Below are 288,358 nucleotides of genomic sequence, written 5' to 3'. Positions count from 1 at the left end.
GTATCAAAGAGGCATTCAAGAAGGCCTTGAGGAGCAAGACAGCTTGTCTTATTTGCTCCAGACCAGTGTCTGGGAGGCAGGCCCAGAATGTGTGGCAGGACTTGTCTGATAGTACCTTGATCTCCTCTGGAACACCAAGAAGGTACACTGTGTTCCAGGAACAACTGATACAAAATGGAAAAGACAAGACAAATTCTGAAAAACTCGCCTATTTCAAATCTAACAAGATACTAGAAAACATTTAAAACATAAAGCAGGCCACATAAAAATTTAAACTATTTCTTCCATGGCGAAAATGAAGGCAAAATCCAAATCACAAGCCAGGGAAAATATTTCATGCCATTTGATAAAGGGTTAGATTAGATATACGTTATGTATGTGTGTATATGTGAAATACATGTGTGTATATCAAATATATATGTGTGTATATGAAATACATATGTTTCATATATAAATATATGAAATGAACCACTCCCTAGAGGGGGAAAAATGAGAAAAAAACATAAATTGGCAGCGTATAACAAATAATAAAGCAACGCTTCACAACATGAAAAGTTTTCAACTTCAATAACTTTAAAGTACAAAAGAATGCAGAAGTAAGAAAATGTTTCCCCTATTAGAGAGCCAGAAATATTAAAAGGCCATTCCTGAATTTCCAAGTTATGGAAATTAAGAAACCATGTCCTTTTGGTAAAAATGCAAATTGGTATCTTTTTTTGGCAGGATTATATGAAAATACCCATCAACCTTTACAATGTTTTTTCTTTTAAAGCATCAGTTCCTCTACCAGAAATGTATCTTTTGTATGGGTGTGTAAAAGAACTGGGGTGTAGGCCAGAGGTGGGGGGGGTGAAAGGATTCACCAGAGACAGATTGGGGAGCAGAACAGGCAGATTTATTGGAATCCACTGCTGAGGGGAGCAGTGAGCAAGACAGGAGAGGTCTGCTATGCCATATGCGGGTTATCTCCCTGGCCAAGGAGGGAACTCAGACAGTAGTGGTGATAGTGCTGAGACTTAACATCTAGGCCACCAGGAAGGCCCTATACTGTAACTTAAAGATACAGTATATTCATACAGATGGAAAAGATATATTACATATTTGTTTGGTACAGCATTGAAATAGCAATAAAAAGCTATGTTCAATGTAAATGCCCAGTCAATGACAAACAATTAAATAAACTAGTAAACTTCTATCCAATGGAAGATTCTAGAACCATTAAAATAATGCGTTCAATATCCTTTTTTTTTATAAATACTTTATTTTATTATTTTTATATAGAGGCATGCTTTATTTATTTATTTGTTTGTTTGTTTGTTCATGCACTGGGTACAGTCAGAAGCGCGGGAGGGTGAGAGAATTCACCAGAGCCAGAGCGGGGAGCAGAGCAGGCAGAAGGACCGAAGTACACTGCTGAGGGGAGCAGCGGGCGGCAGGAGAGGTCTGCGCGCCATGTGGGACCCTCCTCCAGTGGCCGGGGAGCAGCCGGTGATTGAACCGGCGCTGCAGAGGCCGCGGGCAGCTTCGCAACCCAGCGCTCAACCGCTGCGCCACCGGGGTGGGGGGGGGAGGCCCCTCAATATCTTTTTACTACATCAATGTTAAGCTCAATAAATTACTGCAAAGCAACTCTTCCCACTAACAGTCCAGATGCCCCTTGGTGTACCCTCCCTGTCACAAACATCCTCCCAGAGCAAACCACTTTCTGATTTCATTCACTGTAGATTTGTTTTACCTGTTTTGAACTTTATTTATTTTTAAAAAAATTTTTTTAAGATTTCTTTTTATTTATTTATACAAGAACTGGGTACAGGCCAGAGGCATGGGAGGGTGAGAGAATTTACCAGAGACAGAGCAGGGAGCAGAACAGGCAGACCGACAGAAGACACTGCTGAGGGGAGCAGTGGGCAAGTCAGGAAAGGTCTGCTGCACCATGTGGGTATCTCCCTGGCTGGCCGAGAAATGAACTCGCGCTGCAGAGGTTGTGGATAGCTTCACAGCACAGCGCTCAACCCACTGCGCCACCGGGGAGGCCCTGTTTTGAACTTTAAATGAATGTAATCATACAGTGTAATTTCTTTCATGTCTGACTTTGTGTATGTGTTTAACAAGGACATATTATAATTTTAAAGTTTAAGAAAGAATTGGATTTTTTTGTTTTTCTTTTATAAAAGTTAGCACGAGTAACATATTCTTAGGGAAGCAACTCTGATTTATTAGGCCCAGTTTTAATATTGTATAGAACTTGAGTTAACTCGAATTTCCCTAGACATAGTATGTTAGTAGTCTATTACTGCACAGCAAATTATCCTAAAACCTGGTGGCCTAAGACAACAAACATTTCTTGTTTCTTAGTTTCCATGGGTCAAGAAGTCAGAAGAGACTGAGCTGGGTGTTCTGATTGAGGATCTGTCATGAGATTACAATTCAGATGTCACTGGGGCTGCAGCCATTTTAAGAGTTAGTGGGACTGGAGAATCCACTGTCAAGACAGTTTGCTCTCATGGCTGTTAGCAGGAAGTCTCTTGTTAGCTCTTATAGGGCTTCAGTTGCTCCCCTTATAGACTCTCTAGGGTTCTTTGAGTGTCTTCACATCATGCTAGTTGCCTATTCTCCCACTGACAGTGAGTGATCCGAGAGTGTGGCAAAAGCCATAATGCTTTATTATACCCTAGAGAATAGATATATCATCGCCACTGTAGTATTCTACTGGTTACACAGACCAAGCCTGGTACAATGTGAGAAGACACTAAATGAGAGTTACTGAAGAAAAATGCAGTTTTCCTTTACTCTTCCATTCTACTACTGGTCACCAAATATGTTGAGTTCCACCTCCACCCCCCCAACACACACACACACACTGACCAGTTCTCCAATATCAGCTGGATGTCCTATAATTCAATTCAGTTCTGACACTATCTGGCATTAACACCAGACCCCACGAGTTACAGGTTAAGTCCCACAAGACTGCCCCCACCTCAGATGCCAATTGCAAGTCCTAGCTTGTCACCTGCACCTCTAATGACCAACCAGCTATAAATTTTAGTTGCCACTATCCTCTTCCCAGGTTTGATGTTTTTCTAGAGCAGCTCACAAAACTCAGGGGTATACATATGTTTACTGCTTTTTTTTAATGTAGTAAAGGAAATGATAAAAAAAGATGCAGATGAACACTCACATGAAAAGATAGGAGCTTCTGTCCCTAGGGAGTTGGGATATGCCAGCCTCCCAGCAGATGTATATATTCACCACCTGCAACCCTGGGGATGAGGATTTTTATGGAGACTTCATCATGTGGGCAGGATTGATTATTAATGTAATCTCCACCCCTCCCCTTGTCAGATGGGGGTCAGGAGGGACTGAAAGTTCTAAGCTTCTAATCGTGGCTTGGTCTCTCTGGTGACCAGCCCCTGCCCTGAAGTTATCCAGGAGCACACCAAGAGTCACCTCACAAAAACATACACTCCTATCATCCAGGAAATTCCAAGGAATTTAGGAGCATCAAAAGTCAGGGTCAAAAAAGAAAAAAAACAAAGAAAAATAAAAATCAGGGTCATACATCAAATCTTAAAATAAAAGATGATCCTAGCATCTTTGTGGCTTAGAAAATTACAGATGTTTTAAGAGTTCTAAGGACTAGGAATAAAGATAAAAATATCTGTAGGGTAAGGAAAAATGTCAGGCTTTTCTGCCCTCCAGCCATCAGGATAGATGATGGATCCCTGAGGTCCTGAATGCATGCCTGATGGCGGACACCTGGAATAGGGTGTGGGCATAGGTGGATGGGATTCATCTGGGCTGAGACTGTGCTTTTAAGGGCAGCTTCACGGGGACGCCAGAAGCAGCAGAAGCCGAAAGAGAAGCAGAGAAGAAGAAGCAGAAAAGAAGAAGCAGAAGCAGAGAACGCCAGAGAGCCCAGACAGAGTGAAGATTTGCTGGGGGCTGGGAGGACTGCCAGCCTCCCGGCCCCCCAGCACCCCTGCCTGCCACGTACCCACTGAACCCCAATAAAAGACCTGCAAAAAGCCACTGAGGACTCTGATTCCTCCTTTACACGGTCTGCATGGGATCAGAAAACCTGCACTGTGTCCTGTTCCTGCCATTACAATATCTCTCTCTTGTTATCCCATAACATCACAGTAATAAATACCATGAAGGAATCATTGAAAGCTGGCTACCAAGCATAGCATTTTGATGCTTCTTGGCAAGAGAAATGGATAGTTTGGGCCAGGACAGGAAAGAAAGATTTTTAATGCATATGCTATTATACTTTAAAAAATTTTTGAACCATTTTGAATACATTACCTATTTAATAGAATAAAGGGGAAAAAATTCTCCCACCATGATTTAGACTAGTAGTTTTCAAATCTATTATGTATCAGAATCACCTGAAAGGGTTGTTAAACCAGAAACAGATTTCTGGGCCTGCACTCTCAGACTTGTGGCCCGCTAAAGTCTAACCTTTTGCACTCCGAACCATTTTACGATATTTTGATTTAATTTCTTGTGCCATTTCAAGATAAAACTTCAGGGAAACATGCATGTCTCAAAAAGTTGCGTTGAAATAAACTCAATTCCCTGTAATCACTAATAAATTGCAATGTCCCCTGAGAGGGGGACATCCGAGTGATATGCTAGAATTCCGATGTCCCCTGAGAGGGGACAACAGAGTGCAAAGGGCTAAGTACTTATGTGGCTGCTTCTTTTTTTTTTTTTTTTTTTTTTTTTTTAAAGATTTATTTATTTATTTATACAAGCACTGGGTACAGTCAGAAGCGCGGGAGGGTGAGAGAATTCACCAGAGCCAGAGCGGGGAGCAGAGCAGGCAGAAGGACCGAAGTACACTGCTGAGGGGAGCAGCGGGCGGCAGGAGAGGTCTGCACGCCATGTGGGACCCTCCTCCAGTGGCCTGGGAGCAGCTGGGGATCGAACCAGTGCTGCAGAGGCTGCGGGAAGCTTCGCAACCCAGCGCGCAACCGCTGCGCCACCGGGGAGGCTTATGTTGCTGCTTCTTTAGCACACGATAGGACAGGACCTGAAGGTAAAAAAGAATTTATTCCCTTTTCTCAAGCTTGAAAGTTTTTTTTTTCTCTCATAATGCAGGAATGTTGAAAAAGAAAAGCTAACTTAATTTGGAACTATAGAACCGTTGTTTTAAAAACTTTTAAGCTACCATTTCATGAATGTCATGGTCTTTTTTAAATTTCTTTTTTTTTTTTTTTTTTTATAGAGGCATGTTTATTTATTTATTTATTTGTTTGTTTGTTTGTTTTGTTTATACATGCACTGGGTACAGTCAGAAGCGCGGGAGGGTGAGAGAATTCACCAGAGCCAGAGCGGGGAGCAGAGCAGGCAGAAGGACCGAGGTACACTGCTGAGGGGAGCAGCGGGCGGCAGGAGAGGTCTGCGCACCATGTGGGACCCTCCTCCAGTGGCCGGGAGCAGCCGAGGATCGAACCGGCGCCGCAGAGGCCGCTGGCAGCTTCGCAACCCAGCGCTCAACCCCTGCGCCACCGGGGAGGCCCCTTTTTTAAATTTCTATTTTATTTATTTTTTCAGCAGGGCACAGTAGATTCATCAAGGAAAGGAAAAAGAGGAAAGAGAAATGACTGCATAAATACAGATGGGCAGTCTTAACAAGAACTGCCTCATGCTTTTTTTTAAAGCGAGTCAAAGGAATTCACTGAACACATCCACTAGTAAATATTTCCACAACATTTTAGCTTCATCAGTTGCTGCTATTTCATCAAGCAGAAAAGTTAGCTTTAAATATCCATGTAAGTATAAAAATTAATGAGCTAATTTAATCTCAATGGATTATTTATCTTTCAACATAGTACACCAAATAGAAATAAATAAAATATTTTGTAATTATTTTTTCAAGGTTACACATTCACATAATTTAAAGAGTTCAATATTTTTGCAAAACAAGTTTTACAAGTTTTATTATATTCCTTTCCATTTTCAGTTCTCAGATTAATTAACTTTTAACAGCTCCAACCCATTAATGAGCACCTACTCTGTGTTAGACACTGCTGAGCCATCCAAAGACATGGCCCTTGGAGTTAATAGTACAGCCAATAAGCAAAGGAGTTGAAAAATACTTGCAACAACAAAACAAAAATGAATCTGAAAAACTAATTCTCACACCATTACTATTGTGGTTGCACTGATGAGGATCAGACACTCATAGATTGCCTTAGATCAGAAATCATTCTTCCCCCATGGTTGTTCACCAATTCTATGCTCTAATTAGCAGTTTCCCCCAAACAGTGTTTCTACTGAGCTGTTTGATCCCTTTGATGTTTGTTTACCCTTTTGATGGAATATTTTCCCAATTCCTGGGTCTTTTACAAATTTTCTTATATAAGTCATATCAATTCTCTATTCGCTGCATTTCTGATTTAAGAGTATGCTTTCTTAGGTCTATCATGTCAGTTAATCCCCATTCACTACATTCTAGTTCCCAAAATGTTGTCTACATTATTATTTTCTTTATTCTTGTTGATTTATGCCTTAAAGAAATACCCTTACTGTTAAATATAATGGAGTTTTGACAGGAGTAAAGTTTTTGGCAAAAACACACAATTGCTCAAATTACCATTTTTAACTAGAAGTCAGACTATTTTAAATACTATTTAAAATTCTACTTTGTAAAATAATGAATACAAAGCAAACACTAAATTGGCCAAGGTAGTGAACAAACCACAGGTATTTTACTTCCTAGCTCTCCAACTTCCTGATGAAATTGTTACAGGGCAGGGAGAGGGGCACCCCAGACCCCGCAAACCCACCTGCTCTAAATAGGTTCCGCCAACTACCACATCAACACAAAACATATGAGACTTTAATGAAAAGGAACTTTAATACAATAGGAAACAATACAGGAAAGGCAAAGAATATAGTTTCTAATCAAGCGCCCAAAGTTACCCGTCCCCTCGTGGGTAAAAGTCCACCCAAACAGGATTGGCCCAGAGCAAGTCCCGAAAGCCTGCCACAAATCTAAAGCATCATCCAATGGGGACCCACAGTAAAGGATCAGAAACAACCAGACAAGTCTGGGAGGAAAAGAGCAAAATCAAAATCAAGACAAAAGCTGCCATTGTCACCTCCCCACGGGTCTCTCACCCACATCTGTGTCACCCAGTCCACGACCAAAAAAGGCAAGCACAGTTTCTTCATGTGTCTCTCAGCTCCATGTGCCTCCACCAGGTCTCCTCCTGGCTCTCCATCCTGCTTCCTTCCTTCTCCATCTCCTCTGCAGCTTATTCTCCCTGCTCAGCTTCACCCTCCTTTTGGGTGGGGCAGGAAACCTGGAACCTCCCTCTTTCCTGGGGTCCACCCTATTACAAAATGATTCAAAATTATAAAAAGAAAAATTTGTCTTGTTACTGGAAACACCTAAGTCTTCAATTAATTTCCATGGAGCTGAGTCAGATGAAAAGTTTGGAGGAGAGAAGTAACTAGACAATATTTTAAAAGATTTTTAAAATTTATTTATACAATAGCTGGGGTACAGGCCAGAGGCATGGGAGAGTGAGAGGATTCACCAGAGACAGAGTGGGGAGCAGAACAGGCAGACTGAAATACATTGTTGAGGGGAGCAGCAGGCGCAACAGAAGAGGTCTGCCGCACCATGTGGGATTCCCCCTGGCCAGCTGGGAATTGAACCCGTGCAGCGGAGGCTGCAGACAGCTTCACAGCACTGCGCTCAACCTGCCCACTGGGGAGGCCCTAGATAATTTTTAAACATTTGGAAATATTTCTTTTTGAAATGAAGATAAGGGCCTGTGTATTGAAGATTGCCTGCAGGTTTCCTCTATTGGGTAAAATATAAGCTGATATTACCCTTATTTTAGCTTACTAAAAGATGAGCCACATCTAAATATACACTATTCATTCAACTCAATAAATACTTATTGAGCACCTGATATGCACTGAGTATTGTTCTTGCCACTGGAAATAGAACAGTGAACAAAAGAGACAAAAGTTCCTATCCCTGTGAAACATATTTATATCCCAGCAGGAAGAGAGGCAATAAGCAATAAACATAATAATTATTACTTTATGGGCAATGTCGGAAGATGGTAAATGTTATGGAAAAAATAAGGTAGAGAAAGTTGAGAATCAATTAATAATTTGAGGGCTGGTTACATTACTTAGGGTGATAAGAGTAGGCCTCATTTGAAAGTTATCATTTGAGTAAAACTTGAAAGTTAATAGCAGAGTTATCTGTGGGAAGACTGTTCTTGGCAGAGGGAACAGAAAAGCAAGGTCACTACTGTGACCAGAATAGAGTAAGGAACAGAGTTGTAGAAAATTAGATCAGGGAAGTTACATGGGGTGGGGCAATCTTCAAATCATGTGGGGTCTTGCTGGCCACTGTAAGGACTTTTGTTTATACTTTGAGTAAAATGGGGAGCCATTGCAGGGCTTTTGATTAAAGGAATGCAGTGACATCATTTTAGGAAACCATCTTCTACATGAAAGATGATGATGGCTTATACCAGGGTGATAACAATAGATATGAGATGTGTATATACCTACATATATTTTGAAAAATGGAACCAACAAGTTTTCCTGGTGGGTAGGATGGGTGTGTGAGAAAAAATAGATTAAAGATGACTCCAGGCCTCCCTCGTGGCGCAAGAGGTTAAGTCGCAGCATTATGAAGCTATTCACAGGCACTGCAGCAGAAGTTGGATCCCCGGCCAGGGAGCAGGTCCATGTGGCGAAGCAGACCACTCCTGCCTCCCCCGCTGCTCCCCTCAGCAGTGTATTTCACTAGATCTGCCTGTTCTGCTCCCCACTCTTTCTCTGGTGAATCCTCTCATCCTCTGCACCTCTGGCCTGTACACCAGTTCTTGTATGCATAAATAAATAAATCTTTAAAAAAAAATAAAGATGACTCCAGGTGACTTTTCTATATCCCAAAGAAGAAAAGACACTCATAACTTTTCATACCTTCTCATATGCAATAGTAGATTTACAATGACAATGAAACAAGTGCTCACTGTTTTAAGAGAAAAGAATGATACCAGGCTGACACATCTGGCTTTCTCTAAGTGGCAATTTACCATGGTAGTCAGAGATGATTAGCTGGCTGAGATTCAATTAATTTTAAGTAACCACAAAGAGGGAAAGAATTAAAAAAAAAAAAAAAAAGGCCTTTGCCCAATAGTTAAATCACATCAGTGAAATCCCTTAAGCCTCTGCCGCCTACCTCCCTTGTTTTCCTCTTCTGGGAGCCTGCCGGCCTGTTCCATTCCCACTCATCTCCACGCTCAGGCTGAAGCCTGCCAACAGAGCACTGCAGCCTTGGAGTGGGAGGCCTAGCTCAGGGAAACCACACCACTCAGTGACTGACTCAAGTTCTGAGGGAGTACAAACCATCTACAACAGAGATTTTTTTCCTTAAGGAAAATGCAGAAAAATGAAAAATGAATCACAATAAAAAGCCTGAAAAAATGGAAGCATAATATGTAAGAGACAGTGATGAGCAAAGAAACTGGCACAGCTTACTGCTAAATACAAATAGTTTTTGATGAAGTAATTTTGAAGTTTGATGCAACTCTTCAGAAGAGATGCTTAAAATAGAAGAGAGAAAAATAAGAAAAATTAATAACAATCTTGAAATAGATCACAATGAAAGTGAAAGTAATGTATCATGCAGGGAAGAATAAAATCTTCTAAAGGTATCCACTATAGGAGAGAAAAATTGTTTCTTCATGGACATGAAAAAAATACTGGTTCATATTATATTTATAAACAATTTATGGGTAACCATAAGTAAAAGAGAAAAAAGATGTAAACTGAAATTGCAAACCTAAATGTTCACAGAATTCAGAGAGGTAATGTAGAAGTGGGTATTATTTTTTTTTTATCTCTTGAAACATGGCATATTAGTCAGCTCAGGCTACCATGACAAAATACCATGGGCTGTTTGGCTTAAACAACAGAAATTTATTTTCTCACATTCTGGAGGCTGGAATTCTGAGATCTGAGTGCCAATATAATCAGGTTATGGTGAGAGCTCTATTTTTGACTTTCATAAGATTGTCTTCTTGCCCTCTTGCTGTGTATCCACATGAGAGGTGAGAGGGGCATCTTGTGTCTCTACTTACGAGGGCAATAATTCCATCATGAGAGCCCCACCCTCATGATTTCATGTAAACGTAATGATTTCCCAAAAACCCTGGATATTGTGATTGATAAGAAATATATATATATATATATATATATATATATATATGGTCATTCAGATGGTCAAAATATATTTCTCATACATATTTAGTCTTCATTCATAATTCCTGACTCAGAAATCCTTTGCACTTTTCTAAGTGTTAAGAGTGTTAAGGGGCCTCCCCGGTGGTGCAGGGGTTGAGCGCTGGGTTGCGAAGCTGCCAGCGGCCTCTGCGGCGCCGGTTCTATCCCCAGCTGCTCCCCGGCCACCGGAGGAGGGTCCTACATGGCACGCAGACCTCTCCTGCCGCCCGCTGCTCCCCTCAGCAGTGTACTTCGGTCCTTCTGCCTGCTCTGCTCCCCGCTCTGGCTCTGGTGAATTCTCTCACCCTCCCGCGCTTTTGACTGTACCCAGTGCATATATAAACAAAACAAACAAACAAACAAACAAACAAATAAATAAATAAAACATGCCTCTATTTAAAAAAAAAAAAAAGAGTGTTAAGGATGGGACCCTGGTGGCGCAAGGGGTTAAAATGCAGCACTATGAAGCTCTCTGCAGCCACTGCAGCACAAGTTTGATCCCCGGCCAGGGAGGTGACCCCCATGGTGCAGCAGACCTTTCCTATCTCGCCCACTGCTCCCCTCAGCAGTGTATTTCAGTACATTTGCCTGTTCTGCTCCCTACTCTGTCTCTGGTGGATCTTCTCACCACCACCCCACACCTCTGGCCTGTACCCCAGTTCTTGTATGCATAAATAAATAAATCTTAAAAAAAAAAGTGTTAAGGATGTCTTTTGCTTTATTAATGAAGGTGACTTTTGGAAAACACCTGAAAATGAAGATGGGTGCAAAGGAAACCAACTTAAATAGAGGCTGGTACTTCCAGGTCTCCTCTTGGTTTCCTGGGAGGGGACAGAGGCTAGAGGTAGAGTTCTGTTACTATCAAGAGACAATGATCTAATCACTCATAGCTATGTAATGATATCTTGATAAAAACCCAAGAGGAAGGAGCTTGGAACACTTCAGTGTTGGCAAACATGTTAAGATTTGTGAGGAAAAGCACTCCTGGAAAGGGATGGAAGCTCCACTTCCCCACACCCTATACCTACTTGACCTTATGCATCTCTTCCATCTGTAGCACGAGTTCCCTCCCAGGCGAGGGAGGTGACCCATCTGGCACAGCAGACCTCTCCTGTCTCACCTGCTGCTGCTCCCCTCAGCAGTGTATTTCAGTCCATTCGCCTGTTCTGCTCCCTGCTCTGACTCTGGTGAATCCTCTCACCTCCCCCCAACTCACCCTACCCATATCTCTGGCCTGTACTGCTGCTCTTATACGCATAAATAAATAAATCTTTTAAAAAAAGGGGGGGGGCGGGGACAATTGTATGGTGAAAGATAGAATTGGATGAGTTCTAGCTTTCTTTTACTGATGAAATTAATGTAGTGTATATATGTTTTCAATGATGCACACCTGGAACCTTTTTTTTAAAGATTTATTTATTTATACAAGAAGCGGGGTACAGGCCAGATGCACGGGGGGTGGGGGGGTGAGAGGATTCACCAGAGACAGAGCGGGGAACAGAACAGGCAGACTGATGAAATACACTGCTGAGGGAAGCAGTGGGCGAGACAGGAGAGGTCTGCCGCGCCATGTGGGACCCTCGCAGGCCGGCCGGGATCGAACCAGCACTGCAGAGGCTGCGGACAGCCTCACAGCGCTGTGCTCAATGGCCTGTGCCACCAGGGAAGTCCCCACACCTGAAACTTTTTTAACGTTACAATGCAATGTTAGTAGATTTTAAAAACACAAGCCTTTAGAAATATTAGTAATGATTATCTCTGCAGGGTGGAATATAGTAAAATTTGTCCCAGTTTTCTGTCTATTCCAAATTTCCTTTCATGGGTATGTACTGTATTACTTTTTAAATCAGGAAATAAAAATTATTATTTTATAAAAGGTGAAATTTACCACTATAAGAATGGACATAGGATGGAACACTTCAAAAAACAACAGATTTTACAAAAAAATCTATTTAGCCAAAGTCAGAGCTGGGGAAAAGGAAGGAAACAAGAATACACAAGTGGAAAATGTAAACCATGATGGCTGGAGCAAAATCAGATGTGCCAGTTATTAAAATATGAATGTACATGCTTTAAAGAAAATTCTAGTGACTAACAATAAATTCTAGTGATTGACCATAAAAACCACACTGAGTTGTTGAGAATAAAGCAGAAATCACTTCTTTATGATGTTGTCTTTCTATATGGGAATAATTCACCTCCCTCCTTTCATTAAAATCATGTTTTATATCCTCTTATTGTTTTGTGGCTTTTCTCACCTAGGTCTTCATTACTTATTGACTTTATTCTCCACTATTCTATATTTTTAGTCCTCTCACAATCTTTCCTTTCATTTGATTTTCTAACTAGCCATGATTTTTTATACAGGAAAATCACTGCCACTACTGGCAGGAATGTAAATTAGTAGTATATAAAATACTTTATGAGGGGCCTCCCTGGTGGCACAGCAGGTTGAGTGCAGTGCTGTGAAGCTGTCCGCAGCCTCTGCAATGGGGGTTCAATTCCCGGCTGGACAGAAGGAAACCCACATGGCGCGGCAGACCTCTCCTGTCTTGCCCTGCTCCTCTCAACAGTATATTTGGGTCTGTTCTGCTCCCCACTCTCTATGGTGAATCCTCTCACGCTCCCGTGCCTCTGGCCTGTACCCCAGTTCTCGTATAAAAATAAATAAATCTTTAAAAATAAATAAATAAAATGCTTTATGAGGAAATTTAAGCTAAAAAATGATTTCATCTTTCCAAATAGTCAAATTTATAGGAAGGAGGAGGCTAAGCACACCAGAAATTGTAAATAAGCAGGAAAATGATTGTTTCCCTTTTCCTAACACTCCTGATCTCATCTTCAGGTAATATTACCTGATTTTTTATTTTCTTAAATAATTATCCTGTTTTGACTTGATGTAATCTGGGTGAATAGACATTACATTGCCTTGTCCACTCCTGGCCAAGGGTGGACATGTGACCTAAGGTAGCCGATCAGATTCTGTATCCCTAAAATTTGAATCTTAAATCAGATGATCCAAGGACCAAAAATGGCCTGAATCATAGGGCAAGCGGATAGCTTCTAGGGTCAGAATAGAATAGGAAAAGCCTTGGAGGAATAAGGAAGGCTCCAGAGATAAGGGCAACAAATTCCAAAGGGGACTAATCAAACAGTCAAACACCCCCTCCTAACTCTCACCCCCCTCACTAGGCGCAACAGGAAGTTCCAGAACAAGGCTGCTAAAGAAAAAGGACTCTTAAGATAAGGGCTGGGATGCAAGATGTAATTCTGGGCACAGAGACATTAAGACAGAGTGAGTGAGACCACCGAGAACTAACCAATCACAAAGACTGACTGGGCTTCAGAATAATTAGGGAAAAAAGGTGTATATTCCCTGTGGCACGACTCCACTTGGTTTCCTTGCCCCTCCCTGTGTGAGGAGCAGATAAAATGTCAACATCTCTTGCACCCTTATCAGATACCAGTGGATAACAGCCTTTTGCAGTCTGCATACAGCAGACGCAGGTAGATAATGACATAACGAAACGCACATCCTTATGGGACACCAGCAGTCCAAGGATGCCGATGTAATAGGAAGAGTGAACGTGAGTATTTTTGTTTTGATGATGAATTTGTAGTAAATATTTTGGTGAAAGTAAGATGTAAATATGTGCATATGTTATTGAATTTTCAATGTAAACATGAAAGAAAAACAAATTAAGTAATCCCAAACTTAGGTAAACAGATGATGTAACCTAGTTTAGGGAAAGTGCATAAACCAAGCGATCACAAAGCATTTCGGCTTCAAGACAAGCTCAAGACCAGCACCGGGGCCTCCCCGGTGGAGCAGTGGTTGAGCGCTGGGTTGCGAAGCTGCCCGCGGCCTCTGCGGCACCGGTTCGATCCCCGGCTGCTCCCCGGCCACCAGAGGAGGGTCCCACATGGTGCGCAGACCTCTCCTGCCGCCCGCTGCTCCCCTCAGCAGTGTACTTGGGTCCTTCTGCCTGCTCTGCTCCCTGCTCTGCTCCCTGCTCTGGTTCTGGTGAATTCTCTCACCCTCCTGCGCTTCTGACTGTACCCAGTGCATGTATAAAACAAAACAAAACAAGCAAACAAACAAACAAACAAATAATTAAATAAAACATGCCTCTATTAAAAAAAAAAAAAAAAAAGACCAGCACGGGACTCTGCATGACCAGAGCTGTCTCACCCCTTCTAGATCCGTCAAAGAAACCCTGGACATCGTTGGCAGGTTGCAACCGTTGGACATCCTGCGGAGTCGAGACCGAGTTTGAGCCGCCGAGTTCACGGGTTGAGTTGGAGTTGTCGAACCATGGATGACCCTTCCCGGACGACCAAAGTGAAGTTGTGGTAAGCCATCATCCAGGGACATAGCGATAGAGTAGTGTTAGAACTGGTGTTTGACTATTGTGTGACTTGCGTGAATAAAGCATATTGAAAGGCATTGTTTATGGTCAGAAAATTATTGGTGACACCTACCCTGAGGAAGCCCACCAAGGTGGTCTGCTTCCCCCCCTCGCAACACCCTGACATGTTTCCACTGACTTGGGAGTCCCACTTTATCTCTGCTCCTTTTTCTCCTTAGTAAATGTTTCCTTATTTGTCTAAACAAATTTGCCTCTTTCACTCACTTGCTTGAGAGTCAGAGAAGTTCCTGCCTGCTGTGGCTTCATTAGACACCAACCTGTGGTGATCTAGTGACTAGGACTCAGTGCTGTCACCACTGCCTGGCATCAATTCCTGGCTGGGGAACTTGACCTGAAAACCTGAAATTATGACATCAGTTGGAGCTGTTTTATTCTGTGAGAGATCTAGTGATCAGCATCGGTGCCATAGCCAATTCCTGTGACACCTCGGTCATAGTCCACACCCATCACTGCTGTGTTTTCTTCAAAAGCTTATTGAGAGACAGCTTTTTCTCTCTTCTCAAGAATGTTCTCTTAGATTTGAGGATTGTCAGCTCCTGTGATGGGCTGCCAGTGTGCAGGTCTAGGAGAGTGTCAAAAGCTCTTGGAATCACAAATATCATTCTGTTGTTCTGAGCAAATCATGGGCTAGCAAAAACCCTAAATAGAGTCTGGTTAGCCCCTGGTCATTCTATATCATTCTGTCAGGTCCTGTGATGTCTAAGGTCTATCTGCCAGGACACTATGGGTTCTTACTGTGCTTCTGGACTTTGCCTATGAAAGTAAACTTTCTGTACTCAGATCCCCCAACCTTTTCCATGCAGAGGTGTAGGAGAGTGGGTTAATGGAGGTAAGGTAAAAGGGTGCAGGGCACTTCCTTCATAATCAGTTTCCTATATTTTCTAATTTGGGCTTTCCCCCTTTTTCCTTTCTTCTCTCCAGGGAATTTGGCTGGTGAAAGGGATGAGGCAAGTCTATTCATCCAGTCATTCCCAAACCTATCACTTCACATATGAGTTATTTCTATTTCCCTGCAGGACCTAGACTTTTGGAACTCAAAAGTAAAGAATCCTTGTTTCCCTCTTCTGCATCCCCTCACTTAAAACTAATGAGAACAGAACCGTTCTATTGCAGCTTCCATGCGAGAAAAGTTACTGTTCATACTTGAAAACTGACATAATACATAATCAGGCTGTGTGAACATCCTTATACTTATTTGGACATGTGAATAAACATCTATAAATTTAAGTTGGAGTTTGTGTGTTTTTAAGGCTCTTGCTATGTATTGTCAAACATGTTTTTCCAAGATAACTTTAGTGTCTTTGGCTTTGCAATTAATATCCTTTCTTTTATTGTGCTAGTTTATCACTCGAATGTGAATTTTTGTGAAACAAAAAATTTTTGTGAAATAAAAAATATTATAATACCACCATACACTCATTCGGATAGTAGTAGCAAAAAAAAAAGGAAAATGAGAAGTGTTAAGAATGGTAAGAAATCAAAATTGTTGGGCATTGCTCGTTGGGAAAATAAAAAGGTGGTACAGCTGCTATGGAAGAGTTTGGCAGTTTGTCAAAAAGTTAAACATAGAATTATGATATGATCCATAATTCTATTCCTAGGTATATACTGAAAAAATGGAAAGTGGGGATTTGAAGAGATATCTCTGTTCATAGCAGTGTTGGTCACTATTGCCAAAAGGTAGGAAACAACTGTATTCAACTTCAAGGGATTTATGGCTTCCTTGAACTAGGGTTGCAGGATAAAATACAGATGCCCAATTAAATTTGAATTTCAGATGAACAATGAATATTTTTTCAGTCTAAGTACATCCAGTGCAATATTTGCATGGATAATGTACGGATAACTGCATTTTTGTGAGAAAAGGATCCAGCAGCCTCAAATAAGCTGTGTCTAAGGATTCCAGATGCTGGGTTTGCTGAAGGAACTGATGAGTTTGAATAAATGGAATGGGTGGGTCAAATTATTGCCTGTAACATATTTATAATTTTAAAAACCTAGTTGTTTATATGAAATTAAAACATAACCGGGCATTTGTATTTTTTTATTTTTTGAAGATTTATTTATTTATACAAGAACTGGGGTACAGTCAGAGGCACGGGAGGGTGAGAGAATTCACCAGAGACAAAGTGGGGTGCAGAACAGGCAGATGGACCGAAGACACTGCTGAGGGGAGCAGCGGGTGAGACAGGAGAGGTCTGCCACGCCATGTGGGCTTCTCCCTGGCCGGCCGGGAATCCAACCCGCGCTGCAGAGGCTGCGGGCAGCTTCATAGCGCAGCACTCAACCCGCTGCACCACCGGGTAGGCCCTGTATTTTTTTTCTTGCTAAGTTGGTAACTGTACCTTAAAGTCAACCAGTTTTCCTAGGACTACAGAGGAAGAACTGGTATGGGCTGAGAAGATGACTGTGTTTTGCTTTTTGCTTTTTAAACAGATTAATCATTTAACATTAAAAGCCAGATGAACTGTTACAACCACTTACGATTTCTTTAGCTTTAAATGTCAAGACATTATTATTGATGTTGTTTTCAGGATTTGCATTGACTTAAAGACTATGGGATTGACCCCGTTGAGACACAGGGCAAGCTAGGAATTATGCAGTTTTAGGGACAGTGCAGGAGGGGACCTCTGAAGAATTTAGGGAGGCTTCAGAGATAAGGACAACCAAGGGAATGTAACCAATTCCACTAGGAAAAACAAATATCTCAGGACCAAGGACAACATTGTTAAAGCTGGTCCTGGTTTCCTTCAGGTGGTAAAGGGAGGCAGAGATTGGAGAAATGGAGAGTGGTTTAATTTATGGACAACTTAGAAGGGCAGCTGTTTAACTTCAAAGCAGGGATGCCCATCCAGAGGACTGGGCCATAAAGATAAAGATGCAACAAATGGGGAAAGACAAAGCTGTTAGATAAGGAATGTGAAGCTGTTAGATAAGGAATGTGAAGATCCCCCACTCAGTAGCAAATTAAGTGACACAGCCGAGAACTAACCAATCACAAAGAGACTGGTGGAGCTTTAGAATAATGAGGGAAAAAAGGTATATATTCCCTGAGACACAACTCCACTTTGGCTTCTTGCCCCTCCCAGGCCTGGTTCCCTGGCCTGGGAGTCCCACTTTATTTCTGTTCTTTTTCTCCTCAATAAACTTTTTCTTTCTCTAAACAAACCTGCCTCTTCTCATTAGCTTGCCTGAGCGTCTGCGGAGTTCCTGCTGCGGCTTTGTGAGACACCAACCCGTGGGGGGTCTAGTGGCTGGGACTCAGGATATGTTCCTGGCTGGGAGACAAGGCCTGACAATTCCGGTATCACCGTCACCAATTATGACCAATACTTCCCTTCATAAGTTCCTAGAGCAGAAAGATATTACGTGAAGTTCTTCAAATCACAGACTTGGAAAACTAAGTTACATAAATAGCAGATGTTCAAGCTGAGGAAAAGAAGGAATTGAAACAAACACTCTCGATTATTCAGCAGTCCTCTGAGGTGGGAATTCTGGAGAAAATCAGAACCTTCATTTCTATCTTACCATTAAGTCCTGTCACAGCCACCATTGAGCCCTTTTTCTGTCTCCACTATTTATAGCTGTGTAATCAGGTTGACCTACCTACAAATTCCTTTATACCAGGAGTCCGCTACCCGCTATAAAAGGGGGTGTTCCTCCCCACCTCCTTTTGAGGAGGTAAATTTTACTTAGAAAAAGAATTGTGGTTAAAAAAAAAAAAAATCAAACATCGCAGATATTTGTACAAGGAAAACCAAGTTTCTGAAAACCTCTATTCTGATCCCTAGCTTCTGCACCAAAGGTTCTTCACTTGGTTTGGGGACGGGAGCCTAAGGCAGGGTTTCTCGAGTAACATGAACTCCCGAATGCCTAATTTTCCGTGTCCTAATAATTGTGCATTTTGCGGGGAGAGGACCCAAACTTTTATCTGAGCCTCAAAAATGTCCTTAAGAAGAACTCCTGCTGCACGGACTGCAGGACGGACCGCTCCGCCCGAGCCCCGCGGCACCGGAGGGCAAAAACGCTGTCACCACGCGTCCTTCGCAAGAAACCAACCAACTCTCCTCGCCACCCCCCACCGCGCCCCCCAGTCCCGCCCGCCCGCCTGCCCGCCTCCTGCCCCTCGGAAAACACGGCCCGTGGGAGGGCGCACGCGCTTCCCAAGCTTTCGCCTGCCGCATTCCTTCCCTCCGGCGCGTCGGCGCGCGTTGACGTCATGACGCTGCACACGCAGGCCCGCCCCTGCGGAGATCGGCGCTGGGACGGAACCCGGGTACCTCCGAAACCCGGAATGTGAGGCCTTGTCCCGGCCGTCCCCGCGCTGCCTGCCCTGCTCCGCGCCCGGGCGGGCGTCCGCCGCCGCCCCGCAGCTCGCTCCCCGGGGGAGCCCGGGCCGTGCCGCCCTTCAGCGCGCGCCCGCGTGGCTGCCGCCGCCCCTCCGAAGCCTCCGGGGCCGCAGAGGAGTTCGCTACGGAGGGAGGCGGGGGCCTTCGGGAGGAGGAGGCGGAGGAGGCGGAGGAGGAGGGAAGGAAGATGGCGGCCGTGGAGCTCGAGTGGATCCCAGAGACTCTCTATAACACCGCCATCTCCGCGGTCGTGGACAACTACATCCGCTCCCGCCGAGACATCCGCTCCCTGCCCGAGAACATCCAGTTCGATGTTTACTATAAGGTACGGGCCGTGAGGTGCTCCTGCGCTCCCGCGGCCGCCCCTGGGGCCGCACCCCCTTCCACGTCTGCGAGCCCCCGCGGTTAACCCGGCTCCCCCCCTGGCGAGGTCTCCTCAGACATCTGGCGCGGTCTCGGGGCTGCCAGTTTCCAGGCACCCTGTCTCCGTATCCTCTGTGTCTTAAGCTGTTGGGCCTTGGTTGATATCTCTTCCCAGTGAGTCTTTTCCCACCCTGTGGGGTTCCCCCCCACACGCTGTCGCCCCCTTGGGCAGGCCTTCTGCCTGAACTTGCGCTGTTGCCCCCCGCCCCGCTCAGTCCTTCCCCTCTAGCCCGTGTCTTCGGGTATTTTCCGCCCCCCTTTTCCCAATTAAGTGTCAGAATCAGCAGGACTTTTTGCTCACTTCTCTCCCCGTCTTACTTTCAACTCTTTGCCCTCCTTCTCCACGTTTTTTGTTTTTTCTTTCCTCCTTTTTCGTTTCTTGATGTCCCCTCTCTCCATTGAGAGGCATGGAGGGATTATTGGAAGTAGTATTGTGCATTATCGCTTATTCTGTCAAGCTTTGGTTTTTATTTGTACTTGGGATTGAATTGGGGATTTTATTAATCTGAAAGTGGGGATTAAACTTGGAAAGGAAGGGGAAGGAAAAATATTTTAGAATTTAAGTTCTATTCGTGTATTTCACCGTTGCAATCTTGTAAAACATTCCTAAATCGCTCCTCCTCAAAAATCAGAACAAAAAGTCTCAAAGTCACCCTCCAAGGAGTTTCAAGGGTAAGTGTCTTTAGACGTGGACAGTTTTAGCAGTGTTTAGAGAGGGAGGAGAACTTTGTGGACTCAGGAGCCTCCCTTTTTCTCTCCCCCCCACATTTGACTGTGAACAGTGGATTTATTATTTGGTCTGCCTTGCCTTGAATCGGCGTGGATAACTCCTATTTTCCAGTAGCCATTCATGCAAAATTTGATTGTAGATAGAGGATGATATATTTTTTACATCTTAAATACTGCCTCTTCATTTGTAAGTTGACTGTAACACTGTAAGCTGATATTTAACTGATGTGTATGTTCTTATATGTGTAGGGTGTTTTATGCAGTTGTTTCATTGGGAAGATTGCCCACTTTCTCCACCCCCAGAATATTTTTTCAGAAAGCAGCTGACTTGCTACATTTTACTAAATCCAGCTGCTTTTCGCCAATTCTAACAATTACAGTGTTTTCCTCTAAATATTTGGAGAGGATTTATTTTGGTCATTCATATTATAAGGAGGGTGGGGAATTTAGAGAAAACCATCCTTCACTCCTAGTCCTTTTAATACGTCAGTTAATTTTTATATATGCCTAAGAAAATTGTGTATATTTAAGATTTATTCCTCCCAAGAAAGGATGAGTAGATTTGTCTTTCTCAACATAGGAAGCTGGCAGCTGTGTGTGTTCTAACTTTGTCCATTTATTTAATCAGACATACTCTTTTTAGAGAAAATCACTGGCAATTTAAACTGTCAAAATACGTTTAGTGGTTGAATTCTGTCAGAAAACTTGGGTATTTTAGAGTAACTTTCAGTTCTAATTGAAGCTTTTCATTTGAAGATTATTAGTGAGTATGAATAGATGGTGCTTCTGCCACATATTGTTTCACAGTTAAAATTTTAATACTGCTTTTTTTTGGTACACCTTAACTCCCAATAGTTGTATACATGTTGGGAGTATGCAGTGAGCTAAGGTGAAGGAAGTGTTTAAGCTGTGCCTGGAACTGTGTTAAATGCTTTTACATGCATTAGCTTGTTTAATAGGTGAGAAAGTTAGGTAATTTAGTCAAGGTCTCGTATTTAGTATTTAATTCCTGTGTCTATTGCTTCATAGAAAGATTTTTTGCTTCTTGAGGTGGTAGATTATTTTAATGAGAGACATTGTAGAGCTGATGTTTGATGAACTCTTAAAGAAGTAAAGAGGCAATCCCAGATTTCCTTAAACTGTATCAACTAAGTTTTTTTGGGGAAGATGCTTTTAAACACTTTTGTACACAAATAATACCCCTCCACTCCCTGTGACTTATGAAAATTTTAAAAGGTTTTCTATGTACAGTCTGCAATTTTCTCCAGTTTGGATCCAAGGAGAAACTCATGAGATCCCTGCTGCAGTAGTCCCATTTCTCATCAGTAGACATAGTCATAGGCAAAATTACAGGATTTGTAGAAAGGCCAAAGGCCCTATCCCTCTTCATTGGGTAGTCTAGTGTCACTAGACAGTAACTTTTTGTCAGTAAATTTAGGTAAAGGCACATTCATAACACTTTAAAAAGGGGGATTATGGAATGAATGGAAGATGAACAAGTGGTCATGCTGACTGCTCCCTGAGCAGGGAACGGAGAAGGGCTGATGGTGACAATGCTTTTATGTGAAGGAGAGGTGGGGGGGGGTGTTTGTTTTAAGAATAGAACACATTTGAATATGCTTGTTGGCTGCGTGGCAGAAACCAAAGAGAGTGAGAAGTTGAATATACAAGTGAACCTGGAAGTAAATTATGGAGCAGAGTTCCTGAGCAGGGAGCATTAATTAAGGAGTTTTGCATCATCTTTCAATGTGCGTAAATTAAGGCGCTATGGAAAGAAGACTTTTCTAAGATCAGATGGAAAGAGTTAAGGGCATAAAGTATCAATGTAGTTAAGTTTGCAAAGAATGGTGTCATAAAGGAAGTAAGATCTGAGGGATAAGGATAGGAGTAGTGGCTTTTAGGTGGGAAGGATACAGAAGTTGGAAATGGCTGCTAAGGTATATGGGAAGTGAAGCTCACTAAAAATGTTTGAAAATTGACAGGTGGTAAAAGTGGTTCAATAAAAATCAGTGCCCTACAAAATGTCTGAGATTCCCACTGTTTTTTTAACCAAGGTTGCTCAGCCATTTATAGAAGGTGAATAGACAGAACTGTAAAATTATATGCCATGTTGAAAGCAAGTAGAATGAGGGACTGGGTTCTTTAAAGTGTGAAGTTTATTGTCTTTATTTTAAATGGTCTATTGTGTGTCTTGTTCCAGTTACAGAATTTGCCATAGAGTTTAGGTTTGCCTAGGTGAGGTGTTTTAGAAATGTGTTGTAGTCATTGTTTTCATAGTCTTATTAAACATAATGATCTTGGGTTTTTTTTTTTTTTTTTTCCCAATTGTCTTTTCCTGAAAACCATAAGAATCAATGCCTGGTTTCCTATTAGAGGTGTCTTAATTTTCCTTTTTCCGTGTATATTTCTGGTGTATAACTATGTACGTCCTCAACTAACATTCTGATAAGCTTTTAAAGCTGATCGGTAACATTGAAAATAATATTTGCAATATATTTGACAGCCAAACAGTTAATACTCTTTTCATACAAAGAGCTTTTAGGATTGATAAATTGAAAATAAAAACTTTATCAGGGAGGTGGCATAAAAGAACATAGCCAGCCATACCATGTATCTGGATGGGAAGGTAATATGTTATACATGTATCAGTCTATCTTCATTTAAGCTATAGAATTTATCACAACTTGAACCCAAACCTTAGAAATTTATTGGGTGTAGGAAACTGATAAGTATGAGATTCATCTGGAGGAATTACTTACACTAGAATAAATGAGCAAGCAAAGTTTAGAAGGAAGACTGTGAAGAGCTGTGCATTCTAAGATAGTCTAGCATATATAGTCATGTATCAACACAGTATGAGAAATGTGTTGTTGAGTGATTTCATCATTGTGTGAACTTCAGAAAATGTACTTGTACAAAGCTAGATGGTATCACTTACTACAGAGGCTATATATAGGAACCACAATTATATATGTGGTCCATTGTTGACCAAAAACTCCTTATGAGGTGTGTGACAGTATTATAAAGCTACATACATATTTTATTAATTTTTTATTTATACAAACACTGGGGAACAGGCCAGAGGCACGGGAGGGTGAGAGGATTCACCAGAGACAGAGCGGGGAACAGAACAGGCAGAAGGATCGAAATACACTGCTGAGGGGAGCAGTGGGCGAGACAGGAGAGGTCTGCCACGCCATGTGGGTTGCTCCCTGGCTGGAATCGAACCCACACTGTAGAGGCTTCGGACAGCTTCACAGCGCTACATTCAACCCGCTGCACCACCGGAGAGGTCCCTACATACATATTTTAAACCCATGGGCACAGTGACAACAGAGAGAGAAATGGGTTTATAGAATATAATAGACAATCTAGATAGAAACCAAGGCTTATTTAATAATTTACTATATGATAAAGTTAATGAGACAATGCTATTTCAAATCAGTGGGGGAAATAATAAAAAAAAGTCTTGGGAAATTGACATTTTGGGGGAAAGTTGCGCCACTACTTTATATCGTATTCTCAGATGAATTCTAGGTGAATTAAAGATTTAAATATAGCGAGTGAAATTATAAAAAATTTAGAATAAATTGTTGGATCATTATCTTACAGTGAGAAGTGACTGAAATTTCTTCTTAGGAAAAATTATTTTTAAGGTAATTTACAAATTAAAATAAGTGATATAAAATGTGAAGATCTCACTTTGCCAACTGTAATGCCATCTTGGCATGTAGAAGGCTTTTCTAAGCATGAAACTAAAACTCGGGGGGGAAATGATACCTTTGAGTATATAAAAAATAAGGAAAAACTATAAACACATTTTTGAAAAGACTGTAATTGCATTTGACAGATAAAGCATGAATATCCTAATACAGAAAGATTGAATACTAATCATTATGTAAAGAGTTTGATCCCTGGCCTGGGCGCTAACTCACGTGGCACAGCAAACCTCTTCTGTCTCGCCCACTGCTCCCCTTAGCAGTGTATTTCAGTCAGTCCGCCTCTTCTGCTCTCCACTCTGTCTCTGGTGAATCCTTTCACCCTCCGTACCTCTGGCCTAGACCCCAATTCTTGTATGCATAAATAAATAAAATAAATCTTTAAAAAGAAAAAGAGGGGCCTCCCTGGTGGCACAAGGGGCTAAGTCTCAGTACAGTGAAGCTATCGCCAGCCACTGCAACACAAGTTTGATCCCTAGCTGGCCAGGGACCTAACCCACATGGCCCAGCAGCCTCTCCTGTCTTACCCGCTGCTCCCCTCAGCAGTGTATTTCAGTCAAATCCGCCTGTTCTGCTCTCCGCTCTGTCTCTGGTGAATCCTCTCACCCCCACTCCTCTTGCCTGTACCCCAGTTCTTGTATGCATAAATAAATAAATCTAAAAAAAAAAAAAAAAAAACAAACCACTGCCTTACTTTCAGAGATCTGAACAGCCAGTTCATGAAAGAGGGAAATATGAACAGCCAATAAATATCAAAAGATGCTCAACTGAAATTCATATTAAAATGCAATATCAAGGGCCTCCCCAGTGGCGCAGCGGTTGAGCGCTGGGTTGCGAAGCTGCTCCGCAGCCTCTGTAGCGCCGGTTCGATCCCCCGGCTGCTCCCCGGCCACCGGAGGAGGGTCCCACATGGCGCGCAGACCTCTCCTGCCGCCCGCTGCTCCCCTCAGCAGTGTACTTCGGTCCTTCTGCCTGCTCTGCTCCCCGCTCTGGCTCTGGTGAATTCTCTCACCCTCCCGCGCTTCTGACTGTACCCAGTGCATGTATAACCAACCAACCAACCAAACAAACAAACAAACAGATAAATAAATAAAGCATGCCTCTATTTAAAAAAATAAATAAATAAAAATAAAATGCAATATCAAGCCAAGGCAATCATGAAGAAGAAAGAAAATCCAGAGGACTAACACCACCACATATCAAGCTGAATAATTAAGATGATGAGATATTGACCCATAAATAGGTAAATAGACAAATGGAATAAAACAGTCCAGAAAAGACTAACACATATATTTATGGGACACACCTGATTTATGATAAAAGTTACCCAGTGGTAGTATAAGGGGGAAAGGAAGGTCAAGTAAATGGTGTTGGTGAGCTAGGTATCCTTATGGGGAGAAAAAGTATCGTGACCTTACTTGATGCCATACACAGCATTCGTTTTTTAATGGATTGATGATCTAAATGTGAAATAAAACACCTTAAGAAAAAAGCGTTTTCGGGCCTCCCCGGTGGCGCAGCAGTTGAGCGCTGGGTTGCGAAGCTGCCCGTGGCCTCTGCGGCGCCGGTTCGATCCCCGGCTGCTCCCCGGCCGCTCCCCAGCCACCGGAGGAGGGTCCCGCATGGCGCGCAGACCTCTCCTGCCGCCCGCTGCTCCCCTCAGCAGTGTACTTGGGTCCTTCTGCCTGTTCTGCTCCCTGCTCTGGCTCTGGTGAATTCTCTCACCCTCCCATGCTTCTTACTGTACCCAGTGCTTGTATAAACAAACAAACAAACAACAAATAAATAAATAATACATGCCTCTTTAAAAAAAAAAAAAGAAAAAAGCATTTTCACTATGTCAGGAAATATTTATTAAAACATAGAAGATGGGCTGAATACATAGATAATTTGATAAATTGAATATATTTATCATCCAGAATATGAAGATCAAGAATAAGATACCGTCAAGAGAATGAAAAGCCAAGCCACAGAGTGAAAAAACTACTTAGAGTACATATATTTGACGAAGACCCTGTCCTACATCTAAAGAACTAGAAATTAAAACACAAGAAAATGAGGAAAGAACTTAACACTTTTTTTTTAAGCCTATTCAGAGGACCAGTCAAAGGACCAGTGATTCCACTTCTGTTGAGAGATACATACTTAAGAATGCTGACAGCAACACTATTAATAATAACCAAGAATTGAAAACTGTCCAAATACCGATCAATAAGATAATAAATTATGGGATACTCATACAGTGAATATTATACAATGAAAATGAATGACCTGCAATTGTTTGAAATAATATGGATGAATCTCACAGACATGAATGAAAGTAGCCATTCACAGGCGTATACGCCAGAAGCTCCACATTTTCTTCTTTACAGCACTTGGTTCATGGACCCGCCTAGGCCAAAAGAAATACCTAACAGTTCTGTTTATTAAGTACTTATTTCTAAACAGTTTAATAATATTTATTTCCTAACAACTTATGAGCCATTTAAAAATTAATGCATAAAAATTGAAAGAAAAAACACTCTGTTTACTTCATTCTAACCACAGTTACTTACTAATGCATTATATGTGTTTGTGGGGCATTGTACAACTTAAATGTTGTAGGGCCTTCCTGGTGGCGCAGGCGGTTGAGCGACGCACTGTGAAGCTGTCCACAGCCTCTGCAGTGTGGGTTCGATACCGGCCGGCGAGAATCCCACATGGGGCAGCAGACCTCTCTTGCCTCACCCACTGCTCCCCTCAGCAGTGTATTTTGTCAGTCTGCCTGTTCTGTTCCCCTCTATGTCTCTGGTGAATCCTCTCACCCTCCCACACAACTGGCCTATACGCCGGTTCTTGTATAAATAAATAAATCTTTAAAAAAAAAAACAACTTAAATATTGTAGTCATATTGGATACTACAGCCATCATTTTCTGATCTATATTGACTTTTGCACATTGGTTTCTATCATAGTTACCACTGGAAATGCAGCTTCACAAAGATAAGACAGCAATGAAAGGATGATGGCAGTCTAGTAGTTAGCATGGTATAAAACAGATGTTCAATATTATTTCCCTCAAGTTTAAAAATAATACTGTAGTTTGGAAACTGGGTATATAGTGCATGATTTTATTTATATAAAGTTAAAAACAGGCAAAATGAATAATCAAAAATGTTCAAATGCGGGAGAGGTTATCTTGGAGGATAATGACTATAAGAGCAGGAAGGGAGGTTTATAGGACCTGGTACTTTGTTTCATTATCTGGATTATATGTATGTGTTCACTTTGTGAAAATTTATGAAGTTTTATATTTTAAATGAGTTGTGCGTTTGCATATGTTATACATCAATCAAAAATAACATGTTCACTTATCAGATTGTCATGGTTTACCAATTCAAATCACTCACTCATACCTTTTAACCCACACTACCATTTAAAGATTTTTTTTCTTACAAGAATACTTGTTCAATGTGCAGAAAATTCAATTTCAGGATGTTTAACGTAACATTGTTTATGACGGCAAAAATTGGAGGCAGTTATACGCCAATCAGTCAGGAATGGATTATCATACTTTTTTTTTTTTAGAGGCATGTTTTTTATTTATTTATTTGTTTGTTTGTTTGTTTTGTTTATACATGCACTGGGTACAGTCAGAAGCGCGGGAGGGTGAGAGAACTCACCAGAGCCAGAGCGGGGAGCAGAGCAGGCAGAAGGACCAAAGCACACCGCTGAGGGGAGCAGCGGGCGGCAGGAGAGGTCTGCGCGCCATGTGGGACCCCCCTCCGGTGGCTGGGGAGCAGCCGGGGATCGAACCGGCACCGCAGAGGCCGCGGGCAGCTTCGCAACCCAGCGCTCAACCGCTGCGCCACCGGGGAGGCCCTATCATACTTTATTTAGAAACAGAATGAGGATGCTCTATACCACAGTAGAGAGGCCAGAGCGATTAAGTGGGGACAATAAAAATCTTGTTACTAAGTAGTATGACTAGCACAGTCCTATGTGACTATTTTTTGAAAGTGGGGAATATAGGTATACATTTGTGTACGCATTGAAAAAATATAGAGGAACACAAAAATTTTGACGGTATTTACTTCTGGTGGCTGGATTGCAATCTCTTTGTACATATATTCTCTTTATTTTTTAAATGCTTAGATTTTTTTTTTAAGATATTATTTATTTATTTATACAAGGACTGGGTACAGTCAGAAGCACGGGAGGGTGAGAGAACTCACCAGAGTCAGAGCAGGGAGCAGAACAGGCAGAAGGACCGAAGTACACCGCTGAGGGGAGCAGCAGGCGTCAGGAGAGGTCTGTGCACCATGTGGGACCCTCCTCCGGTGGATGGGGAGCAGCCGGGGATCGAACCGGCACTGCCAAGGCTGCAGGCAGCTTCGCAACCCAGCGCTCAACCGCTGCGCCACTGGGGAGGTCCCTAAATGCTTAGATTTTTAACACCATGTGTTATTTTGATATATAAGAAGTAAAATTGAATTTTTAGGGAGATACCTAGTACACTGAGTTTTACTAAGGGAAATACCATAAAATATTTGTCAGTATGAATGAGAAATAAGTCCAAGTAGTCATTCAAAAAAAAAGAAAAATAATTCAACTACTTACTTAAATACTAGTTAGGCAAATCAAGATATGAGGAAAGCTCACGTTCTCAATTAGGGATGAGAAAGAGAAAATAATCATAAATATGATGGAAAGCGGGGGTGGGAGGAAGCATTTTGAACGGTAGAATAGTTATCTTAAGATGTAGAATAACTTGTATACTTCTATGCTAATTTCATTCCAAAAGCCTGACTGAAATTACGTTTCTAGCAAAATACAAATGTCCAAAAGAAATGTTACACTGAGAAAGAAATTGAGAGATTATATTTCTGCCTTCTTCCATGTGCTTCCTTCCTCATTAAACGAAACTCCCACCAACTTCAGACACTCTTGGATGTATTCAAAGACAAGAAGAGTTTATACTATTGATATTTAACTTATTCCAGACTAACCAAATTCTTTTCAGTAGAAACAAAGAGGCCAAATTAACACTGATAACCTCATCCTAAAATAACAGCAGAAGGAAAGTGTCTAGAAAACTCATTTGTGGAGACCAAAATCTAAGAAAAATAATACAAAGGTATATCAGCAAGTTAGTAAATACAATTTACCATTTTATTAGGCTACAGGAAAGCTGTCAATAAAAATCTGACATCTTCTATTAAACTTTTTAAAAAAGATTTATTTTATTTATGCATACAAAAGCTGGGGTACAGGCCAGAGGTGTGGGGGTGGTGGCGGTGAGAGGATTCACCAGAGACAGAGTGGGGAGCAGAACAGGCGGACTGACTGAAATATACTGCTGATGGGAGCAGCTGGTGAGACAGAAGAGGTCTGCTGTGACATATGAATTATCTCCCTGGCAGGGGATTGCTTGATAGCCTTGTGTCTTTAACCCCTGTGCCATCAGGGAGGCCATTCTTCTATTAAACCTTGTTTTAAGATTTATTTTATTTATGCACATAAGAGCTGGGGAGTAGGCCAGAAGTGTGGGTGTGGTGGTGAGAGGATTCAGCAAAGTCAGGGTGGGGAGCAGAACAGGTGAGTCTACTGAGATACACTGCTGAGGGGAGCAGTGGGTAAGACAGGAGAGATCTGCTGTGCTATGTGGGTTATCTCCCTGACCTGGGGTGGATCTCTTGTTGCAGTGGTTGCAGACTCCTTCATAGTGCTGAGAATAAACCCCTTGCACCACCAAGGAGGCCTTGTTAAGCTTTTAATAAAGATGCACAGCTACTTCTGTAATAGAAACATATGACCTAATTCAGAGGTAGTATACACATTTAAACAAAAATATTGATGAAAAACACTTAACGCATTCTGGTTAAAATCAGGACTATAATGTTATTGTCAGAGTCATTAAGTTTTTTTTTAAGTAAAGATTTTCACACTTCTGGAATGTATACTGCATATTCAACATTCCTGAAGTGCTAATTAGTGCAGTTAAAGAAAAAGTCAGCAAAATCAACCAAAAAACTATAGCAATAAGATAATTCAGAAGGGGGGGTGATAATATGTTTATAATTAAAAATTCAGTAATTTTTTCAAATGCAGTATCTTTAGAAATGCTATTTTCCTCAAAATAATAGAAAATTTGGAGTAAATCCAAACGAGGTGCTTAGAAATCCAAAATTATTCAATAAATTTAGACTAAGACATACAGTGAGTCCTCACTTAAAGTTACTGCTAGCTTCTTGGAGACTGTGGTTTTAATAAAACCACATAAAATGAAAGAATATCCTCCTCTTTGACATTTTATTAAACTGAAGCCTGGATTGTTTTTCCTCATCAATGCGATAATGAAACAACATTGTACAAAATGAAAATGGATTTGCTGTATTTTGTCCTGAGATTGCAATATTCGTTAATCACAATCACAGAAACATTTTGGAATCAAGTTTTAAAACTTAAACACTGGGCCTCCCTGTTGGCACAGGGGGTTGACATGCAATCTGTAAAGCTGTCCACAGCCTCTGTAGCACAAATTCAATCCCCAGCCAGCCAGGCGCAGCAGACCTCTCCAGACTCGCCCGCTGCTCCCCTCAGCAGTGTACTTCAGTCAGTCTGCCTGTTCCGTTCCCCACTCTGTCTCTGGTTGATCCTCTCACCCTCGCGCCTCTGGCCCGTACCCCAGCTCTTGTATGCATAAATAAATAAATCTTTTAAAAAAATAAAACTTAAACATTAATGAAAAAATTAATTTACGTAAGGGAAGATTGAGTTTATGGAACATACTCAAAATTCCTATAAATCAACAAAAAGAATGGAAAAGAAATGTGCCACTATTCTGACAAGTTTGGACAGCAAAATTGTTTTTTTATAAGTTATTTCTGATTTTTCTAAAATACATATGAGGGCCTCCCCGGTGGTGCAGCGGTAGAGCCCTGGGTTGCGAAGCTGCCTGCGGCCTCTGCGGCGCTGGTTCAATCCCCGGCTGCTCCCCGGCCACCGGAGGAGGGTCCCACATGGCGCGCAGGCCTCTCCTGCCGCCCGCTGCTCCCCTCAGCAGTGTACTTCGGTCCTTCTGCCTGCTCTGCTCCCTGCTCTGGCTCTGGTGAATTCTCTCACCCTCCTGCGCTTCTGACTGTACCCAGTGCATGTATAAACAAAACAAACAAATAAATAAATAAATAAAACATGCCTCTATTAAAAAAAATAAAAAATAAAAAAAATAAAATACATATGAATCTTCTGACATCAGAGGAAACATGTTTTAAAGTTGGTTATTTAGAATACAGAATGTGTTTTCCTACCGCTATCCCGCCCTCTCTCTACTGCCCCGCAGATACACTCCTAATTGTCACCACAGATTGGCAGTGAGGTTTCAAGAAAAGAAGCTGAGAAACTTACTACCCAAATGTAGAAATTGTTGCTATATATTGAGTTATATATGACTCTATTACTGTTGTTTAGATCTTATATCTAACTAGATTTTTGTTTAGACCTTCATTTGTATCTTCTACCATTAACACAATCATGCTATCTTGAAAATAATGCATTAACCCAAAAAGTAAGTTAGAATCTGCTATATTAGACATAAATACATCGTCACAATGACTGGGCAAAGACCTTTAATTTATTTTTACTAGTGGTGGATCGAAAACATAAACATTTGGCTAAATGAATCACCTATTTAAACTTTTATAAAAGGTCGCCTTTCTGTTTGAGTGTTAGTTGTTTCTTCTGCTTTTTCATAATAGGATCACTTCCACTTCACCTTTGGTTTACTTACCAGTAAGCAAAACTTGTTGCCCTGCAAGATAAAAGAGTACAACAAACCAATGAGTATAGAGCAGTGAGAAAATGTTAGTAAGAAGCAAGAAATTTAAATGTTGACTTAAGAAAACATTTACCTTTTAACTACATGTGTAGTATGTTATGGTACCTCTATAGCACTTGTTTTAATACTAGAATTTATCATCTGAGATCACAATGTAGTCAAACAGCAGATAAAGTGCATTGCATGTAACATACAGTATAAGAACAAGGTAAAGGAATATCGTTATATTCCAATGTGAATTGTTTCAGAGCTACATTTCAGTTGAATTTTGAGATAAACATACAAATGATGGATTTTGTAGATGAAGAAGGCACATCTATTTAAATAAAATGTTACTGTATTTAGAGGTAAAGGTATATTTGTTTGGAGGAGATTTAAACGATCCGTTCTCCCCCTGCCATTTTTAAAGCCTTTTATTATGGGGGAAAAAAAGACAACAGAATAAAGAACCTCTGTGTGTCACCCAACAGTTTTTAACAGTAATTCTTGGCCAGTCTTGTTGCTGAATCTTATTTTCCCACCAATATTCCTCTTTCCTACACAATATTTGGAGGCAAATAGCTACATTATATATTTCCTCTGTAAACAGGTTAATAGCTACCATACTATTATGCTTATGAAAAATTAGCAATAATTTCTTAATGTTAGTAAATATCCAGTCATTGTTCAAATAATTCAATCATTGCAAATGTCAGGTATACATATATTTTTACTGTGCTTCTTCGGATAGGGATTCAGATAAATTCTACACCTTGGCTAATGATTGATATATCTCTTAAGTCTCTTATATGTAGGTTCCCTTTCTATTTGTTTCCTTATCTTTGCAGTTTATTTTTTGAAGAAACAGGATCCTTTGTCCTATCAAGATACAAAACATTTTCATCATCCTTCTAGGTGTTTTTGCCTTTGTCTCTTTGGGAACTTCATGGATTTCATAGTCTCAGACCAGTTTTTAATGCCAATTCATGGGTTTGGGGATTATAAAACATCTAGGTAGTACAACTTTGAAATAAATACATGTCTCCTGTGTCGGAGTTTTCAGTTTTTCACAGCAGACTTTTTACCTAGGCTGTTGGAGATGTTCTGGACTTTATCACTCATAGATTCAGCTCTAGGTCCCTTTGCTTCAAGGACTACTTCCTGAACTTCTTTCTAGCCTGTGATCATTCAGAGGTTAAAAACTATAGTTTTATTCCCTCTCAACTGTTTTGGGTTTGTATCTTCTTAATTTTTGGCAGCAGTGGAGTTTCTGCTCTTGGTTTTGAAATCAGTTATGTATCCCAATGTTATTTTGTGATACTTTATCCAGTATTTCCCTGTGTTTTGAAAGGGGCTAGAAGGTTTTCATCTGTGTCAGCTCTTGCCAGAAACTTGACTCCCGTTTCACTTCAAAACTCAGCAAAGTTCCTCCTTTGAGTGGGTATTCCTAAAGCATTTACCTTACTCTGCGGTATACTCTGTGAACATTATTTTTCTGCTTTGATTCTACATTTTTTGAGATTAGAGTTTTTTTTTTTTTTTTTTTAATATTTATTTAGGGCCTCCCCGGTGGCGCAGCGGTTGAGCGCTGGGTTGCGAAGCTGCTGGCAGCCTCTGCAGCACCGGTTCGATCCCCAGTTGCTCCCCGGCCACCAGAGGAGGGTCCCACATGGCGCGCAGACCTCTCCTGCCGCCCGCTGCTCCCCTCAGCAGTGTACTTCGGTCCTTCTGCCTGCTCTGCTCCCCACTCTGGCTCTGGTGAATTCTCTCACCCTCCCGCGCTTCTGACTGTACCCAGTACTTGTATGTATAAATAAATAAATAAATCTTTAAAAAAAAAAAAAACTTAAAAAAAATTTTATTTAGTAGAACATCTGGGGTGTACCAGAGACAGAGTGGGGAGCAGAACAGGTGGATGTACTGAAATATACTGCTGAGGGAAGCAGGGGGCTAGACAGAGAGGTCTGCTGCGCCATATGTGGTCTGCGCAGAGGTCTGCTGCGCCATATGCTCCCTGGCCTGGGATTGAACTCAGGCTGTAATGGTGATAGCCTTGAGACTTAACCCCTAGGCCACCAGGAAGGCCCCCGTGTTAAATAATTCTTTTTGACTTTGTATTTTTGTGGTTGACCACAGTCATCATTGCATCCCCAATGTCTAGCATGATACCTTCCATAATAAGGGGGGAAAATAAGTATAATGTTTCTAGCTATAATATTTTTATCTTTGATATGAAATTTACAAAGATAAATTTGATAAGATTTTCATGTAATGAATATGCCATGAAATTTGGTAAAATATCAGATGTTAAAATAAGAAATGTCTATTTTTGTCTATAAATTTAAGCAGCTATTACTTAGATTTTGCTTTCAATTTTTCCAGTTAGGTATTCGCACTTTATGTTCTTCATGATTCTAGCTTATTAAGTTTGCGTTCAGGTTTGTCCTCAGAATATTACGGGAGCACTGTTTTATACAGAGTACTGCAGAGACAGAATGAGGCAGTAAGTAACGATATATGATACTTCATTGTTCTCAGTGTCAGATTCATTAGATGAATTTGAGCAGTTTTAATAAATAATAGAACAATACTTAATACATGCCTTACTGATGATAAACTCCAAAGTAGAGACTCTATCTTGAATTTTTTGTTTCTTCTAAGTTTTGAATTCCATCCAAAGTGGATAACTACCAATTTGAGTTAGGCATTCAGAAAATATTGAATGTATATTCAGTGCTAGGTATTTATTTGATGACTTCATTTGTTCTTTTGTCCCAAGTTTGGGACATTTTTAAGTTCCAAATAGGCATTTGGTCATAAACTCTCAGCATTGTTATCCTTAGGTTTTTCTCTACTGATTAATAGAGTAAATATGACAGTGACTAATAGTAGTGAATTTTGTTGTATACCTTTCCAGGAGCTCTTATAGCAAAAAGCATAATCCTCTCCAAAAATAGCAAATCTTTTAAGATTTATCATGCAACCATTGTGTGAAGATAACATTTCTGCTTTCATGCTCTCCCTACTCCAGCAGTAGTAGATAATGGATTTTTTTCTTGTGGTCACTGATTTGCATTAATTTGTCTACCCAATTTGAATGGGTTTCCCGTTGTGACTAGTGATTTATGCCCAAGAGTTTGCTGACTGAGTTTGTAGTATGATGGCCCACTTGATGTATGAAGCCCATGTTCTTATCAACTGAATTCTAAGTGTTAAGTTCCTATAATATCAAGTGGATTAACATGACAAAATTCTGCCTTCTAAGTCACTGTATTTTTATAGCATATGTAAATTTTAAATCATTTGCTGAAACTGAGGTAGGTGGGGAGCAATAGTATTTGCTTTTTTTAACCATGTGTTGTATGTTTTATTTGGGATGAGCATTTCAACACATTTATTAAAATACTGTTTTAGTAGAAGTTCTAAAAAGTTGAAGGAAAATGAATAAATTGTTAGAAATCTTGTGATCCTGGATTACTTTTGACATCTGTTAGTTTGCTTTTTGATATGCCTCCACATTAACTGAGATTCTTATTGTAGTCTGAAAAGCTGTCAGAGGGACATATTGACCAGTTCTAGCTTCTGGACCATTATGTTTGCTCTCATTTTGATAATTTTACATTAACTACCCATCCAATTTTAAGGGAAAAAGTTAACAGTTGTAATTTTCTTGAATATAACTTTCATGTTTAATAGTTATATGGTACTTTGAAGTACTTACCATGTACTGGACACTTTTTACAATTATTAATTTTTAGTGATTACATATAATTATTAAAGTATTTTTATGAGTTGTAGAAATTTATTAATTTAGTGCTACATTTCTTTTACACAGCATAAGCATCTTTCCTCCTATAATTTAATCATATGGTCTTTGAGTAGTATACATTAAGTTCATCAAATATTAAGTGCATCATTATGTTCATCAAGAATAATTAAAGTAGGGCCTCCCCGGTGGCTCAGCAGTTGAGCGCTGGGTTGCGAAGCTGCCTGCAGCCTTTACAGCGCCAGTTCGATCCCCGGCTGCTCCCCGGCCACCAGAGGAGGGTCCCACATGGCGTGCAGACCTCTCCTGCCGCCCGCTGCTCCCCTCAGCAGTGTACTTCGGTCCTTCTGCCTGCTCTGCTCCCCGCTCTGGCTCTGGTGACTTCTCTCACCCTCCCGTGCTTCTGACTGTACCCAGTGCTTGTATAAATAAATAAATTAATTTAAAAAAAAAAGAATAATTAAAGTAGAAATTAAAATTAAATTAAAATTTTAATTATCTTTTCTCTTTTTTCATTTCAGCTTTACCAACAGGGACGCTTATGTCAACTGGGCAGTGAATTTTGTGAATTGGAAGTTTTTGCTAAAGTATTGAGAGCTTTGGATAAAAGGTAAAACCACTTTTTGAAAAATGTGGTAAAATATACATAAACTAAAATGTACCATTATAACCATTTTATAACTGTACCATTCAGTTGCATTAAGTACATTCTCATTGTGAAACTGAATACCGCCATTGCTTTTTACATTCAAGAAACAGACTGAATTCCCTTTCCCATTGTGGCTGTTACGATGTAGGATCCATATGTGGGTTGACATAGCTTTTGTTGATCTCTTTAGTGTTCTTCCCTAAATCTACTTTAAATGCCATTTCCTTTTCATAACCTGCATTTCTAGGAAAAATAAGAATAGAGTCTTACAAAATACTGTTAATCTCTAATGTGGGTATTGCCAAGTTGTTTTCATTCATGCAGTATTGTAGATGCTAGGGTATAGCACTGAATAAGAACTATAGTGTCTCTTGTTCATGAAGTTTGTGTTTTAGACAGAGGGACAATAAAAATAATAAACAAGTAAATAATTAACTGATTTCACTCTTCATGAATAACTGTAAAAGCTTGTTTTGGAGGTTCTGGCAGGGAAGTACAGCTAGTCATATACCCCTGACCAAGAATGATATGTTTCCTTTCGGGGAAGGCCTTCCACTTAAACTCTGAGTGCGGCCTGGGGAGGAATGCCCATGGAACAGTAAGGGAGATCAGCCAAATCACCTGAATCAACCCTGGTGATCAGTGGGATGACAGGTGTTACAGTCATATCACTCTCACAACCTCACAAATAATTCAGAAATGTGGCCCGTGTACTATAAGACTATAGAGAAACCTCGTGGTTAAGTAATTAAAGGTAACTGAAAAAAAAAAAAAATAGATGAGAACTTTATTTTGTCAAAAGAAAATAGTAAAACTTTAGTAAGCACAGAAAGTATTAAGACTTTAAAAAGACATTATTATTAGAAAAGGTTTGCTTTCTGGGATTTGAATTTCTCTGTGCAATTCTAAACATGGCCATTGTAAAGATTTAGTGGAATACCTTTCTTTCATCTCTCAGGTTATCTTTCACCAAGTCCATATCCCTTGGTAAGTGCCCCTGAAAGCATGTGATTTGACATTTCTCCACTTTATCCAAAGCAGTGACTCCATCATTTATGATTTTGTTTTTAAAACAATTTTTGAGATGTAATTTACATATCATGAGTTCACCGTTTGTGCGATTCACATGGTTTTGCAACCATCACCCCTGTCTAATTTTAGAACATTTCATCACACCAAAAAGAAACCTTATAATAATTTAAGTCACTTTCTATTTCTTCTCCTTTTTTTATCAGCAAAATAATTTTATTTCCTAACACATGGGAGACATACATCCAATTTATACTTTTATTGCACATTTATTCACAAATTACTTCTAAATTACAGCTGCTTTGATATTTAAGCATGTACTAAAAGTTATTGAGATATGCTAACTGCTTTTATTGTAGATGGATAAAGCTCTGAATATATTAGATTGATATATTAAATTCAAAGCAGGATTTACTTTATTTTGATTAATTCCATAAATTTAAAGCTCTAAAAAGCTACTACTTTGGCTAAAATGGGTAGGATACAACAACATCAGCCTGTATTTCAGAGAAATTTTCTTTTCTGTGGATGGAACTACTGTGCAGGCAGACTCAATGTGGTGGTGGTAAAGCATCCACAATGATTTTGGCAGCATTGGGGTTATATTTAAAGGGTCTCAGATATTGTTGTATTCATGCAGCTGATTCTTTTTCCATCAGTTTTCTTCATCACTAATGCTCTCCAATGGTCATGAGTGCTTTTAATAATATCACTTGCAAAGTTCTTATTTTTAAATTCTGCTTTGAAAGCAAACCAGTTCTCTGGTTTTCCATCAGGAAACTTGCGCCTTCTAAATCAGTCCTCAGTATCTTTTAGATAGCCAGGTTTCAGTCACTTGACATTATTAATATCATTGTAATTGGCTGCATCAGAATCATCCATGCTAATGGCAATGAATTTCCAGTTGGTTTCCCCTTCATTGATCTTAGCCAGTTTGCCCACAATTTTCACCTGATTAGTTTACCTCTCCCACATACCTTGCTTGCTTCCAATTTCACACATATCAATTGAATCATTGTCAACAACTATGTGTTTTGTCATTGTCTTGGGTCTTTCCAAGTCTGAGCGATGTCTCCATAGTTCCAGACTTGCAACATAATCAAGTTCCCTTTCTTTCACATCTTGTTTAATTGGATTTACTTTTTTTTAAAGATTTATTTATTTATGCCTAGAAGAGCTCGGGTACAGGTCAGAGATACAGGGGGTGAAAGGACTCTCCAGAGACAGAGTGGGGAACAGAACAGGGAGATTGACCAGAGTACACTGCTGAGGGGAGCAGCGGGTGAGTCAGGAGAGGTCTGCTGCGCCATGTGGGTTGCTCCCTGGCCAGCCGGGGATCGAACTCGTGCTGTAGAGGCTGCGGATTGCTTCATAGTGCGGTGCTTAACCCCTTGCGCCACCAGGGAGGCCTTTGTTTAATTGGATTTAGAGTTCTTTGTAGCAGTCTTCATTTTTGCATTAGACCAACATGGTACTTTGACTACCATATGGAATACATCCTTTTCTGCATAAATTGGAATATCAGGAAATTGAGACATTGTTCTTTTTCATTTTTGAGAAAGATTTGATACTTGAGGGTGATGGGTGGAGTGTGCTCCTTGCTGCTGATGTCATTCATGGTTCCAGAGAGGAATCACTGCCACTTCCACAGGGCCACCAGCCCACGCACAGCACTGACTTCCTATTTTTTGTTATCCCCCGTCCCTGGCTCACCTTTAATCTACTTTCTGTCTTTGGATTTATCTGTTCTAGACATTTCACATATATGAAGTCATAATAAATATATGATCTTTTCTGACTGACTTATCATACAGTTTTCCAGGTTCATTCATGTTGCTTGTATTGATCCTTCTTTCTTTTCTGTGGAATTTTCCATACAATCTTCCATTGTATGGGTTTGCTGTGTTTCATTTATCCATCATTTGGATTGTTTTCACCTTTTGGTTGTTTTGAATAATGCTGCTATGAACATTCACGGATAAGATTTTATGTGGACATGTTTTTAATTTTCATGTTTTTAATTTTTAATCCAAGAAAATTATAGGGTATAGACATGACCACCCTGTGTTTAATGTTTGAGTAACTTTTAAACTTTTCCACAGCATCTGGACCATTTTATGCTCCTAACACCAATGTGTGAGGGTTCAAATGTTTCCATATCCTTGCCAACACTTAAAAAAAAATTATAGCTATCCTAGCAGGTATGAGGTGGTATCTTACTGTGATTTTGATTTGCATTTCCCTAGTGACTAAGTTAAATATCTTTTCTTGTGATTATTGTCCATTTGTAGGTTTGTTTGTTCAAATACATTGCCCATTTTTAAATTGGATCATTGTTGAATTCTAAGACAGTTTGGTTTTTAAAACCAATATTGAAAGTTTGTTTAATCCTGTCTCAGTTTACACTCCATGTATTCTTTTTGAGTGTTACAGTATCACTCAATGAACCACTGAGTAGGGACAGTAGACTGATTTGAGAATTATTATGACCTTATCATTTATAAGGCAAAAGGCTTTTCTCTTATTCCACCCTGGAAAATAATGGTACTGTTTCCAAAAAAAGCAAGGTAGCACTTAATTAAAGAACAAAATATATTAGCTTTATAAAGTAATTTTTCTTTTTCTTCTAGACATTTGCTTCATCATTGTTTCCAGGCTTTGATGGATCATGGTGTGAAAGTTGCTTCAGTCTTGGCCTATTCATTCAGTAGACGGTGCTCTTATATAGCAGAATCAGATGCTGCAGTAAAGGAAAAAGCCATTCAGGTTGGCTTTGTTTTAGGTGAGTAATAGTAAAATAGAGGAGTGTTTTGTCCTATGACATTATGTAGACTTCAACCATCTAAAAATAAAGGATTCTTCCAGGAAATTCCCAAGTCTGTATAAGGTGGTTATAAGAAAAACATCAGAAAAATTAAAGTGTGATTTATTAAGCATTACCTTTTTGCCAAGCACTCTGCTAGGCATTTAAGTGCTATTCTGAGTACTCATGACATTCCAGTGATGTGATGGTATTAATTGCATTTTGCAAATAAAGGAAAAAGATTAAGAAAAGTTAACTTGGTCAAGTCTCATAGTTAGTGATGAAGCTAAGATTATAATCCTGCATCTAAACAGCTCCAAACCACTTCTTTCTATCATGTCGTGCTGCCACTAATCTCGCACTTGTTTACTATATTCTGTGACATGGAATTTAATCACTTTGGAACCTCAGTTTTCCCACCTCAAAAATGAGGGTAATTTTGTATCTCCTTATGGGTATGTTATGAGAATACTAAAAATGTTAATGGAAAAGCATTCTGAAATGATTTTGTATCCTATACTTAAAAAACCGTTTACTATAGGGCCTCCCTGGTGGCACAAGGGGTTAAGTTGTAGTACTGTGAAGCTGTCCGCAGCCATTGCAGCACAAATTTGATCCCTGGCCAGCCAGGGAACGAATCCACATGGCCCAGCAGACTTCTCCAGTCTTGCCTGCTGCTCCCCACAGCAGTGTGTTGCAGTCAGTTCTCCTGTTCTGCTCCCCACACTATCTCTGGTGAATCCTCTTACCCCATGCACCTCTGGCCTGTACCCCAGTTCTTGTATGCAAAAATAAATCTTTCAAAGAAATTTTTTTTCTTGGAATTATTTTTGTAGATTCACAGATAACATAAAAACCAGAAAACTCACACTGGTTTAATACTGTTAATTAAATACAGACCTTACTTAGTTTTCACTGGTTTTGTACTCATTTGTGTGTGGTTTTGTCCTATGCAGTTGATTTCCATGTAGAGATTCATATAACTACCACTGTCATCAGAGTATAGAACTATTCCATTACCACAGGCTGCCTTAATATGTATATGTTTTTCCTCTTTCGTGCAGGTGTACCTACACTTTATTTGCCAACAAGATTTCGTTTTTGTTATCTTTGGTCTTAGGATAATTCTTTGTGGTGATTAGAGGCACTTTGCTGGAGAAATTTCAAATCATTTTTTTCTAAAAAGAACGCACAGCATTTACCCTTTAATATCTTTGTGTCTTCTGTGGTGTGCTGCTATACTGAACACATCAAAATTATTTAGATTTCTTGTTTCTTCTTTGGAATTGGGTATGGAGAAATAGAAAAGTGATGTTTATCCTATAGATAAAAATATTGAATCTTAGAATATAATGGCTAATTAATTGGAAAATGTCAACTCTTAAGCCGTGGAGTATTCTTAACGTGGTAAAACTCCGAAGGACTCACCTTTGATCCTAGTTCCTCTAGTTTGAAAGTTCCTAATTTCACAATTAATATATTTGTTTTGGGCTAAATATGGTACTTTGATATTACAGGTTTTTTTTTTTTTTTTCTTTTTAGGTAATATTTGCTTTAAGCCTGTCATTTTAGCATTTGTGATTTATTAAATTATCTAAAGTTACTGGTTTTTCTTGTCCTTCAGGTGGCTTTCTTTCAGATGCAGGCTGGTATAGTGATGCTGAGAAAGTTTTTCTGTCCTGCCTTCAGTTGTGTACTCTACATGATGAGATGCTTCATTGGTTTCGTGCGGTAGAATGTTGTGTGAGGTAGGTTGAAAGAGATTCCTACAGTTTTGCTGTAGTGGTACTTAGAAGCTTTTATAGTTTTAGCTCTTCTAAGCTTACTCCACCATTTGAATAAACCTCTTAGAGTGTATTTATATGTCAGTTTCACTAGTCTGACCTCCTGTCTCTCATCCCCATTTAAGGCAGTTTAGACTTGATTATTATGACCCAGATGCTGTAATTTTATTATACCTTTTTGCTTTGTCATAAAACTTGCTTGTTTGCTCATTAAATAAGTATTTATTGAATGCCTAATACTTAAAAATTTTTATAATGAGACTTTTGAATTTGGAACAAAAAGAATAAATGTTATTTTTTAGATGTAGCACATGCTGAGTATGCAAAGATACAAAATATTTACAGATGATAAGAAATCATGATTGGATGAGATTAATCATCGGTAACTTCTGGGAAGAACATATGTTTTATATATGCTTCAATGGCAGTATGGGCCCAGCAGTTACTTTCCAGTGCTGCCACATTTCTTGTATCTAGTTTTCTTGAGTGCTCTGTAAGAGCTTATTAAGTATCCCATACTGAAAGTACCAAAATAGAGGAATGTTATTTGTACTTTTGTAGATTGCTTCATGTGCGAAATGGAAATTGCAAATATCATTTGGGTGAAGAAACATTTAAGTTGGCTCAGACATACATGGATAAACTCTCAAAACATGGTCAGCAAGCAAACAAAGCTGCACTCTATGGAGAATTGTGTGCTCTCCTGTTTGCAAAAAGTCACTATGATGAGGTGAGTGTTTTGAAGTATTTTATTGTGATCAATAAGTAACTACAAAACAGAATGAATCAAATAATATTTTATTTATCTTAGTCTCACTCTCACATAATAAAGTTTACTCAACGCAGCATACATTTGTAATGGAATCATTTAAAATGAGGCAAAAGGAATATTCTGTGAGATGGATTTTCAACAGACCTGTATGATTTAGAGTTATTTTGTGGTTTGTGTTCTTGATGTATAATAGACATACAAACCTGTTGTGTTTTTAGTTTGACCAAAATGTATCTCCACCTAAATTAATCTGATTGTTACACTTCAGTAGATGTATTTTATTCAGTGTGTGGGTGTGGCTCTGGATGAACTCTCACACTTGAAGGCATTCATTTCTATGAGAAGCTGGAGTTTATTTATACATTATTGCATTGATTTGCTTTTCCTACCTTATGAGAAAGATATTTGCATTCTTGGCTTTATATTATTAATTATTAAATTAAATTAATTGGTTGCTTTATTTATGGAAGAATATAATTATTTATGCTATCCGATGTTAATTTAACTTCTGTATTTTAAAATTATCCCTATCTTGATTTTTAATCAAGATTAATATTAATAATACCCATTAATATAAACAAGTATGTTCCATCTTTACAGGAAAGTTTTAATTAGATGTTAAACTACAAAATTCTAAAATAATTGTAAAGTGATGTTATACAATTAATATAATTGTAAATGCTGGGATAATTTGGCTTTTAATACCTATAGTAGAATGTATCAAACCTATGTGTAAAAATCTAAAATAGTAATATGCCTGAACATTCCAGGTTTGTGTGTGTTCTTCTGGTTGTTGTTGTTATTATTATTATTTTTTTTTTTTTAAGAGTTGATGGGGTTTCTTGGTCTTTTATTTTGTAATTTTTTTAAAATGAAGTGCCATTCTTCTACATCCTTGTTAATTTTTTGATAGTATAGGCTGTCTCCCTGTCAGGTGTTGTCACCATAGCTCTCCCACCATCAATCTTCTGCTTGTTTTTGATTTCTTATGTCTGCTGAATGCTGTTGATGGATTGTTCTGCTGCCCCTTATTTGCAATCACTCCTCCATGGCCTATCATCACAGATTAGAGCTTGACCACTTTGTATGCACAGACAACCCCATTCACAGAAGGCCCTTGTTTGGATAGCCAAAGCTACTAAAAGAATGAGATGAGCAACATCAGTTTAAGTATTAGAAGTGATTGTCTTAAAAGTTCTTCTGGTCCCCCACCAACTTTGCACTTTGTATAGGAATGGACCTTGCCATTTCTGCTGTTGCTTTCATTTCTTTTTATCCCTGTTTTTATATTGCCCTCTGAAATGTTACACTTTTCTTTCTGTTACATTGAATGATTCGTGTATTAGCATTCTTTATTGCCATACTCAGCTCTGGACCTATCTTAATATATCTAGATCCTCCAGTGTACTCAGTGGAACAAAAGTGCTTTTTTTTTTAACCAGTTTCCTTTTTTCTTTACTAGGTAGTTAATATTTAATTAATATTTTCTTTCTGTGTTTATACTTTGCCTTATTCATGATCTTTGCCACTGTCAGCACATTCGTAGTCTATAGATGTTTTAAAAATAATTTTGAGTTTATTCTTGTAAATATAAATAAATTTGTTGTTGACATTACAGAAAAGTACATGAATCTTGAGGATCTAGTTATATGAATTATTACTGTGTTCTCATGTTAGTTGAGTAGGCCAGGCTATGCTGAGGTAATACCAACTCCTAATAGCAGTAACTCTAAACTGTGTAAATTTATTTCTTGCTCATCCTACAATACTGTATTGGGGTGTTTGTATCTGTTTTTAGCATTATGTCTGCATTTTGATCAAAACCCCATGTAATGAAGTAGCCTCTGTTTGGACCTTACTAGCAGAGGTAAAAACATCATAGGGAAGTGCTGGCTCTTAGAACTTTCTCCAGAAATGGCATATTTCACTTCTCATATTTTAATATTTTAATTGGCAGAAATAAATCACACAACCACGCTCATCTTCAATATGGAAGGGAAATATGTATATCCTTCCCCAACGAATGGCAGTAAATATTTTAAACCATAGTGTAGTCTTCCATAGTTCTAAAGATTTTACCTTCTTACTTTGGACAGAATCACCTTGTTTACTATCTTTTAAGCACAGTCTAGACTTTTTGGCCTAAAATGCATTTATTTCATGTTTGCACAAAATTGCTTCTGAATAGTTGTATTTTGTATGTGGAATGGAAAAGCAGGAAGCTTGCAGAAAAAAACAAATGTTTACTTAATATATATTCTAGTTTGTCCTACCCACTCCCATTCCTTATGATTCCTTCATAATGTTGTTTTGTTTATTTGAAGCAGTATCCAAGATAATTTATTTTCCTTTTTTTTCTTTCTTCTGCAAAGCTTTCTTCCACTAGGAGAGGAAGATTGTATTTTGTTCCCTGCTGGATACCCAGACACTAGAGTATAGCTTGGCACTGAGGCTCTCTTCTCTGTACTTCAGTTTCCTATAATAATGTACATCTCATAGGGCTGTTGTGTCAGTGAAATGTGTTAGTGCATATAAAATGCCTAGAACAATAGCTGGCACAAAGTGAGCACTCAACAAGCGATTAAATATAATATAGTGCTATGGCAGGGGAAGAGAAAGTATAGGAAACCTAGTTTAGGACTGAAATCTGAAAGACAAGTTATAAGGGTGAAAGGGTTAAGGAGAAATGTGTTCTGAGAGCGAAGGAACAGTATCTGCAAAGCCTTCTGGACAAGAGAGAACATGCCTGTGATTTCTTGAATGTGTGTCATACCCCACCCCACCCCCAAATGTAATAAAGTTGTGCTTTCAAGAAAGCCTCATAGAGAAAATTAAAGTGTAAATGCCATTTTGTGTATGAACTAATTCAAGTACATGAACAAATACAGGAAAAATTCACAATCATTTTCATTAAATATTTTTAGTTTCGTTTTTCTGTAATTTTTTTTTTTTTTTAGGCATACAAATGGTGCATTGAGGCAATGAAAGAAATCACAGCAGGTTTACCAGTCAAAGTTGTGGTGGATGTTTTAAGACAAGCCTCTAAGGTGAAATACAATGTTTTTTGTTGTTTTTTTTCCCTTAAGATTTTGTTTTTTTTTAAAGATTTATTTATTTATGCATACAAGAACTGGGGTACAGGCCCTAGGTGTGGGGGGTTAGAGGATTCACCAGAGACAGACTGGGGAACAGAACAGGCAGACTGATGTAATACACTGCTGAGGGGAGCAGTGGGTGAGACAGGAGAGGTCTGCTGTGCCATGTGGGACCCTCGCCGGCCGGCTGGGATCGAACCGGCGCTGCAGAGGCTATGGACAGCTTCACAGCGTGGTGCTCAACCTCTGTGCCACCAGGGGAGGCCCTTAAGATTTATTTTTATGTATTATACATATAAGAAATGGGGTGTAGGCCAGAGGTGCCGGCAGTGAGAGTTTACACCAGTGACATACTGGGGAGCAGAATAGGCGGATCTACTGAAATACACTGCTGCGGGGAGCAGTGGGTAAGACAGTAAGCCGTCTGCTGAACCATGTGGGTTATCTCCCTGGCCAGGAATCAAACTCATACTGCAGTGACCGGTGATAGCTTGGTGTCCCTGAGACATTAACCCCTGTGCCACCAGGGAGGCCCATAAGGTGAATACAATGTTAAAGTTATTAAATGAATTACAGGATTTAGCAAGGTAATTTTTTTTTAATTAGCCTATTTAACAAATTAGGCATTGCATACTTGACGGACTTAACGGTCTATTTCTAAATTTTTGAAATTTCTTTTCTAAAACTATCTCACGTAAATTTTAGCCAATTTCCCTTAATCAGGAATTGTTCATTTTGATAATTAAGGTCACTGACCTACAGATAGATGTAGTATTTTGGTGCTAGACTGACTTGAGTTTTTTATTTTCCTTGAAACTTTACCACGATCTAAATTCCTTTTGCCAAAGTTGTATGGTTTTTGATCACCTTGCTTCTAAGTAGCCTAATATTAAATCTTTTAGTCATAGTATTGCAGTCTTAGAGTATGACCGCTCTCTGTACTTGATCCTAGCATCATCTTAATCTGTAAAATTAGATTAACTTTTTGAGGCCATTTAGTAATACTTAAAAATAACTAATGCACTGAGATTTTGAAGCAGTGATGTACTTTTCAAATATACTCTACTCAGAGAAATTTTTCAATTTTGAAAATTCCATTTTTGCTTAAGGAAATTTCTATTAGAGCAAAGTTTCTAGTTTTAGAGGTTATGATTTCTCTGAGATCTCTTAAATCAGTCATTTATGCAAGTAAATAACAAATACTCAAGTCATTTTAGAGCTAGGATAGGGATATTAATTTGTTTTTAATTAATTTAAAACATTGGCTGTACATTTAATAAAAAACTGCTTAATATGTACAAGAGTTATAGATGGAACTCTACTATTAATGTTTGAAGGGTTTTTTAAAATCACTTTAGTCTAAATATCCTTATTTTTACATACTTATTAACTGAGTTAACAGTTTTTCAATTTATCTTTAGGCTTGTGTTGTAAAACGTGAATTTAAGAAGGCAGAACAGTTAATTAAACATGCTGTGTATTTGGCAAGGTAGGTGATTGTATTTAAAAATATCTTTACAAATTGTTTCTCTATACTTCATATCCTAATAGTTTTATATCTTCTTATAGGGATCATTTTGGATCTAAACACCCAAAATATTCTGATACACTGCTAGATTATGGGTTCTACTTACTCAATGTAGATAATATCTGTCAATCTGTTGCAATTTATCAGGTATGTTACTAGTTACACTTTTCATTGAACCTATATTAACTTGCTGACCTGTATTTGTTTGCAGTGTATAAATCACTCTTAACTTTTTGAGATCCTCATCATCTTTGGCACACTCTTACTTTCCTTAATGATAATCTAGAAGACTAAAAATTTAATGTTTTAGGAATTAAAGAAACTCATTTAGAGAAAGAGCTTTTGGGTTGTGGGCCCATATTTAAGTGTATTTTTCATTTGCCCAGATGATGGCCTGTCTTTAAGTCAAACTTAATCTTCAGAAAATTAGGCCATATAGGCAACCTCAGTGTCTGTTGTGACTTCAATACATTAGGACTTTTCTTCAAATCTGATGGAATTAGATCTGTAGAGTATAGATTTAAATTACTAGGATGTTGAATTTGACTGGTATTTTCTAGGAATTTATAGTTTATTAAATATTTTTGTGACTCTCTTAGGCAGCCCTTGATATTCGGCAGTCAGTGTTTGGTGGCAAAAATATCCATGTAGCAACGGCTCATGAAGACTTGGCTTATTCTTCCTACGTTCACCAGTATAGTTCTGGGAAATTTGACAATGCACTGTAAGTTCCATATTCCTTTTCAGTGAGGGATTAAGTGCTGTGTCTATTGTGATTTTGTCTTTCCTAGTACAGTGTTACCTAAATGTACTTTTTGAATTAAGCTTGTCTTTCTGAAGCTTTAAGAAGATGCCTTTAATGTTGAAGTCTTTTAAAATCATACCAATTTATAAGCAGTGCATTTAGATCTTACGTTTATATTGTATAATATTGAGACTTATATTTTAGAATGTCAGAGTACACCTTGTCTTTTGAATTTTCCCTTTAATAATTTTTGAGTACTACAGTAGCCTCTGGCTAAATAAATGGTAGGCCCTAAGCTTCATGCTAACAACATACAGAAATACTGAATAAACTATAATAAGCATCTTCTTAAATGCATAACTGAACTTGCAAAGAGAAACAAGGGAAGTCCCTGAGGACCAGTAATGGACTAAATTCCAGTTCCAAAAGGGTAGGCATGAAATATGGTGCAACTGCTCTAGGGTGGTGGGAAGACTTAGAAGTTACTGTAACCGCATCCGCAGGAAGCTGTGAATTAGAATTCAAACCCTCACATAAAGCCAAAGTAAAGTCTATCCCTTGGGAAAAGGGTAGACTGGGGGTAGGGGGAATCTGTCCATTAGCAAGAAAGATGATAAGGAAACTTATCCATCTGAGGTTGGGCACTTACTTGAACAAAAAAGAAACCTCACAGTGGAATTTATAACTAGACCTGTGTCACTCTTAAGTTTAGGCATCATGCACATAGGAACCCCTAAACAGCAAGTATTCTTCAATGATTAAAGATATAATATGGTTTGGCAAACTATGGTCTGCAAGCAAGAGTTTTTTTGAATCTTAGCATTGCTCATCTGCGAAGCTATCAGTAATAATTAGGAGTGAAAATGAAGGGGGAAAAAGCAGATTTTAAGATAAAACAACTGTGATACATATTGCAGTATAGAAGAACTTTGAAAATATTGTGCTAAGTGATAGAAGCCAGTTACATATTGTATGATTCCATTTTTATTAAATGTCCAGTATAGGCAAAGCCATAGAGATAGAAAGTGAGTGTGGTTTCACTCAGGCTCTAGGTAGTTGCCCAGGGCTGGGGGCTTGGAGGAAAATGGAGGTTGACTGCTAACGCAGGCACAGGGTTTCTTTATGAGGTAATGAAAATACTCTGAAATTGTGATGGGTGCATAACTCTGTGAATATAGTAATCTTTTAATTGTATGCCCTAAATGGGAATTGTGCAGTGTGAATTATTTCATAAGAGCTGTAATAAAAAATAAAATAGAATTGATAAAATTGAAAAAGTCATTAATAGTAATACTCTAGACAGGTTGAAAACAGGTTAGAACTGACTTAAAGAGATTGTGAGTGACTTGAAAAACATTTGAGAGAGTATCTCAAACATTTTCTCAGGTGGAAGATGGGAATAGAAGGCTTGGAGTTGTTTAAGAGGAAATGGCAAATAAAATAGACAAATAGTGCACCTTATGTTTGGTGAAATGGACTCTAAACAAATAAATATTACAGAATGATGATAGATTATTTTTAATGTTTTTAGGGACTTTCATATAGATTGGTCTTTTTTTTTTTTTTTTTAAGATTTATTTATTTATTTGTTTGTTTGTTTGTTTGTTTATTTATACAAGCACTGGGTACACTCAGAAGCGCGGGAGGGTGAGAGAATTCACCAGAGTCAGAGTAGGGAGCAGAACAGGCAGAAGGACCGAAGTACACTGCTGAGGGGAGCAGCAGGCAGCAGGAGAGGTCTGCGCGCCATGTGGGACCCTCCTCCAATGGCCGGGGAGCAGCCAGGGATCAAACCGGCACCGCAGAGGCTGCGGGTAGCTTCACAACCCAGCGCTCAACCGCTGCGCCACTGGGGAGGCCCATATAGATTGGTCTTGAAAGACTTTTCAGTGAGTGAGCCTTGTGGATATTCAGGGTAAGAACATTCCAGAGAGATAGTAAAGCAAATGCAAGAATCCTATGTGAGAACATGCTTTGCTCGTTCAGAAAACTGATAGGCCTGTGTGGCAAGAGGGAAGAGAGGAGGTTGTTTCTTAGCGTGGTAGGAGATGAAGGCAGAGAGGTAACAGTGAAAGATTTTATTGAGTCTTGTAGACTATAATAACAACATCTAATTCTGCGGGAGGTGGCAGTCCACTGGATGTTACTAGTCTTCAACACAATGGAAATTTAAAAGAAGAAACTGGTCCTTAACTGCAGATAGTTTTAGAAATGCTATCTGTATTATTAATTGTGAATTTTGTTAATGCTTAAATCACTTGTAACTAAAAGAAATGCCAGAATATATTTATCTGTATTGCAGATTTCATGCAGAAAGAGCTATTGGTATTATTACCCACATCCTACCTGAAGATCATCTTCTTTTGGCTTCTTCAAAGAGGGTGAAAGGTACCCTTTGTTATCTAGTCTCCGATATTTTTCAGTTAATGGTATATGGTATAAAATTAGGGGTATTTGTTTATTTCCTCAGAGATTAGAAATAATCTGAATAGCTAATTCACTGATTTGCAACTCTGCTTAATTTCCTATTGTTCATAATAAAAAGTTGTTTGCTTCTTTCATATAACATTAATAGGCTAGAATTTCTTCCTTCCTTCCTTAATCACTTCTCCCTCCCTCCCTTCCTTCTTTTCTTCCTTTTATGAACTCATACATTTCTTTTGAGGGGAAGATGGAGAAATAATACAAATGATTATTGCACAGTAATATGGATAACAAACTGAAGATGGATTTTTCAGTTTTCAGCTCCCTAGTACAGGTTACCCTTCATGTTGCAAGGCTCTTGCTGATACTACTATCTTCCTTCTCTTTAACTTTCCTTCTAGTTACTACCAAAGCCCTTTCACTTAAAGCATTTCTTTTGCCAACACAATTTGGTCATCTTTGTTGATTTCTTGCATGTTGGATATGTTTTACTTTAATTTTGTAATTTTTTTCCCCACACCCTTCTAGGTTTGCATTTTTAAATTAACATAAGTAATACATGATTAATGTCAAATTAAAAGTTAGAAAAGAGAAAAAAAATAGTCACCTGAAATTCACCAATTTGGGTGAATCAACATTTTGGTGAATATTTTTAATACTTTTCTTTCTTTAAATGATGAATGAGTTGCCCTTTTTTTTTAAGTTCATAATCTTTTCAAGTATATCATGAACATTTTCCTATTTCAATACATGTGGATATATATTCCTTTTTGTAATGTTTTTAACCCCACCATTATTATTGGACCTTTAAGTTGTAAATTTTAACCTTATACTTTTTAAAACTGCTAAACTAAAATCTCTTTCATGTACATGGATAATTTTTACAGAAATAAAACCTGGTTAAAAAGTACGTGGTTTTAATACTTGAAATGGAATTTGGAAGTTTAATGTAACTTAGAAATTTAACTGTCATCTTGCCTGATTTGGTTGAGTAGGAGGATTGAGATGTGACAATTAAAGATTATATTTTATAAATTGTAGCTTCAGAATTTTCAACAATGCTTAGGTACTCAGACACAGCTTAATATCAAAAAATTGCCTTTTCTTTCTTGTCTTACTTTGATTTGCTTTAAAAAATAATACTCATATCAGCAAAGTATAAAAGTGTGATAAAATAGAAATTATTCTGCAAATTAGTTCTATATATGCCTTTGTTTTTCTTAAATTTGAGTTTATTATACTATGCAAAATACAGTGACCCCCACCCCATGTATTTTTTTCAGTAGCATGGAATACTTTCACTTTTGTCAATTCTAAATCATAGTCACTTAAAATTATGTTTAACAAACACAGAGTTTAATTTTAACTGTTTGCTCTGATTCACTATGGTTAGAAGGTTTGGAAGTGCACTAATTTTATTGCTTTCTATTCAGCACTTATTTTAGAGGAGATTGCCATTGACTGTCATAATAAGGAAACTGAACAGAGGCTGCTTCAAGAAGCTCATGATTTGCACCTGTCTTCACTCCAACTAGCTAAAAAAGCTTTTGGGGAATTCAATGTACAGACTGCAAAACACTATGGAAACCTTGGAAGACTTTACCAGTCAATGAGAAAATTTAAGGTAGAGATGTGTTTTCTTATATTTTACTCTCTAAATTTTAAGTGATGAAGTATATGCTTCTATAGTAAATCTTAAATTATAAAATGTGGATTATTATATTCCTTCCTTAGTCTACAAAAGTACTGAGAAAATAGCTAGTATGAAACAGTAAAGGCTAATGCAGTTTAACGTAAAACATAACTCATAGCTGGTTTGAGTGTGTACAGCATTAAACAGAATGCCTGATTCATGGTAGATATGCAAGGGAAGTCAGCTATTGCTGTTGGCTTATAAACTCTTAATATATCCAGGATTAGATTCACTGCCTAAGACATTCATTTTTACCTGAAAGTCAATCTCTATATATCCCTCAATTAGTCTGAGTTTAGTTTATTAAAGGTTTGTCAAGACTCAAAACACAAAACAAAAACACAAACTCGCCTGTAAATTAACATTATAGTGTGGGCGCCTCTCTGGTGGCACAGGGGTTAAGACTCAGCACTATCAAGCTGTCATCAGCCACTGCACGTGAGTTCAATCCCCCACCAGGGAGCTAACCCACATGGCAGAGCAGACCTCTCCTGTCTCGCACGCTGCTCCCCTCAGCAGTATATTTCAGTCAGTTCACCTGTTCTGCTCCCCAGCTCTGCCTCTGGTGAATCTTCTCACGATCACCACCCCTGCACCTCTGGCCTACACCCCAGTTCTTGTATGCATAAATAAATAAAAATAAATCTTAAAAAATTATAGTGTGGCTTTTCCTAATAAAGTACAATTAAACTTTAGAATATGTTGGGCCTCCTTGGTGGTGCAGCGGGTTAAGCACAATGCTGTGAATCTGTCCACAGCCTCTATAGCGCCGTTTCGATTCCCGGCCGGCCAGGGAGAAACCCACATGGTGAGGCAGACCTCCCCTGTCTCGCCCACTGCTCCCCTCAGCAGTGCTTTAGGTCCGTCTGCCTGTTCTGCTCCCCACTCTGTCTCTGGTGAATCCTCTCACCCTCCCACGACTCTGGACTGTACCCCAGCTCTTGTATAAATAAAAATATATCTTTAAAAAAATAAAACTTTAGAGTGTGTTAACTGCAGTCGTTTTCATTTTTAGGAGTTTATGTTAATTTCATCTTAAAGTTTTGTGATTATAAAGTTTTCTCCTATCAATTTTGGCATAGGACACTACTACTATCATCTCTATGTGTATGGTTTCCCAAAACTGGTAATACTTTCCATTAGCATCTTTTGGATTATAACAGATTATAATCCAATAATCTGTCAGATTACTTTATGCTGTCCATACTATGTCAGTAGCACTTAGAAAACTTTTGCTTATTAGTTAAGAATTGTTGACATAAGAAAAAGTCTAAGCTAATGATTGATACGGATGAATATTTTTTCAGGAAGCTGAAGAAATGCACATCAAAGCAATTCAGATTAAAGAGCAACTTCTTGGTCAAGAAGATTATGAAGTAGCCCTTTCAGTGGGACATCTGGCTTCTTTGTATAATTATGACATGAATCAGTATGAGAATGCTGAGAAGCTGTATTTGCGATCTATAGCAATTGGTAAGTTAATCGAAAATTTCTTATATTCAGTTGCTTAGAGAGCAGCATGTCAAGATGTCTTATATGTGTATAATGCATTGTTATTATAAGACTCAAATTACCTCAGAGCTGCTAGGGATATCCAGGAATTACCAAAAAATCACCTGGAACATTTTGGTAAATATGATTTTTTTGTGTTGAAACCAGTAGTAATAAGTATGACAGTAGAGTGTCAGTAATAGACAAAAGTAGTTATTTTAAACATTTTTCCCACCCGCATATTTTCTTCTCCCTCTCTTTTCCTGACTTTAACATCATAGATCAAGGATATTTGTTTTTAACTTGATATAAATGTCTGGTTTATTTCGGTAAATGTTAATTGTGAAATACATCTGTATTGTTCCATTTCACTCCTTTGTGTTAATTTCCAGCACTATATAATATTTTATTGGATTAATATATTACTATCCATTTTACTGTTAATGGATATTCAGAACATTTGAGTTGTTTTCAGTTTAGTCCAATTAGAAAATAAAATACTGTGGTCATTATCTAAGGTTGTGCCTGTTAAAGTTCTTCTATATTTTTATATTGTTATTTTCTTACTGGCTTACGGAAGATCTTTAAATTCTTAATTTTTAATGTCATTGAATGTACTGATCTTACATAGTTAGTACATTTATTTTGAAGACATCTTTTCTTACTCCTAACCCATGAAGATATGTTTTCAGAAGATTATCTTCTGGAAGCGTTGTTTTACCATTCACATCTAGATCTGCAACCCTGAAATTATTTTTTGTTTATGGTATGGATATGAAGTTGACCCAGCATCAAAATTTCAAAAAACTGTCCTTTCCCATCTACTCTGCTGTACATGTTGATTCCCCATTATCCATAATATGTTGATTTGCTCAATACTAAAATACACAAAGTTTTAGGATTGCTAGCCCATAGTACTGTGAAAAACAAACTTTCTACTAAGAGTTCAGTATTTAGTTTTCTTTGTCTTTAAACTGAAGGTATGTTCTCACAATATTATGTTCAAGTTGCTTTACTATTTGCTCTCTCTCCCACCCTAGTGTAGTTACTCATTTGAAACATAATTTGGTTTATTTATGTCTGTGTAGCATTCCCCCATCTTTATTTACTACTTTCTTTTTTAATGTATGAATTACTTATGTAATAAAAGTCAACTGTATTGAAAGCTATGCTTAGAGATATGTGATTCTCTTTCTTACACCAGAGGTGCATGCTGTAGGTATTTTTTGTTCTTCACTTTTTTTTGACTTAATAATATACCCTGTAAATCACTCCATGTCAGTTCATAGAAAACTGAGAGATTCCTCTGCTGTATATTGCTGCATCATATGCCGTCAAGTGGATGTACCATAATTATTTGAACCTATAATTTCCCTTTGTTATATTTTGCAATTACAAATGTTACAAATAATAGACTTGTGTATATGTATTTTTCTGTTATTGGGAGTGCTGCCATGCTTTGCTTTTAGATCTCTTCAAATTAGTCTTTTCAATCTATGAAATTTTATAATTTTATTCTGGTGAGACCAACAGCTTCAGAGAAGAGAATTTCTTAAGTCTTAGAGATAGCTATATAGGACTGCATTGGAAAGCACTGATAAAGTCTTGAATCTCTTCCGATCAAGGGAATAAAAGCAAGCTTCCCTATTTATAGAATTAAACTCATGGGCCTCCCTGGTGGCGCAGCGGTGGAACGCTGGGCTGCGAAGCTATGCGTAGGCTCTGCAGCGCCGGTTCGATCCCCTGCCGCCAGTGAGGGTTCCACATGGTGCACAGACCTCTCCTGCCACACCCGCTGCTCCCCTCAGCAGTGTGTTTTGTCGGTTTGTCTGTTCTGCTCCCCGCTCTGGCTCTGGTGAATTCTCTCTCACCCTCCTGCGCTTCTGACTGTACCCAGTGCTTGTATAAATGAATGTATAAATCTTTAAAAAAAAAAAAAAAAGAATTAAACTCATGTCTTGTAAAAACCACTTATTATTTAATTTCATTATTTAAACTTCCTTTTTTTTTTTAATTTTTTTCAGGGAAGAAACTCTTTGGTGAAGGTTACAGTGGACTAGAATATGATTACCGAGGTCTTATTAAACTTTACAACTCCATTGGAAATTACGAGAAAGTGTTTGAATATCACAATGTTCTGTCTAACTGGAATCGGTTGCGAGATCGACAGTATTCAGTGACCGATGCTCTTGAAGACGTCAACACCAGCCCCCAGTCCACTGAAGAAGTGGTGCAGTCCTTCCTGATTTCTCAGAATGTTGAGGGACCGAGCTGCTGAGGGAGGACTTCAGTTAACCAATTTACCTTTTCCCAGATTCCAGGGAATTCATACTGTGAAATCAAAACCATGTTGTTTTTTGGGGCTGGAATTTGCATTGAAACACTGGTCCAGTCCATTGACCCTGTTTGGGTGATCCCTATCTTGCAGAGTATCCGTAGGAATAAGTATATATTCAGTTATATTCAGCATGTACCGCATGTATAAGTAGTCTGGCCCATATTTTCAATCTAGTAGAATAAATAACAGGAGATTTTTTTTTCTTTTTAAAAAAATAATTCATTTTGCAGAAAGCCTGAAAGAAAAAAAGAACCCCTAAATAAAACTATTTAAGAGTCTAAAAGAGTTGCATTCTTATTATGTAAGGATGATTTTACAACTTTTTAACATATAATTATTCCATATGAAGGTATTCAATACTGTATTGTAAAGAAGTTTTATGGGGGAAATCTTTATATGCAGTATAGAAAAGTTAACACAAATACTAATAGAAGAAGGACATCCTGACAGGTTTGGCTGCCTTACTCAGAGAAGGCGATATAGCCACTCTAGAGCACTATGACAAGGGAAGGACTGTCAGATTCATCTATACTGGACCAGTGTTGATCTGTAAGTAATAGAAAAACTGATAGACCAGTGTTTTTAACTCTGGTTGTTTGGTTGTGTCTTGGGTTTTTGGGTTTTGTTTTTGTTTCATGGGGTTTTTGTTTTTTTTTTTTGTTTTTTTTTGGGGGGGGTACAACAATGCAAGATGCTCTGATAGCATTTGCTACAGGACCAGGAGGATCTAAAAGGACCATCTTAATGTAGAAAGGGGTTATTTGGACCAGAGGCTTTAGATTATTATTTTAGCCCCTACATATACTTTATTAGTAGAATGATTTCATTTAGGTGTATAATGAAAAGTGATAATGCAAAAATTCTATTCATGTAATAGCAACCAATCTAGGAAAATGTGGCAAATTCAGTGTCATATCTTTAGTCAAGGTACAAGATGGAAATGCCATAAGCAAGTCTATAAATACCTGCTGCAGCCATCCCCCTTATTTTAAATGTTACCCTAATAATCAACACAATTAACAAATATGTTGACTAAGAGTCATGAAACAGCTTGTGGCAGGGTGGGAGTTTTTGGTTGATATTATAGTTTATGGGACTTAATGGAAAAAGGAATACCCTCAAATAAGCACGTCTCCTTAGAAAGGCTTCATTTTTATATAGTAAATAACAGTACAGCTAGATTTATTTTATTTGAAATTCACAGTCAAATGGAAAGATCCCTAATGATATATTTCACTAACTTGTTTTTCTGTTTATTGGGCTTTTTTTTTTAAGCCAGTAAGGTTTAATGTTGGTAACTTTTAAATTTGAGAAGTTATGACATGTAGCAATTCAAGAAACAAAAAGGTCTTTTTGCTGTTACCTCAGTTCTTATTATAGGGGCCTATTTGATGCCTCTATAGTCAAGAATCAGGGTTTTCCCCCCTATTTTCAGGGGTTCATGACTTGGCTGTTAGAGATGTTGCTCCTGGCTAATGCTGGGAGTAGTGTAATGGGTGAGTGGATGTATGTTGAATTTTGGTTTTCTTTTAACATGCATATTGGGGTGGGAGGGGGAAAAAATCTAAGCCATCTGCCACATCGATTACAGAAAAATTAATTGGAGATTTCAGATCAATTTGATTTTGAATACTTTTTTGAATTACCCAAATATAACCTTGTTTAAAACTCCTATTTGCAGTCTGGTTAGTTACAACCTGAGGAGGGAATTGACTGGGGAGGTACCTGAAATAGTGCAGCAAGCCCAGAGTGAAGCCACCCAAAATAGGTGATTTTGAAACCTGGGTTTGTTCCTCAAATTTAGTTATTTTCTTTTTAAGTTTTGAAAAGAGTACATCGGCACATCCCCCTCCCCCTCCCAGTTTACTGCAGTCTAATGCCAAGAGGCACCTTTTTCTTAATTACCAAATAGTCTGTGTGACCAAGGACTAACATTTTTAAGTTACTCAGCTCTATCCTCATGGACATGTATATGTGATACCTCCAAAGATATTTTCAGGATAGGCTTTGTATACTTTCATTGGTTATTTAGAGTCCTGTGGTATGTTTGTGGTATAGGAATGTCATGAAAAATTGTTTTTCAATAAATATTTTGCAACTTATGTTTCCATATGAAGTTTTTTTTTAATCAATATTTTTTTGGTTTGTGCACATACAGCATTTCCTAGAATAAAATTAAGCAAGTGATTTAAGGCCTCATCCTCTAATTCAGTTTGCGTTCAACCTCGTTCACACTCAGTATAGGATCACAGGGTGATAAAGTGACAGCCAGTTGTTTTACTTTCTAAATCATTATTGGCAGTTCCCCCTTTTACCATTGCTCTAATGTACTTTTCTGTAAATCCATATAACTGATTTAATGCAGACGCTTTAGGTTGAGAAAAGATTGCCAGCTGCTGTTAGAGATACAACTTAATATGCTACTATTTCTGGTTCTAATGAAGAAGAATATCCTAAAAACTTTGTGTGGAATTTATCCTTTAGTAGGGGTGTTTAGGATTAGTTAGCAATATGAATGTCACCATGGTTTATTGGAGTAGAAAGAAAGAAAAGAAAAAAATGTATCTCACAATAGCCAATAGCTTGCACAAATGGTGTGGTTGTATGTAAGGAAGCCCAGATCAACTTAAAGATTTCCTTGAAAGCTCAGCAAAATAATGTTAAATAAGGGGACTTTGGTCTCATCCGTCTCTGGCTTTCCTTTCTTCTCTCTTACCCAGTCTTTTTCCTAAAGTATGGTGCTACTCAAATTGGGTGCATCAGGGAGCTCACAACTCATGCACTGCCCAGGCGGTCAGTCACTCCTGCACTTAGAGTGCTGTTGGGTTTTTAGACGGTAACTATTATGGGTCCCCAAAGCTGACAGCCCAGAACATTGAGACCTTGTTACCATGAAAACGCTCTCTCTGCTTCATTAAAAATTGATAAGTATGCTTTCATCTGTGAAAAAGTTTTCACAAAGACTTATACCTAGTCTGTTGGGAAAAGTTCATAATTTTGTGAAATAAGTACAGAATCTGCAATCTTAAAAGCTCACCATGTGGCTGCTCTTACAGAATCATGAACAGTAAACATGCCTGAAACATGATTGAAGCTTTGGCCATACTTCACAAATTTCTTGAAGAAGAGTGATTTGGTAGGTGGCAGGTATAGTTAACTGCCACTCATGTTCCCCCTCCCATCCCTAGAATATGTACCCTTGCTTCCAAATTGTTCTTTTTCTGGATGGTAAAGTTGCTACTGGGAAAATGCTTATTTGTAAGTGCGGACTTTTGTAAGGGCTTTATTTTTGCTTTAAGAATTTATATTTTACCTCTTGGCTTTGGGGAAATTTAGTTCTTGGTAGGGAATTTTTGATCTGACGTTTGGACTTAACGTCCAACTTGAACAATAGTAGTTGTATTACCCACAAATCTCAGGAATGTTTTAGGCAGAAAACTGGTCTTACCCTGTTAGTAATCTGAAGGAGTGTGCTTTTAGCATTTATTAATAATACTATTCCTTAATTGCAGTCCTAGGTATCTATAGCATGAGTGGCCTTAGTGAGTTTGTTGAAGTGCACATTTTTTTCAAAAGTAAAATTTAAGATTAAAAATATATGCTATATATAAATATCTAGAAAACTTGGTTTGTGGTGCACAAGTTAAGTGTTGGATCAGTAAATAATTGTTGCAGGTACCATTTGTTTAACATTACTCATTTCTGTATATTCCTTTTATGGGAAGATATGTTGCCATGGTAACTAAACCTTCAATTTAGTTCTACTTTTATGATGTGAATGAATGCTACATTTTATTAAATATTACCGGGTCAGTACTATTTTTATACTTTATTAAGCAACAGGGGATTTTAGTTTAATGGACTCGAAATAAAAAGCTCTAAATGAAACAAAAGCAAATCACTAACAGTTCTTTACATGAAAATCCCCACTAATAGTGCCACAGTAATTTCTATAGACATACCTAAGTTCATTGATAAGATTTTTGAAGACTGTTCTTCATTGTGTCAGAATAACCTTTCATATCATCCTTATCACCAACTTGTAGTGCTCACCATTATTTGTAACCATAAAACCATACTAAGTATGTTTGTAACCAACATTGTGATATATTCTGTACTTGTATTGCTAAAAATGAATTATTGACCTAATAAATATAGTGTTCCTGCATTCACAGTGTATTTTTTCCTATCTTATTTGTGATTGCTTTTGCTTGAGATTTGGGATTAAACATTGCAGACCTTTTTTGTTAAAGAACAGTGTGAGAAACCATTGTGACTAGAACAAAAGTGCTCTTGTCAAGAAAAAATGTGTGGCAGAGACAGGATGCAGGAACAGCATCTGGAGAGGGTGCTCGTGAGCATACTTTGGAAAAGACAAAGCACTGTATTAATGCAGGGGATTACCAGTCTTGACAGAAAAGCAAACATTCTGTTCCTAATCTTCTAACTGTTAGACTGAAAATGAGTGAAGAGACATGGCAAAGTTTTTTTGTCAATAATGGAGAAAACCTTGGGCTTGGGTTCAGTTCCAGCTCTGCTTCTGAACAGTAGGAATTTGAGGTATGGCATTCTAAGTCAGGGTTTTATTTCCTCACGAATGGTAGGGTCAAATTGGGTCTTTTAGAGAAAACCATCATGAAACAGCATGAACCTTAAGCTCTCAAAACGGTTACAGGAATTGAAACCAAATTTATAAAGAATGAATCAACTTTTGGACCCAGTCACACCTTCACTTAGAATAGTACTAGCTTCATCACCTGCCACCTTCAATGATACTGAATTTTTTTAAATCCCTTTCATCTCCATAATTTTGAAATTGCCATTTCTGGTATAAAGTCTTTTTTTTTTTTTTAAAGATTTATTCATTTATGCATACAAGAGCTGGGGTACAGGCCAGAGATACAGGGGGTGAAAGGACTCACCAGAGACAGAGTGGGGAACAGAACAGGGAGATTGACCGGAGTACACTGCTGAGGGGAGCAGCAGGCGAGACAGGAGAGGTCTGCCGCGCCATGTGGGTGGCTCCCTGGCTAGCTAGGGATTGAACTCGTGCTGCAGAGCTGCAGAGGCGGCGGATTGCTTCATAGTGCGGTGCTTAACCCCTTGCGCCACCAGGGAGGCCCTCTCTGATATAAAGTCTTACTCATCTGTCTAGCTCAAAGGACAAGGGAAGTTTTCCCTTTAAGCTTGAGATTCTTGAGTTGTTTTGGTATTTAGCAGCTTTTTATTTGAAGCTTTGTTAAATCAATACCATATGGTCATATACAAAATTAAAACTGTCCAGCTGTAAATTTTGCTGATATGTGCCTTTAACAAATTTAACAAAGTGCTCTGTAAGAGATACCATTTAAGTGTGTTAGCAAACCATATCCACTCACTAGTGTGATTTATTTCTGTATTAGAACATTAACGAATCAAAGTAGTTTGCATTTAAATTCCTGCTTAGCACAAAATAAAGCTTTATTTTTCATTCTTGCTGCCACTTAAATATTTGAATATTTTTCTTTCCTGTTATTATCTCTTAAGTATTTTGAGTATTTTTCTTTCCAGCTGCTGTCTGACCTTTCGCAGCCCACATTGAGTGTTATTGCAGTGTCATCAAACTCTACACACACCAAAAATAGTTCTTTAAAAATGACCTTTGGCACTTTTTCACTGGGATGACGTTTACCTAGTATATATTTGATCATTCAAATCAAATCTTTAAATTTTTGTTTTTAGAAATAATTAAAGCCTGTTTTTATCAGAAAGTTCTAGGGAGTCAGAGTGCTTACAATGAGGACAAGGTTTATAGAGTCCAGAGCTTTTATCAGGGGTGTAGCCTCTTTCTGGGCCTGTTCCTCATCTGTTTCTTGGATTATTGAGAAGATTAAATAAAATGGATGCAAAGGCTGGGTTAGCGGCTTCCCTGGTGGTGCGAGGAATTAAGTGTCGGCACTATGAAGCTATCTGCAGCTTCTGCAGCACAAGTTCGATCCTTGGCCAGGGAACTAACCCACATGGCACAGCAGACCTCTCCTGTCTCGCCCACTGCTCCCCTCAGCAGTATATTTCAGTCAGTCTGCCTGTTCTGCTCCCCACTCTGTCTCTGGTGAATCCTGTCATCCCCTGCACCTCTGGCCTGTACCCCAGTTCTTGGATGCATAAATAATAAAATCTTTAAATCTTTTTTTTTTTTTTTTGAAGCATGGGCCAGTACTAGGCCATTACACATTGGGAAGTTAGTTCCTTTCTCACTTCTGCCCTTGCTAGTATTACAAAAAAGGAAGAGACTGAAAACTCCAGTTTTAGTAATTATATGATGCTGCTACAGGCCTAACCAAAAGATTCCATCTGCCAAGATGGCACCTGTAAGACTCAGCAGGTACATAGCAGTGTAGCAGTTCTTTGGGGTTTCAAGAATAAGTGGGGTTGTGCTAAGCTCTTTGGTTTCAGGTCTGGTTTATGGGAGAGGCACATTAGTTAGAACATGTCCTTTTGAAGCTTGGTCCTCATGACATAAAAATCACTTCAGGTAAGAAAGAGAGGCCTCTCAAAAATGAGTTGGAGGAGTCAGTCTGTTAATGTCAACAGAAAGTTTCCAGGAAGCACAGAGCTCCTTAGCACAACCCAGTATAGAATGTAGGTGAGGACAGAATTACTCAAGCTTGAGGGTGTCCTGAGTCTTCAAAAGATATCTCTGCCTCTATCCATTTTCATTTCCTAACTTCTCCCTGATGGAAGGTTTGTAATGTATCAAAGGCATCTCCAGTATGGTTTAGAATACAGACTAGAAAGGAGCTAAAATCCCACATCTGCCTCTTAGCACTGATCACTTTGGCAGAACAGGCTGACCAGTACAGAGTGGCCTGCTGGTGGTCACAAAGCCATAAATACTACCAGGCTCTCTGCCTACAGACTCTCAGGGCCAACTTGAGATTTTTATGAAGTTATGCTCCTGCACTGGGAGAAGTAATATTACAAATGAGGTGACTACACAAACCTTAGAGAAAGTCCCAAGAGGAAGCATTGTAGATCCCTTTTCTTGAATTTGCCATATTTACTCTCCACTGAGCTGCCCTGAGAAGGCAGGTAACAAACACCATGAAATGAAATGAAGTTGATAAACTGACAATGCAAGCCAAACAATTTTTTCTTCAAAAAGTTGTGATAATATATTCATTGTATTGGAAAATACTTAAAATTTTTTTTAAATACCTATAACCCTATAAATACAAGTGATCGTTGTACTTTTTTTTTTAAAGATTTATTTATTTATACAAGAACGGGGGTACAGGCCAGAACCACAGGAGTGTAAGCGGATTCACCAGAGACAGAGCGGGGAACAGAGCAGGCAGACTGACGAAATATACTGCTGAGGGGAGCGGTAGGCGCAACAGGAGAGGTCTGCCGTGCCATGTGGGACCCTCGCCAACGGGCCAGGATCCAACTGGCGCTGCAGAGGCTGTGGACAGCTTCACAGTGCTGCGCTCAACCACCTGCACCACCAGGGGAGGACTGATCATTGTACTTTCAACCAAGAGATAATATATTGGCACATTTCTTTATCTTTTTGTTCTCTACATGTGTGTTTGTTGCACATTTCATTCATCCTTCATTTACACTTTGATATCCAGATTCCCCACCTCCAAGAAGCCTCCTCAACCACCTGTTTCTGTTGTCCCCAAGTTTACTTCAAAGAGTCGGGCCCTGAGCAGTGACATCTTAACTAAGAAAATACAAACAATCCTAGGAGAAATAAAAGATTGAATCTTGTGAGTTATTTACATTTTGTGGGAAATAAGTGTGTTGGCTGAGAGCAGGTGGGGGTTCTGACCTGGGGGTCATCAGGTCTGAGGTCTCGTCACAGGTTTATCATTGACTATACAACTTTCTGTATGACTTTTCTTGGACCTCTCTTTCCTCCTCTGAAGCAGAAGGTGGTTGGAATAAATGCTCTGTTTTGAGGGATTGATTCATTTAATCTACAAACATTGATTAAGTACTTACTACGTGTTGAGGAACAACAACAAAAAAAGTAGACAAAAAGCACTTCCCTTGTGGAACCTTACATTCTAGTGGAGGAGACAGTCAAAAAGAAATAGAGCCTTCCTAGTGGCGCAAGGGGTTAAGTTTCAGCACTGTGTAGCTATCAGCAGCCACTGCAGCATGAGTTCAATTCCCTACCAGGGAGGTGACCCACATGGCACGGCAGACCTCTCCTGTCTTGCCCTGCTGCTACCCTCAGCAGTGTATTTCAGTAGATCTGCCTGTTTTGCTCCCCTCTCTGTCTCTGGTGAATCCTCTCACCAACTTCTCCTCCCCCCTCTGCACCTGTAGCCTACACCCCAGCTCTTGTATGCATAAATAAATAAATCTTGCAAAAAAAAAAAAACCAAGAAATATATAATCATTAAATATATAGTATTTTGGGGCTAAAGTACTTTAAGAGAACAAAAAAAAAGACTAATGGATATTCAGAGTGTGAGGGAGAGGCTGCAATTTAAAACAGATGTGCCCAGGAGTTACCACCTCTGTGGTGGTGACAGTTGAACAAAGGTTTGGAGGCAGTGAAGGAGTTAGCCAAGTGGTTATCCTGGAAGAATATCCAGGATATCCAGACAGAGGAAACAGCCAGTGAAGAGCCCCTGAGGCAAGAGTGTGCTCAACCAGTGTGACGAAAGGATGGAGGGAGTGAGGTAACAGAATGGATGGGAGGGATTTGTCATAGAGAATCTTGCAGGCCTTTGAGAAGACTTTGGCTTTTAGTCTGCTTAGGACGAAGAGCTATTAGAGAGTTTTGTTTGTTCTATTTTTTGAGCAGTTTTACATACAGAGCAGAAGGTCCAGAACTTTACCCCTGCCTCCTGCCCGCAGGACCAGCTTCCACCTTATCCATATCCCCCGCTAGAGTGGTTCATTCGTTACATTTGATGAAGCTGCACTGACACATCACAATCACCCAGATCCCATAGTTTGTTTTTTTTTAAGATTTATTTTATATTATTATTTTTTCTACAAGAGCTGGGGTACAGGCCAGGGGTGCGGGAGGGTGAGGATTCACCAGAGACAGAGTGGGGAGCATAACAGGCAGACGACAGAAATACACTGCTGAGGGGAGCAGTGGGCGAGACAGGAGAGGTCTGCCGCGCCATGTGGGTTTCTCGCAGGCCAGCCGGCCGGGATCAAACCAGCACTGCCAAGGCTGCAGACAGCTTCACAGCACGGCGCTCAACCCGCTGCGCCACCATGGAGGCCCCAGATCCCATAGTTTACATCAGGGTGCAGGCTGGATGCTGGACGCTGCACTTTTTGTGGTTTTGAACACATGTACAGTACATGTGCCCCACGCACGTAATAGAGTATTTTCACTGCCCTAAAAATCCTCTGTGCTGGTGGAGGGTTTTGAACGCAGAAGGATCTGCCTTTTTGAAATTCTGAAATTCTACTGAATTTCAAATAAGAGTTAAGAGGACTCCAAAAACAAAGCTCACCTGTTTTCGAGGCCTCCCTGTTCCCCCAAGACTCACAAGAAACCCCCTTAATTGCCCCTTCATCCCACCCGCCTTGATGGGAAGATTAAGCCTGTTGTATCCCATCATTCCTCTAGGTGGCGGTGCTGCCTCGCCCACGGGGACACCTCCCTAATTTGGCCTGCTCTCCAGCCTCTCTTTTTCCTGGTCTTTGTTAGTGAATCCCTCAGGCGTAGAGGAAATCAGAGAGCCCCCAATCAACAGGAACATCCTCTTGCCTGCTTGCCCTTCTTTGAAAAATCCTCTCTGCTTGGTCACGACCATCATGGGTCATCCAAGCAGGGCTGACTCCAGGACGGTGCCTTACAGTCCTGGAAGCAACAGGTGTAAGGAAAAAAGAAGACGTGGGACTGCCCCCTTCCACCATCTCTCCCCCCCCAACCCCCCCACCCCCCCCGTATGCTTCCCTGTACTTCTTCAAGTGTAGATTGATATTCATCCTAATATTTTCATTTTTTTAAGGATTTATTTATTTATGCATACAAGAACCGAGGCACAGGGCAGAGGTGCCGAGGTGAAGGGATTCATCAGAGACAGAACAGGCGGATCTACTGAAATAGACTGCTGAGGGGAGCAGCAGGCTAGACAGGAGAGGTCTGTTGTGCCGTGTGGGTAGCTCCTTGACTGGCGGGGGATCAAACTCATGCTGCAGTGACTGCAGATAGCTTCACAATGCTGTGCTTAGCCCCTTGCACCACCAGGGAGGCCCTGCCTCTGTCTTATTGGGAGCAAAGATGAACACTTTTCTATTTACTTACTGGCCTTTTGAATATCTTCTTAGGTGAATTGTCTGTTCAGATGTTGCCCATTATTGCTTTTCTATTGCTGAACTGAATGTTTTCTCTATAGTTTAGACATCAACCTCTCTTATCAGTTATGTAATGTGTAAATATTTTCTCCCTTTCAATAGGATAACTTTTTAATCTACTTTTATTTTTTCTCACTTAGCAAAAGCTTTTTAATTTGTGGTAACCCACTTGTTTATTTTTGCTTTTAATTCATTTACCATAGGGGTCAAGTCTCCAAGAATATCTTATCACTGATATCATGGAATACTTTGCCAATATTTCCATCAGCATATTTTATTGCTGCAGGTCTTATATCTACATCTTTAATCCATTTGGAAGTTTTTTGTGCATGAGATTAGAAAGTGATCCAACTTCACCATCCTGCCTCTCACTTTCATGCACTTTGCTCACAAAGTCTCCTGAGCATCTCCCCAATATTCAAGTCACACCAGCTCACCCACTACTTGATGTTTTCTTTGCCACTGTCCCCACCATGTTACCCACCAAATGAAATTCAGACAATTTTGACAGGCTGCCAGACTTAATGTTCTCTGACTGACTCCAGGCCTACTCCACCCCGTGCTCCCTACTGGCAACACACCTCAGATTGTCAGGGCTTCCGAAGTCTTCCCTAGACACCTGTATTCACCCGCGGGAATGTCTGGTTCCAGTCCATCTCACCCCATAGACTGTGAAGGTCCTTGACACAAGTCGTCTGTGTATCTTTGGGATATCTGCCGCTGAGGTGACGGCCATTGTTTTTTAAATAAATAACAAATGAATGGTGATTGTTAGCCAAGTAAAGTAAAACCATCTTAAGGATGTTTATTTTCTCCCCCATTTAGAAATAATTAAGACCTGTGTATCCTTTAGATAAAGACAGTTTTCTTTCCTGTCCTTCAAAGTTCTCCATCCCGCAGTGAACAGGTATTGAAGATAAATGCTCTGGGACCCCAAGGGTGCTGTCCTCTGACCCAGATAGCCTTCTTATGGGCAGGTCTCTGGAGCTTCTGAGGCCTCCATAATCCTCTTTCTCTTGAGTTTTGAATTTTGAGGATGTTTCCTTAAAGGACCTGGAAAAAAAGTCAGAGATCGTCCTGATGACATCACAAAGAGTAAGAACAAAAATCTTACAGCTGAACTATATGTCCTTACTCTCCTCTCACATATACCTGTGAGGGAGGGAGATGATTGCACCCTTGATTTACAGATGAGAGGTCTCAGCAGGGACAAAGTAAGGATGTGGCCTGCCCAAACCCTAAGAGCAAGTTGGGGTATAGTCAGGACAAGGGCCACATTCCTTGCTTGACTCAGATGCTTCCTCAATCCTAGCTCAGGTTTCAGACCCCAATTCCTGGGACTTTGCTACACGACTATTTGCAAAAGTCTTTGACAGCTCATGAACACAGTGCCAAATGACCAGCACACAGGTCTCTTTCATCTGCACGGTGGATTCAATGGAGGGCCTCACCATGCTCATGGCAAGTCCACCAGGCAGTGCGTGACACACATGAAGAACAGCTTTGTCTTGCCTTGTCTCTATCATAACCCAGCCAAAATGTGTAACATCAATTCAACAGGTCTTTCCATCTAAAGTTCTGTTTATTATAGGTCAATTCTAAAAGGTGCAAAAGGAAATTAACAAGAGGGTCTCCCTGGTGGCACAAGGGGTTAAGCGCAGCACTGTGAAACAATCCGCAGCCTCTGCAGCACCAGTTAGATCCCCGGCCAGCCAGGGAGAAACCCACATGGCCCAGCAGACTATCCTGTCTCGCCTGCTTCTACCCTCCACAGTGTATTTCAGTCAGTCTGCCTGTTCTGTTCCCCACTCTGTCTCTGATGGATCCTCTGACCCACCACACCTCTGGCCTGTACCCTGGCTCTTGTATGCATAAATAAATAAATCTTTAAAAAAAAAAAAGAAATTAATAAGAAAAAAGCAGAAAGTAGAAGTTTCTGCAGAACAGCCTGGTCTCTTCAACAGATGAAGGGGGCGGGGTAACAAAAGGGGCATTGTTAGGTGAAAAGCATGGTTTGGGAAACTGGTGCAATCCATACCTCCACTGGGAATTTGAATATGAAGCAAATAATTAACAATTAGATGAAGTGAAAACATTAATATGGAAGACTGATAAAATTAACTGAAAAACAACAACAAAGTAAGGCCTTGTTTTGGTTAAAATAGACATGCAGTTGACCCTTGAACAACATGGTTTGAAACTGCACATGTCCATTTAAGACATGGATTTTTTTTTTTCTAATCTGTTGGATTCAAGTCCACAGACACTGGAACCCGTGAATATAGAAGGTGAACTACGAGGGACTTGATGAGCATCTTTGGATTTTATTATCTGAGAGGTTTCCCAAAATCAATCCCCCCCCCCTACACCCTAGACCCAGGGATGACTATATTAAAATTTTGGGGAAGTCAAGGTATATGAGGATTTCCTAATGTGGGGTGGGGGCATTGGTGCCTGTAGGGTAAAGAAAATATCAGGCTTTTCTGCCCTTCTGCCATCAGGATAAATGATGGATCCTTGTCCTGAATGTATGCCTGATGGCGGGCACCTGGAATAGGGTGTGGGCATAGGTAGATGGGATTCAGCTGAGCTAAGACTGTGCTTTTAAGGGCGACGTCACGGGGACGCCAGCAGCAGCAGTAGAAGCTGAAGCCGAAGCCGAAAGAGAAGCCGAGAAACAGCAGAACGAACTCCAGAGAGCTCAGATAGAGTGAAGATTTGCTGGGGGCTGGGAGGCCTGTTAGCTAACAGGTCTCCCAGCCCCCCAGCCAGACCCCTGCCTGCCATATGCCTGGTGAACCCCAACAAAAAACCTGCAAAACCACTGAGGACTCTGACTCCTCCTTTACCTGGTCTGCATGGGATCAGAAAACCTGCTCAGTGGTCCAGTCCTGCCCTTACAGTGCCCCTAACTCTGGAGATGTTTAAGGGCAGCGTATATTCATCTGCATAAAAATAATCCGGAAAGTGTTAACAGTGGTGATGACAATATGATGTTCATATTTTCTTATTTTTGCTTAATACAGATGTATTACCCTATTTTCTGTGATATGCTTATGTTTGAAGTAATGAAATGTTATTTTAAGAACTGTACAAAAGCCAGACTTGTTTACCCACCAGCCAAGGCTTCTTCCTGTTATGCCCTATCCTGCACATCTGTGCTTCCTTCCACTCACCTGCAAAGCAGGGCGGTCTGCTCATTGCCTTCACCTCTGCACATACCCTTCCTCCCACTCCTCCGCTCCCCTCCCTCCTCCACTTCCTACCCCCTTCTAGAGAGCTTGTTCCCCAACTTACCTCCCCAGGTAGCCTGTCCTACCTTTGCCCTATGGACTCACATTGCTCTTCTCTAAAGGGGGGGGAGGGAGGGTAATACCTATTTAATTGGGGTGATACAGAGGCTAAGTGAGATAAAGAGATACAAAGCACCTGACCCAGGGAAAGGTTAACCCAAATGCCCGGAGCTCATGCTTCATCTGATTCAAGGACTGCTTGGCCTAGATCATCTTAATGATGGACTGTTCTCTATTCCATTGTTTGTTTGACGTCCTTAATTTAAACATAAGGGCAAAAGGAATCTCCTAGAGCCCATGCTGGGTTCTGGATCTCAGTAGCTGCTGAATCTAACCCAAGCCTATTGCGCTTTACCTGTCCTTACCTTGATCTCACACAGCTGCTGACCTGCATTAACCCCAGTTAGCCAGGCCTTCAGAGCAATACCCGGGTCCAGTTCAGGAGTCTGCTCTAAGATCCTCAGGCCACCATTTACCTTCACTTTCCCTGCCACTCTAGGACACAGCTGAACAAGATCAGCTAACTGTGGCCCAGGAAGCTAGTTCCAGAAGAATTAGAGGTGGGTAGCTCCAACATCTCTCCACAGCACAGGGCGGAGAGGCTCCTTCATAGGTTTCGGTTTGGCAAAGGCCCCTTTCACTGAGAGGCTGTATTCACCAACCCCACAGCCTTGGTCCAGAGAGCCAGGCCAGGTGGTCACACAGCCATCCGCTGGACTTCCTCCTCACTGAAGGAATGAACCCTCCTTTAGCTCATGCTCCACCCAACACTGGCAGAGGGCGTCCTTTTGCTGCTGGGACACTTCCAGAGAGTCCTGTTCCTGGTGGCCAGAAACAGCCTCAGCACTGCTTCTAATCTTGTGCCTTTGTTTACATGGTAACTGAAAAATGCAGGAAACAAAACTATCAAGAGACCTCCACGTGGAGGGTGGCTGTACGGAACACTACAGGAAACACCAAAAACGTTAGTAGCCACGGCCAGCCCAGGCCGATGGGTGATTTCTCTCTCTAGTTTACCTGTAGGTTGCAACTCTCTGTAATAAGCTTACCTGGAGCGTGGGAGGGACTAGGAAAAGGGGGGGAAAGTGGAGAAGGGGAAGGAAAAACAGGAAGAGAAATGCTGGGCCAAGGGAAGACGGAGTGGGGAGAGGAGGGTCGGGAGGCTCCCGGGTGCAGCAGGCACCCGCAAGGCCCTCCTCCCAGGCTTCGCCCACCACCCAGGCATCACCTCTCCTGATGTGGAGCGGGGACATTGGCTCCCCCAGCAGGGAGGCCTCGTGGTGGCCCGGGGCCTGCATCTTGGACAGCCTTTCCTTCATGCCGCTGATGTTGCCTCGCAGCCCCCAGGCGCTGCAGAGCTTGGGCAGACTGTCTTCCTGCTCGGCCAGCAAGGAGCTCTCCCGGGTGTCCAACGGGCAGAACGCCACCTGCAAGAGGCCTCGGTGTTGAAAGGAGTGTGGACAAGAGTGGGGCCCACCTCCCAGAGGACCTGCTGAGGCCTGGCTGCCCCGACATGTGCCTCACCAGAAGGACGGGGTGAGAGTCACAGACAGGAAGTGAAGGACCTAGGGGACATGGAGGCCGGTTGTCAACTGTCTCCTTGGTGATACATGTCCTCTCTTTATTGAGTTGCTGTCTTATTTGTAATGAAACAAGGGTATTTGTGTTGCTCCCTTCGCAAAATTAAAACTGAGACCCTGCAAATACCTTTTAAATTTTTCCTAACCAGTGAAATGATAGCTCCTTCTATTCAGAGAAGGAATCAGTGAAATGTTCCACAGATTCCACTAATGTTCAGAGCTGGAAACAGGCCCAGATTTGGCTAAAGCTGCATGGAGGGTCCCCCCCCTTGAAGGGGGGTTGGGGGGGCATGTTAGAGCTGGGGTCTCCTCAGAGCCAGATTAGGCTTGACTGGGTCTTCCCCCCTACTTGCATGTGGCCTGTGTCCAGTGTCGTCACCTCCTGACATTTGGCATCTTCATTTATAGTCCGTGGACAATAATTCTAATTACCACGTAGGTTACTTTTGAAGATCACAGGAGGAAACATGAAGGGCCTGGACATAGAAACTGTTACCTATAATTATTATTTTTAACTAGTGATTCTTAAAGTGTGTTCTGTGAACACTTGGAGGTCCCTGAAATTTTTTCGACCTCGCAGAGCCCCGAAAAGGAGGGGGAGAGAAACTAGGGGGTTCTAATGTAACCTAGTATGGAAAGTTCATGAATATAAACCCGACAAGGCTACACACTGTATGACCTGACTCTGACATTCTGGCAAAACTATAGCAAAAAATCGGTGCTTCTTTGGGGAGGAGAAAAGGTTAAATAGGTAGAGCACGGGGCTTTTTTTTTTTTAGGGGAAGTGAAACTATTCTGTATGATACCGTAGTGGTGGATACATCTCATCGTACATTTGTCAGAACCTATAGAATGTGCAGCACAAAGAATGTAAATGCATATTGGCTTATCAGTGATGGCAAATACACCCCACCAATGCACGAAGCTAATGGTAAGGGAAGCAGGAGGGGGAGATATACTCTACTGCCACTCAATTTTTCTATAAACCTAAACTACTTTAAAAGTTATGAATTTTTAAAAGTTAACTGATATTCAGGGGTGGTATTAAAAAAATCCACGATTATCCAAAAATGCTTCTCTTTTCCAACTCTATGGAGCAGGTTTTTTTCATGTACTTCAATCAAATCAATATACCACAAGAGAGTGACCGCCTCAGCATATGTGACAATCCAGTTGTCTTCTACTAAACCAAACGCTACAGAGATTTGCAGAAGTGTAAAATGCCACTCTTCTCACTACCTTTCTTGTTTTGAGAAAGTTATTTTTCAAAAAGATTATTTATGTTAACATATAATGAATGCCTTGTTTCTGTTTTTAAGAGAGCTAGCAAATTCATATTTTTGAATTTTTTCTTTAACCTTAATTTCTAATAGATCAAATATCAAAAGAAATAAGCTACATAAACAAATGTTTTGGGAGGGAGGGGTGTTCTCAGTGATTTTTAAGAGGGTAGACATGACCTAGGACCAAAGTGTTTGAGAACCACTGCTTTCGGACAGTGCCAGGTCGGGCTCTGCGGACAGTCCCAGGAGCATTTCCTAAGCTGTGCCTGTCTGCCTGGCCACCACTGTCCCTCCCTGGCTCCTCAAGAATGTCCCTGTCCCTGCTAACTTGGGGCCAGTGTGCAGGGTGAACAGAGAGTGAACACTAGAAGCTGAGTCTCTGCTCTCTTTAGCCAATCTGTGCTCACTGTAGGGGTAAAAATGAGGGGCACTGGGGTCGTTTCAGGCAGTGTGCCTCAGAAAGGACCCAGTGAGCACTGGTGTTATCAGAGGGCCCCTCGGCTTAGATCTCCCTCCAACAATCATACAATACGCCAGCCAACCCCTCAGCTGGATCCAGAAGAGCTCTCCTGCGAGCCTCACCAGGGACTTGGCTGTCTGGTTGCTCTTGGTGTACTTATAGAGCCTGCGAAGCTGCTTGGCCTCCAATTCTGAGAAGAGGGAGACAAATCTCCACAGCATCCTGCGGGGAGAGAAACACAAGTCTGAGGGAGGCTGTCCCCTGAGACTTGGTTGGGGGCATGGAGAGGAAAGAATTTTTTTTTAAAGATTTATTTATTTATGCATACAAGAACTGGGGTACAGGCCAGAGGTGTGGGGAGTGAGAGGATTCACCAGAGACAGAGTGGGGAGCAGAACAGGCGGATTGACTGAAGTACACTGCTGAGGGGAGCAGTGGGCAAGTCAGGAGAGGTCTGCTGCGCCATGTGGGTAGCTCCCTGGCCAGCCAGGGATTGAACGCATGCTGCAGAGGCTGCGGATAGCTTCATAGTGCTGTGCTTAACTCCTTACGCTAACAGGGAGGCCTGAGAGGGGGGAATTTGCCTTGAATACCTGGTCCTGGCGATGAGGACCTGTGCCACACACTTGAACAGTGGTTTTTCAATCAAAGAACATTCTTTTCAGGTCAGGAGAGGTCTTCGTGCACTGTGTGCACAGCCAAAGTGCCATCAATGCTGCCCTGAGTGACTAAGGGACCTATAATCTCCAGCCTATTCTCTCTCCCTCTTCACCAGCCTCACTCCGAGATCCCAACTCCTCTACATACTGGTGAAGAAGGGCTGAGGGATCTCAACTGAGGCGTGACCTTGAATGGAGAAGGGGTGGCCCAGGTGTGGGTGGAGTGAGGAGGACAAGGAGGCTGCCCTACTTTTTCCAGTGCTTGATTTCCCAGGCTCGGCAGTAGTGCTTCAGGAAGGTGTTAATGTGGTCCCCTAGGACCACCAGACTCTGCTTCATGTACTTTAGCTTCTTCTTCTGGGGAAGGTCCCTGGGCGGATGCAACTTTCTCAGGAACTTCTTCAGCGGCCTTAGATATTCTTTACACTGAGGAGACAACAGGTGATGTGAGACATCACAGGAGAAAAATGGTATAGGCTGCCCTGAGTGTCCAGCAGGTGGGCACGGATACCGTCCTTGTCACCCAGGAGGGACTGTGTGTGTGAAGGGAGGAGTCTCTAGTCAACATTCTACTCTTCTTCCTTCCCAAGAGTATGACAAGAGGGAGCCTGTGACACAGGTGTGAGCTGTGATACAGGTCTCCTGCCTGGGGAGGAAAGCGGGGAGGGGGCAGGGTCTGGGGTGGGCCCCTTACTCACAATTTTGAAGGTGTCCTGGCCCAGGCCCTTGGCATGGCGCACAAGCGCATCCCTGGCAGGGGTGGTGCTGGAGCGCCTCTCTAAGCAGGGCACGTCCGTCACCTGGGGAGAGGCAGGGCACAGTGGTCAGCTGGGGGCTTCGGCTACTGCTTCTGTGGGGCGGTGCTGGGCAACCATGGCCCCAATGCCGGCCAAAACCCTTTTCACTTTCCCTATGACCTCTTCCTTGAGCCAGCACTGAGGTGAGGGAGCCCTGGGCCAAGAAACCCATCTTTGAGAAACCCTGCTTAGAAAACCAAGAATGCCCTACCCATTTCTTTTATAATAATTATAGCAGGCTACACTAGCTGACTTTGAAAAGCACTTGATAAACATTAACATATTTTATTCTCCCACAAACTGTGAGGTTAGCTATTATTACCCCTGATTACAGATGAGAGCACTGAGGCACCAAGGGATTGGAGGTCCTCAAATAACTTTGTTTCATTCAACTTCAGTTTATTATGACTTCCAGAGAAAAGAAATCTGGGCCCATATTATTGAATGTTGAACGTTGCTGGTCATTCTACTTTGTTTTCTGCTTAGAGTTGCAGTTTCCAGGAACTTTCCATGTAGGTAACTCCCTGAGGGCATGAGCAGGGATTCATTCACCCATTCATTTAGCTGACATTTATTAAGTGCCTAAGCTTCAGGTCTACCTCTTTGCATGTCTAACCTTTAGCATCGTTCCATGCTAAGGTGTGCCCAGGAAAACCTGTGATGGTGATGGTAATAACAAGAAGGAAACTTTTGACAGCAAAAGTGGGACAAATAAAGCGGAAAATTAATAGACAAAGGGATTGAATCAATACTAGAAGTCAAGGACAGGATTAGACTAACACATTGACCTTTCAAAAGTCCCACAGTAAAAATGAGTATTAACTCCAGCCCGTATTCAAGGGAAACAAGGAAGACTCAGGACTAGACCACTCGGGATGAAGAGAGAAGGGCTAGGGAAGGAGGTAAGTGAGGAGGATATGGGACCAGGGTTCCTCTAGGAACTCCCAGAGGGGGAGTTCTGGCTAACCAACTCCATAAATACATTAGAGATATTACACAAGCAAACCATAAAAAACACACACACACAAACACACACACACACACATGCTCTTCTCTCTTCGTAACCAATGAGGTAAGACCCTTCTCCCATCATTTCCCCAGGAAAATATGTACTTAATAATCTGTTTGAATGAGTTAACCTTCTCTTGTCCTTTTTTTTTTTTTTAAAGATTTATTTATTTATACAAGCACTGGGTACAGTCAGAAGTGCGGGAGGGTGAGAGAATTCACCAGAGCCAGAGCGGGGAGCAGAGCAGGCAGAAGGACCGAAGTACACTGCTGAGGGGAGCAGCGGGCGGCAGGAGAGGTCTGCGTGCCATGTGGGACCCTCCTCTGGTGGCCGGGGAGCAGCCGGGGATCGAACCGGCGCTGCAGAGGCTGCGGGCAGCTTCGCAACCCAGTGCTCAACAGCTGCGCCACCGGGGAGGCCCCCTTCTCTTGTCCTTTTGACCTCTTGCTAAGCTCACGTGCTGCACCATTTTTGCTTCTCTTCCTTGATTTCATATTCTCTGCTTTTCAAAACAAACCTCTCAAGAACCCTCCCTGTCTCCCTCCATCACATCCTCAGCCCCATTTCACCGTCTCCTGTGGCTTATCCTCTTCACCACCTTGCCCTTCTGAGGCCTCCATCCCCACAGAGGCTCTAGCGGCCTCCAGCGCTGCACTCCGTCAGTCCCCTCAGGCTTCTGACTTGCTGCTTCTGTGACCTGAGCATCTCAGGGAGTGAGGCAGGTTGGCTCCAGAACTCTGAGCAAAACCATGGTAACTGCCAACACAGAGCCCAGCCCCCGCCCCACACCCTCATTCCTGGGGGTGGCCACCAGCCATCAACTTCAACTGGAAGCTGGACTAGGGAACTGAGCAAGATGTGCCAGGTAGCCCCATGATGGTGTCAGAGTTTACTACTGGCCAGTGGGGGCTGCCACCCCTTTTCCCAAGAGAACTGTCTGATGCAATTGATTTTGAACCCTGATAAGGCTTTTGAAGTAACAGTCCTAGGAGATCTCCTTCTGCCACCTCAGTTACACCATTGGCTGCCTGAAAAAGTGAAGACCAGGGTTTGTAACATTCTTTCCAAATCTGGACAAAAAACAAAGGACTTGGACACTTCTTTGAAAAAGGACTAGAGGGTGTGTTAAAAAAAAAGTACAGGATACAGAAAATTTCTACTGTGACTGATCTTCTATCCCTCTGAGCCTCCAAGAAGTTAATAAGCCAATGGTGTTGGCTTGGGTGGTGGGACTGTTGGGGGAGGACAGGCATATCATAGTATAGACAAGCGTCATGTATCTCAACCCGCACAGCCATTTTCCCTAGGGTAGATACCAGGAGTGATCTCATTTCATCAAGGAGTGGAGACACATATAGCTCCCGTAACTTACCCATGGTCCGTGGCCACTAAGTGGGGCATGCGGATTTGGGTCAAACTCTGGCTTTCTTCACCAGTTCTGCCTTCCAGAGATCTAAGGCTAAGAAATTAAACTCCGCAAGGCTGGGGAAGGCAGGGGAGTGTGTGTGTTGGGGGAAGAGGGGTGTCACATCTGTTCTCTGCACCTTCTGGCTCAGGCGCTCCAAGACACCAGGACTAAGTGGAGACCCCGCCCCTGCTAAGGTACCAGCACCCCCTCACCTCCTTCATCAGCACACAAGGGGTGCTGTGGGTGGTGGTAAATGATTGCAGCCTTGGTTTACTCACTTAAACTGCATCTTCTTCCCTGGAACGCTGAACTCCATCTCCTGGCCTTTACCTGCATGTCCTCTGGGTCCTCTTCTCCTGCCTTTGCCAGCACTGAGTCTGACCATCTGGGCTTGCGTCCAGCCACAAAATCTGCTCCCCCGCCCCGAAATCTAGAGGCAGTATTGACACATGACAGGGAGATGGTGGCTCAACATTCCTGGGGGACAATGTGACTCTAACTTTAGACTGGAAGGTGTGTTCGCTGGGCTTTTTTTCAAGATTATTTTGTAGGCCCTCCCTAGTGGCCTAGGAGACAGTTATCGCCTGGGTTTTTTTTTTTTTTTTTTTTTTAATAGAGGCATTTTTATTTATTTATTTATTTGTTTTGTTTGTTTGTTTGTTTGTTTATACAAGCACTGGGTACAGTCAGAAGCATGGGAGGGTGAGAGAATTCACCAGAGCCAGATCGGGGAGCAGAGCAGGCAGAAGGACCGAAGTACACTGCTGAGGGGAGCAGCGGGCGGCAGGAGAGGTCTGCGCGCCATGTGGGACCCTCCTCTGGTGGCCGGGAAGCAGCCAGGGATCGAACCGGCGCCGCAGAGGCTGCGCGCGGGCAGCTTCGCAACCCAGCGCTCAACCGCTGCGCCACCGGGGAGGTCCTGGCCTGGGTTTGATCCCTGGCCAGGGAGCAACCCACATGGTGCAGCAGACCTCTCCTGTTTCGCCTGCTGCTCCCCTCAGCAGTGTATTTCAATAAATACAACTGTTCTGCTCCCCACTCTGTCTCTGGTGAAACCTCTCATCCCTGGCACCTCTGGCCTACACCCCAGTTCTTCTATAAATAAATAAATAAATAAATAAACAAATAAATAAATAAATAAATGTTTTGTGGCTGGTAAAAAAGATAATTATATTGAAAAGAATGAGGGGAGAAGAGCTAATACATATCTATTGGGAGTGATAATTGGTCATGTAAAATGCTAAATATGCACCTCTTTGACCCACAAATTCTACTTCTAGGAATTAGTTTTAAGGGGAGAAGATGTGTTTTTGAGGATAGTTACAATAGTGACAATTTGGAAACAAATAAGGGTCATCAATAGAAAAGCGTCATGAGTAGCTAAGTTTTGGTACCTCCATACTTAAAAACATCACTCTATTAAATATTAAAATTAATGTGTAAAATACTACCAAAACACTATAAATAGTAATTAAAATTTTAAATGTAAAATTACTATATATTTAATGACATGGAAAACAGCATGATCCTATTTTGTAGGTATGCATTTATATAAGTATAGGGGAAAAAATCTTGAAGGATATGTTTCAAAATATCAAGAGTCATGCATTTTCTTTGCATTTGCCTACATCAAAAAATTAATATGCTTTAGGGCCTCCCCGGTGGCGCAGCGGTTGAGCGCTGGGTTGCGAAGCTGCCCGCAGCCTCTGCAGCAGTTCGATCCCCGGCTGCTCCCCGGTCACCGGAGGAGGGTCCCACATGGCGCGCAGACCTCTCCTGCCACCCGCTGCTCCCCTCAGCAGTGTACTTCGGTCCTTCTGCCTGTTCTGTTCCCCGCTCTGGCTCTGGTGAATTCTCTCACCCTCCCACGCTTCTGACTGTACCCAGTGCTTATATAATAAATAAATAAATAAAATAAATCTTTAAAAAAATATATTTATAAAAAAAATAATAATATGCTTTATATTTACAGTCAGGAAAAAGAGGAGAGCTGTGTCTGTTTTTGAAAACCACTTTAAGGAATAAATAACATCATTAAAGTGTTTTATAGTGCTAAGTTTAAAAAATAAAACACAAAAGAATATTGCATTATTTAACTCATACTTAGGTAAGTGGATAGGAATATGAACCAAGACTGGAAGAAAGGAGTTAAAAAAAAACCACAAGGAATTTAATTTATATATATATTCCTTCCCCCAGCCCAAATAATATCTAAAATTCAGAGAAGGCAAATAAATGTTTGAATCTCAAAGCTTATCTGTCCCTGCCTGCTCCCGCACCCTAATCCACCCCTTTTACCCTCCAAGAGCCTCCAAACAAGTCCGGCACTCTGGATGCCTTCCCTCTCCCCATAATGGTTTTATTATCACCCATAGGGAGTAGCCTGAAGAGATAATTGAACCTAAAGGCAGTCAGGAATAATGGACTCAATGTTAACTAAGGCAAAACAAAAATTTATTGCCTTTGGGAGACATTCTTCAAAATCCAGTTGGTTTGCATAAAATGACTCTATGGGAAAAATCAAGTCATTCAACTGTGTCAGTCCTCCAATATTTAATTAAAAAAAAAAAGCAACAGGTCCTCCCTGGTGGCACAGGGGGTAAAGTCTCAGCACTATCAAGCTGTCGCCAGCCACTGTGGCCTGAGTTTTATCTCCCGCCACGGAGCTACCCACACGGCACAGCAGACCTCTCCTGTCTTACCTGCTGCTCCCCATAGCAGTGTATTTCAGTTAATCTGTCTGTTCTGCTCCCCCACTCTGTCTTTGGTGAATTCCTCTTACCCCCCATACCTCTGGCCTACACCCCAATTCTTGTATGCATAAATGAATAAAGTAAATCTTAAAAAAATAAATAAAAACCAACAACTATGTGCCATGTACTTTAGGAAGATGGAGGTGAGGGTGTTAATTTGTCCACATTCCACTTATACGGACTGCCAATCTCCTCCATGGTACATGGCACAAAGCCATTCATAATCATCGTGTGTCATCCCCCACTGCACATGATGGTGCTCATGAATTCTTGCTGTGTGTCCTGAACTGGGTGGACTTGGAAAGCAAATATGCCAATACTTCTTCTCACAGACGAAGATATTTATATTCTATAAAAGAACTCTCTATTCCTTTCTTTCATAAGAAATCCAAGGTTTTAGCATTTCCAAAAGAACCCTCTTGACCTTGCTCTGAATTACCCACTAAGTTGGATGCTGGGTGTATAGGTCGTGTGAAATTTCCCAGCTGATGGGCCTCTCTGGTGGCGCAGCGGGTTGAGCGCAGCACTGTGAAGCTGTCCGCAGCCTCTGCAGCGCCGGTTCAAATTCCAGGTGGGCCAGGAAGATTCCCACATGGCGCAGCCGACCTCTCCTGTCTCGCCCGCTGCTCCTCTCAGCAGTGTATTTCTGGTCCTTCTGCCTGTTCTGCTCCCTGCTCTGTCTCTGATGAATTCTCTCACTCCTCCCGTGCCTCTGGCCTGTACCCCAGTGCTTGTATAAATAAATAAATCTTTAAAAAAAAGAAAAAAGAAAAATTTCCCAGCTGAGGACTAAGAATCCCAACCCCAAGGTCTCTAGGCTTTGAACCATTAGCTAAGGCAGCGTTTCTTAACATGGGATCTGCTGGTGGACTTGAGAGAGTTGAAACTGTAGCTTTCATCAGATAATCAGAGAGGTTTGTAGATCCAAATAAGTTAGGAACCAGTGATATGAGAAGTCTAACCTGAGGGCATGGACCTTCTTCTCAGCAGTGGTTTTTCAGGTCTGATGAGTCTTTAAATCTGAGTTCTGGAGCCCCTCAAATGGAGACACTGTGAGAAACCTCAGAAAGGGCTGGTCTAGGCCTCCCTGGTGGCGCAAGGGTTTAAGCACAGCATTATAAATCTCTCTGCAGCCTCTGCGGTACCAGTTCGATCTCTGGCCGGCCAGGGAGCTACCCACATGGCACAGCAGACCTTTCCTGATTCTCCCACTGCTCCTCTCAGCAGTGTATTTCAGTCAGTCTGCCTGTTCTGCTCCCCTCTCTGTCTCTGGTGAATCCTCTCACCCCCCACACCTCTGGCCTCTACCCCAGTTCTTATATGCATAAATAAATAAATCTTTGGGAAAAAAATAGAAGAAAGGGCTAGTCTGGTGAGAAATAAGATGGAGGAAGAAGGCAAGGAGGTCATAAGCTTCACTAGCTGTATTCCAGATCCAGCCCAAGTAACTAGCAACCGCAAAGAAGGCCTGTAAGAGACTTAAATACACCCCAGGAAGCTGGAGTACTGTGTTCCTGCCCCCTTCTACACCTAGACCTTGAGGGGAAGTTCCCCTGTACTAATACAAAGGTGGGAGCCTGGCAGCACAGGGCCTGCCTTCTCCTCCCCACTTAGCCAGACCCCGGCACATGGCTGCACACTGTCTCCAAAATAGTTCTCAAAAACATTTGGTACCTTTTACTTCACTTCTCGCTGATATTTACTGTTGTTTTCCATCTAATAGAGCCCTGGCTTAATTTCACTTTTTTTTCTTTTTGGTAGCAATGTTTTAATTAGGGCTTCATGTGCTCTAAAAATATCTTATCAGGGTATCAAAATAGCACTGCATCCTCAGAACACATTTCTAAACTGTCTAATGACATGCAAGCTTCTGCCATGATGTTGACTGCTGGGCCCAGTGATTTCCACCTATCTCTGTCTAGATGGTTTTCCCTCCAAAAATGGGCTTCAGGGAGATGAGCAGGAGAGAATTGTATAGCCAATAAATATTGGAGCTAGAAAGGATTTTCAAGAGGAAAAATTGCCACCCTCAAATTTGCAGCAATATTTCCCTGAGGGAATGAATTCTCTCCTCCTCTCTTCTAAGACACCATATTTGGATCCCACACCTTCAGATGCAGACTTGGTGAGACTGGGGTTGGCTAGTAACAGGTTTTCCAGAATGAGAAAAATCCTAAGGAGAAAATCACCTGGTCTTAGAACTTCAGAATCAGAATCCATGAGGACCTGGGAATCAGTATTGTAAACAATGTCCCAGGCAAGTCTTATCATCAGACCAGTTTGGAAGACATGGGTGTAGTGATTCAAATCCCAAAGTGGTCTTTGTTTGGGTCTGATTGGGTAAATTAAAGACTCTCCAGTGTCATGCTAGAGCCAGACCTAATAGGCTCTAGCCTATTTCCAGAGCTGATAATTAAAATTTCAGGAATTTTGTTAGTTGTTTGTTAAACACAGACATGTGAAAGCAGGGACTCAAACACCTACTTCTCATCAGTGCTCATAGCAGCATTATTCCCAATAGCCAAAAGGCAGAAAGTACCCACCTGCCCATCGACAATGAACAGCTAAACACCATATGGTAGATGGTGTTTATTTTATTCAGTCATAAAGAGGATGGAATTTTCATACCTGCTATAAGATGGATAAATCTTGAAAATGTTATGCCAAGTGAAAAAATTCAGACATTAAAGAACAAATATTATGCAGTTCCATTTCTATTAAAATATCTAGTACAGACCAATTCATGGAGACCCAATGTCAACTAGAAGTTACTAGAGTCTGAGGAAGGAGGAATGATTCGAGTTTCTGTTTGGGCTGATAAAAAATGTTCTGGAAATAGATCATGGGGATGGTGAAATCACACTTGAATGTGTTTAGTGCCATCAAACTATGCACTTAAAAAGGGTTAAAATAGCAGATTCTACCTTCTGTATATTTGAGCACAGTAAAAAAGTTAAACTTTGCAACAAAAGAAATTAAAGCTCAAGTGATAATGGAATTATATTGAAAACAAAAAACCTCAAAACTCAACACTTCCTAATTTTTTCTACATTTTATAAATATCTGCTCTTGAGGTTATTTACATCCATTTTGTCTGCAGGGTGGCCTTCCCGACTGGCTGTGCTGCCAATGTCCCTTCCCAACTCTGCACTCAGTGATGTTACTGGATGTTGACTGCCACGGTGGGAGTGTTTACACAACAGGAATTTAAAACGCTATAAATCAGGCTCCTCTCCTCCCCCACCAAGCTATTTGTTAAGCATTTACTGGTGCATTCCTGTCTCTAAGCCATAATTTCCTCTGTGAGGACTAAATATAGCTTACTAGGTGAGGTGTTGGATGTTAGCTAAAGTTATTGTGGTAATTATTTTGTACACATATCTTCTACACCTTAAACTAATACGATGTTATGTGTCAGTAGAAAATTAAGTTTAAAAGAGTGTTCACCTTACAGGTGCCATCTATGAACCCTGCACATAGTCAGGGTTTCGGTAGCATTATTCCCTTTTGCTAGAGATGTTGGACTCCTTGGGAGCAGATTTTGCTTAAATCAGCTCTATGACCTCCAGATCTCTATAACAGAGCTCAGTAAATGTTGACTTGAATAAATGAATGTGTGCCTGGATGTTACTGGTTGAATGGAGAAAACATTATCATTTTAATAGCGTGAGAATTAGGAATCAATTTCATGAGCTGCTGGATCAAAAGGTGAGATCTGAAGGCAAAATAGGATACTTATCACCAAAAAAGAGATACTGAGCTGCTCTGAAAGAAAAAAACGAGAAGAATTTTTAAAAAAGATTTATTTATCTATGCATACAAGAACTGGGGTACAGGCCAGAGGTGTGGGGGTCAGCGGATTCACTAGAAACAGAGTTGGGAACAGGACAGGCAGATTGACTGAAATACAGTGCTGAGGGGAGCAGTGGGCAAGGCAGGAGAGGTCTGCTGCGCCATGTGGGTAGGTCCCTGGCCGGGTATGAGACTAGTGCTGCAGAGGCTCTGCACATCTTTATAGGTTGCGTCTTAACCCGTTGTGCCACCAGGGAGGCCCAAAAAATGAGAAGAATTTTGGTCTTTGTTTTTGATCTAGGAAATGATACCAGAAGAAAGAGGGAGAGACCAAGACAGATCATGAGAGGGATGAGTTGGAAGTTGGGTAGGATGGAGACTCTGAGATGTTCCTGGGACAGAGTGGCCAAAAGGATGACTATGGATTGTATTTATTTGCTCTAATGTACAAGATACAACCCTTCGTTATAACCCTTCATTTTTTTCTCAACAGTCTTGGGCTTATATTTATTTATTTTTTAAAGATTTATTTATTTATGCATACAAGAGCTGGGGTACAGGCCAGAGATGCGGGGGGTGAGAGGATTCATCAGAGACAGAGTGGGAAACAGAACAGGCAGATTGACTGAAGTACATTGCTAAGGGGAGTAGCAGGTGAGTCAGGAGAGGTCTGCTGCACCATGTGGGTTGCTCCCTGGCCGGCCAGGGATGGAACTCGTGCTGCAGTGGTTGCGGACAACTTCATTGGTTGCGTCTTAACCCCTTGCGCCACCAGAGAGGCCCAGAGCTTATATTTATTTTGGAAAAATAAGCAAAAACTGGGTTATCTGACTTTGGGACCAGGCTGCCAGTGACAAAAGAATAAAAGGGAGATATGGTACAGAGGAAAAAATGTGGCAGAGGCAGGAAATGTGATCACAAGGGATCCACCATGGAGATATAAATTCCTGAGGATTTGGAGATACCTTGAGAAGCACTTTGGAGCTGGGGGAATCTCAGCTACTAATGGGTTATATTCAATTACGTTGAAATTTTTAGAGCTGTGTAGTGTTCCAGTGGGCATAAATACATTTTGACTTATTCCTGCAGTTCAGAGGGTTAGACTTTAAGAAGATTCTTTATCTTTTTGGACTCCAACTTAAATTTTATGGATAAATCCATAAAACCCAAGACCATTAGAGTGTCCAATTACCCTGCTCTCTTAGGAAATGGCATTTGATACCCATCAAAATCTAAACTAGACAAAGAATAGAGACAAAAAGGGAATTGTAGAAACTTTATGGTGGAGAAGACTGGTAGAGAATACTTCAATCTAGTGATGAAGGTGAACTTTGCAATGATGTTATGGATGCCCAGATGGGAGGTATGATGCCCAGATATGAAGTATGAGGTGATAAGGATACTTCACCTCTGCAGTATTCTTTAAGAAAAAAAAACCCCAGAGAGGATTAATAATTACCACAATAACAAAATAATTACCACAATAACTTTAGCTAACATCCATAAACCCAGAGAGGAGATATTTTCTATGAGATACCTGGCTAGTATTCCTCATGACAGTCAAGATCACGGAAAACAAAGGAAGACCAAGAAACTATCAAAGTCTAGTCAAGATTGAGGCGACACGACAACCAAATGCAATGTGGAACTTTGAGTTGGGTCATGGGATAGAATGTGAACGTTAATGGAAAAGATGGCCAGATCCAAATAAAATCTGGTGTTAATAATAATATACCATGTTACTTTCTTAGTTTCAGCAAATGTACCATGATAATATGTTAAAAATGGTGGAACTTGAAGCACCAAATAGAAACTCTCTATACAATCTTTGCAACTTTTCTGTAAATCAAAAAATATCTCCCAATAAAAAGACTTAAATTTTTTTAAGATTTATTTATTTATGCATACAGGAACTAGGGTACAGGTCAGAGGTGTGGGAGGTGAGAGAATTCACCAGAGACAAAGTGGGGAACAGAACAGGCAGAATGACTGAAATACACTGCTGAGGGGAGCAGCGGGCGAGGCAGGAGAGGTCTGCTGAGCCAAGTAGGTAGCTCCCTGGCTGGCCTGGGATCGAACTCGGTGCTACAGAGGCTGTGGATAGCTTCACAGTGCTGTGCTTAACCCCTTGCACCACCAGGGAGGCCCCCCAAATAAAAAGGTTTTTAATAAAAAATATCTGAACTACATGGCCATTAGTCTCACCCAGTGAGCCCATATATTCTGATGTTCTGAGCTTCTCTGTTTGAGGAAATATAATTAATTATATGGTTTGCTTGTGCTACATGTCAGTGTGTTTCAAGGCATCTTCATTTACCACATTGGTGAAGAAACAGAAAAAAGATGCATTTGGAAACTTGGTCCTATGAAAAACATTCTCTTTTAAGATGCTTCAGTAGAATCAAACCTGGCTTCCTTTCTAGGCCTGCACTCTGAGATGAATTATCCTTTGATGCTTCCTTTGTGCAGCAGTTGTATATTGAGCTAGAAAACACTCTGTATAGTTCATAAGAAGGGAAAGCCAATACAAGGGTGAGAAGCAAGCAGGTTTCATTTGGAAGGAGCTTATAATTAGTGGAAAGTTTCAAAACCACATTCATCACAATGGTACAAGTGGGTGATGCCTCCATAAGTCCAAACCCCCCCGGGCTTCAGGTTGAATCCAAAGGGTTGGTGAGAAGTCTTAGGTGAGAATGGTTTTCTCACCTAAATAACTTACAGGCCAAATTGGATTGGCAAAGAAGAATTATTAGCACTTTTCTTGGTGGGAGGAACAGCACAGGCAAAGTCAAGAGTTGAGATAGATGAATTGTACAGAGAAGAGAATCATATTCACTTGACTGAGTGGAGAAGTCTGCTTAGTTAAGAGATGAGAATATCAAGGAAGGGAGTCACCCAAGCGAAGGGCAGCTTCTCTGATGTCATCTATAAGTAGTGAGTCATGTGAGTGAGGGAGGAGGGATGGGACAGAGAAGGGAAGTGCAAAGAGAAAGGGAAAGAAGAGGAATCACTCACAAAGGGTGTGGCAAAGTCTGGTGTTTGTGGGTATAGTTTCTCCACCCTTTGGTTTAAGAAATATGATTTGTCACTTGTGAAAGCAAGTGAGCAAGACTTCGTGTTTATAGCACTAGTCTGTGTGCTTTCAATGAAGCAGAGAATTCATTTACCAAATAGAAATTGAGCATTTACATCGGGCCAACCGCTATACTTGACCCTGAGTATGCAGAAGTGAGAGAAATAAGCCCAGTTTCTGCCTTTGGGAGAACTGGCTGTGTAATGGAGGAGAAAGACATCAGCCAGGTAATCCCAGAAATGTGTCATAGTGATAAGTGGACATTAAATCTAATGAGTACTCTAATGGAGGGACCTGCTGACCAAGAAAATCTTCAGATTACTAACTTAGTTTCCTAGGCTCACTGATGCTAGTAGGGGAAAAACTCTAATAGGAACCAAGATGATTCTATATCATGGAGAAAATTTCTCCCAATATAAAAGACAATAACCATTTAGGTATGTATATTTCATGGGACATTTTTTTTTTCAGTTAAAAAATACACTTATGGGTAAACTTTATATAAATTATAATAACATGATTTTATATTATAATTTATATAAAATGAACCCATTCCAAGTGTAGAATTCAGTGAGTGTTAACAAATATACCCTTATAACTTGTATACTGCAATCAAGGTATAGAACATTTCTCTCACTCCCAAAAGTTCTTTTTTGTCTGTCGCCACTAACCTTGACTCCTCTTCCCCCTGCCCTTATTGCCAGCCTGAGGCAACCATTGGTCTGCTTTCTGTCATCTTCAATGGAATTTTCTATGATTTCATATCAATAAATCATACAGGTTGTATTTTTCCCTGACTGACTTGTTTGGCTCTGCAGACTGTTTTTGAAATTCATCCATGTTGTTGCATATATTAACAGTTCATTCCTTTTTATTGCTGAGTTGGATTCCATTGTATGAATATACCAGTTTGAAAGGGATTGTTGTTTTTTAACATATAGCTATTCAGTTGTTCTAGCACTATTTGTTGAAGAAATTCTTGCCTTAGTATTCTATTGCTGGGAAACACATTGTTTTCAATTCAATGGCTTAACGCAATAAGTACTTGTTCCACTCAATCTCTGTGAGTTATGAATCCACCAGTGTCTTTTCTTGGTGATCTTTTGATTCAGTGTTTCTTTTTTTTTTTTTAACTTATTTATTTATGCATACAAGAGCTGGGATGTAGGCCAGAGTTGCAGGGGGGTGAGAGGATTCACCAAAGACAGAGTGGGGAGCAGAAAAAGTGGATCTACTAAAATACACTGCTGAGGGGAGCAGCGGGTGAGACAGGAAAGGTCTGCTGTGCCATGTGGGTTATATCTCTGGCCGGGGATCAAACTTGTGTTGCAGTGGCTGCAGATTGTTTCATAGTGCTGAGACTTATTCCCTTGTGCCACCAGGGAGGCCCTCATTCAGTATTGAAGTTGTGAAGCTAACCGCAGCCACTGCAGCATGAGTTCGATCCCCAGCTGGCCAGGGAGCTAAGCCACATGGCTCAGCAGACCTCTCCTGTCTCACCCACTGCTCCCTCAGCAGTGTATTTCAGTCAATCTGCCTGTTCTGTTCCCCACTCTGTCTCTGGTGAATCCTCTCACCCTCCACACCTCTGGCCTGTACCCCAGTTCTTGTATGCCTAAGTAAATCTTAGAAAAAAATGTTAGCCAGGGCTACAGTCATCTGAAGACTTGACTGAGGCTGGAGGGTCCACTTCCAAGATCACTCACTTGCAAATCTGGCAACTGAGTGCAGGTTGTTAGCAGGAGGTTGCAGTTCTTCACCACCTAGACCTCTCCACACGTCATTATGAGTCTCCTCACAAAGACAGTCTTGTCAGACTTCTAACCTACAGAACTATAACATAATAAATTTGTTATTTTAAGTCAATTAAGTTTGTAGTAATTTATTACTACAACAGAAAAAGAACACCCTAGTTCATAAAAGGCATTGCAACTTCTGCCTTTTTTCTTTCTTTTTTTCTGATAATTTGTTCTGGGGGAAGCCAGCTGCCATGTTGAATTTTTCATTTCAGATGAACTTCTTTTCACATTTAGAAATTCTATTTGGCTCTTGTATCTTCCATTTCTTTCCTCATTATGATCTGTTCATGTTTTCCTTTAATCACCTCAGTATACTTTTTTTTAAAGTTTTATTTTAGGGCCTCCCCGGTGGCGCAGCGGTTGAGCGCTGGGTTGGGCAGTTGTCCGCGGTCTCTGCGGCGCCGGTTCGATCCCCGGCTGCTCCCCGGCCACTGGAGGAGGGTCCCACATGGCGCGCAGACCTCTCCTGCCGCCCGCTGCTCCCCTCAGCAGTGTACTTCGGTCCTTCTGCCTGCTCTGCTCCCCGCTCTGTTTCTGGTGAATTCTCTCACCCTCCCGCGCTTCTGACTGTACCCAGTGCATGTATAAACAAAACAAAACAAACAAATAAATAAATAAATAAAAAACATGCCTCTATTAAAAAAAAAAAGTTTTATTTTATTTTTTTATGTGTACAAGAACTGAGGTCTAGGCCAGAGGCGTGGGGAGGTGTGAAGATTCACCAGAGACAGAGTGGGAAGCAGAAAGGCAGACTGACTGAAATACACTGCTGAGGGGAGCAGCAAGCAAGAGAGAACTGCTGCACCATGTGGGTTAGCTACCTGGTCAGGGATCGAATTCATGGTGTATTGGCTGGCGATCGCTTGATAGCACTGTGTCTTTAACCCCTGTGCCACCAGGGAGGCCCGCTGTTTTATCATTCTTGTCTGATTGCATCATCTTTGTCATTTCTGGGTCTGTTTCTGTTGATTGATTTTTCTCCAATTTTTTTCCTGTTTCTTGGCATATAGAGTAATTTTTTTTATTGGATGTTATGATGTTAGTGTTGAGTATTTGGATTTTTGTAGTCTTCCCTTACAGAGTGTAGCCTTTTTTTTTTTATTATTTACAGGACAATTAAGTTTCTATCTGATTAGTTTGTTGTTTCTGAGGCTTGTTGTTAAGCTTCATTGAAGCAGGTGTAGAATATATTTTACTCTAGGGCTAGTTTGGATTTATAAATAATGCTGGACTCTTCTGAGAATAGGTCTTCCTACTCTGGTTAGTCAGAATTCGAATGTTTCCACCCCAGTATAAGTTCTGGGAATTGTTCAGTTACATGCATTTGCTATTACTTTGCTCAGCCTCCTGGAATGTAACTCTTTGTATGGTCACATTAGTATTCAGCAAGGATATCATAATCACATGTAAATCTATCACAACCATGCAAGAAAGACCCCAAATGGGTTTTTAAAGCTCTCTTTTTTTTAAGCATACCCTCTTCCATTTTGTTATTCTGTGTAGCAACTTCCAGCTGCCTCCATTTCTATAAACTCCAGTCTCTGTCTCCTCAACTCAGTGAGACGGTCATGTTTTGAATTTACGATCCGGAATGTGCCTCTAGGCAGAAAGCCAGAGCAATTGTAGAACTTACCTCATTGTTTGCCTTCTCTCAGTGATGCCAGATCTGTGCTGCCTATTGTTCAATGTCCGAAAACAGTTATTTTTATATATTTTGTCTGTGAATTTATGGTAGAAAGGTAAAAATCCATTTCATTTTACTCCATCATGGTCAGAAACAAAAATACTTTGCTACATGGTCATTTGATTAGCATAGATCAGTTTTTGAGAAACCAGTGAGTCTGAGAAAATGGAGCTTGTAAACTTAAAATTTTCTCAACTGAGGTCCTTGCACTAAAATTGGTGTCAATTCAGGAGACCTCTTCTGGACAGCCAAAAGCCTTCCCAAGTAACATCTCACACCCTTATTTCTTGTATAAAATAGTTATTTTTGACAAATGTTTGTTAAGAAGTTAGGGGGGTCTCCCTGGTGGCACAGAGGTTAAAGACAGTGCTATCAAGCTATTGCCAGCCACTGCCACATGAGTTTTATTCCCCAGCCAGGGAGCTAGCCCACATGGCACAGCAGACCTCTCCTGCCTCACCTGCTGCTCCCCTCAGCAGTGTATTTCAGTAGATCAGTCTGTTCTGCTCCCCACTCTGTCTCTGGTAAATCCTCTCACCCGGCACACCTCTGGCCTACACCCCAGTTCTTGGATGCATAAATAAATAAATTAAAAAAAATTAATTACTGAATGAATATAATTAAATTTAAGCATCATTTTTCTAGGATCCAGAAGAAAGGCCAGACTGATTTTGTCCTATCCTAAGAATTTAGTAACGGCTTGATCTGTGAGTCTAATGGCAGAGAAGTTATCTAATCATACTCATCATGAGAAACAAGACTAATTTATCAAAGAATAAATGTTTACCATATTATGGATAAATAATATAATGATGCCAATGTTCTCAGTAAGGAAAAATAACTCACAAAGTAACAATATGCGTAGGTTTGTACTTTACTTTCTAATCCACAAGTAAGTATAGGTTATAGGCATAATTGCCTGTGTTCAATTCCCGGTTCCATCACTAACTAGTTGTATGACTATGGGCAAGTTATTTAAACTTGTTGGACCTCAATTTTCTTCATCTGTAAAACGGAGGTGATAATAACATATACTTCATACTTGTTGTGAAGATTAAATAATTTAATAATATATGTGAAAGGCCTTAAACCAGTGTCTGACATGTATAAGAACGCAACAAATGCTAGTAATTATTATAACATTATTTAAAATAATTTTCCTGGATTACATATCTCATAAATAAACTCCTACACATCCTATGTATACTACTTATTTTTTAGGTGATAATACTTCTGACCTAGGTCCAAGGATTTCAGAAAAATCAATTTTGAATGAAAAAAAATGTATGCGTGACAGCAATGAACAAATTTATTAAAAATGACCATCATGTGCCTTTTAAAGTTACTGACAGTCTCTAAACTGAGACTTTTCCTAGCGATTAGTCTTTGTTTGGGGACTGTGACATTGTGGTTATAAAGACCCACCTTCTATTTAAGCGTCCTTTCCAAACTAGAAACTCGAGAAGGTTATTTCTGCACAGACACTATTTTTAGTGTGTGCTCTGGATGCACAAGGATGTGATTCAGGAGAACTGATCCAGTCTCTTTTGTTACAAGGAAGCTGATGTACATCCTTCTACAATTTCTCTATAAGCCAAGTCATATTTACAGATACCTTTAGCATGAGAGGTGGTATAAAGAACATTAAAGCGCTGACCTTCAGTTTGATCAAGTTTTCCTTCTCAAAGAGGTAGCTCTCCAAGAACCAGCTCTTTAAGGAGATGGGATGTGGAGGAATGTAGGCTAAGGTGATGAGTATCTTCTTGCAGATACATGGGCAAAGGGCAAAGTAAAGGGGCTTCGCTCAACACCCAAAGGCTAATTACAAAGTTCAAGTCAGGACTTGCCCCTGAATGAAAAACATCAAAACATGAATGCTCAGGACCTATTAAAAAACTTTATTTTGGGCCTCCCCGGTGGCGCAGTGGTTGAGGGCTGGGTTGCGAGGCTGCCCACAGCTTCTGCGGTGCCGGTTCAATCCCCGGCTGCTCCCCGGCCACTGGAGGAGGGTCCCACATGGCGCGCAGACCTCTCCTGCCGCCCGCTGCTCCCCTCAGCAGTGTACTTCGGTCCTTCTGCCTGCTCTGCTCCCCGCTCTGGCTCTGGTGGATTCTCTCACCCTCCCAAGCTTCTGACAGTACCCAGGGCTTGTATGAATAAAATATAAATAAATAAATAAATCTTAAAAAAAAAAAACCAACTTTATTTTGAAATTTCAAACTTATGGAAAAGTTGCAAAAATAATTAGTACAAAGGATACTTGCATGCCCTTTATTCAGATTCTTCTATTAACACTTTACTCAATTTGCTTTATCATTTGTACCCTTTCCTCCATTCTCTCTCTCTCTCTCTCTCTCTCCCCACACACACACACACTTCATACAAGCACATACATATGTTTGTGTATATCTTTTTTTTTTGTGTGTGTGTATATATCTATATATGTAACCTAGCCTTGATGTGACACAGTGTCACTTTCACTGCATTTTATTCATTGAAGCAATACCTAAATTCTGCACAGGGTCAAGGAGTAGGGAAATAGTTTCCAGAAATGTGTGTATGTGTGAAAAATAGTTTATCCTGAACCATTTAAAAGTAAGTCTTATGGTCTCTTCCCACCCCCTCCCCACAAATTTCAATAACTTGACAAGTGTTCAAGTCAAGAGAGGCTGTGCTAAAGAGGTCCCAGAAGCATCATTCAGACCCGGATTTGATCTAGATGATGAGATCCTAGATTCCAAGCTTGAAATTGATGTTATAATGGGGGCTTTAGAGAAAGGGGTGAATGCATATAGCAAATGGGAGGAATGCAAATGGTTGTGCCCAGTGGGCATGGAAACATTGTGGCACAGCAATATTTTTTTCTTTTTGTTTTAAAGATTTATTTATTTATTTATGCATACAAGAACTGGGGTACAGGCCAGAGTTGCGGGGGGTGAGAGAATTCACCAGAGACAGAGTGGGGAACAGAACAGGCAGATTGACTGAAATACACTGCTGAGGGGAGCAGGGGGCGAGTCAGGAGAGGTCTGCTGCACCATGTGGGTAGCTCCCTTGTCGGCCAGGGTTTGAACTTGTGCTGCAGTGGCTGTGGATAGCTGCATAGGTTTCATCTTAACCCCTTGCGCCACCAGGGAGGCCCCTATTTCTTTAGACTATTTTCCCTCTCCTTGGATGTGGGCAGAACTCTGTGACTGCTTCAATGATGACCGCGTGGCAGAAGTGACACTGCATTACATTTACCACCAGATCATAAAAAGTGACATAGCTTAAGCTGATATTCTCCCTGCTCCCATCTTGGAACCAAGGCGAAAAGCAGTGAGGAAAGAGGAAGCACAGTACAAGTGTAGCTGTTCCAGCTGACAGTTCAAGTTAAGTTCTCAGCCAACCACCAGCATCACCGCCAAGCCTGTTGAGTGAGTAGCTTTCAGATGATTCCTGTCCCAAGCTCTTAAGCCATTGCAGCTGATATTACATGGCGCAGAGGTTAGTGATCCCTACTAAACCTTTGCACAGATTACAGTCATGAGCAAAATACCACTAAATTTTTATACCACTAAATTTTGGGGTAATTTCTTATTCAGTAGTAATGACTAGAATCACATGTAGGATAGCACAGGTACACTCACTTGTGTGCATAAAAATGAAAGTACTAGAATATGATTCCAATTAGTGCTCTGGCACATCACAAGAATGACATCAGTGAAGGATGGAGTATTGAGGATGGAGTCAATTTTTGTATTAGTGTTTGTATAATATAGATTGGGTGCAGTTAATAAATACAGATGGACCTATCAACTAGAATTTAACTGCTCATCTTTGTTTTTGTTCTATATCCACAGAAACTAGAAGATTTGGGTTAATTTACCACTCTTTTCAGAAAGATTGCCCATGGGGATAGTACATGATCTGAGCCACTAATTTAGAGAATTTGTGTGTGTTTGGGGCAGGAGGTATTTAACTCTTTATATAAGGATTTCCTTGGAACAATTTTTGGATCTATTGGCTTCTCCCTTAGATTTTTACATGAATTAATTGGGATGTCAGTATTTAATGATGATGTTGACAAAAGTTAGGGCCTCAACAGTCTCTTCTGAGTGACTTCAAGGCTGAAGTTCATGCATAAGTGGAGACCTACTTTCAACCTTTAATTATCATACTTTAGCCATATTCATTCTTTAGAACAAATTTTAACCTCCTGTCAAGTATTGTTTGTTGATAGCTCAAAGACATCACAGCAAAAGAGAAATCCTGACAAAAAGCAACTAAGTTCTTCAAATCTGTCTGAAAGCATTCCTCAAATGCTTATAATTCTTACCAAGTCTTAAAAGTGGGAAATATTATCTTGCTGGCTAATAATGATTAAATGATTTTGATTTTTCAGTAGTATTGGTACTTAGCTTTGGTTTTATTGGTACAAGAAGCATTTCTGATGAGGCAGAATTTCTCCTTTTTTTGAGTTCTACTTTTTGTTTCTGTGCATTTATTAACTTTTTTTTTAAAAAGATTTATTTATTTATGCATACAAGAACTGGGGTACAGGCTAGAGGTGTGGGGGTAAGAGGATTCACCAGAGACAGAGTGGGGAGCAGAACAGGTGGATTTACTGAAATACATTGCTGAGGGGAGCAGCAGGAGAGACAGGAGGGGTCTGCTGTGCCATGTGGGCCAGCACCCTGGTGGGGGATGAAACTGATGCTACAGTGACTGCGGATAGCTTCATTGTGCTGTGATTAACCCCTTGTGCCACCAGGGAGGCCCCTATTAACTCTTTTCTTGACATGCCCTCTCTCCTTAGCTTTCTTACTTCACTGGCTTTACTTTCTCAGTCTTTTTGCTAATTCTCCATCTCTGATGTTTTAATGTTGGAAGAAACCCAATTACCTTGGGAGTGGATATGTCCTTAGAGCTCTCATAACATTCCCATTAATCTCCTGTGACTCCTCAATTTACATCTCCTATCTAGATTTTTTTTTTTAAAGATTTCTTTATTTATTTATTCATACAAACACCGTACAGTCAGAAGCGCGGGAGGGTGAGAAAATTCACCAGAGCCAGAGCGGGGAACAGAACAGGCAGAAGGACCGAAGTACACTGCTGAGGGGAGCAGCGGGCGGCAGGAGAGGTCTGCGCGCCATGTGGGACCCTCCTCCGTGGCCGGGGAGCAGCCTGGGATCGAACCGGCACTGCGTAGGCTGCGGGCAGCTTCGGCGCTCAACCGCTGCACCGCCGGGGAGGCCCTCCTATCTAGATTTAAAAAAAAATATTTATTTATTAATGCATACAAGAACTGGGGTACAGGCCAGATGTGGGTGGGGGTGAGAACAGTGGCTGCGGATAGCCTCATAGTGCTGTGTCTTAACCCCTTGCGCCACCAGGGAGGCCCCTAGATTTCTTTTTTTTAACTTCAGACAAATATCAAACTCTGTACCCTTCTACTCAACATTTCCACCTGGAAATCTCCAGCCGCTCGCTGCTCCCCTCAGCAGTGTGCTTTGTCAGTCTGCCTGTTCAGCCCTCCGCTCTGGCTCTGGTGAATCCTCTCACCCTCCCAGAAACTAAAGTAAGGCATATAAAATCTATTCAAAACTGGATTATGTCTTTATCCATATTTTAATTGCTGGTTAGAATTCAATTACAACTTATTCTCAAACTTGTACTTTGTATTTTGCTACAAAAATCTGGCAGTATAGTGCAGTTGCCGCATTAGGGGAGATAAGGGAATCAGAGGAGGACCAAAAAGACTTCATTTTTTCTACATCTTTCAGGAGATAACAAGAAAAAGTAGCCACTTGTGATCCTACCCATAAGATCTAGTCCCTAGTCTTTGTAAATAATTAATTTGAAAATGACACAAATATAATTTCACTGCAATTGGGAAGAAGGAGAGAAATATAGGAGTACTGTAAAGAGTAAACATTTGTGGGCCTCCCCGGTGGCGCAGTGGTTGAGCGCTGGCTTGCAAAGCTGTCCGCAGCCTCTGCAGCGGCTGTTCGATCCCCAGGCCGCCGGGCGAGGGTCCCACATGGCGCGCAGACCTCTGCCCGCTGCTCCCCTCAGCAGTGTGATTTGTCAGTCTGCCTGTTCTGCTCCCCTCTCTGGCTCTGGTGAATTCTCTCACCCTCCCGCACTTCTGACTTTACCCAGTGCTTGTATAAATAAATAAATAAATCTTTAAAAAAAAAAAAAAAGATAGTAAACATTTGCTCACAGATTCAGTGCATAGTGTTAATTGTTTGCCAAGCATGGATTGTAGTAATACAAAAAAAAGAAAACCTCTCAAGTAGGCCCTCATTCTGAATGTTTTTCTTTCCCATTCTTAGTTTTATTTTAAAAAATGTATCGAACTAACATTAATTTAAAATACGATACGGTTTCAAGTGTATGCATTATAATTCAACATCTGTATATTATGATCACCACCAAAAGTCTCATTTCCATTCACCACCATATAGTTGACCCTTTATATGCATTTATCCATTCTTTTATCCCCTGTCCCCTCTGGTAACCACCAATCCATTGTCAGAATCTAAGGGTTTCTTTTATTCTGCTTTATGTTTGCTTTGTATCTTTATCTGGCACATACAAGTGAAATTACACAGTGTTTGTCTTTGTCTTTGGCTTGTTTCGCTTACCTCCCCTCAAGATCCACCCAAAAGGCAAGATTGCATCTTTGTTTTTTATAGCTGAGTAGTATTCCATTGTGCATACATCCTACCTCTTTTTTATCCATTAATCCCTCAGTTGGCACTGAAGACTGCTTCCCTGTCTTGGTTATTGTGAATAATGCTGCAATGAACATAGGAGTTGCACATATGGCTAGGAATTAGTGTTTTCATTTTCTTCAGATAAATACTCATTCTTAGTTTTGGTTTAGTTATTTGTGAGTCAGAAGTTCTTAGCAGATAGTTCCTGGTGAAGTCTTGCCTATCTTAGACACCTTCAAAAGTATGAAAAGCAAGACCTTTCTGGTGGCACAGGGGTTAAAGTCTCAGCACTACCAAGCTATCACCAGCTACTGTGGCATTAGGTGGATTCCAGGCCAGCTAACCGACATGGCACAGCAGATCTCTTCTGTCTCATCTACTGCTTCCCTCAGCAGTGTATTTCAATAGATTCGCCTGTTCTGCTTGCCACTCTGTCTCTGGTGAATCCTCTCACTACACATCTGGCCTACACCCCACGTCTGGCCTACACCCCATGTCTGGCCTACACCGCAGTTCTTGTATGCATAAATAAATAAAAATAAATCTTTTTTAAAAAAAGAAAAGGAGAAAGGGAAAAGGTCTTTAACTGCATATGAGAGAATGGCATATCTTTAGTCATTCTTCAAATATTTTGTCCAGTTTAAAATGAAAATTAATTTCATTTCCAGCAGGGATTCAATTCTTTGTTGGTAAGATTTGTAATAGAAAAGGCAATGATAAAAATCATCTAAAATTGATATTAATGTTAGCAAGGGTAAGAGGAAATTGGCTTTTTCAGATACTTTTGCTAGAATGCAAATTGGTCCACCTTTTTAGGTAAATAGTTTGGCAATATACATTAAAACTTAAAAGATGCACACTCTTAGATACTGCAATTCCACCTACAGAAATCCACAAATGAAAGAACGATATATGTATTAGGATGTTTATTGCACCAATATTTGTAATATTGAAACACTTGAAACAATCTAATGTTCATCAAAATGTGATTTGTTAATTATATATATTCAATACACAAAATTGGCATTCGATGCATCTGTTAAAAAGAATAAGGCAGATCTCCATGTTGACATATTAACAATCTGAGACATACTACTGAATGTGTGTATAAATAGTATAGATATGTATTTTACATGCATGGAAATAAAAAGGGTATGGTCACAAAACTGGAATAAGACTAAGTGAAGGCAGGAAGTGTGGGCTTTTACTTTACATGTACTTTGTACTGATGAAAAAATTTACAAAGAGTATGTGTTATTTTAAATGGAAAATAGCTTAAAGTGTTTTAGAGTTAAATATATATATATAATAAAAGTGACCACATCCTTATACTGTATCACTACAAGGTAATGTTAGAGGATGCTGACTCCAGCCCCTGACATACTGAACGGACTCCACCATCATCTCTGTGCTTCTGAACTCTCAGGTGCCTAGCATTTCACCTTTCAGCATTCCATGAATCACATTTCCTGATGGGAAACTAGGCTGGAGTTGAGTGGCCATGTTGAACTTAAAATATTGAGCCCATGTGTGCCCACTCTCTTCTCCATTTAGTGTTTTGGCAGGTGGCATGGCCTGCTCTCTCTCAGAGAGAGTATGGCAGCTGCCACACTGATCTTGTGGGGGAATTCAACTTGGTAGCATGTTTTGAATTTTGGTTCTTTCCTTCTTTCTTAGTCCTTTGGACCTTGCACAACCTCTTGCTGAGAGGTGCTTTGGATTCATCCTCCTGGTGGTGCTGCTCTTAGAACTTGGTAGCTTCCTTTTGGGCCCTCCTGTTTGGCTAAACAGTTGCCCAGGAGGGGATGGTTGAGTTCAGAATTTGATTTGGAATCCTGATTTTGAAATCCTTCTCTCCTTTTCTCCCTCTATTCTCTTTGAACCTCTTACGTATTATATATCTTTGTGCATAGTAGAGCTTGATTGCTTTGCTTTTATGCGCGTGGGTGTGCATGTACCCTTAGGATGGGCAATATGGGTTTTTCTCCTTAAATGTTTGGGGTCCTTGGGTACCCCTAAATTTTTCCTGCTCTCAGTAATAAGTCCACAATACTGGAAAATCACTTTTATTATACAGTCATGCTTCATATACCATTGGCCTCATTTTGTGGCTATTGAATTATACTTAAATCAGGTGTTTCCCCAACCTTCTTTATTATATCAACCTGCCTGTCTCTACAATCTAAGGTCCTTAAGCAAACAAGCTTTTGTCCTATGTCATTTCTCTGGGAGTACAAGCTGAAAGACACTGTCATTTAGGTTGCCCAACTAGAAGTAGAAATTACATACCAACCTCCCATGCTTCAAATCTTCCTATGGACAACTGTTTCATAAGCATGTAATTATAGTTAAAGCAATGCTTCCCTAAGTGCAACCTAATGCTTAAAGTCAGGTGTCTGGCCAGCTCTTCAGTGGGTTAAGTGAAATATAATGAAACTGAACAAACTCAATGATTAATAGAATTCCTTTTAGTATGACAAGTAGACTTAAGATTTTCTACATCATCAAATTTAAGTACTGTAAGTACTATATCAATTTTAAGTTATAGAGGGATGTTTAACATTTGACTGCCTGGTACTGTGTAATACAAACCAAAAGGCAGCTTTTAATCCCAGCTTAACATTTAAAATTCCCATCAGACATAACTATCTACTTCACTGCCTTCAATAATATGCTTAATTTAACTCAGACAAAGGAGAAATGGTATTTCACACTTTTCTATCTCAACTCACAATTTTGAAAAATATTTAATCTGTGATAAACTATGGTAGGATGAAAAATTTTATGATGTCAGGGGAAGTGAGGTCTGAAACCAAAGAGGGAATTTTTTTTAAGTTCCCTTATGTTAGTGTTGCTCTAAATCTTACATTATAAAGTTTATATTCTCTTCTTTACTCTTCTTTGCTCTACAGAGTATTTTGTAAAAATTTACTATTTCATGAGATAGGTTTATTTTAACTGTAAGTCCCATCTTTCAAGTGGGGCAAGTATCACAGAGATAAAACAATTCACTTCTAATTCCACTGAAAATAAAATGTGGCTATATATAATCACCCAGGTCTATCCTTTATGCAGCAAGGTCACCTTTAGGTACTGATTATTTAGGTCAGTGATAATGCGTAGGTCTGTTTTTGAACTCGAGGGTCTTTTTCCTCCAAATGTGAACCCACTCTTACATTCACTTCCCATTAATTATGATAATCTCACCACTGGCTGAATATGACTTTGTTGTTTTGTCTGGAGACTTACGTCTACACTAAACTAATAACCTGGAAATTAAAGACTCTGAAGTACATTCCCAACCCCTTGATTCATGGCCTTTTAGTAATGAAACTAATCTGAGGTCTTAAAATTAACTGCCTCAGAGTGAACTGGAAAAGGCAGCACCGTGACTAACTGGAAAAGGCAGCCACGCTGCTGATCTGGTCTGCCAGGAAAGGTGAGTGGATAAAGAGAGTGCTACCTTCCTTCTCAGGCAGGGTATATTATAAACTGTTGTCTTTAGGAACGAAAGTCCTTCAGTGGTTCTAACTGGCACCTTGAATGTAATCCAAATGATTATTTTTCAGGGTTGTTTCCTTATCTAAAAGTTTTACACTGTTATTTTCAGACTAAACAAACTGAATATAGCTAAAAAGCAAGGAACTGCAAAACATTGCACTGTATATATAGACCATATCTTATTTTTGCATCTTTCCTTTTGGGGGACACTTGGCTTGCTTCTACCCTTTGGCTATTGGGAATGTTCTACAAACATAATTGCACAAATATCTGTCTCTTATTTCAATTCTTTTGAGTCTATACCCCTATGTTAAATCTGGACAATTCTGACACATGCTAAAACGTGGGTGAAAACTGAGGCGAGGCTGCTAAGTATGCTGGTTACTAAAGGATAAATATTGAGGTTCCAGTAATGAGATACTTAGTCAAATTCATAGGGACAGAAAGACTGGTTGTTGTCAGGTGTGGGCGAGAGGTTAAGAAACAATGTTTAATGAGTTGTTTCAGTTTTGCAAGATAAAGAAAATTTATCTTTTTCTGGAAATGATGGTGATGGTCGCACCATGTCACTAAACTCAATGCTACTGAATCCTACACTGAAAATGATTATCATGGTAAATTTTGTTATGTGCCTTTTGCAACTTAAACAATTTTTTTTTTTTTTTAAAGCAAGGAATGCTGTTACCACTGTTGTAACTCATTTTTGGTGGGGAGCAACTCTCAGAGGGAAACAAGCTAAGCCTTTTACAGAGCAGTTTCCAAATAAATTTACAAGAGGCAGGCTCAGCAGGAGGTGGGTGTCAAGGGCTGGGGCCCTGCGGGTGTGAAAGGAAGCCCAGAGGTGACAGGAAGGGGGAGACAGGACGACCGAAAAGCAAGAGATTCTAAACTTTATCACAAGGTTCCCTTTCCCTACGGAATCTCCTAAGATTAAGAATTCTTTCGTCACAGGAAACCCTTGACATTCTCCTTTCCTTTCACTCCCTCCTAGTTAAACATTTCCTTAACGTTAGTACTTCTTTGCCTGCCCGCCCCTTTACTCTACTGAACCGCGCCCTTCAGACCCCGGCACCCCGGGGTTCACTTCTCCCCGGAGCTGGGTCACGACACTGCCACACCAACCGTCAATCGCCCTAGCCCCGCCCATCGAGGGAGGGAGGTCATGGAGAGCCCCGGAAGTCAGTGCCCACCAGGTGGGCGGAGCCTCCGGCATCTCTCGGCCTCGGATTGGCGAGAAGGTGGAGACGCTGCGTTACGTGCGGAATCCGTCGCCGCCCCCTCGCCCCCGCGCGCGGTCTGCGTGAGGCGGGGCGGAGCGTGTGGCCCCTGGCGGCCATTACCCGGAACAATCCCCGGCCGCGGGTCAGGTGACCCTCGGCGGGGCAGGCGGGAGGGGTGGGGGGAGGGAAGAGGGCGTGAGGCAGGAACGGAAGGGAGGGGAGGAGAGAGAAGGGCGGAGTAGGAGGGAGGGAAAGGGGGCGGGGTGGGACCGGTCACGTGATTCGGCATGGAGGCGGTGGCGGCGGCCGGGAGGAGCCGCCGGGGCAGAAGCCGCACTTGTTAGTGTGGGGGGAGGAGGGGGCCGGGGGACGCCGACACCGTCACCCAGGGACGCCGAGGAGAAGGCGGGAGGGGGGTGGGGGCGAGATCAGGCTCCGACCCCCGGCCGAGGGGATGAGGGGAGCATGGGCGCCAAGGAGTCACGGATCGGATTCCTCTGCTACGAGGAGGCGCTGAGGAGAGGTGAGGGGGGAGGGGTCTGGGCGAGCTGCCGGGGAGGCCGGCGACGGGCTGCCTAGAGGGTGGGTGACCCGGGGAGGGGAGGGGAGGTTGAGGGCGTGAGGCGCCTGAGGTCTGGGGAAAGGCGGCCAGCGATGGGGAATTTTACGGGTTGGGGGGGGGTGAGAAGGGTCGGTGGGAAGCTGTGTTTGGGAATTGGGACCGTAAGGAAGGGGGGGCGAAGCTTTTCCTCAGAGAGGGGTTATCTGGCGCTGGCAGGGCAATGCCCGTGCCCTCTGGTGGCGTTGTTATCCTGGATGTGTCCAGGGGAGTCCTCTCCCCTTTTTCTTAGGTGGCACTAGCCCGTCTAGCCCCCTGCATCCTATACTGCCATTTTCTCATATCACTCCTCCATAAAACCTCCAACAATATCCTCACCTCGTACCTATCAGCCTTGGTTGGGAGGGAGAGGGGAGGCGGCTGCAAAGCCTCTGCTCGTAGCAGCCCCTTCCATGGACTCTCTGCCTTTGCCAAGGGCCTTTGCCAGTCTTTGGAGGCGATCACCATCCACTCCTGCCACCCCCTCACCCTTTGAACGGCTGACTTCGATAAGAGCGACTTGAAATTAAGTTGTGTTTGAGGTGAGACGAGTCTGGACAGCTGGTGTTGCCACAAGCCCTTGTCTTAGGTTTCATCTCAGACGTTGGCCTGAGCCTTTTACTGCACTTGATGCCCTGGTCTCACCCTCTCCTCCCTCCCCATAAAATGGCATTCGGAAATCCAGCATTCTCATATTGTATTATAGCTCCCTTTAGAGACTGGCCTTGCTGCCAGTCCTAGCCTGCTGCTTATTGGCTCTAATGCACAGTGTGTTGTTAGCGGCCCCAACCCCCTACCACTTACTCCGATAGGGCTGTACAAGATCACTAAAGCACACGCTAACTGGAAGTGTCTATTGCACAGTTTATGATCGGAATGTGACTTAATTTTTCATGACTGGGATTTGAGTGTGTGTGCGCTTGTATATATCTTTTCGACGCTGAGTGGATTTTCTTGGGAAGAAGTGAAAAAACATCGAGCAGGCATTATTGTTAACAGGTTTCTGAGTTAAGAAACCACCCAGACTCTCCAGGTATTGGTTTTAGTAGCTAGGGATAGAAAATAAAAATTAGATTCAATGACAAGCATTCAGAATGAGATTTTAGTGGTGAACTCTTGTTCGTATGTCAGAAGAAAAAGGGGTAAGTTCAGTGGGCTATCACCTGAAAATACACACAGATGTGTTCATTGTGAACTGACCAGAATAACAAAAATATGCTTCTTATGTCTTTTTCCCTGGGGAACAGTATAGTGATTGTTCTTATGGACAATCTCCTGTATTTTGTACCCCCTGCCTCAATATAAGAAATATTCCAAATTCTTGATGTGTTTCCAGCTCTAGTAGGCTAGTCATTTCCGGGATGCTGTTGAGCTTGACAGGTCTGGCCTCAATTAGGCAATGGTATAACATGGCATAAAAGAGGACATCAGTCAAACTGACTTTCTGACTTTAAGGTTCAGAAGTGTTTCCTTTCTTAAATCTGAGGGTGATGTAGTTAGCGTTAAGGAATTCTAAAATTAAACTTTGATTATCCACTCTAGCATATGTACTCTCATATCAAACTAAGATTGTGCCTTTGTAAATATCAATGAATAGTGCGTGCACTTTAAACTGATTTAACTAAAGGTCTTTGTTCAGAGTGTTATGAAGTCTGTGCCTCTTGAATTTGAAAATATATTTGAAGAGGTAACAGAATATTTGTTAAAACCTTATTTTAACTTGTTTGAATAGATTTATGTTTTATCAGTTCTGCGGCAAAGCGATATTAAAGCTAAAAGAGAAGCAGGTTGATTAAACAGCATTTCTAAATGTAAACTAGGAGCTTTTTTTTTTTTAAAAGTAGGTATTTCTTTTGAACATGATACTCTTTACTCTAGTAAATGTCAAGCTTTAATAAAGAATTTCTTTTAGTGAGGTTATAGAAAGAATTAGTGAAGCTTTTGATAGAGCCAAAATATGGTTTGAGAACTTTTTGGGGCACTTGAATAATCTAAATAAGTAATAAAACTTTCATCCATTAGTCTTATCTGCTTGTTTATAATGTATAATGTGTAGGGGTGGGGTCAGTAAGGAGAATTTGGACAAGTACATGAATGTGTATAAATCATTGTACAAGTAAAGTGCAAGTTTGATAAACTGCTGAAATACCCTCTTGGCTTTATTTAAATTTATTGAGCATTAAATAGTACCTAGCATAATTAAGTAGCATTAAAAATAGTTGAATATTTATTACTACATACAAATAGGGACTTGAGGACAGTTTATCTTGCAAAATGGTGCCTTGGAAGTGGAGTGTTATGGTAATGACAGATAAGACTTACTGGGCTACATATACTTCAGAAGCTCTAGAAATTAGGAAGATTGGTTTTGTGTACTATTTTTGCTAGACTGTATGTTGTTTATATGAACATTAACCTTTTTTTTAAAAGTATACCTTAATTTTTTTAAGGGAGACATGTTAGTGGTAATTTTCATTTTTGGCTTATATCTATCTTTCTTAAATATCTTGAATGGAACACAAGTAAACCTTCCCTTGAAGGTTTGATTCTGGCTTAGATTGCATGTATTTTCTATTTTTACCTACTGTACTTCTTGGGTGCTGAGAATTTTTGCAACTATGTTCTTCATCACTTCCTATTGCATCTAAGTTTGTGGCTTATATATTGCTAAAAGTGTATTCTGCATGTTTGGTACATAGCCTTAAAAAAACAGTGAATGGAGAATGAACTGTAGTTTACAGCTACTGCAAGAATTCCAAGAACCCTTAAAAATTTCCTCCAGTTCTTTCATTCTTTCTTCTTGCTCCTCCTCTTTTTGAAGGTGGACAAGAACTGACTGAATTAAAATAGTTCATGGCTTTTCAGTTGTGGCAATAAAATGTAGCGGGTAAATTTCTATTAGTCCCTTTAAGTATAATTTAGCACTTTTATCAGACCTAAGTAGCCGGTTGATGAATTATATGTCAGAAAGTTATGTTGTAGATTTATGTTTTTGAGTGTCTCTTTGCTGACTTTGACTTAGGCACAGTAGAAACCAAGATGACTGGGTCCTTCTCTCTAACACCATATGGCCAGATCACTGAGCTCCACTGAAGTGTATATTCCTCAAGGTATATGCAAGACTATTCATGATAGGTGGGATAATATATTAGAACTTCTATTTAAAATTCTATTTATATTTGATAATGTACACAGTATATTTAAAAAGTGTTATATATGTATATTATTTATAAATGATAGCAACAGTGCTATCAAAGGAAGTACTCTAGGAATGCAGTGTGTGTGTTGTATATTATGGCCTGGAGGTACTCTACACTGTACTCATTTCATAGTATATGCTCAATAATTGTATGTTAACAAATTAAATTTCCTAGTCACTTAAAGGTGGTTAATTGAGCGTGTAATATTTAAAAAGTTCAGTGCTTTTCATTTTGATTATCCATTAACACTAAAATGCTCTAAAACACTGACTCCCCAATTAAGATTTTATTTACCAAGTTTCATAGTACTAATATACTGTGTTGTGATATTAGCTGGTTAAGCATAATACATCATTCTGTAAATGAAAATTGAATTTCACAGATGGTATCTTTTGGGTCTCACTATTCTCCCTTTTTTATCTTCATCTGAGTTTGTTAATTTTACTGGTGGTGGAATTGTAGGTTTTGGTTAAGCCTTTTGCAGGTATCCTAGCCAGATGCTATGTGTAAAGGAGAAAAAAGGGGCAGTTTGACATTGTTTTGCTTATCTGTAGTTACCTAAATAGTTACAAAGGTGCTATTCTTCATAGTCTCCATAATCTTTGCTGTGGTGTCTCATTGACAAAGAGGTGTAACTGAACCCTAGATTTGGGGGGAATGAACAAAATAAGGTGACATCAGTTGATGGTTAATGGCCTCCCCATGCACCAAACTGTACAGCTGTTGTTTGTTATTTCTTGTTCATTGTTTCTTTTTGTGCTTGGCTAGTAAGACTTCACAGTGACAGCATTCAGGGTTGCCTTCCAGAAAGATGTGTAAGTAAACTGGAGAAGAGAATGTGGTGACCAAAACAATAGGCAGGTGTTTTCTCAGGAGAAAGGGAATGTTTTTGGCACTTGATTATATGATAGGTCACAGGAAAAGTTAAGGAAGTCATTATTCTTGCCTTGACTGTAGAAAAATCTGCTTTTTGAGAACACTAGAGATTAATGCTGAGAGTTTGAATTAGAAGCTTTATGTTTAACAGCTGCAGGAGTGGAAGGATTTTATTTATGAATTATAGTTGGTGTTTTGATAATATGCTGAAAAGACTAAAATGGGGCTGCAAGTTCTCTTCATACTATGTGCAGAAACCGGAGCTTGTTTATGCTTTTGCTAAAACTTTTGGTCTTAATAATAGTTTGTGTTTAAATTGAGTCATTCTACCTCTTTCTGCATGCTAATAAATTCTCTTGTTCCTGTCACCTAGAAATGAAGAACTTTTGAAGGTCAAAGGTGAATGGTTAATTACTACTACAAAGGTCTTATAAAAATTAGCTTTTTTGGATTTTACCTGGTATTGTGAGAGACCTGTCTATTAAAAGACAAATTCAGAGCTGAAGCCCTCCCCTCAGCACCCTTTTTTATTAGGGATTTAATACTTAGTAAGATTGTTTTTATTTTAGGGATATCCCAAGTTCATCACTATCTTGTGAACAAGGTTTAGGAAAATTGGTATTTTGAAACCTTGCTTTTATGTGATTCTTGGAGTCCTTGACATTGGATTGCATTAAAAGCAAAACTATGCTAAGATGAGATTTTATAGAGGAAGTTCTCCAGCTTTTCTTTCATTTCTGTAAATTAGTTAGGTTGTTTCAACATTTTACCCCTGCAGAAAAAGCCTTAATGTTTGCGATGGTTTATTGCCTTTTCCTAATGACTTATCAAAGAGTAGAGAGATTCCATTATGGAAATTGTTACAGGGCAGGGAACATATGAAAGAAACACACCAGAGAAACCAAAAATCACATTTGCGCTTATGGTAGCCAGTCCATAGGGAAGCCCTATTTCCCCATGGGGCTGACTAACCACGGATGGCTCCGTCCTAAATCACGTTGGGCGCCAAATCTGTTACAGGGCAGGGAGAGGGACAGCTCAAACCCCGCAAACCTGCCTATTCTAAATGGGTTCTGCCATCCGCTACATCAACACAAAACGTATGTGACTTTAATGGGAAGGAACTTTAATACAATTTGGAAACAATACAGGAAAGGCAAAGAATCTAGTTTCTAAATCAAGCACCCAAAGTTACCTGTCCCCTCGTGGGTAAAACTCCATCCAAATGCGATTGGCCCAGAGCAAGGCCCCAAAGCCTGCCATAAGTCTAAAGCATCTTCCAGTGGGGACCCACAGAAAAGGGTCAGAAACAACCAGACAAGCCCGGAAGGAAAAGAGCAAAATTAAAATCAAGATAAAAGCTGCCATTGTCACCTCCCCACGGGTCTCACCCACATCTGTGTCACCCAGTCCACAACCAAAAGACAAGCACAGTTTCTTCACGTGTCTCTAGGCTCCATGTGCTTTCTCCAGGTCTCCTTCTGGCTCCATCCTGCTTCTTTCCTTCCTCAGTCTCCTCTGCAGCTTCTTCTCTCCCTGCTCCGCTCCACCTTCCATTTGGGTGGGGCAGGGAACCTGGGACCTCCCCTTTTCCTGGGGACCACCCTGTTACAAAATGAGCCTTCTGTCAAAGTATGTCTCCCCTACCTAGTTTTCACCGTGATAGTAAATGGCACCACCATTCCAACCCAATTGCTAAAGCCAGTTGCTAAAGCTAAAGATCTTGAGACGTTCTCAGTTCCTCCTTTTCCCCCTACCATCTAGCCTGTCTCCTTACCCCAGTTTGATTTTGTCACCTTGTCTTGTTAGTTTGCTATCCAATCCAGCCTGTTAACTTCTGCTCATCTACTGCCACTGCTACAGCCTCAGCTGCTATCATGTCTTGCTAAGATATGCAGTGGTTTCCCAGTTTCACGTAATAGTCTATAATCAAATTCAAATCAGATCTTGTCATTCCTTTCCTCTCAGCTATTTACAAATATTCAGATGTCTGACTCATTCTTCATACCTGAAGTCTCAGCTCTGATGGCATCACTGAGGCCTTTACTTTTACTTTATATAAAAGTCTTCTGTTATGGTTGCACTGTTCTGAATAGTTCACTATGGCCTTTATCATAATATATAAATACCATGTTTATTTTTGGGCATGATGCTGAATTCCCAGTGCCTGGTGTGTTTTAAGTGCTCATATTGCATGGCAGGTGAATGTATCAATGATGGAGAGATTTGGAGAACTTGCATAGGGTTTGTAAAGTTGGGGGGGGGGCTAAAGAATGGAGTGCTGACAGGGATTGAGTATACTAAGCAATGTATCCATCTCAAAATTTTTTCCTTCATTAACTCTGAAAAAGTTTGTGATGACAGTCTTAAATGATAGTTAAAAATGTGAGAATTTTAACTGTAATATGTATCATTGTATAGTTCAAATATTTAAAGTTAATACCTAATAATGTAAATTCCTGAGTAATCATGAGAGACTAGTATGGCAATAAGTGTTGTGCTTATGAATACTTGAGAATGTCTTTTGGCTACATACAACATATAATTTGTTCATGAAATAATTTATTTTTGTATAGTGAACCTCATGTACTTTTCATCCATGATGACAAGTATCATTTTACTTCTTCCACATGTAAGGTTAAGAGTTGGAAACTTGGGCCTCCTTGGTGGCGCAGGTGATTGAGCGCTGTTTTGTGGGGCTGTCCACAGTCCACAGCATGGGTTCGATCCAGGCCAGCCGGGGAGAAACCCACATGGTGTGGCGGATCTCTCCTGTCTCACCTGCTGCTCCCCTCAGCAGTGTATTTCCGTCAGTCTACCTGTTCTGTTCCCCATTCTGTTTCTGGTGAATCCTCTCACCTTCCCGTGCATCTAGCCTGTACTCCGGTTCTTGTGTAAAGAAATAAATCTTTAAAAAAAAAAAAAAAGAATTGGAAATTTACTTGCTTCCAGTGTTGTAGTTACTTTGGAAGCTGAGAATAAAATTCACACATACTGAGTGCTCTGGTAGTTCTAAATAATCCAGGTGATTTTAAACTAAATTTTATGAATATCTTTAGTTTTTTTGTTATCTAAGATTCTTTTTCTCTTATGTCATAGCTAATACTCCCCCTTCTTTTCTTAGTCTTCTAATTTTTATCACAGTGATATATGCAGATGATTTAGAATCAAAAGATTCTACAGGGATTTTGATGGAAACAACAGTTCCTCCTTTGCCAGTTTTCCTCTACCATTGGTCAATACTTTTAATTTATTACTTTGATCTTTACTTTTATATCTTAAAATAATATACTTCTATTGCTACTTTTCTTTTTCCATTTAAGGAGGATATATTGGCTTCCTGGTATTAAAGATGAAGATTTAACTCTCTATCACGCTGTTGCCAGTCCCCCAAACACATATGTACTCCTTTTATCCTCTCATTCCCCCATCTTGGTGTATGTATGTTATAATTTTGATTACATCATTGTTCATTACTTACATAATTAGGTGTTTCTAAATACTGTTTACAGATAAGCCATTTAATATACTAGGATTACTTTTGCAGTATACAATTTCTTCCAAAATACTTCCTTAATAATTGCCTTTTATTTGTTTAGGATTCTATTTACTCTATTTCATCCCTAAAAGTTCCCACCAATTGTTAAATCTGTTTATTCTCTGTCCATATGCACAGATGTCTGTTCACGTCATTATATTGGAAAAAACTTCCTGAAACCTTTTGGGCTGCTCCAGTCTTAACTCTTGGCCTTGTGCTCAAAGCATAACTTCTGTCCTGGGATCTTCCTTCACCAGTACCTAGAGATTCCTCCTGCTGTCCTGTGTTTGGATCCCTTGTTTTTCATTCCTTGTTTCTACTTTCTTGATTTACTCTTTCATTTTGGTGAAACTCATTCTCTGGTAGCTTTCTAGAAAAGGGTGTATGAGAGGTAAAGTTTGAGATCTTCACTCTTGGGCTGGTGTGTTCTTTTAAAAAAAAATGTATCTCTACTCTTCTGTTTAATTTTTTTTTTTTTAAATATTAAATTTTATTTTTATATTCCCCATACAATTGCAAACGCCCCATTCTGACCCCAATCCTTCCCCTCCCGCCCCACCCCCCAAAAAGTGTCTCTGGTTCATAGTTTTTTTGTTGATTTTGATTTTCACTTTCTTATATTCATTTTCCTGGTCCCTTATTTAAGTTTTCTAGATTCCTGCTATGAGTGAGACCATCCGGTATTTTTCTTTTTCTTTTTGGCTTATTTCGCTGAGCATGATCCCTTCCAGTGCCATCCATGTTGCTGCAAATTGCATGTGTTTATCTTTTTTGAATGCTGAGTAATATTCCATGGTATATATGTACCACATCTTCTTGATCCAGTCATCTATTTTTGGGCATTTGGGTTGTTTCCAAAGCTTAGCTATTGTAAACAGTGCTGCTATAAACATAGGAGTGCAGGTGCTCTTTGGAATTGATGTTTCTGTGTCCTTTGGGTAAATACCTAGGAGTGGAATTGCTGGATCATATGGAAGCTCTATGTTTAGTAGGTCCAGAAATCTCCACACAGCTCTCCATAGTGGTTGGACCAGTTTGCACTCCCACCAACAGTGCACAAGAGTTCCTTTTTCTCCACATCCTCGCCAACATTTGTTGTTGCTAGTTTTTTTAATATGTGCCATTCTCACTGGTGTGAGATGGTATCTCATGGTAGTTTTGATTTGCATTTCCCTGATTACAAGTTCTTCTGTTTAATTTTTATGAGTCCGTTTTTACCTCATAATTACTTTTACATTCCTTTTTATTTATTTATTTATTTATTTTTAAAGATTTATTTATTTTATACAAGAACCCGGGTACAGACCAGATGCGCGGGAAGGTGAGATGATTCACCAGAGACAGAGTGGGAATAGAAAAGGCAGACTGACGAAATACACTGCTGAGGGGAGCAGTGGGCGAAACAGGAGAGGTCTGCCCCGCCATGTGGGACCCTCGCCTGCCGTCCAGGATCTAACCAGTGCTGCAGAGGCTGCGGACAGCTTCACAGTGCAGCGCTCAACTGCCTGCGCCACCAGGGGAGGCCCTACATTCCTTTTTAAATAATCCTTGCATTTTATCTCTGACCAAATGGATCTTACTTTAAGCTTCATTCATTGCCTTGATCAGTTAGAGACTGGGATAGGAGGTAAACATTGCTGTAGAATATAGTTTTCATGATCATGCACCATCTGACAGACTATAAAACTATGAGAGTAAGGGCGTGTCTATCTAATTTACAACTATTAGCACTTCCACAGTGTCTGCCACATATTAGCTGTTCAGTAAGTCCTTGTTGAATGCATGAATTGTATATCAAAGCAATCTTTTCTTAAAACAAGATTGAATTTTTAGAAGAAACTTGGTTCAGAATTTGTGTATGCTCATGCATGCCTGCCCTGAAGCTTAACACTCCTCTCCCTCTTTCCCTCTCCTTCTTTCTGTCTCTGTCTTTCCATCCATCTCCCTCTCTTCCTCTTTCTATATATTTAAATGAGTCTTTTACTTTAAAAAAAAAAATGGTGTGTTGTATTGAACATGTCATGCCATTTCTGACTCTGCTTTGAAGTTGTTTTTGGAATCTGTTGGTGAGCAGCTGTGGTAGGAAACTGTGGTAGGTTTATAACAATTGTTTGATTAATAAACTTGGTTTAGAGACTCTTTAGTTTTTGTTAGGAACATCCATAGATGAAATCTTTCTATATGTGGAAGTTTATAGATCAGAAGTTCTTCTTTCTCAGGGATACTGACTGAAGAATACCACTTTACTACTGATTATAGTAGGACAAAAAAGTGCTTGTTCTTCATAGGCTTAGAGGTATAGTAAGAAAGAGTTACCTAATGGTGGAAGCATTTTATGTTGTCATATATTTGGTACCATAAAGATTCAAATTGAAATTGACAGAAGATTGCCAAGCAAATATATTTATTTAAAAAAATTATTTCAAAACTTTATTGATGAAACATCAGTTTATATCATTGTATAACAAATATATTTAAATAATGGAAGAAATAGGACATCTCTTGTATGAACACTTGTCAGTAAGTAACATCTCATAGAAAAATGTTTCATTTTGAGTAAAGCATTTTTTTATATTATTTCTGTGGAGTCCCAAACTAAGCATAGCTTCATTTTTCATTTTCCACAGATTTACTTATATATTAAATGTCTTTATGATTTATCCATTGACCCAAGCCAGACACCTGGTTATCAGTTGAAACTTTCCCCTGTTCACATTTAAGTCATTATAGTGTCCCTTTGGTACTACCTTCTGATTATCTTCTGATTCTTCTCAGTTTTTAGAAGCATTGCCTTAGAACAGGCCTTGATCTGTTCCTTGGGACTATTGGTCTTCTACCTTTCCAGTCCTTTCTTTGTATTTCCACCAGAATAATCTTTCTGAAAATACAACAGATTATTTTATTTAGGTGCCCTTCAGTGGAGGATTCCTCACACTATGGTCAATCTTTCTAGCGTGGCAAATCCTAGTAGTTTTTGTGATTTGGTCCCTGTCTGAACACGCTGCTGCGTGTATCTGTCCTGCTTAATTAAATAGAGTAAGGTACACCAATCTTGCTGAATAGCTTGATGAAATTTTACGTATGTATCCAAATAACCATCTTTCAGCCAAGAAAGAACATTCCAGCCTCTCAGTTTGCTGTCTCCTGCCCTTTCCTAGTCAATACTGCCCCTCAGAGGTAAACACGGTTTTGACTTCTATCACTATAGATTAATTTTGCCTATTTTTGAATCCTGTGTAAGGAGAATCATAAATTCTGTATGTATTTGTATGTGTGCTTATGCGCGCATGATTAACTAATTTTTTTTAATTAACCGAAGTTTTAAAGTTCAAAGTTTAAGCCTTTTCTCTATGGAGCAAATTCCTGAAAAGATTACTAGTGTCTTGATTTTTTTCTCCCCAGTTGTTGTCATAATGGCTGGCATGAAATACATGCTCGTTGATGAATTTACATGCATTTCCACCCCCCACCCCCGAATTATCTGCCTCGCCAGATCCTCATCCATCAAAATTAAGCCCAGGCATAAAGTCCTCCCAGAAGACTTCCTTGATGTCGTCTGTCCCCTCTTCCTGCTGTAATACCCTTTAATTGTAATAGTTACGCCGTTGCATTAAAACTGCTGGTTTGAATGCTGTCTTTTCTCCTTTATGTGAGTTCTGAAATTTTTGAGAATAAGAACTCAGGCCTACAAAGTATCTGGCAGAGCATATTAAAATCCTTTCTGAATGAATGGGATAACTTGAGTGCCCTTTAAATAAAGGAGAAAGATGACAAGTTAAAACTAATAGGAATAATCTAGAAAATTACATTTTTACAGGTTAAATTATGGTTGTTTCACGACATTTATGCAGTCAAATGTCCCAGGAATATAAATATTAAAAGTTGGGCTAAAAAGAATGGCTCTTGTTTCTAAACTAAATATACCTACATCTATAAAGCACTCAGTAGAAAATACAAAGGAGAACATAACTTTATATGTTAGGACTAACAGATTTCTAATTTGTGTTGTAATTAGCACCTTTAAGTTTAGGTACCTACTTTTTGCAGGTGAGCCATGGTTTGATTGGTTCTGAGGTGCTCACATTCCTTACAAGCAGCAAATATTTATTGGCGTGAATAGGAAACATGAGAAAGCCATGCGAAGCAATTCTGGCAAACTTTTTCATATGTTTTATATAATTTGATATTGGTTCAATTTTTTTTTAAAGATTTATTTATACAAGAACTAGGGTACAGGCCAGAGGCATGGGAGGGTGAGATGATTCACCAGAGACAGAGCGGGGAGCAGAACAGGCAGAGGGACCAAAGACATTGCTGAGGGGAGCAGCGGGCGAGGCAGGAGAGGTCTCCCACGCCATGTGGGTATCTCCCTGGCCTGCTGGGAATTGAACCGGCAATGCAGAGGCTGCTGTCAGCCTCACAGCGCAGCGCTCAACCCGTTGTGGCACCGGGGAGGCCTGCTCAATTTTTTTTTTTTTTTTTTTAGTATTACGGTGTTTTTCAAATTATTAATTTATATATATTTTCCATTATTGTTCATTGTTTTACAATGTTTGCTTTCTTTTCTCAGGTGTGGTCCCCATAGAATTTCTACCACCAATTCACCCGTGTACCATCACCATAGTCCCTTGTGCTCTTCCCACCCTCATTTTGATCCCTCTCCCTCCCCTTCCTCTGCAGAATGTCTCAGATTTATAGTTATCTGTTTATTTTTGTTTTGTTGTGTTTTTTTTATTGTTATTTTTCCCCTGATCCCTATTTGGTTTCCCCTATTTTCCTCCTATAAGTGAGACCATCTGATAATTTTCTTTTTCCTTCTGGCATTTCACTGAGCATAATCATTCTAGCTCCATCCATGTTGCTGCCAAAGGCATTAGTTTATCTTTTATGACTGCTGAATAGTATTCCATTGTGTATATATTTCATATCTTCTTGATCTAATCATCTGTTTTTGGACATTTGTGTTGTTTCCAAGTCTTACCTATTACAAATAGTGCTGCAGTAAACATAGGGGTTCAGGTATCCTTTTGAATTAATGTTTTCCTGTCCTTGGGTAGATCCCTAGGAGTGGAATTGCTAGGTCATATGGTAAATTTGCTCAGATTTACCACACTAAGCATTATGTGGACTACTTGGTTTGCTGTCCTCATTTTATATTTCTGTGATTTCTCTTATCTGGAGTGACTTTTCACTGCTTTTATCTTTTCTAACAATTTTATAATGTACAAAATGTTGTCAGAAGAGGTTATAGATTGAAGGATTAATTTTCATTTAGTTCTGTCCATCTTTTTAGACTGCCTGAATCTTGCCTTCCTTTCTGGAACATTCATGGACTCTGCAACACTCACATATCTCCTTTGAACTGTGACTCTTAATTTGTATTTTTGGTATTTGAATATTTTATTTCCTTACTAGGTTACACATTTTATTTCCTTACTAGGTTCCGCATTTCTTGAAGAAGAATCTTTTTTATCATTTTAATAATATGTCATTCTTCGGTTGTGGCTCATATCTCACACTCCCTTCTTTCCAACAGTATATTGGAATATTTAAAATAATTTACTGTATAATATAAAATTATTAGAAAAGATAAAGACAAATAATTTTATTTTTGCTTTTTTAAATTAAATTAAAAAATTTTCTTACATTGTTCATTTTTGTACAGTTTTTGACTTCTCCCCTCAAGTGTAGTCCTTGTAAATCCTTCACCACCATATCACCTGTGAATGGTCACCATAGTCCCTTATGCTCTTCCCTCCTCTTTTGATCTCTTTCCTTCCTTCTCCCCAAATTTTCTTTTATTTTAAAAAGAATTAACCCTAGTTTCTCTAATTGTGAAATACACATTGTGTATGAATATGTATCCTTTTTCTTACAAAAAAGGATATGAGACCTACATATGATTTTTCTATAAAATTCCATGAAGCTTAGTGCCTTTAGATAATGTATGATGTACTTATTCTCTATAGGTAGATTTGTTATGATTAGATGTTTTTCATTTCTTATCTTCTGGAACTCATAATAGAGATAATCTTTTTTCACCAAAAATGATTTAGTTGCAAGACTTTTAGATTGCTTCGAGTTTAAAAAAAAAACGAACTGCCTTAAGTGTTCACTGGTATAGGAGATTAGTAAAATGAATTGTTATATCCATACAATGAATGTCATATACCCATTAAAACTGATACTATTTTAATGGCAATACATGGAAAATTATTCATAGTATTGGTATAGTGCAGGAAAATATAAAATAATGTAAAGTGTGATCTTATGTTTGCAGAAATTATGTGCATGTAAATGGAAACAAATTCGAGGATTATATTGCAGAATATTAACAGATTATATCTGTTGTGATTTGAGGATAATTTTTATTGTCTCTATATATTTGTGGTTTCAAAAAAATTTCATTGTATTTTAAAAACTGTCTTATTTCCAAAAAAGCATCTTATAGGTCTCTTCATGAATACTTTGTATTTGCTTTACATTTAAATGTAATAAGTCCTAATCCTTTGTGTATTCCAATGGGATTAAAGCCCCATCATAAAATTTTTGTTACTTTTTTTTAGGTTAATTTTTTTTCAGGTTAATACGCACATTTTTGGTATGTCTTGTAGCCATAAAATAGATTTGTGTTTTGTTTTGTTTTGTTTTTTTAAAGATTTATTTATTTATTTATACAAGCACTGGGTACAGTCAGAAGTGCAGGAGGTGGGCCTCCCCGGTGGCGCAGCGGTTGAGCGCTGGGTTGCGAAGCTGCCCGCAACCTCTGCAGCAACGGTTTGATCCCCGGCTGCTCCCCGGCCAGGGTCCCACATGGTGCGCAGACCTTTCCTGCCGCCCGCTGCTCCCCTCAGCAGTGTACTTTGGTCCTTCTGCCTGCTCTGCTCCCCGCTCTGGCTCTGGTGAATTCTCTCACCCTCCCGCGCCTCTGACTGTACCCAGTGCATGTATAAACAAAACAAACAAACAAATAAATAAATAAATAAAACATGCCTCTAAAAAAAAAAAAAAAAGTGCAGGAGTGTGAGAGAATGCACCAGAGCCACAGTGGAGAGCAGAACAGGCAGAGTAATGAAATACACTGCTGAGGGGAGCAGTGGGCCACAGGAGAGGTCTGCACACCATGTGGGACCCTCGCCCAGGGGCTGGGGATCAAACTGGCGCTGTGGAGGCTGCGGGCAGCTTTGCAACCCAGTGCTCAACCGCTGCACCACTGGGGAGGCCCAAATTTGTGTTCTTTGAAGCATTCAGTACTTCTTTTTTTTTTTAAGATTTATTTTTATTTATTTATACAAGAACAGGGGTGTAGGCCAGAGGTGCAGGGGGTAAGAGGATTCACCAGAAACAGAGGGGGGAGCAGAACAGGTGGATCTACTGAAATACACTGCTGAAGGGAGCAGAAGTGGGCGAGAAAAGAGAGGTCTACTGTGCCATGTGAGTTAGCTTCCAGGCTGGGGACCGAACTCATGCCACAGTGTCTGGCAATAGCTTGATAGTGTTGAGACTTAACTCCTTGCACCACCAGGGAGACCCTCAGTAGTTCTTTTAATTGAAAAAAATTGAGGTTATTTGCTGGCATCACCATCAAAAGTGTATTGACAGAATATGATCGGGTAAAAGAACCTTGTTGATCAATAATATAATTGAAAAACATTTTATGTAGAATTTTCTCTTCAGCATCAAAGTTTAGAGAACTGATAGCTGTCTATTAGTTTAGGAAGAATTCAAAACATTTTGGATTTACACACAAGATTTCTAGAATAGTTTCTAGTAAGGATTTTATAATACTTTGCCAATCTGAATTATATAGAGAAGTTAAAGGTAGATTATTTTAAAGTATTAAAGTGGAAAAAAAAGAAACAATAATATGAAATTACATTTCCCTTTTGGAAGTCTCTTGTACATAATTTATTAGTTTCTTTTGCCTTACTTTCCTCTTTTTAAAAATTTATGTCCAAGCTTTGATTGGACAAAAGTACTTAGATTTCTCATGGTTATTTGAATAAACACATAATTGAATGACTAATTAAATATTTATTAAGTGCTTATACCATGCTAGGCTTTGTGCTAAGCGTTAGGGAAACCAAGACAAATGAGACATGATACTACCCTCAAGGAGCTTATCATCTACATAAAATAGAACAGGGTTGTGAAGGAGAGAATAGTTGGGGATAAAAGGAAAGATGATGTTTTAAACAAGTCTTTAAAAGAGGATTAGGTGTTGTTTAGGTGGTATTGCAAGAAATATGATGGTATCCACAGAGAAGGAGCAAAAACAAACAGGAGTGTCAATTAACTGCTAAGAGCACTTTTGTAAAAATTGTTTAAAAGTTATATAAACAATATAACACTACTGAGAAAGTGGAAAATAAAGGTTGAAAAGTCCACTAATTATTTGTCATCTGTGATAGCTAATTATTTGCCTTTACATTTTTAAAATAAATATTCTGTTTCAATTATAATATCATGCAATTTTGTATTTTTTCCCCCTGAGATGTTTATTTTTTATTTATTTATTTATTTTTTTTAAAGATTCTTTTATTTATTTATACAAGCACTGGGTACAGTCAGAAGCGCAGGAGGGTGAGAGAATTCAGAGCCAGAGCGGGGAACAGAACAGGCAGACTGACGCAATACACTGCTGAGGGGAGCAGTGGGCACGGCAGAAGAGGTCTGTCGCGCCAAGTGGGACCCTCCCTGGCAGCTGGGGATCAAACCGGCACTGCAGAGGCTGTGAGCAGCTTTGCAGCCCAGCGCTCAACCACTGCGCCACCAGGGGAGGCCCAAGATGTTTATTTTTTTTATCAGTGTTATAGATACTTATAGTTTAACGTGTTAGTTTGTGTAAGATTTGTTGAGTAAGAAGTAGTTGGTTAATCTTTCGTGACATTTTCACCTTTACAGAAGAGGTGAAACTTTATATTCTTCTAGTTGATCTTTGGTACTTGGTACTGATTTTTAATTTGGGGGCATTACCTGTTGACTTTTCTACTCCTGAGCATGAGAATTTATAGTTTCCTTCCCTTTAGCCACTTCCCCTTTTCTCCCTGTTACTTCATCCTCTCACTGTAGTTATATGGTAATTTTGGTTAAATAGGCATTGTTTACCATAGCTGAAGTGGTAGTAGTAAACTGTGATTACTTTTCTAGCACAATTTTTTGCTTTTCTTAGAGCTAATAATTGTGGTTTTGTGTTTATTTAGTGTTCTAAATATAGCTAATTCAACCCCACACTGTCACTTGCCTAAGTCTCTTTCAGGACTGTAAGATGATGTCAGTGTCTCTAATATTTTCATGTAGACATCAAACTGAACTGGTTACTCTTTGAACGTGATTCATAGTTATGTCTTTGGAACTCCCTTTACCCTTATCCTGGGGATTCTTTATATTAGATCTTTAGTTACCATTATCTCGCATCTTTTGCTTTCTGGATTTTCTCTTTCTGGTGAATGACTTTCTCCAGGAACTTTCTGAGAAAGAGTTTAGGTGAGATCAATTATTTGAGATTTCATAAGCTTGAAAAATATCTTAAATCCATTCTGATAGTTGACTGAAAGTTTGAGATTTCTAACTTAGAACTCATTTTTCTTTAGGATTTTGAAAAAGTATAATTTTGTTTTTAGCCTGACTTACCATGTTGGTGTTGAGCCAATGTCATTCTAATTCTTGGACTGTTGGATTTGTATCTCTTCTAGAATATAGGATCTTTATCTACAGGGTCCTGAAATTTCACATTGATATGCTTCAGTGTGGCTCTGTTTTCACCTGTTTGTTAGTAAAAATGGGCTCCTTTAATCTGAAGGCTGATGTTCTTCATTGCTGGGAAATTTTCTTTTTTTAAAAAAAGTTAACTTTATTTATAAATACATCTGTCCTGCCATAATTTTGTTCATAAAATTATCTAGTATGCTGAGTTCAAGTTTGATTTTTCAGTGATTGTATTTCTTAAAATGCCCTTCTTCATATCTGTTTCATGGATGAACCAAAATGTCCTTAATTCTTATGCAGTTGATGTCTTACTATAAAGAAAGTGCAGCATATACAGAGCCAGAGTACACAGTTATCATAATTTGTAACTGCCTCTTATTTTCCACTGAAAATGGAAATTTTTTCTTGGAGCCTTTTCTTTTTTTTTTTTTTTAATTTTCTAGAGGCATGTCTTATTTATTTATTTATTATTTGTTTGTTTGTTTGGTTTATACATGCACTGGGTACAGTCAGAAGCGCGGGAGGGTGAGAGAATTCACCAGAGCCAGAGCAGGGAGCAGAGCAGGCAGAAGGACCGAAGTACACTGCTGAGGGGAGCAGCGGGCGGCAGGAGAGGTCTGCGCGCCATGTGGGACCCTCCTCCAGTGGCTGGGGAGCAGCCGGGGATCGAACCGGCGCCGCAGAGGCCGCGGGTAGCTTCGCAACCCAGCGCTCAACCGCTGCGCCACCGGGGAGGCCCTCTTGGAGCCTTTTCTTAGTGGTTCCTATGGATGGATGACAGAGGTTGTAAACCTCCAGAGGCTCTGTTCCAACATAATGCATTTGGAAGCTCTGCAAAAGATAGAGACTTTGGGCAGAAAAAATGGCGGTACCATGTCAAGTCTTCCTTTTTTAATGCCCTGTTCCTCTCTCTTCTTTCTGAAGCTTTGAACATTAACTCCTCACTTTACACCATTGACAGGTTCTTAGAAACTGATGTGAAGTCAAATGACATATAATGAAACTAATTTTACCATAAGTTTATAATTATTATAAACAAGAATAAAGTTGGTCACAAAAACACCACCAAACTTCTAAATAAAGACCCAAAGCATTTTCAATATTAAAAAATAATTTGTGTTCATTTACTCTTTCACTTTCAATTTGCTAATTCCAGTTTTGAGTTGCTGTAACTGGAACCTATCCTGTCTACTCAAGATGGCCACCACAGCCAGGGTGCCCATCCATCAAAAGGCTCACTCTGCACACCCACATGCAGGCAGGGATGATTTAGACACACCACTTAACTGAACAGGCACATCTTTGGGCTATGGAAGGAAACCAGAGTGCCGGAAGAAAATCTCCACAGACATGGGGAGAATGTGTAGACTTCCCACACATAGTGGCCCTGACTGGGTATGGATTTTGTTTTTCTCATCATGTTGTAATAAAACAACATTGAAAGAAACAGTGTTATTGGAGGACCTGCAGTATTTGGATTTGGAGTACCTGGACCAGTCCTCTAATTTTCTTTTTCCATCTTTGTCCTTTTACTGCTATAGGGGAAATTTCTTTCACCTTACCTTCTAATCTTTTAATTGGTCTTTTGATGTTCTCATTTTTTTAATTTTTAAAAGCTCTTAATTTTTTTCTTTATTGAAAGTTTTTATGTGATAAATTTACATGTGGTAAAATGCACAGATCTTAGGTGCTCAGTCCAATGAGTTTAAAAATTCATGCACCCATTTAAGCTACAGTCTTGTCAGTGTAGATCCTAATTGTTAAATTCAGTGAGTTTTGATAAATACTGCACATTTATCACCAAATTTAAGATATATAATATATCCTTCACCCCAGAAATATCTTAAATGCTTTTTTCCAATCATTCATCCCCACCTAAAGAAGCAATCACTGATCTGATTTCTACCACCACATTATACACAAACGGAATCATTTAATATGTGTCCTTTTAATATGTGTCTTTTTTCTCCACATGATGTTTGAGAGATGTGATGTTCATCCATATTGTTGTTGTACTCAACATATGAATGTCCTCTACCATGTGAATATAGCACAATTATCTATTCTTGGGCATTTTGAGTTTCCTGGTTTGGCTGTCATGAATGAAACTGCTATAAGCATTTTTGTACAAGTCTTTCTAGACACCCTTTCATATATCTTAGGTATACACCTCAGAGTGAAGTAGAATGATTGGGTGATAGAGTAGATGTACTGTTTCCACCACTTTCTCTACCTTCTCAACAATATTTTCAATTTTTTAAATATTAAACATTCTGATTTGTGAGAAATAGTATGTCGGTGTGATTTTAATTTGTATTTTTTTGATGGCTATTGATGTTGAACACCTTTACTTATGCACATAGGTCATTTGTATGTCTCTTAAGAGCCCCTTTTTGGTCTATGAGCTTTTCCTTCTATTTTATTTATTTTTCCCTCAATGATATTAATTTATTAGTAGTTTACACAACTATGTAACTTTGGAAGTACACTTTCACACCTTTATATGTGCACATACTTTACTCAGCCTTACCAAAACTTCTTGCCAATGCCATATCCCTTTCTGTTCCCTAACCCCCCATTACCTCTGGTTACCAGTATGTTTTTCAGAGTCTAAGAATTATTTTAGCTGTGCTTTGCCAGTATGTGTTCTTTGGTTATTTATATTCCACAAATGAGTGAAACCACTGGTATCTGTTTTTCACTTACTGATTTATTTCACTTTGCATGATCACCTCAGAATCCATCCATTTTTGTCCCAAAAGGCACTATGTCTTGTTTTTAATAGCTGAGTAGTTTTCCACTGAGTATGTATTCCATAATTCTTTATCCAGTCATCTGTCATTGGGCACTTAGTTTATTTCTATGACTTGGCTATTGTGGATAGTGCTGCTGTGAACATAGAAGTTCATAAGTCTTTTCATATTAAAATCATCATATTTCATGGGTAACTATCTAGCAGTGGGTATTGCCGGATCGAATGGTATTCCCATTTTTATATTTCAAAGGTTTCTCCACATTGTTTTCCATGGAGGTTGCACAAATTACATACCCACCAACAGTGAATGAATGTTTTCTTGTCTCTATCCTCACCAACATTTGTTTCCATTCTTTTTTTTTTTTTTTTTAAGATTATTTATTTATACAAGCACTGGGTACAGTCAGAAGCACGGGAGGGTGAGAGAATTTTCGCCAGAGCCAGAGCAGAGAGTAGAACAGGCAGAGTGAAGTACACTGCTGAGGGGAGCAGCGGGCGGCAAGAGAAGTCTGCGCGCCATGCGGGACCCTCGAACCCACATGGCTGGGGATCGAACCGGCGCTGGGGATCGCAGCCCAGCACTCAACCGCTGCGCCACCGGGGAGGCCCTGTTTCCATTCTTTTTGAGAAAAGGTCATTCTCACGGGTAGGAGGTGATATTTCGTGGTGGTGGTTTTCATTTGCACTTCTCTTTTTTTGTTATTTTTGTTTTTACTGCATTTCTCTTACATTAAGTGATGTTGAATATTTTTTTCGTGTGCTTGCAGGCCACCTGATGTTTTCTTTGATGAAGTCTTTTGCCCATTTTTGATTGGATTATCATTTTGTGGTTGTTAAGTTGGTTTAAAGTTTTTCCTGCCCCTTCCTCAAGTTCTTTTAAAATTGGAAGGTTTGTTTTTCCTCCTGTAGATTTGTTTCCTCAAAAAAATTTTTTTCTTTCTTTTTTTTTTTTTTTTTTTTTCATATTAGAGGCTCTTCACAGATGCCTAGTAATCTTGTTTCTTTGCTCATAAAGCTGACTAGAAGGTCTTTTTGTTGGGCTTGTTGCTGAGCATATTCATTGTGTAGTGCTCCCCAAGTCAGTGTCTTTAGATCTTTTTTTAGAGAAGTCTTGAGTCTAATGTCTGGCAGCTAAATGTTTGGCGGCCAGGCTCTAGAAGGTCACTGGAGAAATAGGGGAGACATCTTTATCCTCCTGAATTTGTTCAACCAATATCTGCTTTTAGAATGACTTCATTTATGTCTAGTGTTCAGAGATAGATTTTCTGGTGTCCAGAGAGAGAAATGTCTCATCTTCTAGACAGTAAACTTCTACTCTTTGCCTTGGTTGGGAGGCTTCATTGCCAGAATATCATCTGGAATATCACTGCTTCTTAAATGGGCAATAGCATAACTGCCTTTTTTATTCCCCACATTCCTGTACATCCTAGGAGTACCTGGTACCATTAATACTGAGCCTTCATGGGATTGTGTCATAGAAAAAAACTCATGTTTTCCTATTAATAACTTAGTATTTAACTTTCTTACAGTGAAGTCCTTTATTATGTTTCCATTTGCTTTCTAACTGTCAACATTTTCTTAAATTTAATCTCCTTTCTTGATTTCTTTTTCTTTGGGTTTGTGCCTTTATTGCGTTTTAGTGGGCTTTAAGAAGTGAGTGAAATTTCAACCCAGTGTTCTTTTATAACTGTATATATTTTTTGTCACATAGTATATCTTTTATTTTTATAATTATAATTATTCTTGGTTGCTTCATATTCCTTTGCCTGATTGCTTATAATTTACTGTTGCCTTATTAGATATTTAAATTTCTTCCTTTTTGAAATTATTACATTATGTTGAAACAAACATCTTCATTCACTAAATTTACCCAATTTTTTAGGACTTACTTGGAATCAGTTTCCGAAGTAAAATCATTTGACTCACTATTTTCTGAGCGGTAGTATATTGGTGTTGATTTCACCAAACATTGATCAGGATCTGGTATTGCAATTTGCAAGAAGAGTTAATTTGCTAGTAGTCTAAAATGGTAACTTGTTTTAATTTGTATGTTTTGGATTAGTTGTCAAGGTAGACTCTTTGCCCACATTTTAGATAATTGTATTCCCTCATTATTTGCTTTTTTGTCCATAGTACTTACATCATATGCCTGAAAATAATCTCTCCTAATTTATGACTTCATATTGTTAGTATTCAACTTTTAAAAAAATGCACCTGTAATTCATTTTTGAGTGTGGTAAAAAGTTAGGATAATCTGGGGATTTTTTTTTTGTTTGTTTTTAGCTTCTAAATAGCAAATTCATTGTGAATCAGGGAATCATTTCCATTTTTTTTTTTTAGTTTTTTTTTTAAGATTTATTTATTTATGCATACAAGAACTGGGGTACAGGCCAGAGGTGTGAGGGTGAGAGGACTCACCAGAGACAGAGTGGGGACAGGCAGACTGATTGAAATACACTGCTGAGGTGAGAAATGGGCAAGTCAGGAAAGGTCTGCTGCGCCACGTGGGTAACTCCCTGGCTGAGGTTCGAACTCCTGCTGCAGTGGCTGTGGATAGCTTCATAGGTTGCTTCTTAACCCCTTGCACCACCAGGGAGGCCCCATTTCCATTTTTATTGAAAAGAAAATCTTAAAAAAAATTGCTTATGTGTAATAACCTACTTCACATTATAAATTCTGTTTTAATTATTCCTGCATGGATTCTTGCATCAGGAACTTGTGTATTTTCTCAGAAAAACTTGCATTGCATCATACCAAGTCTAGACTTCCATATTTTAAATTATTTTGTTCTACTTTAGTTGTTTGGGAAGTGTTTGTACACTTTTGCTTTTATGTAATGAAACTTAAGAATGTTGCCATCTTGAGGTTGTTTCTAAAACAATATATGGTTATTAGGAAGTTGCTGACAGCTATGAAGTGCTTACTGTGTGTTCTGTGGTTTTAACAACTTGTTTTTTAATAGGACCTCAGCTTCAAACATTTTTTCTCTTCAGCTTTTTTTTTCTTCTTCTTAGAGTGGCCCTACAACTAGTAGCTTTGTTTCTTTTGAACAAGGGGAGGATCTTTTGGTGAAAGATTTCTCTGTAGTGGAGAAGCTCCTTTAGATCATCCTGTCAGAATTTCTTACTAATTGTAAGCAATAAATCTTCCCATTGATTTCTATAATGTTTTAAAAAACCCAACATATTGAAATGAAAAACTTATCTTTGTATAACTGTGTCATTTAAAAAGTTATATTAAAATAAATAAGCAGTCGTACACTATTCTGTACTGTAGTAAAGCTTAAATGTGTCGTTATCTCTAAATCCTGTGTTTCTCTTGCTGCAGGAGAAATGGTGAACTTGGAGAGGTGGAATTTTTACTTATTGTCAGCCTTTGTCTTTTCTTTTTATTTTATTACCATTTAGATGATTTGATTCTTTGAGGTAACTTGGGTTTATTTAAAAGTAGGCTTATGATTCTTACCTGCTAATGAGAGCAGTGTGTTCTGTTTCTGGGAGAAAAGCAGCACCACAGTTTGCAACAGCGGATTTAGAGTAATTTTAGAAAACAAGAATTAGTAGTAAACTCTTACTAAATCTAGCTAAATTATATTTGTTTTTCTTAAAAGTGCAGTGAAACTTTTTTCAGATTTAAATGTCAGAGACTGGAACTTTTACTATTAGTGACATGAATTCTCATGTCATTTTGAGGCTGACCTTTTGCAAAAGTTTGGTTTTAAGGACACACTCTTTTTGATAGCTTTGTTCTATTATAGTTCTGTAAAATATTGAATATTCTGTGGAATTTTTTTGGTATTTTAATAAAATTACATAAAAAATTTTTTGTAAAAATTCTCTGAACGAATCCTTTTAATAAAATTTGTTTCCTGACTTCATATTCACTACCATTAAGTCACAGTATAGAGTAATAAAAAAAGTAATAAAAATTTTGTTCATAACTAGGACAGAGTTCCTTGAGGGAAATATTGAATGAATGATTACAGGGAAGGTAATTCTTTAATTACAGATTAATTGCCTTGAAAGTTAAATTCAGCTTTCAAACACAGTCATTTTTAAAGAAACTCATTTGTGAAACTATTTAACTGAAAAATTGAAATTTGGTTGATAGTAAAACTAAAAAATTGAACTTTTTCTTAAAACCTTGAACTGGTAATACTGTTGTCTGTTCCTCCGCTGGAACTTTTAGTAGAACAGTAAAACAGGATGGCTTATGTTGCCATCTGTGACAGTAATTTTATAGTTAGGTATCTGTCTGAAGTTGTGATTGAGAGTTTAGGTAAAATACATATCATTGCTGAAAGCAAATCTGAGATCAGGGAACTAGTAAAAAAATATCTAAAATACTTACGAAAATTAAGTATGTGCGGTAAATAAAACCTTTCTTAAAAAGTTTGAAAGATTTTATTATTAAATTTAACATTTCAGATGAAAACATTTGTCATCACCTAGCTTGTGTGCACTTTCTAATTACATAAATTACATAAATTACTGGTAAAAACCCTTGAGAAAATATAAAGCATGAACTCAGTTTGACAATATAAATATGTGGATTTCTTTAAAGACTTGTCCATACCTGGTTCTTATTCATTTCTGTAATTCTTTCAGAATTGCTTTTAGTTTTAAAAGGAAGAACATATGAAGGTTTGTTGGATATTACATGTTGTTACCATTAATAGCACTGAAAATGACATTTTTCTTGTTACTTCTTAGGTGTACTGGTTGCTAAGACATCAGTTTATATTCAACAATATTCAAAAATGAGAGCAGCATTGAGAATAGAGATACTATATATGTCCTTCTTCACCAGTTTGCCAGGAAGGACTTGAAAAATTCTAGTTATTTCCACACTGACGAGAAAGCAGAACAACTTCAAGTCTTATTACAACTCCAAGTCTTATTAGTACGCTTTCTTCTTACTAATTCATTTGTAAATTTCATTAATTTGTCTCTTCTAAAATTTTTTGCTGTTGTCATTTAGTAAGGATCTTAGTGATACATTAGGAGAAGTGAGTTCTCCTGGAACTGTTGGAAAATTTTCATGATATCTTAATTAAAAAGTATGAGAAAATACTATTGACTATTACAGGTTTAACTAATACTGTAAGTGTAATGCAGAAGATCTGACTTAATTCTGTAATCATCCAGTGAAGATAAAAACCTGTGTTGTTATTTGTGCCTTTCCTTACAAATGAGAGCCTAAAATGTAATGTTTTATTTGCATGGAAGATGAATCTCATTGGAGGACTTTCTTTGCAGAAGTAATAGTGAATAGTAAGTTTCTGGAAAGGGGAAGTTTGGAATGTATTATGTTGTATGGATTGCTTTTAAAGTGAAATAGAATGAAGGTAGTAATAAGTGATTTAAGATTCATGGATATTAAATGTGATTAGCTTAGCAGGTTTTGGGCATGGAGAAACATCCCCTACAGGAAACCTGAAAAGTTATAAACTCGAATGGGCCAACCTTCGCTCTTTCCTTCCTCCCTCCCTGTCTTCTTGCCTTCACTTCCTTTCCCCAAAACAAAAGAATCAACACAGAGATAATGTGTTATCCTTATCTTATAAGACTATTGTAGTAATCTTATGAAATAGTGCCTGTGAAAGTGCTTTTTAAAGAATAAAATGTTAGGTAAGATACAATATTATTAATCTTTGTTTAAGGTTAAAGGCACTGGGCCTCCCTGGTGGCGCAGCGGTTGAGCGCTGGGTTGCGAAGCTGCCCGCAGCCTCTGCAGCGCCGGTTCGATCCCCGGCTGCTCCCCGGCCACCAGGGGAGGGTCCCGCATGGCGCGCAGCCCTCTCCTGCCGCCCGCTGCTCCCCTCAGCAGTGTACTTCGGTCCTTCTGCCTGCTCTGCTCCCCGCTCTGGCTCTGGTGAATTCTCTCACCCTCCCGCACTTCTGACTGTACCCAGTGCATGTATAAACAAAAAAACAAACAAATAAATAAATAATAAAACATGCCTCTATTAAATAAATAAAATAAATAAATAAATAAATAAAAAAGGTTAAAGGCACTGATGACAGTCTGTCATTACATTTTGCTTTAATTTGCAAAGTGATTTGGGATACAAGATGTTTTGACCAAGTTCTCCTTACCCTCAGGGGAAAGGAGGGTATTTGGAAACATAGTAAATGTAATTGAACTGATGTGTGCTGTGTTGCTGATAGCTTCACAAGTTTATGAACCAGGAGAATGATAAATTGTGTTTGGTTTGAGAAACTGCTGGAAGCAAGTGATGAACTAGAAATCTTGCCATCAACATATGTTAAATAGTCATTTTGTTACATTTGGGGGAATCAAAAAGCTAGTGAATACTTAAAGGCATTCTTTCTATGACATTTTTAAGACTCTCCTGCAGTGTTTAAGTGTACAACAAATTTCCTGTTACCAGAAACTAAATGGTGTCATTTTTAATTTATATTCTTTTTTTCATGGGCAGTTTCAAAGACACATTTTTTCCCCAGAAATTATTTGAAGTTGTTAACTATAAATTGGCATATTTGGCATGTTTCAGAATGTGAGCTGACAGTCTGAGTGTAAGAAAATGTGCAAAACTTGCACATTTCTCCATGTGTGCTCTAGGTTTTTAAGTTGTTACTGGTTCATTCATTGACATGGTAGCTTTGTGGTCCAGTACACAGATTTCATTTTATACTGTTTTTTCTTCACATTTTTAGTCTTGATAATAATTAATAGGAAGGAAGAAACACAATTTTCTCTTTAGACAACTTCAATTTTTTATGCAGTGCGGCAGAGCTCTGTGATGCTGGGGAACAGAAGTAGTGGCAGATGGTCCAACCTGATGCTCTGTGAAGATAGGGTGGTTCATTTTGATTACAGACACTAGCAGTCTGTGTAGTGAAGATATGGAGCCACAATCTATTCTGCAGCCTGCACTAACCATGTGTGTTGTGGTAAAGCCAAGAACAACTTTGTATGGACATAGTAGAAGAGATGACTGGATCCACTTTTAGTTTCCAGGCACACACCCACACATAGCAATACCGTCAACATTATCTTTGAGCACTAAGGCCAAATGTTATATATATTGCCACACTCTTTTCTACTTTGAATTGCAGATGGGATGCTGAGGGATATAAACCAGAATATAATAATAGGGAGCTAGATTTATATCTTTTCAATAGCAGATTTATTATTATGGAGATTTTTTTCCTCCATTATTTAAACAGCTACCCTTACATGGGCTGTATGCAAGTCTTTTGGAAATTTTTGTTTTTGAATTACAGAGAATATATAAGCATCAGTGAGTAAAAGGTTCAGAAAAGCACAATTGTGGGAATGTAAATTGGTAGTCACTTGGAAGTTTGGCAGTATTTGCAAAACCAAAAAATGTGAATGACTTAGTGCTTACTAGAGAAACATATAAACATATATATATAAAAAAAGAGGCATGCTCATGATTTTTCATGGCAAGTGTTGCATGAAGGAAAAATTGAGAAATAGCCTAAATGTTCAATAGTAGGTGAATAACTGGGAAATTTGGAGTATTGTTATATAATGGAATACTATACTGTACATAAAGGAAAGAGTTGGATTTATTCGTAATAGTAATTTTGCATTGTGATATGTGTAATGCCACTATCAGTTACAATGGGTACATTTTATAAAAGCATGACAAAAGATCTGAAAGGAGACAGACCAAACATTGATTATATCTAGGCAAAATGTGAGGAAGATGTAAGGATTAGGACTGAGCAGGGTAGACCGTAGGATTTGGCAGTGGTCTTTTTTGTATGTACTGTATGTGTGTAATGTATTGTTTGAATGTAAAAGAAGAATGCATTGGTTCATTGTGTTAAAAAAAAAAGTAACTTAAAGAATTATCCCCAAGTACTATCCAATACAGTACCACTTTATTTTTTGCATGCTATCATTTGTATATATATTGACTATACTCTTAATAATCCTTGGTTGTAAATTTATTGTAATGAAAAATGTTTTCTTGTTCCTATGAAGTCTTTATTGCCATCTTTAATAATACTTTTAATTATTTAAGAGAAATACTTAGGAATGAACGTGATCTAAGGATTTGAACGTTTCATGGCTCTTCGTACTTTACAAAAGGATTTTACCCATGTGTAATGCTTCACATTAAGTTCACTACAAACTCACAATTCAGATTTCTTTTTAAAAGTGTAACAGAGATTAAGAGTAAGGACTTTTCAGCCTTGAGTGCAAATGCTACCTTTGCCACTCATTAATTGTGTGTCCTTGGACAAATGAGTTAACTTTTGTGCCTCATTTCCTCATTTGTAAAATGGTGATAATGCCGTAATCTCCTCCATAGGGTTTGTATGAGGATTAAGTGAATTAATATTTGTAAAATATCTAGAACGTCTCTGGCAGAGAGTAAATGTTTGATAAAATTTAAAAAAACTAATTTGGAGGTGCTCTGAAGCAATATTGTGTATGCAGTTTGTATCATTTGGTTGGTATTGTGTGATTATTTTTCTCTTAAAAATTGTCACTTTTATCATCAAAAGCTCATCAAAAGCAATAACATTCTACATGAATGTAAATTATATAATTTTGAGTAAAAGGTGTGGTTTTTTTTTAAAGATTTATTTATGCATACAAGAGCTGGAGTACCCCAGACTGGTCTTTCTTTTAAGGCAATGTTTCCCCGCACCTCCCACTACCCCAAACCAAGGACACTCCATTTTTGAAACTGGGGAAGAACTAGACTAGTTGTGAGGGTGGCAGTCCTGCCATCTCTTAATTACCTTTGGGGTCAATCTTTCTTTTTCTTGAAGGGTAAAATACATATTTGGGATTGGGGTTCTGTAGAACCCCAGAAGTCTGACAGCTTTATTTCATTCTTTCCAGTTTTTTTCTGTTTCCTTTAGTTGCAGCTGGTGGTATTTTTGCTGTATAACCCTCTTTATTCCTGGTTTGTGCTGAGATGACTGATTACATTTGTGGTTCACACCCATGCTATTCTCCTTATTAAATGGTTGTTTAGCCATACCCTTTGTGTTCACTTCAGAACAAGCTTTATCATTTCTAGCAATGTGGATGGACTGAAAATTTTCTGGATCTTCAAGTCCTGGATCTTTTTGCTTAACAATTCCTTCAATTTCTTTCTTTCCTCTGGCATTTTACTGTAAGTGGTAAGATAAAAAACCATCTTTAACAACTTTTAGAAATCTCATTAAATATCTAATTTTTTCACTCAAAAATTATCTTCTACAAAACACTAAAACATGGACACAATTCAACTAAATTCTTTACCACTCTATGACAAGGATTGCCCTTCTTAGAGTTTCCAATAACATGTGCCTCATTTCCCTACTCCCTACCCCTCCCCTCCATTTAGCTATAGGGTTATCTGTTAGAGTTTAGTTAGGCTTAAGGGTAGGGGTGAGTATTGGTAAATTCAGACTAAGGTTTAGGGTTAGATGTTAGGGCTTAGAGTGTGGGTGAATTCAGGTTTTAAAAAATTATATGTCTGTCATTTACATGTGGAGGTACATTTTTACACCTCCGTCTGTGCACATGCTTCACTCACCCTCACCAGAACTCCCGTGCCAATGTTCTGTCCCTTTTCTTCCTCTCTCCCCATCCTTCCCCCATTCCCTCTCGTTACCAGTATATTTTTCACAGAGTCTAAGAATCATTTTAGCTGTGCTTTGCCAGTATGTGTTCTTTGGTTATTTATATTCCACAAATAAATGAAACCACTGGTATCTGTTTTTCACTTACTGACTTATTTCACTTTGCATGATCACCTCAGAATCCATCCATTTTGTCTCAAAAGGCACTATATCTTGTTTTTAATAGCTGAGTAGTTTTCCACTGAGTATGTATTCCATAATTCTTTATCCAGTCATCTGTCATTGGGCACTTAGTTTATTTCTATGACTTGGCTATTGTGGATAGTGCTGCTGTGAACATAGACGTTCATAAGTCTTTTCATATTAAAATCATCATATTCCTTGGGTAACTGTCTAGCAGTGGTATTGCCGGATCGAATGGTATTCCCATTTTTATTTCTCCAAGGTTTCTCCACACTTTTTCATAGAGGTTGCATCAAATTACATTCCCACCAACAGTGAATGAATGTTTCCTTTTCTCCTTATTCTTACCAACATTTGTTGTTCCCATTCTTTTTGAGAAAAGGTCATTCTCACAGGAATAAGGTGTTATCTTAAACATCTTCTTTATTTATGTCTGAGACCTCACCAGAATGATCTTTAGCATTCATACCTGTGCAAATACTATACCCCAAAAAATTCATATTCCTAACCCATATTTGGTTCATAATACAGTCCTTAAGATGATAACAACTTTCTCTGCAGATCTTTTCTTTGTGAGCTCTCACCAGTTATCACCTTTGATGTTTATATTTCTACCTTTACAGCAGTCTAGATCTTTTCTAAGTAAACTTCAAGACTCCTTAGCCTCTAACCATTTCCTAGTTCCAAAGCTGCTTCTGTACTTTATTATTTGTTGTTAGCAGCATCCCATTTCTCAATACTGTATATCCTGTATTAATCTGTTTGGGCTGCCATAACAAATTTGGTAAACTGGTGGCTTCAACAACAAAAATTTGTTTCCTCACAGTACTGGTGGCTGGAAAGTCCAAGATCAAGGTTCTGGCAGGGTTTGGTTTCCGGTAGAGACTCTTCTTGACTTGCAGATTGTTACCTTCTCTCTGGATTCTCAAATGACCTTTCTCCTGGAGGATGGAGTGAGAGCTATGCAAGCTCTCTGGTGTTTCTGCTTATGTGGACACTAATCCATCTGCTCCATTCTTATATTGTCATTTAACAATAATTACCTCTTAACTCCAAATACAACCACATTGGTGGTTGTTAGGTCTTCAACAAATGAATTTTGGGGAGAAATACTTACATTTAGTCCAGTCAGTCACAGTCAATTAATATAACCTGTAAATCTGCAGTACACTACAGTTTTCTCTTAAAAACAATGTAGGACCTCCCTGATGGCACAAGGAGTTAAGTCTCAGTTCTGTGAAGTTACCCACAGCCACTGCAGCACGAGTTCCATCCATAGCCAGGGAGCTAACCCACATGGCACAGCAGACCTCTCCTGACTCACCTGTTGCTCCTCTTAGCAGTGTATTTCAGTAGATCTGCCTGTTCTGCCCCTACTCTGTCTCTAGTGAATCTCCCCTTCCCCCCACCGCTGGCCTATACCCCAGTTTTTCTATGAATAAATAAATAAATCTTTTAAAAAAAAAACAGTGTTACTGGTGAATAGGTTGTTTATGTTAATAAGTTGCTATATTACATTTATTGATAGGTCTAGTGGGCCTTTAGAATGTCATGCTATAAGAGAAATTCTCAATAAGATCTTTATAGATAGTCTATATGCAAATAATCACTAGAAGTAGCTGTGTGCAATGTAGTTTGAATTCTCTTTCTTCCCCCTTTTAAGGTGTTCTTCCTCTGCGCACAACTGTTTTTTCTTATCTAAGTGTGTCTCGTGGTGTGAATTTCCCAAAGGCAAAGCTTGACATCTTTATAGTTTTATGTTCACTATTGCCTACACAGTCGTCATCATATAAGAAAGGGCTTAATACCTTTTGTTTTTTTGCATTTCAAGATGATCTTACTGAAGATCTGAGGAGGATTCTGTTTCAGTGGTGAACACTGTAATCTTTGTTTTCTCTCTGTTTGAGTATCTGCTCTTTGACTAAATGTTTTTACTTTTTTGGTGGTAAATCAACAATTTCTTTTTCTTACCAGATCTTGACATTTGATTGTGATTTGTTAATTCTCACCAGCTGAATATTTGAAAAACAAAGATGAAATCCTCAAGACTTTTTATTATATGAGAGTTGTTTTAAATTCCCTTGAAAATCTGTTTTGACATGAGAAAAAAAAAAATCTTCCTTGGTTCTTTGCCTTTGGTGCTCCCTTGTTGTCTTCTGTTTGTATATTCTGTTTGAAAAAGTTTATGGTTCTGGGCCTGTAGTTTTCAATGTGATCTGGTTGGTTTTTTTTTCCCCCTGTTGGTTTCTTAATTCTCATGATAGACTATTAAAGGTGTACTTTGAAATGCTTCTCATCTTCCTTAGGTTAAGAAAAACCTAAAGTAAATCCTGTCCTTGAGTTTTATTTTTTTGAAGGTGAAATACCTCTTAAAACTATTCCCACTGTGGTCAGACATACACTTGGTTTCCATTCCAATCTCCTTTATTATGCAGGAGCCCTTCATTTCTTTTTCTTTTTTTTTTTTTAAGATTATTTATTTATACATACAAGAGCTGGGGTATAGGCCAGAGGCGTGGGGGGATGCAGAGTGGGGGGATGCAGAGTGGGGAGCTCCCCAGAGTGGGGAGCAGAACTGGCAGATTGACCGAAGTTCACTGCTGTGGGGAGCAGCAGGCGAGTCAGGAGAGGTCTGCTGCACCATGTGGGTTGCTCCCTGGCAGGCCTGGGATCTCGAACTCATGCTGCAGAGGCTGGGGACAGCTTCATAGGTTGTGTCTTAACCTCTTGCGCCACCAGGGAGGCCCATGGAGCCCTTCCTTTCTAAGCCCTTCCTTTCTAGTCTTATTTTCTAGGCCTGCTATCCAAATGTCTTTCTGGAATGTTATATTGTAATTATCGTGGTAGTTCCTTTCACCTCTCTCATCTTAGAGTCAGTGTTTCACTTTTCTTTCCTTTGTTTACTTCCTGATTTTATTGTAGGACATTGTCTTGTCATTTGCCTGGAAATGAGACTTTTTAATATTCTATTAGATTTTTTAATATTCTTTCTATTTGAACATGATTTTCTTTTTTTCCTCCTAAGAATATTTGGAGATTTTAATATTTTTTCTTAATCATTTCTGCTCACCCTTCCCATTTGTTTGTTTTGGTACCTTTCTTGTTGGAATCTTTCTCCATATATGCAGATCCTTGCCTGTTCATTCATTTTTTCAAAAGTCTACTCTGTTATATAATTTACATATACAGAATGCATAGATTTTAATTATTCAGCTTAATAAATTTTGACAAATGTATGAATTTGTGGTTACACGAATACATAAAATATTTCCATCACTACTGCCTCTTTGCAGTCTCTGTTTCATGCAGTTCCACCCATACACCCCCTCTCTCCACTATGCATCAATCATATGCTCCTCTCTCCACTATATGTCAAAACAGCTAGTTTTGCTTCTAAGACTTTCATGTAATGCACTCATACAGTGAATATTCTTTGGTGTCTGACTTCTTTTGCTTAATGTAGTTTTAGGGTTGTTGCATGAAGCAGTTTCTTCAGTTTTATTGCAGAATAGTATTCCATTGTAAGGGTATACCACAGTTATTTATTCACCTATTCATAGACAAAGAGGTGGTGGTTTTTATTATTTTGGCTACAAGCGCTCATGTACATTGATTACTTTTAGGCAAATAACAAGGAATGGAATTACCATGTCATAGGGTAAATATACATTTAGCATTATAAGAACTACCTAACATCCATTTATTTTTAAGAATGATGCATTAAAAGGTTGATTATAAGATTTATGTGTTGAATTATATCACTTCTTGTCTTGTGGATTTTCCTTTTGGGTTATTAGTTTGGAACCCAGCCATTTCTATAGAGAGAATGAAATCCCACCTCCTCTCAGCCATATCAGTAGCAGTTCTGGGACCATTTACTTTCTTCAATGAAGAATCCTCATTCTGCTTAAGTGATATGTATGTCAAGGGAAGGCTGCTAGATGTAAAATTCTGACTAAATCCTCACCTTTTTTCATACTTCATTATCCCTCCTGTAACTCTCAGCTAAATCTGGTGTTTGCATGTATAGAGCCTTTCTGTCTCACTTTCTCCAAAGAATGTATCTCTGATTTTTTTTTCTTTACCTACATCTAAAAAGTTGGTGTGAAAGTGGTAGTTATATATGTAGGTGGTAGATTGGTGCCTGACTGCACGCCTCTTAAACAGAATTTCAACCAATCTGACTTTCTTTAGTCAAATTTAGTCCCATCTTTTATCAAAACCCTGCCTTTCATGGTCATTGGTAGCATCAATTCCTAAGCCTTCTTGGGTCTCTGGACAGAGTAAATTAGTTTGCTTCTTGTTCACATCTTTTAACTGCTGGTGCTTAGATTAAACTTTTTTGGTATGCTTAGGTCAGTTACCACTCCTCACTGATACTACGTTTTCTTACTTCAACAAATTTGCCAGGCTTGAGTCTGTATTTTCTGGCTTGCCTAAATTTTTGTTTTTAAATGCTCAATTTTATCTGCATAATAGACACTTTATGTATTTCATGTCTACAGATTAAACTAGTTTTTAGTCTGTTTCTTTTGAATCAATAAAAATACTTTATTTTCAGTACATATGGATCTGTGGCAGTATCTTAGTGTCTAATACTCTGTTTTGAGCATCTACAATGTAGGGTGAACTATCTTAATTTTATCAATATGTCCTGCTTCCTATTTGTTTGGAGTTTGTATCTGAATTTATATGACCTTATTTCTGCAGAACAGAATGACTATGACTTGATCAGTGTTTATGAATACCTTTTTAGTTTGTCATTTATTGTTACCTGTCTTATTTATTTTATTTTAGTAACATAAGTTCTCTATAAGCTCTATACATCATTGTGCTTTGAAAACAAATTATCTTTGCCTGGCATGCCCTTGTCCCTTTTGCTTGAATTAGCCTTTAAATTTTTATGTAATCATTTTCTTTCTGTCCAGAAGTCTTTCTGGCAGCATGGGCTAAAGGCACAATTTCTTTTTTCTTTCTTTCCTTTTTTTTAAAATATTTATTTATTTATTTATTTATTTATTTATTTATTTATTTATTTATTTATTTATTTATTTATTTATACAAGCACTGGGTACAGTCAGAAGTGCGGGAGGGTGAGAGAATTCACCAGAGCCAGAGCGGGGAACAGAACAGGCAGTGTAACGAAATACACTACTGAGGGGAGCAGCGGGTGGCAGGAGAGGTCTGTGCGCCATGTGGGACCCTCGCCAGAGGTCGGGGATCGAGCTGGCGCTGCAGAGGCTGCGGGCAGCTTCGCAGCCCAGTGCTCAGCTGCTGCGCCACCAGGGGAGGCCCTAAAGGCACAATTTCTATGTCTCATCATTGTACTGATCACATAATAATATAGGGTATTTATTTTTCTCTTCCTGTAGAAAATTTTTAGGTTGCTTATTCTCTTTATAAATAATGACAAAATCTAAGCGAAACTTGGGGGCTATCCACACCAATCGATAATGTGCTAAATGAGTACAAATATACTTATCCAGGAGGAACTGAGTGCATTACTGCTGAAACCATTTTAGTGTCAGAATCTAATGTTACTTAACTTACCTGCAAATTTGAAATATTTTCCACCTCTTCCTTGCCCCTGCTTAAAATTCGTGTGCATAATTTAATGCTCTGCTGTTTGAAGATAGTGGGTCAAGAGTTTTCATATTTATTTTCCAGAGTGGATTTGAAAACATTAGAATTATGAACAACTTTATATATATATATATATATATATATATTTTTTTTTTTTTTTAACTTACCTGTAAAAAAGTAACATGAGTTTTATTAAAAACAAGATTTAAAAAAATAAAGATTTTTGAGAGATTTCTCTTCTGGCTTCTTACCCAACTTCTTTTTCTGAACTTTAGTTACAGATGTAGAACTAAAACGATTGAAAGATGCCTTCAAGAGGACCTGTGGACTGTCATATTACATGGGCCAGCACTGCTTCATCAGGGACGTGCTTGGGGATGGAGTACCTCCAAAAGTTGCTGAGGTAATCTTTATGTTCTGGGTTTTCTTTTGAAATAGTTATCCATCAGCCTGAATTCTTGTGGCGCCGACTGGGCTTAAAAGATTTAATCTTCCCCACAATTATTTTTCTTGCTGAATAGATAAACAGGTCTTGTTTTATTATTTTTTAATTAAAATTTTTTTTCTTCTTTTTTTTATTGTCTGAATTTTTTTTTATTTTCTTACATTGTTGTTCATTTTTGTACAATATTTGATTTATCCCCTCAGGTGTAGTCCCCATTAGTCACCCACCACCGCATCACCCGTGTACTGTGACCATAGTCCCTTGTGTTCTTCCCTTCCCTGTTTTGATCCCTCTTTCTCCTCCCCCTTCTCTGCTGTGTGCCTCAGATCTATAATTTGCCTGCAAGTTCTGTCTTTTTTTTTTTTTTTTGACCCTTTGTTTTGGTTTCCCTATATTCCTCCTATAAGTGAAACCATTCAATATTGTTCTTTTTCCTTGTGATTTATCTCACCGAGCATAATCCCTTCCAACTCCATCCATGTTTCTGTGAATGGCGTGAGTTTATCTTTTTTGATTGCTGAATAGTATTCCATTGTGTATACATACCACATCTTCTTGATCCAGTCACCTGTGTTTGTGCATTTAGGTTGTTTGCATACCTTAGCTATTGTGAATAGTTGCTGCAGTAAACACAGGAGTATAGGTTTCCTTTTGAATTAATGTTTTTGTGTCCTTTGGGTAGATTCCGAGGAGTGTAATCACTGGGTCATATGGTGGATCCATTTTTAGTAATTTGAGGAACGTCCACACAGCTTTCCATAGTGGTTGGACAAGTTTGCATTCCCACCAGCTGTGTAAGAGAGTTCTTCTTTTTCCACATCCCCTCCAGCATTTGTTGTTGCTGATTTTTTTAATATGGGCCATTCTCACTGGTGAGGTGGTATCTCATTGTAGTTTTGATTTGCATTTCTCTGATATAAGTGATATTGAGCCTTATTTTCATATACCTGTTGGTCATTTGCATTTTCTCTTTGGAGAAGTGTCTTTTTAGTTCTTCTGCCCATTTTTTGACTGGGTTGTTTGTTTTTGTTGAGTTGTGTAAACTTTTTGTAGATCTTTGTTATCAGTCCCTTACTAGTTGTATGGAGTACAAATATTTCCTCCCAGTCTGAGGGTTTTCTCTTCATTTTGGTTATTATCTATTTTTCTATACAAAAGCCTTTCAGTTTGCTATTGTCTCAGCTGTTTATCTTTTCCTTCATTTTCTTTGCTTCTCGGGATAAGGCTTTAAAGATGTTTTTCTGAGATGTGTGTTACAGAGTGTTGTGCCTATGTTTTTTTCTGTATTTTATGGCTTCAGGTCTTATATTCAAGTCTTTCATCCATTTTGAGTTGGTTTTTGTGTATGGTGTGAGATAGTAGTCTAGTTTCATTCTTTTGTGTATAGCAATCCCGTTTTTCCAGCAAACAGGTCTTGTTTTAGATGTCCATATCCCTGTGTTCTTATAGGGCAACTGGAAATACTGCATAACTGTAAGTCTGCTTCCTTTGTACTTCCTGAACTTTAACAGCTGCTCATTATAACAACCATGGGGCCATTTGTATGACTGGCTTTTTAGTCTCATGAACTTCATTACTCTGACATACACTTTTTATGTTGGGAGTATGTTTTATGAATTTTGGGTGAAGGAGAACCTTTTTAGATAGCAAGTAAAACCTAATTCTGTAAAATGAAATGTTGCAAATGAAACCTGAGCATATTGATACTTATAAAGGCTGATTTAAAATCCTCCTAAAAATTTTAGCTAGAGATAGAATGTGTTAAGTTGATACAAATATTCTCTTTCTAAAACTACTAAGTTTACTGTTTTGTAGGTATATGTGTGTGTGTATAAAATGCATATATGTATGTGTATATTTATATTATATATGTGTATAAACATACACACATATATACCTATATGCATTGCACACACATACATGTGCATTTTGTCATTCTAAATGGGAATAAAATTAATAAAAATGAAAATTATGATAGGAATTTTAAGCTTGATATATATTACATAGAACCTTAATTCATCATTCCTAATTAGTAAGTTTCTATTTCTAATCTGTATTATGTACTTTTCAGCCTTGTGGTTTACATAGCATTGAAATTATATTTGCTTTTGTTTTAATCTTTCAATAGTGGGGCTATATATTGCATTATTTCTGAAGAGGGCACACACAGGCCTCTCTCAAAACCCTCACAACCAGGCACCAGGGAATCTGAGATAAGCAGAATCAGAGATAAAGCTGACAATAGTAAACAATTCCAGCAGACCTGCCCCTGGCATAAATAACTCCAGCAGACCCCATCCGGCAGAAGAGACCCCCACACATACACCAAAAATTCCAGCAGTAGCCTAACCCTGAAAAGACCCGCACTCCCATTTTGGGGCATGACTTTTTGCCTGCAGAGAGTTGTCACCTTATGGACTTTCAATAAAGTCCGCTTCAGTCTGATACTCTTGACCTCCTCTCTTTTCTAACATTCTTGTGCCGAAACCTAGGACTGGCCTCCTCTCATTTCTAACAATTTCTTTTATTTATTTTCTTTAGGGATTTATTTATGCATACAAGAATCCGGGTGTAGGCCAGAGGTATGGGGAGTGAGAGAATTCACCATAGACAGAGTGGAAAGCAGAACAGGCGGATCTACTAAAATATACTGCTGAGGGGAGCATCGGATGAGACAGTAGAGGTCTGCTGCACCATGTGGATAGCTCCCTGGCTGGGGATCTAACTCATGTTGCAGTGGCTGCTGATAGCTTGATACCTCTGTGTCTTTAACCCCTGCGCCACCAGGGAGGCCCCTATTTCTTTTATATGTTTGCATTCTGGTATAAAATTATGTAGTCTTGTTCTGCCATTTTAGATTTACGACAGCATTTTTTTCTGATACTGTTGGGTTCTCTGTTTCAGAATGGATTCCTCTTCATATTTTCTTTTAAACTTTTTGCCTTAAGTGTGATTACAATATAAAATTTTGGAATTTAGAATTTTCCATTTAGTGGTAATGAAATTGTGTAAGCTGCCAGTTACAAGAGGAGCTTAAATGGAGTCCTTAGTAATTAATTAGTACAACATACTTCCAAATTCAGATTTATCTATACTGACTTCAGCCCTTTTTCTCCCCTCCTTTCTTTTTTTAATTAATTAATTTTTTATTATTTTTGCTTTTCGACTCTCAGCTCCTATCTTAAAGTCAAAACTATCAGCCTCAGTGTAATTCCTCGTGCTGGAAAAACTTAAGTCAGAATATCTAACTCATCTGTTTGGATCACATATAATCTTTTACACAGATAAAGGCCTACATGTATACATCTGTACACTTACAAATAGATATCCATTCAGGTCTGTGTGCTTTTTTTTAAATTGGGTTTTTAGCTTTTTATTCTTGAGTTCTAAGAGTTCTTTATATATTCTAGATGTAAGTTTCTTAGAAGATAATTTGCAAATATAGTCTCCCATTTTGTAAGCTATCTTTTTACTCTTTTGATGGTGCCCACTGAAGCACAAAACTTTTCAATTTTGATGAAGTCCAATTAAGCTGTTTTTCTTTTTATTACTTGTGTTTTTGTGTTGTAGTGGAGAAACCATTGCCTAACACAAGATCACAAAAATTTACTCTTCTATTTTCTTCTAAAAGTTTTAGCTCTTACATTTATGTCTATCCATTTTGTGTTAATTTTTCTGTATCACCAGTTTGAGGTATCCAACTTAATTCTTTTGTAAATGGATCGCCAATTGTTCTAGCACCATTTGTTGAAAAATTGCTCTTTTCCCATTGAACTATCTTACAATCTTGTTGATCCTAAGCATAAGATTTTTTTCTGGATTCTTACTTCTATTCTTTTGATTACTGTGTCTGCCCCTCGTATCAATTTCACATTGTTTTGATTACTCTAGCTTTGTAGCAAGTTTTGGAATTGGAAAATGTGATTTTTTTTTTTTCACGTTGTAATGTTTATTCTGGGATTCTTAAGTATCCATCGAAGTTTTATGATCAGCTTTTCCATTTCTGCAAAATGAAGCTAGGATTTTGATAGGGATTGCATTGAATCTGTAGATTAATTTGGAGAGAATTGCCATTTTACCAGTATTTAAGTCTTCTGACTCATGAAATCAGAATGTCTTTTCATTTATATAGGTTTTAAAGGATGTTTCTTTCAATGGTGTTTTATAGTTTTCAGCTTACAAGTCAATTGTCTACCAGTTGTACAAAGTGTAGACATACATAATACAATAGAGTGTTATTTGTTAATAAAAGGCATTTTTCTCCTCATATTTGTATGGAAGAATCTTGAAGACATATTAAGTCAAAGAAACCAAACATACAAGATCACATATTTTGTGATTCTATATGAAGTGGTAAGACTAGTCAAATCTTTAAGTCAGAAAATAGCTTAGTACACTTTATTAAAATTTTAGTTGATTTTTTTTTTTAATGCTCCCTTATTTAGCACCTGGATCTGCCTCCTTTGTTCTGCTACTGGAGATGCAATCTATGTATTCCTCCAGTTTTTGGTAGAAATCTGCCCTGCCAGGGATGTCATACTACTTACCTTATGATCTCAACAATCTTGATGTGCTCAAGAAATGTTATCTGATAGTTTATCTAACTTGTTCTCATTTTTAAGTTAGGAGCCTTTAACAAAAGCCTCATTTGAGGCGTTCTATCCCTAAGATGGAAATGAAACTCTTCAGAGCATCATTTTTATGTGAATATTTCATTAATTGCGTTTCACCCAAAACTGTTGCTCTATTCCTCGTACTGTTAAAAGTCATCACTGGCTAGAATAATTAAAGTAATTGTTTTACAAATATGATCTTAATTTTAAATTATAAAATCTGCAATGATAGTTTCAGTGTAGTTAACTAGTACATTATTAAACACAAATAGAAATTTTATAAATGTGTTTAGTGATGATGATGATGATGATGATGATGATGATGATGACCTTTTTTTGCCCTCTTATTTATTGACCTTATTCTTATTTTAAGTCAAGAAGGATACTTTTCACGTGTGGCATTCGTGTATGTATATATGTATATAAATATATATAAAATGTGTAAGTTTTATAATATTATAAGGAACTAAGTACTTCTATTTTGATTAGTCTCTGGTATTAAGAAAGGAAGTCTTTATAGTTTCTTATATAATAATCTCAAAGGATGAGTAAACCCCATTAAGTTCAATTCTGAAACAGTTTCAACATTCATATACAATGAATCTGTGGCTTATTTCAGGCATCTCTCCAAGATAGACAGGTCCGTAGGTAGACTTAATCAGCTTTTGTATTTGGGAAAGGGTGAGAACCTTTGTTTATAATTCATACCTGACCAGTACAAAGTTAATTTGCTAAAGGAGAAATGGTACATGTTAAATAAAATGGGAGTATAGATCTGGGCTGATCGTTTTGAAACTTGAATTTAGTTTTTTTTTTTTTATTTTTTTAAATATTAAATTTTATTTTTATATTCCCCCATACAATTGCAAACGCCCCATTCTGGCCCCAATCCTTCCCCTCCCGCCCCCCACCCCCCAAAAAGTGTCTCTGGTTCATAGTTTTTTTGTTGATTTTGATTTTCACTTTCTTATATTCATTTTCCTGGTCCCTTATTTAAGTTTTCTAGATTCCTGCTATGAGTGAGACCATCCATCCGGTATTTTTCTTTTTCTTTTTGGCTTATTTCGCTGAGCATGATCCCTTCCAGTGCCATCCATGTTGCTGCAAATTGCATGTGTTTATCTTTTTTGAATGCTGAGTAATATTCCATGGTATATATGTACCACATCTTCTTGATCCAGTCATCTATTTTTGGGCATTTGGGTTGTTTCCAAAGCTTAGCTATTGTAAACAGTGCTGCTATAAACATAGGAGTGCAGGTGCTCTTTGGAATTGATGTTTCTGTGTCCTTTGGGTAAATACCTAGGAGTGGAATTGCTGGATCATATGGAAGCTCTATGTTTAGTAGGTCCAGAAATCTCCACACAGCTCTCCATAGTGGTTGGACCAGTTTGCACTCCCACCAACAGTGCACAAGAGTTCCTTTTTCTCCACATCCTCGCCAACATTTGTTGTTGCTAGTTTTTTTAATATGTGCCATTCTCACTGGTGTGAGATGGTATCTCATGGTAGTTTTGATTTGCATTTCCCTGATTACAAGTGATGTTGAACATTTTTTCATATGTCTGTTGGCCATTTTCATTTCCTCTTCAGAGAAGTTTCTTTTTAGCTCTTCTGCCCATTTTTTGACTGGATTATTTTCTTTGTTGTTGCTTAGTCTCATCAGCTCTTTGCAGATTTTTGTGATCAGTCCTTTATCATTAGTGTTGGGTGCAAAAATGTTCTCCCAGTTGGTGGGGTTTCTCTTTGTTTTTGTTATTGTCTCTTTTGCTGTGCAGAAACTTGAATTTAGTTTTAGTGGCTGGGTAGATTCAGAATGGAAATCTGTATTTTACAGTTTCAAAGAAATCAAGTTAAATAATGGAAATTATGAATCAGTCCACTAGTTGTAAAGCTAAGGAAGTAATCATCCTTGTAAATGCTTTCTTAAAATCCTTTGCAAAGTTTGGGCCTCGTGAAATCTGGGTAAAGAGCATCAACTAGTCTAGGCCAGATTTTTAAAAATTGTATTTTGAAGCACAATGGCTTTCTTTTACTGTCAGTATTTCTATAAAAAAGGGCATAGGAACCACTTAAGTTGCCCATTATGCGTGGGAAGAGAATTTATTCCCTAATCAATGTTTTTCTTTATAACAGAATTAAAGCAGATATTGAAGTGCAAGGAAAGGTGTTTTTGGAATCTTAAAAGGATGATAAACTTATAAAGACATTGGCTTTAGTCCTTTATTTTAAAAAGTTATTTATTTATTGGCTGTAGTTCTTAATATATTAATTGAGGGAGCACCAAATTTCTAAATTATTTTCTAGAGGAGAGTAGTTATATATTTTTAGAACAAAAGTTCACCTTCCCACATAAAGCTGCCTCTGACAATTTTAGCCTATGTTTTCCCTTCTTTTTGCTTTTATAGGCATTAAAACTTGCCTCTGCACAATTTAGCCAATATTTTAATGGCCTGCTCACCGATTGTTTGTGGAAATATTGCCTCTCAACTAAGTTATGAGTCTTGATCGGTAGACTTTGTCCCTTTTTAAAAATACGCCCAGAATGTTGTGCATGTACTATCAATCTAGTATGTTTTTGATGTATTAATGTTTTTAAAGAAGTAAATATATTATTCTGAAAATCCTATTACAAGAATGACCAAGAAGATCATCAGGAAAACCATGCTCCTGAAGTCAATTAGCTTTACTAACTTTGTAATCTTTCAACAGTTAACTTGTTCCAAATGAGTGGAAAATGTACATTTTAAATGAAAGCAATCTTAGGACCTAGTCAGATACAGTGATCAACATGTAGAAACAAAGAGCTGATTAAGATGGTATTTTACATTTTTGTTCTTAAATTTGTGCTAATGTATTCATGTTGCATTTAGATACTCCTTTGGAGTAGGGAAATAAATTTACTAGGTAGTCTAGTAGGAGACTAGCACAGTGGTTTGTATTTTATTGTTTGCTGTTAGTTGATCTGTATTGTTGATTACTTTATGTTGGATTTACTAGCATCATGGGTAACTACTTTTTACAATTTTGGTTATTGATTGTGAGCTCTTGATGTTTCTGATCATTGACTGTTGCAATATATTAAAATAAATAATGTGTTTATATCACCAGAGAAAAGCAACTAAATTTTTATGTCACATTAAAACCTGTGTTTAGTTTTTTTTTTAAGGATTTATTTATTTATGTATACAAGAACTCTGGGGTACAGGCCAGAGGTATGGCAGGGGTGGGGAGGGTGAGAGGATTCACTAGAGGCAGAGTGGGGAGCAGAACAGGTAGACTGACTGAAACACACTGCTAAGGGAGAGGTCCGCTGCACCATGTGGGCAGCTCCCTGTCTGGTCGGGGATTGAACTTGTGCTGCAGAGGCCATGGATAGCTTCATAGTTCTGTGCTTAGCCCCTTGCCCCACCAGGGAGGCCCAATAAAACCTGGTTTTAACATTATATCTGACAGAAGAACACTAAGCACTCATTTGAAATCTTTCTCTGTAACTAAATCTGTAAAATAGTACTAGTCTTTATCTTAACTGCCTTTTTGTTTATAGTTTAGTAGTCACACTAGTTCCTAAATGTTATTGTTTCAGTGATTCTTTGTAAGAATTGACAAAAAAAGATTCCAAAGGTTTATTTGATGAAGATAAAACAGACTAAGATTATATTACTATTTTCTTGTAAAATTTCATATAAACTTTTAAAAAATGCATGATTGTCTTGCTGTTTCTTTACTGCTATGTTTTATCCCAGAGCGATTTTTAAACAGCTTCATAAACTGTTGAAAAACAGAGTTAATATAGACAAGCTGAGGGCCTCCCCTGGTGGCACAGGCAGTTGAGCACAGCCCAGTGAAGCTGTCCTAGCCTCTGCAGCACAGGTTGGACCCCGCCCGGCTGGCGAAGGTCCCACGTGGCAAGGCAGACCTCTCCTGTCTCAACCGCTGCTCCCCTCAGCAGTGTATTTCGTCAGTCTGTCAGTTCTGTTCCCTGCTCTGTCTCTGGTGAATCCTCTCACCCTCCTGCGCATATGGCCTGTACCCTGGTTCTTGTATAAATTAAAAAAAAAAAAAAAAAGTTCAAAAAAAAGACAAGCTGACATGTCATGAAGTATAATGGGACTAGTGACCTTCTATAAATTAACATTACATCAAATATATTCCATAATTATGAATGTTCTGAGTAGTATATCATATGTCAAAGAAGTTACTCACTTAAACTGCTACTAAAAGATACTCTTAAATAAACAAACTTGTGAGTAGTCACTTAATTTGAATCCTTGGTATATTGACTAATACTACTGACCTGACTAAGTGTATTAGGTGGTAAAGATAATTGGTATCCTTTTCAAGTCAGTCTTGATTTATGTTCAATAGCATATTTCTTTATTGATATTATAAGGTGAAAATAAGTATGATTTAAATTATAACTGGCATGTTAAGAATTGCCAAAATTTAGCTGATAAAATCTAGCTAGTTCACTTAATTCTTTCATGCTTTATGACATGTCATCTATGGAAGCTGTAAAATTCATATAAAAGAATTCTCTTTTTTTTTAAAGATTTATTTATACAAGCACTGGGTACAGTCAGAAGCGCGGGAAGGTGAGATAATTCATCAGAGACAGAGCGGGGAACAGAGCAGGCAGACTTGACGAAATACACTGCTGAGGGGAGCAGCGGGCACGGCAGGAGAGGTCTGTCGCACCATGTGGGACCCTCGCTGGCGGCTGGGGATCGAACCGGTGCTGCAGAGGCTGCAGGCAGCTTCGCAGCACAGTGCTCAACCACTGCGCCACCAGCGGAGGCCCTAAAAGAATTCTCAATGGTAGGAAAATCAACTAACATTTGCTAAAATTGGATGAATGTAGAGGGAAGGTATCTGAATTATATCATCCTCCTCTCTCCCCATGTCTATAGATATTAAAATACAGCTACATTTTATTGAGTAACTACCTGATAAAATTCTATTTGTAGCAGAAATGGAACTATTTTTACGTTAACCTTGCATATATAGTAGTTACTGTTTTTTAAGACTGTCATCTTTAACTAGTAGAGTTAGGTTCAATTTTCAGATTAAAATGTAGGGAGAAAAGTTGTAAAACAGAGCTAGACTTTTTCTATTTCTTTATTTTTATCACTAGGTGATAAGAGAATTGTTCCTAAACGTATTTTAAAAAATTGATAAAATTTACACATAATGTATTAGGTGCACTACATAATGATTTTATATTTGTGTATATATTGTGAAATGATCAACACAATAAATTTAGTTAGCATCTGTCACTACACATAGATGCAAAAATTTTTTCTTGTGGGTACAGGGTGTGGAGGGGAGGTGAGAGGATTCACCAGAGACAGTGGGGAGCAGAACAGGCAGATTGAAATACACTGCTGAGGGGAGCAGCAGACGAGACAGGAGAGGTCTGCTGCACCATGTGGGTTTGCTCCCTGGCCTGGGATCAAACTGGTGCTTGAGTGGCTGCAGATAGCAGCTTCACAGTGTTGAGACTTAACCCCTTGAGCCACCAGGGAGGCCCTGGGTTATATTTAAATTGAATTAGTTTCTTTTGTTTTTAATTGGTCTGTATTTTGCATTTTTAGTCCTGTGAAATATATATGTATTTTTAATTTAAAAAATAGGTAATGTGTTCTCTTGGCACACCCATTAAAACTTACAGGAATAGGGGCCTCCCCGTGGCGCAGCGGTTGAGCGCTGGGTTGCGAAGCTGCCCGCAGCCTCTGTAGCGCCGGTTCAATCCCCAGCTGCTCTCCGGCTACTGGAGGAGGGTGCCACATGGCGCGCAGACCTCTCCTGCCGCCCGCTGCTCCCCTCAGCAGTGTACCTTGGTCCTTCTGCCTGCTCTGCTCCCCGCTCTGGCTCTGGTGAATTCTCTCACCCTCCAGCGCTTCTGACTATACCCAGTGCCTGTATGAATAAATAAATAAATCTTTAAAAAAAAAAAAAACTTACAGGAATATTTTTAGTGAAAAGTAAGCCGTCTCCATTTTATTTCCATTGCCTAGAGTCCTTAGTGATAGGTGTATATAGCCATAGCAGAATGAGAAAGAATGAAAACAACAGTTCTTGTGCCCACCTACCTCAGTCTACCTCAGTTCACTTTTTAACAATTTCTGGTATATATCTCTCTTTTCTAAGTACTATTCTTTCCCACTGTTTCTTAGTTAATATGATTTTAACCTTTACTTTCCAATTACAAAAGTATTTAGCTTTCTTACATACTACCTTCCACATTTTCCCAGTGCATTTCTATCACAGTTTTGTATTAAGTCCGCATTTGTTGTTTATAATATTGATTATGTAAATTGTACAACATCATGTACTAAGTTCTCATTCTCATTTTCTTTTTTTCCTTATTCAATTTTTCCTTCTTAGAGTTAACTTACCTTATTTTTTCATTTTCTTATTTTTACACCTGTGGCTAAATTATCGTTATCTTCCAACAACTTTTTAGTATACTTTTCTGTGAGACAAAGATTAATTTTTACATTGATCTTCTAATTATATTTTAGTTGTGTTATACCAGGGATTGTATATTTTCTTACATTCTATGATTTTTTATGCTTTTTGGCCTTTGTTCCACCAATTGTGAATAAAAAAATTCTGATGCTAGCACTTCATTAGTGAATTTTCCTTACTGTTGAAGTAATGTGATAAACTGAGGTAAAATATAGGAGATGAACTGAAGATGATTTTTAGTCATATCTCTTTCACGTTGTTAAATTACTATCAGTATTAACAATGTGAATTTACTTTTATAGGAAGCTGTTGACCTCAGAGGAAGGAGAAATCAGGCATAGCAATTGTTTTTGTTTTTGTTTTTTTGCCTCTTGAAAGAAGTGGAAGTTAGTAGCATCTCTAATGTATTTTCATCTTTTGCAAATTCTGGCTAGAATTTAATTTTTGTAATTTTTAAGTTTTTAAAAAGTAGTGTTAAATATTCATCACAATTTATAGAAACTAATAGTAGGCCATATATTTTGCTTATGTTATTTTTACATATGGGTGGCAACTTGAATAATAATCCACTCTGAAGAATAATTTTTTCATTAATTTCTAAATGACAGAAGAAGTATAGTGATATTTGACATTTATAGAGAAAATAATACTGGCATTTAACACCTAACATTAAGATTCACACTGAACTTTTTTTCCTATCTTCATTCTTTCTTATTACACCTGACTTTCAAAAAATAGATGAGGAATAAAAAGGATTATAGGGGCTATCTTTAGAAAAGTGTGTTAAACCGACTTTGCTATGTATATAAGGTCTTTGCGTTAAATAAAATAGTGATTTCCTTTCTAACAGCTTTTTCCTAGCAGTTTCTAATATTGAGGTATAATATATGCCGTTCATTTCACCATTTAACATCTACATTAATGACTTTTAGTTCACCATCACCCCCCAAATAAATCCTTTACCCTTTGTCATTCCTGTTCTCTCTATATCCTCCTCCCCCAGACATAGGCTAGCTAATATACTAATCTTTGTCCCATTTCTGTATGGCTACCTATTCTAGACATTTCCTATAAATAGAATCATATGGTCGTCTTTGACAAACTTTCTTTACTCAGATGAATCTTGAAAACATGCTGCTGCAGTATATATCAGTTCTTCATTCCTCTTTATTGGTGAATATTAGCCCATTGTTGTGTTTTGATTACAGACATCTTGTTGTGTAGTGGTATCTTGTAGTTTTGCTTTGCATTTCCCTAAATAGTGGTATCCTAAAATAAAGTTTTTAATTTTTAATAAATATTGGAAAACAGTGTATTAATGGACCATAGTTTATTATCGTTTGCTCTGTCAGTTTGAGACAGTTTTGGATTACAAAGGTTAAAAGAGCCTTGCTTACTGCATTTAAGAAATGTGAATGATATATATAGCATTAGATCAAATCTTGCTCTGTCTTAAAGGACTTTTGAAAATCTGAGAGAATAAGCCTGACTTCAAAACCGAGATACTTAGCGATGAGACAAGGAACATGGTATATATAGTAAGAGAGCAAATTAAATACATATAAGGAAGATGAATACATTTATCTTTGATTAAAGTTCTGCAAAATGTTGGTGCCAAGGAAAACCAATTAAATTACTTCTCTTTTTCACTGTTTCTCCCTTACCCCATTTGATGCTTGGCATATAGAGGCACAAAAATTATGTGACATATCAGTTTTATTACTTACTGGTATTATGAATAGCTTGTGTTCCCACTTTTTAATTGGAAAAGTATTGCATTATTTCTTATTTTTTAATTAGTTCATAATCTAAGTGTGTGGATTAAAAATTCTTTGTGTAAGTTTTTTAATTTGATCATTGTGCTCTTAGGAGAATAGCTAGCTATTAAAACTAGTGGTAGGGAGAAAATATTATTTAGAATAAATAATAAAACAGAATATTTAATATAAAATTTTTCCTAAATTTATTTAGATACATTTATTTAAAATTCTAAATAAATTCCTAAATAAAATCCTAAATTTTTTATAGAAATTTTTATTAAGATAAAAATAGACTCTTATGCAGTTATAAGAATACTTAGAGATCTTTTTTTAATTTCCCCTACTTCCCCAAAAGGTAATATTTTGTGAATGTGTAACATCACAGTGAGTATATTGACAGTAAATACTGTTCATGATCTTATTCCTCTTTCACCAATGTGTGTGTATGTTTGTGTGTGTTAAATTCTGTACTATTCTATAATTGTGTGGGTTAGTGTATCTATTAATACAAGCACCAAGACATCAACAGTTGAAGACAACAAACTTTAATAGTTTGATGACCTTTGGATTTTCTGATACTCTCTTGGTAGAAGTCACAGCATGGAACCCATGTGCAAAATGTTTTGCTGTTTTTTATGCTTCAGTCTTTTTCCCATAAAGTTCCTTTGCTTTTTGGTTTGGTTTGGAGGGTATTTCTGTTGGTACACTTTTGTTCCTTAAAATTGGAGTCTGTCATCCAGGTGTAGTTGAGGATCCTTTTGTTTGTCCAGACAGCCCTGAGTTAGGATCACTAGCTTAATTGTACTGATAATTTAAAAGCTATGTATTAAAAAAATTTTTGGAGTAAAAATGATTCATTGTATATGTGTGTGTATATATAGTTTATAAGTTGGGAATGATTTCCTTGTTTGTTTAATAATTAGAACTATTTGTAAGTTATTTAAGGGCTCCCTTTGGGTTAAATTTTATGTGATATTGCTGGTCAGCCTTTGAAATTTTTAGGTAATTCTATGAAGCCTCAGACTTGAACTGCATAAGTAAGATATATTAGTTAGGCCTCAAGTCAGTCACATTCTTTGCTGGATCCTCTTGTGTATAGTTTATTTCATTTAGCATTAAGATTCATCCATGTTATAGCATGTGTCAGAAATTCATGGCTGAGTAATATCCCATTGACATAACTTTTTTTTTTTATGGCTGAGTAATATCCCATTGACATAACTTTTAAAAATGTTCACTTTTTCAGTCATACATCCTTCTTTGCTCAACTCTTAGCAGTGTTGAAGTTTTTGTACTTTGCTAAATAAAGACTATTATAAACTGATGTGGACAGTCAAATTGAAATTGCAGGATCTCGTGAATTCAGTGAAACTTTTGTTTTTGGTTTTCACATCATTTAAATTAGGGGACATTGAAACATTTCACTATATATTCACCTGACATAGTCCAAGCCTCATTTTCTGACTTTAGACATCAGAATTTTCTCACAGTATCACAGTCCGCAAGTTTTTGCTGTTTCCATTAGGGCGCTCATTGGAAATATGCCACCTCTCAGAGAAGGAATTCAGCTATTTGAATTGGGAAACTGGAACTTTACCGTTCATGCACATGAACAAATCTTACCCCCTGCTGTTCCTTAACTGTAGTTAATATGCATACTGGTTAATCCCATGCTGTTCTCTAGATGGAATTAGATTAGTGAACAGTAGGAGAATATTTAATTCTTTAATCACTACCATACAGCATAAAATTGTATTAACTTAAGCAAAAAGGTCATAGCTCTGTTGGCGAAAATTTCCAAACCGAATCGCTCTTCTGTGCTTATATTTACTGTACTTACATTTAAATATACTACGTTTAATTTTGTTGTCTTTAGCCATATCCCAGAGGAAGATGAATTTGATTCCATATTCTATTGTCTATTTTATTACCCATTCCTCCAGTTTTGGCATGTATAAAATTGACACATGCCTTTTTAAAAAAGATTTATTTATTTATGCATATAAGAACTGGGGTATAGGCCAGATGAGGGGGGACGTGAGAGGATTAACCAGAGAGAGTGGGGAGCAGAACAGACAGATTGAAATACACTGCTGAGGGGAGCAGTGGGCAAGACAGGAGAGGTCTGTTGCACCATGTGGGTCAGCTCCCTGGCTTTGGATTGAACTCATGCTGTAATGGTTGGCAATAGCCTGATAGCACTATCTTTAACCCCTGCGCCACCAGGGAGGACCCAGCATTAGTATATTCAGTGATTATAAGATTATTTTATTCATTTAGAAATAGTTATTTAGGGCCTCCCTGGTGGTGCAGCGGGTTGAGTGCAGCGCTGTGAAGTTGTCTGCTGCCTCTGCAGCGCTGGTTCGATTCCCAGCCAGCCAGGGAGATTCCCACATGGCGCAGCAGACCTCTCCTGTCTCGCCCGCTGCTCCCCTCAGCAGTGTACTTTGGTCCTTCTGCCGGTTCTGCTCCCTGCTCTGTCTCTGGTGAATTCTCTCACCTTTCCGTGCCTCTGGCTTGTACCCCAGTGCTTGTATAAATAAATCTTTAAAAAAAAATAGAAATAGTTATTTACTATGTTGTGGTAAAGCAAAGAGTTTATCCAATTGACCTTTGTCGGTTCTATTTGTTATAGCTTTATAACTGGCACTTAGCATAATTCTTCCAGTGTTCATCCATATTGTAGATTATATCAGACCTTCATTCCTTTTATAGCTGAAAAATATTCCTTTGTCTGTTCATACCTAGTGTGATCCTTTCAACTGTTAGGTTTTTGTGTTTTGTTTTTTGTTTTTGTTTTTGTTTTTTTGCTTTGCTGCTGTGAACAGTGGCATGTAAGTAGTGTCTGTTTGGATACCTGTTTTCAGTTCTTTTGGATATATATGTAGTCAGACTGGAATTGCCAGGTCATATGGTGATTTTATGTTTACTGTTTTGAAAAACAACCAAGTTGTTTTCCACATCAGCTGCACACTTTTTCATTCATACCAGCAATGAATATATGAGGATCTTTACCAACAAGAATATTTTCTTTTCCTTTTTTTTTAAATTATGGCTATACTAATAGGTATAAAGTTGTATCTCATTGTGATTTTGATTAAAATTTCCCTAATGTTGAGCATCTTTTTTATGTGATTATTGGCCATTTGTTTATCTCCTTTGGAGAAATGTCTACTTAGATAATTTTCTATTTGCCCACTTTGTATTTGGGCTGCTTATCTTGTATGATCCAAAATCCTAGGTTGTATGGGTTTTTTTCTTCCTTTCAGCTTTTAAAAGTGTTTCTTGTGATGTCTTGTGGCTTCCATTATTTCTCATTAGAAATCAGTGATAATTTTTGTTTTGTTCTGTAATGTGTCCTTTTTTCCTCATTGCTTTCAAGATTTTCTTTATCATTGAAATTATATGCCTTAATTTGGCTTTCTGCCATTCTTTGGGCATCTTGGATCTGTGAATTTATTTTCAAATTTGGGAGGAGACACTCAGTAACTACTCTTCAAATATGTTTCCTGTGCCCCCTTCTTTTTTCTTGACCTACAATTCTATGAATATAAAAATATTTCCTGTTCCTGAGACTGATTATTCTGTTTTATTTACTTAAATTCCCTCCTCTTCCCTCCCACAATTTTAGCTTTTTTTTCTCACTTTACTTCACTTTGAGTAGTTACTATTACCCAGCCTTCAGGTTCACTGATCTTTCATTTGCTAGTATTCAGTACGCTGTGAGAACTTAGGGGACTAGATTTATACCTCCTTTGATACATTTCATGCCAGATCCACCACCATAGCACCCCTAGTCCTCTACCACAGATCGCTGAGCTCCTTCCCCACTTTGTTCCCATCTCCTATCTGGTAACCTCAATTCTGCAATCATAACAAATACAATGTTTTTTTAAAATGCCCCCTTTGGACACTGTCAGGGGTCACCAAGATCATCCCCAGATTCATGATTTGCTATAAGGACTCACAGTACTCAACATATAATCATACTCACTGCTGTGATTTATTATTAGCAAAAGCATACAAAGCAAAATCAGCAGATAGAAAGGCATATGGGGCAAAGTCTGGCAAAAATGAGATGCATGCTTCTCAGAGTTCTCTCCCAGTATAGTCACACAGCACACACTTCATTCCTCAAGATGTGACAACACATGTGAAGTGCTGGTGACCAGGGGAGCTCATTCAAGAGACGTGGTATCCAGGGGTTTTACTGGGGCTCATCATGTAGCCCTCCTCTACTTATGAAACAGTTTTCCAAACTTCAGGTTTAGAGCATAAACCACTTTGTTCGTACAATTTAGGCAGTTAGTCACATTTAACATTTAGTGAATGGGAAAACCATCTCAAAATTCAAAATCATAGATACCAGTCAAGAACCAAACTTGCAAGCAGACCTGAGGATAGCTTTCTTAGATTTTCTCCATTACCTTTTTTCTACACAGATCCTTTGAATGATTCTGGGAAACCATCTCATTATTTTAAAAAGTGATTAGTAAAGGAAGAAAATCAAGCATATATTCTAGACGTTTAAAGAGGTTTCTCAGTGTTACCAAATATTCAGGGAAATTTTCTCTTTTTAGAAATATTCTGGCCAATAAATGAAATAATGGTAGAATTATAATTTCCAGGCCTCCCTGGTGGTGCAAGGGGTTAAGTCTTATCCTCTGAAGCTGTCCACAGCCACTGCAGCATGAGTTTGATCCCTGGCCAGGGAGCTGACCCACATGGTATAGCAGACCTCTCCTGACTCACCCGCTGCTCCTCTCAGCAGTGTGTTTCAGTCAATCCGCCTGTTCTGTTCCCCACTCTGTCTCTGGTGAATCCTCTCACCGCCCACCACACACCTCTGGCTTGTACCCCAGTTCTTGTATGCATAAATAAATATTTTATAAAAAGAATTATAATTTCCATTATTTTTTAACTTTAATGAGTATATCAATCTAGCAATGAACATCAGTAGTTACTAATATCACAAAAAGAAAGAAAGGCACTCATTGTGTGCTTCCTGATGCACCAACTGGTATATATGTCCTAACCAAAAAAATTATTTTAAATTTGATCAGTTCTGTGGATCTAACTACTACTTTGCAGGAATATAGAGGATAGGAGATACAATCATCAAAATGCAGACTTTGGGAACTTCCACAGGGCAATTATCTTGGTTCTTCAATACATTGCAAGGAAGAAGAAGGAGGGTAAGAAGAAGAGTGAGAGAAAGAGACCAGACAGATTAAGAGACTAGCAATCAATAATAATATATTAGATGCTGATTTGAACAAACAAGTTAAAAAAAAAAGATGAGGCAATTGGAGAAATTTGAATACTGAGTAGACATTTTATACTAAGGAATATTTGTGGTTTTTTTCCTCACTCTATTTGGGCTGCTCTACAACAGAATACCATACACAAACTGGGTGGCTTACAAACAGTGTTCTCACAGTTCTGCACACTGGGAAGTCTAGTGTCGACCAAGGTGTGTGGTGTAGGCCTACTTCTTGGTTCAAAGATGGCTATCTTCTTATTCTTTGTGTCACAGAAAGTAGCAAGGAACCTCTCTGAGGCCTCTTTTGTAAGGGCACTACTCTCATGAATGTTCTGCCCTTGTGATCTAATCACTTCTCAAAACTCCACCTCACATTGGGTTTTGACATAAGAATTCTGGGGAAACAGTTTTTTAGTGTAACAATGGCAGGGTTATATTTTAAGGCTATTTTGTAGAGATATAAAATATTTACATATAAAATTAAGAATAAACTTGTATAGCAATTTCTTTATATATATATATTTAAAGAGCGGGTTTATTAGAAAAGGGATAGGACAATAAAAGACACTTGCATAGACACAAGTGGGCAGAAGGAGCTGCCCCAGAAGGGACAGGTTTGCTAAGAGAGGCCTGCATGGTTGCAGGCAGGTGGCATTGAGGAGAGCTGCCTCCACTGAAGGAGGTCAGTGAAGAGAAGTCCTAGCATGGTACAGGTCACGGGCAGGCAGAAAATCTGCTGCCCTGCAGAGGGAGAGAGTTGGTGAAATGAAGCACCTGCATAGTCATGGGTGGGCAGATGGAGTGTTGCCTGTATAGCAATTCTTAAAAAGCACGAGGTATAAATTTGTTATCTAGTCATTTCTGGAAATACCAATTCTTCGTTAACAAATTTAGATCTGCTAAATTTGATGTGAGAAAATTGGAATTGATAGAAGTAACATCTTCAAAAGATACTAAAGAAAATTTTTGATAAGGAAAGAAACTGATAAATCAAACCCTCATTAAAATTTTTCATTGAAAAATGTTGATCCTGGGCCTCCCGGGTGGCACACAGGTTGAGCACTGGGTTGCGAAGCTGTCAGCAGCCTCTACAGCGCCAGTTCCATCCCCAGCCACCAGCAAGTGTCCCACACGGTGCGCAGACCTCTCTTGCCGCCTGCTGCTCCCCTCAGCAGTGTACTTCATCTGTCTGCCTGTTCTTTTTTTTTTTTTTTTTTAAGATTTATTTATTTATTTATACAAGCACTGGGTACAGCCAGAAGTGTGGGAGGGTGAGAAAATTCACCAGAGCCAGAGCGGGGAGCAGAGCAGGCAGAAGGACCGAAGTACACTGCTGAGGGGAGCAGCGGGCGGCAGGAAAGGTCTGCGCGCCATGTGGGACCCTCCTCCAGTGGCCGGGGAGCAGCTGGGGATCGAACCGGCTCCACGGAGGCTTCGGGCAGCTTCGCAACCCAGCGCTCAACCGCTGCACTGGGAGGCCCTGTCTGCCTGTTTTGCTCCCCGCTCTGGCTCTGGTGAATTCTCTCACCTTCCCGTGCTCCTGACTGTACCCAGTGCTTGTATAAATAAATAAATAAATATTTAAATAAGAAAAAAGAAAAATGTTGATCCTTCTGAAAATTACATACAATAAAAATGAAAATTTAAAAACATTAATTTGGTTCTATTGACTATTAATCAAGTATTTTAAAAAATATAGTAGAGTTTACTCAAGACAGATCTTTCCCAAGGCAAAAGTCATGAACTTACAGTTCTTCCCTAATTCTTAATTAACAAAACAGAGGTAAGTTCTGACTTATGCCCTCTGCCCTGAGAATAGCACTTCCCACACAGAGACTGTTCTTTCTTCTGGGTCCTGGAATTAGAAGACACGTCACATATTACCTCCACCTACAGGTGATACTGTAGAAGGGAACAAACATTCAAGAAATTAAGTGATTTGCTCATGATCAAAGTAGTTGGTAAAAAAGTGAAACCTTAGCTTTTCTCTCCCCTGTGAATGGTTCACAGGTGAATTGGTGGTGGGAGTTTTACAAGGAATACTACCTGAAAGGAGAAAGCATACAAGCATACATTGTACAAAAATGAACAATGATGTAAAATATATATATGTATATAATTTTATTAAAATAAGTAAAACCTGGCTTGTAACTCTAAAAGCCATGATGCATCACTTACTACTTTGCCCTAGAAATAATGGAATACCCTTGTACCTCATATCCAAAAGAGAGTGGAAGAAACACGAAGGCCATGGATCAGCAAATGAAACATAACATAATCTTCTTAATTTGGGGAACCTGTTACACATCTTTTTTTGGCCTTTTGACTACATGGCAAAAGATGGGTTCTTGTTATAAGTCATTCTCTTTGAAAGTGCAGACTAATTTTCCTTCTCTTCTGAAATCATATTATTTTCAGGGATGATGATATCATTGTCTGAAAGGAGACTAGTGAGATCATTACAGCAATCATTAGTTTTATGCATTAGGATAGCATGTCATGTCTCATTGTGGATATTCATGTTTGAGAAATATCTGATTTTTATTCTCCTTTTTTAATAGCTACAGAAAATTATTAGAGGCATTTAAAAATAAAGCTATTGTAACAAAGTATAGTAATAGTTAACACATAAATCCTTTTTAAAAAGGTATCAAAATAACCTTGCTATCTGTGCATACCCTTCTCGCTCCTAAAAACAAAACTGAATAATGGTGAATGTGACATTTAACATTTCATACATTGTCAGTTGTGAGATGACTATTGATTTAAAAATAATTTGGGGTGGGGGCTAAAAAAAAGATATGTGTTGGGCATTTGATGATTTCTAGAATACTAATAAAACATAGAAAATATATCTTAGAATTCACAAATGATGATGATTTTCTTGGGCTTCCTTTCTTCATCTGTCAGATGAACTTTTGAACTTTGAAAGGTTGTTCTTTTACTTTGGGAGTCAGATACCAGTATATTCCAACATGCCAAATAAATGTATTCAAAACAAACTCTTCTATAGTCTACTTGCAAAACTGTATATCAAATCTTACCCAAATTTCTTGGTTAATTTTACCTTAACTCTTTTACTCTATATTAAAGTCAGTGAAGTGGTCAAAGTGAAGCGACTGGGTATCACGTTTAAGTTGGGGGGAAAGGGATGCCAAAGACAGAGTGTTTATAAATTGAGTTTGTGATCACTTGAAATTTCTTAGTTTAATTTTTATTATTTGCCAAAATGGTATACTTTTTACTGGAAATCTTTTCATTTCATGTAATATATGAGAAGATATATAATTGTGCTATAGAACCATGAAGTGGTTAAGAGTTAAGTTTCAGGGGAACCTGTCTTGCCTAGATTTTAGTCGTGACTCTGCCACTTCAGTGATACATGACTTTGGACAGATTGCTTACTCTCTTTGGTCTCTAGTTTTCCTCAACCATAAAATGGAGTCATCAGTAATATCTTCCTCATGAAATCATGTTGAGGCTTAATGCTGGTGAAACACAACAGCAGTTATATGTCACATAATAAGTATTTGAACCTTAACTATTGTTTTTATTATAAAACTAAAAATTATTAATGGACTTATTGTCGGGTTAGTGCCATGATTAAGTAATTTCTTGCTGACTGGCAATATAAAAATTAAGGTACATGGTATAATATTTAGGTGTATTATGCAATAGTATATTATTTCTTGTATCTTTTGTGCTGTTATCATGTGTTTCTTACATATGCTCTGAACACACATTAAATTATTTATTATTCCTTTAGAGTCAATTATTGTCTAGAGCAATTAAGAATAAAAATAGGTACATTTTATATTTACCTTCACTTATGACTTTTCCTACGCTTCTTTCCTTGTGTATATGCACCTGTATCTGTATATTGTCATAGGTCCTTCAGTCCTTTGTTTTACCCTTTCATATACTGCAGGTTTGCTGGTTATGACTTCTCTGTAGTTCCTTTGTCAAAAGGTTTATTTTTCCTTTCTTAATGAGAGGTAATTTTTGCTGCCTATAGGATTTTTGGTTTGTTTCTTTTAGTGCTTTTGTCATTCTACTTTCTTCTGGCTTATGTAATTTTTTGTGAGAAAGGCTGTTCTCAGTGTAATGGATCTTTTTGTCCTCTGACTGCCTTAAAGACTTTCTTTTTATCTTGGCTCTAAGTAGTTTGAGTAGCATTTGTCGAGTTGGTTTTCAGGGGTTCAGTTGTGATTCTGAACTTCTAGGTTTTGTGTCTGTTAGTTTATAAAATTCTGCATGGTAGGGCCTCCCCAGTGGCGCAGCAGGTTGAGCGCAGTGCTGTGAAGCTGTCCACAGCCCTCTGCAGTGCCAGTTCGATTCCCAGCCAGCCAGGGAGAGTCCCACATGGCAAGGCACACCTCTCCTGTCTCGCCCGCTCCTACCCTCAACAGTGTGCTTCAGTCCTTCTGCCGGTTCTGCTTCCTGCTCTGTCTCTGGTGAATTCTCTCACCCTCCCGCGCCTCTGGCCTGTAACCCAGTGTCTGTATACATAAATAAATCTTTAAAAAAAATACATATATATATATCTTTAAAAAAAAATTCTGCATGGGAGATACTAAGTTAGCATTGGTTTCCATAACATAGTACTTCTGACCCAAATATATGAGTTTTTTTCTCCTATATCAACCAATTCTCTAGCTTTCTAGATACCCACTGGGTATCCTACAGTGGTGTACAGACCTTTTGTGTCCTCTCTAGGTGTGTCACCCTTCTAACACTTTGATGTGTTCACCAACCCTAGGGCTCAAGAAACCCCATAGTTTAGGATGACTATGGAAGTTCCATCACACGGTCACGATTGATTAAATTTCTAATCCCACTCCCCTTTCCAGAGGTTGGGAATCAGGACCGAAAATTTCAGTCCCTTAATCACATCTTTTTTTTTTTTTTTTTTTAAGGGAATGAGTTGGAGAAGATAGTCCCCCCGTCAAGTCCTGTTTTTTTTTTTTTTTTTTTTTTTTAAAGATTTGTTTTTATTTTATGCATTCAAGAGCTGGAGTACAGGCCAGAGGTGTGTGTGTGGGGTGGGGGGGTGGTGAGAGGATTCACCAGAGACAGAGCGGGGAACAGAACAGGCAGAACAACCAAAGTACACTGCTGAGGGGAGTAGTGGGCGAGTTAAGAGAGGTCTGCTACGCCATGTGGGTTGCTCCCTGGCTGGCCAGGGACCAAACATGCTGCAGAGGCTGCGGACAGCTTCACAGCGCTGCGCTCAACCTGCTGCGCCACTGGGGAGGCTCTTGATCACATCTTCAGTTCCTCTAACAATCAACTCCCATTCTAAACATATCTAAGGGACTACCAAGAATCACCTCATTAGCATAAACTTGGGTATGATTGAAAGGGGCTTCTTATGATAAACAAAAAGTGCTCCTCTCACTTCTGTCACTCAGGGTTTTAGTAGCTTTATGGCAAGAATTTGGAGAAAGGTCAAATACGTATTCTTTTTTTTTTTTTTAAGATTTTTTTTTATTTATACATGCAAGAACTGGGGCACAGGCCAGAGGTGCGGGGAGTGAGAGGATTCACCAGAGAGAGAGCAGGGAACAGAACAGGCAGATCAATGGAAATAACACTGCTGAGGGGAGCAGTGGGCGAGTCAGGAGAGGTCTGCTGCTCCATGTGGGTTGCTCTCTGGCTGGGGATCGAACTCGCTCTGCAGTGGCTGCGGATAGCCTCATAGGTTGTGTCTCAGCCCCTTGCCTCCCACCAGGGAGGCCCTGTATTAATTCTTTGATTCCATGTGTTTGGGTGTCTGTTTGTATTTCTGAATATTTAGTTAAGAATACCTTTCTTTCATGTTAAAATGATGTGTGGAAGTTTTGCATTGGTTGAAGGAAGTTCTGTTACTGCACAGAAATCCTTATCACATTATTGGAACTATTGAAGGGGAAGGACCTTTATCTTCTCAGACTTTGACAAGAACTCCAAAGAGAAAGAATAAATATTCATCGTGTGAGTCAGTGATATATGTATTTTAGAATAAGTATATTCTTGACTGAGTGCAATAAGATGTGAAACTAATCTGTTAAAGGTGAGATCAGCATCAAATTCCTCAACAACTGAAAAATCTAAAACTGGCCTTATCATTTTCACCTAGGTGATTTACTGTTCTTTTGGTGGAACATCTAAAGGACTACACTTCAATAACTTAATAGTTGGACTTGTCCTTCTTACAAGAGGCAAAGATGAAGAGAAAGCAAAATGTAAGTATTTTATTACCTCAAAATGGTAACACTACATCTGTGTACAGAATAATTTGCCTCAAAAATCTAATGACAGGCAAAGGATACATGAGAGATGCATGTGGCCAATAAACACTTGAAAAAAATGTTCAGCATAATTATTAGGGAAATGTCAATTAAAATTATAGTGAGAACTACTTTACACCCTTGAAGATGGCCAAAACAAAAAAATGGAACAGATATTAGTGAGGATGTGGGAAAGTTGCAGCCCTCATGTACATTGCAGCTAGGGATGAGGTACATCTTCCCAAAGTTACTATTTCTTAACATTGTGTCTTATTTGTCCCAGATCATTTTTTTAAAGAAATAAAATCTAGGGGCCTCCCTGGTGGTGCAAGGGCTTGAGCATCAGCTCTATGAAGTAGTCCACAGCCACTGCAGCATGAGTGCGATCCCCGGCCAGGAAGGTGATCCACATGGTGCAGCAGACCTCTCCTGTCTCGCCTGCTGTGTTTCAGTAGATCTGCCTGTTCTGCCCCCCACTCTGTCTCTGGTGAATCCTCTCACTGCCCCCCTCGCACTTCTGGCCTGTACCCCAGTTCTTGTATGCATAAATAAATAAATCTTTTTTAAAAAAGGTAATAAAATATAGCAGCTAAGGTGAAGACTATATTCTCCATGGTCCCATCCCCATGCTTCCCTCCACAGAGATAAACACTTGGCTTTAGACTGGTGAATTTCATTCATTCCTTGTGAAATTCTTAATACAATTCTATATATCCTTAAACATATCTTCAATTCTTTTGCAGGTTTTCAACCTTATAAATTGATGATATATTGTATGGATTATTTTGCAGTTTGCTTTTTCTCTGAATATTTTCTAATTATCAATATAGAAACACTTTGTTTCTTTATCCTGTTGTATATTTCTTTCTCTATGTGCACCTCTCAATTTACCACTTGCTTGCTGATAGACAGTTGTCTTTTTTCCCCCTAAATTTTGCTATTACAAACAATGATTCAGTGGACATTGATGTACCTCATTCATATAGGTGAGAGCTTCTTCAGGTTAGAAGTAGAGCTGCCTAAAAGTTTCTAGCCACATCTTCACTTTTACTGGAATTTGGCTAGTTATGGTTGCACTAATTTATACTAAACTATACTCGAATTAACAGTGTATAAGAGGTCTTGTTTTTCCCAATTTATTGTTAATACTTCATTTTATCACACCTAAAACATTTCTGCAAATTTGGTATGTTTGAAAAGATATCACATTTAATTTGTATTGCTGGTGGATTTTTTTTTTTTTCAGGAATAAGTTATTTATAAATTGTTTGGCACTAGTAATCACTCAATTGTTATTACCTTTTCCTTCCCCATCTATTTCTACCAAGGTGTATTTAATCTATGACAATATTAATTTATGCTTCCTTCTAGACATTTTTAGTCTTTTTGCAAGCGAATCCGGGAGCTATGTTGTACGGGAAGAAATGGAAAGAATGCTACATGTGGTGGATGGTAAAGTCCCAGATACACTCAGGAAGTGTTTCTCAGAGGTATATTTAAAGATTACATTTCATCCCTACCTGTTGATACAAAAGTAACTCTTAGTTGTATAATGAATTTAGCCTTTATGAATATATGTTTAACTGCAGCATATTCTTTACATACTTTGTATTTAACAGTTGATGTTTTAACTGTTTATGTACTGTGCTTAAGGAGCCATGATACTCATTACTGCTATATTTGTGAATATAAAAATTCTCACTTTTGCTGTAAAGGTAACTGTCTGTACTTATGATTAATGAACGCACACACATACATAATCCTGCGAGAACCTGAGACAGTGTTCACATTGTAGTGCCATTGCCTTTCAACGTGGACATGTAGGTTTGTCACTTATTGGCACTGAGCCAGTCTGTGACCTGACTGAACCATCAAAACCTATTTTATCATTTATTTTACTTGATTGATTTGCATAGTGAAATATTTGGATTTAAATTTTTATCATATTTTTGTTTCCATGAATATTTTCATTGTACAAAACTTAAAGAATAGAAACTGTATCTTTAACAGAGAAAAAACAATTTTTTTTTTTTTCCTTTTCAGAGGTCTGCTATTATGGGAAAAGTGAAATGGTAGGGTAAAAATCCCTTTAGAAGTTTCCGAATCTTTCCTGCAGTACTCTGTGCTAAGTTTTTCTTATGGGTACTTATTTGACTCATTTTCATTTCATAGATATGACAGTCCTTCACTGCTCTTGATTTTGTTCATTTAGTTTAGTCACCTTCCTTACTATATAGATATGTATAGTCCTATACATATATCTAGTTCTAATATCTCTTGACTCTGCCTTTGAGTTTCCTGTGTGTTGATAGTATCTGGAGATTTCCCTTTTTTGCTTAGCTGTGCAGTTTTTGGTAATGATTGTGGTATTTATTACCTTTTAGACTTTTTTATGTGTTTGGTGCAAAAGAATTGACTTCCTGTATTTTTGGTTATAACATACTGACTTTGAGTTGCTATGATAGTATTTCAATACTTCAAGATAAACTAGGCTATGATTTTATTTCCTCTCCAGTAAATAATAAACATTTCTCGTCAGGAAAAAAATAATCTTTGCAGGCCTAATTAATTGGAATTTTTACAGAGATGTCAAATGCATTAGTACTCTTGCTCATTTTTAGGGAATACATATATATTCATTGTAATAGGTATATGCATGCACTTTTTATATGTAGGAATTCATTTTATATGTAGGAATTCAATGTGGTTAGTCACTCAGTTCTCTAAAATTTATACACAATAGAAGATACATATAAGAAGATAATTAGCACTTTGGGGAAAAATAAAGTAGATAAGGGGGATAGGTGGTGGTAGGGAAGAGGCAGCTGAGTATTAGTTTATTATCTAGGATAGTTAGGAAAGACCTCACAGATTAAGTGAAATTTAAACAAAGAATTTAAAGGAAATGAGGGATAAAACCATACATATATCTGTAGGAAGTATTTTCCGTGAAGAGAATACAGCAAAGACCCTGAGATGGGAATGTGCTTGACATGTCCAAGGAACAGTAAAGCTAGAATGGAGTGAACAAGGGAGTATAAGAAATGAAGTTACAGAGGTTGGAACTGAGGAGAGATTATTTAAGACTGTACTAGGAGGATGATTCGAGTTTTTGACTTATACCAAGCAAGATGGAAACCATTCGTGTGTTTGAACAGAGGAATGCCCTAGGTTGTTGGTTTTTTAAAACATGATCATTTTGGTCTTATGTGGAGAGTATGCTGAAAATAATTCAGTTGAAATATCTTAATAATCTAGTAAAGAGTGATTGTCATTTAGATCATGTTGTAGCAGTGAGGTGATGAGACATTTTTTAGATTCTGCATTTATTTTGAAGGTAGATCAAACAGAATCTTTCTGTATTGTTTATGGACGGTGACAAAAAGAGAAGAGCATGACTAAGGTGCTTTGGCTTAATTTAATGAATGAATGGAGTTGCCATTAAATAAGATGGGTGAGATTACTGGAAAAGGGAGGATTGGGGGTTTTATATCAAGAAAAATATAGAACATAATTGAATTTGATAATTCTTTTTTAAAAAAGATTTATTTACTTATTTATGCATAGAAGAACTGGGTATAGGCCAGAGGTGTAGGGGATGAGAGGATTCACCAGAGACAGTGGGGAGCAGAACAGGCAGATCTATTGGAATACACTGCTAAGGGGAGCAGAGGGTGAGACAGAAGAAGTCTGCTGTGCCATATGTGAGTTAGCTCCCTGGCCAGATCGAACTTAGGCCTTAGCAGAGAAAGTGTGAGAGTGCTGAGACTTAACCCCTATGCTACCAGGGAGGGGCTCCTATTAGATAATTCACATGTAGTTGTCAACTATGTTTTTTCAAAAATATTTGAATTTTTAAAATTTATTTATTGTTATTGAAGTACCATTGTTCCACATCCTTGCCAGTGTTTTGACTGTATAGGAATTCCCCCCTAAGGAATAGTTACCATAGCTTTTCCCACCACCGGAGCACCACAGTCTTCCACCAAAGTCCATTCTGGTCTCCTCTCCTTCCTTTTCTCACCTGTCTCTCTCCCTCTCCCTCTGAAAGATGGAGATCTATAGTCAGCTTTCAAAGGTTGGTTTTAAAGTTTGTTTTTGTCTGACCCTTTGTTTGGTTTTTCTATATTCCACCTGTATTCAGCTATGCTTTTCGCCATATAAGTTGGAGTTCAGAGGAAAGGATTGGTTGGTCTTAGATAAGAATGAGATCATCTAGGAGAGAAAGGAGGTAGGAAACCAGAGACAGAGTAGGGGAGCATTACAGGCAGATCTACTGATGTACGCTGCTAAGGAAAGCAGCGGGCTCCCCATAAACAGATAGGAAGATTGAATCCTGTACCCCAGTGTTTAGAGATTGGCGAAATGAAGAAGAATCTAAACAGAAGTCTGAGGAATAGAACCAAAAGCGAATGATGTCCTGGAAGCAAGTGAATAACATGTTTCACAAAGGAAAGAGTGTTTAAGGTCAAAGTGAATTGGCCTTTGATTCATTAGATTTGTTAATATTAAGGTAGGTCATTGGTGTAGATCCTATCATGGGAGTCAGGATACTAGAAGGAGTGTTTTTATGAGAGGAAATTGTGATGACAAGAGTCGCATGCTTAATATTGCCTTTATGGGAAGGGACATGGTTATTATAGTAAAAAGATTTTACAACAATGTTTGAAAATGGCTAAGGTAGTGTTGTATAAGTGACAAGGTCTTTGGAAGAGGAAAGATCAAACAAATGAGAGGCCTGGATTTTGGAATACTCAGTATATGGCGATTTAAATCATTAGATATCTGTAGTTGGTTTAAAAAAAAAAGTCACCACTGTAAATGCACTAATTTTATCTGATTCAATTGCTTGCTTTGTTTACCTACTATAATTTTTGAGAAACCAGTCCAATGATTGTATCCAGACCCTTCTTGCTTTTCAAGCTACCGTGTTTCAATATCATTTACTTATATTAGAAATAGCTTATTGGGGCCTTCCATAACAATGCATTATGTAGCTTTTTACATTAAAAAAAAAACAACCCACTAACACTATAAAATTTTGCTTAAAGATGTGGACCTAGCACCTTGATTTAAGTGATTTGGAATGGGTCTCAGCCTTTTCTAGCATGTGCTCGTTAGTCTTAACAGATGAAGTTATAAAGTTTTCAGCTATGCCTTTTGGAGCAAGACTCCAAGATAGGAATTTTTAGTTCACCTATGAAGTTTAAGAGTATTTTAATTCTATACATATTTAATTAAAACATGCTAATTCTGACAGATTGACATGCTGGAAAGGTAAGGCAAGTGAAAAATTGAATTTATTGAATATTGAAAAATGTATTTGCTGACTTCAGGATATATCTTAGCAAATAAAATGTTGCTCATTAGTGAATTGATTAAATAACTTGCAGGTAACATAGATTTTATGCACATGGAAATTCTGAAGTACAGTTATCTTTAAAAACAGTTTGATTTCCAAGTATACAACCTACAGTGCTATATAATCCTTCCTTTGTAGTTAGTAAGAAGGTAAATGTCAACTAATTGCAAATTTCTAATTTTGCAGATTGCATGTAAGATACCTTAACATTTGTCAAACTTATATTTTCTTGTCTTAATTTTAGGGGGAAAAGGTAAACTATGAAAAGTTTAGAAATTGGCTTCTTCTAAACAAAGATGCTTTTACCTTCTCTCGTTGGTTACTGTCTGGAGGTGTATATGTGACCCTCACTGATGATAGTGATACTCCCACTTTCTACCAAACTCTGGCTGGAGTCACACATTGTAAGTAATGGCATTTTGTTATTTTCTGTTTATTTTTTAATAAAATTACCTGTAATGTGAGAACATGCATAGAGGAGTTTATTGTTGGTGTTTTTTTCTTCCAAAGTTTAATAAAAAGAAATGCTGGCACGTGAGAGTATATACTGAAAAGGAAAACTGTCTTCTGTCTACTCACTACTCACTGAATATCCCTGAACTGCAAATATGTGGGGTCTTTCCCCCTATATCAAACAGTTCTCAAGTTCTCTGTGGATACTAAGTGGGTGTCCTACAAATCAGTTTAATTCTGACACTGTCTACCTAGGATTAGTTCAAACCCAATGGTTAAAAGATTAGTTCCACAAGATTTTCCTCCTTCCCCCTCATTTCAGATGCCAGTCACAAGCCCAGGCGGTCACTTATATTTCTCACCAATCAGCTATAAGTTGGAGGTTCCCACGACTGCTTCTTTGGGTTTGATAATTTGCCACAATGGCTCACAGAACTCAGGGAAGCATTTGTGTTTACTCGTTTGTTATATAATGAAGGATATGTTAAGGTATACATGATGACTAGTGATATGAAGAAATGTGGAAGGTGCAGTCAATCCAAGCTCAGGAGCTTCTGTTCCCATGGGACTGGGATATGCCAATTCTTCTATCTTGTGAATATGTTCACCAGCCCAGAAACTTTATGAACCCCATACTTTGGAGATATTTATGGAGGCTTCATCATGTAGGCATGATTCATTATTAGCTCAGTTTCTAGTTCCTCCCCCCTCTCTGTAGAATGAGGATTGGGACTAATTTCTAAGTTTCCAGTTATGTCTTGGTCTTCACAGTTATACCACCTGTGGGATACAGGAGCCCACCAAGAGTCCCCTGAGGCATTAGAACAAAAGATGTTCCCATCACCCATGAAACTGTAAGAAATTTGGGATGTCAGTGTCAGAAATATCTATTACTCAGAAAATATAAGATTTCGGTCAAAGACCAAATGTTAGCAGAAACTGGGACAAAGAACACTTTATTATTTTCGGGTTGTTGGAAAAGCCATGATGCCTTTTTGCATAGAAAACAAGAAAAATTATATCACGATTTTTCTGACCACCATGTCACAATCTTTAACTAAACTTGTATTAGTGTTCCAAGGCTGCTCTAACAAATTACATTGTTCTTAAACTGGAACAACAGAAATTTCTTTGGTGACAGATCTAGAAACTGAAATCAAGGACTCAAGGTATTAACAGAGCCATGTTACCTATAAAGACTCTAAGGAAGAATCCTTCTTTGCCTCTTCCAGCTTTTGGTCACCCCAGGCTTTCCTTGACTTTTAGCAATATAGCATCAATCTCTGTCTCTGTCTTCATATCTCTTTCAGTGTGTCTCTTTGTGTCCTTTTCTCTTCTTATGAGGACACAAGTCATTGAATTTAGGATCCTGCCTAAATCTAGGGTCACAGGGATATAAGGGATGGTGGTGGGAAGACAAAAATGCTGTGAACACACTTGCTTGACAAAGGGTTGCCACAAACCTTCAATTTGTTAAAAATGGCAATATCTGTGAAATGGAATAACCATCTTGGATATTGACAGGGGCCCTTTAAAACAATATATTGTCAGGGCCCCTGACAAAAGACAAAACAGGTAAAAAATAAACATATGTTTATTAGCACTGTGCTTATAGAAGGAAACAATCAGTGATGGATAACTCAAAGAAATGATTAGAACTTGAGCTTAGATAGCATATTAGCAAAGAACATTAATTTTGTAGAGAAGTGACAGTAAAAGGAAAAGAACTTTGATATTGTAGAGGTGGTAAAAATCAGTAAGGCTCATTATATAGATTCATTTCTCTCTTGCTATCTCCAGTTTGATAAGGGTCTAGAGTTGTCTCTAGTGATTAAATAATGCCCCTTCCTGATAGAGGAAGGGGGACATATTCACAAATTAGGCAAATGGGGAAGAACAGAGAGATGTTCTCAGTTGCCATTACTTCAAAATAATCCTCATGCCAAAATCGTATCTTTTGGCCTGACATAGTCTGCTCCCCTTCAGGAATACATGAAATAATAAAGGATTCAGTCCTTGTATAGAATAGGTGCTTTATGCTGAATGTGTATCTTCTTGTGTTAGTGAAGCCTTGCTGGTGAATGTCAGTGCACTTTACCCCACAGCTTGCGGAGTAATTGTTTGGGGAATAATCAGTTTTCTTATAGAGGGCTGTACACGAGTATAAGAATGTACTCATCCACATCTGTGGGAAGAAAGTGTTTTCTTACTTTTAGCTTAGGTTTATAAAAATAAAGAACAAGGGCCTCTCTGGTGGCACAAGGAGTTAAGACACAACCTATGAGGCTGTCCACAGCCACTGCAGCACGATTTCAATCCCTGGCCGTCCAGGGAGGAGCCCACAGAGCGCAGCAGACCTCTCCTTACTCAATCACTGCTCCCCTCAGCAGTGTGTTTCCGTCAGCCTGCCTGTTCTGTTCCCCACTCTGTCTCTGGTGAATTCTCTCACTCCCCCACACCTCTGACCTGTACCCCAGTTCTTGTATGCATAAATAAATAAATCTTTTTAAAAAAAAAAAAAGGAAAGAAAGAACCAAAAGAAGCTACTGCAACAGACAACTGAATTGTTACTGACTTCAGCAAGGGTTTACTTTTTTTGTCAGCCTTACTAAATAGGAGCATTATCACAAAGTCAAAATTACTACTAAATTTATAGAATTCTGACATTAACAGAATTGCATTCTGATGCCTATGATTTATTGTATTAACTGTCAATTCTTACTCAGTTTCCAGCAAAGTAATTGTCTTTATATGCTTTTCCATTCAAAGAATATTTGGTACATTAGACTTTTTAAATAATGTGTCAGGAATGTGAAAACTGTGCTAAAGATAGAGGATATTATTAATTGACTTATAAGCAGATAGAAAATATTTATTTTAAAGCATCAGTGAGTCCATTTAAATTTGTGTAATGAGCCAAGGTATCTAGGAAACAAAAAGGAATTACAATTTTTCACTTGTAAATAATAATTTGTTAGAATACAGATGCTTTAATTACTTTTTCACATATAATTGTAAACTAAACTATGAAGTCACAGTAACTTGAACACACTGCCATACTTAATCAAATTTTCTTCTCTGATATAAATCATAAATGAAACTGGGGAGCTATTTTATAGTCAATAACAGAATAATTAACTGATTTGATTGCATGGGATTTTAGACTTTGTTATGGCAAGTTCAGTTTTTGGAACTGCAAATTTCAAGCTATTGCTACCTTTTATTTGAATTTAAGAAATTGATTTAGAATTTAGCTCTAAGTTCAAGTTTTTATGCTTGAGTAGATCTTAACCAAACTTTTATTAACTATTTTCCTATCATAAGTTACTATTTAATTACATAAGATAAGATTTCCTAAATTTTTAAAAAATTTGTACACACATTATTCTACTCCTTTTGATATCTGAGAAAAGATTTACAGAGTGTTGGATTTTGGAGACACAGACTATAAACTCAAAATATAATCAGTTCTAAACAGCTTTCCCAAGTTTAGGCCAGTGTATCTTTATCCCCTGTTACTGTATATGAATAGTCCTAGCCAAGCAATTTGCTGAGTTTGAAAGCTGGTCTGTTATCTGCTAACCTCTGAAATGTCTATGTTGAACTGTCCTAGGTTGAACTGTCGTCTTTAATAGACTTTTTTGTCACTGGAAAGTAAAGTTCTTTCTTGGATTTTTGTCTTTTATCTTGGGTCCATGGCATAAATCCTTCTTTACATTATCCTTTTTTGGTTTTAATTAAAGTATAATACAGCAGTTGATTTTTGCTTTTTTGTCTTGTTACTACTTCTCTTTCCTACAAATACTCTTTTGTTGCTCCTTGTAATATCTTTTCCCACATGTTTTTCCTTTCCCTAGTCAATCCTTTAATCACATGTATATCTTTAATATTCAGACCTCCAGGACCTTGCTGCATATGTGCTTAAAAACAAAAAACAGGAAAGAAAAACCAACCACTGGAATCTGTTCCTTCACTGTACTGTTCCCTCATTATACTTTCCATACTACATTACAGCAACCACATTGCACTTCTTCTAGTATCTAAACATAATTGTCTTGTTTGCATTCAAACATGTAGTTTTTTAGCATAAGGTCAGACACATTAGTATGTTTTTACTGCATGTTTGCAAAATATGAAATTATCTTTGACTATAAATGACCTGTACATTTTTTTCTCTTTTCAAAATTGTGTTGCTTTGTAGTAGGTCCCAAGTTACTACATGCAGATCGAACACTTAATAGAGGCACTGTGTATCCCATGTTATCTGTGTATTCCATGTTATCTCTGAGATTCATGTCTCAAAATGAGGAAACCAAGGCTCTGAGAGAAACTATCTGAAGATAGAATACTAATAGGTGTCATAAGTGGGATGTTGAAACCCCCAAGTGCATGCTTACTCTCAATTTAAGACTTAAAGACAGTTTATTGACACGCAGTCAATTTATTCTTTATTCTTTTATAAGTAGGTTGTAATTGAAGATAAAAAGAGTTGGTCATGTGGTAGCTGTGGTTGTGGTGAGCCATCTTCCTCACTCATTTCAGACAATCTTGCAGATTCACTTTTCCAATTTAGCTTCCCCCACCCCCTTGGGATAGTTGCAAATGATTATTTTTATTTCTCTTCAATAATTAATTTCTTTTGATCCAGGCAAGATCAATGAATGATTGCCCATTTATCATCAGTGAAGTAGGTAATAGCACTATGCTTTAAGAACTATGATAGACAGTTATTTTCCTTAATGTTAATCATTTTTCATAGAATTTATATTATTTGGAAGAAGATGTTTGTGCCTATTCTCTCTTGTAAATACATTTTCAAATAAATTAGGAAAGAGTTTTTAGAGTTTCCATAAAACTTATTGTAAGTGTGAAATAGCTTACTAACACAGTGATTGCTTCAAGTAGTAGATTCTGAATTCTGAGTTAATTAATATAGTATTTTTGGTGAATTTTAGAGGCAACTCATTTTCATTATTTTTCTCTTTATATTTAACTCCAATGTATTGTCTCTTAGCATTTGGTATCTCAGTTAAAAATATGTATATTATATCCCCTTGCCAAATTTTAGTTTACAACCTTAAAACCTTCCTTCAGTAAGAAAAAAGTAGTTCAGGGCCTCCCCGGTGGCGCAGTGGTTGAGCGCTGGGTTTCGAAGCTGCCCGCAGCCTCCGCAGCGCCGGTTCAATCCCAGGCTGCTCCCCGGCCACCAGAGGAGGGTCCCACATGGCGCGCAGACCTCTCCTGCCGCCCGCTGCTCCCCTCAGCAGTGTACTTCGGTCCTTCTGCCTGCTCTGCTCCCCGCTCTGGCTCTGGTGAATTCTCTCACCCTCCCGCACTTCTGACTGTACCCAGTGCATGTATAAACAAAACAAACAAACAAATAAATAAATAAAACATGCCTCTATTAAAAAAAAAAAAAAAAAAAAAAGAAAAAAGTAGTTCAGTGATTCTTAGACCATAAGCTGCCTAGTAAATCTGTATGCCCTCCTTCATTATCCTCTTATCTGGTTATAATGATATAAAGCTTACAGCCATTTTAAGTAAATCTCAGAAGGTTATTGCTCTTGAGAATAGGTAATTCCTTAAAAATGTTAACTGTGTGAAAATATTTGGATATTTTTACTGGCTGTTTTTGTTTCTAATGAAAATACAATCCTGGCATTAAGAAAATATTTCTACAGCTGGATCCTCCGGTGAGGTGAGGTGGTACTTGATTGGGATGGCCCAAAATGCCAACCAAGAACTGTTTAGAATGTTGGGAATGTGGTATGTTGCTGTTGTGAACCAGAAAAGTTATACCTATAGGTGGGTGATAAATTCATTGTTATTTTGCTGGTATAGTAGGAGTTTTGGTGTTGATTTATCAGTTGCAATAGAGTAATGTAATTATCACCTGTAACTTCTTTAAAAATAGGATTAATTGCATCCATCTTGCCAGCAACTCAGCTGATTATTCATGTAAATGTTTGGGTAATAGTAATATAATCTATATAATTTACTTTTGCTTGCCCTCAGCAAGCTTGTAGCTATGACAGGCTATATAGATAGATAAATCTCAGTCTGTAGCCAAAAATGAACAGATCACTAAACCTAAAAATGAACTTTAAAACATTTTTTAATTGGTGACCATGGCCAATTTGATGATTTTTCTTCAAAATATGATCTACTTCTTTCCCCACATTTCTACTTCACAAGTGGTGTTTTTTTAAGATTAATAAACTTGGTTGTCAAAGGTAAAAAAATTTGGGAGATGGGGGCCTCGCTGGTGGCACAAGGGATTAAGATGCAACCTCTAGGGCTGTCTGCAGCCTCCGCAGCACAAGTTCAATACCCCAGCCAGCCAGGCAGCAACCCACATGGTGCAGCATACCTCTTTTGTCTCGCCCGCTGCTCCTCTCAGTAGTGTATTTCAGTCAGTCTGCCTGTTCTGTTCCCTACTCTGTCTCTGGTGTATCCTCTCACCCCCCACACCTCTGGCCTGTACCGCAGCTCTTGCATACATAAATAAATAAATCTTTAAAAAAAAATTTTTGGGAGGTAATTGGTGTAGTTTGTGTTCTAATTTAGTGTATTATGCAAACATAAGTTATTCAGAAACACGTATATGAACACCTATTGTATGCTCAGTTCCTAGAAGTATAGAAATTAGAAAATAATTTCACTCAAGTTTGCTGTCTTCCTCCTTTTTCTTCATGAATCTTTTTTTCTTTTTAAAGATTTATTTATTTATACAAGCACTGGGTACAGTCAGAAGCGAAGGAGGGTGACAGAATTCACCAGAGCCAGAGCAGAGAGCAGAACAGGCAGAGTGATGAAGTACACTGCTGAGGGGAGCAGCGGGTGCGGCAGGAGAGGTCTGTGCGCCATGTGGGACCCTCACCCAGCGGCCGGGGATCGAACCAGCGCTGCAGAGGCTGTGGGCAGCATCGCAACCCAGCGCTCAACCGCTGTGACACTGGGGAGGCCCCATGAATCCTGTTTTTTAAATGCAGGTTTGCTGCTTATCAGAAAGTTTAGAATTTGAGAAAGCTAATATTTATTTGAAGGAACAGAAGAGGCTCCCCCTTCCTTCCTTCCTGTTTCCTTCCTCCCCCGCTCCCTCCTTCCCATCCTCCCAATCCCTCTCTCTTACTCCTTCCCCTCCCATAAATGGAGTAAACAGACACCTTATTAGGGAAAGTGGGCAGTAATGCTATCTCAGTTTATATATCAGACTCCTGTGATTACTCTCCCTACTGTTGAAAATTTTAAATACTCTATCTAAATAAATTGTTATCTGTGTAGTTGAAGTAGGTACTATATGAAAAACTGAACACTTCATATAGAGAATTTAATTTAATTTAAACTATTTTTTAAAATTACTTCTAATTCTAAATTGAACTTTTGCAAAGGTTGATTTATCCGGAGGTTACAGTATAGTCACAAATGCAGTGTATTATCTGGTTAAAAAAGAAAAAATATATTACATAGTATATACTTTCATAGTGTGAAAATTTATCTTTGGTGTCATAGTCATTCTTGATTTTGCTGTAAAAAATTTTAAATTTGTTTAGTTTAGCTCATTGATTATCTAAAACTATGAGAAAGAATTTTGTGCAATCTGAGAATCACACAATGATAAAGATTATATAGTGAAAATACTGGGAATAATCTACCCAAACAACCTACATGATATTCAATTAAATACATGTATTACTATGATTACCATTATATGAAAAAATACAATTGTATGTCTTCCTTTTTGATCACCTACATTTTCAATCAACGAAATGAATTACTAGTCTAGTAAGAACAAAAAGTAATGCAAATTTAAAAATTAAATTAGTATTAATAGAAACAAATTTTTTAAAAGACTGGTAAAAATAGGGGCCTCCCTGGTGACACAAGAGGTTAAGCACTGCACTATGAAGCAGTCCTCAGCCTCTGCAGCATGAGTTCAATCCCCGGCTGGCCAGGGAGCAACTCACATGGCGAAGCAGACCTCTGCTGTCTCGCCCACTGCTCCCCTCAGCAATGTATTTCAGTCTGCCTGCCTGTTCTGCTTCCCACTCTGTCTCTGGTGAATCCTCTCACCCCTGCATCTCTGGCCTGTACCTCAGCTCTTGTATGCATAAATAAATCAATCTTAAAAAAAAAAAAAGACTGGTAAAAATAAAAATTACAATGTTAATGATTGTTTTAGTATGGTAACATTAGACATTTATTTTCTATATGTTTAAGTATCTAATAAAAAAGTTAGAAAATTATTTTATAATTAAAGTTAATAAACTGCAGGAAAACATATCAAAGAGTAGGAATGATTTAGTAATTTCTGCTACCCATGTTTTCGTTCCCCTCAATTTCAGAAATAAATTAGCATTTCACTATGGCTGAGATTCGACATCAGTACTGGCCAGGAGCTAACCCACATATGGCACAGCAGGTCTCTCCTGTCTCATCCTCTGCTGACCTTAGCAATGTATTTCAGTAAATCTACCTGTTCTGCTCCCTGGTCTGTCTGTGGTGATTCCTCTTAACCCCCACACCTCTAGGTTATACCCCAGTTCGTCTACACAAAAAAAGAACAATTGTAGAATTATGTTAGAAATAAAACATTATAAGCCTAAAAGCTCCAATATTTACAGTATGCATTTTTATCATAAAGACTTTGCCTTACTAAAGATTTTTCTCATAATTTTTTAATCTGCAATTTACTATTGGCAACTGTTTACTGAAGAATTGATTTTTCTGATTACAGATCCAGTCATAATAATTCTCAATAAAGAATTACATCTAAGTTGTTTTCAATAATGATTTGACTTAAAAGGAATGAAACATTAGTCTGGCACTTACGTTTTTGATATCTTGGAAGATTTATTTTCCAGAATTTAATCTCTTCAACATTATTCAATTCAAATGGGTATATCTTGGTGCTGTTCTGCTGTTAATATGAATTCTTTCAGCTTTTGTTTATAAAAAAAATAATTTTGCCATTATTTTTGAGTGATATTTTCATGGGACATAGAATTTGAGATTAACAATTTCTTTTCCTTTGGACAATTTTTGCCCCCTTTTATTGTTTTCTGACTCCTTTGTTAATGAAGAAAAAGTGTTGCTTATTTTAGTTCCCATTTGTAGTGTTTTTTCTCCCTTGTCTTACCACATTTATGATCTCTTTGTCATCAACACTGATTTTCATTTGCTAAGTTTGGTTTTCTTTGAATTTTTTCTTGTACCGGGTTTATCAAACTTCTGGCTAAGTGAGATTATAATGTTCATCAGATTTAGAAAATTTCAGCTGTTACTGTTTCAAGTATTTTATGGCCACCCCTTTCTGAAACGCCAATATCATGTATATTGTACTGTTTGAAATCCTCTTAAAGGTCACTAGGATTCTAATCATTTTTTTGACCTTTTTCCTCCTTTCGTTTCCATTTGGGTAGCTAGCTTCTTATATGCTTATTCCTTGGGTTCACTGATCTTTCCTCTGTAGTTTTTTTTTTTTTTTAAGATTTATTTATTCATGCATGCAAGAACCCAGGGTACAGGCCAGATGCACGAGAGGGTGAGCGGACTCACCAGAGCGGGGAACAGAACAGGCAGACTGAAATACACTGCTGAGGGGAGCAGCAGGCACGACAGGAGAGGTCTGCCTCGCCATGTGTGTATCTCCCTGGCCGGCCGGGATCGAACTGGTGCTGCAGAGGCTGCGGACAGCTTCACAGAGCAGCGCTCGACCACCTGCGCTTTCAAGGGAGGCCCTCCTCCGTAGTTTTTATCTGCTGTTAAATTATGCAGTGAGCTTTTCTATTTCAAATATTTATTTCTAGTAATTCCATTTGTTGCATATTTATAGTCTTTACTTCCTTCCTCATTGTAGCCATGATTTTCTTTAAATTCTTGAGGTATTTATAATAGATGTTTTACTAGCAAGTTGACCATAGAACTGAGGCATACAGCAAAGGTTGTGGAGGGAGGAGGGTCAAAATAGGGGAGGAAAGAACACAGGAATATGGTGATGGTTGACGGGTGATATGGTGACAGGAGAACTATGGGGACTACAACAATGTAAGAAACAAATTTTTAATTAATAAAATATATATATAATAGATGTTTTAAATACTTTTCTGTAAACGTATTTAAAAGTTTTCTAATTCCATCATCTCTTTTAATTTTAGGACTTTTTCTGTTGATTGATTTTTATCCAGGTTTTGGGGTCAGTCACATCTTCCTGCTTGCTTCATAGTTCACTGGATGCTAGAATTGTGAATGTTACATGACTATCTGGATTCTGTTGTCTTTCTTTAAAAGAGGAAGTTTATTTTGATAAGCAGTTCAGTTATTTGTGGATCAGCTTGATATTTTCAGGAATTTTTAAATCTTAATTGGGGCAAGTCTTAAATAGCTTTTACTTTAGAATTAGTTTATCCCTATTCATTAAATATGACCCTTTGAGTTTATGGATACTTGTATCTCAGTTCTGACTGGTTCAAACTTAGACACATATGTTACAACTATGGTTGGAGCTTATCTGTGATGTTTCAATATGCCTTCTCACAAATGAAGAAATATATTCATGCTTTTTAAATACACCTATTATCTATCACATTGAAAATCCTACTTTAGCTTTTGTTACTTATTGACCTTGTTAGTTACCTTTTGCCATATTCTTTTTCACTTATTTAACAAGTATTGGATATATAAATCAGTCACCATATCGATAAGATTATTTATGCATGTGTCCTGCCATTATGATGTTTACAGTATAACCAGAAGAAAAAGATGTATATAGAATAAATTGATGGAATTTTGCCAAAAACTGTTTTTCTGTTTTTTAAAGCATCTTTTTTTGTTAATTTAAATTTTGGGGGCATTTTAGGTATAATGTATTTGTCTTTCAGAGTTTTAAGTCATGATTTATTTTTAGCATTTGAAGTCAGAAATTGAATTGGAAGTGATATTATCAGGATGAACTTACTGCCCAGAACAGAAATCTGAGTTTTTATAATCTTGTTTGATTTGACTCTTAGTGGAGGAATCAGATATCATTGACCTGGAAAAACGCTATTGGTTGCTGAAGGCTCAATCCCGCACTGGACGATTTGATTTAGAGACTTTTGGCCCACTGGTATCACCACCTATCCGTCCATATCTAAGTGAAGGTAGGAATCATTTTGCTTTCTAGAAACAGAATATAAATTCTCTTTGGTAAGTGCTTATACCTGAGCCCATCTCTTATTTCTAACCCATACATCTTTAACTCTAAAAAGACTATACAGTTAGAGGGTCCTCTCTGGTGGCGCAAGGAGTAAGACGCAACCTATGAAGCTATCTGCAGCCTCTGCATCATGAGTTCGATCCCTGACCAGGGAGCTACCCACATGGTGCAGCAGACCTCTCCCGACTCTCCCGCTGCTCCCCTTAGCAGTGTTTTCAGTCACTCTGCCTGTTCTGCTCCCCACTCTGTCTCTGGTAAATCCTCTCACCTCTGTCCCCACACACCTCTGCCCCGTACCCCAGTTCTTGTATGCATAAATAAATAAATCTTTTTTAAAAAATTTAAAAAAAAAGAAAGACTATACAGTTATAGGTTTATAAGGTTCTTGCACATAGTTTAGTAGGGGAAAGCTAAAATAGAAATTTAGATAGTTGTATTGAATTTTATTCTACCTGTATAACCTTGCATAAATCAGTGTAGCTCTCTGTACCCGAATAGTCTCATATATGGAATGAGTTTGACCAAATTGGTGGTTATGAAACAATACTCCAACAAGGTGTCTCAGCAACTGTTGCAGGGATTAGGGTGCTAGCCTCTGAAAGGACAGAGCTCCAGGCTTTCACACATAATCCCACTTCTTCCTCAGCTCAAGTGCCTCTACTTTTTTTTTTTACTTGAAAAAGTTCCATTGCTGTATCCTTCCCCCACACAAATAATTGAAGAAATTGAACCATCTCTGATGTCCTCTCATACTGTAAACTTTTTATTACTATGGCTAAAAAAAAAAAAAAAAAAAAAAAAATCAGGAATACAAGGGGTAATTGAGGGTGCTATCATAAAAATCACTTTTGAAATCTAAATACTTTGCTTCTGATTCTGAACTTTTTTAACTTTTCTTACTTTTGGCAGATCTCTTAACCCTTTCTGAGTTTTAGTTTTCTAATCTTTTTTAACAAAGACATGGAATTAGATTCTGGAAATATACCATCTTTGGTCTTCAGATTCCTAGGTTGTTACTTCAGAAGTACTCATTACTGCCAGAGCAGATAGGGTTCTGGGCTTCCACCTCCTTCAACAGTGCATTTGTGTTTTTACCGTGTTAGAATTGGAGGTTGATTTATCATTTTATTTGAAAACAAAATAGTTCATTTTCTGATTTTTGCAAAAAGTAGGAAAATCACAGGATTTAGGTTATAAATTTCCTTTCATTCCTGAAATTTAAAATATGCATTTATAAAGATTGAGTAGAACAAAGAAGACTGTAATAGACTGCTTCATGTAAGAGCCCTATAGGAGCATATTAATAAATCTTTGCTATATCTTTGAGTCTCTAGTTCAACCTTCTCCCTCTTTTTTCCTTTTCATTTTTTACATGCTGTGCTCATTTTTAGCTCTTAGAGTTGATGTAAGATAGAGACAGACAAACATAACCAAACACTGAAGGATATATTTTTTGCCAGGATCTTATGTTGTAGTTGTAATTATGTCAGGAGAAGGAAATACTTTGTATGGGAACTAAAGATAAACTTTTTTTTAATTTGTCCACTTATGAAGAAAAGGCACACTTCATTTCATTAACATGTCATTATAAACATTAACTATGATTTATGGTATCTTTTCTGATTTTATAGGTTTGTTTAATGCTTTTGATGAAAATCGTGACAATCACATAGATTTTAAAGAGATATCGTGTGGATTATCAGCCTGTTGCAGGGGACCACTAGCTGATAGACAAAAATGTGAGTATGCTAAACTTTGTCACAAATTTGTAGGCTATACAGTGAAAAAAATTTAGCATTCATCCATGTAAAATCATCTGAGGATTAAGTCTTGCAGCTTCATTACTTTGTCAAGTTGTCAAATAGTAGCCTCTTGTTGAGGTTTTACTGAGGTCATTCTAAGAATTCAATTACTTATTCTTTTTTATAGTTGAATACTTTGGGATCTGTGCTGTTAATAATGAGTCTGATTTTCCTGATGAATTTGCAGTTTATGATAAATGAACTGTTTTATATTAGCCTGGATGTATTTGAGATATTAAGCATTTAGAAAATATTTTCTGGTAGTCTATATGTAGAATTTTGTGCCTTGCGTAATTTGAAGAGCAACTCATTTTCTGTCACATACATTAATATTTTATTAGCAAAGTAAAATCTATGTTCAAAACATAATCTTACTAAATTCGTTGACAATCTTTCTAACCTAGCTAAAATGTCATTATAGCATACTTTATCGGTACATGCATTATTACCTCATCCATATTGAGAATATGTAGCAGTTTACATTTAATTAAATTACATTGGAAACGAATTCTAATATATTTAGTAGGGTGGTCATTGTCTCTGCTTTTCTAAAATACAGCTTCATAAATGTTGCCTACTTTGGATGTGGTATTTGATATTTTGATCTTTAATAATATACTACAGTGTATTTAATTGATTTAGTAGCATAATTTCTGTGGGGGTATATTAAAAAGATAATTACTCTTACAAATTCAGGTTTTGTATTTCTTCCCTAATGCTATACCATTATTCCTGGCTTTATGATAGATCTTTATTCTCATTAAAGTTCTAATGTTAAAATAAATCTTAATTTCTCAGTTGAGGCTAATTATTAATTTAAAAAAAATTTTTTTTTCGCTTATGAACTAATGGGAGTTAAACTAGAATGACTTCATTTGGAGTTAACTAGCAAAGTACTGATATTGCTAATTCTTAGCATGTTGTGTTTAGATGCCATTCAAGAGTTGAAATTATTCTTGGTGTCTTTCAACAAACTTGTTCCTTACAGAGGCAGCTCTTCTGCCTGCCTGCAACTATGCAGGTGCCTCTTTTTCTTTCTCTTTCTCCTAATAAACCTGTCCTTTTAAAATGTAAAAAAAAGAGAAAAGGAAATTATTCTCTCACAATTCTTTTGGAAAAAATTTGTGTGTACATTAATTACATTGGAGAGGAAGTGGAAGCATACATACTATCTATATCAGCTTGTTATTACTTACTCTTAATATAGATGAGATATTTTCAGCATTATAAGAACCAACTCTATATGATCAGTTTTGAGTATTAGAAACTGACTTAAAAACTTGAATTACCTCCTAATCCTGTGAGGTGTTCTAATATTTATTATACAGTAACTTGGAGTTTTTTTCTTTTTTTTTTTTTTTAAAGATTTATTTTTTTATGCATACAAGAACTAGGATTTAGACCAGAGGTGCAGGGTGAGAGGGTTCACCAGAGACAGAGTGGGGTGTAGAACAGGTAGATCTACTGAAATACGTTGCTAAGGGGAGCAGCGGGCTAGGCGGAGAGGTCTGCTGCACCATATGTGGGTTTGCTCCCTGGCAGGGGCTCAAACTCAGGCTGCAGTGGCTAGTGGTAGCGTGATAGCATAAGACTTAACCCCTGCACCACCAGGGAGACACTTTTTCTGGTTTTTAAAGAATTGAACTCTAGATGGACTAAAGGTAGGGCTCCCCAGACTGGGCACTTACTTAGAGAAAATTATGAAGTGTGACCAATAAGTCCTCTAAGTTCATAGAATCTTAATGACATATTGTAGTTTGTTCCAGATGAGAATTTAATGCAGAAATACTTGACAAGCTAAGTTATTTCACTAGGGCACCTTCTAGTAAAATGTATTGTACTTCAGAATATAGAAATAGTTTCCCTCAATAAGAGTTTCTTTTCTTTAGTTTGCTTCAAGGTGTTTGATGTTGATCGTGATGGAAGTCTCTCCAGAGTTGAGTTGAGAGACATGGTGGTTGCACTTTTAGAGGTCTGGAAAGACAACCGCACGGATGATATCCCTGTGAGTTCTGATTCTGTACATTTTGTTGCATGTAAACTTTCAATAGGAAGAGGGAGTGGAAAATTAAGTGAGTGGATTAGATTAAGATAGAGTGCCAGGAAAGGGTGGTGGGAGTGAGTGGGAGGAAAAAAGGACCTGTTACTGCTTCTAGTTAAAATATTCATAGCTGAAGGAACAAAATTGGGAAAGGATTTGCCTTAGAACATTTAATTAAAAAATATGTAAAATAAGACTAAAACTACAGAAAAGTTGTTTTAATTTTTAAGCTCTCTACGAATCTGTTTGTGGTAATTAAAAAAATACTTGATCAAAGTACTTTAGTCACTGAAATAAAATGATATCTACTATTTTTCTAGTTACTCTTTCGGGTTTCTATCTTTAAAGGAATTACATATGGAGCTATCTGACATTGTAGAAGGCATATTGAGTGCACATGATACCACAAAGGTGAGTCTAGCTAGGGCTAATTTATCTTTTTCTAAAAATGCCATGTATTCTGAATTGGAATATATAGTTTGCATGCACTCTTCAATCTCTTCTGCATTCCCATCCCTACTTAACTAGATCTGTGGTTAAAATATTTCTCAAGTTGTGTCTAAAGAGAGCCCATTCTCAGAAGAGCTAAAAAGAAACTTCTCCGAAGAGGAAATACAAATGGCCAACAGGCGTATGAAAAAATGTTCAACATCACTTGCAATCAGGGAAATGCAAATCAAAACTACAACGAGATACCATCTCACACCAGTGAGAATGGCACATATTAAAAAAAACTAGCAACAACAAATGTTGGTGAGGATGTGGAGAAAAAGGAACTCTCCTGCGCTGCTGGTGGGAGTGCACACTGGTCCAACCACTATGGAGAGCTGTGTGGAGATTCCTCAACCTACTAAAGATAGAGCTCCCATATGATCCAGCAATTCCACTCCTAGGTATTTACCCAAAGGACACAGAAACATCAATTCCAAAGAGCACCTGCACCTCTATGTTTATAGCAGCACTATTTACAATAATTAAGCTTTGGAAACAGCCCAAATGCCCAAAAATAGATGACTGGATCAAGAAGATGTGGTATATATACACCATGGAATATTACTCAGCATTCAAAAAAGATAAACACATGCAATTTGCAGCAACATGGATGTAGCTAGAAAGGATCATGCTCAGTGAAATAAGCCAGAAAGAAAAAGAAAAATACCAGATGGTCTCACTCATAGCAGGAATCTAGAAAACCTAAATAAGGGACCAGGAAAAAGAATAACTATAAGAAAGAAAAAATCAAAATCAACAAACAACTCTGAACCAGAGACACACTATGGGGGATAGGGGGCAGGGAAAGGAGGGATTGGGGTCAAAATAAGGGGGTTGCAATTGTATGGGGAATATAAAAATAAAATATAAAAATAAAAAAATAAAAAATTATGAGAGTAGCATTATTCTATTTTTAAAAAAATAAAAATAAAAAAAAGAGAGCCCATTCTATCTTAACTCTATATTAAGTATAAGACTTATAAGAAACATCTTATTTTTTCAACTATGATTTGTATAAAAACAAAGTAGATAGTTTATAGTTTATAATATTTATTTCTTCCATTTTAATAAATTATGTTAAAATTAACCTATATTGAGCAAAAGAAGCCACAGACACACACAAGAAATACATGGTAATCATTGCAGTACATTCAGTTCCACAGACACAGCACTGGGGCAAGTGAGCCAGAAGTGCATTGGGCAGCTCTGTGCCTTGCTGAGGAACAATAATCAAACATGGGCAAAGGAGGTCCTAAGAGAGGCAAAATGTCATTGTTTTTTGTGCAAACTTGTTGGGAGAAGCATAAGAAGAAGAGCCCAGATGCTTTAGTCAACTTCTCAGAGTTTTCTCAGAAGTGCTCAAACAGGTAGAAGACCATGTCTGCTTAAGAGAAAGGAAAGTTTGAAGACATGGCAAAGGCAGCAAGACCTGTTATGAAAGAGAAATTAAAATGTGTATCCCCCCTAAAGAGGAAACAAAAAAGAAGTAAAGTACCCCAATGCATGCAAGAAGCCTCCTTCAGCCTTTTTCTTGTTTGGTTCTGAATATCACCCAAAAGTCAAAGGAGAACATCCTGGCCTGTCTATTGGTGATCTTGCAAAGAAACTGGGAAAGATGTGGAATAACACTGCTGCAGATGACATGCAACTTCATGAAAAGAAGACTGCTAAACTGAAGGAAAAGTAAGAAAAGATTATTGCTTCCTGTAAGCTAAAGGAAACCCTAATGTGGCCCAAAAAGGAGTCATCAAAACTGAACAAAGTAAGAAAAAGGAGGAAGACAAGATGAAGAGGTTGAAGAAGAAAAGAAAGACATAGAAGATGGTGATAAATCAGTCAGTTCTAGCAGTTTTTGTCCTTGTCTATAAAGCATTTAACTCCCCTGTATACAACTCACTACTTTTAAAGAAAAAAATTAAAATGTAAAGCTGTGTAAGATTTGTTTTTAAATCATAATTGTTTTTTTGTTTAGTTAGCAATTACCAAATGTATCTTTAGATAGCCCGGTCAGTGTGGTGTTTTCAGTAGCCACTAACCTTGCCTGATACAGTATGAGGTTATAAAGTAGCATGGAAATTTAAAGCAGTTTCTTGTTGCACAACATAAATTAGTTATACAGAGAGATGGTAGTTTTTCATCTTTAGTTTTTTCTGATATAGCTTATATGAAATCATTGCTGTTTTGTTAACTGAATACCACTGTGTAATTGTGGGGAGGGGGGAAGCTGTAGCTGTTTTGCTGACATTCTGAGTGCTTCTAAGTAAATACAATTTTTAGCCGGTCGTGGTGGATCTAAGTAAATACAATTTTTAGCCGGGCGTGGTGGCGCGCGCCTGTAGTCCCAGCTACTCGGGAGGCAGAGGCAGGAGGATCGCTTGAGTCCAGGAGTTCTGGGCTGCAGTGCGCTATGCCGATCGGGTGTCCGCACTAAGTTCGGCATCAATATGGTGACCTCCCGGGAGCGGGGGACCACCAGGTTGCCTAAGGAGGGGTGAACCGGCCCAGGTCGGAAACGGAGCAGGTCAAAACTCCCGTGCTGATCAGTAGTGGGATCGCGCCTGTGAATAGCCACTGCACTCCAGCCTGGGCAACATAGCGAGACCCTGACTCGCAAAAATAAATAAATAAATAGATAGATAAATAAATAAATACATACAATTTTTATTGAAAAAAAGAATGCATTCTGTATGATTCCATTTATATGACTTTCAAAAACAGTGGCAAAAATAAATGGGGACAGAAGTTTGAATAGTGATTTTAGGGGTGGATGACTTAACTTGGAAGTACCAAAAAGATGCCTGGGGTGATGGAAATAATTTTTTTATCTCCATCTGGATGGTGAATATGTTTCTAAAACAAAATTTTTTAAATACCATGTGGACAGGGCCTTTCCTAAGTTTTTAAACAGTGGCCAGAATAAGCATGCAACAGCAGGAATAAACATGCATTTTACAAAGAATTAAATCCTTGAAGTTTTTAATCTGACAGTCTTTATTAATGATGATATTATAATAGGCTTACTCCTATAGCTTGCATTACTCTGATATCTGCGTGTCCCTGTGAGATTAAAAACAATTAACATGCATGATGCACATTTGAGTTAATCTGAGCCTTTCCACGCAGACATTATCAAGTACCATGTCGCAGATTGGTAGGATGTAGACCACAGAGGTTGAAAATAAATAAGAAATATTAGGTTTTTTTCTTTCTTCAATCAAAGTTCCAGAAAAATTTGGGACTCATAAAGAATTAGTCCTACCTGATTAGGACTAATGTGGACTAGAACTAATAATAGTTCAATTCTTAGTTCATTGATAGTCAATAGAAAGTTGTAAAAATGATTTTACTGAGTCTGAGCTTTATTTGACAAAGCAGGCCGTCTTTCTGCCAAGAACTAAAAGTATTCTATTGATATTTGGTATGTATAAGAACAGTAATCTGGAAAGGTTTCTGTTAGAAAATGCCTTATCTAGAGATAGAATTACTAATGCCATTTTCTCTAATGTTTGGTAAATTTATAGGTGTTATTGTTTATTTTTATGGAAGATGGAGTTTCTACTCCTAGCTCTGTTGTGGATTTTAAAAAGGAATTAATTAACTCTTCCATCTCCGTGAGATGTTAACAGTTTATAGAATAGGTCTTGACTCTTTGCTGGACATGAGACCTAAAACCATAAAATCTATAGAAGAAAATATAGGTAAAACACTACAAGACATACATCGCAATAACATTGTTGAAGACTCATCACCCAAAGCAAAGAAACTCAAGGAAAACATAAAGAGCTGAGATTACATCAAACTGAAAATCTTCTGCACAGCAAAAGAGAGATTAACCAAAACAGAGAGACACCACACTGGGAAAAAAATCTTTGCACTCCAGTCAACTGATAAGGGACTGATCACAAAGATATACAAAGAACAGATACACAAAGAATTCATACGACTATTGTTTTGTACCTTTAGAAGGATATTAGCATACCTAATGAGATGTTGTGAGAAATATGTGTTTCATATTTAGTATGAAAATAAATAATTACAGGCCTTCCCTAGTGGCACAAGGAGAGAGTCTCAGACTATGAAGCTATCAGCAGCCACTGCAGCATGAGTTCGATCCCCAGCAAGGGAGCTGACCCACATGGCACAGCAGACATCTTCTGTATGGCCTGTATTTCAGTACATCCACCTGTTCTGTTCCCCATTCTAACTCTGGTGAATCCCCTCACCCCCCATCCACATCTCTGGCCTACACCCTAGCTCTTATATGCATAAATAAATAAAATCTTAAAAAAAAAAGAAAGTAGGGGTTTCCCCGGTGGCGCAGCGGTTGAGCGCTGGGTTGTGAAGCTCCCCGCGGCCTCTGCAGCGCCGGTTCGATCCCCAGCTGCTCCCTGGCCACCGGTGGAGGGTCCCACAGACCTCTCCTGCCGCCCGCTGCTTCCCTCAGCAGTGTACTTCGGTCCTTCTGCCTGCTCTGCTCCCCACTCTGGCTCTAGTGAATTCTCTCACCCTCCCACGCTTCTGACTGTACCCAATGCATGTATAAACAAACAAACAAATAAATAAATAAAATACGTGCCTCTTTAAAAGAAAAAAAAAAGAAAGTAAATAATTACAATTAGATTCTTTTAAAATCTTACCATATATTGCTATTATATCATGAAAAAAAAGAATATATCAAATTCATTAAATAGTAAAGCTCAAAATAATTATTATTAATCTAAGATTATTAGTTCAATGTTGAATGCATAAAATAACAATCATTTGGCTTTATTTTTGCCTGACAAGAAAAAATAAACATTACACAGTGTGTGTATATGTACTTTGATACTTTGAAAATTCACTGGAATCACAAAAATATTGCCTTAGTCAATTTAAAAAGTAACATTAAGTTGTATTTTGGGGAAAATGTAATGTAAGTATACATGTTTTTATGCATATTTAAGTCCTTTAAATATCTTAAGCCTGGTATTGTCACCAGGAATTTCTAAGAAAGTGTTAGAAAATTGTTAGGATGAAAGAGCATAATCTAAAGAGACTGCTTTTTACTTTCAAAATTAGCGAATACTCCACTTTGCCTACTTAGAACCTGTGATTTTCCATAGGTAGACTTTGAAGCAAAAACTATTGTCAGTTATTTCCTAGGTGTTCTTGAGAGATTATTGATAAACTGTCCTCATTACCATTGACTGCTTCAACAGAGTTTTGTTTTTTTTCAAACTTATATAGCTGGCCTACTTTTCATCTGAACATACAACATCTATTTTAAATTATTCATTTGCTTTTAGCAAATGACTAACAAGTTTTATAAACAAAATTTTATTCAAATGCCTATAAAAAGTTAAGGCAGTCTTAACATGAGATCTTTTTGAATATTGTTCCTCTTTCAGATGGGGCATCTTACTCTAGAAGACTATCAGATCTGGAGTGTGAAAAATGTTCTTGCCAATGAATTTTTGAATCTCCTTTTCCAGGTATGTAAAGGATAGGTACAGAGAGTAGTAGTAACATTAGTCCTGTATCTTTTCCATTATGTGGAGTTAATTTCCTTTGGACTGTAAAACCACATATACTGAAAAGAACTGCTTTATCTTGTACTCTACTTGAAGGATGGTAAAATAGATCAGGAATATCCACTGACAGTTCTCAAAATCATGACATGGGTGATAAGAAAGCAGAACATAGTTGATTATGTTTGTTTATTGTAATTCATAATAGAGCAGCATGTAATCCATGATAGAAAATAATTTAAAATACAGCAGTCATTTTAAATTGCTGTTTTACTTCACTGTTGTCTTTTTAAAGGACTCTTCCTTATAACAGGCACTGTGAACAGAAAACTGGATCATAGTAGGCAGTTTTAAGTTTTAAAAGTATATGGTGTCTGGGCCTCCCCTGGTGGCGCATGGTCCCACATGGTGTGCAGACCTCTCCTGCCATGCCCGCTGCTCCCCTCAGCAGTGTATTTCATCAGTCTGTCTATTATGTTCTCTGCTCTCGCTCTGGTGAATTCTCTCACCCTCCCGCACTTCTGACTGTACCCAGTGCTTGTATAAAAAAAAAAAAAAAAAAAAAAAAAGTATATGGTCTGGTGCTTGCTTCAGCAGCACATATATCAGAACAATACAGAGAAGACTAGCACAGTACCTGCACAAGGATGACATGTAAATTCATGAAATGTTGTGTATTTTTTGCTCTGGGTCTCATTCTCCCAAAGAAAATGGAGAAGATGCTATAAAGTCAAAGTCTAGATTAAGGAACCAGTCTCCTTCCATTCACTCCCACCTGCTTCACTTTCCAATGTTCATCCTGTGTCCCCTCCACCAAAATGAGTATACCAAATCTATAACAGAATTGAAGGGAAAACTGACATCTTTACACTATTGAACCTTCCAATCCATAAATTTGGATCATCTCCTTCTACATAGGTTGTTTATTGCTGCTGTAACATCTTATCACAAATTTAGCATCTTAAAACAACACAAATTTATTATCTTGCTGCTCTGTGGGTCAAAAGTCAGACATGGGCCTCACCAGGCTAAAAATCAAGATGTAAACAGGGCTAAATTCCTTTCTGTAGGTCTGTGGAAAAACACGCTCTTTGCTTTCTCTAGTTTCAAGAGGCCAAGGCATCCCTTTGCTTGTGCTTTCCCTCATTCCCCCATCTCTACTTCTCCATCTCTCACCACTTGTAATGCCATTAGACATCTACCAGAATGGTTAGTTTTTAAATAATATGAAGTATTAGCAAGAATAACAAACATCTGAAACTCCTCCACATTGCTGGTATGAATATAAATTACAAAAATTAAAGAATTCTCTCACCTTCCCGTGCCTCTGGCCTGTACCCCAGTTCTTGTATAAACAAAAAAATAAATCTTTAAAAAAAAAATTGCTTGATAGTATTTGGAAAAGTTGAGCATATGCATACCATGTGACCCAGCGTATGTGTGTACGCTGTAGAAACTTCAGATCTGAACACGAAATTTAAAGTAAGTTTTTTGTTATAGCCAGAAAATGACCCAAATAAATACCAACAATAAACAAGTTCATAGCAGCAAATAAAGTGTTGCAAATACTTGTAGTGGTACACTTGACAGCAATGAAATACTATGTACCACTACATGAGTGAATCTTACATAATGTTCAGTGGGAAATACTGAACAAAAATTCAAAAGTGGACAATAGCAATCCATGGCAATAAAATTTTGGGTAGTTAATATAGCAAAAGGGTACAGTGGTATCTGAGAAGAAACCCAAAGTGGGTTTCTGGGGTGTAGTAATGTCTATTTCTTGAATGAGTGACTGTTACTTAGATGTTTCTACTTCATGAAGTCATTAAACTGTGCACTTATAATTTATTAACTTTTAAGTATATATTTCCATTTTTTTTTAAGTTTGCTTACCAAAAACAGTTCTCAAAACCCCAAGTATCCATCAATATGAGAATTCAAATAATGGAATACAGATGAATCTTAAAAACCTAATTTATTTCCTTATTATAAATATTGCCTTAAGCAGTAAACAAAGGGGTAAACATTATTGAATTCTTGATTAATTATAGGCATGCTAATATATTTACAGAGACCTTTTCAGATTTACTAGTATATGTAATTTACATTAAAGTGGTATCCAAAAATTAAGATGGATTGATGGATGAAGCAGTGGGTACATAGAAACAGATAATAAAATATTAATTTTAGAATCGGGTAGTGTGTGTGAAGTATAAAATTAATAACTTCTCTATGTTTGAAAGTTTTCATAATAAAATATTGGGAGGGAAATGTTTGTGATATTTAGAGAAGGCAAATAAATTGAGGAAATGAGCCTTAAAAGCATAAAGTAATTACTGGCAATAATTTTTTTCTTAGAGTTATTCAAATTTAAATGCCATTCCTTGGCTGTTTTATCTCCTATATCCTCTTCATCTCTTCTTCACTTCTCTCTCCAGGTATCATATACTCTTCAGATTTCAGGAAGGAAGAAAATATTTTCTGTGTGAAATATATTAAAATATATAGTGTTGAAATATTCAGAAGTCTCTTCCTCCCCTGCTCTCTTGCTTCCTACCCCCTCTCTCCCTTTCTCGCTGTGTCTATTTCCTATCTCAAAAAGAGATTTGGAGTTGGTCTCCACTGAAATGGTTTCTTTTTTAAAAAAGCTAAAGTTAAATTTTGCTAAAGTGAATCATTGATAATTCATTAGTTGAAAGCTGTTGCTAATTCAAATTCCCATTGACAAAGTGGATTTCATACAGAGAATGTGAAATACTATACAGTCCAATCATAAAGCTTAATTTCCCTTCTTTATTCTAGGTATGTCACATAGTGCTGGGGTTAAGACCAGCTACTCCAGAAGAGGAAGGACAAATTATTAGGTAAGTTTGTAGTTTAAATCTATGTATTTTTAATTTTATACCTGAAATTTCTCTTGCCTGGAATATGTTGTTATTAACAGCAGGTTCCATTTTATTTTTTTTTTAAAGATTTTTTTTATTTATGCATAGAAGAGCTGGGGTACAGGCCAGAGGTGTGTGTGGGGTGAGAGGATTTACTAGAGACAGAGTGGGGAACCCAACAGGCAGATTATTGACCAAAGTGCACTGCTGAGGGGAGCAGCAGGTGAGTCAGAAGATGTCTGTTGCACATATGTGGGTTGTTCTTTGGCCAGGGGATCGAATTTGTGCTGCAGTGGCTGCGGACAGCTTCATAGGTTGTGTCTTAACCCCTTGTGCCACCAGGGAGGCCCCAGCAGATCCCATTTTATTATAATCATTACAAAATTACACTTTCTCCAAAGTTTTTACACTGAAATATTTTTGTTAAAGTAAGTTCCTAAACAGGGCCTCCCCGGTGGTGCAGCGGTTGATCGCTGGGTTGTGAAGCTGCCTGCAGCCTCTGCAGTGCCGGTTCGATCCCCGGCTGCTCCCCGGCCACTGGAGGAGGGTCCCGCATGGCACGCAGACCTCTCCTGCCGCCCGCTGCTCCCCTCAGCAGTGTGCTTTGGTCCTTCTGCCCGCTCTGCTCCCCGCTCTGGCTCTGGTGAATTCTCTCACCCTCCCGCGCTTCTGATTGTACCCAGTGCTTGCATAAAATAAATAAATAAAATAAAATAAATCTTTAAAAAAAAAAAAAGTTCCTAAACAATGAATTTGATTGATTTAGAGATTAAATTCTATTTAACATTAAAATTTCACTGAGTACTAATTTCTTTTTTTTTTTTAAAGATTTATTTATGCATACAAGAACTGGGGTACAGGCCAGAGGTGCGGGGGGGGGGTGGGTGAGAAGATTTACATAGAGACAGTAGGGAGCAACAGCGGATTGACTGAAATACACTGCTGAGGGGAGCAGCGGGTGAGACAGGAGAGGTCTGCTGCGCCATGTGGGTTAGCTCCCTGACCAGAGATTCAACCACTGAGTACTAAATGTTTTGAAATAAAAAAGACATAAGATAAAAGGTAGCAGCTTTACTATAAAATAGTTCATATGTGGGCCTCCCCTGGTGGCACAGCGGTTGAGCGCTGGGCTGCGAGGCTGCCCACAGGCTCTGCAGCGCCGGTTCGATCCCTGGCCACTGGCGAGGGTCCCACATGGTGCGACAGACCTCTTCTGCCGTGCCCGCTGCTCCCCTCAGCAGTGTGTTTCGTCAGTCTGCCTGTTCTGTTCCCCTCTCTGGCTCTGGTGAATTCTCTCTCCCTCCCGTGCTTCTGACTGTACCCAGTGCTTGTATAAATAAATAAATAATTTTTTTTTTTTTTAAGATTTATTTATTTATTCAAGCACTGGGTACAGTCAGAAGCACGGGAGGGTGAGAGAATTCACCAGAGTCAGAGCAGAGAGCAGAGTAGGCAGACTGATGAAGTTCACTGCTGAGGGGAGCAGCGGGCGGCAGGAGAGGTCTGCGCACCATGTGGGACCCTCCTCCGGAGGCCAGGGAGCAGCTAGGGATCGAACCGGCGCTGCAGAGGCTGTGGGTAGCTTCGCAACCCAGCGCTCAACCATTGTGCCACGGGGAGGCCCAATAAATAAATCTTTAAAAAAAAATAGTTCATATTTGTAGAAAGATTAGAAGTTAGAACTGAGTAAAAAGAATCAAAAGAGTGCTCATTTCAATTGTAGATAATCACTGATGACAGCTTTTTTCAGCTTTATTGAATTATAGTTGAAAGCTAAAAGTATAGAACTTCCTTTTTTCCAGCAGATGGAACTGTGAGTTTGTTTGTTTTTAGCTTTTCATAGCTAGGTGTTTGGTAAGTATATTATATGTCTGTGAGATTAATCTGCAGCAGCTGATTCAGGGAGTAGGGAAGGACCTGGAGGGGTCCAGTGGCTGGTAAAGTGGTTTTCAGGGGTGGTTCGTGTTTATGGTACTGCTGATAACTCTCCTTTCTGGGTTTCCTTATCCACATCTCTACAGTCTATTAGCTGTACTGTCAGCATGCTTCATAGCATCAACTTGAGTCCTAAGGAGGAAAGACAGGGAGAACACACTTGTACCCTGTCCTCTTCCTGGGTACCACACCTGCCTAGCATACTGAGCTTCTCCCCAAGTATCCCATCTCATTTACTGTAGCACTTCCTCAACACTGGTCTCTAATGTCCAAGGTGTTCTAGTTTGCCCAAAGCTTAGAGAATCCTCTGTGTCCAGTGCCCTTCTGGACTACTCTCAGATTATCCTCCTGTAATGAAGCAGGGAAACTCCTCTGATGCCATCCTCACTACCTCCTCCAAAATTAGTATGCAATTAAAGCATACAAATTCAGTTGCATTTAGTACATTGAAAATGTTATACAACTGCCACCTTATGTTTTATAAATTTCTTTTCAATAAAACTAGTGTTTTACAAATCTCAGTGTGACAGCACTTTACACCAATTAGAATGGTTGTAATGGGGCTGCCCTGGTGGCGCAGTGGGTTAAGATGCAACCTATGAAGCTGTCCCCAGCCTCTGCAGCATGAGTTTGATTCCCCAGCTGGCCAGGGAGCAACCCACAGACCTTTCCTCACTCGCCTGCTGCTCCCCTCAGCAGTGTATTTCCATCAGTCTGCCTGTTCTGCTCCCCACTGTCTCTGGTGATCCTCTCAACCCCCCCCAACCCCCTCCCCCGCCCATAACTCTGGCCTGTCCCCCAGCTCTTATATGCATAAATAAATAAATCTTAAAAAAAAAAAAATGGTTGTGATAGCAAACACAGACAACAAATTTTGGCAAGAATGTGTAGATAGTAAAACCCTCATGTTCCAGATGGAAGTGTAAATGGTGCAGCCACTATGGAAAATAGTTTGCCAGTTTCAGATATTCTTCAGATGTTAGATGTATACAAAATGTATATACATACCTGTGGAATACTGTTAGCAATAAAAAAGCAAAACAAATAATACCACAACATAGATGAACTTCAAAAACATCCTAAGTAAAGGAGGCCAAATATGAAAAACTGTGCATAGTATCATCCCATTTATATGAAATGTTTGGTAAAGGGAAATCTGTATAGAGTAGCTGTTTCCTAGGATGGTAACATGGGTTGATCAGAAGTGGACACAGTGTGTCTTTTGAGGGTAATTGAAATGTTCTAAAATTGGATTGCTGTGATGATTATGCACATATGTGAATTTTTCAAAATCATTGCGTTGCATACTTAATACTGCTAAATTTTATGCAAATTATTTTGCAATAAAGCTATTTTATAAGTATCAGTAATGAAGTTTAATAGCGGTATGACTCCTAAAATGGGCTTATCAGTGTTTCACTCATTGTAATCTCGGCATTTTCTAGAGTATATCTGATTTGTGTTTTTCCTTGATAAAAACTTTTAATGATAATTCATGGGCTTGTGGTCATCTGTTTCACACACTTCCATTTGATTTGCTTTTGTATTTACAGAGGATGGTTAGAGAGAGAGAGCAGGTATGGTCTACAACCAGGACATAATTGGTTTATCATTTCCATGCAGTGGTGGCAGCAATGGAAAGAATATGTCAAATATGTGAGTAAGATTACTGTTTATCTACATTTTTTCGTAGGATTTTCAGTTCCATCAGACTTTGTGTGACTCCTCGCCAGTAATAAAATGTTCCAAACCTAGATAAATATTTGAAGGACAAGGAAATGAATATATTTACTGTGAACCAGACTATGCCTTATAACTCCACATAAATTTCCTCCCTTGCAATGACTGTGAGAAAGATAATGATGGACATGGGAGTGCCTTTATATTATATACTATGCATTTCTCATTTAATCTTCACAATACCTCTGTGAAGAAATGGTGTTATACTCATTTTATCTGTGGGGATCCTGAGACTAGGATTAAGGGTAATCTGAACATCTTTCTGAAGGTGAAAGTTCTAAGATCAAATCCATGAACTGAGAACCCATGATCTGTCAACCACATCATTTTCTTTGTCCTTCATTTTTTTCACCTTCTCCATCAAAAAGGAAAAACCTCAGATTAGAAATGTTGATTTTCTGTTTAAGAAAGTTGACTTCAGGGCCTCCCCGGTGGCGCAGCGGTTGAGCGCTGGGTTGCGAAGCTGCCCGCAGCCTCTGCAGCGCTGGTTCGATCCCCGGCTGCTCCCCGGCCACCGGAGGAGGGTCCCACATGGCGCGCAGACCTCTCCTGCCGCCCGCTGCTCCCCTCAGCAGTGTACTTCGGTCCTTCTGCCTGCTCTGCTCCCCGCTCTGGCTCTGGTGAATTCTCTCACCCTCCCGCGCTTCTGACTGTGCCCAGTGCTTGTATAAATCAATCAATCAATAAATCTTTAAAAAAAAAAAAAAAAGATTTATTAAAATAAAAAAAAAAGAAAGAAAGTTGACTTCATAATTAGCATTAGAACTCAGGTTCCAAATGATAATCTGCCACTGCTCCAATAAAGAACTTAAAAATAATTTTTTTCAGAATTAAAAAACTGAAAAGAGAATGAAGGCATGTTAACTGTTGTGAGAAACCAGAGAAAAGCTTATCAGTTCATTTGGAGAAGGTAGCAGAGACTTATGACAACTTATTTAATGAAAGGGGTGGGGGGAGAATGCCTTTTCTGTACATTTGTATTAATTGGAAAAGTGTTCTTTACTAAATAAAAAGTAACTCCCTTTTAAATGCAAATAACTTTTTAAAAATGACATTCTGGGCTCTGTTTCCCTGTTGTAAAATGAGAATAATGACAGTAATTGCCCCCTATAAGGTTTTATGAAGATTAAAGGAGTTGATAACATATTTTAAGCATAAGATACATCTGTTTTAGAAACATGATGTACCTGGGTCACATAGTAAGTACTCAGTGAGTATTAGCTTTATATTACGAGAAACCAGTATAGGATAGTATTGGGCTGGTACTGTCTGTTTTGGGGTTCTGGTCTTACATTTGGTGTGTGATCTTCAACAAGTTACTTATCCTCACTCTTCCTTGGTTTCCTCATATGAACAGCAGGGCTAATAAAACCTGTTTCAGTTGGGTTGTTATGGAAATTAAATGAGTTAGTTTACGTGAAGCAGTTAGCGCCTGGCAAATAGAAATACTCTATAAATTTAGAGGAAAGTAATAGAAGCAGTAGTTGCAGCAACAGCAGCAGTAGTAATGTTAGTGATTGAAATTTACCTTTCCGCTATGACAACTTTTTTAAATGCCTGTTTGAAAAAAATAAATTGGTCTTCTTAATATGTTATGTAATTCGATCTTATTCTAGGCTTAGTCTGCCTACCTAAGATGTTGATTAGCTTTAGGGTAGACTTTATCTTTCAGATAATAGCATGCCTAAAAAAGAGAACAAGAGAATAGGAAGAATAAGCAGTCCTTTCTAGAAGTAGTTTATCTCAGATTTGCTGATACACTGGAACTTGAATACATGATCTGCTCCTGGGATCTTGTTACTCTCCCTCTTTAACAAACAAGGTGTTGTCCTGTAATATAAGATCGCCTATAAAAATGTAAATGGGGAGAGATGGTGAAATCTTTTCTACTTATCATTGTAGTATATGTTTGTCTTTTCTCCTCTTCTGCAAACTTAAGAGAGCAGCTGTTACTTATCAACAGATTTTTACCTTTTCATTATCGTGTAACTTTCGAGTTAGAAAACACATTGAGGGCCTCCCCGTGGCGCAGTGGTTGAGCGCTGGGTTGCGAAGCTGCCCGCAGCCTCTGCAGTGCCGGTTCAATCCCCGGCTGCTCCCCGGCCACTGGAGGAGGGTCCCACATGGCACGCAGACCTCTCCTGCCGCCCGCTGCTCCCCTCAGCAGTGTACTTCAGTCCTGCCTGCTCTGCTCCCTGCTCTGGCTCTGGAGAATTCTCTCGCCCTCCCGCGCTTCTGACTGTACTCAGTGTTTGTATAAATAAATAAATAAATAAATCTTTAAAAAAAAAAAAAAAATAGAATGCTCTCAAGCTAAATTTGTTGATTACATTCAGTTTCTTTTAAAAAAAGAAAAAGGAAAAAGAAAAAAAAAAGAAAAAGAAAAAAAAAAAGAAAACACATTGAGGCATCTCTTGTCTCTAAATTTGCAAATGAAGCCTTTGTAGTCCCTTCAGGTTTTTTTAAATTGTCCAAAGTTGTATTCAGCAGTTTATTTTTTTAATAAGACTTTTTTTTTTATTTTTTTTTATGATTTATTTATTTATGCGTACAAGAGCTGGGGTACAGGCCAGAGATGCAGGGGGTCAGAGGACTCACCATTATATTTCAGTCAGTCTGCCTGTTCTGTTCCCCGCTCTATCAATGATAACATGCCAATGTTATATTTCATTAGTGTACAATGCTGGCTTGGGAGAAGTAGAAGACATTATGGAATAATGGAAAAAATACTAAGTAGGAATCAAGAGACCTAAGAGAAAATGAGGAAATTCTTTCCTATGAGTGAAACTTTGCCAATCCACAATCCGCAGACTCTGTAGCATGAGTTCCATCCCTGGCTGGCCAGGGAGAAACCCACATGGCACAGCAGACCTCTCCTGTCTTGCCCACTGCTCCCCTCAGCATTGTATTTCAGTCAATCCGCCTGTTGTGCTCCCCACTCTGTCGTGCTCCCCACTCTGTCTCAGGCTAATCCTCTCACCACCCTGCATCTCTGGCCTGTACCACAGCTTTTGTATGCTTAAATAAATAAATCTTTAAAAAAATAATGCTATTGTAAATTATTGTAAAATTCTACCTAACAGATACAATGCCTTGGAATATTTTTATCATCCTATTTTATTGTCATTGGTATCTATAGATCAACCTATCTATAGATCAAGTTCTCCAGAATAAGGAATATTACAAGGATGATTTCTTGTAAATTTTCCTTACAAACATAGGATCCATATAATATTTGTAAACTCATATGGCATTTGAAATACAATTCCACATATTTCTCTTTGGAAATCTGTCAAATGAGAAACTCAGAGGAAAACTTGAAGAAAACTATTCAATGAGATTGAAGATACCTAATTTTTCTCAGAATATATTCTCTCAAATTTATTTTTTTAAAGATTTATTTATTTATTTATACAAGCAGCGGGTAGAGTCAGAAGCACAGGAGGGTGAGAGAATTCACCAGAGCCAGAGTGGGGAACAGAACAGGCAGAACAACGAAGTACACTGCTGAGGGGAGCAGCAGGCGGCAGGAGAGGTCTGCGCGCCATGTGGGGATCTCGCCCTGCAGCCAGGGATGGAACCGGTGCTGCAGAGGCTGCGGGCAGCTTCGCTACCCAGTACTCAACCGCTGCACCACCGGGGAGGCCCTCTCTCAAATTTTTTAAAGTAATTGATAGTTCATAAATAAATAGTATAAATGAGCTTAAAAAGTGAATATAAAATTTAAAAGGAATTGCCTGTCAACCATATAATAGTTATGCAGATATCATTTAAGTTCAAAAACTCTTAGAGCAAGAATAAACTGATTTTCTGGGGTATAACAAAATGACCTGGGAGAACACTTTAATTTTCCAGAAAGTTAATTTTTTTAAAAAATTACTCATACTATGCTATCTTACCCTGTCTCTAAGGGAGAGAAGCACATGACCCCAAAGAATTTTCTTCTAAAAAGCAAGTTCCTGAGCAAGTAATAGATTTACTATGAAATCAATTACTATACTCTTAGCATTTGGAGCACTTTATGAAGACAAATGTTTGAGACTACAATACTTAATTCAGTGGTTATCAGTTTTTACCGCATAATAGACTCACATGGAGAGCTTTAAAAATAAATGAAATAGGGCCTCCCTGTTGGCTCAGGGACTAAAGTCTCAGTGCTATCAAGCTATCACCAGCCACTGTGATGTGAATCCCCACCCCAAGCCTGGGAGTTAACCCACATGCACAGCAGACCTCTCCTGTCTTGCCCACTGCTCCCCTCAGCAGTGTATTTTGTCAGTCTGCCTGTTCTGTTCCCCGCTCTGTCTCTGGTGAATCCTCGCACCCTCTGCATCTCTGGCCTGTGCTCCAACATGATGAATAATAAATACTATCCGGGCCCAATTTATATTACTACTTCTTTTAACCATAGGTCAGTTTGGTTTTATTGTCCTATTGTCTATACAATTTTAACCTTTTTTGGTGGATAGTTCAATTTAGAATACTAATGGCCCAAAATCCACAATTAACATAGAACCCTACTAGTTCTTAGTCCTTTGTCTAATATGATAACCATTTTTTGCCATATAAAACCCACACTATTACTTTCTTAGTGTTTTTAGACTTTTACTGTTATTATATAGATAAATGTATTTTTTTTTTTAAGAATTATTTATTTATTTATTTATGCAATCACTGGGTACAGTCAGAAGCGCGGGAGGGTGAGAGAATTCACCAGAGTCAGAGCAGGGAGCAGAACAGGCAGAAGGACCGAAGTACACTGCTGAGGGGAGCAGCGGGTGGCAGGAGAGGTCTGCGCGCCATGTGGGACCCTCCTCCGGTGGCCAGGGAGCAGCCAGGGATTGAACCAGCGCTGCAGAGGCTGCGGGCAGCTTCACAACCCAGTGCTCAACTGCTGTGCCACCTATATAAATGTATTTTAAATGGAAATAAATGTATTTTAAAAGGAAACTTTCACTGTCTGAAATAGAAAATCAGTGTCATATTTCAGACTAAAAATAAACTAAAAATAAATTCTATGAAAATAAAATATATTATTAAATTCTAGTTAAATAGTGTTGCTTTTGAAGACTGATATTGAGACATGTTCTGTTAAAAATTATCAAGTATTAGATTAGCATATAGAGTATTAGGTTATCCCAGTACTTGAAAACTGAGATCCTTTCCTTAAAGTAATCAAAATTGAAAGAGAGTTTAAATAGGAAATAGCTTTATTTATTAGGGTCTAGGGATATTTAATATCGAAAATCATCTCGTACTTTTACATACTTTAAAGAAAGTTAATAATTGGCAGTTTGCTAACATTGGATCTGTAATAAAGAAGTGAATCTACATGCTTCTGAAATGTTTGAAGTTTTAACAATATGACTTACATTGCTATTTTCAGATTTTAAATCCAATAAAGTTAATTGGTATGTAGAAAGAAATCTGAGTTTTATTCTCATGCTTCTTGCTTTTCTTTTTAGTGAAAGGAACAGGAATTTCTTTAGAACTGGCTTCTAAGTGATCTACAAATTGTATTCACTTGGCTAACAGATCAAAGAAGAGAAAACATCTAATAAAATGATACATTATCTCCCTGTTTTAGCTAAAGCTAGGGATGCTATCATTACATTAAAAGAAACTGAAGCATTTACTATGCTGTTGCTATGCTGTAATTTGAAGTTTGTCTTTTAAATTTGATGTTTCACATCAGTTTCAGTTAATTGCTTTATAGGTATTACCTTTGAGGCCCACAGTGATTGATCACTTTATTGATTAAAATTATTGCCAGTGTTTATTGAATGGCACTTGAGTTCTTCTACCCTTGCTATTGCCTAGCTCTACAGTACCTATGGGATCTTGTTCTAGTGGTTGATCCCTTTAGTCTCTCTCTTTTCCCTCTTGTTTACAAAATTCCTTCCTTCTCTTTAAAAACAAACGAACAAAACCCTCACAAATACACATTTTCATAACACCTTCCCTCCACTTTTCCCCCAAGTCCCCTACCTGTTTTTTCATTGCTAAACTTAGTAGAAAATGTTCACAAAATGGGCCTCCCTGGTGGCACAAGGGGTTAAGTCTCAGCACTATGATGCTATCAGCAGCCACTGCAGCATGGAGTTCCATCCCCAGCCAGGGAGCTAGTCCACATGGCGCAGCAGACCTCTCCTATTTCACCCACTGCTCCCCTCAGCAGTGTTTTTCAGTAGATCTGCCTGTTCTGCTCCCCACTCTGTCTCTGGTGGATCCTCTTACCCTCCCACACCTCTGGCCTACACCCCAGCTCTTGTATGCTTAAATAAATAAATCTTAAAAAAAAAAGAAAAAGAAAATGTTCACAGTCTCGCTTCTGATACTCCATAATTTCCTGACTTATCTCTACAACATTGATTCAGTGTCCTTTCCAGATTCTCCCACTACTGGGCATGTAAATGCTGTACTCTCCTCATTCCTCATAATACCATTTTCTTATGCCTCAAGAAATCTGCTAATCCCAAATCTTTATATTTAGCTCTGCCCTGATCAGTAGACTCAAATGTCTAGGTATCTCAAACCAAATTATCTAGGTCTGTCCAGTCTACCTTACTGGATGGTAAGGTAGGTAGATAGATCTAGGTAGTCCAATAGATCTAGGTATTGCAAACCAAAATAAGCTTATTCCCAAACCAAACCCATTCACCATATACTTTATTTTACAAAGATATCAACATCCATCCTGTCATATAAGCCAGCACATCATATTTTCCCTTGGAATTATCTTTGCCTATCTTTAATACACAGTTGTCAATTTTTTCACCTCCTAAATCTGTGTTCTCTCCATCTCCTTATTTCCGGTGCTAATTTGGCTGAGAATCTCATCATTTCTTGCCTGACTGTTTACAGGAGTCTCCTAACTTGTGTCCCAATTTTCAGTTTTTGCTTCTACTCCTTTATATACACTGTAGTTACTTTCAAAGTAAAAATTGCAAAAATTGGCTTGGCCCAATTTTTATCTCCCTGTTTAAAAGGCATTCATAGAAAAATCTGTCAATATAAGTGGAAGAAAAAGAAGCAATACATCATTTTAACAATAGCCAGAATGATTGTTTACATTTATTAAATGCCAGGCACTTTACATGTGTCACTCATGTAATCTTAGTAACTTTTTGAATTTTGTAATATCTTTTTTTTTTTAAAGATTTAGTTCTTTATTTATACAAGCACTGGGTACAGTCAGAAGCACAGGAGGGTGAGAGAATTCACCAGAGCCAGAATGGGGAGCAAAGCAGGCAGAAGGACCGAAGTACACTGCTGAGGGGAGCAGTGGGCAGCAGGAGAGATCTGCGCACCATATGGACCCTCCACCGGTGGCTGGGGAGTAGCCGGGGATTGAAGCTGCGCTGCAGAGGCTGCTGGCAGCTTTGCAACCCAGGGCTCAACCGCTGCGCCACCATGGAGGCCCCAAGTTTTGTAATATCTTAATTTTAATCCATGAATATACTGAAGCTCTGAAGTTTACTTATTGTGAACAGTCACATAATTAATAAGTCAGACTCCTGCCTTAATTTTTACTATATTCTCAAAGCTACTGTGTGTATGTGTGTGTGTGTGTGTGTTTTATGGCTTTCTTAGTCACAGAAAATAAAACGGCAAAATGCCAGCTGTAGTTATTGCTAAATGATGGAATCTGAGTACATGTCATATTTATTATTTAAATTTTGGTAGAAAGCCTTCCCTGGTTCTAATTTTCAATAGAATAAAGTCTGAATTACTTTACATGGTACTTTCTTTTAACAGTCTACCTTACCAGTTTTATTTTATACAGTTTTTCCTTTTGAAGAAATTAAAATTAAGTACATTAATACATTAAAATGTTTTTAAATGGCTATAACCAACCGCAGGCAGATTAGAAAGAGTAGATAACTGAGGGATTCATTTTTGAAGACTGTATAGTTATCAGGTTATTGAACTTTGCCTCTTATTCTCTGACTTCATGGTTTTTAGGATGCTAGCCCTGTTGTAATTGAGCCGTCATCTGTTCTGAATGGAGGGAAATACTCATTTGGAACAGCAATACATCCTGTGGAACAGAGTGAAGTTAGAATTGGAGGAGGCAGCCTTAGTTATGGGAATGCCACAGAAGAAAAATTTTCAGATAACATTTCGACTGCATCTGAAGCCTCAGAAACCACTGGCAGTGGTAAGTATGTTTCCCATGAGGTTTAGTCAGAGTCAGTTCTTAAAGTTGTATACTTTGAGGATGTGATTGATAGTATATTGGGCATTAGGCTTCTAGTCACAGAAATAAAATTTGAATAAATTATACCATTCTTGGATGTTGGAATAGCTTTAAAAAGAGAAGTTCTTCTTTAGTCTTATTAATCTCTCAATTTGAAAATAATTTCAGTTTTCATTAATTAAGCCACATCTCTTCATATTGCTATTAAATTATTTTGTCACTAAATTTAGATTTGAATAGACAGTCTTAGAGAAAATTGAAATTTCCATCTCCAGAACTCTCTAACCATAAGCTTACCTTCGTTGGACTAAATGCACCCTCACATCACATTATTTAGGCATTTGGTGCCCTGACTTGGGGATTATTTTGTTATAATATTAAAAAATAATGTTTCCCAGGGCCTCCCCGGTGGCGCAGCGGTTGAGCGCTGGGTTGCGAAGCTGCCAGCAGCCTCTGCAGCGCTGGCTGCTCCATGTCCACCGGAGGAGGGTCCCACATGGCGTGCAGACCTCTCCTGCCACCCGCTGCTCCCCTCAGCAGTGTACTTCTGTCCTTCTGCCTGTTCTGCTCCCTGCTCTGGCTCTGGTGAATTCTCTCACCCTCCCATGCTTCTGACTGTACCCAGTCCTCGTATAAATAAATAAATAAATTTTTAAAAAATAATGATAATGTTTCCATAATTCCCTTTGGACCTGGGTACCTAACTAATATTTAGTTCACTGTGTTTATGGAGATGTTCTGGTGTTTTTGTGACCCAACTGAATTGAATTGATGTATGTTATTCTGCTGATAGAGTAGCAGGACTCTCAGTCTTATTCTGTTAATATTTCATCTTTGAGATCTTTTCTCCTTTTCTGCGAAGGAGTCAGCAAATTGGACAGAGCTGGTATTTTTTCTTTGAAGTTCTTTGTAGTATGTACTGGTTCTCTTTGCCCATCTGACATTACCTGGAAGTGTTCTCTCCGGTCAGCCTTAACACCAAGATTATTTCTTAACCTTCTATAAAGTCCTTTTTGGTATGTGCTCTCTTTAAACTTGTGTTATCCACAGGCAAGGCCGTGCCACAGATAGAGGGTTCAAAGTAATTAATAGCTAGAATGTTTGACTGAGATTAACATGAAGTTGAGAGCTGAAATACCTTCAAATACCATTGAGGTTCACAATTTATAAGACATCATTAGTCATTTCTCTGTGTGTATTTTTCTATTGTAATGTAACATGCTTTCCTCTCATAGATGTATTAGGTGACAGTTTACTTCTTCCCAGTACTCTTCTATTGTAGTTCTTTTTTTTTTTTTTAATTTATTTTTTTTTAATCTTAAATTTTATGTTTATATTCCCCCATACAATTGCAAACGCCCCATTCTGACCCCAATCCTTCCCCCCCCCCCCCCCCCCCAAAAGTGTCTCTGGTTCATAGTTTTTTGTTGATTTTGATTTTCACTTTCTTATATTCATTTTCCTGGTCCCTTATTTAAGTTTTCTAGATTCCTGCTATGAGTGAGACCATCCGGTATTTTTCTTTTTCTTTTTGACTTATTTCGCTGAGCATGATCCCTTCCAGCGCCATCCATGTTGCTGCAAATTGCATGTGTTTATCTTTTTTGAATGCTGAGTAATATTCCATGGTATATATGTACCACATTTTCTTGATCCAGTCATCTACTTTTGGGCATTTGGGTTGTTTCCAAAGCTTAGCTATTGTAAACAGTGCTGCTATAAACATAGGGGTGCAGGTGCTCTTTGGAATTGATGTTTCTGTGTCCTTTGGGTAAATACCTAGGAGTGGAATTGCTGGATCATATGGAAGCTCTATGTTTAGTAGGTCCAGAAATCTCCACACAGCTCTCCATAGTGGTTGGACCAGTTTGCACTCCCACCAACAGTGCAGAAGAGTTCCTTTTTCTCCACACCCTCGCCAACATTTGTTGTTGCTAGTTTTTTTAATATGTGCCATTCTCACTGGTGTGAGATGGTATCTCATGGTAGTTTTGATTTGCATTTCCCTGATTACAAGTGATGTTGAACATTTTTTCATATGTCTGTTGGATTTGCATTTCCTCTTCAGAGAAGTTTCTTTTTAGCTCTTCTGCCCATTTTTTGACTGGATTATTTTCTTTGTTGTTGCTGAGTCTCATCAGCTCTTTGCAGATTTTTGTGATCAGTCCTTTATCATTAGTGTTGGGTGCAAAAATGTTCTCCCAGTTGGTGGGGTTTCTCTTTGTTTTTGTTATTGTCTCTTTTGCTGTGCAGAAGCTCTTTAATTTGATGTAGTCCCAGCTGTTTATCTTTGTCTTCACTATCACTGCTTTGGGTGATGTGTCTGTAAAGATGTCTTTGATGTGCAAATCCCGTAGTGTTTCGCCTATATTTCCTTCTATGTATTTTATGGTTTCAGGTCTTATGTCTAGTTCTTTAATCCATTTTGAGTTGATTTTTGTGTATGGTGTGAGGTAGTGGTCAAGCTTCATTCTTTTGCATGTAGCGACCCAGTTTTCCCAGCACCATTTATTGAGCAAACTTTCTTTGCTCCAATGCATAGTCTTTGCTCCTTTGTCAAAGATTATTTGACCATAAATCTGTGGGTTTATTTCTGGATTTTCTATTCGATTCCATTGGTCTGTATGTCTGTTCTTGTTCCAATACCATGCAGTTTTGATGATTATGGCTTTGTAGTATAGTTTGAAGTCTGGGAGTTTGATGCCTCCATTTCCTTCTTTTTTTTTCAGTAGAGCTTTGGCTATTCGGGGTTTTTGGTGATTCCATATGAATTTCATCAATAATTGTTCTATTTCTTTGAAGAATGCCATTGAGATTTTGATTGGAATAGCATTGAATCTGTATATTGCTTTTGGTAGGATGGCCATTTTAATAATGTTTATTCTTCCAATCCATGAGCAGGGGATGTCTTTCCATTTCTTTGTGTCTTCTTCTATTTCTTTTAACAGTGTTTTATAGTTTTCTTTGTATAGGTCCTTTACCTCTTTTGTTAGATTTATTCCCAAATATTTGATTTTTTTTGTTTCAATAATAAAAGGGGTGGTTTTTTTGATTTCTTCTTCTTCAGATTTATTGTTTGTGTATAGGAAGGCTACTGACTTTTGCGTGTTGATTTTGTATCCTGCCACTTTACTGAACTGACTGATGAGTTGAATTAGTTTTTCTGTGGAGATTTTGGGGTTCTCTATGTATATTACCATATCATCTGCAAATAGTGATAGTTTGACTTCTTCTTTTCCTATTTGGATTCCTTGGATGTCTTTCTCTTGTCTTATTGCTCTGGCTAGGACTTCCAGTATTATATTGAAAAGCAGTGGTGAGAGTGGACATCCTTGTCTTGTTCCAGATCTTAATGGAATTGCTTTCAGCTTTTCACCATTGAGAATGATACTGGCTGTTGGCTTGTCATAGATGGCCTTTATGATGTTGAGGTATGTTCCTTGTATCCCAAGAATTTCAAGGGCTTTTATCATGAATGGGTGTTGCACTTTGTCGAAAGCTTTCTCAGCATCTATTGATATTATCATATGGTTTTTATATTTCTTTTTGTTGATGTGTTGGATAATGTTGATTGATTTTCGGATGTTAAACCATCCTTGTGCCCCTGGAATGAATCCAACTTGGTCGTGGTGAATTATCTTATGGATACATTGTTGGATTCTGATAGCTAAAATTTTATTGAGGATTTTTGCATCAGTGTTCATTAGGGAGATTGGCCTGTAGTTTTCCTTTTTGTGTTGTCCTTATTCGGTTTTGGTATTAGTGTAATATTGGCTTCATAGAACGTGTTTGGTATTGTCCCTTCCTTCTCAATTTTTTGGAAGAGTTTGTGAAGGATAGGCACTAATTCATCTCTGAATGTTTGGTAGAATTCATTTGTAAATCCATCAGGTCCTGGGCTTTTGTTTTTGGGGAGGTTTTTGATTACCATTTCAATTTCGCTGCTTGTAATTGGTCTGTTTAGGTGTTCTATTTCTTCTTTATCTAGCTTTGGGTGATTGTAGAGTTGTAGGAATTTGTCCATCTCCTCTAGATTGTTGAACTTGTTTCCATATAACTGTTCATAGTAACTGATTATTCTTTTGATTTCTGCTGTGTCCGTTGTGATTTCTCCTCTTTCATTTATGATCCTGTGTATTTGTGCTTTCTCCCTTTTTTCCTTTGTGAGCCTGGCTAGGGGTTTGTCTATTTTATTGATTTTTTCAAAGAACCAGCTCTTGGTTTCATTGATCTTTTGGATTGTTTTTTTAGTTTCATTTTCATTTATTTCTGCTTTGGTTTTTATTATTTCTTTTCTTCTACTGGATTTTGGGTTTTTTTGTTGTTCTTTTTCTAGATCTTTGAGCTTCGAGATTAGGTTGTTTCTTTGAGTTCTTTCTTGTTTTTTGATGTGAGCTTCTATTGCTATATATTTTCCTCTTATTACTGCTTTTGCTGCATCCCATACATTTAGGATATTGGTGTCCTCCTTGTCATTCAATTCAAAGAATTTTTTAATTTCTTCTTTGATCTCCTCATTAGTCCAGTGGTCTTCCAGTAGTGTGGCTTTTAATCTCCATGAGGTAGGATAGTTCCTTGCCTTCTTTTTATGATTTATTTCTAGTTTGATGCCTTCGTGGTCAGAAAAGATGGTTGGTATGATTTCAATCTTGGTGTATCTGTTGATGTTTGTCTTGTGCCCCAGTATGTGATCGATCCTGGAGAATGATCCGTGTGCGCTTGAGAAAATGTGTACTCCGTTTTTTTTGGGTTTAGTGTTCTATAGATGTCTGTTAAGCCCAAATGCTCTAGGTCCTTATTTAGAGCTTTAGTTTCTTTACTTATTTTTTGTCTTGTTGATCTATCCATTGTTGATAGTGGTGTGTTGAAGTCTCCCACTACGTATGTGTTTTCTCTGATGTCTGTTTTCAGAGAGGACAACAGTTGTCTGATATATTTTGGTGCTCTTTCGTTTGGTGAGTATATGTTAATGAGTGTTATTTCTTCTTGAAGTATTGTCCCCTTAATCATAATGTAGTGACCATTGGGGTCTCTTTTTATTTTTTTGAGTTTGAAGTCTGTTTTATCTGATATAAGTATAGCTGTTCCTGCTTTCTTTTTTGGCCCATTTGCTTGTAGGATTGTTTTCCATCCTTTGACTTTGAGCCTATTTTTATCTTTTGTAGCTAAATGTGTTTCCTGGAGACAGCAAAAGGTTGGGTTTTGTTTCTTAATCCAGGCTGCAACTCTGTGTCTTTTTATTGAAGAGTTTAGTCCATTTACATTTAGAGTTAATATTGATATGTTAGCATCTGTATTTGCCATTATGTTTGTCTTTCCTTTGATTTTATTTATTCTTTTAATAACTTTTTTTTTTTTGGTCTTCTTTCGTTGTTATTCGTCCCTCTGAGGTTCTGGCTTTAGAATTCCTTGTAGTATTTTTGGAGTGGGGGTTTATTCGTAATGAAATTCCGGAGTTTCTCTTTGTCTGGGAAGGTCCATATTCTTTCTTCATGGAGGAAAGAGAGCTTTGCGGGATAGAGTATTCTTGGTTGGCATCTGTTTTCTTGGAGTCTGTTGACTATGTCCCTCCACTCTCTCCTTGCCCGTAGTGTTTCTTCAGAGAAGTCTGATGTCAGCCTGATTGGTTTTCCTTTGAATGTTATCTGTTTCTTCCCTCTTGTCAGCTTCATTATTTTTTCCTTGTCCTGGATTCTTGGGAGCTTTACTATTATGTGTCTTGCTGTGTTTTTCCTTTCGTCGTGGAAGTTTGGTGTTCTTCTTGCTTCTTGTATATCAATTTTCAGCTCCTTCTTCGCATTTGGGAAGTTCTCTTCAATTATCTCCTGGAATATTTTCTCTGTTCCTACATCTCTCTCCTCTCCTTCTGGAATTCCTATAACTCTTATATTTCCTTTCCTCATGGAGTCAGATAGTTCTCGAAGTCTTTCTTCATTCTTTTTCCTTCGTACTTCTCTTTCCTTTTCTGTTTTGGTTCTTTTTATTTCTGTGTCTTCAAGAGAACTTATTCGTTCTTCCATTTCATCTATTCTGCTTTCCTTGCTTTTCCCGGAGTTCTTTAGTTCCTCCATTAATTCTTTGATCTCCTGCATTTCTTTTACTTCCCTCTTTAGGGACTCTATTTCCTTCTTCTGATCTATCACTTTTTTAATCATGGCAATTTTAAATTCTCTTTCTGGAAGGCTCAGAACTTCTTCCAAGTTGCTGTCGTTGCAATCTGGGGAGTGGTTTTCTTTTTGTGGTGTGCTTCTTTCCTGAGGAGTTGTTAGGTTGCGTGTGGTTCTTCTACTCCCTACTGTCTGTTTTCTAATTTGTCGTATGCGTTGGGACACTGTGATGCTCGGACTGACTGGCATCTTGGGTGAACTTCTCCGCTCCCCTCTGGCTCTTCCAGGAGCCATCTCTGCCTTCTGGGGGAGCTTTCTGCTGGTTTTAGGCAGTTTTTACTGAAGAAATGTCCCTGTTCTCAAATGGCGAAGCGGGATGCAGTCCCTGCGCCTCCGGTTTCAGGCACACTCTTCTGCGCCCCCGGTCTGCCCCGGACGTGGGTGCCTGCTCCCTCTGTGGGCTCAGACTGCTGGTCGGAAGGGGCCTGGCGTGGAATAACTTCCCGTCTGGCCACTGCAGAAGCCTTCTGCCCTTTTCAAGCAGTCTTAAGAAATTTCCTGTTCTATGGGGTGTTAGTGACTTTTTTTTTCCTGGTCACTAGGTGGCGCCAGAGATCTCTCCTATTGTCCTTGGGGGCTGTTTTTCGCCCCCCCCACCCCGTGGGACAGGGAACAGAGCGGGAATGGTAGGGTACACCTCAACAGCTTTGGGGTGCTGTGTCTGCCTTGTGCCCCACCGTCGTGGAGAACCCACGCCCCGAATTTTCGTGCCCCGGGTCTCAGTTCAAAGCCCTCAGGTCCAGGACGCGGGCTGTAGCCCAGTTCAGTGGCGCGGGAATGGCGCCTTTTGCACCCTGCTCCCGTGCCTGGGTGCCTGGTTCCTGCTTACTCAGGGAGGGACCTTCACCTCAGTGAGGACCTCCGCGCGTCTCCCCGCAAGCCTAGGTCGTCTCCCCGCAAGCCTAGGTCGCAGGCGCGGGTACCTGGGCAGCCGCGATTCCGGTCTGCACTTGCTTTTCAAGCTCCCCGAGCGCGCCGCTTTCCCGCGCAGGCTTACCGGCAGCCCGGGCTGTGTGCGCGTCTCCCGGGGTCTTTGATCTTCTCTAATGGCGCCCGGAGCCGTTCGCTCACTGCCGTGGCGGATCCTGCAGGGTTCGCCTCAGCTCCCGTTCACGGGGTGTGGTGGCTGCAATAGTTCCTTTCCACTCACAGTCCCGCTTGCTGCGTCGTTTGTTCTTGTGGGTCGTTTTGGTTTGTTGTTTCCCTCCTCTCTGCGGGTCGGAGAGTGCCGCCTCTGTGGGCGGGGGAGGGGAGCAGGGTTCTGTGCTTCCCTCCCTTCTAGTCCTCTTTTATGGCCACTTTCTTCTTCGGGTAGTTTGCTGGAGTCACCCGTTTATCTTCCGTGTCCCGGTTCTCACTGGGACCTGCCGCTTTTCCTCCCTATTAACTTTTTTTAATGGGAGATCTTACTCGCAGCGTCTCCTCGCCGCCATGTTGCTCCGCCCCCTATTGTAGTTCTTTTTTATTTTCCTCTCACCCGTTACTGATTTGTCCACTTTTTTTTTTATTTATCAAGCTTTTATGTAGCTGTATAATTTTGGAACTACGTCCTCATATCTTCATATATACACCTGTTTCACTCCCTTTCACCAGAGCTCCAGCTCCAGCACTTCTCACACCGTTTTCCCTGCTCCTCTTCTCTCCCCCAACATCCCTCTGGTCTGTTGGAATTCTTGGGTTAGCTTCTTTCCTTCCTATCACCATTATCTATCAAGAACAATTGAAATGTGTTTGCAGTTTGGAAAAGAAGAATTAAGGGAGACTGTTGGAACCCAGCTATTTAGTCATACTTTGTCCTTTCCTATCAGAAAATACATAAATCTTGTTATGAATTATTAGATATTCTAAGAGGATAGCTCATTTGGTACTCATCTTTAAAGTTTTTATTTTGCCTCGTCATAGCCTAGCTGTTATCTAGAAAGGAATGTGTCTATATGGCCTATCTCCTAAGATTTATCAGAATCTAACACTTTACTGATATGCCACCATAGCAATAGCTTTAACCTAATACGCAGACATTGAGTTGGTGTCTTCGATTCTATTTATATATAATAACTAAAAATAAAAAGATCCCATCCTCTTTTTACTTACAGGTTTTCTGTATTCTGCCACACCAGGGACAGATATGTGCTTTGCTCGACAGCATAACACTTCTGACAATAACAACCAGTGCTTGCTAGGAACCAATGGGAATATTTTGTTACACCTCAATCCTCAGAAACCAGGGGCTATTGATAACCAGCCACTAGTAACTCAAGAACCAGTAAAGGTAAATAATTTGACATCTATTTAAAGTCACTCTCTTATGAGTTGCTAATGAACTTTTTTGTAGAGGTTTTAGCACATAGCAGAAGTTCAGTTGTTCATTGTTATTTAAATGGGACTTTTCTGTGAGACTATTGTATGATTTAATACTTGCATAGAAACAGTGTGATGATTCTTGGAAATTTTATTTCAACGATTTTCACTGCTACTGTGAAAATGTAGTTTCCAAAATACTATTTTTTATTACTCTTTACAAAATACTATTTTTTATTATTTGAAAGAAAATCTATGAAAACCAGTCTTATTTACAAACGATCCAATGGCTTTTTTCAAAGGATTTGCCATCTTTCTTTTCTTAAATAGTTTATTTTGAAAGCTAAAAATAAAAATCTCTTTTAGAAAATTCATTTTGTTTCCTATAAAATGAAACTGAGTTAATGACTTGTGTTTGTTCTCCTATGTCTAGGTTTTGTTAAAACAAAATAATTTGACATCTACTTAAAATCACTCTTTCAAGTTGCTAATAAATTTTTTGTAGCAGTTTTAGCACATAGCAGAAGTTCAGTTGCTCATACAAGTGACTGTAATATTAAAAATGAGTATATTCCTTTCTCAGGCTACATCATTAACACTAGAAGGAGGGAGATTAAAACGAACTCCACAGTTGATCCATGGAAGAGATTATGAAATGGTCCCAGAACCTGTGTGGAGAGCACTTTATCATTGGTATGGAGCAAACCTGGCCCTACCTAGGCCCGTAAGTATAGCCAATAGTGCCTTATAAAGGAGAAGTCATAGATAGAATCTTCTATTACTTTACTACCCACAGTCAGTTTGTTCTTATGTTGGCAGAGTACCTTAGTACCTGTTCAAATCAGGAGAGCCCTGTATAAGGTACCAGTCATACAGTGCCTATAGGAGTGGGTCACTATGTGGAGCAGAGACAATAGTTACTGGACTAAATAATGTTAAAGAATTATGAATCCATGTTATTGAATAAATTATCCACATATATGCAGTCATTACTTAGGATAAGATAGGACTTAAGCTGTAAATCTGTGAGCCAGTGCCAAATAGTTCAGTGAATATAGGAAGCAGTGTAGAAATTAATTCTGACACTGTCTTACCCATTAACCACACAGGTATCCAGTTAAGGATTGGGTTCCTCTCCTTTGTGGATTTTTGTGGTTTGACTTTTTAAAGGAAGGACATCACAACATGTGATACTAGTAATTCAAAGCTAGTGATTTCTGGTTATTGCCATAACTAGAATAAGTCATTCTGAAGCATAAGTAAATGCTTTGAATCATTTTCAAGCACTTTGAGTATGTTATATCAAAATATTAATGAGTTAACTATACAACGTCATTTATTGTGTCTATTTAGTAAATAGCATTGCTCATTATTCTGTATACTCTTTACACTATTGCTGCAATAAAATACTTTATAAGATCTTTCAATATATCAAGAAACACTTTTGCATAGATGCAATATAGTAAGTAGATCACTTTAAAAAAAATGCTATAAGACCTTAGTCTATAATTTTGATATTAATGTTGAGCTATAATGTTTATTAAAACATCTTTTTAGGTCAGAATCAGGAATTCCAAGTTTGTGTTTTGATCTTAAAAGTTTCAAAATTGTATTTGAAATCAGGACTCCCAGATCGATTGATTGATTGATAGGCAGATAGATACATAGATACATATATGTGTTATATTCTTCTTTATTTAGGGAGGGTTGGGTAATCCTTTAATTTGTTGCTTATTTTTTGGGACTTTCCCGTTCTGTCATAATATTCTATAGGAGAAACATGTCATTGAATGAATTTGAATACTTTCTGATAACTGGTGTTCCAATCTCTAAATTTTAATTTCCTCATCTGTAAAATGAAGATAACAATAATATCTACCTCATTAAAATTATTTTCATAATTGAATAATATGATTAGCACAGCATCTGATTTATAGTAAGTAGTCAGTAAACATATGCTACTATTATTATTATAATTATTAAATGAGTTTTTTCACAGTACGTCCATATTTTTTGACTTGTAACTACAGTTGTAAGAATTTGTTCTAAGAAAAATAAAATCATCACATATATGAAATATATAAAAGTGAAAACAGTTGTGGTGTGAGGGTAGTAGAAATGTAGGTAAGTTTTTTTACCCCTAATTATGATATTAATTTTAAATGAAAAAGGAGAACATATTTGTAAGATAGATTTTAAAGCAAGAGTCTTAGTTTAAACCTATGTATTTTAGTAATCTAATTGAACTGTAGGCAGTGAACTAATTGAATATTTTAAAGATAAATCTCAGAAGTTAGAAAGTGGCATGTTTTCTTGTAGTGATCAAATCTTTTAAAACAACAGGTGATCAAGAATAGCAAGACAGAAATCCCAGAGCTGGAATTATTTCCTCGCTATCTTCTCTTCCTGAGACAGCAGCCTGCCACTCGGACACAACAGTCTAACATCTGGGTGAATATGGGTATGATGAGCCTGAGAATGTTTCCTCAGCATTTACCAAGAGGTAACTTAAGAATGCAGCAAGAATACAATGCATTTCCGTAAAAAAATAAAAACCAAATTGCTCAAGCCTGGTGCCACTGTACTAATAAACATTCCCATCAGTTTTCATACAGAATCAATAAATCAATTGGGGGGCTTAGATCTATGGTCATGCGCAAGACTAGATGGGGTCAAGGCAAACTCTAAGCAGCAAGCTGAGAAGGCTTGTTTCCCTCTCTGGTTTGTAAATATGCAGTGATAAAATAAAAATAAAATTAACATAATTTTAATAAGATAAGCCATTGTAAATTATTTGCTCAGCCTAGATTATAGTCTGCCAATCTTTCCAACTCCACTCAGATTTCTAAGAAGTGATATCTTTTGCAACATCGTCTTTTGGGGATTTTTTGGGGGGGCATTTTGGGATTTTTGGGGGGTGAAACCTGATATATTTCTCATACTAGAGCCAACAAGACCTAGAAGCAACAGATAATAAAAAACAAAGGATATAGCTTTGAAAAATATCAAGACTATCGAAATGACATCTAAATAAGTTTCCATTTTAATGTATCACATGCTAAAAATTCCCCTTGTGTTTCTCTATGAGATTAAATTTTATTGATGTACAGAATTTGCTCTGTTTTAGCCTTGCAAATATTTGAAATTATTCTTCAGCAGAAATAATGAGTTCTCAGACTTGGTGTTAATTATGCCACAATGTTATTATAAATAATACAACTACCTATGTAAGAACTACCTATGAACCCAAGCCAACCCTGTAAGTACCATCATACCTATGGAATTGAATAAGGGTTAGTTTCATGTCTTCCTTAAAGTTTGTATTCAGAAAATATATGGAGATTCTTACAAACATTGTTTGGTAAGAATTGTAGCAATCTCTGTCTTTGGAGAAAACATTGACAACATCAAGGAACTAGTAAAACGAAGTCTGTGTAGAAATATTCTTAATTAATTTTTCATTAAATAAAAAGCATTAGCCTTACTTTAATGAACCCTCAGCACATCTTTTTTGATTGTCTCTGAAAGATAACACGAGAGGCAAGGTGTGTTGTGCTTTTAGTGAGTATTCTTTGCAACTCTTGTGCTGATCCTAGATTTTTGCTGCTTCTGTGAATTCCACTAGATTTGTCGGTGCTATTCAGAGGCACAAAATTATGTATAAGTGGCTGCCTGCTTAATGAGCTATGCTATTTAAAAACTGTCTAGAACTCAAAACAAATTTTTTATGTGGCTTTAGGACAATAGAAATTGACTTGGACACTACACTTGCACATGCTTCTGAATCCTAGAATTGGGTAGTTACTATGTTCCAAATTTGTTCTTAATTTGAAATTTTATTCCATACTAATTAATTGTGAAATCAATCATTAATCATTTGAAGTTTTTAAAAATATGCTTTCTTGCTGTAATCTTATAACTAATCCTCATGTATAATTGCAGAAATTTGCTGTTTTAGGGATTATCCTTTGCTTGCTGATAGTAAAAGATTTGCTTTGCTATGTGTTTGAAATTGATCATGGTTGGGTTTTGTCCTATTATAGCATGTGATGTTCATCTTTCTCAATACTTTACTAAGCTGTTTGCTAGGCTCTTTTGTTCCTTTTGAAGTGACAGGTATACAAACCTTGCCACATTTACAATGACCTTAATTTTCTACAGACAGGAAAGACTACATAAGTCATTGTGTTTTAGATTTTTTAGTCTGCCTGATCCAAGTGAATTCCTTTTGGTAGATCTAAAAAAAGCAAATGATGCCAATACCTTTCCCCCGCTTTGTTTAGCAAGTAAACACACACATATAGCATATTTAATAGGATTGAAAAAAAGCTAAGTCATTCATGAGTGGGTGGAACATTACCTGGAAATGTATAATATAATCCTAGATATTGATATGTTAAGCTTATTTTTGTTTTTTATTGCTCAATAAAATTCTTCCCATAAAAGGAGGTGGCCATTTTAAGCTGCAATTTTGTCTGGATTTTTAGCTGAATAGTTAACCAAGGTTTAACAGTGATTTTTGCAACCTACCTTTAATTTCCATAGTCTCATCATTTCATCCCTCTCCTCTTCTGAAGCATATAGTCAGAGTTGACATATTCTTCCTTCATTCTTCACTACTTTCCCCATATTAACACTTTTTGTGTCCACCTTGAGCTCTTCAGGAATTCAAGAATGTCTGTTGTCATTTTACTAGGGAGGCAAACCATATCATAAATTCCAAATATTTTTGTCCTGGGGAACTTCTTGGGATCGCTTTAAAGCTTTGTTTGGTCATGTGGGCTCTGTGCCTACTTAGAATATTAAGTAAAATTTTCTGTGTAATTATAAGATATGCTGAGAATTAGATCAGATAAATCCAATTATCTAACTGTGAGATTCAAATTCAGTCCCATTTTCACTTGTGTGTTTTACAGTGAGTTTTGATTTTTGCTGTTGTCACCTAGTAGCCAAGATTGTTGCTATTTGCCACTCTTCTTGGGATCCAAATACTGACAATATTTGGGTCTTTATGATTTTGTTGCTCTTCCTTTCAAAGTTAAACTCACTCCATGATGCTTGCATCTCTTGTCTTCATTTTTACACTTATTCTTAAGCTCTTGATTTACAGAATTATTAAGCCTGTAACTCATTTCTCATCATTATTTCTTAAAATAGTATGGTCCTACTGCAGGAAAGAGTACTTTCTTTTAAATCTGCTTTTTTCCCTATTGTGATTACTATGACTATAGGAAATGTACCTTCTCCAAATGCACCACTAAAGCGGGTCTTAGCGTATACAGGCTGTTTTAGTCGAATGCAGACCATCAAGGAAATTCATGAATATCTATCTCAGAGGCTGCGCATCAAAGAAGAAGACATGCGTCTGTGGCTGTACAACAGTGAGGTAAGAGGCATCCCAGAGTCCAGGTTAAATGTTCAATCTCTATTTCATGATCATGGGATTTCATCTGTAACTGCTCAGATTAGATATTCATATAGTAATTATCCTAAAATCCCTATCTAGGATCTCAGTGAAAACTTCAACTTTTAAATTGCTATATATATGCCTACATGTAGTTATTTTTTGTCACCTGAAATCCATATAATGATTGATAATCATGGACAATATCATCTTATGAAAAGATTTTTGTTATGAAGTAAACAGCACATATCTTTTTTCATTTTTTTCTTTTCTCTTTTTTTAATTTTAATTTTATATTCCCCATACAATTGCAACCCCCTTATTTTGACCCCAATCCCTCCTTTCCCCCTTCCCCATAGCATATCTCTGGTTCATACTTGTGTGTAGGTACCTTTTTTAAAGTAAAAATTTACTTTTATTTGTTTTATAGTAACATACACATTTGAAAAATCATATAATAAAAAATTTCTCCTATTGATCCTGTGAATCCTATCTCCCATTCTTGTTAGAGCCAGTGCTTTTAATTGTTTATATATACTCCCCAAATATGCAATATAGGTTTTGCCCTTGTTAGTATGTGATTGAGGGGCACCCAAGGACCCCAAAATATTAAAGGGTGGATGCTGTAAAAGGGATTTGACTTTTTGCACACATAAAGGCAGAGGAAGCAAACTCATGATGTGAAAGATCTTATTAGAATTAGTGTGATAGGGAAAAAAAAAGAGTAATCCTAATAATCATCTGCCAGTAAAGCCCCCCAGACCCCTTCCCTCATGGGCAAATGCTCAGGCAAACAGGCTCTGCCTAAACCAGTGCCACTGGGTCCTGAAGTCTTGTCTAAACCTGGAAGGGAACCTTCAGAAAGGAGTTAGGCTGGTCCCAGAGAGCTGAGACAGAGGAGAGATTCAAAATTCAAAATGTACTGAATAATCCACCAGGAAGTCTCCTTCCCTACAGAAACAAGAGCAAAATGGGCCCAGCCTCCTTACATCTTATATAAATTGATCAGCTCTGTCCCTGGTTCCTAGTAACTCCCCAATTCAGAAAGTCTAGTCCATAGCACACTGTGGCTTATAATCCAAGGTGGTTGCATGTAAGTGAGATGAAAATGGTGCCCATTCACTGTGCTGCAATGAGGCTTCCCTTTTGTGGAGATGCATTGTGTAACACTCTGAAGTAGATCATAAGTAATTTTCGCTAGTTCTCAAATCCTTGTTTCCTTCTTTCTTACCTCCTCTTTTAGTCTCCATTAAGTGGCAGTATGGTAAAGAATACAGCTCCTAGAGCACACTGACAGGAATTAAATCCTGGTTCTGTCCCTTGTGTTAGTTGTATAACATTTCATTTAACTCTGTCTCAGTTTTCCCATGAGTAAATGGGGGAAATTATGGTATTTGCCTTCTGAGATATTAGTAATTGTGAGAATTAATTAGTTTTGTGAGCACTTTAGACAAAGTAAAAAATGTAAAATCAATGTCATGCAGTAGAATTCTACTGCATGACATTGGTTTTACATTTTTAGTTCTTAGTAAGTGATCATGTTCCATCTTGATCACAAGCACATTTACTGGCTTTCTTACTCGGTACTAAAGAAAATTTCTGTAAGCTTTTCAGAAAATCTAAATCTCTATGAATTTTGGTTTCATATATGATGAGTCTTTTCTGGTCTCCCCAGAATTCTCTGTAGCTTTATTTTAGAGACATACAGTATATGTTTATAAAGTATGCATTATTTTTCTCTCATTCTGACACCTAAATTTTAAGTATTTCTGAATAACTATAAGATGCCAAAGTCTTAAACATAAGACTTAAACAACTACAAGCACATTTTTAGTTGTCATTCATTTTTATTTCCATGTTTGTTTTAAGCTTAGTAATCAAATTACCAAAAATATTTCTTCCTTCTTACACAGAATTACCTTACTCTTCTGGATGATGAGGATCACAGATTGGAATATTTAAAAATCCAGGATGAGCAGCACCTGGTAATTGAAGGTACAAGATGGAAGCATTTGTGTGTATTAGATTTTTAGGGGAATGATTTAAAATTTTAGTTAATCACTTATAATTCACTTCATAATTCTTTCAGTCATTTGATTTGATCATTATCTTGTTTATGGTAAAGAAAACTTATTGAACCCTTTTATAATCCTACGTACTATTTAGATTGCTTTGAAAAAATAAGTCTGCATTCATTGTCTGGCAAGGAGTGGGGACAGTGGGTAGAAACACATGAATTCAATTACAAGTTTATAAAGTTTTATAAAATTTTCAATCTACCTCTTTGAATTTGAGCAAGGAAACTAACTTTCTTGCATGGTTGGTAGCACAGGCTTTCATTAGTTATCGACATTGTCCATTCACCAACAGAACTTACTTGTATAATCACATAAATTTACACACTGGCATGCGCAAGTCTTTGAATACTTGAGCTATCTTTCTCAAGAGTCTTGGAAATATTGATAGCTTTCTTTGTATTAAAATAAATTACTCTCAGAGTTGTTATAATATAAGAAAGAATTATAATAGTTCTAATGTTGTAAAGTTTAGGAGCCTAAATTACTTTTGTAGATAATTGAATATATTATTATTTCAAGTAGGTAATTCAGAGAATAGCTTATTAATTAATTCTAACCAAGTGACAGCAAAGTCCCCAATATAAAGAGTTGGTTATGTTTCAGTTACTAAAAATAACTTGAAATTTTTTCAGTTTCTAATTTAGAATCAACTTTTTTTTGTTAACAGAACCAATTGAGTGGGTATGATTTCAATGTGTAAGATTAAAACATTACTTTCTATGTCTTTCCAGTTCGCAACAAAGATATGAGCTGGCCTGAGGAAATGTCATTTATAGCAAACAGTAGTAAAATAGATAGACACAAGGGTAAGTCTCCAGTGTATTATATTTAAAAAGATCATCTTAAAATTATTCTGTTTTTGTTTTCTTCTCTCAACTATTGAGGTGTTAACAGTTTTTGGCTTTCTAGTTCAAAAGTGATCCCTATTCCCCGCCCCTCTTATTTTTCTTTTTTCCACAGCAGAATTTGATGTTGCTAAGCCCATATAGTTTTAAAGATGTTATGCTAAGAAAAATTGCTTAAATTCTTAAAAACAGTTTTAGCAGTTGAAGTGCTGCTTATAGATTACAAATTCACTTGGTTTGTCATGATTGCCAGTGACACATCGTGAAGTTTTCTCTATTTTAGCTTTGAAAGGCCAGATAGAGAAACATTAGCTCTGTTTAACTGATTAAGAATGATGGAAATCACTGCATTTAATACATGTAACTGTTTTATAACATATCACTACAGCTAGTCTTCATCCTCATTGTCTGCTCTAGTTCCCACAGAAAAGGGAGCCACAGGTCTGAGTAACCTGGGAAACACATGCTTCATGAATTCAAGCATCCAGTGTGTTAGTAACACACAGCCACTGACACAGTATTTTATCTCAGGGAGACATCTTTATGAACTCAACAGGTAATCTTTCTTGAGTCATTGGCCTATTAACTTTTTATCGTTTTGTTATAAGCCCCGTATCACCTGAATTTCCTTTTACTTCACCCTGGGGAAGAAAAATCTTATTTGCCTTGTTTAGTATGAAATAAGGAATACTTCTCTTTTTAAAAAAAAGATACTTTGCTGGAAAAAATAGATGCTAGGTATTTCTGTGTCCACGTGATTGTGATTTATGAGACTCTGGCAACAAATTTTCCTCTCAAACCTTTAGGACAAATCCAATTGGTATGAAGGGGCATATGGCTAAATGTTATGGTGATTTAGTACAGGAACTGTGGAGTGGAACTCAGAAGAATGTTGCCCCATTAAAGCTTCGGGTAAGCAGATTCAAATAATATAAATGTATTAAAGTCTTAAGCAATTGTTTAATTAGTTTTCTTTACCTATTTTTTCATGTTTAGCTTTTTAGTTTTAGTTTAACCAATGTTTTTTAATCCTTTGCTAGGTATAAACTGAGTGTCAGATACTTTTATTTGTTCAGATATGTGCAAAATACTGCCACAGATGTAATGGGTAGAAAAAAGATCAAAGGCACAATATAAATTTGGAATGTCACTCATTTACTAATTTATCAAATATCTTACTTGTATGTGCAGTAAACATTTCTTTGTTAGTTCTTTACCATTTGCAGTATTCTGGACTTTTGAGTCTAATTAATATTACTCAGCACATTTTTAACATTACTGAGATAATTAATTCTATCTATAAAATTAACAGAAAGAAAAAATATAATTAATATGAATTTTACATTAATATCATGTAGTAAATTGTAAGGGCTAAGATTATTCCTTTTTTAAAAAAAGATTTATTTTATTTATTTATGCATACAAGAACTGGGGTGCAGGCTAGAGGTGTGGGGGGTGAGAGGAGTCACCAGAAACAGAGTGGGGAACAGAACAGGTGGATTGACTGGAAGTACACTGCTGAGGGGAGCAGCGGGTGAGACATGAGAGGTCTGCCACACCATGTGGGTAGTTGCCTGGCCAGAGATTGAACTCTTGCTGCAGTGGCTGCCAATAGCTTCATAGTGCTGAGACTTAACCCCTTGTGCCACCAGGGAGGCCGAGGATTATTCCTTTTATCTTCATTTTAAAATAAGAGTAAAACTTTTAGGTTAGGGCCAGTTCTTGCATGCATGCATAAATAAATCTTTGAAAAAAAACTTTTAGGTTAAAATTAATCATCATAATAGCTAAAAATTTGACAACTTACCACTTACCAGGCACAATTATATTATTTTGTGTGTGTTAGCTCATTAATGTTCTAAATGACCCTACCATAAGGCAATATCGTTCAAGGTTGCTAGTTAGTAAGTCCTCACAGTTAAACACTGGGAAAGTCTGTTTCTAATAATAAAAATAAGGGTACAAGATCAGAAAAGTTAACCATAAAAGAAAGTGTAACAGGAAATCTTCAATGAAACAAATGCTATTTTATTATTTCTGCCTTACCTGTCTTAAACAGCAACTGTGTACCTTAAGAAATTGTTAGACACAGGTCAAATTTGTTTTGTCATTTCAGATTAAGATTAGAAAGATTTCATGATTATCCAAAATATATTTGCTGAAATAGACTAAATGCTGAACTGTTATATCTAACAGTGCTTCTGACTGATTATAGGGCTTATTCATTCCAGATTTTATGGGATAGCAATTAATGAGTTTGATTCCCATTGCTTTTGTAGTGGACCATAGCAAAATATGCGCCTAGGTTTAATGGGTTCCAGCAACAAGACTCCCAAGAACTTCTGGCTTTTCTCTTGGACGGTCTTCATGAAGATCTCAATCGAGTCCATGAGAAGCCATATGTGGAACTGAAGGACAGTGATGGCAGACCAGATTGGGAAGTAGCTGCAGAGGTTTGTTGGGTTTGAATTTCTAGTATAAGTAACATATAAAATGTTCTGGCCACAAATATGTGTTGCAAAACTTAAACTATTATGATTATAATTTCAATGTGAAAAGTGAATGAATTTCTGTTTTCTCTGCTTAATCTTGTGTAGTGATGCCAAAACAAAGCATCTTCAGTGAAATTAGAAAAAAGTTGGCTTTTGACTTTATAAACTTTTGGAAAAGGATGTGGGAATAATCGTTAGGTAGAATTTTAAAAGCATCCCCTTAACTGCTAAAGTAATATATATTCAGTGACACATAGGCATGTTTTATCTGCTTTTTTGCAGACAAAAAACTTTAATATTCATTGTTACCCTGTTAGAAACACAGGAAAAAATAGAATTTTTCCAACTGAATTTAATATTATATAGATTGAGCAGAAAGAATCACATCCTATTCAATAACTTTTTCTTTACTCAGTAGGCAATGCATTTTAAATTATATATCTGACTTCTAAATTTGTAGGCAGAAAGTCTTTATATTATATTTATTGTTTTGAATAGAAATTGTGTTTTATTTGGGTATGACAAAGTAAGGGACAGCACTGAGGCTCTCGTGAGTGTAGTACCCACCATTTGTCCAGGGGCCACGATTTGGGATGTATTTGACCCTGCTGCCATCTAGGATGATACACTTTTCAAACATACATGTTAAATTTGGTAAAGCCCCAACTTCTTGAGATACAGATTTTTCTGGAGGCCAGGAAACTTAAACATGGGCTCTCTAGTGCTTCAGTTACATGCTCCTGTTCTGCAGGTTGGTGCAGATGGACATGATGACTTAGCCAATGTGGACCCTTGCCACTGTGCCCTGAGGCTTTCCAGAGGCAGCCTGCACACCTATCTAGAGCATAAGATTGGGGATAGCCTGAGAGTAGAAGTGTAAGATCTCCAGAAAGAACTGTCTCCTAGGTTCCTCACAAGCAACAGGCTGTGTACCAAAGACACTGCTGTTTCCAGTCATTGCTTACCAGGCACATTTGGCCACAGATTTTATATTTTAAATGAAGATTATAGGTTGTATATTTTTGACATTTAAATCCAATATATGTAATCCATTTCTTTGAATTTGTGTAGAAAAGTTCATCTTTTGACTTTTGGAAGAAAAAATGTCTAATCTTTTTCCTCGCTAGGCCTGGGACAACCATCTGAGAAGGAATAGGTCAGTTGTTGTGGATTTGTTCCATGGGCAACTAAGATCTCAAGTCAAATGCAAGACATGTGGGCATATAAGTGTCCGATTTGACCCTTTCAACTTTTTGTCTTTGCCACTACCAATGGACAGTTATATGCACTTAGAAATAACAGGTAGGTGACAGAGTTTTGAAAAATTATTTGATTCCCTTGTGTTTCTCTTACTCAAAGCAGTTGAATGTCTAAGTAATATCATTTGCTGATAATGGGTAAAGATTGACAGTGAACATTTTATAATCTAGCAATCTAACTTCCAGCATGATTTGAAGTTTGAAAGAATTGGACTATGGGTCCATTTTTGTGCTGGTTGATTTCTCTCTTAGTTTCAAACTCTTAACATTTCTTTATCAGGTGAACATCAAAAAATAATGATTTACTCAATATTCTCCCAAAGTACTATCTGTTGTAGCATATACATATGAAATAAGAAATCATGACTAAAATGTTTGCTATTTCCAACACACACATACATACACACACACAGTAAAAATTTTCAGTGAAACCTGTGTTTTATTGACAAAAAATATTTTTTCTTCATTAGTTATTAAATTAGATGGTACTACTCCTGTACGATACGGACTAAGATTGAATATGGATGAAAAGTACACAGGTTTAAAAAAACAGCTGAGTGATCTCTGCGGACTTAAATCAGAACAAATTCTTCTTGCAGAAGTACATGGTTCCAACATAAAGGTAAAATTATTCTTTCTAGGAAACCCTGGATTCTATCCTTTGAACATCCCAGATTTCTCAATTAATTATTATTAATTATTATGTAAATGGCCTTGGGAAATATGAAACACAAAAAGCCCAACAAAAAAGTTTTCCATCCCAGAAGCGTAAAACAGTCATCTACCAGAATGAAGGAGTAATAATGATGTTGGTGTTTTTAAAGAAGGAACCACATAAACCCAATACTATCCCTATGGAATCATCTAGTTGTATCATTGCAGTATAGGTCCCCCCAGTGACTGCTGCTGCACTTGACAGCTCTTCTGGATTACCATTACAGAATTCTTCCTACATTAACGTATTTTATATATTTATGAGTGTGTGTTTTAGATTGTACACACACACACACCCCTGGCCTCTCAACATACTAAAAAGTTAATAAAGACATTGACACAAATCACCTCTTTATGTATATCAGCTGGAAAAATAACCAATTAGTAAGAATATTGCCTACTCAATTGAGCTTCTATCACTGGTATTATTTATACTATTAATCTTTTGGGTTTCTGAACACTCCCACCTCATTGACTTTTTGTTTTTCATGTAGCACAGAGGCGAGCTCTCTTAGGGTTGGGAGTTTAGATGCTTGAAAAAAAGGACAAAACTTAAATCAGTTATATACAACATACTTCCTTCCTATAGAAGGTCTTCTTTGTCAGTAAAGTTTATTTCCAGTTTATTACCAAGCAGTTACCTTTCAGTTATTTGAAAAAAATTAGTCATCATGTTTACTTCAGTGATGAAAAAGCATCTAAAACGTTCACTTAAAATATAGCAGAGAGATCATTTTCTGTTTTATTTGAAATAGCTCCCCCTTCTCTTCTTGCTTTTTTTTCCTGTAGTATTTCCCACAGGACAATCAAAAAGTTCGTCTGTCAGTGAGTGGATTTCTGTGTGCATTTGAAATTCCCACCCCTGGATCTCCACTTTCAGCTTCTAGTCCAATACAGACAGGTAAGATGATTTCGGCTTTAATTATTGGTCTGAGAATTGTCATCCTTTTTAAGTGTGTATAGTGTAAGATTATTAGAGCAAAGAGTTTTGGAGCCTGACAGAGATCTTGGTGATCATCTTGTTCTAATTTCTCATTTCATGGATGAGGAACCTAATATTCAGAAAACATAAGTAACTGAATTAGATATTGTTAGCTAATTCTACCACTGGAATTTAGATCACTTTTAACTCTTATCTAATACCAATATGGCAACAGATGGTATGAGAGGATTATACTATCAGAAAACATAACAAATATGACTAAAAAGGAATCTCTTTTTCTGATATTGCATGTGGTTTAATGGGGTCATTCAATGCAATTTTGGGGGCAATAATATGATTTGTCTATAGTTCTTTATGTTGCTGATAATTAGGTTCCTTCCCCAAATATAACTCAGAAAAAGAGACTCCTCAATTGGCATTTAGATAGTGCCGACTATGGGTTGGTAGATGATTTAATGTTACTTAAATCATCACTGTCCAGTATGGAAATGATGGAAATTATAGCCTTTGCTATCTAATACAGTATCCATTAGTCACATGAATTGTTGAGCACTTTTTTTTTAAGATTTATTTATGCACACAAGAACTGGGGTACAGGACAGAGGTACAGATTCACCAGACAGAGTGGGGAACAGAACAGGTGGATTGACTGAAATATACTGCTGAGGGGAACACAGGGAGAGTCAGGAGAAGTCTGCTGTGCCATGTGGGTAGCTCCCTGGCCAGAAATCAAACTCATGCTGCAGCGGCTGCGGCCAGCTACATAGGTTGTGTCTTAACCCCTTGCGCCACCAGGGAGGCCAGAATTGTTGAGCACTTTAAATGTGTCTTGTGAGACTAAGAAAATGCATTTCAATTTTATTTTTTTAAAGATTTATTTTTATTTATTTATGCATACAAGAACTGGAGTGTAGGCCAGTATTGCAGAGGGGTGAAAGGATTCACCAGAGACAAGAGTGGGGAACAGACAGGTGGACTGACTGAAAGACATTGCTGAGAGGAGAGCAGCGGGCAAGACAGGAGAGGTCAGCTGTGCCATATGGGCTCCCTGGCTGGGGATTGAACTCATGGGGCAGTGGCTGGCCATAGCTTGATAGCTTTGAGTCTTTAACCCCTGCGTCACCAGGGAGTCCCTGCATTTCGATTTTAAAAGCAACATCTTTCATTGGTTGTAACAAATCTATCAATCTGGGGTGTTGATAATAGGAGAGACTATGCATGTGTCCAAGCAGGGATATATGGGAAATCTCTGCTTCCCTCTGTTTTTTATTATGACACCTAGAATTTCTCTAAAAAATGAAGGTTTCTCTAAAAATATTAAACAAAAGCAATATCTGATTATAGGCTATTGTACTGGATAGGGCATTGTTAAATGAGTGGAGACTAGCATATTTAGAGGAGAGAAAAAAAGAAACAAGTTGATGAACTGTATGCCACAACATAGTGCTGATAAAGATTTTTTGGGAAATTCAACTTACACTTTCTAGCAGTTACTCTTCTTTCTCATTTAGTAGTAAATGTGAGTTAGAGAAATAAAATCTGAAATGATAATCTTCCATTTAACCTAGAATTATTTTTTGAACTATGATTTCTCCCTGTCCTTCCTCACTGTCTATGGTATGAGTTTCCACAATGTTTGACAAAAGAGCAAGGATGAAGGTAGCAGAAGCTTCTAATGTCATACTTACCTTTGAATTTGTAGATAGCTCCTCTTCCCCATCTACAAATGGAATGTTCACCCTAACCACCAATGGGGACCTTCCCCGACCGCTATTCATCCCTAATGGAATGCCAAACACTGTTGTGCCATGTGGAACTGAGAAGAACTTCACAAATGGAATGGTGAATGGTCATATGCCATCTCTTCCTGACAATACCTTTATCGGCTACATTATTGCAGTCCACCGAAAAATGGTTAGTATAATGTTAAGAAGATTACTGTTGATCTTGCCAGTGTCATTTGTGAAATATAGCCATTTTCTGTCTTTGCAAGGTCTTTGTTGTGTGAACTTTCAACATGTTAATGTATGCTAATAAGTCTTCAGACCTGGGATTTAGTATTACCCATGATCCCCTACCTATGAAAGGACAGTGCCCAGCTGTCAATAACCAAAGCGCATGCGCAGATCGAAGCACATGCGCAAGCCACGTAAAGCGCATGTGCAAGCCACGTAAAGTGCATGCGCAGACCAAAGTGCATGCGCAAGCCAAGAAAAGCGCATGCACAGATTTTCTTATATATATAGATATATAGATATATATGAAAATCTATATATATATAGATATATATAAAATATAAAATATATATAATATATATAATATTATATATATTATATATATATATATATATATATATCCCTGCCCCCTCAGTAATAAAGCGTGAGTTCCTGCAGCCATCCATGTGAGTAGAAGCGTTTTTCATCCCCAGCCCCTCCGCCGTGTTCCTGAACTCCGTCGGCCTGCGGGACGGGCCGACACCCAGTCACGTATTAAGAAGTACTAGGTTAGTAAGAACCTCTAGTACTGCTTTTTAAAAAAAGTTTGTGCCGTCTGTATGTTCATGTAGTCCTACACACCTTCTTCTCTACCATGTAAGTGTGGTTGCCTTTGAGAGGCTTTGTGTTTTGGAGGGAGAAGGGAAACAGAAACAAAATGTTCTTGGGCAAGACAAGTTGTATATAATTTCTCCTTTGGTAGACTGATATATAGTTATTGCATTAAAGTCTGATTCTTTAAAAAAATGAAGAATTAAAAACTGATCAGTAGATCATTAGTAAAGAAGTAATCATCATATATAGTGACAACTTGGAAAAATAGAAAATTAGAGTACTGAACTAAGAATAATTGAGTGACCTATTTTTGTTCTAATCCTTCCACTTGATAGCTTATTGAGCTCTAGAGCCTTAGTGTCCTAATTTCATAAAATGTGGGAATAGGCCTACTAGATAGTTTCTTAGATCCATTAGTTACCTCTACCTCTGTTCAATAGTTCACTCCCATCATCTGATTTCCAAGGGATGACAATTACAACTTTCAGTGATGATAGAAGCACAAGTAAACATTAGAATCTGACCAAAACAGTTTAACCTCACATCACAGAAGACACTGAGCTTTTTTCTCCTACACTTTCTTTATCTCTTTACTCAGTCTTGTGTTTCTTATTTTCTTTATGGATTTTACTGTCTTCTTATTTTTTATTCCCATCATATTAATTATATTTATCAGATTAAATGTGCAGTTCCCCTCTCTTACATTGCTGGTGGGAATGCAGACTGGTCCAAACACTATGGAAAGCTGTCTGGAGGTTCCTCAGTCTACTAAAAATGGATCTACCATATGACCCGGCAATTCCACTCTTAGGGATCTACCCAGAGGACACAAAAACATTGATTCAAAAGAACACCTGTACTCCTATGTTTATTGCAGCACCATTTACAATAGGTAAAATCTGGAAACAACCCAAATGCCCAAACACAGATAACTGGATCAAGAGATGGGTATATCTACACAGTGGAATATTATTCGGCAATCAAAAAAGATAAACTGATGCCATTCGCAGCAACGTGGATGGAGCTAAAAGGACTTATACTTAGCAAAAATAAGCCAGAAGGAAAAAGAAAAATATCGTATGGTTTCACCTATTGCAGGAAAAATACAGAAGAACCAAATAAGACATCAGTATAAAAAAATAACCGTACAAAACACAAAGCAAAATGGACAATTGTAAATTAGAGACACACTGCAGGGGAGGAGGAGGGAGAGGGGTCAGAGCGATCAGAGGGAGGAGCATAAGGGACTGAGCTGATGGTTCACGGGTGCATTGGTGAAGGAAACTATGGGGACTACACCTGAGGGGGTGGGCGGAAGCAAATATTGTTTAAAAATGAACAATGATGTAAAGACTTAAAAAATTAATTTAAAAAAAATCATCAAAAAAAATGTGCAGTTCCCTACTAACTTTAAAAAGTAGATGAACTGATTTTTACAAGGATGTCAGATACAAATTCAATACAGAAAAAAAAACTAAGTACATAAATTATATAACAGCAACAAGACAAAATGAAATCATGAAAAAGGTACTGTATTCATTTCCTAAGGCTGCTGTGACAAATTTCCACAAACTTGGAATTGGTAGCTTAAAACAAGAGACTTATTCGTTCACAGTTCTGAAGGCCAGAAGTCTAAAATAAAGGTGTCAGGAGGCCGTGCCTTCATGGGAGAATTCTTTTTCGTTGTTCTTTTTATTTATCTTTTTTTAAATGGGAGAATTCCTTGGCTCTTCTAACTTCCAGTGATTCCAAGATTCCTTGTTTTTTTAGCTGTGTAACTCCCATCTCTGCCTCTGTCTTTACATAGCCTTCCTTTCCTCCCCCTACCTTTCATAATAAGGACATTTCTCATTGGATTTAGGATCCATCCAGATAATCTCAGGTGTTCTCACCTCAAGATTATTAATTTCATCTGCAAAAAATGTTTTTTGTCACATTCACAAATTCTAGGGTTAGGGTTTGAATATTTGAAGGAATAGACCAAGTTCATAGATTTAGGAAACTCAGCATTTCAAAGATACTAATAATTCAGAAACTGCTACAGATTCAGTTCACAGTCCCAATAAAAATGCTGTTTGTGTGTGCTTGTGTGTGTATAACTTCACATCCTGGTTCTAAGATGTGGACATGCAACACACCAAAAATAATGAAGACACTTTTAAAGAAGAATAAGACATGAGGAATTGAGCTACAAGATATCATGGTTTATTTTTAAAGCTGTTAAGACATTGTGATATTGGTGAGAAGAAAGAGAAACAGACCCATGAAATAAAATAGAGAGTCTAGAAACAATTTCATACATGTATAAACACTTGATTCATAGCAAAGATGGCATTGCAGAGCAGTAAGAGAAAGACCATTTTCTCAGTGAATGGTGCTGGCATAATTATGCCTATACAAAACTTGGCACTATCTTTCACCACAGAAAAATCAACAGAACTGTAGCACTAATATGAAAGCAAAACACAAATCAATCCCTGGAAGATAACAGAGATGAATGTATTCATGACTCTGGTGTAAGGACACATTGATGTATAAGACCTTGAGCAGTAACCATAAAGGAAAAAGTTGAAAAGACGGATAACATTAAAATTAAGAACTTTAGTTCTGTCAAAAGATACCATTAAGAGGATAAAAGGGCAAGCACTGGAGTAGATGTTTGCAACCCACAACAACAAAAGTGTCCATCTAAAGAATATAAAAAACTTATAAATCTTTAAGAAAAAATTTAATAAAAAGTTTTCCATACTTGAATAGGCTGCACCATAAAGCCATATTGTAAGCTCTAACTTTTATCTTTTTTATTTTTTGTTGAGGTTCTTATTGAGGTTTATAATACTGTTTGTGATCCATAGGCACAGGATCGTACCTCCTCAGATGCATGTCATCACACCACACCCACCTCCCATGCCGTGTTTTCCAGTTTCCTTTGTGATCTAACCAGTTGCTTTTGGGAATAAATAAAATTGATTTTACCATCTTCGTGTTCCAAGTGTACCTGTGCTCTTGATTTCTTTCAGAATACTACTTGAATTTACCTTTTCTTCATTTTCATTGCTACCTTCTTTCAGATCCTTTTTGATCTCGTGGTTGAGTTGCTTTGAAAGTTTTTTTTTGTTGTTCTACTTCCTTATGCAAGACAGAAAAAAGACAGGAAGAAGGCAAGGCAACATAGGCAAGAATATTCAAAGGTGCAGGGAGAAACTGTAGAACACTAAATGTTCTTTCAATAAGGAAAGAAAGTAGTTTGACTTGGAGAGACAAATAACCACTTCTCCAACATGGAAGTTGGAAAGAATGAAAATTGAAAAGTTTCCGAGTAAAGATATAGGGCAAGAAGTTAGTAGTTAAGTGCATTTTTTTTTTCAGATGTGAGAAGACGTTATTAGGAAATGGCAAAATGAAAACTCCTGGTCAATAGAGCTGGGTGTGTTGTCCAAGAATTGAGCAGGTATTGGCCCTGGGGCACTGGGAGAAATTACCTTCCAGAGGATGAAAATTGTGTAGGACTAGAAGATACACAGGGAAGAGGGGAGAGATTGTTATTGAAATTACGGCCTCATTTACTTAGTAAAAATGTGTCATCTGAGAATTGGAGTTAGAGAAGAATTAACCTGAGTTTATAGATAAAAAAACTACTTGTACTGAACTCTGTCTATATTTCTGGAGTCTTAAAATATCAACAATTGAAATGGGATTTTAGAATCATGTGTTTATTTTATTTATGGTCCATAATTACAATAATGCTTTAGCACTTACCAAGCACTTTATATAACATATACATGACAAATGAAGAGTTGTTTTCTAAGAAAGATAAAAGTATACCAGAATTGTTAATTTATGATAAGATAGTGCTTGATAAAAAAAGACATGAGAAAATGCATGAATCACTCAATAATTTTATTTTTTTTTAATTAATTATTTTATTTATTTATACATGCACTGGGTACAGTCAGAAGCGCGGGAGGGTGAGAGAATTCACCAGAGCCAGAGCGGGGAGCAGAACAGGCAGAAGGACCGAAGTACACTGCTGAGGGGAGCAGCAGGCGGCAGGAGAGGTCTGCGCGCCATGTGGGACCCTCCTCCGGTGGCCGGGGAGCAGCCGGGGATCGAACCGGCGGTGCAGAGGATGCGGGCAGCTTCGCAACCCAGCACTCAACCGCTGCGCCACCGGGGAGGCCCGAATCACTCAATAATTTTAGCTGATGAGACCAGCTGGCATGCTTAAAGATAATTCCGAGTCACAAATGTATCCATTAATTCTCTACTTATACAATTTTGTTTAGAAGATGGTCCACAGAACATTGCCCACATGGTGAGAAACTCACTTTAATTTAAGAGTAACTACATAATTCAAAGGAGAAAAAAATTATTCTTCAAAGAATAATCACAAAACAAATAGCTATGTAATCATCAGTCACAAACAATACAGCTGTCATTCCCAATCATTAGTTCTCTCTTCCTCCTAAATATTCTGTTTTTCTTTACAGTTTTATATCCTATGCATAAATAAACACTAAATTTCATTTACCCTGGTTTCTAAAGATTTTACTGCAGTAGAATCATATAATCTGTATTTCTTTTGTGTCTGACTTATTTACCTCAACATGATGTTTATGAAATTAGTTTATGATGGGTATAACTATAGATTCATTCATTTCCATTGCTGTATAATATTCTATTGTATGAATATAATCTTAAATTTCTTATCCTTTTTACTGCTAATGGGCCTTCAGAGTTTTCAGCTTTGAGTGATTACAGATAATGCTGCTTCCAGTATTCTTGTACATATCTCCTGATACCATATTTGATGGGATAGAGATAATGCACATTTCCCTGTTACCTAGTGTGGCTAATTACTTTTTCATAAGGTTATCCGCTCTTTTTTTTAAATATTTGAAAAGATAGGTTATATCAAGCATATGTTTTATTAAGCAGCCATTTCCAAGCTAATTCTACACAGTATGTGTATTTCAGGGACTATTTAAAAAAAAAAAAAACCTTACATACTGATAGCAAATATTTTGAAATTTTACCTCACTTTTATTCTATCATGTGTATAAAGTTTCTTAACTGCTTTTAGTAAACAGGATGGTGGATAAGTTGTTACAAAATTAAATAAGTAGGTTTCACAAGTTTCCAAAAGTTTGGGAATTGCTGTTCTTACTTCTATCAACAGCTTATTAGAAAATTGCATTTTGAGGGAGTTTTTGGGCATATATTCTAGAGAAAGGATTTTAATTGCTTAAAAGCCTGGAGTTTTAGAAAGTTTATATTAATAAAACTTGTTCTGTAAATGAAGAAAACAGTAGTGACTTATTTTGAAAATGATAGCGATGCATATTAATAGCAGTCTTGGAAAAACAAAAAGGAGTAATCAGAGGCTTATCTTCTCAACTCTCTTTCTTGTTTGTGCACATAGATGAGGACAGAACTGTATTTCCTATCATCTCAGAAGAATCGCCCCAGCCTCTTTGGCATGCCATTGATTGTTCCATGTACTGTGCATACCCGGAAGAAAGACCTGTATGATGCAGTTTGGATTCAAGTATCTCGATTAGCCAGCCCACTCCCACCTCAGGAAGCTAGTAACCACGCTCAGGATTGGTAAGTCTGGGGGATCAGCCTAGACTTGTGGTTTCCAAACGCAAGAAAAAAGAATTCATATGAATTCTCTCTGATTTATAGGGCACATTTCATATCAGGTTAAATCACTCTTTTAAGAACCATCCAGAGAGCATAAAATTCAACCATATAGTTTGATCTTTTAGTAGAAGAGACTACATAGCTTCCTGTCATCACCTAGACATCACAGTGTCCAGTTATCTTTTAATTTTTTAATCGCTTATCTAAACCCCTTCTGCTAGCACTTTAAATATTTCAGGTAAATCCTTGCCTTTTGTTATTGCAAAACTAAGAGAATATAAATTCACCAGAAGATTTGTATCATCTCAACCTTCTGAATTCAGAGTGTGAGCAACAATATCCACATTTATATATACATTCCAAAAAGTCTCAGACCATAATAAATGATTACATTAGGGGCCTCCCTGGTGGCACAAGGGGTTAAGCACAGCACTATGAAGTAATCCACAGCCTCTGCAGCAAGAGTTCTATCACCAGCCAGCCAGGGAGCTACCCACATGGCGCAGCAAACCTCTCCTGTCTCGCCCACTGTTCCCCTCAGCAGTGTATTTCAGTCGGTCCACCTGTTCTGTTCCCCAATGTGTCTCTTGTGAATCCTCTCACCCCTGGTACCTCCAGCCTGTACCCCAGTTCTTGTATGCATAAATAAATAAATCTTAAAAATAAAAAAATTTTAATTTAAAATTTTAAAAAATGATTATGTTATATTGTTTTCACTCCTTGTCATTTAAACATGGAATAATTACCTCAATCTAGGTAAAGAAAATAAACATCTTCTGTTTCTTTCCAATCTTCCTATTACTGTTCTGTTGGATTCATAAATGTATTTACTTACCACAATCACTGAAATTGTGATGCCTTACTTACGTCTCAGTTGAAAGCAGATCATTTCCATGCTGTCATGGTGCATGTGAAAGTCCTGCTTTTGTGTTAACTGAGTAAAGAAGTTTTCTTGGCTCAGGTGTTCTGTGTTTGTTTTTTTTTTTTTTTTTTTCATGTTATGTTATCTTTTGATGATTAGGATAAGGCTATGGATAAATAAATCTTAAAAACTGCGAATAGTAAATGAGCAATTTAGTTGATGAATGTTGTTTACTAAAAATGACAATAAGGCAAGATTATATTTGAAGTGAAGTAATTGAAAGGCCTTCTAGATGAGGACTTTTCCCAGAATTTGCTAATGAATTAGATATGGAATGTGATAGAAATAGGAGTCCAGCTAGGTTTCCAGCTTGAGCAGGTGTTTGTGAATGGTGGTACCGTTTAATGAGTTGAGAAAGACAGGAAAAGGAGCAGGTTTTGGCAAAAGATGACAGGAACCAGGTTAAATTCAAGAGGGGTGTTATATTTTCAAGTCTTAAAAAGATAAAAATGTCCTTTGCTAACGATAAAACTATAGGTGTCATCAACAAATAGTTGGTATTTAATATCCTGAAGCCAGATGATATTGTTTTAAAAGTAAGAGTTAGGTCTTGGGCATCCTTTAGAAAGGATGCCCAAGACCTAATTCCTGGTACAAAATTTAGAAATTGAAAGAGATGAAAGAGACAGCAAAAGAGATTGAGAAGTAGCAACTTGTGATGTAAGTAGTATACCTGTTACTCAGTATCCCAGAAGTTAAGTGAAGGAAATGTTTCAAGAAAGGACTGGCCGGTTGTTTAAGATGGTATGAAAGAGTGTGTAAGTGGGAATAACCATTAGATTTGATAAAATAGAAGTCTTTGGTGAGCTTTACAAATTTTAGTAGAATGATATAGATGAAGATGGAGGTTGGAGTATTTGACAGACATTAAAAAGATAAGAGCTTATCTTTAAGAGATAACACTGAAATATTTATGGAATAAAAAAATGATAAAATGTCTGATTTCCTTCAAAAGAGTCTTGAGGGTTACAATAGCCAAGGGGTACAAACAACCCAAATATCCATTAACAGATACATGGATAAGCAAAATGTGGAATACACACAAAATGGAGTGTTACTCAACTATAAAAAAAGAATAAAATTCTGATATATATTACAACATGAATAAACTTTGAGGGCATTACATGAAGTAAAATAAGCCAAACACAAAAGGACAAATACTGTGATTTTGCTTTTATAAGATATCGCCCATAGGCAAATTCATAAGACACAAAGTAGATTGGAGGTTACCAGGATTTAGGAGAGAAAAGGTGAGGGAGAATTATTGCTTAATGGAGTCAGAGTTTTTCTTTAGGAAGATGAAAAATTTCTGGATATGGATGATGATGATTGTACAACATTGTGAATGTACATAATGTCACTAATTGTTAAACTGGTTAATGGTAAAGTTTTTGTGTCTTCTGCCACAATTTGAAAAAATAGAATAAAAGAATATAGTGGGACAAACCAAGGGTACAGACAAGAGCGGCCAAGAACTGATGATTTTTATAGTTGGGTGATGAATATGCAGGGTTCATTATACAATTCTCTCCTGCTATGTTTATATCAATGAATTTGAATTTTTTTAAAGATTTATTTTATTTATGCATAGAAGAGCTGGGGTACAGGCCAGAGGTGTGGGGGGTGAAAGGATTCACCAGAGACAGAGTGGGGAACAGAACATGCAGATGGTCCGAAGTACACTACCGAGAAGAGCAGTGGGCGAGCCAGGAGAGGTCTACTGCGCCGTGTGGGTTGCTCCCTGGCCGGCTGGGGGATCGAACTCATGCCACAGAGACTGCTGACAGCTTCATAGGTTGCATCTTAACCCCTTGTGCCACCAGGAAGGCCCTGAATTTGAAATTTTAGGTTAAATGGACAAATTCTTGGAATTGAGGATATGTAAAAAAAGATAGTTATTATGAGGTAAGGAGGAAAGTGAGGATTTGAGGGTAGTGATTGGATGTTTCTTTTGGGTCAAATAAATTGTTAGAGTAGTGATACTTGGCTAAAGGATGCATAAAGATGGAGATGGTTGTTATACAGTAGGATATTTGGAAATGAGGTATTGGAGAGTGATAAAGTTTATGTTGACAAAAGCTAGAATATAACCATTGGGAGTATGGATCATATAAGACGGAGCAAATAATTGGTGGAAGAGAGAGGCCTAGGTGTTGTTGGATAAGTTACATTGATTTGAAATCATCAAGAGTAGCTACAGGAGAAGTAATGAGGAGACAAACAATGAGCTAGATGCTAAAATCTTCAGTGAATAAGGAAGAGATGCACCTACCAAGGAGAAATAGCCAGTGGTATAATTCAGTAGCATGCTACAAAGAAACCAGACTTTAGAACTTGGAAGAAGTGGCAAAGAGGAGGAGAACTCACGTCATCTCTGGGTTCTGGGATATATGAAAAGAAACAGTCAGCACTTCGGATTCTACAGGCAAGGCCAGGCAAAAAGATAAAAAAAAATGTTCAGGAGAGAGGTGCTGCAAGTTCTCAGGGAGCTACCTGGTTGATTGTCCCTTTATCTTTCTTTTGATTCTGCACTTACTGTTGACTGATTTGATACTAGACAGCAAGAGCTAGCAATAATCATTCACTCAACAAGTTACGAGTAAGGTGGGAACTCCTATGACAGCATGTTACTCATTTTTGCCCTTATCATGGTTATATTACCTTCAGTCACGAAATAGGCAGCACCAATTACCAAATGAGCCATAAAGTATACTGCCCTTACATTACATTCTTTGCATTACTTCTTCTTGGGATAAGAAGAGAACTCACAGATTCTGTCCTCTAAAAACCATTATGACCTTTCAGCTTTCTGTGTTGTATCAATGATATAACCATGGAAAGGTCTAATTATTTTACTTTAATGTGAATTAAATCTTCCAGTTGAATTGGGACTGAAAGGTAATTGTTGTATGATTTCATGACTGGCTTATTTTATAAAATTTGCATGGACCACATGGACTCTGTTAGGGACCTCTGGCAGTACCTCTGTACCCTTTTGTAAGCAGGGAAACAGCATGGGAGCCCAGAGTATAACTGGTCCAGGGCTGCAGCTGATAGGTTCAGATAAGTAGCATTGGCCTGTGATGTGAGCATACCGCTATGACAGATGTCCCTTCCATAGGTTTACTTCAAAGGAAGGTGATAAAGAGTTAAACCTCAAATCAGAAATGTTTCTTATACTCTTTGGTTTATATTCTATTTCAGTGATGACAGTATGGGCTATCAATATCCATTCACTCTACGAGTTGTGCAGAAAGATGGGAACTCCTGTGCTTGGTGCCCATGGTATAGGTAAAGTGACCTTCTACAAAAGAAAAATTGTAGTAGAATTTCAGATATTACACCATTTTAATAAGGTTTCCTGTTATTAGAAGTGATACTGAATAATGAGAAGCTGGAAATAAACTTAAGAATTGTTTGTTCACCTCTTCCTTACGAGCTCTTTTGCTAAGTTCTGCTCTAGAGACAGTGGGATTTTTGAATTCTACCATCTCATCAAATTCAGTTTACAATCAACATTTATCATTACATACTTTCTGCTTCTTAAATGTAAATCATTTCAGCAGTTTTGAGCCCAATACAACATAGTCTGCATACTAAATCATACGAAATCTACATAATAAATCTTACATATTAAGTCTGTTTTTTATTTTTAAAAGACTCATGGAGATTGATAGGGCGGTACTGTTCCAATGTGGAAAATACCTGAGTGCTGAAATCAGCCTTCAGAGAATTGTAACAGACTTAACTAGCAAACTGAGTCTATATAATCATTAGAACCATAACTTTCTCATGCTCACTTGCCCCTCCTCTCAGCCCACAAATTTTTATAGATATTTTATGTGACATTTTATAAATAAGGAGCAAGGCCATTGTTATTCTAGAGTAGCCAGGGGGTTGTCCTACCACAAAGAATTAAATGATTGAATTTAGAAATTTTTTAGAACTATCCCAAACATTCAATTCTTGTATCATTTATTTGCCATAAAGTCCACATATCATGTGGATTAACAAGTGATTATCAAGTGCCTTGAAAAACCAAGGACTTGAGAAGTGTTAATCATAATTCCTTGAAATAATTGAATTATTGAGACATATCCATGCATTTATCGATGTGACGTGAGAAGACTGTGACAAACTGTGAAGCCCACAAAAGATAAAAGAGAAGTAGTGGAGAATTGCAAAAAGAATTTGTATTTCTTCATAATTATTCCCTCCTCAGTTGATCATTTTTACCTTTTCAGATTTTGCAGAGGCTGTAAAATTGATTGTGGAGAAGACAGAGCTTTCATTGGAAATGCCTATATTGCTGTGGATTGGGATCCCACAGCCCTTCACCTTCGCTATCAGACGTCACAAGAAAGGGTAAGAGCTCAGAGCCACTATAATTAACCAATTTAACTGTCTCATGCCATTCTGTTTTAAATAATCTAAATACAACCAGAAAAACTTTCCCTGGCATTCTCTATGGCACTTCATATATTGACATGATTACTCAGATATTTCCGTTTTCCCACTTCTCGAATTAATTATATTGGGCATTAAATTTCAAAGCTACCACTAATAATAATAAGTAAATCTTGAAACATAATTCTGTGTGTCATTAAGAAGTTGCATTCTCTGGTCATGACATATCAAGCAGTAAATATCTCTCTGCCTACATATTATACATGATGCTGCAGTGTTTGGTAACCACTGCTACTTTGCTCAGATGCATCCTAGGGCTATAGCTGCCCCTTTTAATGGGCATGATGATCAGCAAAGTTAGGGAAAGGATGGAAATGTTTCAAAACTAGGCAATTAAGAGTTCACCTCTGGCATCCCCTGGTGGCGCAGCGGTTGAGTGCTGGGCTGCGAGGCTGACCGCAGCCTCCGCAGTGCCAGTTCATTCCCTGGCCGCTGGCGAGGGTCCCACAAAAAAAAATAAAAAAAAGGAGTTCACCTTAATGGCTATTCTTCACATTAGGCATTCTTCACTGACACTCTCTGGTCACAGCAGTTTTTAATTTTGCAAATGTTACTTCAAAAAGAACACTAACTTAGTACCTAAAAATGTTTGTCAAATATTATTTGAAGGGTAGACTGACTCTGGTAGAGATATGAAGAATCTGATGGAGAAATAAAAGTTATGGAATCAATGGAGGTCTTTTTAGTCACATGAGGAATTGTATTTTCATTTTCATGGCATTTGATGGAAATTTCCTTTGTTTCTCAAAGCGTTCCCAAAGCTGGAATCACAACTATAGACCAGTTTGAACCAATCTGAGCATTTCCTATAGTAAAGTTAGTAATAATTGACTTTTCCTTTTTTTTTTTTTTTTTTTAAGATTTTTATTTATTTATACAAGCACAGGGGTACAGACCAGAGGCACAGGAGGGCGAGAGAATTCACCAAAGACAGTGGAGAACAGAACAGGCAGACTGACTGAAATACACTGTTGAGGGGAGCAGCGGGCAATACAGGAGAGGTCTACTGCTCCATGTGGGAATCTCCGCAGCCAGCCGGGAATCGAACCTGTGCTGCAGAGGCTGTGAACAGCTTTACAGCGCTCTCCTCAACCTGTTGAGCCACCAGGGAGGCCCAATAATTGACTTTTCTGTCTTTTTGTGCTGTTGAGGAGGGGGAAATCTAGTTGCTGGTTTGGATTCCTAAATATACCTCCCACAGTTCCTGATAACTCTCACTAGCTAAGATGAGTATAATTTGTGAATACTTGGGAAATGAAAGATCATTGCACTAAAGGAAACTGAAGGAAATTGATGTTCTAACAGTTCATGCTCACTGTAGCAGATAATTCAATAACTTCAGCCATGCTTGTTTGAAGAGGGAAAATTTTAGCAACTAATAGAAAGAGTCTTAAATCTTTGTCAGCACAAAATGTGACAGTATATTATGTGGCAAAACACTACTGTCTAAGATGAAAAATTATATGGCTCTATAAATTTCCTTTCTAACAACCCCAGGTTACAACCTGAAGAGCTCTGGAGGACATCTTGCTTATAGGAAGAAGGGCCTACATGACCTCTGAAATATTATCCCACTTTAATTTTCAGTGTTGCTCTTAGGATACCATGGAAACTTAGGATACCAAGTTGCTATTGAGATATCCTGTCTTGGTAGGGGGGGGTCACATGACTAATTTTCTTCCTACATAATTTCTCTTCCTGCATGTGGTTTCTGCAAGTACTTGAAAAATCATGTAGAAAAAGCAGACCTTTTCAAAATGGAGATTGTTGCCCATGTGTTTTCTGGTTTGTTTTTAATTTCAGTTATTTTCCCTTCTAGAAATTTATCTTAGGGCAATATCTGTAATTTGCTGACAAATCCTCATCATAGCATTGTTTAAAATAGTAAAATAATAGAATAACTTTTATTTGTCCCATATCAGAGGAATAAATAAATATAATATATTAATTGGATAAAATATTATGCATGAATTTTAACAAATGGGAAAATAATATACCAAATTTTTTTTTAAAGATTTATTTATGTATACAAGAGCTGGGGTGCAGGCCAGAAATGTGGGGGGTGAGAGGATTTACCAGAGACAGAGTGGGGAGCAGAACAGGTGGATCTACTGAAGAGGGGAGCAGCAGATGAGACAGGAGAGGTCTGCTGCACCACGTGGGTCACCTCCCTAGCCAGAAATTGAACTGGTGCTGCAGTGGCTGCAGATAGCTTCGTAGTGCTGCGTCTTAACCCCTTGTGCCACCAGGGAGGCCCCGTTTTTACCAAGTTTTTTTAAAAGCAAGATATAAAATTGTATAAACTGAAAAATCTCTTACATATAAACAGATACTATTTAAGAAAAAGAAGAAAATCTGTCATTATTTTGACAGTGTTTGCCCTTGTATTAAGAATATAAAAGAATATAAAAAGTCTTGCCTTTTTTACCTTTTTCTCAGCTTTCCAAAATTCCTACATGAATGTTTTATTTGGCAAGCAGAAAAAAATAGAAAGCAATTGCTCTTATTCTTTTCATTTTTTCCCCTTGTATGATTATGATATTCCTTGATTCAAAATTAAACTAGGTAACTTCTTAGATCTCCCTGTTCTGCTAATAATCTTATAATGTATGAAAGCTATTTCTTCAGTCCTTACTTGTATTACGGATGAACTATCAAACAACTTAGGGGAAAAAAAGGAAGACTGTGCTATTATTTAAGCTATTTAAATAATGGAGATAAAGGGAATCTTTGTCTTTTAGAGAAATTTTTTTGGTAAGTAAAAATTCTCAGTCTGGGGCCTCCCCAGTGGCGCATTGGGTGGAGCACCACACTGTGAAGCTGTCCGCAGCCTCTGCAGCACAGGTTCGATTCCTGGCCAGCAAGGGTGAAACCCACATGGCGAAGCAGACCTCTCCTGTCTCCCCCTCTGCTCCCCTCAGCAGTGTCTTTGGTCCGTCTTCCTGTTCTGCTCCCCGCTCTGTCTCTGGTGAATTCTCTCACCCTCCCGTACTTCTGACTACACCCCAGTTCTTGTATAAATAAATAAATCTTAAAAAAAAAATTCTCAGGTCCTCCCCTGGTGGCGCAGCGGTTGAGCACTGGGCTGTGAAGCTGCCCGCAGCCTCTACAGCGCTGGTTCTATCCCTGGCCGCCAGCAAGGGTCCCACATGGCGCGCAGACCTCTCCTGCTGCGCCTGCTGCTCCCCTCAGCAGTGTATTTCGTTGGTCTGCCTGTTCTATTCCCCACTCTGGCACTGGTGAACTCTCTCACCCTCCCGCGCTACTAACTGTACCCAGTGCTTGTATAAATAAATAAATAAATCTCTAGAAAAAAAAATTCTCAGTCTGCAAATAGTTTTTTTTTTAGCAGTCTTCTTCCCTGTCCCCATGTAGCTCTGTAGCCTGTACGTTCCATAGACAATGTGGTCAATAAAAATCAATTTTCTTTATTACCTTGCTGTAATTTGTGGTTGGACATAAATCATCCCTGCCAGAGATAACAGAGATAATATTTAACTGACTTTGAGAAAAAAGACATTAACATGTTTGATACATTCTTTTTCTATGATTTTAATAACCATAATACAGTATTTTTCCTTTGAAGCATGTCAGTTTTTCCCTTGGACAGCCAGCTGTAAAGATGATGAGAGTTTGTATTAAAAAAGAATTTGGTGGGCCTCCTCTGGTGGCGCAGCAGTTGAGCGCTGGGCTGCGAAGCTGCCCGCAGCCTCTGCAGCACCGGTTCAATCCCCGGCCACCGGTGAGGGTCCCACATGGCGCGACAGACCTCTCCTGCCGCGCCCGCTGCTCCCCTCAGCAGTGTATTTCGTCAATATGCCTGTTCTGTTCCCCACTCTGGCTCTGGTGAATTCTCTCACCCTCCTGCGCTTCTGACTGTACCCAGTGCTTGTATAAATAAATAAATAAACCTTTAAAAAAAAAAAAAGAATTTGGTGACCCAGGTCAAGCCATATTTTCTTTCCTGAGAAAAAGAATTTTTCTAAGTTCCCCTTTTTAGTTGAGAGCTTTAGGAATGGGTGGTGGTACAGTCTTAAAACCTTTAATTGCATCATCAACTTAGCCTTGATAGTTGACAGCCTATGACTCAGCCATTTTCTCATATAGGGTAAAAGTCAAACATGAAAACTTGGTCTATACTGAATGTTCTGAACTATGCCAGTTTGTAATCTTAGCACCCCTTTGTTCCCAACCTGACTTCAGGAAGGTAGATTGCATCACAAAGAGGACCAATTCACCTCTGGAAGGGAGGATTGAGTGGGGCAGTGGACACATGTATGATCTTTGCTAAAAAGAGAGGCATTTGTGTTGGACCTGTAGGCTGGACTCTGTCCTGGCACAGAAAGATCCCTGTGTGAAGTATCATGGTAGCATTCATAGTCCTGATCCTAAGCCTCACCAAATGTAGTTCTTGATTTCTTAGTCAGTGGCAACTAAGAATTGCCCAGGGCATGGGTTTGGAGGGAAGGGGACCCTCCCTGGTGGCCTAGGGGTTAAGTCTCAGCACTTTCACAGAGACAGCCTGAGTTCCATCCCCAGCCAGGAAGCTAACCCACATGATGAAGCAGACTTCTGCTGTCTTGTCCGCTGCTCCCCTCAGCAGTGTATTTCCATCGATCTGCCTGTTCTGTTCCCCACTCTGTCTCTGGTGAATCCTTTCACCCCCCCTCCACTTCTGGCCTGCACCCCAGTTCTTGTGTGCATAAATAAATAAAAGTAAATCTTTAAATAAATAAATAAGTCTCTTTTAAAAAAGAATGGGAGGGGGGAAATTCTTTTCTGTTGTAATTTACATCTTTCCTTCCCTCCTTCCATTTGATCCCATTGCACCTCCAACACACATCCTGTACACTTAACCCCCTTCACTCTCTTTCCTTGCTTATACTTACCTCCTTGCTTTAAAGTCCAGCATGTTGCTTAACAAGATCACAGAGGTTTGGGTATATAGTAAGTGCCTTCTTAACTAAATCCTGATAATTCAGCTCCATGAGGCAGGAGACAGATAATGTAACACAAAGTATTTTGATAACTCTGTGTTGCATGATATGTATATGCAAATGAGTAGTTATCCTGTAGGTTTTAATGTGTTTATTGTCTTCTCATGGTGAGCTTTTCTTATTAAATCCAGATCTGCCATCTGTAAGCCAGTGATATTTCTTCTAGCCTCTGTAAAACCTATAGGATGCTAATAGTGTTCTGTATTTCTGGTTAAAAAATAAATTGCCTAGGGCCTCCCCGGTGGCGCAACAGTTGAGTGCTGGGTTGCGAAGTTTCCCGCAGCCTCTCCAGCACCGGTTTGATCCTCGGCCTCCAGGCGAGGGTCCCACATGGTGCGCGGACCTCTTCTGCCGCCCACTGCTCCCCTCAGCAGTGTATTTCGTCAGTCTGCCTGTTCTGTTCTCCGCTCTGGCTCTGGTGAATTCTGTCACCCTCCCACGTTTCTGACTGTACCCAGTGCTTGTATAAATAAATAAATAAATATTTAAAAAATAAAAAATAAATTGCCTAATCTCAATATTAACCTAAGGGCTAGCTTACAACTTGTAAGCTGTTATTATGATTTCAAAAAGGTAAAATAAACAGGCAATCCTTGTTTGTTTTTGTTATTTTGAAACATTTAGAAAATGTTTAAGTTTCCTTAAACATATGATCATATAAATAGAAATTTGATCCCGAATGTTATTGGTAGGCTATAAGTGAATAAATGTACAGCTGCTGTATTTACTCAAAGATGCTAGTTGGGTTGTGTTTTCTTTTTCCTCCAATAGAGTTTAAAAAGAGGATGATGCTGTGGTGATGGTTCATTGGTGAACTGGTGGTAGGAATTTTACAGGGAATACACAATGATGTAAAAGATATAAATAAAAAAATAAATTATATTTTAAAAATTTTTAAAAAGAGGATAATGCATAGCCAGATCATCATTTTAAACTCCCTCTCATCCTCCTTTCCTTTACCCCATTCCTCCTATTCCTATTCTACTGCAGGTTGTAGATGAGCATGAGAGTGTGGAACAGAGTCGGCGAGCACAAGCTGAGCCCATCAACCTGGACAGCTGTCTCCGTGCTTTCACAAGTGAGGAGGAGCTAGGAGAAAATGAAATGTACTATTGCTCCAAGTGTAAGACCCACTGCTTGGCCACCAAGAAACTGGATCTCTGGAGGCTCCCCCCCATCCTGGTATGTTACACCCCTACTTCTGAAAGAGGAGTCTAGAGTTAAGAAAATAAGCTTTGAACAAATAGGAGTTTTTGTAATTGTTGAAAATAACAGTATTTGAGAATTGCAGTACTATTTAAAACCGTTTTGCAGTGCAAGATTTTTGTTTTGCAAACAGATTAATTGTTCTATAGATATTTGCTAGTTTCTGTTCCTAGAAGGAGAAAAAAGTCCTTTAAACCAATAACTGCAATTCAACACAATATATGTTAAGTGCCACAAGGGATACAACCTGGAAATTTGACCTTCAGGAGAAGATGAAGGCACTTTTGGCTCTAGGGAGAGAGGAAGCTTTAGGCTTATCCTGTTGAACTGTAGAAAAGCAACTGAGGTCTTTGACCCTTAAGGAAAAAGCTTTCTTAAATGAATAGAAAGATTTGTTGCTTTAAACTCTCCTGATAAGCAACAGAAAAGTCTCTTAACCCATGAAAGGAGAAGGCAGAAGTAAATCAAATTTAAAGAATACATCATTCCCAGTGCACGTACTTGCCATAGTGATGCATTTATTACCACTGTGTGACCAAGCATGGTAGGGTTGACAGGGCGGAATATTGTATCAAATGTAACTGTATGACACTGGTATTTTTTAGCCAGGTCTTTTATGTACTTTTTATTCACATCTTTCTTCCCACTACTCTGAAACTGAATATAGTTTTTTCTTTCCTTAGACCAGAACAACTTCATAGGGGATAATTAATGCATAAGAAATGACTATAATATTGATTACCTAGCTCTCGGGATGGATACAGAGGGCAGGAGCAGACTTAAAAAAGGGAGAAAGTTTTTATTTATTTATTTATTTATTTATTTACTAAGATTTATTTACGCACCGTGGTAAAGCCAGAGGTCCAGTGGGTGAGAAGATTCACCAGAGACAGAGTGGGGAACAGAATAGGCAGACTGACTGAAGTACACTGCTGAGGGGAGCAGCAGGCAAGACAGGAGAGGTCTGCTGCACCATGTGGGTTAGCTCCCTGGCTGGGGATCAAACTCAGGCTACAGCAATGATAGCAGTGATTGCTGATAGCAGTGATAGCACTGCAGCTTAACCCCTATGCCACCAGGGAGGCCCCCAGGAAAGTTTTTTTTTTTAATTGACATAAAATTAGCATGGAATAAATGCAATGATTTTAAAGGTCTAGTTTGATGGGTTTTGATAATTATATATACTAGTATAAATATCACATAAAGTTTATACAAACTATGTTTTTGAGGTCTTTAAAAAATAAATGAAGGGGCCTCCCCTGGTGGCACAGCAGTTGAGCGCTGGGCTGCGAGGCTGCCTGCAGCCTCTGCAGTGTGGCCGGCGAGGGCCCCACTAAATAAATAAATAAATAAATAGATAGATAGATAGATAGATAGATAGATAGATAGATAGATAGATAGATAGATAAAGAGTGGGACCTCCCTGGTGGTGCAGGGGTAAAAGTCTTAGCACTATGGAGCAGCCACTGCCAGGTTGCTAATCCACATGGTGCAGCAGACCTCTTCCTGTCTTGCTTGCTTGCTTGCTTGCAGCAGTGTATTTCAGAAGATTCACCTGTTCTGCTCTCCATTCTGTCTCTGGTGAATCCTCTTACCCTCTGCACTTCTGGCCTAGACCCCAGTTCTTGTATGCATAAATGAATCTTTAAAAAAAAAAATAAAAAGGAAAGTAAAATTTATGTTGAGAGCATGGTGGGCTTATCCTTTGGGGAGGGATTCTCTATATAAATAGAAAACGGATAAGCATTTAGAATAGAGATAGCCACCCAAAGATTTGTGCCTGCACTAGAAAGCATAATAACACAATAAAACTAGAGAAATTCGTTGCTCTTGAAAAGGAAAATAAAATCCAAAATGGAGAAGGGACATTCATTCTTATACTCTATAGGACAGTGAAACCCTGGTGGCAGCCAAAGGATATGGTATTTAGGGGAATCCTCATCGGAGATTGGGTATAAATGTCATCTATAAAAAACTCTTCCATTTTTCTTCAAGTTATTCAGTCCATTCTCATGTCCTCACTTATGTGTTTGTGTATGGATATTCTATAATTTTGGAGAGTAGTAGAGGTCAGTGTGGGTCATGAGCCCAGAAAGCAGAGGAAAATGTGCAAATTCAGGGTCCTAAGATCTTGAAAAACTTTGGGAGGAAGTTTTGGATATATACAAGCTATGAAATGGGGGGCATTACCATGTTAGCCATATAGCTAAAGGGCAGTGACCCCACTGATAACTATGATACCTAATAAAATATGCTATGGGGGGTGTGTTATATATTCTTGAACATTGTCTTATATTAAACTTGATTTTTTTAATCTAGGTGGTTTTTTTTAACTTCAAAATGGCTTAACAAAAGTATTTTCCACTGTTTCTTCTCCAGATTATTCACCTTAAACGATTTCAGTTTGTAAATGGTCGATGGATAAAATCACAGAAAATTGTTAAATTTCCTCGTGAAAGTTTTGACCCTAGTGCTTTTTTGGTACCAAGAGACCCAGCTCTCTGCCAGCGTAAACCACTCACACCTCAGGGGGATGACCTCTCTGAGCCCAGGGTTCTAGCAGGAGAAGTGAAGAAAGTGGATACCCAGAATTCAGCTGGGGAAGAGGATGTATTAATGAGCAAGAGCCCATCCTCACTCAGTGCAAACATCATCAGTAGCCCGAAAGGTGAGGAGACCTGGAGGGACCCTGTAAAGAGACTTTCTTGGGATCCCTGAAGGTTGCATAGTTCCCTCTGTCTTCTACTCTTGAGCAACAGCTTGAGAGGATGAAAGGAACCTATCTTGAGTCAGACCTAGCTAGATCTGAGCTTTTTGACTTTAGCAAGAGCTACAGCCTTCCTCAATCTATACTTTCATTCACAAAATAGAGATAATACTGAGTCCACAGTGTAAAGATCTAATCTACCAGGAATGAAGCTCTGTACATTATGTCTAACAAATGGTGAACATGAATGGCAATTGTCATCCTTGCTCTCTTACAGTAGAATGATATCTGGGTACACCTGAGGGGATCAGGGGGACTGGAGGATTAGAACTGTTTTCATAAAAATGCCAAGACAGTATTTGCCATTTCTTTCATTGTCTCACAAGTACACCGTAAAGTCAAACAGCATGACATTGATGACATTGTCTGTAAAATGTGTGCCTATGTATTATATTTTTTAAATTCTTCAGTTTTAATTTCCAATATGGTAGATCTTGATAGATATAATCCACATAAACAAAAATTCTGGGAGTCCTCAAATTTTTAAAGGTGTGGGTGGGTAGGGAGGGCCTGTGACCAAGTAGTGTAAGACCCACTACCTTACAGGATTGTTGTGAGAGTTAGTGATAATAGAAGGAATTCCTGGTACTCTGCCTGGCAATAAGTGCTTGATAATTGGTGATTTTTATTTTTTTAAATTAACTTACAGAAAGAAGGAGAATATATGTATTTGTAAAACTCCTTAGCCTAATAGTATTGTTTCAAATTCATTCTTAACTAAATCCAGTCCCCACATGGTACTGTACAATTTTCAGGACATTGCAGCCTATAATGTTGGCATTGAGGACAGCAAGAATGTAACTTATGGAATGTAACTTATAGTTCCAACTATATAATTGGAACTAAATGTAGCTAGCCAGGATGCCCCTGTCTTTACCTTTTTGCTCACACTTTTAAAGTTGGCTTCAAAGTTAGCATTTGATGGACAGTATAGCTTTCTATGTTTGGATTTATGAATCTTCTCTCCCTTTCACAGGGTCACCTTCTTCATCAAGAAAAAGTGGAGCTAGCTGTCCCTCCAGCAAAAACAGCAGTCCTAACAGCAGTCCACGGACTTTAGGGAGGAGCAAAGGGAGGCTCCGGCTACCCCAGATTGGCAGCAAAAATAAACTGTCTAGTAGTAAGGAGAACTTGGATACCAGCAAAGAGAATGGGCAAATTTATGAGTTGGCTGATGCCCTGAGCCGAGGGCACATACTGGGGGGCAGCCAACCTGAGCTGGTCACCCCTCAGGACCACGAAGTAGCTTTGGCCAATGGATTCCTTTATGAGCATGAGGCATGTGGCAATGGCTACAGCAATGGTCAGCTTGAAAACCACAGTGAAGAAGATAGCACTGATGACCAAAGAGAAGATATCCATGTTAAACCTATTTATAATTTATATGCAATTTCGGTAAGTGGCTTGATCCTTGGTTTTCAGAATGATCTGCATTTTTCAGTGGTTGGTTTGTTCATCATTCATCATTTTTTTCAGGGCCTGCTTATTTGCTTGGCATTAAGCTTGGTGACAAAGTTAGCAGTAGACACCTTGACCTCCTAGATAGAGTCCAAATGCTCATTGTGTATTATAGGAAATAGTCCCGTAAGTATTATAACTGAAGTCAGACTCACATCATTCACAATTATGTGTTCCTAACAAAGTTTTGCTTTCTAAATAATAATTAAAACTATAAAGTGGCTAGATTTGGAGCATTTGAATTTTGAATTTTATTCTGTTTAGTTTTTGGGAAAAGGTAGATGGCTCCAAAATTTTCTTTTTTAACCACCTAAGTGATCCATGTTTTCCTGATCAAATCCTAGAGCAGTTTCCCTGGCCAGAGTACTGTTAACTACTAACATGCCTCCACTTTCTTCTCCCTTACAGTGCCATTCAGGAATCCTGGGCGGGGGCCATTACGTCACTTATGCCAAAAACCCAAACAGCAAGTGGTACTGTTACAATGACAGCAGCTGTAAGGTAAATATCCCCAGTCTTTGAATAAAAGAAACAAAAATAGAATGGGGAAAAAAAAGATCTGGGAGACATTTGTTGAAATAATGTACCTTCTCCTGAATAGCAAATAGGTATTTCTGTTAGAATCAGCATATAGTTTCCTTCAGTATTAAAGGAATAAAAGTGATACACAAAGTAGAGAGTGAAAACACCAAGAGTAGTGCGGGGAAAGAAGGTATTGGTGATTGAGAAAATGTTCTTATATTTGGAGCTATTAGAATTTGAAGAGGGGTTGCAGGGTATGTCAGTCTTTTGACTTGCCCTTAGAGTAATTCCCCCCAAGCATTGAAAATAATGGGGTTTATGTCAGGAGACAGGTATGAGATAGTCAAAATATTAAACTGATTGGAAGCAATCAGGTTTAGCAATTAAAGAGGGCTGGTCATTCCTCTTTGGGCAAGGAGTAAGAGCCAGACTAGTGATGGTTTTTTGTTAAAGACTTCTCTTGCCCCTTCAGGAACTTCACCCTGATGAAATTGACACCGACTCTGCCTACATTCTTTTCTATGAGCAGCAGGGGATCGACTATGCACAATTTCTGCCAAAGATCGATGGCAAAAAGATGGCAGACACAAGCAGCATGGACGAAGACTTTGAATCTGATTATAAAAAGTACTGTGTGTTACAGTAAAGCTACCACTCCGGCTACTAGACGGGCTAGTGGTGAGGGAGATAACTTCCTGTAGCTGACATTTGGCAAAAGCGGCACTGAAAGGCAAGCTAAATGTAGTTATTTTATCCTGTGACCCTGAAGCACAAAATAAAAACCCTAATTAAAATAGCAGTTAACATAACAGTAGTAATAATTTTGTTTGGAAGTCTCTCACGTAAACTCTCTGGTAGAGAGCTTTCAGGCAGAGCCCACCATTAGCCTGTAAACAAAAGGGTTTGGCACCAGCCACCTGGGACCAAATAAGAACTAAATTGTGCTTGTCCAGATATGAACAAACATGTAGTGAGTATAGAGTTTACCAATAATCCTAACAATATACTAAGAATTTCCCTGGAGTCAAAGTAAAACAAAAAATTGTAGTGTTGTCTAGGGACGACATGATATGCTACCTCCTTTTTCCTGAAGTTCTATTCCATAATATTGACAAGGTGGAGAAACAAAGATCATGAAGGTATGCAGAGGATTCTTACAGCATGGACACAGATTTTTCTATTTATATTGTAAACCATTTTCCCACTCTTTCTGTGTCTTTATTACTTTTTATTTGTGTTGTTGTGTTTTTTGTTTGAGACACAACCAGTCATTGGTGGCAGAGGCACATATAGTGGTCAATCTGAAGGAGAATCTCTAAAAAGCTGTGTGCCTTCTACACAGGGCCTTGGTTGGAAGACCCTCTAGAGAAAAAAGAAAAATCCTGAGAAATCCAGCTAAAATGGCCCTCCAGATAGACGCTTCTTTGAGGATACTTGAAGTGTCCTTAAAAATGTCTCTTCCCCACTCCACTGCTGAGTGTTGTAGGATAGTTGCCTGTGTCTGCACCATCTTCACTTGCACATGTTGTAACAAGAGCTTCTGTGAGGGAAAATGGCATCAAAGCTAAATGGTATATTCACCATTAGTAGTTTTTATTTGTTTCTTTGTTTTGCACTTTAAAAAAAGAGAATACATGCAAATAAACTTTTTAAAACTTGTTCATATTTGATGGCTGTAAGGGCTATAAATGAACTTGAATATGGGGTATTTCCCCATCATATTAAATTTAAAAACAAAACACATCCCAGACATTGATAGTATGTAAGTATTTTTAATGCAATTGGTGGTTTTAGGAAGGAAACGTCTTGTTTGGTTTGCATGTCCTTATTTTTTTTACATGTTTGTCTTTTTATTTTAATTTCACATAGTGGTCATCAAAAGTTGTTTCTTTGCTCACTTCATTTTTCCTCCAATAATTCAAGACTGGAACAAAAGTATAAATGTTATTTATTTCAGGCAGCATTTTTTTCCTGTGTTGTTTTTAGATATGTTTTTGAAGTAATTGTTTCACTTTTTTAAAAAATCTGTTTTTATTCATCTGGACCCTGAAAGTTGATTCTCATTAATTGTCAAATTCCATTACCCTTCCTTCCTCATAGATAGTAGGTACCAATGTAATTAAGCACCTGTATTGTGAAATCTGAGGCCAGTTACTATCCAGTTCTTCGCAGAGCATTGGAAAGGTGGTCTTAAATGATTACCTAAGTTGAAACCCTATTCAGAAGAAAACTATTATTGCAAGTCAGAAGGAATGACCTAACTGGTGAGGAAGTTAGACAAAAAAGTGTAGGTTTAATAGTTTCATGGTATTCGGTATATAAAATTTTGTCCATTTCTACTTGGACAACTCCCATGAAAAAGTGGAAGATTTTAAATAATTTCCTTACAGATGTTTTATTTAAGAAGGTAGCACAATCTACTAATGTTTGATTTGTGTTTGTTATATTGGTTGTAATTAATTTTTTTAAATTCATGACTAGCAGAAAATTTATTAAATTAACTATTAACTACATTCACCTTGTAAATTACTGTATAAAACTTGTTGACAATGCACTGACTTTAGAAAGATGTTAATGTACATAGGTAGCGTGTAAATAAAATAGTGTTGACGTATTGAAATATGAACTGTATAAAAAAGTATTGGTAATTGTATATGGAGTGTACCTGTTTATCTGTAACTATTATCCAAACAAATTAAATACTGTGGATGCATCTATGTGTTGTTTTTCCTCTATACGAGTAAACACAAAATACGTCAATTTCTTTAGCCTTTCTGTCAGTGAACCTGCTTTAATTCTTCTGTTTGAATGATACCTGTCTGATACAGAATGGATGCTCCATCTTGGAGAGAATGGAATTGTTGAGTGTAGAACCAAGCTATCTGCAGTATGATCAGGTGAATTGATTTAATCTTGGCGCATATCCCTGTTAGGAAATTATTTGGAAGGCATTGAAAAGGGGTGAGGGAGAAGAAGGGTAGAGTTGGAAGTCAGCTGAGAATTACTGAAGGTGCTAAAAAGTTTTCATACAGAGTGGAGGGAAGGTGAACAAGGAAGGCTTTGTATTTGCATAATACCTTAAAATCATCTTGGATTTCAAGGGGGCACTGAGGAGACAGCAGTGTTGATAAAAGTAGAATTGTGGATCCTTTACCCTCAGTACTTGTTTGCTTACATAGAAAATTAGAATGTCTACATTTCAGACCTATATTAAGTAAATGATACATACATATATATATATATATATATATATATATATATATATATATATATATATGCCTGGCACAGTTTCTTGGTAAGTGCTCACTGAATGTGAAATCCTATCCTCCCTCACTCTATGAGACTGAATGCTATTTTGCAAAGAGGGTTTTTTTTACTCCCTTGCTATGCTGATGCTAAAGAATTTAATAGCTCCCTACTCACATTCTCCAAAAACAGGAATACTCATTAAAAATATATAGAATGGATGTGTTGAATCAGCAGCAATGGTGGCTTGTTTAAGGAAAGAACAAACAGGAAAAAGTTCCAAAAAGTCATCAAAAATTAAGCACTGCTCCAAAAGTGCCAGCCTATGTCTCTGATATTTCAAAAGACAGTCTTGAAGAGAAGCAGCTTGTGGACATGGCAAGCATTTGGTTTCTAGTGTCTGAATGGCCCTGTAAATTGAGAGAGGTCTTCAGCCTCCCAGCTTCTCTGACTGATAGTGGCAGTTCTATGTGGAATCTCTCTACCACTTGGTGGCATTGCTCACCGTGGGTTCCTTGCAGACGCCATTGAATTAGAGGATGTCAGTGACTTGCCATGTATTCTCCAACTATTTTAAAGGTTGAATATAGAATTTTACTAGGCCAGAGTCAGAATGTATAGCTTGGGGAACAGAGACCTGTTTTCCTTGGTGGACCAGCAGGTTCCTTACAGGTGAAATCAGAAATGCACACACCTATGATTTAAAAAAAAAAAAAAAATACTGGAGATCAGTGAGAAGGGTGCCTTTAAGTTTATCAAACTGCCTGATCAAGGGGCTGCAAGAGTAAGTCAGAGCACAGGAGTTGCAAACTCATAGACCTGCAGCCACTAGGTTGAGAACAGGGTGAGAGAAGCACATGCAGTCGTGGTGTTCTAGGGCTCACATCTAACTAGAGCCTTCCTTTAGTTGTTGCCACATAAGAATGTGGACCCCAGTGTTAAAAAAAAATTAATTTTGAACATTATACTGACCAAGTAAAACCTATCTATAAGCCAGGTAGAAGCTGCCAGTTTATGTCCTCTAATAAGAAGAACGGTCATAGACTTTTGAGCCCATTAAGGGCTCTGTTAATAGCTCTGCTATTAACAACAGCTGTGGACTAAAAAAGTTCCTTAGACTCAGATATCTCATGCCCAAGAGTATTCACTTCCAAAGGTTATTTTAAGGAATAAATAATGTATGTAAACAAGCACTGCAAAGCCTGATACCTATTAGATATTCCAATCACAATATTCTTGCCCACTCAGGGAAACACAGCACAGGTATAATTAAGCAATAATACTACAGTCAGGGCCTCCCCTGGTGGTGCAGCGGTTGAGTGCTGGGCTGCGAAGCTGCCCGCAGCCTCTGCAGGGCCAGTTCAATCCCCGGCCGCCGGCGAGGGTCCCACATGGCACGCAGACCTCTCCTGCTGCGCCCGCTGCTCCCCTCAGCAGTGTACTTCGGTCCTTCTGCCTGTTCTTCTCCCCACTCTGGCTCTGGTGAATTCTCTCGCCCTCCCGTGCTTCTGACTGTACCCAGTGCTTGTATAAATAAATAAATAAATCTTTAAAAAATAAATAATAATACTACAATCAAGTTCATTACCAATCCAAGGTAGACTCTGTGTATGGACTCTGCCAAGTTCTCTGGGAGTAGTAGTTTCCAATCTGACAATTCATCAGCATCATCAAAATCAACTGTGAACTTGTTTAAAAAAACGAGTTCCTGAGTCCCATCCATCATTGTTAAAATTCACCTGTGTTTTATGCCTATCTACACCCAGATTTATGAGATCATCTTCCCCCTTGCCGTCCAGTGACCTGCATTTTAATAAATTCCTCAGGGGAATAGTGCAGCCGGTTTGCACTAGTCTGCTGATCGGTCACTTATGGAAACCACTGCTCCAGGGAATGAATCATTACTTCCAGGCTAATTTGGGGAAGATGATATGCATATGCACACATGTAAGGAGCAATGATAGTAATTAACCAAAGCTCCCTAGATATGATTGTCTCTAATGAAGTGCTGACTGAGGATATTAGACTGAAGGCTGTTGACAAAGTACTTAGAGAAAACCAAATGGGAAAGGGAAGTGAACTGTGCCTCAAAGCAAGACCAGACCTTGATTGTTAAAAGTGTGAAGAACAGTCCAGCAGTCTAGACAGAGGAGAGGGCAGAGGTGGTGCTTTCCTGAGACTGATTTAGCTTTTTCTTTTTCATATACATTTTTGCTTTGGACCTTCCGACAAGCTGAAGAGGAAAGCAGATGAATACTAGGCATCAAGAACTCCAAGAAAAAGTAAGTGGAGGAAAAAGAAAAAAGGAATCAGGCAAGAGGTGGGAGAAAAACTAGGACTTAAGAAAGGGTGAAGGCATGCCAGAGACAGGAGCCCAATCATAGCTGAATGCAGCCTAGAGAACCCAGGAGGGCCCAGAGGAATGGGCAGTGCAGGTGTCCAAGGCCCTTGGGGATCGCAGGAGCTGACTACCTCAGTTGTCCACAGCAGAATCTTCCATTGCTGACTGTTAACACCCGTGACCACTGGGATTATAGGTCAGGGGGGTAGGGGAGGGGGCAGGGCTTTGATATTGGGGATTGGCAAGGAGCCTCCCAGAAGGGAAGATAGATACTTGTGGTCGTAAGAGGACAGCCCCAAGCCCAGGGCAGTCATCTAGGCTGACACTGCAAAGAGCAATGGGTTAGAAACACAGTCCAGTGTTTGCTCCTTACACTTGTCTCCTCTGTGCCTCAGTTTGCCTGATGATTAATGAAGGGGCTGCATTATATCAGTGGTCTTCAACTTTTATTTTGAAGCAGCATTGGCGCTGAACCCTTTTTTCCAAATACATTTTAACTGAAGGATTGCTAGCGCAGATGTGGTTAGTTGCTCTGGGTGGAATGAGGGTGGGAGGAGGGATGCTGCTTGAGCAAACTCTGGAAAGGTGACCACTAAAGCGCCTTTGACCACTGAACATTGTTAAAGAAAGAGCAGGCTCCCATGGAGTCATCTATGCCAAGGCCCACCAAGACTTAATACTTAACCTAATTGTAGTATCAGTCTTCCCCAAGAGTAGAATGTTCAACCAACCAATCTAGAATTTCCTGGTCAGAACTAGTAAGATTATCTTTGCCTGAAAAATTTTTCTTTTGCTAGTAACTGTGTCCCACTCTTTTTCTGACTATCAGAACCTTTCATTTTGTGCAACTCCATGCCATGCTCTCTTGTTAGCTAGATGGGATGCTGTCTGATTCATGAGTCATTTAATTAAAAACATTAAAAGATGACATTCTATTATTTAAATAATAAAATAATTTTTAAAAAATAGTTATTAATTTTTATTAAATAAAGGAAGGACGTATAGTAAAATATTAAGATCTTTAAATTTACTCCATTGAATTTTATGTTTTAACAAATTTGATGGCAGTGAGGGGATCCAAAGCAAATTTCCATGGCATTTTGGGGACAATAAGAAACACAGGTGCAGTGCCCATTATCCTTTTGAATTCTTTTTCTCACCAATTTTTTAAAGATTTTTTATTATTATTTATTTATGCATACAAGAACCGGGGTGTAGGCCAGAGGGGCAGAGGGTGAGAGAATTCACCAGAGACAGAGTGGGGAGCAGAACAGGGAGATCTACTGAAATACACTGCTGAGAGGAGCAGCGGGCAAGACAGGAGAGGTCTGCTGCACATGTGGGTCAGTTCCCTGGCCGGGGATCAAACCTGTGCTACAGTGGCTGGCAATAGCTTCATAGTGCTGAGACTTAACCCCTTGCACCACCAGGGAGGCCCTTACCATTTTTAAGGGCCCTGACTGGTTTGGGCTCAGTTCTATTTGCTTTGAGTTCCCCATCTATTTGGCTTTTCCATACCCCAGCTTTGGGTCTCTACCAAGATTCCACATTGGGAATGCTGACAGTTTAATCTGCAGTTCTCCATTTGTTTGTAATCAGTCCCTAATCCCTATTCTTAGGGATCTGCTGGTTCCCCAATTCCAGATTCCATATATGGATCTATAGGGCCTCAGCTACAAGCTTGCCTGGTTCTTGATGGCGCCAGAAGATAAAGCAGGTCATGAAGCCCTTATGTGCAGAGCAGGAACAAGTCTTTATTACAGCAACAGGAGACACACCTGTAGCAACAGCATTATCTGTCCTGCTGGCCTCGCAGGAGCAGCCCGGCCCAGAGGCTCAGGTGACTGCGGCCCTGTGCCGGCCCTGATAGTGTCAGGCTCCTCAGGCCTCCTCGGGCCTCCTTGGGCCCCTGCAGCCTCCCTTGGCCCCCTGGGTTCCCAAGAACCCCTCCTCCCTGGCAGCAGCAGCAGCAAAGGCAACAAAAGCAGTAGCAACAGAGGCAGCATCTAGCAGTGACAGCCCCCTTGGCAACAGTGGCCCCATGCCTGGTGAGTGGCCAGTGAGAGCCCCCTCTCACCCCCGCCCCAGGAGCCCTTTTAGCTTTTATATGATTTATAGACAAAGCCCGCACAAGGCCAAGTCTAGGCCTAGTTTATTATACAAGTATATTTCTCAAACTATACATCAAGGTTACATATTATTTACTGCTTTCCGCACATGTGGACTACATCTCATGATACATGTTATCCACTAGGCCTCCTGTGCTGGAAGGTTACAGCTGAAAAGCAGTGAGAAACTGAGAAAACTGTGTTTTCCCACAGGCCCTACAGGAGCTGTTGGTGGTACTACTGGCTGGAGTTGGATTGGGTCTACCTTAGAAATCTAACTGGGTTCTGGAGTCAGACTGAGTCTAGTTTAGTCTGTAGTAACATGTAAACCCCAGCCCTTGGTCTTTCTCTTGTCTATCTTAAAGAGTGTTTGCAGGTTTTAGAAAAATAATAACCTAACAAATTTTTTTTTAGGTTTTCTCCCCAAGCTAAATGTACCCAGAAAGAGAAAAAAAAGGTGCATGGATGTATCAGCCTTTTGCTGTCATTCAGGTTACAGCTCAATTCTTAGAGGAATTAGAAACTGTCCTTGTCTAACAAGTTGTGTTTTAAAAAAAAAAAAAAAATTATTTATTTATGCGTACAAGAGCTGGGGTATGGCCAGAGGTGTGAGTGGTGAGAGGATTCACCAGAGACAGAGTGGGGAACAGAATAGCTAATAGGCAGATTGACCAAAGTATACTGCTGAGGGGAGCAGCGGGCAAGTCAGGAGAGGTCTGCTGTGCCATGTGGGTTGCTTCCTGGCCAGCCGGGGGATCAAACTTGTGCTGCAGTGGCTGTGGATAGCTTCATAGGTTGCATCTTAACCCCTTGTGCCATCAGAGAGGCCCACAAGTTGTATCTTTATAGAACCAAAGGTGTGACTCCAGAAACAACTCAAATTCCATCTATCTTTACCATCCCCAAACCTCCCCTATTGATTTCAACGTGCTTATAGGTATTTAAAAAATTCTGGAATGAGTTCACCCATCTCACCAGAGGAGGCAGACTCAAACTGGCCCACTACTTGCTCCACTGTCCATGACCTCCATGCCTACATCATATTCCAGTTTCTGCCTGGATTTATACCAGCTGGAATATATCTGGCTCAGAACTATGATATAACAAACCTAGCTAAAAGGCTTGAGGAAATTAAAAGGACTTGGATGCCAAGAGAAACCCCCTAGTTCATGAGGCTTACTGCCTTCTGGATGTACTGAGTCTATTACTGTTGAAGGCCTCCTCTACTTACTGTCTGGACCAAAAGCTTTTGTTTTAAATTCCAGTTTCCATGATGTTCTTTGCTAGACCCTCTGTTGCCTTACAACACAAATGGGGTCACAAGATAAAAATTACCGTGATTTTTCCAGTGTCCTCACCTCTTCCAGTCCTATTTCCAGTCACGTAGTCCTAAGATTGGAATTATGGTACTAGGTAATAAATATGACCTTTAGCGTTTTTTTTAAGATTTATTTATCTATGCATACAAGAACTGGGGTTTAGGCTAGAGGTATGGTGGAGGGGGAGGAGGAGAGGATTCACCAGAGAGAGTAGGGAGAACAGGCAGATCTATTGAAATACACTGCTGAGGAGAGCAGTGGGCAAGACAGGAGAGGTCTGCTGAGCCATGTGGGTCAGTTCCCTGTAGGGGGATCAGACTCAGGCAGTCAGGGTGATAGTACTGTCACTTAAGCCCTAGGCCACCAAGGAGGCCCTAAAAGAAAAAAGTTTCGTTTCTAACCATTAAACTTCTATATTTACTTTTGAAATACTTCACTGTTACATTGGTTAAATGGAGATGATTACATATTATTTCATAATGATCTGTGATCGATTAGTCGAGTGTCCATAATCTCTTGGCATTTTTTGGTATTTTTTTATAAACTTTCCCAAATCAAATTCTATGTGATGTCTTTTGAACCTTAAGCTAACATTTTCCAGAGGACCTAAGGAGTGTATTAGAAGATTTTTTTCTCTCTTCTATAAAAAGAGAGATGTTAAACTAATTAGATTTACTTGGTATATTATATGGGAAGCATTGTCAAATAAGTAATACTAAATCTTTAATATTTGTCGGGGTGTTAATATAAATGTTCTAGAAATTATATAAAATTCCTAGAAGCCTGATATGTCCTGGTATATATAATTGCTTGCAATTCTAGTATTCGGAAACGATTTATGACACAAAAATAACCAGATTCCTTTGTCAATTGCATTCAAATAAATTTTCATCAAATTAACCTTCGTAAGTTTATTATTTGCAGACAATTATTATTTTACTCAGATGTTTTGGCAACAGTGTTCCCATAAAAATGCCTTATCTTCTAGGAGATTCATGGAATCTGTAAAAGACTTTGACAAGTAGAGGTTTACAGTGATGTAGATCATAAAACTGGGGCCTCCCCTGGTGGCGCAGCGGTTGAGCGCTGGGCTGCGAAGCTGCTTGCAGCCTCTGCAGCGCCGGTTTGATCCCCGGCCTCCGGTGAGGGTCCCACATGGTGCAGACCTCTCCTGCCACGCCCACTGCTCCCCTCAGCAGTGGATTTCGTCAAGTCTGCCTGTTCTGTTCCCCGCTCTGGCTCCGGTGAATTCTCTCGCCCGCCCTCTGGCGCTGCTGACTGTACCCAGTGCTTGCATAAATAAATAAATCTTTAAAAAAAATAGATCATAAAACTGAACTGGATAAAAATATGCAGAATTAATGGAAAAACTGTATTACAGATACACCTCTGTGGAGGGAGGTGCCATGTTCTTCACCCCCATTTATATGCAACTGCCTTGGACTACAAGTCCCAGCATGCCAAGAACTAGACTTCCCGAGCCAGGGAACTATTGGTAACTAGGGGCAGAGCTGAGTGGCGGGCTGACATATACGACACGTAAGGCAGGCAGACCTGCAATCTCGCTTTTCTGGTTTCAATTTGTGCCCAGGGACTTGGAGGAGACACGTGGATAGCCATGTAGGGACACTTGGAAGAGATACTTGCAAGATATATGTGGGTGAGGGGAGGCTGCTCCTAATCCTTTGCAGACAACGGTGGCCTTTGTCCTAACTTCATGGTGGATTATTTGGTACATTTTGAATTCTGAATCTCTCCTTCCGTCCCAGCTCTGTGGGACCTGCCTAACCCTTTTCAATGGTTCCTTGCCAGAAGATCCCTTAGTCTTGTGGCAGGCTTTTAGGCCTCTGTGGTGCTGCTTCAGGCTAAGCCTGTTTGGCTGGGCATTTGCCCCCAAGGGAATGGATAATTTTTGGAGTTTTATTAGAAATATCTTTCTTTTCTAATTCTAATTAAGAAATTAGACAGGAGAGGTCCGCTGAGCCATGTAAATTAGAATAAACTAATTCTATTAAGAATCTTTAATACTAAGAGTCTACTTCCTTTGTCATTGTGTATTCGATGGCTGGAATCCTTTTAGAGTATGCACCCCTTAATAGTTTGGGGTCCCTCGGGTATGCTCTAACAACTGGATTTAAGTAAAAAAAATTAATTATGTAGGAATTACAGAGGAATATTTCATGATCTACAACAATTTATTAAGTAGAACTTTGTAAACAAAAAAGAAACGTTTGGTTTTTTTCTCTCTACCTGATCCTTCCAGAATTTGGTTGCTCTTGAGTTCCTATAAATTTAGTTATTTGCATAAGTTTAATAAGAATCTGTTCTCCTTATAACAGGACACAATTGGAAACATTGCTTATATTATTAAGGCTTTGATGGGTATGTCATATTTGTTCTTTTTGTTTCTTTATTTTTTTGAAAGATTTATTTATTCATACAAGAACTGGGGCACAGGCCAGAAGCAGGGAGAGGGGGGTTTTCACCAAAGACAGAGTGGGGAACAGAACAGGAGGATTGACTGAAATACACTGTTGAGGGGAGCAGCAGGTGAGTCAGGAGAGGTCTGTTGTGCCAGGTTGTTTCTCTCTGGCCAGCCAGGGATCGAACTCGTGCTGCAGTGGCTGTGGATAGCTTTATAGGTTGTGTCTTAACCCCTTGCGCCACCAGGGAGGCTGGATATGTCATATTTGAGAGAGAAAATCACCCAAAGTATAGGTATTGCAGCTAAAATCTGGTGATAAATCCTTTACTTTGTTTCCTGACCTCAAAAGGCTTTGAAAAGTTCCAGTAAAGCAATCTTAAAAAGAGCTTCACTTATCTAAATAATCAAGCCAAATTTATACAAATCAGTTTTACTTTGATTATTTTGGGGTGGGAAATATGGGAATAAGTGTAGAGTGAAAAATTGTTAATACCTTTTTAGATATTAGATTCTAACTCTGTTCATTATATTTGAGGTTTTATTATTTACCTATAAACTGAACTGGATTCTTAATTCTTCTAGTTTTCTCAAATATCTGAGTACAACTCCCCAAACTAATGCTTTCAATTTGCCCCATCCTCCTGATCTGGAATCACTGAGAACAAAGATTACCCTTGAACCTCCTTGGAAGAGACTACATCATGTCATCTTCACAACCCAGATGGCAGCCCAGATTTCAGAGATTTGTGAACCTTGGGCACAGAGTTGAAGACTTATCAAATTAATGAGGAAGAGAAGTAGCCAATATCAATGTGGACAGCTTCCAATCAAGACACCAGATCAAGACTCCCTTTCTTCTTTTCTTTCCTTTACTCTGGCAATAGCCTGGCAAGATAATGCCCTCATCCATATTTCCCAGGCCTCTGCTAAGGCGAGGGAGTGGGTAGGGTGTAGCCCTTGATTATTTTTTAGCAAAAGAAGGAGGATGTTGTCACTTGTTGCACCTGGACTAACACTTTTGAGGAAACTGAAAATCAGCTACCACTCAAGTCACTTGGTTTAGAAAGTTGAATCCTTGGGGCCTTCCTGGTGGCACAAGGGGTTAAGCACAGCACTACGAAGCTATTTGCAGCCCCTGCAGCATGAGTTTGATCCCTGGCCAGGTAGTTACCCACGTGGCACAGCAGACCTCTCCTGTCTCATCCACTGCTTCCCCTCAGTAGTGTATTTCAGTCAGTCTGCCTGTTCTGTTCCCCACTCTATCTCTGGTGAATCCTCTCAACCCCTGCACCTCTGGCCTACACCCCAGCTCTTGTATGCAAAAATAAATAAATCTTCAAAGTGGTTCTATAGGTGATAAAACAGAAACATATCCTTTCCCCCATGTTAAATGTTTTAAGGTCCCAGCCAACTTGGTCCTCGTAATGGATGGTGATATACGACCAAGGGCCTAGGGCTTGGTTTTGCTGGGATAAAATACTACTCCACTGCCATAAGGCCTGAAGAATTAGGAATGAGGTGTTGCTCAACAGTTATTAGGTCAAAGCAATAGCAATTCAAGAATTTAAAAGTAACTAAAATTTTGTATGTAAGTACCTATGGGGGCAAGTTATCCTCTAGACTCCCCCCCCCAACTATTTTTTTTTAAGTGTAGATCCCAGGGTGTAGCCTTAGTAGACAGTGTTTTTCAGGGTTTTAGTTATGCTAGAGAAGCAACAGTCACCAACATTGTCAATGAATGTGCAGTATGACAGTCCTTCATTATTGGAAATTAGTGTGCCAGTTTATGGCAAAAGAAAAAACATCAAGAGGCATTAGCCAAAACCAAAACAGTAAATATATAAAAGTTACCAAAAGAAAAAAAATTCTTAAAACTGATTTAACATCTACAAACAAGTTTTCTTCACTCTAATGCCAATTTTATCGAGCAGTACAGCAAAATATTTGTAAACTAAATTTACTTTCAGACCATTTCACCTATTTTTGCATAAAATCACAGGGCAGAATAACCAAACAGCAATTCTAGCTGGCTTTGTTCGAATATTCCATATAGGATCAGAGGGAACTCCTGACATCCAGTCTGTACAGGCTTCAGGAACAAAGTTGGTTCTTTCAGAGCCCATTTGGGGTTTTTTCTTTTCAAGGTTACCAGGATTTTTTTTTTTTTTCCAGATTGTCCAGTCCTGCCAGTGGAGGCAAGCTTTCTCACCTTCTTTGGAGGTCTCTGGAACCCTACAAATAGCAGCAGGTTTTCCTCTTCTTGGTTAAGCTCAAATTTAACTTTATGAAAGAATTTTAATCAAAGTCACACAATGAAACATGTTTTTAATTTTTTAGGTTAAGCAGACAATAATAAATTAAAAAACAAAAGTAACAGGCAACTATAAATCACAGACATTCTGCAGAGGAGTGGGGGAGAGAGCAAAACGGGGGAGGGAAAAGCACAAGAGACTATAGTGATGCTGCACAGGTGAACTGGTAGTGGGAATTTCACAGGGACTACACCTGAGAGGAGAAAGCAAACCCTGTACAAAAATGAACAATTAGGGCCTCCCTGGTGGTGCAGGAGGTTAAGTCTCAGCACTATCAAGCTATTGCCAGCCACTGTAGCACAGATTTGAACCCTAGCCAGGGAACTGACCCAAATGGCACAGAAGACCAATCCTGTCTCTCCCACTGCTCCCCTCAGCAGTGTATTTCAGTCAGTCTGCCTGTTCTTTTCCCCGCTCTGTCTCTGGCGAATCCCCTCACCTCCCACACCTCTGGCCTGTACCCCAGTTCTTGTATGCATAAATAAATAAATCTTTTTTAAAAAAGAAAATTTACATTAATTTTTTTTTTTAAAGATTTATTTTATTTATTTATTTATACAAGCACTGGGTACAGTCAGAAGCACGGGAGGGTGAGAGAATTCACCAGAGCCAGACCAGGGAGCAGAGCAGGCAGAAGGACCGAGGTACACTGCTGAGGGGAGCAGCGGGTGGCAGGAGAGGTCCGCATGCCATGTGGGACCCTCCTCCGGTGACCAGGGAGCAGCCGGGGATCGAACCGGCGCCGCACAGGCTGCGGGCAGCTTTGCAACCCAGCGCTCAACCGCTGCGCCACTGGGGAGGCCCCAAGCACGTTCTTAAGACAAAAAAAGATCACTGTTTTCTGAGGACAGGAGAAGAGGTAGGTTTTTACAATTTGCCTGTTTTTAGGCTTTTATCAAAATCTGAAGTTCAGAATTTAGCTCAAAAAAGTTGTGTTTTCACTTTCTATTTTTACCAGTTTAATTAGTCTTAACAAGAAACTCAACCTTTTACAGGCCCAATAAGCAAATTTAAAAGTTTTTACTCAACCAATATGCATTTTGTAGGAGACTGAGGGAATTAGAATTTTTTTTAACCTATTGATCAGACCAGAATAGTATTTCAAGGTAGACAAAAGGAGAGTCCAGTCCCTCCACGGCAGGAAGGCAGTAGAGACATGCCAATGATCGCAACACTGGAGAAAAAGGCCAGACAGCTGCCCGCTGAGCCCTCAACCAGCCTTGCCGCAGTGGGTTTGAGTCACAGGGCAAGTTAGGATAATCAGGTAGTTTTAGGGACATTGTAGCTGGGAACCTCCAGAGAGTTAAGGAAGGCTCAAGACAGCAAGAGGAATAAAGGCAAGAAGAGGAATAAAGGAAAGGGCAATTGATTCTGATGGGTGAGAGCAAACACCCCAGGACTAAGGTCAACAGGACATTCCGGATCGAATAGAGGACAATGAAAGGTAAGGAATGTGATGTAGGAAGATCCCAGCACAGTAGCAGATTAAGTGAGACCACCGAGAACTAACCAATCAGAGAGAGACCACTGGAATTTTAAAATAATGAGGGAAAGAAAGTATATATTCCTGAAGCAAGACCCCTTACCGGCTCTACTTAGCCCCTCCCAAGTATCTTATACCTGGGAGTCTTTGCTCTTTGTCCTTTTTCTTTTTCTTTTTTTTTAAAGATTGATTGATTGATTGATTGATTGATTGATTGATTTAGACATACATACATACAAGCACTGGGTACAGTCAGAAGAGCGGGAGGGTGAGAGAATTCACCAGAGCCAGAGCGGGGAGCAGAGCAGGCAGAAGGACCGAAGTACACTGCTGAGGGGAGCAGCGGGCGGCAGGAGAGGTCTGCGCGCCATGTGGGACCCTCCTCTGGTGGCCGGGGAGCAGCCGGGGATCGAACCGGCGCTGCAGAGGCTGCGGGCAGCTTCGCAACCCAGCGCTCAACCGCTGCGCCACCAGGGAGGTCCTCTTTGTCCTTTTTCTTAAATAAACTTTTCTATATTCTCCAAGACAAGATTTGCTTCTCTCTGCTTACTTACCTGAAAAGTCTGTGAATTCCTTTTTATGGCTTCAGGAGACAAGAACTTGGGGTGATTACCAGGGTGAACAGCAGCAGCAGCAGCTGTGATTACAGTAACTGCGCACACCGGCATCCTTTTGGGGCCTCATTGTCCATGTTCTCACAAGATTCCAGGTAAGTAAGCTGAGAAGCGCATATTTTCTGTACCCTCCTCTTGTCCTATGTTCCTCTTGCTGAACATTTTCTCAGATCCATCAAAGAGGCCACAAAAAGGGCACAGGACAGTCAGTAAATACCAAAGGGCTACCGCCTTAAAGACTCCTGTGGAAGGGGCCTCCCTGGTGGCGCAAGGGGTTAAGCACAGCACTATGAAGCAATCCGCAGCCTCTGCAGCACAAGTTCGGTCCCCAGCCCGCCAGGGAGCAACCCACATGGCACAGCAGACCTCTCCTGTCTCTTCTCGCCCGCTGCTCCCCTCAGCAGTGTATTTCAGTCAGTCTGCCTGTTCTGTTCCCCACTCTGTCTCTGGTGAATCCTCTCACCCCCGACCCCTTATCTCTGGCCTGTACCCCAGCTTTTGTATGCATAAATAAATAAATAAATCTTTTTTTAAAAAAAAAAAAGACTCCTGTGGAAGGATAAAGTGGTGGCCAGGCCAGATAGGGGAACTAGCCCATCTGCCTGTTGAAAAAATAAAAGTCTGGTCATCCTTGTATGAGGGACTACGGTCTCCAAAGAGCTAGGCACATACATCATCCAGAGGCCATCTGGGAGCCGCACATAAGGGGCAGCAGCAGGGAGTTGCCGAGACCCAGTAGAGGATGAATGGTGCCAATGTGACAGCTGGGAAAGTCATTCCTCACTAAGCATTACAGAGGATCCTACACAAAACCCCACCTGGCCTCAGATCCCCGTTAGGATTTTTTTTTTTTTTAAGATTTGTTTATTTATGCATATAAGAGCCGGGGTACAGGCCAGAGATGCGGTGGGTGAGAGGATCCACCAGAGACAGAGTGGGGAACAGAACAGGCAGACTGATGAAATACACTGCTGAGGGGAGCAGTGGGTGAGACAGGAGAGGTCTGCCTCGTGGGTTTCTCCCCGGCTGGCCGGGGAATCGAACTCGTGCTGTAGAGGCTGTGGATGCAGTGCTTAACCCCTTGCGCCACCAGGGAGGCCCCCCATTAGGATTATTTAAATGGCTCCCTTTATCTTTTCTTGCTCTCTTTTTCTCTCCCAATCCTCCCATTCTGCTCTCACTTCCAGTGCTCATTTATTTCTCCGTTACCCACAGGGCTTCAGACATTTTATAACTTTTTTTTCCTCTGTCCTTTATTTGACTGCAACAATTAATGGGCACCCATCATCCTGGTAAAAGCTACTAGCGTGAGGCCGCCATTCTTAAAGTCTAGGGTGACAGGTTTGTCAGTTAGCAAGGCTTCCTGATCCCCCACTTGCTGAGTGGTAATGTCAGGATTCTCCTGTCACTGATTCCTTGCTTTTCTCTATCATCCGTGGACTCCACAGGTTCTCGGGACAACCGAGCTGTAGCCCTTGGAACCCTGGACATCCAGGAGATCCGAAGGCACAGACGAGGCGTTCTGCTAGGCCAGCACCTAAGGGTGAGTCACGGAGGCCTAAAAATCTAGAAGAAGACTTTCACCTTCTTGGTCCCTCCCCCTGTAGGGCAAACTTTCTTCAGCTCTTGTCAAGTCAGTTCATGAGTTAGCAGGTACAGGAGGTTCTTATAAAGATCTTGGGACACCCCTAAAACTTTGCCCCTGCTTCAGCCTCTGCTTCAGTGTCTGCTTCAGCCTCACCAGTGGACACAGGCAGAACAGGTTGAGTTTTACATTTTGACAGGGTTGTGGCACTTCCTGACTCGTACAGGTTTACCCCAAGCTCTGAGTCCAGCTAGGCGGATACATCTCTGGTATAGTAATCTGATGATGGGTATTTATTTGATGGGAGTTGTTCAAACAGGAGACTTCAGGGAGAGTAAAAATTAAGCCTTAGGCTACTATATGTTCAAGGACCCTAGGGGTGAGGGCCATTTTCATGGCCTGATGGAAGGGCAATGTTAGAAATTAGGTCCCAGGACCCTGTCCGTGACTTGTGTTCATTCAGTCTCTACTCCTTAGGTGTGTTCAGGGACTCTTTCATCAGGTGAGGAGAGTGGCTTATCATAAGCTCATTAGATGCTTAAAATGGGTGCCCTTTGCAAAGAGACTGGGTAGGGGTCGCCAGTAGGGTCCCACAAAGTCCGCCACCCCTCGCCTTCTGTTTGGTGGGAGACAGATAGGCCCATGATCGGGTCACACTGGTAAGGGAGTGATTAATTCCAGTAGACTCTATGTGAGGAGACTGTTTATCACTCACAGCTAGAGCTCCAAGGTTAAATGGAAGGATGCCTCCGGGAGAAAGAAGCTGGTGCTGGACATCTGCCTTCATTCCTTTTTGCAGATGAGAGCTTCCTCGTCAGCCTTGCAAAGGGGCACGCCTCTCTCCTGTATTCTGAAGAAGTGGGGTCAGTTTGACCCCAAATCCTTAAAAAAGAAACGACTTATCTTTTTTTGCACTCAAGTCTGGCCACAACATGATCTCGAGAACAGGGAATCCTGGCCGCCCGAGGGAAGTATAAATTCTAATACCATCTATCAGTTGGAATTGTTCTGTCACAAGAAAGGGAAGCAGTCTGAACTGGCCTATCTACAGGTCTTTTCTGCCCTCAGGGACAATAAAAGTTTATGTAGTAAATACGGCCTAATATGTACTGGGAATCCTCTGCCATCACCCTGTTAACAATTCCTTCTTGTCCTCTATACTCAGGGATTTTAAAACAAAGGATAAGGACCTGTCTCCTGCTTTACCGCGCCTTCAACAGTGCAGGAGATGTCAGTTCCTCAGCTCAAATGATCCCATGATCTCCCAGATATGATTAAAAGAGAGCCCTCCCCATTGCCACTGCAAGTGGTGGTGGGTGGAGCAAGGGGACCTATTAGAAAGCATGTTCCCTTTTCTCTACAGGATTTTTTTTTTTAAATGTTGGCATCTGTTTTTAATTTTTTTTTTAAGATTTATTTATTTATTTATACAAGCACTGGGTACAGTCAGAAGCGCAGGAGGGTGAGAGAATTCACCAGAGCCAGAGCGGGGAGCAGAGCAGGCAGAAGGACCGAAGTACACTGCTGAGGGGAGCAGCGGGCAGCAGAAGAGGCCTGCGCACCATGCGGGACCCTCCTCCGGTGGCCGGGGAGCAGCCGGGGATCGAACCGGCGCTGCAGAGGCTGCGGGGCAGCTTCGCAACCCAGCGCTCAACCGCTGCGCCACCGGGGAGGCCCTCTCTACAGGATTTAAGACAAATTAAAACAGACCTTGGGAAGTTCTCTGGTGATCCAGATAAATATATAGAGATGTCCCAGGGCCTAAGCTTGTCATTTGATCTGGAGTGGAAAGATGTAATGCTTATTCTCAACCAGACTCTCTCTTCAGGAGAGAAAGAAAAAGTACTTAGGGAGGTCCTACAATAGAGGGATGACTGGTAAGCTGTCAATGCCCCAGGAAAGACGGAGGAGGGGCTTAGAATTTAGCCTACTGGAAGTCAAGCTGTTCCTTTCTCTGAACCTGGTTGGAACTCAGAGGACTCTTGAAGAAGAAAACATTTTATTGTCTGTGTTATAGGAGGGCTAAGAAAGTCACGATCCAAGCCTATAAACTACTCAAAACTGGCAGAGGTAGTGCAGGGAGAAAGTGAAAGCCCATCTGCCTTCATGGACCTGCTGAGGGAGGCATTGCCTAACACACTAATATGACACCAGATTCGCCTGAAGGGCAAAGTGTTAAAAGATAAATTCTTTACTCAATCGGCGCCAGATATCAGGAGAAAGCTACAAAAATTGGCCTTTAGCCCTGAATGGAATCTGGAAAATCTCCTGAGTGTCGCCACTTTGGTCTTTTATAATAGACATCAGGAAAAGAAAAAAGGAATGGGAACAAAAAACCAAATATAAGGCAAAGGCCCTTGTAATGGCCCTACAAGGACACTTAGGGGCCCCGGAAGGGGACAGAACAGGACGAAGCCAAACCACCTGTTATTTCTGTGGCAACAAAGGCCACTTAAGACGAAACTGTGCTTGGAGGCCCCAGTTCTCTGATAAGGTGGAAAAATATAATGAAATATTTAAGAGATACTTAAGAAAACTCTCACAGGAGACACAGCAGCCTTGGACTGCTCTTTTGCCCTCGTCTCTCTTAAGGATCAGACACACTCCGAAAATGCTTGGTCTCAGTCCTTTTGAGTCACTGTATGGCTGACATTTCCTCAAAAATGATTTATTGTTTGATCCTGAAACTATTGAATTGACTAAATTTTTTACTAACTTAGCTAAGTTTCAATGCCTTGGCAAAAATTTGCCAGACATACCTGACAGCCCTGGGCTGTCCACCTCTCTCTTCGAACTGGGAGGTGTGGTTCTCATCAAAACCATTCCCATTAATTCTCCTTCCCTTAGTCCTACATGGGAGGGTCCTTCTCCTATTATTCTCTCCTCCTCTATGGCAGTCAAGGTGGCAGGAGTGGACACCTGGAAACATCACACTGGAGTAAAAGCTTGGGATTCCACCTTCTCAGAGCCTTCAGATACTGAAAAAGCTGCTCCATCCACCACTACTTGGACCTATGAGCTGCTAGAAGATCTTTGTTTCCTGTTCAGATGACTGGCTACAAAAGAAAGTCCTTAATTCCACACGTTGTCTTTCTGTATTGGATTTACAGTCATAATCTATCTTGTAGTTTTCCTGTTTACCCTGGGATTATACTCAGTTATGCCCCCAGAATGGACTAGTTGCCAAAAAGCTTTTCTTTCATTTTGCCTTGCCTCAGTTCTCTTGGTGGGGCTTCTCTGCCTGTCATGGCAATTAGGCTGTGCATGTCAATGTTCACTCCCTTATGGATTATTCTGCTGGCTCCTTCCCTGTCTTATTGCCACCCACTAACTCCAGCCTTAAACCTTATGGAGAAGAGAGGGAACTATAGTGATTGTTGGTTGTCCAAAGAATTCCCCTCCAGGCCCTACCAGCTTCTATTTTTTTTTTTTAGATTTATTTATTTATGCATAGAAGAACTGGGGTACAGGTCAGAGATGCAGGGGGTGAGAGGAGTCAACAGACAGAGAAGGAAACAGAACAGGCAGATTGACTGAAATACACTGCTGAGGGGAACAGTGGGCGAGACAGGAGAGGTCTGCTGCACCATGTGGGTAGCTCCATGGCCAGCAGGGGATCAAACTCATGCTGAAGAGGCTGTGGATTGCTTCATAGTGCTGTGCTTACCCCCTTGTGCCACCAGGGAGGCCCCCTATCAGCTTCTATTGAAGAACTAAGTCATTTACTGGCTTCCATGTATGGGACTAGTACTTCCCAATATAAATGGACACAATTAGTTCCTTCACCACTTAATGATAGCTGGCCCCAAGCTGTTTCCCCTTCTATGGATTCAGTGGACCTAGTAGGAGGTTACACTCATGTTTGTTTTCAAAATACTTTGACTAGACCTACCTCTCAAGACTGGGGGGATCTAAATTTCACCCTCTGCAACTATACATTTACATTTAATTATTCCAGTCACAGCCTCAGTATTGTAAACACACAGCAAATGGTAAAACTCTAGTGTTGGGGACCCTGACCTTCTCCTCAAATAATTAACTGGAAAAACTTGAAGTATTTCTCCCTCCAATTGTTCTACATGAAACGTTTTTCTATGAGTGGCTCAAAATCTACTGGAGACAGTGGTCTCACTTTTGGGTCTCGGCTGAACCCATAATGTGGTGGTGGCTCAGGAGGACAAGCACCGGCTCCCTTGGACTTAGGAAAACTTTTTCATCTTCACTAGACTCCAAGGATGAATCCCCCACTCCCTGAAAAGGTTTTGCCGCCTGGGAGATCAAATTACATAAAGACCAAACTGATAGCAGAATAGCCTCCCCTTGATGGTGAGCAACTCTCAAACATTTAATCATTTCCTTCCATTGTTTTCTATCTACTGTCCCCTGCTGTGGGAACCAAGAACAATGAGCTTCTACAAAGTTAAAGAGATCTTGAAAGGATGATGTGTGTGCACTTTCACACCCGAACCTTTCAGCAAAGTTTTAAGAAGCTTGACGTACTTAAACTTTTTACTTTTATGTTGTCCCATTGTTACCCTGTGCATTCCGAAGCTTGTTTTACTCCCAGGAAGTCTTACCTTCGGTTGTTCAATAGGCTGAGTTTCTTTTTCTTTTCTTTTCCCCATGTATTTTCCCCCACTAGGTGGTCAGATCTTATCCTCCCTCAGTCCCTGTTCAGGCGCCACTTGGCAGAGTCCAGCTCTGGTGAACAGGGTTGAGAGAGGAATCTGGAAGAACAAGGAATAAAGAAATGACAGACACAAAATAGAGTTTAAGAGAAGCGGGACCCAGGGCGCGCAAGGCCTCTCATTCCATGTTCAAGCGTCCCGAGTGCCCAGTGCAACTCATTAATACAAAGAGCCCCCTCCCCTGTATGTTAGTTATTAGACAATGAATCATTTTCTTAGTATTTAGCCTTGTCCAGGCACACATTCACCGGACAAGGGTTCTGCATTATCAAGTATAGTCTACTCCCTTTCTAATCTATTTTTTCTTTTTTTTAAATAAAGATTTATTTATGCATAGAAGAACTGGGGTACAGGCCAGAGGTGTGGGGGTACAGGCCAGAGACAGAGTGGGGAGCAGAACAGACGGACTGACTAAAATACACTGCTGAGGGGAGCAGTAGGCAAGTGTGCAGGAGAGGTCTGCTGCACCATGTGGGTAGCTCCCTGGCCAGGGATTGAACTCATGCTGCAGTGGCTGCAGATAACCTCATAGTGCCATGCTTAACCCCTTGTGCCACCAGGGAAATCCTTCCCTTTCTAATCTTGCCTGTTTCTCAGGCTTTGCTTTGCTGACACAAAAAAGGACATCACGGTCTAGACACGGGCCAATCTCCCAGCCCATGTTGACCAGTCTTCCAGTCATGACCTTGACATTCTCCTTGTCTCAACATCTCATGCCTTAGGGGTCTCAAACACCTGGCAAGAGGACTTGGTGGTGCCCCAAGGAGAGCATTTCATTTTGGCTCCTGGAAATCATGGTGGCAGCAGCTGGACCTTTCCAACACCATTTTGCTACTCTCAGTACCTCTAGACAGGAAGGAAAAGCCAGTATAGGGTAAGTGATTTATTTAATCAGGCTCTTATGCCACTAAACTCTGTGGCTATCACCTGTGGCCTTGACTGTGTTGATCCAAAAGGCACTTGGGAGCATGGGCATGGGACATTTGTGCCTGATTGTGGACACCTGGAGCATGGGTGTGGACATGCATAAGTGTGCACACCTGAGCCTAGAGGCTGGGCTATAAGGGAGGCATCACTCAAAGATAAAAGAATGGCTACAGGAAGGCTACTGGAGGACGGCTGCGAGAGGCCGAGTGACTACAGGAGAGGTGAGATCGTGAGAGAGAACGCCAGAGAGAGCCCAGAGAAAGAGTGTAAATATTGGGCCTCCCCTGGTGGCGCAACGCGGTTGAATGCTGCGCTGTGAAGCTGTTTGCAGCCTTTGCAGCGCAGGTTCGATCCCCGCTAGCCAGGGAGGGTCCCGCATGGCGAGCAGACCTCTCCTGTCTCTCCCGCTGCTCTCCTCAGCAATGTATTTCATCAGTCTTTCTGTTCTGTTCCCTGCTCTGTCTCTGATGAATCCTCTCACCCTCCCGTGCATCTGGCCTGTACCCTAGTTCTTGTGTAAATGAATAAATAAATCTTTAAAAAAAAAAAAGTGTAAAGATTAGTGGGGGCTCAGGTGCCTGCCTGCCTCCCAGCCCTCCTCCTCACCCCATGCCTGCCTCCTCGCATGCCAGCCTCCCTGCCTGGTGTGCTTGTGTACCTGGTTCCCTGAGAGAGCAATGAAGGCCTGAAAAACCAGGCCTCCCTTGTGGCACAAGGGGTTAAGTCTCAGCACTATGAAGGTATCAGCAACCACTGCAGCACAAGTTCAATCTACAGTCAGGGAGCTACCCACATGGCGTAGCAGACCTCTCCTGTCTTGCCCACTGCTCCCCTCAGCAGTGTATTTCAGTAGATCCACCTGTTTTGCTCCCTATTCTGTCTCTGGTGGATCCTCTCACCCCCCACACCTCTGACTTACACCCCAGTTCTTCATGCATAAATAAATAAATCTTTAAAAAAAAACAAACAAAAGGCCTGAAAAATCCTCCTGGACTCTCCTTATCTAGCTGCCTGAATCGATAGTGAACCTGCCCTGTGCTTGCTTGCACAACAGCCAGTCAGAGTAAAAACCAATCAGCCTCCCTCTTCATGGAGACTGCAGGTCGTGCCCAGAGCCCCTGTGACTGGGCATCTATAGGGAACCAGCCCGGGGGCCTGTGGCCTTTAATGTGCCCTTTGGAGAAAGTTACTACTATCATTTCCTGTCTGCATAAATCCCTGGAGCTTGGAGCTGCAAATAAACAGCTTTTTACTTTGGGAGAGATGGGATAGGGTGAGGGCAGAGATTATCCCTCATACATCAAATGTTTATTGAGTACCCACTGTGTGATATAAAGGATAGTCCTGGGCTTGGAACTGGGAGAAAAGTTGGAAAGCGGCACTTAGAATATCTGCTATTTGTCAGACCCCATGCTATGCATGTTTCATTCATTGTTTAACGTCACATCTTTATGAGGAATGCATTAGCATCAGCTTTTATAGATGAAGGAAAACAGAGACTCTTTGGGATTAAATCTCTCACCTAAAGTGTCACATGGATGAACTGTTTCCGAACTGGAGTCATACCCAGATTAATACAGTGGTTTCTACACCACCCCACTTCACCCTGAGCTGAAGTCTGTGGACACTTAGTAACTCCTGCAAGGTGGGGCAATCATCCTAAACCTCACTGGCCTGTCCTTGACAAGGGATGAGTCTAATCATGACCCTGGCTGCTATATAGTGTTGTGATAAGCACCAATTGAGGAAGTAGATGTGGAAACCCTACTATAACAGATAATACTTATGCTCATGCAAATTTTTATCAGATAGGGAGAGAAAATAGGAGTCCAGAAAGCCCCTACCTCTCTTCCTGGGAGATGAAGAACTCTCAGGAGCAAATAGTCACCACTGATGAAGACTGACATCTGAGCTTGATTTCTCCAAGCTCTGGCAGCCCAGGAACCCTAAGGAGCTAGACAGATAGAGAAAGGGGAGGTAGGCCAGGGAAGGAGAAAGACAGACTCTGGGTCAGGTTAAGGCCTCTGGCTCCAACTGGACTTTGGATTGTTTTAAAGTGTCTTATCGGGATTTAACTAGGACATGATAGTTCCAGAGACAGGATGGGAAAGATAAAGATTAAGTAACTTATACTCGGGAAGGCAGCTGTCACCCAGCAGACACGAAATTCTCGTGTTCCCCACTGGCCCCCTGCCAGACCTGGCTACCTGACCATGGTGCTTAACCCACTGAGGACAATACCTCCTTCTCAAGCTGAGGCCTTTTCCTTCCTGGCCTTTCCTGGGAAGGGAGGGAGAACAATTGAGCCTGACCATTTATACCAGGTGTTTGTGCCCTTAAGCCTGGGCCCTAAACCAAACACCACATGTCCATCCGGCCAAAGTGGTAGACCAATCACGCAGCAGGCAGCCTCCCCGGCTGCATGCAGCCTCCCCGGCTGCACGCATCCTCCCCATCCTTCCATTCATTCTGACTGCAGAGCCCCAAAGAGGCAGCCCATTGTTTTCCCCTCTGGACTTTGGAGCCTAACTCTGGTTTTCTCATCACTCCACTTTGACGATAATGAACATACTAGGCCTCAATCCAAAGCTGCCATGTGTATGTGTGTGTTGGGAGTTGTGGGTAGAGACAGAGAATGCCAAATTTGGACTCTGGGAAATAACCAGTATAAATTTGGTAGAAAATCTAACCTGTATTACTGATTGGGAAAAAAAATTGACGTCAAATCTTGAGGTAATACTTTTGGAAGTAGCTGCATGGGTGCGACATCAAGCTGAGGCTCAGGGAGAATATTTAGGGAATTACATGTTGTAATCCTGTTTGCATAGAGTTTGTTGAGAAAATCTTTTCCTCATCTAGAGCACAAGGCTGTGCACTCCCTGAATTTGAACCAACACCAAATTGTACACAGCAGTGTTCAGTGAATCGGCTCCTGCGCCTGCTGTGCTGGCCAGGCCACACCAGCCTGGGCTCAGTGAAAAGCCACTCGCTGGGCTGAGGCAGTTTCTTTGGCCCTTCCCTGGACCCCCTGCAAAGTAACCCCCACCCCCATGCAACCCCCACCCCCTCCCTGTGCCCATTGACACATTGTCTGGAGGCTATCTCAAAGTGTCTGAAAGTAGTTCTGTCAGCTGCCACGTGGTGTGGTGTCCACTGGGCAGGGCTGCCTATCTCCTGGGTACCCCTCAAACACCACCATTGCCTCCCCTGGGCACCAGGGTCCCTAGATTCCACCTGAGTGTTCCCAAGGCACAGCTTCTTTCCCACCGAAGGTTAGTGTTTGGGTGAAATTATTCTTTCCATCCTCTGCTATTTTCCTTCTGACCCCCAACGTGAATCCCAGAAGCTGATTGGTAGACGCCTCACTGAACTCACTGAACTCCTCCCTACAACTCTGAAGCTTCACTTAGACCCAACATGTCACCCCACAACCCCTTTCCCTTAAGAGAGGTGTCCCACAACAGGCCACTCAGGTAGTAGACCCAGGCAAGTCTGTTGTGTTTCCATCCAAGCAGCTCTGGATAGGACTCAATCCCATAGCTGCACATGAAGCTACAGCTTAAATTAGAGTGAAACCCCAATTTGACTACAGTTTGTAGAGATGACACCCAAGCCAGACCTGCTGGGTGGAGGGGCCAGGCCATCTAGGGCCCCAGGATTGGGAAGCAGATTCCCTGAAAAGGACCTGGAGCAGGGAGACAGCGGAAGCCGAGGATCGAGCACCTGGTGCACACAGGCCCCACATGTGGAAACAGCTGTTCAAACTATAACAAACCCAGCTTGGTTGTGTCTGTCACGGAGGGAAAATCGGCATAAATAGAGCTCACCAAATGGGGCTTATCTCTCAGGATTGCCCAATGGGCAAGGTAAATATTTAGTCATGGATTTGGAATGGTGCCTGCTATTCTGTGCTTTGTTATCGGTTTTCCTTTCATTCATTCATTCTGCAAACATTTGCTGCCTGACCCCCTCTGTGTGGCCAACCTTGGCCTGGCCCTTCCATACTCTGATGACCCGCCGGTGATGGAGATCCGCCTGTCTTGGGTGGAGGGGGCGGCCCTTGGTGTCTTGAAGGGAGAGGAGGAGGAAGCAGAGCCTGGGGAAGGCTTTGCAGAGAAGGTCACGTCTAAGCTGGCTTCTGGCTGGTGTTTAGCCTTCACAAGAAAAACCACAGTGGGGAAGGGCAGAGGAGAGCATTCCAGGTCTAGGGAACAGTTTGTGTTCCCAGCATCTCTGGCTGGCGTGGTAACTTTTACCATCCAAGCTTCCTTGTCAGCGGAGACTCCCAGGAGTGCTTGCCAGCCAACAGCACTCAGTTCAAGCGAAGCAGCAAGGACTGCAGGGTTTACAGATCTGGGTTCAATTCCCAGTTCGGCCACTTGCTGGCTGGCAAGGTTCCTTCAGAGAAGTGGCAGCGCATAGAGTGGGTAAGAGGGTTGACACGTACCAAATTGTCTGGGTGCCAAAGCTGCTACCACTCTCTTCTTGTTAGCCATGACTCACGGATTTCATTTCCTCCCCTGAAAATGGAGAAAATAGAAATATCTGGCTCAGAAGGTTGTGCTAAGGATTCAGTGAGCTCTGGAGACTGCCCCATAGTTTTGCCCGAGTCCGTACTGCAGTGAGTATGCTGATGTTTGTTTGGAGTCAGCAGCAGCAGTGTCTGCCCTGGGTTCATCCATCCCAGTATTGATTGAGAGCTGTGGACCCAGCCTCTAGGATCAATGCCTGTGGCAGAGTTGGGGAAAGAGGACCTCCCTGGTGGCACCAGGGTTAAAGTCTCAGCACTAGGCAGCTATCCGCAGCCACTGAAGTACGAGTTCCATCCCTGGCCAGGGAGCTACCCACATGGCGCAGCAGACCTCTCCTGACTCGCCCACTGCTCCCCTCAGCAGTGTACTTTGGTCAATCTGACTTTTCTTTTCCCCACTCTGTCTCTGGTGAATCCTCTCCTCCCCACCCTGCACTTCTGGCCTGCACCCCAGTTCTTGTATGCATAAATAAATAAATCTTTTTTAAAAAAAAGGGGGGCCTCCCCGGTGGCGCAGCGGGTTGAGCACCGCACTTTGAAGCTGTCCGCAGCCTCTACAGTGCAGGTTCGGTTCCCAGCCAGCCAGGGAGGAACCCATATGGCCCGGCAGACCTCTCCTGCCTCGCCCGCTGCTCCCCTCAGCAGTGTCTTTGGTCCGTCTGCCTGTTCTGCTCCCCGCGCTATCTCTGGTGAATTTTCTCACCCTCCTGCACCTCTGAACTGTACCCCAGTTCTTGTATAAATAAATAAATCTTAAAAAAAAAAAAAAAAAGGATTGTGGAGAGAGAAGTGGAACTGCCGTGCAAGCCCAACAGTAACCTTGACAGTTCCTGCAGGAGTTCTGGAGCTGGACTGGCCCTTTGGAGTTGTCCCAAGTCGGGCCAGCCCTGGATTGTCATTGACCGGCCATTGATTGTTGGGCACTGCACAAGGGAATGTGACCTCGGGAGACAAGCCAAGAGTGGAAGGTGTCTCCACTCAGGTAACACCGGCAGTTAGGACTAGGCATTCCTTGAAGGGACTTTGTGCTGCACATCAGTGTCCCCCCACAAGCAGTAAACAAGACAGGAAATCCCTGCTGCCCTGAAGTTTTCCGGTGGGAATTCATGTTCTAAAGCTTGTCATTAGGATTCAAGCAGATAGTAGGTATAAAGTACCTCACAAAGGGCTTGGCATAACAGATTAAGTATGCAAATAATGATCGCTAAAGGCAGTCCAGCAGGTGGGGGAGATCATAAGGTGAAAGGGATGGAAGGAAGGGCGCCTCCTTTGAACCAGACACTCAGCTGCCTGTTGGTGCCTGGATCTTGCTCTTCCTGCACTCCAGGCTGTGAGATTGAAGAGTGACTCCAATCCCGACGGGGTCCGGGACCTGTTTAGTCTCCACAGTTTGTAAATAAAGCCCTGGCATCAGGCCCCTTCCCACTCCACCCAGGGACAGGAGACAGGCACGTCTGAAGATTTCTTTCCATGAGAGTGGCTGTGTCAGTGGTGGCTGCTGGACGTCAGGAAGGGTGACTAGCACCTCCAGCTCAGCCAGGCAGGAGTCACGCAGAGACCAAGGGAGAAGGAGGACGATTTCCTTAGCATTGTCCTTTCCCAAGTCATGGGAACATTGCAGGGAGGAGATCGGCAGCAGAAGGGCCTACTCCAACTCTGAAGGGCGTCCAGCCACCCTCCCCCAGGGAGCCCAATTCCAGAATCCTGGAGGCCTGACAGCTGAGGGAGAGAGGGAGTGGCCTAGAAGAGGAAGTGCTGGTGGTGATCTCAGCCAATCTCTTCCCTTTTTTGTCCACCCTTCTCTCTTGGTCTCAGTCTCCCTGAGGTAGATGGGATGGGGGTGTGACTGCCTTAGTAAATAGAAACAGGACCCCCAGTTTAAATATGCCCCATTCAATTTTGGGGTGTTAAGTAACAAAAATTCAGGTTAGCTGATTTTTTTAAACCGAGTTCATTTTAAAGATCTAATGGCTTTATTAAATGATTTCGTGACTCTGGCAGCATTACAATTAGCAAGTAGAAAGGCGCTGCAAAACGTTATCGAAGTGGAAGGTTTTTATATCCAGAATTAGTGGGACAAGGTTATTAGAAAAATGAAAGAAAGATTACTTCAGGCAGGGCCACCTTCCATTAGGGGAAGGCAGGGGATCTTATTATGCAGATGACCTCACCAGGGCTGGCTAGGAGCTTCTGGTTGATTAGTTTAAATTACCACTTTTAGGAGAGGCTGAAACTGCAATTAGGTTAGCTATTAAGTCTTAGTGGCCTCAGCATGAACGACTCCATTTTGGGCCTGTTTTTTTGAAACAGGTTACACTTATACTAAAAATTTTTTTCTTTTAATTTGCCAGCTGCCTGAAAATCAAATTTATCTAGCAACCCCAGGTGGGCACAGCCTGTGCAGGAAGAAGCCTCCAGCAAACCCAGACAAGACAAACCTTTTGGCACCCAACCGGGGACAGAGCCAGTAATGGACAGAGGGATGCATCCATCCGAGGTCACACTTGGTAATCTTGGGGTTTCTTGGGAAAGGGGAGAGGAAGAGTTGGAAGGGAGTGAGATGTGAAACTAGCCCCCAAGTCCAACAGATCCCCAGGCAGAAACAGGAGGGGCCCTGAATGGACTCAGCCTGACTCCAACCCTGGCCCTCCTCCACAGATCAGGGACATGAGACCTGCAGGAGCAGCCTGGACCTTACCTGACCAACCCCCAGCTTCCCATGCTGTTCTGGGTAACCCATGGGTAAAGGTCAAGCTGGGAGGTTGACTTCAGTGGATCAGTCTGTGTGTGGGTGGGTGGGGACGCCGCTTGGGTGACCTCTCGGTATCGGAGCAGAGAGGTGGGCCCCTCTCCAATGGGTCTTGGTTCCTGCCCCCTCTCCTCCCAGTAAGAGCAGGACAGCCTCTCCCCCACATATCTGCTGCTGGCCGACCTCCCAGCTTGACCTTTGCTCAGAAGGTCACCCAGAACATCATGGGAAGCTGGCGGCCTGTTGAGGTCCAGATTACTCCTTCAGGTGTCACTTACACAGAGGAGAACCTCTGTGAACACCTTTGAATTCCAACCACCACCCACCGTTCCCTACCACACCCCCAAAAATGGTCATTTTCTCCCCATCTGTGGTACCCCCATCCTTCAGTGTTTTCTGTAATATTATAAAAAGCATGACGATAATTATGATTATTGAATTCATCCTTATGGTGAGGCATCTTGTTTCATCTTTACAGCAACCTTCAAAATAGTGCCATCCTCCCTGTTTTATGTCCCACAGGAAGCCTGGGACAGATGAAGAAACTGAGGCTCAGAATGGTGCATTAAATTATATCTGAAAGCACCCTCCCTAGCCAGTCTGCTGTGATCCACCTCAAACACTGGTCTGTGTGGGTCTGGGGCCTGGTCTTCCTCTCATCACCTGCTACTGCAGCGCAGGATGTGTCTGCAGAGACACACAGTGGACGCTTTCTCCCCAGATTCTCTCCCCGGCACAGAGGGAATAACAGCGTTTGGTTGCTTTTTCTCAAAACAAGTTGTCATTATTAACTACTTACCATACAGTCTTAGTTAGTAATCAAAAATGGTTGTGTATTAAGTGGGGAATAACATAATCTGTCTTCTGATATCACCTCTCAGAACAATGGGCTAATTCAATATTGAGAACTAGAATGGCCCCTCCTGGGAACTGCATAGAATAGGCACGAGGCAGGGAAAAGACACAAGGATTTGATTCTCCCACACACAGGAACTGAGCCAGTTAATGTCTGCATTTTTGAAGCCTGCCATTTTGATCCAGTGGTTAAATAATGAGCTGAATAACAGTGTTTGTCGAAAGACGAAAGCTAATTGAAATATATCTTGTTCTAAATGTGCCTATATGCCTTCCCTGCCCCCTATCCCTGCCCCTGTCCCCTCAGGCCTGGCAGCAGCCACCACTCGGACTGTGACGAGCCCTCCATGTGTCCAGGCTCAGCTGGGGCTAGGGCGCTGAGGAAGGAACTGGCCTGGGACTTAGACCGTCCAGGAGCTCTCTTCCAAAGGAAGCCCCTCCCCACGCCACCGCCAGGGCCCAGGGCCGGCTCCTGGTCCCTAGAGAAAATAATGCCTTTGTCCCCACTCAGATAAACAAACAGAGCCGCTCAGACGTGTGGACGTGTGTGATGGGAGGGGCAGGAGCAGCACCCCACCCACAGAAATTGGCCTGGCCTGCCTCCCGAGGTCACCAGCAGGAGCCTAGGGGCAGCTGGGCCCAGTTAGATGGAAGTACCAGCTCTAGCCCATTAGGCAGGCGGAGAAACTGAGACCCAGAGCAGGGGAGCCCTGTCTCCATGCTGTGGGGTCATCAGCTTCCCTGGACTTCCTACTCACAACCCACACATAGGCACAGAGCCTCAGGGTCACCCGCACTGTTCAGAACATGCTCTCTGTAGCCTTTTGACACAGCAGCCTCTACACATGTTTGCTTCTGCCTGCGTGCATCACCCCACTGCTCAGGGCCCTGGGCCCCTAGAGACCCTCTCCTCCCCTCTCCCCACACAGTCAGATCAGAGTCACAGGAAGCAGGGCCAGCAAGCATGCGAACCAAGAGCCAAGATGGGGAAGTTTATTTTTTAAGAATCATCTAAACACATAGGGAATATTTTTAGTCCCTGCCTCCCACCCGGATGCCAAATCAAAACAGGGGGTCAGATAGACGTCTCGTCCCATCGGGAATACAGAGCAGCCTGCGGAGACAGGGTGGGACCGGGCACTGCTGACCCCACCCTGCCCCTGGTCCAGAGGTCTGTCTCCCTCTGAAGACTGCCAAAGGGGAGCGCAGGACTTGGGGGTCAAGGAGGTGCAGGGAAGTGACCCCAGCTACTGACAGGTCCCTCACCCTTTCTGTGCCTCAGTTTCCTCATCTGTGCAACTGAAGAAATAATTCTGCCATCCTAGGATCATAGAGACAGGCCCAGCACAGTGGGCATCCAGCAGACGCACCCCGGTCTGTGCTGGAGCCAGCAGCTGCCACCCAGCCCTCCCAGGCCTGGCCAGCCACGGCCACGCGTGTCTGTACTGGTGCATGAGCATGTTGCACGCCCACCGTGGAGACCCGGGGCACTGCATTCAGAGTGAATGAGAGTGGGATTGGGGTGGCTGGCTGGGCCCTCTTTGTGAGTAAGGAGTCGCTGGCAGCCCCCATTGTCTCTGGGAGAGCAGTATCAAGAGCCAGATCTGGCAGGGCACAAGCTTCTCCAGAGGGGGGTCTGCTAAGGGGGTAGGCAGGAGGGTGGTGTGAGGGGAGGAAACTCTCAGGCACACACACCCAGCCAAAGGAAATACCCATCAATCTCTGTGTCCAGGGTGCAGGGGCCAATTTCAGGGAGGCTGGTGCCCACTCCTAGGGTGACTGACCAGGAGTGACCTTGCTAGGAGTCTTGCTGGCAGCACCTGCTCCAGCTTCCAGGTACAGGGAAGGCGGCAGAGCATGCGGAGGAGGCAAGAGCCCTGTACCCTGGACAGGCTGTGCCCATTCTGGCCCTCACTGGCCAGGTTTATTATTATGAGGTCAGGGGCCTGGGGGAGGGTCTCGTGCCTTCTGTCTGGAGTCTGGAGTTAGACGCCAAGTCTTCTTTCGTCACTAGCAGAGAGCTAGGACTTCCTGGTTTTACTGCCATGTTATTCATTGAATGTTGCCTTGAGGGCAGGCACAGAGTGGGGGGTGGGGGGGAAGGAGAGGGTGGAGGTGGGGGAGGGAAAACCCTGAGTTGGAGAGAGGGGGGCACAGTTTAAATCTTAGATACCCTGCAGGCTGCGTGGGAACCAAAACAGGTTCGTGTCCACACACCCCCTGCTGACACAGGCTGCCTGCTGTTGCCATGGTGACAGCAGTACCAACCCCCCCCAAGGCTGTGTGGTCACCAGTGTAGGGAGGGGGTTGCTTATTCTTGGTCACGAAAGAGAACAGGGAGGGAGAGGCTGGCATGGAGGGGGAGCAGCCCTTCTCCCTCTTCCCAGACGTGGCCTGCGGTCAGGGGCGCTGAGGGTATCAGGGTGGGAGAAGCGTGAGGTCTCCTCATCCAGCCAGCTGCTCTCCCCAGACCAACGATGGGTATTGGACCTCTCCTGTGCCCACGTAGCTGGCATCATATCTCTCAGTGGGCAGGAAGTCCCCCTAGTCAGTGGCGGCTATTAGAGAGGTCCCCACACTGTCCTGGGCCTGGTCCTTGGGGGATCCTTTTCACCCAACAAGGCCTGTTCTCGTCTCCATCACCCCATCTCAAATCTCACGCTCCTCCAAATTCCAGCCCTGCCCCGGATGCCTGGATGATGAGGTCCTCCCTATTTCCCCTCCCTGGCTCGCCTGACCTTCCCTCTCCAGTCTCAGTGCCTTCTGGGGTCCAGAAGGGAAGAAACCATTAGAGATGCAATTGTGGAGGTGGGGGGTGTATCACTCAAATCTCCTAAGTACATTGGATTGACCAGAGACCACACACACACACACACACACACACACACACACACACACACACTCCCAGGACGTCTCCCCTGTCTCTCTCTCTCCTCACACCCTTCTCTCTCTACTCTTTCCCCTTTCTCTTTTTTCTCCCTCAGCTACTCCGGCTTCCTCCCTCACTGCCTCCACTCCCCACCGGCCTCCCTGCTGTTCCTCCAAATGGCACTTGCCAGCCTCCAGATGGTCTCCCCCTGACCTCCTTCCAGTCTTGGATGCCAGGATGCCAGCGCCAGGGGCCCTAATGACCTTCTTTTCTGACTGAGCTTTCTCTTAGCGGTTGGCTTCTGACACAATATCCACGGCCTGTTTGACATGCGGCCTGTCTCCCGTGGGAAGCAAACTCCAGGAAGGCAGGTGTTTTTGTCTGTCTATTCCCGACCACATTCCCAGGTGCAGGGAAGTGGGCAGAGCATGGGGAGGAGGCAAGAGCCCTGTGCCCTGGACAGGCTGTGCCCATTCTGGCCCTTACTGCCAGGCGTCATATCTCTCAGTGGACAGGAGGATGCTCAAGAAACATTTGAGTGAATAAGTGAACATCCCGTGGCCGCCTCTCCTAGACCGCACCCACACAGTGCCTGCACGCGGTCCTCTAGGGCAGGGACGAAACATCAGGCTGGGGGTCTCAGTGGGCTCTGCCGCCGCCTCCCAGCCTCAGGCCTCTCCATCCTGTGTTCCAGCTCCCCGTTGCATAATGAAGAGGTGGGTCTGGAGTTTCTCTGGCTTTCACCGCCACTGAAGCTCTGAGGTGCTTCCTGCATCTCTCAAAGTAGGAGAGAGAGGACATTGGCAAAGTGGGGTGATGGGGTGCCTAGTGTCCCTGCTTGGAAGGAATCACCAGGCCTTAAGGCCTCTACCCTGGAACAGGGGTGGGTTGAGGAGAACATGGCAGAGAAATTGTGGGAACTACAAAGAGATCTGAGAAAGTTTTCTCCAAAAATATACCCATATTTTAATCACCAAATCAAAATCAAAACTTGGAAGCTTAAGGAACCAAGGGCTAAGTCCTCTGAGGGCGGAGTCAGAGGTCAAGTGTCCCGAAGCGAGCCATCATCGGAGGGAGCCAACAGTCAGGTAGGCGAGTGTGGGGGCCAGCAGGGTGGTCAAGGGCAAGGACAGCAGCTGTCCTGGGGCCTGGGACTTGAACACTGAGCGCTGTCCCAGGTGCTGCAGGGGCCTGACATTGTCTGTCATGGCCATTTTCTTCTGCTCATCGTAGTACAGATGCTGGGAGAACGCAAGGATCTGTGGAAGGAACAGGGCTTGGTGAAGAGGGGCAGCGGGTGGAGCTGCACTCCCTGCTGTGTGGCCTCAGCCTGTCACTGGCCTCTCTGAGCCCTCATTAGTAAGGGCCTTAGAAGCCCCACCTCTCAGGTATTTGTGCAAATGAAAAAATAAGGGATATAAAGTGCTTGGCATTGGCGGGGGCTCAGTTCCCATTAGCTTCCTCAGGCCACGTGAATGCCCCGTCACAGCTTTGAGAACCTATGATCCCGACTGCTGCACTACAGTGGGTACCACGCTTGCACATGCAGCAGAATCTCCTGGGGCGTGTGGTGACCCCATGGCCAGGCCCCACCCACAGAATTTCAGATTCCACTGGTCTGGGGGAGACATGGGAATTAGGAGTCTGGCTAGTCCCTGCCGATGTTGACCCCACTGGCCCAGGAAATACTCTTTTTGCCCTCAGAGCTGGCCCCTCCTCCACCATGGCAGGAGGCAGCCTGAACGCCTGCTCTGACCACTGGCACAGCCTCCCCTCCAGCCGGACTCAAGCCAGGAGGGGACAGCTGGGACCGGCTGTGTCTGTCCCCCCAGGGCATGAATGGATTCAATCAATGGAACTCAGCTCTCTGGAGCACCCCACCCCCACCCAGCGACCCCTGGGGGATCCAGAGGGATGGCTTCTGGGGAGCCAGGCAGTGGCAGCCTATTCTTTGGCCATGTCCTGGGTACCTGCTCTTCCTGGAGTTTAATGGGCTCCTCAAACACAGTCCAGACGACTTTCTCCTGGCAGCCGGGCGTGGTGAGCGAGCCCAGGTAGCGGAAGTAGGCCTCCAGCTTCTCCTTCTCCGGGAGCAGGTCGAACAGGCTGATGCTCTTCTTCATCGTGGTTTGACTGTCTGGAGCAGAGGGTCAGGATGCCATCCGTTGTGGGGTCCCCTGAGGACCTCATTCCGAGAGCCCAGGAGCCCCACCACCCAGCCCTTCCTCTGCGGGAAGAAGTCTCCTCCCTCCTTCTCCCTCCAGCCTCCCCTCTTTCTCATCCTCACTCACGGGGCTTGGAGACGTCAGGCAACACATCCACCAGGGCCTGGAAGCCATCATTCTTGGATCCAGCCTGGAACAGGAGGGGAAAGGGCTTAAGAAGCACGGGGGGGGGGGGGGGGGCGAGGGGGCTGGTGGCGGTGGGGGGTTGGGTCACCACCAGTTCACTCTCCTGATCTGGGGTGGGGAGGGCAGCCAGCTTCTGGGACTGAGGCCCGGAAAGGTTCTGGGTTCCCCACCTCGGGGTGTACATGTACCTGAGAAGCAGAGGGGAAGTCAGGGCCTTTCCAGCCCCCTCCCACCATGCTGGAACCCCAGGTCTCTGACTCCTAAAAAGCAGCTCCCCAGAACCTGGCTTCTTTGGGAACTGAGAGATGGGGATCCCACCTCCACCAGGAAGGCCAGCACCGCGATATCATCTTTGGAGTCCTGGACTTCCTTCTTGTTCTTTGATGTCCCTGTTACTTTCTCGTGGACTATGTGCATCTGGTGGGAGGCGGGGCGTGAGAGGGATGGAGAGAAGACCTGTGAGGGGGCTGGGCGCCCTCCTTGCCCAAAGGCGGTCACTCAGAGCCCAGGGAAGGCGCTGGCCCAGGAAGGGGCCCTTACCTCCATGGCAAAGTGCTTCCCATTCAGGCTGTGCTCCGAGCCATTACCCAGCTTCTCGGACCAGTGCAGGTGCAGCTGCGTGGCCCGGTACTGGGCGGCCAGGCCTCCCCCAGAGATTGTGATATCACTGGACAGCGACACCATCACTGGAGGGGGCGAGGAGAGGCAGGATCCTGGCACTCACTTCCCCTCGCCTTCCCAGCTGCACCCAGGCAGGGCCTTCTCTCTACCTCCCACCCTCCCCAGGCCTAGACGGAGTGGTAGAGGCCCTGACCTTTCCCTGGCGCCCCCCCACTCCCTGCCAGCCTCTCCCTCTGCACATCCCCCACTGCTCCAAACAGGCAGCTTACCCGGTTCCTCCCCTGCCGCCCCCCTGAATGGTGCCCTGGTGTCCTCAGGGGAATGTCCAAAGAGCCCTGGGTGACCTGCCCCTGGGCCCAGCCCGGCTGACCCTGGGCCTGGTCCCCGCCCCTCCTGCCGCACTCTGTCCTTCATCCACACGGGCCATGCGCAGTTCCCCGAGCACCCCAAGCTGTTTCACGCCTCCGCGCCTTTGCACATGTTGTTCCTTTTTCCGAGAGCCTCCCCCACCCCCAGACTGGCCTGATGAATGACTGAGCCTGCTGCTCTTGCTCCCTTCTTTCCAAAGCCCTCTCTGGCGGCCCCTCCTCAGCCAAGGCGGACGTGAGGCTGATGCACCCTCCCAGTCCTCAGGGAGCTCGGGGGGGCCCCTCCTGCCTGAGACCCACCTGTGTGCCCATTGTTTGAGACCGGCCACTTCTCTTTCTTGTCATAGCCGGAGAAGGAGAAGGACCCCAGGCCTGGGTTCACCACTGTCTTGGCGGGGACGATGTCGATGGGGGACTGGCGGGTCTTCTGGCAGTCCCCCGGCCACTGGGCCGGCCCTGGGCAGGGAGGGAGGGCAGCTGAGCGGCCAGGGCGCCCGGCTCCCCTGGGTCAGCCCGGGGGTCCCAGCTCGGGCAGCAAGGTCTGGGGATGCAGAGCTCTGTCCTCGCGCTCTGGGGCCTTCTTCCTCAGACACACACACACACACACGCA

General features: G+C 39.6%; 4 protein-coding genes, 1 long non-coding RNA gene and 3 pseudogenes across 6 annotated transcripts in view; 5 read left to right on the top strand and 3 right to left on the bottom strand.

The window, feature by feature from the left end:
* Nucleotides 1–18,954: 18,954 nt before the first annotated feature.
* Nucleotides 18,955–56,068, top strand: APPBP2 (amyloid beta precursor protein binding protein 2). Its single transcript, XM_037491784.1, has 13 exons — nt 18,955–19,370; nt 35,998–36,086; nt 39,785–39,936; nt 41,582–41,705; nt 42,303–42,471; nt 45,471–45,560; nt 47,030–47,097; nt 47,178–47,283; nt 47,736–47,860; nt 50,184–50,269; nt 51,739–51,929; nt 53,306–53,471; nt 55,514–56,068. Exons 1-13 carry the CDS (start codon nt 19,233–19,235, stop codon nt 55,765–55,767), a joined length of 1,758 nt encoding a protein of 585 aa, XP_037347681.1. The 5' UTR covers nt 18,955–19,232; the 3' UTR covers nt 55,768–56,068.
* LOC119232960 (inorganic pyrophosphatase-like) lies at nt 37,706–38,772 on the bottom strand (annotated as a pseudogene).
* Nucleotides 56,069–66,897: 10,829 nt separating the features above from the next.
* Nucleotides 66,898–75,970, bottom strand: CHCT1 (CHD1 helical C-terminal domain containing 1). The gene is made up of 6 exons (XM_037493703.2): nt 75,798–75,970; nt 74,121–74,222; nt 73,673–73,848; nt 72,886–72,985; nt 70,669–70,867; nt 66,898–67,200 (listed from the first exon to the last, which is right to left on the bottom strand). Exons 1-6 carry the CDS (start codon nt 75,846–75,848, stop codon nt 67,115–67,117), a joined length of 714 nt encoding a protein of 237 aa, XP_037349600.1. The 5' UTR covers nt 75,849–75,970; the 3' UTR covers nt 66,898–67,114.
* A 25,599-nt stretch (nt 75,971–101,569) lies between these two features.
* On the top strand, nt 101,570–251,150 carry USP32 (ubiquitin specific peptidase 32). The gene is made up of 34 exons (XM_037494936.2): nt 101,570–101,688; nt 137,460–137,587; nt 161,855–161,960; nt 163,377–163,495; nt 167,612–167,771; nt 178,830–178,961; nt 180,649–180,756; nt 182,709–182,824; nt 183,209–183,271; nt 188,740–188,823; nt 191,665–191,726; nt 195,236–195,338; nt 203,388–203,583; nt 211,883–212,058; nt 212,671–212,811; nt 214,431–214,548; nt 217,319–217,473; nt 219,405–219,486; nt 220,301–220,375; nt 220,832–220,970; nt 221,221–221,326; nt 222,694–222,867; nt 224,034–224,208; nt 224,636–224,787; nt 225,669–225,780; nt 227,525–227,736; nt 233,794–233,978; nt 238,144–238,230; nt 239,184–239,304; nt 245,394–245,585; nt 247,989–248,277; nt 249,353–249,771; nt 250,243–250,335; nt 250,829–251,150. Exons 1-34 carry the CDS (start codon nt 101,631–101,633, stop codon nt 251,000–251,002), a joined length of 4,812 nt encoding a protein of 1,603 aa, XP_037350833.1. The 5' UTR covers nt 101,570–101,630; the 3' UTR covers nt 251,003–251,150.
* LOC119232731 (high mobility group protein B1-like) lies at nt 184,416–185,243 on the top strand (annotated as a pseudogene).
* On the top strand, nt 189,441–189,541 carry LOC119233093 (U6 spliceosomal RNA; annotated as a pseudogene).
* A 15,040-nt stretch (nt 251,151–266,190) lies between the features above and the next one.
* Nucleotides 266,191–280,436, top strand: LOC129144868 (uncharacterized). Its single transcript, XR_008549639.1, has 4 exons — nt 266,191–266,299; nt 267,653–267,747; nt 273,200–273,351; nt 280,287–280,436. It is a non-coding gene; the product is annotated as an uncharacterized LOC129144868 (long non-coding RNA).
* A 4,926-nt stretch (nt 280,437–285,362) lies between these two features.
* CA4 (carbonic anhydrase 4) overlaps nt 285,363–288,358 on the bottom strand; it is a 7,931-nt gene continuing 4,935 nt past the window's right edge. For both annotated transcript variants that reach the window (XM_037494470.1, XM_037494469.2), the window contains 6 exons: nt 288,049–288,204; nt 287,300–287,445; nt 287,078–287,176; nt 286,700–286,763; nt 286,379–286,545; nt 285,363–285,667 (listed from right to left, as the gene is read on the bottom strand). In XM_037494470.1, coding sequence (XP_037350367.1) covers nt 285,473–285,667; nt 286,379–286,545; nt 286,700–286,763; nt 287,078–287,176; nt 287,300–287,445; nt 288,049–288,204 — 827 coding nt within the window. In that variant the 3' untranslated portion in view covers nt 285,363–285,472. The remainder of the gene's footprint in view (nt 285,668–286,378; nt 286,546–286,699; nt 286,764–287,077; nt 287,177–287,299; nt 287,446–288,048; nt 288,205–288,358) is intronic.

The sequence above is a fragment of the Talpa occidentalis genome, unplaced genomic scaffold (assembly GCF_014898055.3).
Source record: "Talpa occidentalis isolate TD23 unplaced genomic scaffold, MPIMG_talOcc4v2.1 talOcc4.7, whole genome shotgun sequence".
NCBI lineage: Eukaryota > Metazoa > Chordata > Mammalia > Eulipotyphla > Talpidae > Talpa > Talpa occidentalis.
This window is presented reverse-complemented; position numbering and strand designations above follow the sequence as displayed.

Coding starts and splice junctions, on each gene's coding strand:
- APPBP2 (XM_037491784.1), top strand. CDS start 19,233: ATGGCGGCCGTGGAGCTCGAGTGGATCCCAGAGACTCTCTATAACACC. Junction 36,087..39,784: donor TTGAGAGCTTTGGATAAAAG/GTAAAACCACTT, acceptor TTTTTCTTCTAG/ACATTTGCTTCATCATTGTT. Junction 51,930..53,305: donor AGTCAATGAGAAAATTTAAG/GTAGAGATGTGT, acceptor ATATTTTTTCAG/GAAGCTGAAGAAATGCACAT.
- USP32 (XM_037494936.2), top strand. CDS start 101,631: ATGGGCGCCAAGGAGTCACGGATCGGATTCCTCTGCTACGAGGAGGCG. Junction 221,327..222,693: donor TTGCCCCATTAAAGCTTCGG/GTAAGCAGATTC, acceptor TTGCTTTTGTAG/TGGACCATAGCAAAATATGC. Junction 227,737..233,793: donor TTGCAGTCCACCGAAAAATG/GTTAGTATAATG, acceptor TTGTGCACATAG/ATGAGGACAGAACTGTATTT.
- CHCT1 (XM_037493703.2), bottom strand. CDS start 75,848: ATGGAGGCCTCAGAAGGGCAAGGTGGTGAAGAGGATAAGCCACAGGAG. Junction 73,849..74,120: donor GCCAGGACACCTTCAAAATT/GTGAGTAAGGGG, acceptor TTGTCTCCTCAG/TGTAAAGAATATCTAAGGCC. Junction 72,986..73,672: donor GAAATCAAGCACTGGAAAAA/GTAGGGCAGCCT, acceptor CTCTCCCCGCAG/GATGCTGTGGAGATTTGTCT.